The sequence below is a fragment of the Phyllopteryx taeniolatus genome, chromosome 1 (assembly GCF_024500385.1).
Source record: "Phyllopteryx taeniolatus isolate TA_2022b chromosome 1, UOR_Ptae_1.2, whole genome shotgun sequence".
Taxonomy (NCBI): Eukaryota; Metazoa; Chordata; class Actinopteri; order Syngnathiformes; family Syngnathidae; genus Phyllopteryx; species Phyllopteryx taeniolatus.
This window is the reverse complement of record NC_084502.1, coordinates 28,160,584-28,448,941: the sequence shown is the minus strand read 5'-3', so window position 1 is coordinate 28,448,941 and position 288,358 is coordinate 28,160,584. Positions and strand designations below refer to the sequence as shown.

The following is a 288,358-nucleotide window of genomic DNA, read 5'->3' as shown; positions in this document are numbered from 1 at the left end:
TAATAATAGTCTCACGTTTCTGTGGTTTGTAATTTACAATAAAGAATTCCTCGTCAATATTAGATTTTCTCAAAGTTTTGGTCATTGGGCCGAAGGTAATGCCAGCTTGTTGTTTTTCAGTCGGCTAGGCATTAAGGATGTGTTGCACATCGATGCGACCTCTATGGACCCCGCACCATATGATCAATACTGTCCCAAAATATCACAACGAACAAAACAGGCCAGCATCCGTCGGAAACGTAGAGGGCCTAATGTCGTGAAATTCGAACCTGACCACCACTGTGTGCACAGTGGGCTCACACGTTTCTGTGAACCCTCAAAGGCTGGAGACAGCATGTGGAACTTTGAGAGCTGACATGTGAGATCTGGCACAAGTGAATATCTGTCCTTGAAGGCAAGAAGGGGAAATAACAAAGTGGTTCTGTTTCCATGCGGCATTGGGTAACTAACTCTCTACCGTTTCATTCACTACTTGAAAAATATGCAGCTCCACATCAAATATAAATTGAGAGAAATCTGAAAATATAATAAAAGTCTTTTCTAACAACAACAGGGATGTGATGTAATTATTAATAATCGGTTTTCTTTCCTGTAAAACATTACACTGGGCAAAAAATAATGAAAATCACAAATCCTAAAAATAAATAACAGTCATAACAGTTTACTTTATTAGATCAAAATACTGGGCTATTTTAATCCTTAGCAAATAATAAGTCATAAATAGCCCTTTTAACATGTTTTCCATGTTTTTAACAACCATAACAGACTGATGGAGTGCAATCACAATTTGCTTTTTTGTAAAAAAAAATTTTTAAAAATGCAACTGTTGTTGTTGCAACAATTGGCAATAACAAGACTAAAGTAAAAAAAAAAAAAAAGAATAATTAAAAATCCTCAGCCAGAAATGTTAACCTGCACACATATTTTTGATTCCAAACTTCCAATCTGCCCCTTCTGGCATTCGAGTAAAGGATTTGATGAATACTTTTTATGCGTACAAAATAAAACATTATCAAGTGCGCATTACAAAAAAGTGGAACTATACCCATGTGTGATCATAAAAAACAAAACAAAAAAAAACATGCAATGCTGTGAACCTCAGCTAAAAATGTATGGACACATACATGTTAACATATTAAGTACCATCCTAAACCGCTTTAAGACCCAACCCTTTCCCTAAGCCTAACCATAACAAAGTTCTTTGGGGGTTTTTTTTCGTACAAATGTGATACATGTTTGGGCTTCCCTGTTGCAGTGGGGTGTGTCCTGCCTGGAAACTAATGTATGTGGGAAACCTAATAACGCATCCATGACACACTAGCATTGGCACATAAGCTAACTCTTAAGCGCGCACCGTGTGGCCGCTCCACCATGTGTCACCAACAAATTGTCTCATCTTCTATCTCACCCAAAAATATGATGCACACTCCCCCACTATTTGCAGGGGATAGGGACTGTGCCTCGCCACAAATGGTGAACAACTACAAATTGATGCAACCCACAAAATGTTTTAAAATTGCCTATATTAATACCGGTAGGTTAAACAGTAAATATACCACAAGGTATAGTCACAAAACATCCATACATCCATTTTCCGTACCGCTTCTCCTCACATGGGTTGCGGGCGTGCTGGAGGCTATCCCAGCTCACTCTGGGCGAGAGAGGCGGGGTACACCCTGAAGTGGTCGCGAGCCATTCGCAGGGCACGTATAAACGAACAACCGTTCGCACTCACATTCTCTCCTATGGCAATTTGGAGTCTTCAACGAGCTCACCATGCATGTTTTTGGGATGTGGGAGGAAATCAGAGTACCTGGAGAAAACCCACACAGGCATGAGGAGAACATGCAAGCTCCACACAGGCGAGGCCAGATTTGAACCCGGCTCCTCAGAACTGTGAGGCAGATGTGCTAACCAGTCTCCACGGTCACAAAACACTTTTCATAATTTCATAATTCTGCTGAAATAAAACGGCTTACTGATGAATTTGATGTCGAAAAAATGTAATGGAAGTGTGTGTTTACATATACTAAATATACATAAAACATAAGCTAAACTTAGCTCTTCCCATACCAAGTGTTTCTCAGTCGAGATGTATCACTTCAACATACTTCCTTGACGCCAATCACCAGATCACATAATTAACTCTTTAAATGATAAAGAATAAGTCTCTTGTTCAATAAATGTACTTGGCAGACTAACAAAATTTCAACAAACAAATGTAACAAATAACAGTAAGAAATTTCTTATTTGTTGCAGTATGTGTCGTCGATGTTCAGAGAGTCACTCTGTTTTGCTGCTTGGCTGACGTGATACGAAAGCGAATGAATGCATCCATGCATAATGGGAAACGAAGACGTGCAAAACCCTGCTCTTCTGCCTCATTAGGCCCTTCACTTAGCAGAAGGAGGGAGGGGCCATTGCTGCGTATTGTATGCTTTGCAGGAAGACAAGGGGATAGATGGTTTCTCTTTAACTACCAAAAATGCTTACTGGGATGGCAGACCTAATGGCTTGTTTATGTGAGATTCCACCCTACTGCTGTGTAATGTCACACTGGACTACTGCACCATCAAGCGTCTCTTCTGCTGAATAGTGTGCCTAGAAATGGTGCGGATAAGAGAAAACTTCTGTAGGGCCGCGGCGATTGAATATTTTTACAATCGTGTAGTCTAGCAATTAACCCATTGATTAATTGAGTAATCGGATGAAAATTGATTTTGCTGTTGTAGTTATTAATAGGTTGTCCTAATCCAATCATGTGATTTTCAGCGACTCGGTATCGGCTGAAAAAGGTTGGCTTTTTTTTTTTTTTTTTTTTAAATCATGCTGCAAAATTCCAAAAAGCCTTCCAAAAAAATTGTAATTAATGAGGCAAAATATCACTATAATATTGCACTCATAAAAACATACACATTGACATTAATAAGACTGAGAGAATTCAACTGTTTTTGTTACTTTTTGGTTCAATTTAAAGTGCAACAAAACATAATATCACAGAAAAGAACTTTGTTAAACAAACCTGATGATGAGTGAATTAATTACAAAAATTGCAAAGTATGTGAAATCAGTTTCAAAATGGTCAAGAATTGAGATGTGAGAGTATTGTTGAGAGCTCTGAAAATCCTCCCTCAACCAGGACCGTTTTCCGTCCTTTGAAATTCAGTGGACAACGCACTTCTGTGGCCAGAGATTGGTGCTTCATAACCGGCCAAAACTCTGGTCCCCCTGGATGAATTTTTGGAGGGAAGGAGGCTGTGAGGCTAACGGCACTAACGCTGTTGTGCTGGACCTCCAGGGTCTTCTTTAACAGCTGGCAATGGGCCGCGGGGCAGCGGATCTCGTCCATTTTACCGCTGCCTCACAACGCAACGTGCTTTGGTGCCAGACGGCAAGACACGTTTCCCAAATAACACAACAGACATTACACTTGAGGGAATATGTATTTTTTCAAGTTGTGGGCATACTTTCATGGCCAGTTGCATGTTATACTGGTAAAACCGGTTGAAGTTATTTATGAACAAGGAAGTGCAATTCCATTGAAAAGTGAGAAACATCACTGAATTAACTCATTCGCTGCGAGTCGCATGATAACATGGATATTTGAATTCAACAGCTGTCAATGGCAGTGAATTTAAATGTTCAAACTGTGCTTAATGTTGCAATGGCTTCAACATTTTTTTTAATCCAGTATAGTACATTGTTCAGTTGTATTTAAAGGTCCCATATTTTGGCTATTTAGACCTCCATAGAGTGACTCTCTAACATGGAATTCGTGTAAAAGTGTCCATTTCATTTATAATACAATTAGGTTTTGTCACACTAGTGTCCAGAAAAGGCCCCTCTGACAGCTATTTCTTCTGTTTGACCCAGTTTCCGCTTTGGCCGTATTTGGCTAAGACTGTCCCCTTTCCTCTGATTGGTTTAGAAGTGTCGTGTAGAAGACCCAACCCTCACCACTTGGCAGAGCACACGTTTGTTTTGTTGACAGTGCTGGTTTAGGGGCGCAGAGGTAGGCGGAGATCTTCTCTAGTGACATAAATAAGTTCGAGAAATTCGAATGACCTGATTTCAGGCCTCTCGGCAGAAAAACATCTGGAGCTCAGGAATGCGTGGGCGATTTTAATTCATATTTCACATGTATACTGAGCCACCATAGAGCCAATATAACAACCCAAATAGTAAATCAATTTTGTTTGGTAAAATATTGGACCTTTTAACATTTAAGTCAAATACATTTGCATTGACATTTTTACAGATCTTTGATTTGAAATATTGAGGTATTAATGTAATTTATGTTCAATACATTTTAATTGAATTATTATTTAAGTACTTTTTTTTCCCATTTTCCTATATTTAAGTGCAGTGTTAATGTTCAAATTGTGCATACTGTTACAGTAGCTTACACTTTTACATCACATGCAAACCACTTTAATGGGTTTGAAACCATACCGACCAGTTAATTTGGTCTGCAACTGAAACGCACCAAGAAGGAAAACAACCTAGAGTTTGATTAAAACCAACCATTGGGTGCAAGTGTGAAAGCACCCTTAGTTAATTGCATTTTCATCAAACCGCTAACGCTTTGAACTGGACGTGTGTGCTCACAAAGACATATGCTGCACACATGCGTATCCAAAAACATTAGGGCCACGTCACCTGAACCTCTACCGTAGAAAACAGCCATACATGTAATGTAACACAGCAGGCAAATTGTGTGACATTTTCCAGTCTCTGCGCATAGTGTGCATATGTGCGGTGTGTATGTGTGTAGCGGGATAAAGTAGGCTGGGATGTTCCAGATAGACGTGTGAGCCGCTCAATAAGTGAGTGGCCAGCGTAGTGCCGGCCTTGGCTCCAATGAGATTATATCCTCTGCAGGGCAGATTAGACAGCAGGCCTTGATCAGATGCTGCCTACTATGGAATCAAAGCATGTCTGGATACAAGCTTGTTTATAACATCATGATAAATATATTGATAGAACTAGAATGTTAGAACAATCCAGTCTAACTTGGATCTATCTTGTACAGTGGTCTAGTGAGATACGAGTTTAATTTGTTCCACGTACTTAATGGAAATGCCATGATCTGTTCGAGCCTCCCCCCACCAAAAAAACTGCAAAAATGTGTTTTTTAATGGAGAAAAGGATAATAGCGCTCTATTAATATTGTACTTTATAGAAACATAGAGCATTAATATAATCTAATTACAATGTGAATTAACTACAGGGGGGGGTTAATATAATACTGTCATACAGAGTAGACCCAAACAATTCAGTCAACACTACTTTCAGGGATTCAACAGCTTCGATATTTCTTTTAGCAGAGGAAAAATAATATATGCCTGTCAATATTGTGATTTTGTCCATCTACATGTGTTGCGGTTTGTGTTGAATGTTACATGACTTTACATTACATTTACATTATCTGTTAGCAGGAAGGTAGCAGGGGCAAGTTGTTTGATTGTTTTAAGAACACCGCGTGTACTGGTAATTCTCTTTGTCTTATGTTTAGTTTGATAGCAAACTTTAATTTCTCCTTCTCTTTTTTGGGGGGAGAATTGTTCACTATCTGCCAAATTGCTGCTTTTTGTGAAGTGAGTTAAGTTCATTGCAATATGTAACTTACTCCATATTTGTTTTGCTATATTGTATTCAGGGTTCGTACGGTCATGAAAAACCTGGAAAAGTTATGGAAATTGAAAATGCGTTTTCTAGGTCCTCAAAAAGTTATCAAAAAATAATTTTGGTAAAGTCCTGGAAATCTTGCGCAGATAATATTTAGGATGGCAGGGTGGATGACTGGTTAGCACATCTCCCTCACAGTTCTGATGACCGGAGTTCAAATTTGGCCTCACCTGTGTGGAGTTTGCATGTTCTTCCTATGCCTGCCTTAGTTTTCTGCGGGTACTCCGGTTTCCTCCCACAACCCCAAAACATGCATGGTAGGTTGATTGGAGACTCTAAATTGCCGTGGCGTGAATGTGAGTGCGAATGGTTGTTTGTTTTTATGTGCCCTGCGGTTGTCTGGCGACCAGTTCAGGGTGTACACTGCCTTTCGCCCGAAGATAGCTGGGATAGGCTCCAGCATGCCCACGAGTGACCCTAGTGAGGATAAGCGGTATGGAAAATGGATGGATGGCTATTTAGGATGCGTACAACATCAATAGAATGGTGTAACATGCGATTAAAATTGAAATTGACAGGGAAGTGCAATATCATGTGATGTCACCACTCTGATTCAGGCAAGTAAAACAATAAAATACGTCTTATGCCAACATTGAGGCAACTAACAAGTTAAACTGGAACTGAAACGGTGGGTTAAATCAATGCAGATAAGCATTAATTTGTGACTGGCCAAAGTTTTGAGCTGCAGCTATGGAATATTTTTAGAATTATTGTACCGATTAGCAGATCGATTAATCGAAGTGTTCGGATAAAATTAGATTTTGAATTAGAAAACAACAAAATGGTGATTGACTTGGGAGTTAGTAAATGAGAGCATAGAGTTGGCTGTTGTGAGCTGTGGTTAGCAGTTAGCCGTTAACTGGCCAGTCTGCGTACTGTTGAGTACCTGGACATCAGTGGTGGCCGTAGCAGCTAGTGTATGAATGTGCTTATTCCATATTTATTTTGTTCAATAAAGCGATTGAAAGTACCGGCATTTGTGTCTGTCCTTGACCACTTGTGGGGACATTACAATGTGTTGTAACTAGCTGTGGTAGGCTTGATTAAATGGGCTAATCCTCCGAAATACCTTGACTTGGCGATAGTACAAGTGCTGTTGTGGTCCGTTAGTTAGTTGTGCTTTGCAATTGACACATTGCACTTTTTCTTCTTTTTGAAGTGTGAAATGATCCCAAAACTTTGGACTTTGTCTTTTACGTACTCTTGTCTCCTCACTAGCCACCATCGCATCAACTGATTTTTACATGGGGTGGTGCTGGAGTCTGCAGTAATACGTGGGGGAAAATGGACACTGCGAAGCTTCAAGGCAGAGCTTTTGCTTCGACTTTGTTTTGTAATCATATTATCGAGTTATTCGATTAATCGTTTTAGCCTTAGCATATGTTAACATAATTTATTCTGTGCAAGCATTGTATTAATATAGGTCGAAATTTTCCATTGTTTGCGAATAAAGTGTTCCACAACATACAGTAATTATTACACAATTGGTGTAGCTCTGCACTTCATTGGGTGCCATATAGCAATCCATGCTCACAGCTTCTAATTGGTCGTCCTTTGCTCAATTGGTGGCCATAGCAACACAGCCTCCTGACAAAGATCCCCCAGCCTTTCACCCATCACTCTACATCCCATATTATGTAATAATGACAGTCGCTGAAATGCTACCGAGCTTCGCCTTTCTGCTCGCCATCATTTGCGTGCCTCCCCCAGAGAATCAACCGACGTGTCGCCAGTGATAACATGAAACACGGCAACCTGTCACATCCATGTGTAATGTATATGGTGTGTGTGTGTGTGTGAGAGTAAGAGGCTCTGATAATGGTTGGATGGATATATATATGTGTGTGTGTGTGTGTGTGTGTGTGTGCGTACATGTGTGGTGGTGATGGTGTAGAAATTGGAATCCATCCTTTGTCTGAAACAATTTTCCAAATTACATCCAGTATTGGATGGATTAAGAGTAGTTGAATTGGTCCTTTATTTGATTTAAAGTGTCAAATAATTTTTTCTCTCTCATTTCTTCCAGATTGAAGCAGTCATCTGTCCTTGTGTTCAACATGACCCCTTTTACCTCTACGACCCCATGAGATGGCATGCAACCTCGACGCCCCACACACACACACACACACACACACACACACACACACACCTGTCTACAGTAGGCCACCATTTATGCATGTTGGCGAATTAGCTAAGGGTAAGAGTGTGTGCGTGCGTAATGGAGCACCAATTCAGTCAGTGCACACTGTTACCATGAAACCTGGCCACCAGGACTGTATGAAGTACACTGAGTATAGAACTATATTTGGTGAGTTTATTTATTTTAAGAGGACGAATGTCTAGTGGGTCCCACCCAATGCCTTAAATGTCTATATTCTCCATGTTTTCAATGAAATAAGAGATAAATATTCTATTACTGTATGTCTGTTTGGACTTCTATATTGTTATTTGCTTGGGAAAATAGTATTATTTCAGAAAAGTACATTCAAAGTATTTTCTTAATTTGCTATTTATTCTCACAAGATTATTTTTTGTAACCAATTTTAAGAAGATATATTTCTAAATATATACAAAATTTATCTGAGCTACATGACACCAGCCTGCAGCCTGATGCTTGCTCCATGCATGCAGGCCCCGTCTTGCTATGATGCCATTGAACGGTACAAAGGTGTATTGAAGAGAGGAGCTATACTATGAAGGCTGAAACATCTGGCACCACCATGGAAACTCTCAGGGGGTCTGCTGTCTGTAAAGCACCGGTTCTCAAACTGTGGGTCAGGGAGCTGTAGCTTAGGGGTCCGCTGCAAAATTATTTTTAAGTTAATTATGTTGTATCATTTAAAAAAGGGCATACCTACCTATGGGGTCCGGCCAAAACAGCATAATAAACCAATTACTTCTCCCTACCTTAGCTTTAGGGCAATTAAAAACACTGATATGACTCTGTGACGATACATCACGTAAATCTTACATCCCTGTCTGAATGTTTATTTTTTTATTTATTTTTTATAGACCAATAGGCATATTATTACAGGAATAAAGTATATTTCCGCCTCAGAAAAAAAGGTGTATTTTTTGGATAATATGGGTCAATAAAAAATAAATGCATCTTTTCCAGAATTAATGGCGTAATCTTGCAAGCATAACATTGTACAGGGGTGCCTTAAGACAAGAGTTGAATTCATTCCGTGACCACTCTTGTAACTCAAGTCACTTGTATCTGAAATCATCTCTGCCCATTGTATGAAAGGAAATGGCATTAATCTGTTCCAGACTCATCTAAAAATCTTTGTAATGTGTTTTAAATAAATAGCACTCTATAAAAACATACGTAGTAGCATAATTAAATAGAACGTAAAGAATTAAACTGTTTTGTGGCTCCTTCTAGTCTGTATGACTTGGCCACCAGGGCAAGTATAATATAGACAGACACATAAAGAAGAGTTTCACAACAAACTACGTATACTGCTGTAACATTAGTTGTTTTTCGCAGAGGATAAAAAATATACAATATGCCTCTGAGTATTATGTTGTTTGTCTTGATGTGTTGATGCACTTTTTGTGTTCAGATATCCACGTTAAAGGATTATAACGCGACCACATACGTAGATGCTATTCGTTAGCCGCTCTATGACGTTTTGCATTGTTTTAGCATTAAGCTAAGCAGACTTTCTTAAGGCAAAGCTATGTGGTAGCTTGAAATACACATGTAATTCTATTTGTTTTAGGTTAAGTTTTACAGCAAATTTCAACTGGCAGTGGCATTAAATAGCTTGAAGCGTCTTTTAAAAAAATAATTGTTCAGTATCTGCCAAACCGCTTTTTTACTTTATCTTGAAAAAAATGTCTTGTTTTCATCATGACAAAACTTATTTTTCTCTCTAAGAGAAATAGGATCTTTTTTTTATTATAACGTCTCAAAAATAGGTACCTTTTTAATTCCTATGGTATTTAGGGGTATAAGTAGTAGTAATCAGCCTTAGCATTATGAGCGAGCTGTCAGAAAAATGTCTCCCCTGTAAGGTATTCCGGGACCCAAAATGTTTGAGAACCACTGGTCTGAAGAACTGAAAATATAGATGAGATTAAAGCGTAAATATCTAATAGTTGTCACTCAAAGAGCTTTTAAGATGGATTCTACACTGGCTTATAATAAGAACGGCATCGCTGAGCGCCACCATACTTCACGGTCTATGCACACCATTTGTCTTTGCATTAGCATCAAAGCTAACATTACTAATCACGCTACATCTCATTTATTTGCACTGATTTTATTCACACTGCATACTAAAATGATAATACATCTTAGATCTCTTAGCTGTCATTAGATGCTTAATCATCTGACTCAATTATCAAAGTGAATGACACTTTTAAGCCCTCTATTCATGTGATTGCAGTATTCAGTTTTCCCTCTAGTCTTAAAGCGGTCAATATTAGATGTCCTTCCTCCATGGTGTCATACACGTGTGCCGAATCCACCTCCACGCTTTCAGGGTACTATACAAAGAACTTGAAAACCTTAGAATCAGGTCCCAAAATATCAGAGCTGGCTATAGGTTTAACAGTTTTATGACATTAGAGCTGTATACCATGATGGTACTGGTATTAGTATTTATTAACTACCTGGATGTGAATATGGTGTAAATAGACAGAGTTTAACTGAAAACAATTCTACTGAGTACAGAGAATTAATAAATATAAATTTTACCTGTGTTGCATATATACACTATTGCTGTAAAAAAAATTTCGCAAACATAATTATTATTATTATTGTGTTCAGTTTTTACAGTGTATTGTATGCTTTCTCCTTCAGTCTAAAAGCAAAATATTTTAATATAAAAATCAATTGCCTTGTTGACAGACTTTGACCTAATAGTATAATATGCAATAGTGACATGAATATGATGTAGTTTTTAACAGTGGAACCAAATGTAACAAACTCGTCTATGATTCTATTTGGTTTGGTTTGCTGTTGTGGTTCCAAAAATATATATTCTTCTCACCAATTGTTTTGTCTTCTGTCAGTCTTCCATTGTACATACAACACTATGCTCTATTGTGACACAAGAAATTATAACAATTTATGGATTCTGGTGGTCAATGATTGCTTTGATCTCTATAGATTGTGCATAGTGACCTAAATAAATACATTTAAACCAGTACCACTGCTTTCCTTGTTTGTATTTCAATGAGGCCCGTGTGTAATGAATTATTCCGTAATGTTCTTAATTTCCATATTAAAAATCCTTGATCGTCTCGTGTATTTTAATTTCTAGAGACGGTGAATATTTTTTTTTCTTTTCCTTTCGGCTTGTCCCGTTAGGGGTTGCCACAGCCTGTCATTCTTTTCCATTTAAGGCTATCTCCTCCTCTCGAACACCAACTGCCCTCATGTCTTCCCTCACGACATCCATCGACCTTCTCTTTGGTCTTCCTCGAGCTCTCTTGCCTGGCAGCTCCATCCTCATCATCCTTCTACCGATATACTCCCTATCTCTCCTCTGGATGTGTCCAAACCATCAAAGTCTGCTCTCCTAACTTTGTCTCCAAAACATCTAACGTTGGCTGTCCCTCTGATGAGCTCATTTCTAATCCTTTCCAACCTGGTCACTCCTTACCTTCATTTCCGCCACCTCCACCTCTGCTTCCTGTTGTCTCTGCAGTGCCACTGTCTCTAATCCGTAAATGATGGCTGGCCTCACCACTGTTTTATAAACTTTGCCCTTCATCCTAGCAGAGACTCTTCTGTCACATAACACACCTGACACCTTCCTCCACCCGTTCCAACATGCTTGGACCCGTTTCTTCACTTCCTGACCACACTCACCATTGCTCTGGACGGTTGACCCCAAGTATTTCAAGTCCTCCACCCTTGCTATCTCTTCTCCATGTAGCCTCACTCTTCTTCCTCCACCCCTCTCATTCATGCTCATATAGTCTGTCTTACTTCGGCTAATCTTCATTCCTCTCTTTTCCAGTGCATGTCTCCACCTACCTAACTGTTTCTCCACCTGCTCCCTGCTTTCACTGCAGATCACAACGTCATCTCCGAACATCATAGTCCACAGGTATTCCAGTCTAACCTCATCGGTCAGCCTATCCATCACCACTGCAAACAGGAAGGGGCTCAGGGCTGATTCCTGATGCAGTCCTACCTCCCTCATTGCTGTAGGTTATAATTATCATAATTATGAAAATCATGACAAGTTTCACTTTGAGGCTTCATCATACCATAGATGTAAAATGTCTACACACCACTGTTCAAATGACTATGGGGAAAAATGAGACCAAGGGCAATCATTTGAACACTGTCCACCATTAATGTAATATAGATTTATAAAAAAAAATTTAAATAGATATTTTTGAGAGGGAAACAAACTGTAATGAGTGTCCACTCTCAACTGGTATGTGGCTGTGTTCAGAATGAATCACATTCAAACTCTTGTTAAAACAGAAGTCAGCATGTGAGTGGGAATTGTTTGTCTACATGTGCAGTGTTTGACTGGCGACCGCTCCAGGGTGTTACCCCAAGTCATCTGGGATAGGCTCCATCTTCCTGCATCACCAGATTAAAGCTGTAGAAAATGGATTGATGGATAGCATTTAGAGGGGATAGTCACTGTGGGCTGCAAAGGCCCCCTTGTTAATGACAATGGTAGTTCCTTTATTTATTTATTTATTTTGATTTTTAAATTATTCTGGGCAGAGAAGACAGCTGTGCCAAACACCACAGATTACAAGCTAAGAGGCTCTTTAGAGGTTGACGAGCTGCTCCTTTGGCAACCACATCCAAACTGCGCTGGCCTTCCGCCTTTGCCTTCCTGCCATCCTGCTGCCGCTCTGGAGGGGATTGAAAGTGGATGGCCCCATTATTTCTCCCCGAATCAGCCTAAGGAGGCTTTCAGCCCGCCTCAATGAACTCCGTGACCCACTTACTCAAGGCTGCTCTGCTTTTCCATCACATGCTGACTTTTATAATACAGCAATGAAGGCATGGGATTCCATTGATATGCCCCACCATGGCAGTGCTGTAAATACTACTCTACTCCACAGTAAGCTAAAACTGTACAGGATTTTATTATTAGTAGCCAAGTAGTAGTATAAATAATTAGATAAGAAATAATTGTTTTCATTCATTCCCAACATTTTCTTCATTTTGTAGCGTTGTCTCTTGGCTACACTGCTTCCATTGAGTGTATGTGGCTTACATTTTTTTGTCCAGTCAGATTTCAGCCTACATGTGCTGCCATGTCAATCAAAGGCCCACTGCACACAGCGCGACGCGGCCAAACACGACTGAACTGAACAATTGGCGAGTCACACCTGTACACCTGGCAATTGACCCACCCTCCCATACCAACTCGCTGCAACGGGGAAAACTGCCACCCCTGTTGTTCTTATCGGGAAACAACATTTTGAGGCACCACATATATTGTACTGTACTGTATTATATTTTATTGAACCTCAAATCATATGGCACAGTTGTCAAGGAAGAAGTGAATGCCCCTGGCCGCTATAACTACATTGTGATACAAAGAGAGGAAATGGGCCAGAAATAAAGGCGGTAGTGTTGATATTTGAAAGGCTGTTGGCAATGATCGCTCAATTTATTGACTGCACTTCACTTTTTAGTCACAGGTACAAGTGAAACTAAAAGTATAGTTGGGTATTATTGTAAGGGGTAATCAAAACAATCATGATAGATGAAGCCTTGTCTTGAGTTTTTGGGCGTGTCAATATGAAGGACCTGTAAAGCAAAACAACATTTTTTTTATTGAGTGTTGTTCACAACCCTACGAAATTTGAATAATTCAAACAAAATCACCAAGTATATAAAATGGGGCTTCAAAATGGTAAAAAAAAAAAAAATCAAGCTATTGTTTCTGCTTTCAAACGCTTTGGCCGTATCTGCTGAGGGTGTTGAAACAACGTCCCCCTCAACTATTAACTGTCAATCGAATACCAATACTGTAGATAGCGGTGTATGCACTATGAAAACAAACGTAGCTTACGTGATGTCAAATCAAGTTAGGAGGCTCACCTTCAAAATTGAATAGTTACTGTGGACTATAATAAAATAAGCACACAAGCCGAACTACACTCTTTGGTTGGGACATAATGTGACTGCCGACTAAGTCGGCTCCAAAATTCAGTACTACATAGTTCTCAGACTGCAAATGTTTTCAGCAATTATCTTCAAACATGTATAATGCATTTAGAAGCAAATCTATTTCCCTTTACAGGGATGACTAAAACAATAATAATTGCTTTAAATCAAAGGAATTTTCATTCATCTGTTTTTTGAGACATTTGGGGGACCCTGGAACTCTCGGGCCTGCGTTTGCCTGACGGTAAGTCGGTCCCTGGATAGCTCAAGAGGGAGGCTATGCAACGTGTCTCATCTCTCCAGTTCTGTGGCAGTGCACAATTCCACGTGCTCAGCCAACATGCACAACCGCCCACTGCTCCCTTGTTGATGTTTTGCACACAGGGAGACGCAGAGTGAATGAGTGCAGGCTGCTTATCAGATAGCTCTCGCAGCTCGTAAACATGTTTTGCAAAAATGACAATGCAATTGTAAAGTCATGATGTGACATCACAACAACTTCGTAACACACACACACACACAAACGTATAAATATACATGCAACTTCAAAACCATCACGTTTTAGGACCCCTCACCCCAAAACAAAAAAAAGACGTTTGCATTTTCAAGGAAAGCAAGCCATTTTAAACACTGGGGATGCATTGGCCAGTTATCACGTAGTTAGATCAGTGCAAGTGTCTGGGCGTGAGTTGTGGCTTACAGCAGTTCCTTGTGAGTGTTCTCAGTTTTTCGAAGTGTTTGACTAATTTTACTATTCAATAAACGTCCATTGTTAACTGTAGATCTCCTTGCCCAAGTCATCACATTAGAGTACATTAAAGGAGCGTTAGCATTTTTCACACACAAAAAAAATAAATCACCTTTTGTTATATTTGTTAACACTGTTAATTTGATTTGCAATAAAGCACTGGCTCCAATGAGAAGCAACCAATCAGGCAGAATTCATGACTGATGAGGTGTCAATTATTTGCCGTGCACTCACGCGCACGCCCACTAAGGTTGGGCGATTAATCGAAATTGAATCATGATTTAAATTTTAGCTTCTCACATTCAGAAAAACGTTATAATCGAAGAAAACCGATATTAATGTGCTGCGGCGCGGGTTGTGTATGCAAGTTCCTGCGTTGTAAACACACCCTGAACGCACCTTGTGTTGCTTGGTGCAAGCGTGTGTCGCATGTTCTTCTGCCCTCCCTTGAAGTTTACTGTAAAAGTAAACGCACATCGAAAAGAATTACACACATTGTATATTTAAACACAAAACATCGTCCAAAATCGTTTCAGACATCGCCAGCTTAATGCTAACATTCAATGGAAAACCCTATTGACGGGAAAGCCAACATTAGCATTAGATCACAGGAGGGTTTCACCTTTAAATAACGAATAACGCCGTTGTAACACATGCAAACAAGTGATATAACAATACTAACAGGCATATATTCTTGCTAATCTGTGAAAATCGAGTTCAGTAAAGTTTTATTGCGACTTTAATCTCCTACTCTTTTTTTTTTAAACTTACTGTAAATATGCAGCTCCATGCATGCATCGCACCACACTGCCCCTAAGAGGCCAAGGTGCGCACAGCAGGAACAGCAGATACAGTCATGGTTTTGTATAGAAAGACAAACGCGTTTTTCCCCCTGACTGTCTGACATGAGACAGATCAGATTCAAATGTTCCTGTTTTAGTTCAATTAGGATTGACAACATTATTTCTATTTGCTAAATGCCAGAATATTGAGAGAAGGATTTTTTCTTTTTCTTTCTTAAAAAAATAATAATAATAATTAAATAACTAACTAAATAACTCAATTAAAATGCAGATTTCCAACTCTAAATGAGATGACTTGTCAAGTCATGCAGTTCAAGTCAAGTCTTTCTGAAGTATTTGGCAAGCAAGTCGCAAGTTATAAAACTGGCAACTCGAGTCGCCTCGAGTCAAGTTATTTGACTCGAGTCCCCTCATCTATGCTTGTTACTAATTCATCTTCTGGTTGTTCTTTTAAGTTATATTTAAACTTGACTTTTGGTAGTTAAATAAATACTAAGTTTTTAAATCAAAACCCCTGCAGCCTCACTCAAACCAGCTACCTGGGCTTCAGGAACTTTGCTCAAGCTATGGCAGAACATCCACCTCTGGAAATACAAAACACATCATGCATCCGAGAGGACTCAGAAGCAACGGGGAATTGGCAACAATTCTGCTTGACAAGTACGTTTATCACCTCTTTTTTATTTTGAATACATTGTACATTCCAAAAAAAATGAATTCTTAAACCAATAACATTTGATCCATCCATCCATTTTCCGTACCGCTTGTCCGAAGTTCCCAGAGCAAACCCATGCAGGCACGGGGGGAACATCCAAACTCCACACAGGCGTGGCCGGATTTGAACCTCCTCAGAACTGTTGAGGCAGATGCACGAACCATTTGTCCACCGTGCTGCCATAACGTTTAATAATAATTTATAAAAATGTGGGAGCATAGAGAACTGCGCTTCTCCATGCTCAGGGCCAAGCCTAATTGACATCACCTGTCGCCAATTATGAGGTGCATAGGGATAAAAGGAGTGACTCCCTCCCGGCCCGCTCTCTTTGGGTCCCCGACCAATGATTCCCTTCTGTCAGGTAACATATTTGGTCGGCGCACCTGCTGCTTGGTTTAGCTTGCGACGGGGGGTTAAGAATTTTATATTGCACTGCAGAGTGGTTGAACCGGACGTGAGCAGGTTCCACGGCTTGTGCCACCTTTTGGTGGGAAGCGTTTCCTCCTCTGTTTGTGTGGATATATATGCAAATTGTTCTTAACATTACCACGCCCAATAGACGCGGTAGTGTGTGTGGTTCTTTCTCCCTTCCCTCCTGCATGAACCGTTGCTGTTTTATTCTTTGGGACGTATACAACCAGTTTGAGTGCTGTGCTGTGCTGTGTGTTTTTCAGTTGTTGGTGCCGGTGATTTGGTGGTGGGATTTTCCCCTCCCTCTTTGTGTTTTGTGCAGTTTGCTTGGGATTTAGGTACTTTCACTGTGAAAGTGTGATTGCCGTGTGAACCTGGGTGTTTTCCAGTTCTTTATGATTGGCGATGCTCAAATCACCACTAGCCCTGCAACCCGATAAGCCTCAGCTGTTGTTAGTTGTCACTCCCATTTTACCTGAATAAATGGTATTCTTGGCAGTCGTTGTGTACATATTGGTGTAATAAAGTCTATCTCTTTGAACTGGAACTTTGTCGCTTGTCAAGGAGTAAACGTGTGCCTTTAAAGTAATTTTACATCCAACTAGTTCCCTGGGTTAAATTCCCAAGGTGGCGTTGTCAGGCAATTTCTTTGTCGATCCAAACTTAGTCCAGCGCACTGGTATGCCACAATATAACATTTAGTTAGTGACACACTACATAAATCATGTTACCAACTTAGCAGCCATGGCTAATGTCCGCTTGTTTACAGTGCTAATGCTAGCTTAATATTACTTGCGCTCAGAGGTGGGTAATGCGCTTCCGCTACATTTACTCAAGTAACATTTTCCATAAACTGTACTTTTCAGTACTTTAAATGCACCATACTTTTTACTTTGAGTATTTATGTGATCGATACTTTTACTCGGTTACAATGATCAACATGGCGTTCACTACTTTTTATTTATTCATTCTTGCGTGTGCGTGTCTATTTTTAGACTCCATCTTCGACTGCCCGTTGCGCCAATCAAACTGGATCAGTCATCTGACTCCAATTTACCAATCAGACGACACAAGGCAGTTACATGACCGTGCACGTCGCCTTCGCGAGCCAATCAAAATGTCTCATTTTGGGGGGAAAAAACAGCCGTACGACTGTTTATTTTAAAGACCCCAAAAAACAGCTTTATCATGCAGCTCTTAAATTGTGACTGCCAAAACTTGGATATTTCAGCACACTTCTAACATGAGAAAACACCTTGCGATAAGTTGCAGATGTTTCTGTTGTTTTGGCAGTGTATATGACAAAATTAGCACTACCCCTATGGTGTCGCACAAACACACACAATCACCAAGTCTGGTCGGCAAAACTTTAAGCAATTTAAGAGAATAAAGCAAATGTTTCTGAGGGCCCAATGTATTTGTTGTTGCTTTTTGGGCAGTTAAAAATTGAAATGGTGGACGGTGTGTCGACTCCCATATTTTTTTTAATTTAATGTTCATGCTCTGATTTAAAAAAAAATAAAAATAAATTAATTTAAAAAAAAATAATTGTAGTACTTTCTTACTCTTAAGTAAATATTTAGATGACTTTTTACTTTGCCATATTATTCTAAAGTAACTATTCATACTTGAGTACAATATTTGGCTACTCTACCCACCTCTGCTTGTGCTGCTATTTTGTTGAAGCTGCAAATGTTTTCTGTGACTGTTCATTACAACTATGCATTTTCATAATTGCATGCCAAGATGAATGGCCATATTTGATAAGCTCAGTTATACTTCGGTGTGATGAAGTGCACTGGTAATATTTCAATCCTTCATTTTTGTCTACGGAGTCATCAGTTCTTCCAAAACATACTTGTACATGCTTCGTACATATTTCCCATTCAAAAGCTCAAACCATTCCTCGCAATGCTTTTAAATCATGTTGGCTAACAGTGCACAAGGTACCCCAGCTGGCTTCACATGCACGTTGACAAACTGCTAATATGCAAATCAACACGAGAAGAACAGTGTCACACGTGTCACTGTTCTGTGCTTCTGTGTTTGGCAACAACTTGAAAGTTCAACAACGTTGCAATTTTGTCATTCAGATTCCAATTGTTTTAAATAATGACCAAGACCCTTCTTACAGTAAATAATCCTATCATTTAAAAACATGTTAATTCATTTTCTTTCCATGGGCAATTTATAGTCTAAAGAACATGCAAGTTTTTGGAATGTGGGCGGAAGCGCCTGGAGAAAACCACGTAAGCAAGGAAAAACTGGTATTAGTTTCCTTCTCATTCATTTTCCTGGTTATTGAAACGAAGTGAAACCCACACTTCTTACTTCACAATGTTTTTGATGACTGTTAGTCAGGTCGGTCACTCCAATTTGAAATCTATAATCCACAGCAAAGTTTTGACCTGAGTTCTTGTTTACCTGCCGAGCGGAATGTGGATTTATGTAGGACTTAATCTGTTACCTTGGCAACGAAGCAATGCAGTCATACCTACAACCAGGTCAACACAAAAACTATACAGTTTGAATATTTGTGAGGGCGATCATAAATCCTGCCTTTACAAAGATGATCATGTTTGTTTTTGTTGGATGCCTCAAAGAGTTTGTTCAATTACAGTTTGAGTATATTATTGTGGCTCTAGTTGTACGAAATTTGAGAGACTCTATGTCCTAGTGACTTCCTATGTAGCTGACTATCAGCAACCCACTTTTACCGCAACCCACACATCTCAGTGCTTTGAATACACTGTAAAGTGAATTCAGAGATTAGTTTTGAAATAAACTTTACTTGAGGATACTTCATGTGCAAAGACTGCGAACTATCATACTCAATCGAGCAGATGTAGCAAGAACTGTTTTTCACCATTTCAGTTTTCCTGCACGATCTGCGGCGCGTACCACATCGGCCATCTTTGAACGCCAACTACGGGAACCACACCAGGTCTAAATGCACGATTTACTGTGTGCTGAATAGATCGACGGACGGACTCAAAGACTCATTTATCCCTGAACCATCAAATTGTACAATTCTGCACTCAGTGAGAGGGGGAGAGGTGGCAGGGACGAGGCTACGGGGGAAGACTATCACCTAAAAGTTTTAATTTGTATTTTTTTTTCTTATAGTATCTTACTATTTTTATGACACTTCATTACCTTAATACAGTATATGTTACTATGCCACTTTAGTCATCTGTTTCGGTTGACTTTGTTTTGATCAGATTTAGTTGGTCTCAAGATTTCCTGTTCCATCTTCAGGTCTTGTCAACTCATTTGGTTTGTCTCCACCTGCTCTTGTCAGCCCTCTAACTTGTCAACCAATCAGCTCCCTACAGCTACTCGTCTTGTCCAGGTGTTCCTCGTTATCTCATCCATTTGCTTGTTTTGTTCAGTCCTTATCAGATCGGCGTTTGCTGAAAGTCATGTTTCATGAGTGTGTTTTTAAGTGTTACTTTGCACTTTTTTTTATTTTTTTATTTTGAGACCTTTGTTAATTTAGTCTTTTCTTTTCTGTGGGCCTCGTTTGCCTCTTTTGTTTTCTTGAAAATAAACAGATTTGTCTTGCCTGCTTTGCGGTCAAACGTCAGAAACCCTGACAACGTTACTATTTCAATATGTTACCACTTTAACTTTTTTTTTTTAATCAACTTTATTTAAATTACCACCTCCTTGCCTACTTTGTAGTCTTGGTGTTGTGATGCTGCTGGAACCTGAGATTAATAAAGTTCTATCAATTGTGTGCTGGCGCCTAACTCGGGTTGACTCCGGGCGAGAGTCTGGGTGCACCCTGAATTGGTCGCCAGCCAATAACAGCATTTATCTATCTATCTAGTCTAGTGCACCACAGATTGTACATTTTGACCTTGTGAGTTTGCCATAGTGGGCAATCAAAGATGGCTGACGTGGTGCGCATGTGCACCACAGATCGTGCCTTGACACCTCCCTTTCCCACTATGAAACAACTTGAGTCCCTTTGTTTGCATCAATGGCTATCCAGCGCAATTGCAAGTTACTTTATGCATGGTACATATGGTTTTAAAATGCATTAAATTGCCTCAACCACATTTCAAAACTCATCAAAAACTACTTTTTTCCAGTTGCAATGAGAGCATGAAGCGTTCTGGTTGGTCAGGTCTTCAGCCATAGTAGAATTACTGAGGCCAAATTGTGCTTGATTTGCAGGTAAGACTCTTTCAAATGTATATATTATCATATTTTGCAAATGCAACAACTTGTGAAAAGGAAATTACTTACTGAGATATTCTGGTGACAGATGTAGTCTTTCTGTCAGTTTTTTTTAATACTGTGATATCAAACGTAATGATTATTGAAGTTGAGTTATGAGGTGGTGTTGTATTAGAATACATTATCTTGAGGTATTATACTAGTGTACATGGCTAGGTAAATATGCCAATAATATCATTATTTGACCTTATTGATCTTTCTTTATGAAGACCAGATACTGCAGGTAAGACTGCATTAAAAAGGTGACTTGGGATGAGACTGTAATTATTTTCATTTTCATATTACCCTTATGTGGAAAGGCCAAATATTGCTTTCCCATAAGATGTCAGCAGAAGAAATGGGACCTTATCCATTTAGCATGAGAGAATTACTGCCTACAGGAATCCTCAGTAGTACGTGTACACCAACAGAACCGAGGTCACACGGGGGCCATATTTGCGTGTGTGTGTGTCCGTCAAACATGCCAGCTCTAAGGCTAAGGCAAAAACAGACCACACGCTCAGAAGGGCTTAACGGAGAGTGCGGGCACACTAAGATGTTGGCCTAAAACATCAGGAAACTGGGCCGTATGAAAGCAAAATAATAAAGAAAAAAAGATTGTAAACCAAGATAGTGTACTGACTTTTCATGTCTCATGCTTACACAACCAGCTGACATGCCTGCATGTTTTGCAGTTCCATATTTACTCCCCCCAAAAAAATGCTACTTGATTTTAATTCTATTTGTGTTTCATGAAAAAATGTTGATGGGATTAAAAACTAAAATAGTACAAACTGTAAATTGCACGAATCATTCCAAAACTTGAATGCTCCTTGAAGAGAGTTGGGCAAAATAGCCAAACATTTTACTCGGGTAAGAGTACTGTTACACTGTTACTTTAGAATAATATGATTTAAGTAAATGTAAAAAGTAGTCTCCCAAATAATTACTTGAGTACGAGTGAGTATTCAGTGACAAAACTCGTACTAGAATAACTGGTGATTAACTGGTGGCTTATCATCTTCTTTTTTTTTTTTTAATCAGAGCATGAATGTCAAATGCAAATTCAGATACAGCCCAACAACATCACTTTAATAAAAATGATCAAATTATCATTGTAATAATATACAACAAAGTAAATTCAGTCACAAGAAATGTTTATTTTATTTACAAGAGCACACGTTCGAAGTGGAGTTCTTGTAGGCTGAAATGGGGACATTTTTTGGCAGACACAAATGACGTGTCACATGGATGTTCTTTTTCGTAGTCTGTAAGGTAAACATAGATTTCTGCCATGCTTCACATATTAGTTACTTTGCTTCTGTGTGGGCAAGGCTGTGACTGTGCAGTCATGTGACTGCCTGACTCCGTTTGATTGGCGAAATGGTGTCAAACATTACTAGTGGTAATGTTGGATTTTGAAGTGTCTCTGGCAAACCAAAACAAATTGATCGCACAAGCAATAATACATGGAAAATAAAAGTAGTGAAAATGTAATTCAATGTAATGGAGTAAAAGTAGCGTTCCTTCTCAAACTAAATACTTGACCAAAAGTCAAAAGATATGTTGCCTTAAAACTACCCCGAAAACTACAATTTTTTTTTACAAAATGTTACCTAAGTAAATGTAAGGAAGTAAATATACAGTAGTGCGTTAGTACTACCCACCTCTGTCCCTTAAGGAAGGCATTGTTCCGTTGATGCGGATGTACTCTTCCTCAGGTTACTATCTTCGTGAATAGTGAGATTCAGTTCCTATCTTCAGCTTTCAAGTGAACGTATGCAGATTTTCATTGTTTTTTGGAAATGCTCAGAAGCAAGCGAAGAATAAAAAGAAAAGCATCATGGTTACTGTGATTATGCCCAAATTAGCACTTATGCACTATACATAACATTTGGAACTACACCATTGCCAAAATGTTGACATTGGTCTCGTCAAAAGTGCCGAGTCATATTCTAAAGTAACAGTGCACTTACTTGAGTACAATATTTGGCTAGTCTACACACCTCTGATCATTTGCCATTTTAATTTTATGTTTTATGAATGTGAGTGCAAATGGTTGTTTGTCTATATGTGCCCTGCGATTGGCTGGCGACCAGTTCAGGGTGTAGCCCGCCTCTCACCTGAAGATAGCTGGGATAGGCTCCAGCACGCCCGCGACCCCAGTGCGGATAAGCGGTACAGAAAATAGATGGATGGATGTTTAGTTATTTTTATTGTATTTGTACAGTAACCTTGAGTGAATGCAGCCCTATGTGGGGCACATGCCACTGCAAACTGTAGGCTGGTCCCAAGGCCGGATAAATGCAGAGGGTTGTGTTAGGAAGGGCATCCAGCCAAACAAATATGAGTGTTTATCCAAAGAATCCCATACCAGATCGCTCGTGGCCCGGGTTAACGTCAATTTTCAGCTATTCAGCTATTGTGGGTCAAAGAAGAAACATGGAAAGTGGGCTCTTATGAAGAAAGAGAAGAGGAAAGCACAGAGCCTATCACTGAATGTGGGGACTTTGAATGTGGAGACTAAGACTGGAAAATCTTGGGAGTTGGTTGACAGGGTGATTAGGAGTAAGGTTGATATATTGTATGTCCAGGAGACCAGGTGGAAAGGCAGTAAGGCTAGAAGTTTAGGGGCAGGGTTTAAAATATTTTACCATGGTATCGATGGGAATGGAGTAGGGATTATTTTAAAGGAAGCGTTAGCTAAAAATGTCTTGGAGGTGAAAAGAGTATGAGCTTGAGTGATGAGGCTGAACCTTGAAATTGAGGGTGTTATGTATCATTATGCTATGCCCCGCAGGTAGGATGTGACCTAGAGGTGAAAGAGAAATTCTGGAAGGAACTAGACGAAGTAGTTCTGAGCATCCCAGACAGAGAGAGAGTCATAATTGGTGCAGATTGTAATGGACATGTTGGTGAAAGAAACGGGTGATGAAGAAGTGATGGGTAAGTTTGGCATCCAGGAAAGGCACTTGGAGGGACAGCTGGTGGTAGACTTTGCAAATGAGGTTAGACTGGAACGCAGGTGAAATTGTGATCTGCAGTGAAAGGAGGGAGCAGGTGGAAAAACAGAAAGCTACAGGCTTGCACTTGAAAGGAGCGGAATGAAGATTAGCTGAAGTAAAACAATATATGCGCATGAATGAGAGGGGTGGAGGGGGAAGAGTGAGGCTTCAGGGAGAAGAAAGAGCAAGGGTGGAGGACTTTAAATACTTGGGGTCAACAGTTCAGAGCGATGGTGAGTGTGGTAAGGAAGTGAAGAAACGTGTCCAAGCAGGTTGGAACGGGTGGAGGAATGTCAGGTGTGTTATGTGACAGAAGAGTCTCTGCTAGGATGAAGGGCCAATTTTGACAGTGGTGAGGCCAGGCATGATGTACGGATTAGAGACAGTGGCACTGAAGAGACAACAGGAAGCAGAGCTGGAGGTGGCGGAAATGAAGATGTTGAAGTTCGCTCTCGGAGTGACCAGGTTGGATAAAATTAGAAATGAGCTCATCAGAGGGACAGCCAAGGTTCGATGTTTTGGAGACAAAGTTAGAGAGAGCAGACTTCAATGGTTTGGACACGTCCAGAGAAGAATTAGTGAGTATATTGGTAGAAGGATGATGAGGATGGAGCTGCCAGGCAAGAGAGCTCGAGGAAGACCAAAGAGAAGGTTGATGGATGTCGTGAGGGAAGACATGATGGCAGTTGGTGTTCGAGAGGAGGATGCAGGAGACAGGCTCTCATGGAAAAGGATGACCTTGAATGGATTGAAAGCTTTTTTGAAATGTATTATTATTATTATTAAATAAATAGTAGACTCCTATTTCACAAGAAAGAAAGTTTGTTTTTACCTTTTTCTGTTCTTTAGTACTCAGCAGTAGAATATAGGTTGGTCTCACCAACAACACTGCTTTCTGATCCAAGAGTGGAGAAAACAAGCTTTTTGTGAAAAGTAAGACATCAAGCAGAACAGGTACTTTGATTCTAATATGTTTTTGCTTATGTGACACCTCAAACTACAAAAGAACTTAAACAGGACTGAGAAAGGGCTTTTGATGGCAAAATAATATGAATTTATTCATGGATATACAACTAAGAAAATGCACCATGACCACCGTCTACTGTGCATGACTTGAGTTGAACGTTAGTGGATTTTTAACATGGCGTTCCTCATCCACTCCATGAACTGCTTCATCTTTTCTCATGATTGTGACACACAGTTTCTACTACCTACTACAAGACATACTCTGTTTCCATCATACATATACATAGGTGCCTAATCTTGTCCGACTTCCAACGTGTTGGCATTTCTCTCCCTCATTATCAATGTGACAAGTCGAGATCCACCCCCTAATCTTTGTCTTCTACTCAAAAGCTGCGTTGACCTCAAAACCAACACGATGCAACACCAGTCTACAGGGATTTGCATTACAGTGAAACCTGAATTTCACAGACACTTTTCTTATCTTTCACAATACAATTTTACTGGGCGATTAGCATATCTTTAAAAGTTGAAAAAGAATAAGACATTAGACAATCATTAAATCATCAAATAGAAGTTGCTAACATATTAAATACACATTAATGATCATAACTGATTGTTGCGATGAAAGCAGCAGAGTGTATTTTGTCCAAATAATAGCAATAATAACTTGATAAAGAAAGTTAAACTATATTGCTAGAGCACTGTTCAAAGTCCTATTAAGCACAGCACTCCTACTTTGTCTTAATCACATTGTCCTCAGTTGGCATCAACTAACTGTGGAATGTAATTCATTTGAATGTTATGTAATGGCTTGAGTTTTTCTCAGAGAGGAGTAGCACACCTTAAAGGGGAGAGTGATAAGGTTGCATAAGAAGCAGTGTTGTTGTTTTCCAGGCAGAAGCTGATATGTGCTGAGCTCTGATGGGACGCTGATAGCTGCATTACTTGACTGAAGGTCACGTATTGCTCCCCAAAAAATAAATAAATAAATAATAATACTGGTTTGGCGGCACGGTGGCCGACTGGTTAGAGCGTCAGCCTCACAGTTCTGAGGACCCGGGTTCAATCCCCAGCCCCGCCTGTGTGGAGTTTGCATGTTCTCCCCGTGCCTGCGTGGGTTTTCTCCGGGCACTCCGGTTTCCTCCCACATCCTACGTACTATATACCAGTGTTTCCCAACTTAAATTGAGCCAAGGCACATATTTCACATGAGAACAATCAGACCAATCAAATATTACAAAAAGTATATGTGACCCTCCAGCTCGAAAGCGATCGGCGGTCGCACTGCTGTCTTTTGAGCTATACACATTTTCTGAAAAGGCATTAAAAATGCTTTCCAATGATGTATAGATTGTGGTAATCGGGTACCATTTGGTGAGAGATATGTCCATTTAGATCGGAAGCGGCGTTTCCGCGTTAGACTAGCAACAAGGATGTTGCCCGCGGCCCTTGTGAGGATTAAGCGGTACAGAAAATGGATGGATGGATGGATAATGTTAATGTTGAAAAAAGGTATTAAGTTATAACTTATTAAGGAATTAATAAACTTATACACGTTTGAAAAGAGAGAGAGTGCATATGCGAGGTAAGGTAACTCTAAGGTTTTGAAATTTTAATTTATATTTAAAAAGTGGTTCAATTCCTTTTCACTTCCTTTCCATCATGTATCATCATTGGACAGTTAATAATCTGGCCAGTTATGATTTAACTTCGTTGTATTTTAACTCAATAGAAGTTGTGCTATTTTCATGAATGCATTTTCCTTTTATGATAATGGTTTGGTAAATTCAGTTGAGATCAGGAGTGTTATGACTGTATTGTTGAGATATTTACTGTCCTGCAGAAGGTGCTTAATTGTCTAACTTTCCACTGTAAAAAAACAAAATGTATATAATTACTAAGTAATTGAGGGCAGAGAAGCAATGCTATGCCGTCCGTGGCTGGAGAATGTGATAGTGGACCGACTTCTAAAATCAATTTCTCGATTGTGTTTCATTGAGAACAAAAACAGTGAATGAGTCCACTAACATGCACAGAGCTCCAGGCATTACATGGGAATTTTATAGTTGTGACATACACACAAAATAGGTGTCATTTGCGCACAAAATATGAATTGGTGGGTTTGTTATGGTTCCGATTAACAACTGAGCAAATGGTGCGCACCTTTGCTAGAAACTGCAATTCCTGGTGTCCTTAAAGCAAGTGTCTTTTCCTCTATGGTTTGCATAAATGGCCTGCAATGCTATGCTAAGGCGTTTCAAACGTTTGTTGCATGTGTCCCCCTTTGAACTTTGAGCACCTGCCCCTCCAAAGGTCTCTGGGCGCCCCGAGTGAGAGGAAACCGAAGTACTGTACAGAGAAAACTGACACAAGCACAGGGCAGAACATTGCAAACTCAACACAACAAGGCCAAGCCCGGATTTGAACCCCCGCCCCACACCCAACTTCAGAATGTGAGGCGGATGTGCTAACCACTAGGGGGCCATGCCACCTATCAAGAGTACAATGCATTGAATTCAAAATTAAACCCATGCATGTTGTCCTTTGATTATGTGATGTCAAACGAGGAAGTGAGTCAAGCATCAAAGTATGTTCAGTCCGAGCGGCCATGATGAAGGATCATGCAGTGAAAATGCACTGTAAACATGCACCGGTCCTTGGCAGTGACGTCATCTGTTTACTATTTTGTGGCTGGTTGCAGCCTGACAGGATTTACGTAACTAAAACCCCGTGCGCGCTGCTGGCCAGCATGACAGGAGGAGGCACTTTGCCGCGCGGACTCCGAGATCACCCGATCCCGAGGATTATGTGCACGCACACGGCAAGCGCAAGTGAATGCACGACAGTGCTTTTCTTTTCCTCCCCGCTGCACCGTGATATGAGCATGTGACAGCACGGCTAGTGCACCGCATAGCTCCAAGTGACACGACCACGCACATTTCCCAGCATCCTCCGAGGCAGCAACAGCGAAGTAAACAACCCCTGGCTCCTCAGCGCCTCTCACGTTCCCTTGTACGGGCAGTGGTCGCCCCCTGTTGGTGGGTTCTTATATACACAGTACAGTCGTACGCTGAAGCATGCGCTGTAGTGTTTCTCAAGAAATTAGATAATCATCATATAAAATATCATCGTGAAAAAAACGAATTTCTTTCAGTTCAATTCCAAAATTTCAACTGATGCTGTCGAGATTTACGAAACATGAAGAAAATGCTTTTCACAAGGCGAGACCTACTTAATTTCTATGTTAAAAACCATTTGACTGTATCTTTTGTCATTTTTCGTGATTCTCAGTTTTTGTGTTTTCGGTGACGATAACTTATGAAATGGTAAAATTAAAAAAATAAAAATCATGTGATGTGACGCTATGTAATGTACCCGTTTCCCTTTTGAAATGAACTACTGATATAAATTAACTTTCCACGAGATTCTCATTCATTGAGATATACTGTGGTACTATTGTTTTACGTTTGGTGATAATTTGGATTTTTTTTTTTTTTTTTTTTTTTTTTTGAAGAGAAGCTATACGGGTCCGTGTCGGTGTCTCTTTTGGAAATTGGATATACCGTTTTGAGACAGTTATTAAAAACTGAAAAACGACTAAGTCATGTAATTTACTCCTTTTCTGGCTGCCCGCCGGTATTCCAAAGTATTGTGTGGTTAATTTCTTGCACCTGTGCTTCCGAGTCGTTGATCTCCCGGGAGAACTCCGACTTCCGTCTGGCACAGGATGAATGAAGATTTCGAGACACTTGGCGTTTGGGCTAATTCGATTTATTGAACAAGCCTTAGTGTCATAGCAGCTGCTACATTGCCAGAACGACGAAAAAGCCCCCGAAACCCCCCTGGATCTCAGTTTATCAAGGTTTAATTCTCTGGGCGTGGAATTAGCCCCTCCTTGGGGCACCCGTGAGAGGGCCGTTCCTCATGACCATATTTGGACTTGCACTCCCCTGCGGGTGTCTCTTTACTCTGTCAATTTCCCCCCCTCCCTGGGGCTCTTGGTTGCGATAATGAAAACCAGTCATTGACCTGACCCCGGTTGTAAATACCAGCCAGGTTTCGGTCAAGGACTAGCCGGAAACCCCACTATCCATATAACTGATTAAAGGATGTCCTTGGATTTAGACGTACAAAGAAAAGATAGTTTGAGTGAATACAGGTCTCACAACATTTGTCCTGTGCAAAGGAACTCTGATTGTGTTACTATTAAAATATACTACATAAGCATATAGGTAATTGGTGTTAAATGTAGTTATTTTTCATGACAATTTAATTTGATTTTATTGTACACTTACAGTATATATTTTTTAAAAGGTAGCAAGCATTCTCTTGATTGGATCTTACTTTTTTGTTTTAATAATACTGTTCTGTTCAGTTGATACAACACATATGGTTCCACGTTTGTTTCCAGGGGAACGTTTTTAACCGAGGCTCCAGAAAAATCAACCAGGAAGTATACTAAAAGGTTTGTTGCTCCCTTTGATGATTAAAAAAAAGCACAAATTACAGGTAAACGGATATAAAATTGTTTAGCAGGTATGCACAGTTACTATGAATATACTGTTACTGACGCAAACTTGAGCTCGTGCACGTGTAACAGAAATATCAGTAAAACGTACGCGTAGATTGGCAAGGTAACTGGACTCGACTCACAAGGTAAACAAATACATTATCTGACACCAACAATAGTTTTAAGACTTGAGATTGCTATCTATCCATTTTCTTTACCGCTTATCCTCACTAGGGTCGCGGGCTGGTGGAGCCTAGCCCTATCGATATGTAATGAAATAAACGTGACTAAACTTTTTTTTTTTTTTTCGATTGGCAAGCTAACTGAGCTTGACTTGACTCACAAGGTAAACAAATACATGATCTAACACCAACAATAGTTTTAAGACTAGATCGTTATCGATATGTAATTAAATGCTAAACGTGATGATTAAACTTCTTTTTTAAGTCAGGGTAGTTCTTATCGTCATGTTCCAGAGCATTTCCCGTTTCTAGTAATTTACAGTATATTTTGTATATATGTACCTGGGTGGGGGTGGGTGGTTGTTTTGACGATATTCATATAATATGCGCACACACAGCCAATTTATGGCCATATTTTAATATTTTGTGGCCATGAAATACAGTGCCGTGAAGACCTATTGGCCCCCCTCTCAAATTAGTTTCCCCACTTTAATGTTTAAGATCTTCAAAGAAATGTGAATATCAGACAATTATAACTGGAGTGAACTTAAAATGCTGTTTTGAAATGGTGATTTCATTTATTAAGGGAAAAAAAACTTCTCAGTTATCTGGCCATCTGTGAAAAAGTAATTACCCCAGTTGTTAAATCATTAATTAATTGTGGCTAATCACAACTTTTGGTTAATTTTCACTGATGACACCCAAGCCTGATTACCTCCAGATCTGTATGCTATCCAGGCGCTGTTGGATAGAAGTGCTAGAGCGGCACGTGGAAAAGACTGCTTGTATAAGAGTGGTAAAATCAGAGATTTTAGATCCAGTCCGTTCTGATACTCTTTTTTTTTTTTTCTCTCCCCCTGACATGGTGGACGACTGGTTATAGCATCTGGCTCACAGTTCTGAGGACCGGGGTTCAGTCCCCGGCCCCGCCTGTGTTGAGTTTGCATGTTCTCCCCGTGCCTGCTTGCGTTTACTCCGGGCACTCCGGTTTCCTCCCACATCCCAAAAACATGCATGCTAGGTTAATTGAAGACTCTGAATTGCCCATAGGTGTGGATGTTCATTTATATGTGCCATGCGATTGGCTGGCAACCAGTTCAGGGTGTACCCTGCCTTCTGCCCGATGATAGCTGGGATAGGCTCCAGCACTACCGGGACCCAGGATAAACGGCTCAGAAAATGGATGGATGGATGGATACACCGATATCCGATCTCAAAGATCGGATTGGGACACCTCTAGTTGAGGACGCTGGGGACATTTTGAAAAGCCTGGCATTGCAAGGAATTATTTCAGTGTTGCAGAGAAACATTTAAAAAACACTACATTGAGCGCCAGGACGCTTTACCGGTGAGGTACGACCTGAAGGTCATTGGGCCTCATTCGCAGTGCATACGTACAAATTTGTGCTTTAATCATGTGTAAGAACATGTGACATGCAAATCTGTAATTCAGCAATATGTTCTTACTTGAATTTGTGAAGAAATTTGAACCTCCTTGGACCATGCATACACATAAATAATGAAGGATCAGCTTTTGAAAATGTTAAACACATCTTTTACACAATATGCACAACGTATTGAATGTACATTAATTTATAGAAACTGTAATGATAATAATGCAAACCGGAAATTTGCTATTTGCCTAAATGTCAGAAATAATGAAATGGAGGCTTCTCCGCTTTTTGTATACCCACAATCTTGAATCTTCAATTCACAAAACACAAAATATGAGCATGTTATGAAATTAAATACTCATCTTCACTCTTTCCTCACAAGATATTAAGAATTCCAAATGGGAACAAATTAGGGATGGGACGTTATCAGATTCTGATGGTATGATAACCTTGAGCTAAAATATCACAGTATTCAAATTACGTCTCTAAAATCTATTATTTTGAAAAATTGAATACAATTTATTTTTACACAAAATATAGAATATTTGGTACATTAATAAACATCTAATAAACATTAACATTATCCATCCATCCATCATGTTAAGTTTAAATAAATAAATACACACACACAATTTACAATTAAACTTTTAACTATTTTAGATATTTTATTTTATTTTTTGTTTTTTTTAACAAATTTAAAATAAAAAAACAGAATCACTACAAAACAAAAGAAAATATACTGTCCCCTTCAAAAGTATTGGAACGGGAAGGTCAATTCCTTTGTTTTTGTTGTATGCTGAAGACATTTGGGTTTCAGATCAAAAGATGAATATGAGACAAAAGTTCAGAATTCCAGCTTTTATTTCATGGTGTTTACATCTAGATCTGTTAAACAACTCCGGACAGAACATGCATGGAAGGTTGATTGAAGACTAAATTACCCGTAGGTGTGAATGTGAGTGTGAATGGTTGTTTGTTTATATGTTCCCTGCGATTGGCTGGTGACCAATTCAGGGTGTCCCTCGCCTCTCGCCCGAAGATAGCTGGGATAGGCTCCAGCACGCCCGCGACCCTAGTGAGGATAAACAGTACAGAAAATGGATGGATGGATCACCCTTACCTGCAATAACCGCATCAAGCCTGTGACCCATTGACTTCACCAGACTGTTGCAGTCTTCATTTGAAATGCTTTTCCAGGCCTTAACTGCAGCCTCTTTCAGTTCTTGTTTGTTTCTGGTGGTTTCTCCCTTCAGTCTCCTCTTAAGGAGGTAAAATGTATGCTCTATTGAGTTAAGGTCAGGTGATTGACTTGGCCAGTCGAAAACCCTCCACTTTTTCCCCCTGATGAAGTCCTTTGTTGTGCTGACAGTGTGTTTTGGATCATTGTCTTGTTGTATGATGAAGCTTCTCCCAATTAGTTTGAAAGCATTTTTATGTAAATTGCCAGACAAAATGGTTCTGTAGATGTCAGAATTAATTCTGCTGGTACCATCTTGAGTTACATCATCAATAAAGACTAGTGAGCCTGTTCCAGAAGCAGTCATGGAAGCCCAAGGCATGACATTACCTCCACCATGATTCATAGATGAGCTTGTATATTTTGGATCATAAGCAGATCCTTTCTTTCTCCATATTTTGGCCTTTCCATCACTTCATTCTTTTTGCTGATGAGTGGTTTGCATCTTGTGGCATGGCCTGTATATTTCTTCTCTGGAAGTCTTCTTCGAGCAGTGGATTGTGATACCTTCACCCTGCCCCTTGGAGGTTGGCAGTGATGTGACTGACTGTTGTCTTGGGGTGTTTCTTCACAGCTGTCACAATGTTTCTGCTGTTGATACCCTTGGCCGATCTGTTTGATGTCTGTCGCTCAGTACACCAATAGTTTTTTTTTTTTTTTTTTCCTCAGGAAATTCCAAATTGTTGTATTGGCTATGCGCAATGTTTGTGCAATAGCTCTGATCGGTTTTCTCTCTTCTCACATCTTCAAAATGGTTTGCGTTTCTCCCATAGACAGCCGTCTGGGCTTCGTGTTTTCTTAACAGCAAATGCAGTTTTCACAGGTGAAACCCAAAACCAAAATTAAGCACTATCTAATGTTTAAGCAATCAATCTAAAAGCCAACACCTGAGCAACTAGAAGCACCCATCAGTGACATCTTCCAATACTTTTGCTCACTTTAAAAGTGTGTGGGTTTAAACAAAAGATGCTCTGTCTTGAGTTGTTTAACACATTCATTCATTCATGTTCCGTTCCGCTTATCCTCACTAGGGTCGCGGGCATGCTGGAGCCTATCCCAGCTATTTACGGCTGGGAGGCGGGGTACACCCTGAACTGGTCGGCAGCCAATCGCAGGGCACATAGAAACAAACAACCATTCGCCCACACATTCACACCTAAGGGCAATTTAGAGTCTTCAATCAACCTACCATGTGTGTTTTTTGGATGTAGGAGGAAACCGGAGTGCCTGGAGAAAACCCACGCAGGCACGGGGAGAACATGCAAACTCCACACAGGCGGGGCCGGGATTTGAACCCAGGTCCTCAGAACTGTGAGGCAGATGTGCTATCCAGTCGCCCACTTTTCCGCCTTGTTTAACACATCTGGATTTCAATACCATTAAATAAAAGCTGGAATTCTGAAATTTTGTCTCATATTCATTTGATCTGAAACCCAAATGTCTTCAGTATACAACAAAAACAAAGGAATTGACCATGCCGTTCCAATACCTTTGGAGGGCACTATAAATGATGTAGTATCAAAAGAAAAAAAAAATCAGCATCCAGATAACTTGCGTATAGTTAAAAAACAACAAGTGCCATTAGGTTTGAGGAGCTGATCCGATTTCTTCAGTCTGTCTGGAAATGATCTGGCCGGTTTTGGAGAAGATTCTCTCAGAAGTTGATGAGCAGCAAGTTAGCAATAGTTCTTTAACACACTGGCACATTTGTTAATATTTTTTCTGAATTTCCATCCATCCATTTTCTGAGTCGCTTTTCCTCACTAGGGTTGCGGGCGTGCTGGAGCCTATCCCAGCAGGGAGAGGCTCAGGAGGCGGGGTAAACCCTGAACTGGTTGCCAGCCAATCGCAGGGCACATACAAACAAACAACCATTTGCACTCACAGTCACACCTACGGGCAATTTTAGAGTCTCCAATTAATGCATGTTTCTGGGATGTGGGAGGAAACCGGAGTGCCCGGAGAAAACTCTCGCAGGCACGGGGAGAACATGCAAACTCCACACAGGCGGGGCCGGGGATTGAACCCGGGTCCTCAGAACTGTGAGGCTGACGCTCTAACCAGTCGACCACCGTGCCGCTTTTTCTGAATTTGTATTGTCAAAAAAATTGAAATGTGTCCAGATTGTTGTTCAGATTTTCCTGCTGCTGTTTTTTTTAAATCAGCTTGTTCGTGTGTGTGCATTGCCACCCCTCCCCTCTGCTCAGCTGTGAAAGGGGGGGAAAAAAGGCAGCTTCGCTCTCCTTATTGACATCAAAGAGGCTGATTGTTAAGCACGTGACAGTCTCGTCTTTGAAAGCAGCCCATCATATTGCTGCGCCCCCCAACACCCCCACAAAAAAGCTAATTACCAGTAATGGGCAGTAAAGCTCTTATTGAAAACTTGACTTTTCAAACTGCCATATACCGACAGTAATCAGTCCATGAGTAGAACAAAAAAATAATGACCGGTAAGTGAGGGATCAATGTCATCACTGTTAACATATGCCAGAGATGACTGAGTTTCCTTTTTAGCACGTCATCCCGTGAAGTGAGATAGATGGTCCTTGTCCTCCTCTGGTTTCCTTGTTTTTTTCCCTTTGGTCCGATAGCCTTTTCTTTGCATCCACCTTAATATCAAACCACTTTTTCACTACAGCCATGGTGCAGACCTCGGGTTACACTGCATTGATCACAGATGCTCTCAATGCCTGAGAGTTCCCTTCCTTCAAGACAGTCGTCTGACAATTAAAAAAAAAAAAAAGGGCTAAATATTGATGCTCTGAGGCTCCGGTATCTTTTTGTTTGTCATCGACACTCCAGCGGAAATGATTTGAAAAAGCGTCGCTTTCCCCTGCCTGCACCTCAATTTCCACCGTTGTGAAGTTTCTTCTTCTAATTTTTAGGGCCAGCTTTCGCAACTTCGAACCTCCCAGCCAGTTTCATTTTGATGAGTCAAGCAGAGGGCAATAGGGGTATGGTTTATGCAAATTGAAAATGGCGGGCATGAGCCCGTCAATTAAAATGTATTTTAATTCACTAACATATACGCACGTTGGTGAGAAGAAAATTGGCCGGTAAGCACACGTTATGAATCTGACGTTGATTTTGCACGTACGCTGAACTTGTGTGTCCGGGGTAAGACCATTTCTATGCATCTATTAGTGAATGAGGCCCATTGCGCATTGCAAAGCTGCGCTCAATTTGCTAACTCAGACATCCAGGTTGTCCTTGGGAATGATGTTAAACCCATATGTAGACCAATTTTAACATGTTGTCATTTATTTCAGATAAAATGGAGGAGACGTCAAAAAGTGATGCGGCTGATCAGCCGACTATTGTTGCTGCTCAAGTTCCCTTCCTTCACCTGTGCAATACTTTAGAAAAAATCCAGAAATTGAAACTTCGTCCAGAAAAGTCCAAGACTCTTGGGGATTTTATTGAGTCATGGAGAACGTTTCATCAGGCCCTGCATAAGGATGAGCCCAAAGCAACAGACTCTTTCTACCCAGCAATGCGTCTCATTGTTCCCTCATTCGAGCGAGAGCGACTGGCCTATGGCATAAAAGAAAGCATGCTAGCTAAACTTTACATTGATGTATTATGCCTCCCAAAAAAGGGTCCCGAAGCCAACAAGCTATTGAACTACCGCACGCCCACCACGTCTCCAGGAGAGTCTGGAGACTTTGCTGGCATGGCGTACTTTGTGCTGAAGAAACGCTGCACCAGCCAGGGAAAGCTCAGCATTAAAGAAGTCAATGACTTTCTTGATTCAGTCGCCATCAACAATGCAAGCAAAAAGAAAGACCTTGTGAAAACAAGCCTGCTGCACCTCATCACGCAGAGCTCTGCTCTTGAGCAAAAATGGCTCATTAGAATGATTCTGAAGGACATGAAGCTTGGCATCAGCAAGGAAACTGTTCTTCAAGTCTTTCACCCGGATGCCGCTGAGCTCTACAATGTGACCACAGACCTGGACAAAGTGTGCCAGCAGCTCCACAGTCCCTCTGTGTCTTTGAGTGAAATTTCCATCAGACTTTTCTCTGCCTTCAAGCCCATGTTGGCCGCTGTCGCTAATATCCGCAATGTGGAGAAGCAGATGGGAAACAGCCCTTTTTACATTGAAACCAAGCTGGATGGTGAGCGAATACAACTACATAAAGATGGCGACGTGTACAAGTACTTCAGTCGAAATGCCTTTGCCTACACACAGCAGTTTGGTGGCTCTCCTTTGGAGGGTTCTTTGACACCATACATCCACAACGTATTTCAAAACCACATCGTCAATTGCATTCTCGATGGGGAGATGATGGCTTACAACCCAACTGCAAACACTTTTATGCAGAAAGGGAGCAAATTTGACATCAAGAGACTAATGGAAGATTCAGAGTTGCAGACTTGCTTCTGCGTCTTTGATGTGCTGTTAGTCAATTCCCGGAAGCTTGGCAAGGAAACTCTAAAGAAGCGCTATGAGATCCTGCAGACAATTTTCACTCCGGTTAATGGCAGGATTCACTTGGTGCTGAAAACAGAGGCTCGAACCATGCAGGATGTGGTGAATTCCCTCAATGATGCCATTGACAACCGAGAAGAGGGCATCATGGTAAAGGATCCTCTCTCCATCTACAAACCGGACAAGCGAGGTGAAGGCTGGCTGAAAATAAAACCAGAATACGTGGACGGCCTGATGGATGAGCTCGATGTTTTGATTGTTGGCGGTTACTGGGGCAAAGGGAGGCGGGGCGGTATGATGTCCCATTTCCTATGTGCTGTTGCAGAAGCTCCGAAGCCTGGCGAGAAACCCTCAGTTTTCCATACGCTCTGCCGCATCGGTTCGGGCTACACCATGAAGGAGCTGTATGACCTTGGCTTGAAGCTTTCCAAGCACTGGAAAGTTTACCGGAAAAACGACCCGCCAGCCAACATTCTGTGCACAATTGAGAAGCCTGAGGTCTACATCGAGCCTTGCAACTCAGTCATCCTACAGGTGAAGGCGGCCGAGATAGTCGGGAGCGACATGTATAAAACCAACTGCACCCTGCGCTTTCCGAGGATTGAGAAGATCCGTGATGACAAGGAGTGGCACCAGTGCATTACCCTTGCTGAGCTGGAGCAGTTCCGCAGCAAGGCGTCAGGGAAACTCGCTTCGCGGCACCTTCATATTGACGCTGCCAACGAGCCACAAAAAAAAAGACAAAAGCTGCCTGCCAAATCCAAGAAGGTTGTCAGGATCATTGAGCACTCCAAGCCCCAGGATCTCTCTGGGGTTACCAAGGAGACAGACATGTTTGAGGATGTGGAGTTCTGCATCCTGAATGGGACGGAGGATCACCCCAAAGCTGAGTTGGAGAAAGGCGTGGCCAAGTAGGTTGAACAATCATTCACAACATTGTAGGCCAAAGAATGAAAGTTCTGTGTTTTACTTATTTCAGGTCTGGCGGTATTGTCGTTCAGAACCCAGGGCGAGATACTGACTGTGTGATAGCCGGATTGGAGAACATGCGTGTGAAGAACCTGATTTCGTCCAACCAGCACGATGTTGTGTGGGCCTCCTGGCTGCTGGAGTGTCTGGAGCAGAAGCAAGTGGTTGCGTGTCAACCACGCCACATGATCCACATGTCGCCCTCCACCAAGGAACACTTCGCCAAGGAGTATGATAGCTATGGCGACAGCTACTTCCTGGACACGGACGAAAAGCAGCTGCAGGATGTGTTCAGGCGCATGGGACCGGTAAACATCTCAACAGCCGTCAATATCAGCCAAGTAGAAGAGCGATACGGCTGGGATGACCTTCCCACCAGTATGTTCAGACCTTTCACAGTTTATATGGATGATTACACTGACATCAGTGACCCTAAAACCCCAATTTCTGCAAGTTGTTTGGATATCAGGGCCCTGGAGTTTCGTTACCATGGAGGGAAAGTGGTGCAGAAGTTGGAGGAAGGCGTGTCGCACGTTGTTATCACGGCAGAAACAAGACTTGTGAATTTGAGGAGATTGAGGCGCAGCTTTCAAAAGAAGTTCAAAATCGTCAGAGACTCATGGGTGACCGATTCAGCCGAAGCAGGGCATCTGATGAATGATGACAACTATTTGGTTTGAAAAGCCTTCCCGCAAAACACTGCATTTTAATTCTTTCCTCAGCGCTAGAAGCGGCATTGTGAATGCTTAGAGATGCATTGTGTTATCTAGCAAGAAGAAGTGAATTAAGGATTATAATGTGGGGTTGCACGATTGGACTCAGGCTAGTAAATTTCTGGAGATGTCATGACATATCCACATTATCACTTTTCTGCCCATGATTTTAGCTTTTGTCTCATAATAATAATAATAATTCAGAACCAATAGGTTATATGGAGAGTAAAATAATTTCAACGTTTTTGCACTTATCCTTGATTTGAAGTTTGAAACTTTTAAGAGACGGCGCTGTTTGTGTGAATGTAACATTTTGATTACTTTTTTTAGGGTTAAGTGCTTAGCTTTGAGAGTATTTTTTTTTGTTTTGTTTTGTTTGGCTACAGCTGCATTTTACCAGGTATAAATAAATTATTATTAAACCTTCGCACACAGCTGCGAAGGTTCTGTACCCTCTGCTATTTCCCATAATACAACTTGCATAGCTGATCTTGCATAGCTCTTTTAGGACCAATTATAGTTATATCCCTCCAGAGTCATGTAGTTCATATATTTGTATTATGGGACAAACAGGATTTTATGTGTGAAATTGTTTGTTTTCCAATGCACAGTAGGGCTGTATTTTTGATTGAATGTTTTTAACAAAAATAAACATGGCAAATAACAATTTAAAATGTTTTTCCCTTTTCCTTACTAGGCTTTACACAGTCAGGATTTTTGGGGCCGATCACCGATCAGCGAGTTTAAAAAAACGATAACCGATCACCGATCCGATTACAAGATGGAGCAATGTGTCTATTTAAATGACTTGTTCATTTACTATATATACTTGTGTACTTAATTGTTCAAAAAATTATATTTACAATAAATAATGTATCTTTGTTTATCTATTTATGCCAGTGAGCCATAGTGACAGACAGAACAAATGAATGGCCTTCTATTAGTTGTCCGGAAGTACATACAGTAATTAATGAATCCACTTTTTGTGACATTTTTGTTTGTTGGTGTGCCGTGAGATTTTTCAATTGTAAAATATGTGCCTTGGCTCCAAAGGTTGGAAATCACTGTCTTTCAGGACCTGAAGTGGGCGACCAACATCAACTCCGTCCTCAAAAAGGCCCAGCAGAGGATGTACTTCCTGCGGCTTCTGAGAAAGCAGGACCTGCCACCGGAGCTGCTGAGGCAGTTCTACACAGCGGTCATCGAATCAGTCCTGTGTTCTTCCATCACAGTCTGGTTTGGTGCTGCTACAAAAAAGGACAAACTCCGACTGCAACGGACAATCAAACCCGCTGAAAGGATTGTCGGTACCCCCCTACCCACCCTTGAGGACTTGCACGCTGCCAGAACTAAGACAATGGCGTGCAAAATCCTCTCGGACCCTCCGCATCCCGGTCACCAGCTCTTCCAGCTCCTTCCCTCAGGTAGGCGCTACCGATCAATGCAAACTAGAACTAGCAGACAGTCCAACAGCTTCTTCCCTCCTGCGATCAACTTCTTAAATACCTAACCTACATTTCCATTACAACATGCTGGCAATTTGTTGACTTGATTTCGTTGTCACATTTCTGTGGGGCCAATTATACATTACTCGTGCACTCACTGTAGTTGTCTCGCCACGCTGCACTATCTGCATATCTGTCGTTGACCAATACTGGCCACTCATGCCAGAGTAGCATCTGCTCCATTTGCACACTGATTGAGGAGTATCTGCAACATTTGCACGACCAGCATTGTCCCAGATTGTCGCACTACTCGTCACTTTAAACCGCATACACTCCTTGAAGTCTCGGCGTCCTTTGCACAGTGGTCATTGCACCGGACTATTGCAATATTAGTCATTCGAACTGCTCTAAGTGCTAGAGGACTCTGCATCTTTTTGCACAATTGTCCAAAAAAAAAATAATGTACCGGCATGACCAGATAACTAGCAACCCTTTACTGCTCAGTGACTGTTTTTGTTGTTGTTGTTTTTTGTTTTGTTTTTTGTCAATGTCTTTATTTCTCAAAATTGTTCTCTGTCAATTGACTGTCTGTTGTCGTACTAGAGCGGCTCCAACTACCGGAGACAAATTCCTTGTGTTTTTTGGACATACTTGGCAAATAAAGATGATTCTGTTCTGATTGTGTATTCTAATCAGTCAGGTCAAACCAAAACATTACAACATGACAGAAATGTGTGCTAACTTACTGTAATTAAATTCCTTTATTGTAATTAAATAACTGCACACACACCAAAATTTAAGAGCCTGATTTGACAGAACGCCTGCATGTTTGCTTACAACCGTTAGTGCTAGCACTAGCTTGCTAGGCTACATAACATTTTGGTGCCTGCTTGCGGGCGGTATCGTATTAAAAGTTTGTGAACATACCTCAAGCAAGGCTTAAATTCACACCCTCTCTCGAGCACCGGTGACCACCAACACACGTTTTCCCCCATTTTGTTCTTATAAACACACGGCGCGATCCATTATTGTTGTCGTCGCCATGGTAACGAGTGTATCCGGTCACGTTTGAGTTGACAAGCCGAGGCCCAGTGATCGTAAAAAACGGGATGCAGTGGTATCGGAATACAAGATCAATAAAATCTTGTATTCCGATACCACTGCATTCCGTCAGTAGTCTGACATAGTGCAATCGTGAAAGACCAAATTTGTCTTGTAGTCTGATCCACGCATTACGTGGTGTCTGTCCCACACCGCCGGCAGTTTTTTTTTTTTTTTTTTTTTTTTTAAATAACTTTTTGGGTGGTCAGATATTTACAGTACTACGTAAAAAGACACGCGACAAGGCTAAAAATAAACTAGCTTGTGGATTCGAATATACTGTACACGATGGCGATGCACCGTATATATCTTTTGCGGAGCCGATCAATGACGTCATTAATCGTATGGGCGAATTATGACATTAAAGTCAATCAGCATAAATTGCTAATTATCGGCCGATACCGTTCAGGCTGATCAGATCGGTGAAAGATCTATTGCTTACCTCTTCAACATATGCTCATATGTCAAATAGTGTCCGAGATACCACAGGGAGAGTGTTAAAACTGGCAAAGCTCCCTGCAACAAAGACATGCTTGTGTTTTCTGTCATACAAAATGTCACCATCGTGTCTTGGGACTAGTTCAGGGGTGGGCAAAGTCAATGTGGCTCAGGGGCCACATTGACTTTTAAAATTTGACAGGTGTGCGTGTGCATCACGCTAAAAAGTCTGTTCACACACACATGTAGAGCCAAACACCACCAGCATCTTCTGTGCCATCTTTCGGATTTTTGGAAATTTGTCTGCGCTTCATGAAGCATGAAACTCATTCAGTTTGACAGTTGAAGTTCTCAAACAGTATCACATTGGAGATCAATCCGTTCCATCTGCAGCTCCCATGGCACTGTTTCAGGGTCTTGTGTGAGGGGACATGACACCAGCTGGAGTGACTTGTCAATTTCCGATAGCAGAATTTTCCACGCAGGTCGTCTCGTGATTTCCTGTATTTTTTCACGTCGAGGAACCTCTTTCAGTGTAGCCAGTGTGGGGAAATGAACAAATGACTTGTTTGACATTTGTTTTGAAATAAAGCTTGCTTGGTTTTGAAGGCTCTGATGTTTGTATACATTTCATGCACAAACTGGTCTTTCCCTTGTAGCTTCTCATTCATATGTGTCAATATGTCCACAGCAAAAGCTAAATCACAAAGCCAATATGTGTCGCTCAGCTCAGGAAAATCGTCCGTTTTCTCCAGTAATGCCAAAAAAGAGATCCTGTTTGAGCTCGCACACTTTCCCTGAACTTAACCAGCGGACATTTGAGTGGTAAAGCAAGTCCTGGTGATCAGCATCAATTTCTCAGAGAAACTTAATAAACTGATCTCTAAATTGTCATTAAAAAATAAAAGCTGAGCGGTATCCTTTATGTCGTTACTTTCGTCCAGTACCAAGGAATCAAATGTAAATAATTGCTTTTTTTGTTTAGCTTGTTAGCTAAGTCTTCATTAATTAGCTCAACACGGCGAGTCACTCTCCTGTGTGATAAGCTGATGCTTTCAAATTTGTTCTTGCTCTCAGGACACAAGATACTTGCTGTCTCTACCATGCATTCTTTCAGAAACTCTCCTTGGGAAAGAGGCTTGCAGGTCTTTGCTAGTTTGAATGTCAGCAAAAAACTAGCCTCGGTGACTAAATCTTGGATGGCAGTTTGCCAAGAAAGCTCACCAGCATCTCTACTTCCTGTGCAAGCTGAGAAGAGCCCCATCATGTGCTCATTCTACGGAGGGACCATAGAGAGCATCCTGACCAACTACATCACTGTGTGGTACGGGGCCTGCACCGCATCCTGCCGCAAGACTCTCCATCGCATAGTGAGGGCAGCTGAGAAGATCATCGGAACCTCTCTTCCCTTCCTGCAAGACATTTACAGCACCCGCCTCACCCGCAAAGCCCTCCGCATAGCAGGAGTGCCCACCCACCCGTCACACAGCCTCTTCAGTCTGGTGCCATCAGGCAGGAGACAGCGGAGTCTGCGGGCCAGGACTATCCATCCATCCATCCATTTTCTGAGCCGCTTCTCCTCACTAGGGTCGCGGGCGTGCTGGATCCTATCCCAGCTATCATCGGCCAGGCGGCGAGGTACACCCTGAACTGGTTGCCAGCCAATCGCAGGGCACATACAAACAAACAACCATTCGCACTCACATTCACACCTACGGGCAATTTAGAGTCTCCAATTCATGCATGTTTTTGGGATGTGGGAGGAAACCGGAGTGCCCGGAGAAAACCCACGCAGGCACGGAGAGAACATGCAAACTCCACACAGGCGGGGCCGGGGATTGAACCCAGGTCCTCAGAACTGTGAGGCTGACGCTTAAACCAGTCATCCACCGGGCCGCCTCGGGCCAGGACGAGCTGACTTTTATTCATCAGGCTGTCAGGAATCTGAACTCTCTGCCCCCTCTACCTCTTCTGTCCGCCGCCCACCTGAACTCTAAACTTTTGACGCCCTGCAAACATGTAGATGCACACACACTCACGCAATACACGCGCACACACACACGCACACATTCACACCAGACTCCTGGTCACACCAGCCACTTTAGCAGCATTGGGGTTTTGTCATCTAATTTATAAATGTCTTATTTTCCTTGGTTCTCTGACATTGACTATGTTGCACACGTCACCGGACCTTTGATATTTGCACATTCAATTAATTATTTGTATACTGTATATGCCATAGTTTATTTAGCTTTGATATTGATGTTATTCTTTGTAGCGCCGCGGGCCCTTGAGTACCGTAATTTCAATCCTCTGTATGTGTTACGCATATTGAAGAATTGACAATAAAAAGTACCTTGTACCTTGTCAGATAAATGTGTTTTGCTGAGCCTGCAAGCTTGATTTTAACCGCTGAGCCGTAGCCATCAGCCGCCGTAGCCTGCGTTGATTGGTTGTTAGCACAATCAGCATGGTTCATCAAAAAGTGATGGCTGATGTTATTTTCCTCTAAAACCGCAATGGTTTCTTTACAAATTAGACATACAGCCTTTGACTGCATTTCAGTGAAAAAGTATTCAGTAGTCCAGTCGATATTAAACACTCAGCACTCACTCTCGACTTTTTTCTTATTTGGCCCACTCATGGTAGAAGAAGGGTTCAGAGCGGTAGCAGAGTCAAAACAGAACAGTCAAAGTCATTTTATCACTGTACCTACTGCACTACCTGGTGAAACCACTGGCTATTACAGGACAAGGTCAAATGAATGTCATAATTTTTATATTATTTGGGCGATTCTGTACCAATCTTTGGCGGGCCGGATGTGGCCTCCGGGCCGTAGTTTTTCCACCCCTGGAATAGTTGATATAACCTTCATTTCCTCAGCCTCGGGTTGCTAACTGTGGTGTCCTGGAGATTGTTGGGTGTAAAATTAATTTATTTGGGAGTGAAAAGGTTTCCACAGAGCCTTTAAGGCAGGGGTGTCCAATGTCCGGTCTATGGGCCATCCGTGTACCGCCGTCCATTTTTGTGTGGGCCGTGGCATGTACTAAAAATAATATTTGAGACGGCTCGCATCCCTAATATTCCCGGACTTAATATATTGCCATATGCAGCGTGGCTCTTTGTTTTCCTCGTCTCTCACCTCCAAGCAGACTGAATGAGAGGTTCACTCTGCACATGGGTCTCACCACCTGGGCGCGTTTGTTTAAAGGAGAATGAACGGAGTAACCCTCTTGTCAGTCATCCAGTCTCTTTGTCTCTGTATGCAAGTGTCATACAGCGCAGCAAGTGAGCCTCATAAGGACCAACACAAGGTAATGTACAGTGTTGTGAAAAAGTATTTGCTCCCTTCTCAAATTCTTATATTTTTGCATAGTTTCCCCACTTTAATGTTTAAGATCATCAAGCAAATGTCAGACAAATATAACCCAAGTGAACTTAAAATGCTGTTTTTAAATAGTGATTTCAAATGTTCAAGGTTACCTGGCCCTGTGGGGAAAAGTAATGCCCTGCTAAACCTAATAATTGGTTGGGCCATCCTCAGCAGCAACAACTGAAATCAAGCGTTTTATATAACTGGCAATGAGTCTTTCACGTCTGTGGAGATATTTTGGCCCATTCTTCCTTGCAGAATTGTTTAAATTCAGCAAAAAATGAAGGTTTTCAAGCTTGAACGGCCTTTTTAGGGTCATGCCACTGCATTTCAATCAGATTCAAGTCGGACTTTGACTTGGCCACCCCAAAACCTTCATTTAGGTTTTTTCTTTAAGCCATTCAGAAGTTTACTTGCGTGTGTGTTTTGGATTGTTATCCTGCTGCAGAACCCAAATGTGCTTCAGCTTGAGGTCCCAAATTGATGGCTGAACATTCTCCTTCAGGATTTTCTGTTAAAGAACAGAATTAATTGGTCCATCAATCACAGCAAGTTGTCCAGGTCCCGAAGGAGGAACGCAGCCCAAAACCAGCACCACTATGTTTGACTGTTGGTGTAATGTTCTTTTTCTTTTTCTACACTTATGCCAGATGTAACGAGACACACGTCTTCCACAAAGCTCAACTTTTATCTCGTCAGTCCATATATTCTCCGAAAAGTCTTGGGAATCATTCAGATGTTTTTTTTTTTTTTTTTTTTTTGCAAAAGTAAGACGAGTCTTTATGTTCTTTTTGATCAGCAGTGGTTTTTGCATTGGAACTCTGCCATAGATGCAATTTTTGCCCAGTCTCTTCCTTATTGTTGTGTCATGAACACTGACCTTAACTGAGGCAAGGGAGTCCTGCGGTTCTTTAGAAGTTGTCCTGAGTTCCTTTGTGGCATCCTGGATGAGTCATTCCTGTTCTCTTGGGGTAATCTTTGTAGACCAGCCATTCCTGGGAAGGGTCAGCACTGTTCAATGTTTTCTGCATGTGAAGATAATGGCTCTCCCTATGGTTCGCTGGAATCCTAAGCTTTAGAAATGGCTTTTGTAACCCTTTCCAGACTGATAGATGTCAGTTACTTTATTTCTTGACTGTTCTGGAATTTCTTTGGATGGTGTCATTTTGTTGCAGGTTTAACCAAAAATTGGGATTATCTACAATTAATTCATGATTAAACAAGGGGGGTAATTACTTTTTCACACAGGGTCAGGTAACTTTGAATATTTTTTTTCCCTTAATAAATGAAATCACCATTTAAAACACCATTTTATGTTTACTCGGGTTATATTTGTCTGATATTTACGTTTCTTTGAGTTTGTCAAACAAAGTGGGGAAACGATGCAAAAATATAAGAATTTGAGAAGGGGGCAAATATTTTTTTCATGGCATTGTATCTATGCAAGATCATCCTTTGTCGTGAAATGTCACAAGGGTGGAAAACCAGACAAGCACTTGACTCGTATGATAGTTGTGCAAATATTTTTTATAAAATTAGTATTACTGTGGCGGCACGGTGGACGACTGGTTAGAGCGTCTGCCTCACAGTTCTGAGGAACTGGGTTCAATCCCCGGCCCCGCCTGTGTGGAATTCGCATGTTCTCCCCGTGCCTGCGTGGGTTTTCTCTGGGCACTCCGGTTTCCTCCCACATCCCAAAAACATGCATGGTAGGTTAATTGAAGACGCTAAATTGCCCGTAGGTATGAATGTGAGTGCGAATGGTTGTTTGTTTGTGTGTGCCCTGCGATTGGCTGGCAACCAGTTGAGGGTGTACCCCGCCTCCTGCCCGATGATAGCTGGGATAGGCTCCAGCACGCCCGCGACCCTAGTGAGAAGAAGCGGCTCAGAAAATGGATGCATGGATGGATAGTATTACTGTCTATTAAAGACCCCATAAAGTGAAATCATGTCTAAATACATTATACATTTGAACATGATTGATGAAAACGTGCAGACTTAGCATTTTTCACATAACACAGGCAATAGCGAAAGGTTGCCTGCCCTCCTTAGACAGCACCATCTTTGTTGTTTCAAACATCTGCAACACACTTGCCCGTGGCTTTCTTTGAGTCAAACAGGGACAACACACTTTCCTTATCTGGCAGTTTCTGCTGTACAAATACCATGGGTGACAAGAAGCAATCAACCAATGTACATATTTGAGCTCTTGAAAGGCTTTATGAGCCATTGTTTTAATGGCAGGCCGCATGCTATTCTTTTCAGGGTGGAAGTGGGAACCCATCCTTGTCCTCCATGACTCCTTGCAATATACTGTTTACTGATTCTCAAACAGCCAGAAGAGTTTTAAGAAAAATATCATTGAAGATACAGTATCCAAACCTGGAAGTACATTGTCACGAATGAAGGTCTTGCATTCCCCTCAAAAAAAGAACATAAAACCTTCATTCAGAAAGCAAAGGTTTTGTGGGATCTTGCATTTTTTCCCCTGACCATTCCACTTTAGTGGCTCTGCAGGTTTCTATAAATGTGATTACATAATGCAATCCACTTCCACCCTAAACATTTCAGCATTGCAAGAGATTCTTATAGAAATTTAATAATTGGGAGAAGAATTTAGTCTTCCGTACTGGTTACACATACATTGTGCTTTAGAATGCACAACTCAGAAATGCTTCTCCCACACTGGACTATTTCCAGGTATTGCAGAATTTAGTATGACTGTCAGGCCTTAATTAGAGGTACTGAACTAGTATTTACTCCTGCAGGGCGTTTGTGTGTGTGTGCATGGTGTCAAAGTAGCAGAACCGTTGAGCCTAAAGTCCAAGTTCTGTTCTTTTAAAAACCCAAATCACAACAGGAAGAATTAGCTGAAAGATGGCAAATCCTAATGGGAGAAATGGCATGATGTGGTTAGCAATGGGAGTGATCCCACTAAAGTAATCTGGACATGAGCAGGGGATCACCAAAGCAGCTAAAAGGAACAAATATACAGTACACAAGTCACAGAATGACATACCTTATCTGACAGTGTGAATGTGAGCGTATAGTTGTCTGTCTCAATGTGCGCTGTGATTGATTGACGACCAATCCAGGGTGTTGTCTGCCCTCAGTGCAGTAGTTAAGTCCAGCTTTTATTTTGTCCAGAATGCGGCAGCTTGTATTTTAACTAGGTATGACCATATTGACCCTTGGCCTCTCTTCACTGGCTCCCTGTTCAGGTTAGAGCAGATTTTAAGGTGCTGTTGCTAACCTATAAAATTGTAAACAGTTTATATTTGACTGAACTTGTGGATATTTATGTTCCTACATGGCCTCTGTGCTTGAAGGGGAGCAGCCGTCTAATTGTCCCTAAGGTCAGAAGAAGCCGTTCAGTGAATGAGCCAATTGTCTTCCTCTTGACATCAGGCATGCCTGCTTGATCGAGAATTTTAAGGCAAAATGAAAGACTCACTTGTTCACTGTTGGTGGTTTCCTATTTTAAGTGAGAGTTGTTTTTATCAGTCTTTTTTTGTTTTTATTGATGAAACAGTTTGTACTTTGCTTTATTTATCAATCTGTTTCTACTTTGTTGTTACTTTCACTCATCTCTATTTGAATGTGTAATTGTTTTTACTCATCTGTACAATGATTGAAAGTGCTCAATAAATGTATTATTCTTATTATTATCATTATTACTATTATTATGCTATTTTGTTATCAAATCTCTAAATAGTCTAACTCATCTTACTCCTCTGAGCTGCTAAAATTTGGTTGAGTTGAGAGAGTGCATTAATGGATAGCTCCTCAAGATCCAAAGTTCCAAAACCTTTGTGTTCCAGCAGATCTTTGGTAAGTTGCTCCTTCTTACGATTTTATATTGGTTAGGATCTGTATTATGGTGGCTTCTGCTCATTCTGTTTATCATCACTGTCACTCTATCAAGAATTTGCAGAACCTTCAACAGCACTACACTGTTGAGCCCATTTGATTTCTTGGTCTAGCATCAGTTTTTGGTGTTCAACCATCCATCTATCCATCCATTGTCAACACTGCTTCTCCTGGTTAGGGTCACGGGACGCTGGAGCCTATCCCAGCTGACTTTGGGCGAAAGGCGGACTACACCCTGAACTGGTCGCCAGTCAGTCGCAGGGCACTTATAGACACAGACAACCATTCGCACTCACATTCACACAGTCACTGAGTGGGAACTGAACCCACGCTGCCCACCCCAAAGTCAGGCGAGTGTACCACGACACCATCAGTGACCTTGGTGTTCAACCATTGTTTCTTAAAATAACATGAAAAATCCTTTAACAACAAATAAATTGAAGACACCGGGACTATTTTCGTCAACTAGTAGCCTTCAGTATATACATTGTGTAAGTGTTGCTATTGCTCTTCTATTTTTCACTGGGCACACTCAATACAGGAAGTCCTCGATTTACAAACGAGTTCCATTCATACGCTGGCGACGTAATATATGACGTGTATATGACTTTAAGACTGAATGTATATTTGTAACTTTAAATCGCAATCTTCACATTTCTGTGGAAATTCTGTCTAACTCTCTTGGACTTGACTCACCTCAAGTGGAGGAGAGGGATGCGGCGACTGCGCTGCAGTGCAAGCATAACGTCAGAGCTGGAGATATTTTATCAGTTGTGCGAGAGTGAGGAGCGTAGCGACCGGATGCGAGGGAGAGTGGCTTTTCAATATAAATGGATCTGTAGCTAAGGGGAATGCTAATGGACTCCCTACACGTAGCACTTCCGCTTTACCCATTGAAATGAATGGAAATGCCCTTGATCCTTTCCAGGCCCCAATCAGAAAAAAATACTATAATCCATCCATTCTCAGTTCCGCTTATCCTCACTTGGGTCGCGGGTGTGCTGGAGCCTATCCCAGCTGACTTTGGGCGAGAGGTGGGGTAGGCCTACACCCTGAACTGGTTGCCAGCCAATCGCAGGGCACATATAGACAAACAATAATTCACACCTATGGACAATTTAGAGTCTTCAATCAACCTACCATGAATGTTTCTGTAATGTGGGAGGGAACAGGAATACTCTGAGAAAACACATGCAGCCACAAGAAAAACTTCACATAAGAAGGCCAGAGCCTGCATCTGCACTCACAACCTCTGGATTGTGAGCCGGATGTACTAACCACCGTAATATACTGTATAAAAACATATACTGTTGTAATGGCATCATTAATTAAAAACAGTTTTTGTCACACATTCTCATTCAATTCAATGCACATTTTACTGCTCATTCTGGTGTGTGTATGTATGTGTGTGTGTGTGTGCGCGCGCGCCTTGGCCACCTTGGGGCAGTATTAAGGCCAACTCGTACTTAACACTTACTCTCCTGCCTGGATGCAGCAGACAATCATATTGCGGCGGGGGTGTCCTCTCTCGAACTCAATTGTAATTCATTCCTTCTTTGCAGGGGAACAAGAATACAGTATATGACTGTGAGTACTGTTTTATAGTCTGTATACATGTATTGCTGCACCATTTGTGTTCAAATATCTGTTACCAAGGCTATACTCACACTGCAGGTCAATTCCGTTTCATGTCAGTGTGAACAGTACAATTCCGAATTTTTCATAACCGACCCAGGCGTCTTTCATACGTGGATATAAATCGTATACGTATCCGATGCGAGCTTGCAAGTCTCGCTCATCTGACGTATATATCATCAAAAGGTGGCAAACATCAAACATCACGAGTGTTTTACAAAACAGATACACCACAAAAGCAACAGGGGGGAAGGAGCAGAAAACAGTCAGTGGCGAAAGGAAGATGCTTTAGAACTGATAAATGTAAGGAAATGTTGGCTCCAGAACATGAAAAGTCCACACAGGAAAGCCGGAGCCCGGATTTGAACCTATGACCTCTGAACTTTGAGGCAGATGTGCTAACCAATTGTGCACCATTCTGTTTAAAAAAAAAAGAAAATACTGACAATGCCAATACTGTAAAGTCGACAAAGACAAAGTATTTGAATGCATCACAGGCCTTGATAACGAACCAAAAGTCACCGTTAAATGACCTCGAGCAACGGGGAGCCTTTATTTTGTAGAAAACTAACCGGAAATGGTGACCCTTTCTACGGCTGCCTGACAGCTTCCTGCGAACACGCACAGTTCCTTGGCCAATATGGCGGCGACTTGACGAAGGCAGCAGGATGAAGAGGGTGAGGGCTTGAAAAAGCAAAGAGGTCCGTCACAGGCTGCGGGCCCATCCGCCGACACCAAGCCAAGACCATGTTGGAAGAGGACAGCCGCCGCATCGTAGCGGGACCGAGGTGTCGGTGAACGTGTGGATAGGATAAGAGGCGTTCGCGAGGCCACGCAAGAGGAGAGGAGGAGCGGAGCAGCGGAGCAGCGGAGCGGGCTAGGACAGCGGCTTCCACCGGTCAGCCATGGAAGATGCGGCCCGGGCTTGCCAGCGTCTAATTTGCCACCCGGCCCACGCTCACACGGATGGGAATTAGCGGCGAAGGCCCAGGCAAGCCGGGACGAGCCACCAGCCGACACCTGAAGGCGGAGGAACGCGAAGCGGACCCCACGTCAATGACTGTTGCGGCAGAGGAACCGCCACGGTGGAGTCGGCCGGTTCCCAAAATATGACCAGGGGTGCTGGGACGTGTTGGCAGCAAGATGACGACGACGGCTTTCAAATCTGGCTAGAACCCCCCCGCGAGAACCAAAAGCCATTCACCGACTCCGAGAGGGCGCAGAGATGGCGACTGTCCTTGGCATCCCTCTTGTTTCTCACCATCCTCCTCTCTGATCACCTGTGGTTCTGCGCCGAGGCCAAAGTGGCCAAGACCCGGGACAAGTTCGGATCGTCTCGTGTCCTCTCCCCCCAAACTCATTCAGCACACAGCAGCCTCAGAGAAACCCCCCGCGCTATTTTTGTAGGAAACTCGAGCAAACAGTTGTTGCGGCTGGAAACTTGCCACGCGGACAGTTTGTCCAACACCTGCTTGACTTTGGCCGACGCCGACCATTTGTGCAGGGGCCTCTCGGCTAAAGAGGGCACGTCGACGGCTGTAAATATGAGCGATTTGTACCTCTCCTTTTGTAACTCCTACTCGCTGCTGGATTTGTTCGACGGCTCGACGAGTCCGGACAATTTGAACTGCAGCTTGGACGTGCTCGGCGACGGCGACACGACCCGATGCACCCTGTGCGTGCAGGCGTACCAGCGCTACGACCAGCACGCCCAGGAGAAATACGACGACTTTGATCTCCTCACTCGGAAATACGAGCCGGGCACGTATTCGGTACGGACGTGCATGGAGCAGTGCAAGGTAGGCGAGGGGACCTCGGGTTGGGGGGGGGGGGGGGGGGGGGGGGGTGGGGGGGTCTTTGGAGGTGGCTTTGTGCTTTTTGGCTGATGGCAAGGGTGATGCGGTGGCCATCTGTTGATTTGGACGCCAGCTTTGTGGTCCTCCTCATCCTCCTGTCGCCATGGAGACGGGTGACAGATTCAAGGAGATGGACCAGCCTCATGTTCATTCATGTAGCTGCCTGGCAGCCCCATGCTAATGTGCACATGGAGGCCCTACTACAGGATGCCTCTCATCCTTGCATCATTCGTTCTTTCTATTTTGGCAACTGAAAAATTATCCAATCCATCCATTTTCTATACTGCTTATACTCATGCGGGTCATGGGTGAGCTCCCAGCTGACTTTGGGTAATAGGAGGGGTTCACCCGACTGGTCGCCAGCCAATTGAAGGACACAGTGGTGCCTTGAGATAATGGTGAGCTGACTGTGAGCTGAGTTTATGAGATTCAGGCCATCATTTCCTTTGACTTGCAAGCGCAAACTTGTGCTATGAGCGTTTTATGGTGGGGGCTAACTCAACTCAACTCACTTCACAATCAGCATCAATTTGGCAGATAGTGAACAATTCTTAAAAAAAAAAAAAGAAGCTTTGTTTTTAATGCCACTCCCAGTTGAAGTTTACGGGTAAACCAAGCAAATCAAAAAGCATTACACATTTTGTATTCAAAATAAGTTTTTTTTTTTTTTTTAACCATGTAAGCAACATATATTTGAATACAACTGTTGGAGCAACACATGCAGAAAGACAATCAAAATACTTGCAGGCATATATTGCTGGCATCAGGTGGAAACCTCAACAATACCAAAACTTTACAGGGAACAAAAAAACGGCATGTTTGCTGAGCCATTAACATTGTATCAATAAAGAAGTCATTTTTAACACTTTATATTGGACAATAATTTACAAAATAACATACTCAGTTGGGGAGTGAGTATTATCAATTTGTAAAAAGAAAAAAAAATGGCATTGACCAAATATGGACATAGGAGGTTTTGGCACAATGCCAGCGGTATTTTTTATTCTCTGCGAAAAACACCTTATGTGGTTGCACCTTACTGAAGCACTCGGAGTGGTGGTGACTCTTCTTTCTTTGTGTCTATATTACTGTATTATACCGGGTGGCCAAGTCAGACACACCAAAAGGAGCCACACAGTGAATTGAAATGAAGCATTAAAGGTCCTGTATTTTGGCTATTTCGACCTCCTTTGAGTGACTCTCTAAAATTGACTTAGTATAAAAGTGTCAATTTCATTAAAAAAAAAAAAACCTTAGTTTTGTCATACAAGTGTCCAGAAAAGGCCCCTCTGACAGCTACTTCTGTTTGACCTAGCTTTGTATCCGCTTTGTCCGTATTTGTCGAAGACCGCCCCCTTTCCTCTGATTGGTTGCCTGCATGTAGAAAAGCCACTTGTGAGAGCACGTGTGTTTATGTTGACAGTGCTGGCTCAGGAGCTGAAAGGGGAGGCGGAGCTTTTCGCAAGTGACGTAGATAAGCTTGAGAATTTTGAATGACCTGATTCCAGGCCTCTTGGCAGAAAAACATCTGGCGCTCGAGAATGCGTGGACGAGTTGAATTAATATTTCACATGTTTACTGAGGCACCATAGAGACAATATTAGATCCCAAATACTAGAATAAGTTTGTTTGGCACAACAAGTCCCCTTAAAATCATGATGCACAAACTGTGTATTACTTTACATTCTGTTTAATGATGCTAGTACTGTAATTTTTTTTATACAATACAATTTTATAGGGTGCTATTTTCACTATTAAAAACACATTACAAAATTTATTTGGGGCATGGGTGGAGACAGGAAAAGATTAATGGCATCTCCTATCATTTCAATGGGGAACGATGATTTGCGATATGAGTGTTTTGAGTTACGAGCATGGTCATGGAATTAATCAAACCCGTATCTCAAGGAACCACTCTATTGTATAGTAAAACAATCATTCACACACACATTCACACAGAAGATTTTGACAATTTAGAGCAGTGATTCTCAAATATTGTCACCCTGGCACCCACATTTTCCTGTCGTTGGAAAGTCGTGACCCACTTTCATAGAAGTTAAGAAAAACTGACTTTTTATGTTTAAAAACAGCCTCTGAAAACCTGATATTTTGAAAAACAGACACACCACAAAAGCAAATGAGTTTGCTGTACCGCCAAAGGCATATTGCTTGCCATGACATCCAAAGGCTGAGCCGCACTGTGTTTGTTTACAGAGTACATTAGTGGCTAGAGTGCAAGGATGTAACATTTCTTGTCACTTTCCTACTGTGTTCCTCCCTTGTGGGAAGTTGGTATGCCTCTGTGAAGTAACGAAAAAAAATTCAGAATCGGAATAAATGCAATATTTTTACTAGCTGTCTGTGACCCACCCAAAATGGGTCCACGCCCCACTACCCACCAGTTGAGAATCCCTGATTTAGTCTTCGATGAACCTAACATGCATGTTTTCGGAATGCAGGTGGAAGCCGGAGTACTATGCCAACTCCACACAGGAAAGTCAGCACCCTCAACCTCAGAACCTTGAGGTGAATGTGATCATCACCACCACCACCACTGTGCCACCCCATTGGAAAAACAAAATAAATGAAAAAGTTTTGTCATTTCTTCATTATGATAACGCAAAAGAATGAAACTTTTTTTTTTTTTTTTTATAGTTCAAGTTTAGGCACATATCATAAAAACAACCAACCAACCATTTTCTGAGCCGCTTATCCTCACAAGGGTCATGGGAGTGATGGAGCGTATCCCAGCTATCATCGGGCAGGAGGCGGGGTACACCCTGAACTGGTTGCCAGCCAATCACAGGGCACATATAAACAAACAACCATTCGCACTCACATTCACACCTAAGGGCAATTTAGAGTCTTCAATCAACCTGCCATGCATGTTTTTGGGATGTGGGAGGAAGCCGGAATGCCCGGAGAAAACCCACGCAGGCACGGGGAGAACACGAAAACTCCACACAGGCGGGGCCGGGGATTGAACCCCGGTCCTTAGAACTGTGAGGCAGATGCTATAACCAGTCGCCCACTGTGCCGCCATATCATAAATACAAAACGGACTATTTTGTCACATGACTCAATTCGACTTTAATATTTAATTGGTTGGATTTATGTGACCCGGAAGTTTGGTATTGTTTCCTTACTGATGCTTGTCATCAGTGAAGATATGTTGCCCGACCAATACTGAAAGTATATTTGTTATTGTAAGCCACTGTAACATTATGCACAGGTTGTACATTACCACGCCGTTTAAATATAGGAAAATAAAATAAAGTGTATTTACTGTAAATAAGGAATAAATTAATGTGCATTGCTCAGAATTTTAATTATTTTATTTAAATGTTTAAAAACAGTTTTTTAAGATTACATGTAAATGACTATATAACCTTAAAGTTAAATATAACTGAACTGTACTTGAAAAATGTACTGTACTGGATGTAAAAGTTTAAACAGGTAATAGTGAGTCACTTTTTACTGTTTTGGATTTTCCATTGAAAATTGTAAGAACAATGATACACACCGCTTTCCCCCTTTTTTTTAACAATGACTGCTAAAGTTGCTTTGTTAACATGATCAATGGCGTTGTCTGTCGCCAGGTGTTCACCGCGCCTGTGCCACTCCACATGGAGAATGAGTCGTTGAAGTCAAGTGGTGGTTTGGCTGCCTAATGTGGCGGAAGGCACTTGTTTGCTCATCGTGGCCAGACACACTTAAAAGACGCTTGGCCGGCTTGATTTGAGCACAAGGCACAGTTTCGAGTATGCAGGAGGTGGTCCAACTTAAAACTACTGCGCACATACGCTGTCCAGAATAGGGGTACAGTAGAAGCTAATGTCTGTACTGAACTGTACCCCTTACGTGACTGCTTACTTTTTTACTCCCTATCTACCCCAGATAGTGGAAATGTTGATCCTTATAGGTATGTTCCCAAACTGTAAATAACAGTATGTTTTCAGATACCACCGCTGAAAAAAAAAAACATGGTACCCCAGTCATGTTTTTTTTTTTCGGAGCGAGTGAAGAGCTCAACTGAGAGGAACTGTCCGTGTTACTGAATGGCGCTGCCAGACTCCATTCACAGAAGCCCCAGCCAATCCCAGATGGCCTCCATTCACCCAAACAAGCAAACACTTTCAGGGAGGCTGCACATACATGTCAAAAATCCCACAAAGCCATCTGCTTGCCTCTAAAAACGAATTTGGATGCCAACAGAACATGCTTTGTGAACTGTCACTTAGAATAATGAGGCTGTATCCCATCATTCTGTCAGTGTTTGCATACTCTTTCTTGAGACATCTGCTGATAGGCCATGTCATCATCTAATCTTGTATTCATGTTGATTATTTGTTCAATCCCTTTCGCTATACAAGAAGACAATGCATGTTTTCCTTTAAATCATTTAGTGTACCAAAGGTTTTGTTTGTCCTGAGCTCCTCCTAGAAGTCTTTCTTCAAGGCCACAAAAATGAGTGCAGATGTTTAAGTAGAGATGTAATGATATGAAAATTTCATATACGATTGTCGTGGCCAAAAGAATCAATCGAGATTTCCCCTTTAAGTTATTTATAATTGTCTGTATTAATAGTGATCGGCACGGTGAGGACTGGTTAACATATCTGCCTCACAGTTCTTAAGACCCGGGTTGAAATCCGGCCTTGCCTGTGTGGAGTTTGCATGTTCTCCCCGTGCCTGTGTGGGTTTTCTTTGGTTACTCTGGTTTCCTCCCACAGCCCAAAAACATGTGTGGTAATTTGATTGGAGACTCTAAATTTCCCGGAGGTGTAAATGTGAGTGCGAATGGTTGTTTGTTTACATGTGCACTGCGATTGGCTGGCGACCAGTTCAGGGTGTGCCCCGCCTCTCGCCCGAAGATAGCTGCGATGGGCTCCAGCACGCCTGCGACCCTCGTGAGGATAAGTGGTACAGAAAATGGATGGATGGATATACAGTTTAATAGTTTAAACCAGGAATCACCAACATGGTTTTCACTGGCAGCAGGTAGCCCCCAAGGACCATGAGTACCCTGTGAGCCTGCTGTATAGCGTACTAGTGAAATACATACATTTTTGTTGTTGCTATTGTAACATAAATAGCGGCACTTACCAGTAAGTTGCATCTTACTATTTTTGCATTGTTGTAAATTTGATAGTAACAATATAAGAAAAAGTATTGCTCAAAGCAGAAGTGGGACCAAGTCATTGCTTTGCAAGTCAAGTCTCAAGTCTTTACCCTTAAGTCCTGAGTTAGGTCCCAAATCGAGACAAGCAAGTCCCGAGTCAAGTCCTACACTTTGAATTTCAAATCCTTTCTCGTCATTTCAACAACAAAGTAATAATCTCATGTAGAGTAGTGGAGGCTAGACTAGTCCAAAAAACACACAAGGAATTTGTCTCCGGTAGTTGGAGCCGCTCTAGTACGACAACAGACAGTCAATTGACAGAGAACACTTTTGAGACATAAGGACATTGACAAAAAAAAACCAGTCACTCAGCAGTAAAGGGTTGCTAGTTATCTGGTAATCCCGGTAAAAAAAAATTTTTAACAATTGTGCAAAAAGATGCAGAGTCCTCTAGCACTAATGCGAGTGATGTGCAGAGCTGTGGCCACTATAGAGGAATAAAGTTGATGAGCCACACAATGAAGTTATGGAAAAGAGTAGTGGGGGCTAGACTCAGGACAGAAGTGACTATTTGCGAGCAACAATATGGTTTCATGCCTAGAAAGAGTACCACAGATGCATTATTTGCCTTGAGGATGTTGATGGAAAAGTACAGAGAAGGTCAGAAAGAGCTACATTGTGTCTTTGTAGATCTAGAGAAAGCCTATGACAGAGTACCCAGAGAGGAACTGTGATACTACATGCGGAAGTCTGGAGTGGCAGAGAAGTATGTTAGAATAATACAGGACATGTACGAGGGCAGCAGAACAGCGGTGAGGTGTGCTGTAGGTGTGACAGACGAATTTAAGGTGGAGGTGGGACTGCATCAGGGATCAGCCTTGAGCCCCTTCCTGTTTGCAGTGGTGATGAATAGGCTGCCAGATGAGGTTAGACTGGAATCCCCGTGGACCATGATGTTTACAGATGACATTGTCATCTGCAGTGAAAGCAGGGACCAGGTGGAGGAACAGTTAGAAAGATGGAGGCATGCACTGGAAAGCAGAGGAATGAAGATTAGCCGAAGTAAAACAGAATATATGTGCATGAAAGAGAGGAGTGGTGGGTGAAGAGTGAGGCTACAGGGAGAAGCGATAGCAAGGGTGGAGGACTTAAAATACTTTGGGTCAACCGTCCAGAGCAATGTTGAGTGTGGTCAGGAAGTGAAGAAACGGGTCCAAGCAGGTTGGAACAGGTGGAGGAAGGTGTCAGGTGTGTTATGTGACAGCAGAGTCTCTGCTAGGATGAAGGGCAAAGTTTATAAAACAGTTGTGAGGCCAGCCATGATGTACGGATTAGAGACACTGATTAGTGGCACTGAAGAGACAACAGGAAGCAGAGCTGGAGGTGGCGGAAATGAAGATGTTGAGGTTCGCTCTCGGGGTGACCAGGTAGGATAAAATTAGAAATGAGCTCATCAGAGGGTCAGCCAAGGTTCGATGTTTTGGAGACAAAGTTAGAGAGAGCAGACTTCAATGGTTTGGACACGTCCAGAGAAGAATTAGTGAGTATATTGATAGAAGGATGATGAGGATGGAGCTACCAGGCAAGAGAGCTAGAGGAAGACCAAAGAGAAGGTTGATGGATGTCGTGAGGGAAGACATGAGGGCAGTTGGTGTTCGAGAGGAGGATGCAGGAGATAGGCTTACATGGAAAAGGATGACGCGCTGTGACGACCCCTAAAGGGACAACCCGAAAGGAAAAGAAGAAGTATCAAACTGGTAGCCCTTCGCATTAATCATTACCGAAGAAGCTCTCAGTTTCAAAAAGTTCAGTGACTCCTGTCATAAACCATAAACTATGATCTCAAGTCACTTTAATAGTTTTTCGAACACTTAACAAACATCTTCAAACATTGGTGTACCCTTAAAAATACAGTGCAGTAAATAGTTTACAGCTGGGCAATCGATTGCAACTGCGACTAACGTTACGGTTCTCCTGGAATCATTCAAATTAAAAAGTTTCGGTTCCCAGTTTCGATGCCTAGTCCGCTGGCTCCGAAGAAGAAGTGGCAAAAACCAACGAAGAAGCGGCAAAAAACAATGAAGAAGAACACGCACGAAGGTCTGCTTGTGCCCAACGGCGGTGGCGGCAAACAAAAGTGTGTCTTAACTTTGTTAAAATTAATGACCATTCGCCTCAGTGCAATACTTGGAATAAGATCGTATTGTGCAAAGGAGGCTTTCATGATGTATAGCATCCGACGCGCTCCAAGCCTCAGCCTACACCGAGTGGAGCTTCAGTGAAGTCGATTCTCAGTCAATTGGGTGAGTGAAACAATAAAATACATCTATGCTAACATTGAGACAACTAACAAGGTAAACGGTTGGTTGCACTTTTGCACTGATGGTTTTTAGCGTTTATTTTAATCTTCAAAACAACGTAAGAGCCGATGACAGAAATAAAAGCTTAACATTGAGCTAAAACTTCACCGTAGCAATTTTACGTCACAATGAATTGGGACAAAATTCACATAAACGTCTCACATTATCACAAACACCAACCTTGTGCCTCATCGGTGGGTAAGGAAAGGAATCAACATTTTATCGCATTTGGTTCCGTCAATTAAAAAAAAATAAAAATAAATAATCACCGGTGCCATGTGAAGTTACTTTTCGTGCCAAAATGCTGAGTTCTGGTGCGTACCCTTCAAAATAAAAGGCTACAAGCTTAAAACAGGAAGTCAATTTAAAACTTGCACATATAAACCATTTGATGTGATAAAACAGTCCCAAATAACGACGTTAACAATGCTGTATTTAACGTTTAGATGAAACATTAATTAATAAATATTAAGTCAATTTTACAATGGCCGGGAAGTGCAAAACAATATAACAAATTGTGAAACACATTTCAGAAAACAAATGAACAAAAGCCAAAACACTTTTACATTTCAGAAAACAAATTAACAAAAGGGTGGCACGGTGGACGACTGGTTAGAGCGTCAGCCTCACAGTTCTGAGGTGCGGGGTTCAATCCCCGTCCCCGCCTGTGTGGAGTTTGCATGTTCTCCCCGTGCCTGCGTGGGTTTTCTCCGGGCACTCCGGTTTCCTCCCACATCCCAAAAACATGCATTAATTGGAGACTCTTAATTGCCCGTAGGCATGACTGTGAGTGCGAATGGTTGTTTGTTTCTATGTGCCCTGTGATTGGCTGGCAACCAGTTCAGGGTTTACCCCGCCTCCTGCCCGATGACAGCTGGGATAGGGTCCAGCACGCCCGCGACCCTAGTGAGGAGAAGCGGCTCAGAAAATGGATGGATGGAAATTAACAAAAGCAAAAACACTTTTACATTTTAGAAAACAAATGAACAAAAACCAAAACAATTTTACATTTCAGAAAACAAATGAACAAAAACCGAAACACTTTTACAGTTCAGAAAACACTAACAAAAGCAGAAACACTTTTGCAAAAGATGAAACAAATTACAATTGAGACAACCTGGAAAGGGAACGTCCAACATCATTAGGAATCCAGCGCATTTTCCTGGAAGGACACACGCTGCTCCAATATTACTGGCTCCAGGAAACGTGCCGCTAAACTATGATTGGCTGCTGTATCCCGGTAGAACACGCTCTACTGCTTCCAAACGGTAAAATAAGTATGTGACTTATTAAGTGTGGCATCGTTAATATAAATGCCATTAATCCTAAAGCCTCTCGAACACTGCAACGTGGTCGAACCCTACTGGACCGAATCATCGCATAAAAATAAGAGTTGGCGATGCACCCCCCCACATTGAGCTATTGATTACATGGATGCCCTGAACAGCGAACCTGTATAGGCGTTTGATGTTGTATATACAATATATTGTACTTGATCACATTTCTTTAACCATAAAAAGATAGATTGAGAGTTAAGAAAGAAGCAGGTTGTTAAAGAGAGAGGATGCTGGTGACAATTAAAGGCAAAGTGTGGATATTTGAAAGAAAGCTTCCGGCTCCATTAATTTTTGAACGTGCCGAGCAAGGGTACGTTGCATACATTCTGGTCACAAGATATGCTTTTTCATCGACAGGCACATTATATATTATGAATATAGATTAGTATTGATGTAAAACAGCATTTTATGCTTTACATACTATTTATATGGTTTGAGCCGAGGCAACGCGGCGACATGGCTCGCAAACGCGGAAATGTATTTTCACCGTAGGGGAAAGCTTCTGTGCATTTTGATTGAATGTAAACTGGGAAGTTAAGACGGCGTGCAACGGATATTATAATTTTGAATCGCGTCAAAACCAGTGGCCAATCGATCGGCCGCTCAAGGAAACAGTTGCCAAACCACGCACACTGCGACATAGTTCAGTCGGGTTCGACGACGGTGATCGGTGTGCGCCAGCCTTAACCACCATAATCCTCACTTTAACTCATCCTAAACTGCCTTAACCCCAACCCTAGTCCTAATCCTAACCATAATAAAATTCTTTGGCTTTTTTTATTATATTTGGGATGGACATCTCGTTGCATCTACATAGCCTGCCCTTCCCGCGATGCGGGAGCCAGTCATGTTGAAGCGGGGCGGTCTTGCCGAGATTTCTAAGAATTTATGTAAAATGGGACGTTCCCTTTCCCTTTCGTGTTTTGTCTTTTGTAATTTGTTTCGTCTTTTGTAAAAGTGTTTCTGCTTTTTTTTTATGTGTTTTCTGAAATGTAAAAGTGTTTCGTTTCTTGTTAATTTTTTTCTGAAATGTAAAAGTGCTTGGCTTTTATTAATTTCATCCATTCATCCATTTTCTACCGCTTAACCCAGGTCGGGTCGCGGGGGCAGTAGCTTTAGTTGGGACGCCAAGACTTCCCGCTCCCCAGCCACTTCATCCAGCTCTTCCGGGGGTATCCTGAGGCGTTCCCAGGCCAGCCGAAGGATCTAGTCTCTCCAGCGTTTTTTAAATTTGTTTTCTGAAATGTGAAAGTGTTTCTGCTTTTGATAATTTGTTTTCTGAAATGTAAACGTGTTTTGGCTTTTGTTAATTTATTTTCTGAAAGTTAAAAAATGTTTCGCAATTTGTTATATTGTTTTGCACTTCCAGGCCACCATACAATTGGGTTAGTTCCACACAAATTGCCTTTTAGTTCATAGGTTTGATATTGATACTGGTGATAAACCACCCCGAGTCAAATGTTAATTTTAGTCGATGCTGCGGGCTGCTAAGAAAATGGATGTTCATAATTTGGACACCAATTATTTAAACCAGGGAAACGTCTTTGACCCAGCCCCCTAAAAGAATCGGAATCGAGAATCGTTTGGAACTGGAATCGAAATAAGGAACCGGAATCAGGACCCGAATTGCTCAAATTCAAATGATGCCCAACCCTAGCATGCACAGGGTTCGAGACTGCAACCAAATTGGTCGCATTTGCGACCTTTTTTCAGCTTGTGCGATTAAGTTTCATCTTGTCGCACTTGCGCGAGTCCATGTTTTAATCGTTAAAAGTCACCTTTTTTCCACCGCAATCTACTCCTCCTGCACACTCAGAGAGAGAGAGAGAGACGGAGAGAGCGAGATAGAGACAGAGAAAGAGAGAGAGAGACAGAGAGAGAGCACAAACGCCATCTCTTATCATTGTTTTGAAATAAATTTGAGTTAAAAGCGACCCGCTGCAATATGATTGGCTGCCTTCTGCAACATAATTGACTGCTTCTTTCAGTTAGGGACAAGCGCTATTTTGAATGGTTGTTTGTTCCGTGTGCCCTGCGATTGGCTGGCGACCAGTTCAGGGTGTACCCCGCCTCTCGCCCGAAGATAGCTGGGATAGGCTCCAGCACACCCGCGATCCTAGTGAGGATAAGCGGTAAAGGAAATGGATGGATGGATGGAAAGATTAAAATGATCATTGCTGCTACATTTGTCACGGGAATAAACCCAAAAGCTGTTTCCCTGAGTGAAGCCACTTGTGATCATCTCAAAATTACGAGGACATGTACCGCTAACTCCAAAGATGGCCTGCTTAATTCGTCTCTCGATTTCATTACACTTGTTATTACAAACACAGTCATGTGCAAAGGTTTTAATAACTTTATGAAGCTAGCAAATCTCTGTGTCTGTCTGTCTGTCTATCTATCTATCTATCTATCTATCTATCTATCTATCTATCTATCTATCTATCTATCTATCTATCTATCTATCAATCTATCTATCTATCAGGTAACCCTAGTCACAACCCTAGCACAGACATACAAAGATATGTACAAAGTTAAAAAGCCCAGACTACTTTAAAGAGGATTGCATAGGAAAACAAACTCATTAAAGTGCAATAATTTCAGTAGTAATGGTTTATCCACGTTATGTTTGAAACTATGATTTTAAGTAGGTATATTGGTTTGTTTTGCTCGTAAATACATTGGAAAATAGTGTGAATAATGATAAACGATACTTTTATATGGTGGTGGTACTGAAATAATTTTTAAATGTATGTCAATCATATGGTGTTGGTAATGCTAAAAATTAAGTGGTTTTCTTAGGGGAAGAGGGTTAGGAGCCCTCACTATAAGAGCTGGCTGCTGGCCCCTCTAGTCGAACAAATGATCAAATATAAGTAAAGCCTTTGTTTGTTGTTTCCAAATTAATTGACCGGTTTTGTCTGCCACTGCCTGTTGCAAATTTCTTGTTCACAGTAAAATATTTTGCAAATATCATATCTCGAGCCACTGTCAATCTTCATTCAAAACTATGGTATGCCATGGTCATGCTGTACCTCCTCAAAAAAGTGCTATTTTTGCAATAGTTAGTGTTGAGCCCTGATGCACACAATGTCCAGAACCTGTATGTACAGTGGGAGGAAAAAGTATGTTAACCCTTAAGAATTTCTTACATTTCTGCATAAATTGGTCATAAAATGTAGTCAGATCTTCATCCAAAGCACACAAGAAAAAACAACCAGTCTTCATGAACTATTACCACACAAACAAAAATGCATTTTGAATATTTGAAAACTATCTATAGCCCCCCCCAGTTAAGTCCTGGTCACAGTTTTTTTTTAGTCGCAAAACACTGTAAAAGACACACAACGCAATTTGGCTGGCATGTTTATTTTTTTTCCCTCCAAAATTCTTCTTTTTAGTTTAAAATGGCTTATTTTAACTAGGATCCCTTGCGGCATCATGCCTGTGGTCTGTTTTGCACTGTTGTGAATCTATGCTGGCTGGCAACAGCCAGGTAGTTTTTTTTTGTTTGTTTTTTTCCCCCCAGAGCTATGGGGCACATAAGGCCACAATTGTGGTTTCTTTAATCCGTAGTTTTTTATGGGAGCAGAGAATTGGCCTCCTGCCCAACCCCAGCACCTGGTATTCCTAAGTGGTCTCCCATCCAAGTACTAGCCAGGACCGACCTTGCTTAGCTTCCGAGATCGGACGAGATCGGGCATTCTCAGGGTCGCCAGCTAGTTTGCTTAACCGCTAATTAGTGGTATCTGGCTATCACTCATCAATCATATGCAACGAATCTCATAACTATTCAATTCATCTGCCGCGGTCGCAGTCATGAACATCCGTGCAGCTCTTCAGGCACGGCAAATGCCTCAAGTCTACATGCATACGTGATTCATGGTAAGCAAAAACACCAGTACAACTGTGCATATGTGCTTGCACTGTAAGTCAAAATAGCGGTTGTAAAACAAAGCAAGTATACATGGCGGGGCAACATCTTTGCCGGAGTATGTTATTCTTTGATTTGTTTTCATTTGTTTTCATTCGAATCTGAAAATTCGTTCGTTTTTTTTTTCCCACTCGCGAGTTGGCTCAAATTACAACTGAGTTGTTCATTGCATTAGTTTTCAGATTTGTATTTATCTCCAAGAGCTCATCAGAATCAGGTGTGAGCCAACCTGGAGTCCAATCAGTGAGACAGGATTGGAAGTGTGGCTTTAAGCTACTCTGGGCACTAGAAACACACCTGATAAAGGGGCAGATTCACGTCATATTCTCGCGACTTTTGCGCACGTCATGACGTAAAAATGGTGGCCCCCGTAGGTGTGTAGATCTGGTGTTTTAAACATATATTTTTAGAAAGAATACTTTAGATTAAATTTAAGTACACTTCATAGATTTAGGTAAATAGCATCATTTAAAGAACATATGCACATTTACAATACAACAGTAAGTTTTCACATCAAGTGTTAAGTTTCACTTTAAAACCCGGAAATGCTGTGTTGCCGTTCAGCTGTGTTGAGTGGGCGGAAACCAACCACAAAGTTGGCAGGTACATAACTATTCATTGACAAAAACTACGTCACACTGTCAGTGATTTTAAATCTACCCGTTTTGGAAGCCTTATGAAAGTTTCTTGCCTTTTTCATTCAATCGACAAACCGCATAGATGTCATACCTTAAAGGTGCCATATTTTACCAAACAAACTATTTCTAGTATTTCAGATGTAATATAGTCTCTATGGTGCTACAGTAAACATGAAATATGAATTAAAATTGTCCACGCATTCCCGAGTTCAAGACCTTTTTCTGCCGAGAGGCCTGAAATCAGGACATTCGAATTTCTCAAGCTTATCTACGTCATTAGCAAAGATCTCCGCCTACCTGTCCGCTCCTGAGACCACGCTGTCAACATAACAAACACGTGTGCTCTTACAAGTGGGTCTTCCACACGGAGAGAATCAGAGGAAAGAGGGCGGTCTTTGCCAAATATGGACAAAGCGGATACAAAACTGGGTCAATCAGAAGTAGTTATCAGAGGGGCCTTTTCTGGACACTCGTATGACAAAACCAAGGTGTTTTATATATATATATATATATGTATTTTTTTAAAATGAAATTGACGCTTCTATACTATTTCCATGTTAGAGATTCACTATATGAGGCCTAAATAGCCAAAATATGGGACCTTTAAATCATGTCAAAGACTAGTTTTGACCTATGTAATGCATAAAACAGTCGAAAAAAATTATTCTGATGTAAGGAGACCTAAAGAAATACTAATAAATGTTTTTCAATTCAAATACATTTTGGTTGATGAACAGACATACATGTGAACATAAGTCAATAAAATGAAATCGAAGATGTTTATCTTCCATTAGTTAGACTAATACATACACAAACAGACTATACAGTTGAGGAAATCATTATTTGATCCCTCACTGACAAAGACACGAACGGTCTATAATTTTAATGGTCGGTGTATTTTAACAGGGAGAGACAATATCAAGATGAAAATCTAAAAAAAAAAATCGCATATAGCAAAATATTCAAATTATTTTGCAATTCACAGAGCGAAATAAGTATTTAACCCCCTATCAAAACATTACTTGGTACTTGGTGGAGAACCCCTTGTTGGCCAGTACAGAGGTCAGACGCTTCTCGTAGTTGATCTCTCGGTTTACACACATCTTAGGAGGAATTTCGCGCCACTCCTCTTTGCAGATCCTGTCCAAATCCTTGAGGTTTCGAGCGAGGCCTACGGTTGGGCATCGTCTGAATTTGAGCGAGTCCGAACCCGGTTCCACATTTCAATTCCGATTCTTTAAGGGGGCTGTGTCAAAAACGTTTGCATGGTTGGAGTTGGGAACCAAATTTTTTTAATTTGAACGATTCCCGGAGAACCGGAATGTTAGTCCCAGTCCCAATTGGGTCTCGATTCTCGATGTTCAACCCTAGTCATCGTTATGCTGGAAGCCCAATCCACGACCCATTTTAAGTTTTCTGTCTGCAAATAGGAGGTTGTCACCCAGGATTTCGCGGTACAAGGCTCCATCCATAATTCCCTCGATGCGGTGAAGTTGAGCTGTCCCCTTGGCAGAGAAACACCCCCAAAGCATAATGCTTCCACCTCCATGCTTGACGGTGGGGATGGTGTTCTCGGGGTCATAGTCTGAATTCCTCTCCCTCCAAACACGGCGAGTCAGATTGATTCCAAACTGCTCGATATTTGTCTCAACTGACCACATCACCTTCTCCCAATCATTCTCTGAATATTTCAAGTGTTCATTGGCAAACTTCGGATCGGCCTGTATATGTGCCTTCTTGAGCAGGGGGACCTTACGGGCACTGCAGGATTTTAATCCATTACAGCGTAGTGTGTTACCAATGTTTTTCTTGGTCACGGTGGTCCCAGTTGCCTTGAGATCATTAACAAGCTCCTCCCATGTACTGTAGTTCTTGGCTGATGCCTGATCTTGATCAGTGATACCCCACGAGGTGAAATCTTGCAAGGAGCCCCAGACCGAGGGACATTGACAGTCATTTTGTTTATTACATATTTCTAATTATTGTGCCAACTGTTGTCTCCTTATCACCCAGCCTCTTGCCAATAGTCTTATAGCCCATTTCAGCCTTGTGCAGGTCTACAATCTTGTCCCAGATGTCGTAAGAAAGTTATTTGGTCTTGCCCATGATAGAGAGTTTGGTGGCTGATTGATTGATAACAAGGTAACAAGTTGAGATAGGTGTCTTTCATACAGCTAAAGAGTTTAGATTAGGAGTACTTTCTGAAAGTGAGACGACTAGCTTGTGGGAGCCAGAATTCTTTGTCGTTGGTAGGGATCAAATGCTTATGTCACTCAATGAAATGCAAATACATTTTTTATCTTTTTTAATGTGATTTTCTGGATTTTCTTTTAGATATTCTGTCTCTCACTGTTAACACAAACCTACCATTGACACTCTAGACTGCTCATGTCTTCGTCAGTGGGTGAACTTAAAAAATCAGTGAGAGATCAAATAATTATTTCCTCCACTGTAGTAGTGCCATTTATAACAAGTGCAACTATGGAAATTAAGGCTGCACGATATTGGAAAAAAAATGACATTGAGATTTAAAAAAAAAAAAAAAAAACCCTACAATATGTATTGCGATGGGAAATAATACAGGATCAATGTGGGGAAAGTTCATTTTCTATGCAAACTACTTCAAACTGCAGTTCATCTTTCCAAAAATGAACTAGTTCAGTTCATAGTTAAAAATTTTGAACCAAGTTCACCGGTCCAAAAACGAAGTAGTTCATAGTTCTTATTTTGTTTGTTTCGGTATGTTGCTGACAGGCTATTACCCTGAAAATACTTGCATTTCATTTCCCCATTGTTGCCACCCATTCAGTCCACACTAGTAGCCAGCTGCAGCTTTCACCCTACAATCTCAAAAAGCATGAGGAAAAACTGAAGTGTGTTTTTAAAAATGAGGAATCAAAAGAAAAACAGGACTTTTGTCTTTAATGTGCAAGCAAAACTACGCAACACAGTATGACAGGAATAATGGCGAAAGGACATTGATAACTTTTCATTCCTCATTCCTTATTTACCCCTATATTACAAAACAAAATACATTCCATATTATCACAGTGTGATCGTACAGTGTTTTAACTAAAGCGTTCTGATACAAATAATAATTTTCCTAGTAATCAATTTTTACAATTATATACTGTATTACAAAAGAACCATTTACGCAGTGTCCCTGGACGCACCCTGAGCAAAATAGGAATTGCAGCAGGTGTACAATCTTTTTTTAATCTTTTGAGCACGTCCGTACGGGCCCCTCTGCTGGTCAAGTTTTAATATAACATTTGATTCACTGTATATTACAGTACACCAACATCGTAGCAGGCCTTGCGATGTGACTATTGTGCACACGTACATCGCGATGACGATGCTCAAACGAAATATCGTGCAGCCCTAATGTGAGCATAAATAAGTTGCCAGTCAAAGTAACGTCCATTTTTCAGAGGGCCTTGTTTTCACACATTCGGCAAACACGCCCACAGTGTTTGAGACCAGAGACCATTTTGAAACATCATTTTATTTATTTGGTGATATATATATATATTTTTTTAATGATTCAAATTTGGCAGGGTTGACTGTCGACTCTTCACTATGGCGTCAAATTTAGAAGACTTATTTTCACTTTACAGGGACTTAATAATTCAATACATCTTGTACCAAAATAAATGTTAAAAACAAACAGTTGTTAAAGGAAAAAAAATGTATTGAACTTAAAAGTTAAATGCAACTGAACTTAGGTAGGGATTCTTTCTCATACCACTGGAAGGAGCCCACAAACCACTATTGGTACTTTGAGCATCACGGCTCTATTCCATCAAATGTCGCCTCTCGCTTAACACTTCACATAGATAGACACCTCTGCAGAATCAGGTGTAACAACGAGAATAACATAGTGTATCTGGTGATGACTTCACAACGACTTCCAAGTGAAATGAACATGGCAGGCTTAAAAAGTGTGGAACTGAACCGTCAAACTGCTGGACACATGGTAAATTTGTTTCTACTTACAACTTGCATTACCCTAGGATCACTGATCTTTTTTACATGTTCAACCTTTTAATTATTAATCATCCTTCGTCACATTTTTGTATGTGATGCTGTTCTGCAGAAAACATTTGAAAAAATTTCCTTGTATGAGGTAGTATTCATGGTCACTGATGGTGTCGTGGTCATTCACGCGCCGTGATGTTTGGAATGTGACAAACATTCGGCCATAACACTCATCAATAATTATCCGTATCCGAACTCCTGACAGAGTACTGTACATTTTTTTAAATAGAAAGAGTGAGTCAGTTTTTTGTTTTTGTTTTTTAAAGGGACATCAGACTTGAACATTATGAGCTCCAGCACTGCGCAACTGAAGCCTGATGTCACTTTGGTGTACTCTATCTGCAGTAAGACGAACATATTTACTGTTTAAATTAAATAATCTCCTTCGTAATGTGGTGTGCGACGCCCCATCATAATTTTTATGGTGATAATCTTGTGTGTCGGTGCGTCTGTGTGTGTGTGTGTGTGTGTGTGTGTGTGTGTGTTTGTGTGCAGACGTGCACATTGACGCCCCTACACTTAAATTTGTAGAGACACCCACACAGAGATTGAGTTGTAACTAAAACCTCAATGACCATGACAGGACTCCAGGTGAAACTGATAACGGGAGAACGAGACATGTGCGACATAGTGACACAGGAAAAAAACAAGTCCAACAAAATAAATATAGCTTGAGAAAAATACAAACAAGTGGACCTCACACCGATCTGATCAGCTTGATCGGTATCGGCCGATAATTAGCATTTTATGCTGATCGGCTGATCAGCTTTGTCATAATTCGCAAAATACATTTACTCCGCATCGCCATTGAGTACAGTATATTTGAATCCAAAAGCTAGTTTATTTTTAGCCTTGTCACGTGTCTTTTGACATAGTACTTTAAATATTTGACCGCCAGCCAATAAAATTATTTTTTTTAAAAAACGTTGGCGGTGTGGGACAGACAACACGTCTGAGACAGACACCACGTAATGCGTGGATCAGACTACAAGACAAATTTGCTCTTTCACGATTGCACTATGCCGGACTACTGCAATAAAATCCGCATCCCGTTTTTTACGATCATTGGGCTTTATCTTGTCAAATGTGACCGGATACACTCGTTACCGTGGTGACGACTACAAGAGTGGATTGCGCCAACTGTATTATAAGGACCAAATGGGGAAAAGCATGTGTTGGTGGTCACCGGTGCTCAGGACAGGAGAGAATGTTCGTTTAAGCCTTGCTTGAGGTATGTTCACGTACCTTTAATACAATACGGCTCGCAAGCAGGCAACGAAACGTTATGTAGCCTAGCTAGCTAGTGCAAGCACTAACGGTTGTACGTAAACATGCCGTTGTTTTGTCGTATCATGCTCTAAAGTTTCGGTGTGGGTGAAATAATTTAATTACAGTAATTTCTGTCATGTTGTAATGTTGGTTTGACCTGATTGATTAGAATACATGATCTGACTAGAGCAGTGATTTCCAACCTCTATGGAGTCAAGGAACATATTTTACAATTGAAAAATCTCACAGCACACCAACAAACAAAAATGTCACAAAACATTTAATTAATTACTGTATGTACTTCCTGACATCTAATAGAAGACCATTCATTTGTTCTGTATGTCACTAAGCCTCACTGGCCTAAATAGATGAACAAAGATACATTATTTATTGTAAAAATAATTTCTGGAGCAATTAAGTACACAAGTATCCATCCATTTTCTGAGCCGCTTCTCCTCACTAGGGTCGCGGGCATGCTGCAGCCTATCCCAGCTATCATCGGGCAGGAGGCGGGGTACACACTGAACTGGTTGCCAGCCAATCGCAGGGCACACATAAACAAACAACCATTCGCATTCACACCTTGGGGCAATTTAGAGACTTCAGTTAACCTACCATGCATGTTTTTGGGATGTGGAAGGGAACCGGAGTGCCCGGAGAAAACCCACGCAGGCACAGGGAGAACATGCAAGCTCCACACAGGCGGAGCCGGGGATTGAACCCCGGTCCTCAGAACTGTGAGGCAGATGCTCTAACCAGTCGTCCACCGTGCCACATATACAGTAAATGAACAGGTCATTTAAATAGACACATTGCTCCATGTTGTGATCGGATTGGTTATCGTTTTTTTAAACTCGCTGATCGGTGATTGGCCCCAAAAATCCTGATCGTGTAAAGCCTAGTTAAGAATTGTCAGCTAAGATTTATATGCAAGCAAGATGTAGTCCTCAAAAGAGCCAAAGGTTCCCCACCCCTGTTTAATGTAGCAGCTCAAAATCTTTTCTGGACAGTATATTTATACTAATACTATACTGCAAACCCGTGCATATTCACAGTTCAGTTTTTTTTCTAACTATCCTCCATTATTCGTTGAAAATCTTGTCTGTTTGCTGTTTTTGTGCTCAGGTCAAAGCAATAAAATTATTACTTTGGTGCCATCTGGTGGAATATTGTTTTTGTTGTTTACACTTGTGTGCTAGCTATTTCTAATACTACTGATGAACCTCATGTGAAGGTGTTTCATTTGTGTTGAATAATTTAACTACGGTACTAAATACAGTTATTTATGTAACATGGGTTCATGAATGTGTACATGCTAGATGCATGAAGTTTATGCTTTATTAACCTCAGTTTTAAGTAAAAGCACCATCTTTTGGCATCTGTATGGAATTACAAACAATTTACGCGGGCATCAGTTCTTCTCAGATTTTCGCTATTCGTGGTAGGGCTCAGTCTCTATCTCCCATGTACAGCGGAGTTTTAGTGAAAAAGTGTTGATGATCACATTTTCTTAGAGCAACTCAATTGAATAGACATGGGAAAACAAGCAATTATCACGTACATAAATATTTAAGCTTGGCAAGCACTAAATTGACACTTTAAATTATGCCACACAGACATCTCAGTCACACCTTATTAATGCCGCGCCATTAATGCTCCACAGGGCAGTTCCAGTAAACAGCTTTAAGGTTTCAGGAAATCCCGGAAAGCTTGTCAATATAATTGAAGGGCAACTAATAAGGCCACTGTTTGTTGTTTTCATCTGTAAACATGTTTCCTCCTTTGTTTCTGTGGAATAACCGCATTTGTGTGTTTTGAGGTGATTATGAACAAACCGCTATCCAACGACATGGGCATGTGTTTCACATAAAACAGGATCATCAATAACTTTTGATTTGTCTTGCTTGACTATTTAAGTTCAGGTCATATCCACATGAACACAGATATTTTAAAAAGATGTACTGCATATTTGCCTCTGCCAACTACTAATTGGTGGAGGTGAGAGGTTATTATCATTTAGATTTGCATTTTCTTTCTTTTTTTCGATTGGTGGGTTAGTTAGTTGATTTGTTAAGAGATTTTAAAAAGGGGGAAAACATACAGTAGGTTGTGGGGTGGTTGTGTATGAGAAGGGTACATCGAGGGACCCATAAAATTTGGGAACTTTGAGGCTCCTTGAACCTCCTTTCACAGATCTGGAATCTGTCCCATATTTTCACTTTTTATCATCGGAGCCTAACTACTGTACATTGTGACTGTGGAAGATTACTCCTCTAGATTCGGTAGATGGAGCTGCAGTGGAAAAAGCTTATTGCGAATGCTTTCCGCATTCACACATTGTTATTCTACACCAAACTGCTTTAGTATTATTAGTATTTCGCTGTTTTTTTTGTTCATTAACTACTTCCACATTTTTCATTCGATTCGCGCCATTCCAACGTCAACATATTCAAAAAATTCACACGAGGGGTGCTTGTATTTTTCTCATTCAAATATTACCCACATTTCCCACGATTCCACATTTTACCCCGAACAATTTCCCATTCATTCCCATTGCCAGCCGGACAGCAGTTAGAGAAAACGTTTGAGGATGGGCACAACAGCGTTACGGCCTTCAGCATCACAGCTTCCGGCCGCATGTCGTGGGGTGAGGAGGAGGGAAAAAAAATCATCCGGGGGGACCGCTGCGCGTCATGCGCCACAGAAGCACGTTGTCCCACTGAATGTCAAAGGACGGAGAATTGTCCTGGCGGTGCGGCTTATGGTTATTATACCGGCTCAGAGGCTGCTGCTCTGCAGCCTGTGAGAGCCAGTGCAATGTGGGTCGCTGGAAATTCTCCTCTCCCCCCTTAGGAGATGTGTGAGAGAGAGAAGGCATGCCTTTGATTGACAGTTGAAAGTTCTGGGAAGGTGGGATGTTGAGAGCATTCAGCAATACACCAACAACGTCTGGAAGCCGAAAGAATGGCTCAATTCTCTATTTATTTTTTCATTCGTTCATTCATTCATTGTCCGACTTGGTAACAAGACTCTTCTGTGATGTTAACATTTTTTGGGTCTGTTGTGTTCTACTTAAACGCACCGCTCGCTGCTCCTGGCATGTACTGTATTGTTGGTCCTGAGGGGTGACAGATGCCGGCACCTCCTTGATCCTCCTGTTTTACAGACCTGGAATCTGTCCCTAGCTCTGGAGAAGCCTCATCTTTACCTGCCTCTGAATCTTTTGCAGGCAGATCCCTCAAGTGTCTGTCAATGAAGACAGCATTTCTCCTGGCTATGTGTCAGCAATGTGAGAGAGAGACAGGCCTCTGATATATGAAAAATATGATCAGTCTAAATAAACCTGTGACCATAACTAAATTAGATTTTCCCCAAATCAGTGTTCAAAGGGCTTGAAAAGGCCATTTTCATGTTGTTGTTCAACAATGTCAAATCAGCTGACAAAAACTAATAGGTCAGTCTTTCATTTTTAAGTGAATGTAGATTGTAGGTAGATTTAAGACTTTTAAGAAATGCACCATCCAATCTCTGTAAAAATGCTTCATAGAGACAAACCTTAAAACAGTCTTAAAAAGTTTTAAAGTTTGCTTCCTTAAGTTGTGGACTGTAACAATTGCGGGGTCTAAAATTTAGCCTTTTGGGGCACATTTGATCTCCCTGATGCATATTTTAAAATGTCTGTAAAATCCAATTTAACATCGATTTAACGTCCAATTTAATCCAGCATCTAGTCAGACTTAACAGTCAGTCAAAAATAATGTTTTGGTTCACAGTATCAAAGGCTGCACTGTCCATCCAATATGGACCTGGAGTCATTTGCAATATTGATTTTAGGTGTTTAAATGCTATGCCGTGACTGAAAAGCCAGACATTGTCAACTTTCAACGTCATCAAATGCTTTGTCAGTCAGCGTTTCTTCAGCGTGGGTTTTTTTTACCATCCAAGGGGGCTTTTGCAGTAGATGGGGCACTGGTCTGGAAGGAAGTTTGCACCTTTTTTGTCTTCTTCTCCCATTTGGGGTCCTGATGCTCGGAGAGGCCTGTCTATAAGAAAACATGCCTCAGCCATCATTTCTCGACTCAAACATTTTGGACAGAACAGGTTTCTCTTCTTCTTGCTCTTCATTACACTGGCACGGCATGGAAGTGTGGGAATAGATAGACCTCTGTGCTGCCTGGCATGGGTTGCAGCAAAACATCAAACTACACCGATGGCGCAAAATCGTATTGCAAATACATTTCTATTTTCTAACTAACACAGAAGTGTTCATATGTGCAAAATGTTCTTAAGTCGAATGTTCATGTCGTGTCTGTGTTTCAATACTGTGTGAAGCAGTGTGATGTCTTGTGTTATATGGCTGCCGGCCCACCAAGCTACAAGGTGACAGAGGGTTTCTGAGTACCAGGTCCCCATTCACAATGATCACACATTAAACTGATCAAATCAGACTGCAGGCCTGCTTCCTGACTAACTCAATTTGCTGTCATACGCTTCCCTTCTCACGCTGCGCGCAGAGAAGCACAACCATTCGCACACACACACACACACACACTTGGACTGTTGCACTTGTGCAGATGAGCAGAAAACCAACAGTGAGTGGGGCAGCACCTATTGAGCTCTCATGAAAAGGAGAGACAGATGTTTCCTTGGCAACTGCTGGCATACATTTTCAGGAGGACCCAGATTTTCTGTCTGACTGATATTTCTTTTGTTCTATTTTGATAGCATGGCATCCCTGGACTTATGTCACCACTCACTGTTAGTAATTATGTCTCAACTGTATCTTCAGAGGCATGCTTAGTAGTAGCCCAAACTCTCAAAATATTAATACAGCCATTGATTTGTTGGCTTGTTTGTTTGTTTGTTTTTGTTTTTTGATGAGCTGATCATGATCAATTTTCTCTCCTTTGCAGTTTATTACTACTATTAAAGCCGAGCAGCCTCATAGGAGCTAGATTCTGCAAAGCAGGTTAGGGGTTAAATTCCCTACAGTGAAGATTTATATTTGATTTTGATTTAGATTTTCCACACTCCTCTCATCATTCTTATTGTTTATCAACATAATCACATTATTGTGATAATTGTTTCACAGTGCTTATTATCTTTGGATGTTAGTCCAAACAGGTAACAAATTAACAAATTAGATTTTTTTACAGTATTTCCAGATGCCCCACACAAGGAGGATGGTGGAGAATTCTCAATACCAGGCTAAATAAAATAAATCATGGTAATTCTGAATTGGTTAGAACACCTTTTTTTTTAAAAACATTTTTTAATTTATTTTTTTATAACTACAGTACATTAATTGTTCCCATAAACCAATTTCACAAAAGTGAATGAACGATGATAGCAAACATCATGGCAACTCCAAATGGTGAGGACATATGTTTTTGATAAAAACAATTGTTTTGATAACAATTAATTGTCCCAAAATCTAATCCAAGAAAAAGGATTAACTAAAGTGGAACCTCAATTTAACGGACTAATAAGGGAAGGGGTAGTCCATTAAAGCTGTTTGTCTGTTAATTTGAAGAACTTTTCTTCGTGGCCTAAAAGCACCCAGTACAGTACAAAAGTGTAAATAAATGGTCTAATACTGCCATGAAAGTGCCATGATCGATAGGGCTTGGGAGGGTTGATAATGGCGTATTGGTGGGGGTAAGTTGGTGTGCATTGTGGCAATTCAGCATCGCTTTCATGAGCCGCGAGGATAGCGCTCCCTTTTTTCACCTCCGTTACATTGGATGGCATAGTGAAGGGCTTGACAAAAAAATAACTGTATACTCTACCAAGATCACGATAACATGTTCAAGAGACGTCTACACGATGTCACTACGAGCTCCTCTACTAAACAATTGCGTCTATTATGTATATTATAAGCAAAAATAAAAGTTTTGTGTTTATATTTTTGTTCAGTATATATCAACGAAAAATGGTGTCCGACGTCTCGGAGCTCAACACACACTGCAGCCCGGTTGGAGTCACCGTTTTTGAACTGTAAGCCATTCTACTTGCTATGCGAATTCGCCTCTTTCATCCTCGCGGGTGTCTACATTCCTCCCCAAGCTAACATGAACGCTGCACTGCTAACGCTCTCTGAAAAAGTAAACGAACGTAAAAAAAAGCAAATTCAAACCCTCATTATTCTTGGGAACTTTAACAAAGCTAAACTCAACCACAAACTTCCTAAATACAAGCAGAACATTGACTGTCCGTGCCGCCCAATAATAAATCAAAACTAAAATAAAAAAAATAATCTGTCAATGTTTTGTCACTCAAAACTATCCAATGAAAGGAAGTATAACAACAATATAAAGGAAACATTTGTGCTGTTCTGAGTTTTTCAGGTGGCGTGTGTTTGTTTTGGCTAAGATGCAAATGTTCCTAAAAATCCAAATGTTCCTAACAAAATATCCAGAATGTTCCTGACGTGACAATAGGGGTTGGCATTTCTGCATTGTCCTTACGTAGTTGAATGTGAACATGAATGATTGTTTGTCGAGCTGTACCCTACAATTGACTCTGGCAACCAGTCCAGGGTGTGCCCTGGCTCTCATTCCAAGTCAGCTGGGATAGGCTGTAGCTTACTCACAACCCAAATAAGGACAAGTGGTATGGTAGCGAATGGGTGAATGGCTCACTTAAATATAAATATGTGTAAACATCATGTGACTATGCATAATTCTGTTTTGAATACGTTTGCTGTGGAATAACTTGACCCCCTGACTTCAATCCCAGCAAATACCTTTGGGAAGGATAGCAATCATGAGCCAGCCCCTTTCTTAGATCGAGATTTATTTAGGCTCTTCTGGATGAATGGGCGCAACATACTCCCAAATTCTTGCAGAAAGTCTCCCAAGAAGACTGGAAGCGGTTAGAACTCCAAGGGGGGAATATCTTTCCATTTTATTTTCTGTAGGCGTAACAGTCAGAGATTGTATCATAAACCAGCATGTATTTTTTTTCCTCTAATTATCAATTCTTCTGTGTCCTTTATAGACAGCTTACAAGCCCTGGCTGTGTGCTCAGTATTTCCCCACCACCCAGCAGTCGTGTCAAAGAAAGGTATCGTGCCACCAGTACTGCCTGCAGGTCCAACAGAGTTGTCCGTTCATCCAGCCGGACAACGATGACTTGATCCATGGCGGTAGCCCCAGCTTCATCTGTACCGGTTATTATCCACTCTGTCTGTCTAATGCAGTGTTTCCCAACCTTTATTGAGCCAAGGCACCCATTTTACATTACAAACAATCTCACCGCACACCACCAAACAACAAAATGCCACAAAAAGTATTCATACTGAAATAATGATCAACTTGTCTCAATTTACTCAGAAATTTACTTACTTTGTGTGAAATCTGGGCCTGTTTAGTTGAACATAAAGCCTAGACTTCTTCATATTCTTTGTAAACAATACGCACCAGGGTACTCCCGGGTGAAAGAAAGTGATTGACCACTGCATACTTGAAGTTAAATTGATGACAAAAACTATCCCAAAAGATTTAGGTATTTTTCAATTTCCTTCCACGTTAATCCAGCTGAACCTCTGGGGTCAAGTTGATGTCACACAGTATATAGTTGTTCAGAGAAGATCCCAAGACTGCCTGGTGGCGTAGTAGCCACTTCTAAAGGGACAAGATTGAGAACCAAACCTCCATTATTGGTATGTGGGAAATCAATTTCTTACAGGTATGAATAAAATGTTCGGTTGGGTCGTCATTGAGTAATTTAGAAAACTATCATGGCTAACATGCTAGTCGGGTTGGGCATCGGTTGAATTTGAGCAATTCCGGTCTCGATTCCAATTCCCCATTTCGATTCCCGCTCCAAACGATTCTCGATTTAAATAAAGGGTGTCCAAATTACGAACATCCATTTTCTTAGCAGCCTGCAGCATAAACTAAAATGAATATTTGACTTGGGGTTCTTTATAACCAGTATCAATATCAAACCTATGAAATAAAAGGCAACGTGTGTGGAACTAACCCAATTGACTTAACTATTGTTTCAGATTTAAGTGAAATATAGAATTGTTAAAATAGTTATTTGCGACTGTTTTATCATGTCAAATGGTTTATATGTGCAAGTTTTAACTTGACTTCCTGTTTCAACTAGACTATACACCGATTTTATCGGGCTGATCGGTATCAGCCGATATTTAGCAATTTATGCTGTTCGGCTTTACTGTCATAATTCGCCGTCATTGATCGGCTCCGGGCGGCACGATGGACAACTGGTTAGAGCGTCTGCCTCACAGTTCTGAGGACCGATTGGTTGTTTGTTTATATGTGCCTTTCGATTGGCTGGGAGCCAGTTCACTGTGTACCGCGCCACCTGCCCGATGATAGCTGGGATAGGCTCCAGCACGTCCGCTACCCTAGTGAGGAGAAGCGGCTCAGAAAATGGATGAATGGATGATCGGCTCGGCAAAAGACATTTACTCCGCGTCGGCATCGTGCACAGTATATTTGAATCCAAAAACTAGTTTATTTTTAGCCTTGTCGCGCGTCATTTGCGTACTATTGGAAATATCTGACGGCCAATAAAGTTATTTAAAAAAAACAAAAAAAAACGTGGCGACGACAACAAGAGTGGAGCAAGCCGACGGTATTATAAGGACAAAATGGGGAAAAACGTGTGTTGGTGGTCACCGATGCTCAGGACAGGAGAGGACGTTCGTTTAAGGCTTGCTTGAGGTATGTTCATGTACTTTGAATACGATACAGCTCGCAAGCAGGCAACAAAACGTTATGTAGCATAGCAAGATAGTGCTAGCACTAACGGTTGTACGTAAACATTCCGCCGTTCTGTCGAATCATGCTCTAAAGTTTCGGTGTGGGTGAAGTAATTTAATTCCAGTAAGGTAACACCCATTATTTCTGTCATGTAATGTTGGTTTGACCTGACTGATTAGAATACACGATCTGACTAGAGCAGTGATTTCCAACCTTTATGGAGCCAAGGAATATATTTTACAATCGAAAAATCTCCGGTGGCAGGTCCTGCTTTCTCAGAAGCCGCAGGAAGTACATCCTCTGCTGGGCCTTTTTGAGGACGGAGTTGATGTTGGTCGCCCACTTCAGGTCCTGAAAGACAGTGATTTCCAACCTTTGGAGCCAAGGCACATATTTTACAATTGAAAAATCTCACGGCACACCAACAAACAAAAATGTCACAAAAAGTGGATACATTAATGACTCTATGTACTTCCTGCCATCTAATACAAGACCATTCATTTGTTCTGTCTGTCACTATGCCTCACTGGCATAAATAGATGAACAAAGATTGATTGTAAATATACTTTTTTTAAGCAATTAAGTACACAGATATATACAGTAAATGAACAGGTCATTTAAATAGACATATTGCCCCATCTTGTGATCGGTGATCGTTTTTTTTAAACTTGCTGATCGGTGATCAGCCCCAAAAATCCTGATCGTGTAAAGCCTAATAAACAAACAACCATTCGCACTCACATTTACACATGCGGACAATTTAGAGTCTTCAGTTAACCTACCAAGCATGTTTTTGGGATGTGGGAGGAAACCGGAGTATCTGGAGAAAACCCACGCAGGCACGCGGTCAAAATGCGTACTCCACACAGGTGAGGCCGGGTTTGAACCTGGGCCCTCAGAACTGTGAGGCAGATGCGCCAACCAATCGTTCACCGTGCCAGCCGGAAAATAATCTAATTGCGGTTCATTTGTTATTATTATTTGTATTTATTTTTCAATATAGCGATTTAGCATGCCACAATTTAAAGCACCTCTGATTTACCCCAAATAAACACCAGATATTCTAGTAGGCTTTTCCAGACATGTTTTTGCTTTCTAGCAGAAGGCTGAAGGTTTTGTGCAAACAGTGACAACTATTTCAAACTGTTCATAATTCCTTCCACCTTGTCTAAGGCCCAGGTTCGAGCTGAAGAAAGATAGCCCAAAAGCATGATTCTGCTAAATTTATACACAAGTATTTTATTTGAACATTCAAAAAATACTTAACGTTTGCATTGAATTCGTAAAAGTTAAAATCCGCGCTATTTTTATGTTGATACAAAGATAAATTATTTATTGTAAATACATTTTTTTGAGCAATTAAGTACACACGTATATACAGTAAATGAACAGGTCATTTAAATAGACACATTCTTCCATCTTGTGATCGGTTATGGTTTTTTTAAATTCGGTGATCGGCCCCAAAAATCCTGATCGTGTAAAGCCTAGTTTTAACCATGTAGCCTTTTATTTTGAAGGGTACGCACTAGAACTCAGCATTTTGGCACGAAAAATAACTTCACACGACACCGGTAAAAACTGAAGTAAAATAAAAAAGGGTAATGAATAGCACCAAATGCTCTGTAAAACATTGATTCCTTTACCTACCCACCGATGAGACACAAGGTTAGTGTTTGCGATACCGTGAGACGTTTTTGTGAATTTTGTCCCAATTCATTGTGATGTCAAGTTGCGAATTTGACCTTTGGTGAAGTTTTACCTCCATGTTAAGCTTGTTAATTCGACTGTTTCTACTTACTTTCCAGTATGGTAAAGTAATTGTCTGCCTTCAGCTCTTACGTTGGTTTGAGGACTAAAATAAACGCTAAAAACCATCAGTGCAAGAGTGCAACCCACCGTTCAACTTTTTAGCTGCCTCAATGTTGGCATAGACGTATTTTATTGTTTCACTTGACCGAAGTTCCGCGTGGTGCAGGCTGAGGCTCACAGCGGGAGGGAGCATGTCACAGTGATACACATCGTGAAAGCCTCCTTTGCACAATATAATCTTCATCCAAGTGTTCCACTGAAGTGACTGGTCATTTCTTTTAACGTAGTTAAGACACACTTTTGTTCGCCGATGCCGTTGGGCACAAGCACGTCTTTGTGCGCGTTCTTCTTCGTTGGTTTTCGCCACTTTCTCCTTCGGGGTCGGTGGACTGTAGGCATCGACACTGGGAACCGAAATATTTTCATTTGAACGATTCTGGGAGAACCGGAATGTTAGTCCCTGTTCCAATCGGTTCTTGATTCTCGGTGCCCAAACCTATATATGAAAGCGTGCCATTTATTGAAATGTTGCAAGGAGCATTACTGTGCCATTAATCCAAGCAACAGAAAGTCAATTAATTATCCGGTCCGTAATGATCATGGTTCAACCTCTCTCTACTCTCCAGTGAAGTATGATAATCCACTGTCAGGTTTTTAAACGTTTATGGAAAAGATGTGTTTTTCTCGGCTGTGTCACCCCATTTCAGGACGCTTGAGAGAGCATCCATCAGAGAGCAAAGCGGAGTGCTGTGACGTCCGATGGGACTCAAACGTGGACGGCCCCTCAGGCGAGACGCTAAAAAGGACTGCCTCTTCCTGCCGTCCTAAAGGGGCCTCGGTCACTTCCACCGCCACCCCGAGACTGTGCAGCGGGCGGCTGAAGATCTGCCTGCTGGCACTCGTCCTCCTGCATACTGTCATCATCATATCGGCCTCCCATAATTCCACGTCGGTGGGCGTGGTCGTCACCTTCTCACCGGAGAAGAGTGCATCCAACGAGGATTGAACATTGGGATTGGCCGAGGTTTACGGGGTTTATTGCTTTTGCAAATGTCGCAGCCAGGGATGCATCTGGCGTTGGCACACTGGGCTCACCTCTTCTATCTGCTGTCAAAAAACAAACACCCAGCACAGGAAGTGGGAGGGCTTTATTGAATCTTTGGGTGGACTGGACCACCCTTTTAAAGAAGTGACCTCTTGCCACTTAAAACCTGCTCATTGTTTCTATTCTAGCTATGTTTTGGAGCATCTCGTGCCTCCACCACTACTTTCCTTCAGTTTTATTTCCCTGTGTTTCTGTGTCTGGATTGCACGTTGAAATGGACAGCGATGAAGTGTGCACCCCTGCTTGTCGTTACGTTAGAATTTTTTTATGCCTTCTTTTGACAAGTTCACGCTATCCCCCTTACACTTCTTTACTACCTTGAAGTAACTCATTCATCACTCATGTGGGTCTTCTTTCAGCACACAGTGCAAGGGCAATGTTCAGCTGGTAGATCTTTTCTTAACTCTTCCCCGTCCTCCCGCTGATGCTACATGCCTCAACAGTTTGGGCCTGAAGTGCACCGAGACTAAAGCAGTGTTCACCTGGTAGTTTAAAATGGACCTCATGATGACAGTGGTGGCACTGAACTGACGGCTGGTTCACGGACTTGTTGTCTGTGAGACTACATGTAGAAACCGAAAAAAGGGGGGAATAGTTGAACACAAGATAGTTATTGAAGCCAAAACCCCAGGGGCCTCAGTTATCAACTATGTGTGCGCAGAGTATTCATTGATCCATTTCTATCACACACACAATCAAATCTTATTATTTCCATGTTTGGCTTTATACTTTTCATTCGCATTTTACACAGTACTATACACTGTTTTCATTTTTATCACAGCAGCAGCCAAGGTTGTATGGGAACTTTTCCCAATTTTTGGCAAACGTCACAAAGAGTCAAACACTGTGTTACGGCTGAGAATTTTTCCCACAACATGAGTGCAATATGAAAGCATATTTGGCCACAAAACCACATTTTATAGTAATCTCCAAGTGGTTAGGTTCTAACCTTTTCGTATCTTTAAAAAAAAAAAATCTTCACGTTTTAATTGGTTTTCTACCAAACAAAATCTAACGATACAGTGGTGCCTTGCGAATGACCTGACCTGAGTTTTTCGAGATTTGAGTTGCGAGCAAAACTTTGCGATTCCATCCCTGTATGATGGCCTTGAGATTAACTTGGCTGACTTCACAGCAAGCAGCAGTTCGGCATTGTGAACAAATCCTTTTAAAAAAGAGGTTCCAAGTTGTTAAATGTCACTCCCAGTTGAAGTTTACTTGTCAACTAAACAAAAAGAATTACACGTTGTGTATTTAAAACAACCACGTAACTTTGCATTTAAGTCTTCTAGCTTAATGCTAACACATAATGGAAAACTCCATAGACGGGCTAACAAATAACATCCACGTAACACTATAAGGAATGGATATTTGAACACAAATAGTGCAGTAACACATAGACAGATGTAATACAGGCATAGATTTTCTATTTTCTGCAAAAAAGAGACTAATATTACTTATTGAGTCACTTACACGTTTCGAACATTCACGCTACGGAATAAATTAAACTCGTATCTCAAGGCACCACTGTATTGAATTTAGGTGGGAAGAGGCTCTGAAGTCGAAAATCCGACCATATTGTTATGGAACATTCGGGGGGGGGGGGGGGGTGGTCACTTCTTTATGGTTTTGAAGATAAGACAATGCCACAAATGTTTTTATTTAATCAGGACCTGCTACATTTTAGATTGCATTATGTTCCATTCAAACACTTTCTGTTCATCTACCCTCAGGTTGATAATTGAGACCCCACATCTTGAGTGCCTCTATGCTGCACACCCCTAGTCAGCCCAGAACTGGCAATGGAGCAATATTATATAGGTATACAGTATTTCAAAATGAATCAAAGAAAGGTCTGCTTCTCAACATTCACGCTACCCTTAGACAAACTGATGACCCAGACAAGCAAAGGGCTGCATCTGCATCGGAATGTGAGGAGATTTCAAGGGCTGACCCATCCCAATGTGTGAGTGTGTTTTGTTTTATTTGATTTGATTTTTTGAAGCATCCTCTTAAGTGAGAAGTGCTGTACGATTAGGCGTGCAACAGACTGATTCAACCACTATTTGCTGATACCAAAAATGTAGTAGTAGGGCCACACTGAGAAGTAATTTCTCGTAAAGTTGGAGAAGCGAGAATCATTTCAAGAGAAAAAAAATCCTAAACAGGTCTGTGACTTGCCTGGTTAAAACAGACTGTGTGTGTCCTACTCCAGTCCTGTAGGTAGAGCTCTATCTGCTGGATCTGGTTGGTCATTGCACCACTTGGCCCTTGTGAAAATTTGCTTTTAAGTATAAAAAGTCATTTATTACATCTGCACCTTTCATTTTGATGCACATCAAAACTAAATGACTTCCTGCGCCCCACCACAAAGTTTGATAATAATCGATTATGTACTTTTGTTGGAATCTTGCTGACCAACAAATAGCAATTATTAAAAAAAAAAAAAAAAAAAAGACATATCGTCTTACTAGAAAATCATCGTTGTACTTCAAGAAGGACACATGTCGTAGCGTCTCAAAAGAACGAAGGCAGAGGTTTTATTTCTAAAAGGTAATTTAATACTATTGTAAAGCCACTGTTGCATTATGCACAGTTTGAGTAATTACACTGCACTTAAATTTTTGAAAATCAAGAACTCTACTTAAATGTTTGAATTCAAATATGTTGCACATGAAAGTAAAAAGAGTACCAAAATAAACGTTTGAAAACAAGCAGTTCTAAAAGATTAACTGCAAATGTACTTAAAAGTGAAATACAACTGAGCTGAATTTAACAAACTGGACTTTACTAAAGTTTTAGCCAGTGTAACATTATGTGCAGTTTGAACACTAAATTCACTTTTCAGTGTGACCCTAATACTTTCTCATGGAAATTGAAGCCCAAACAGGATGCAGAATCCTTTTTAATACCGTTTCGTTTCCTTGAATGAAGCCTTGTTTTCATCTCTTGGTTTTTAGATGCAACCGCCCGACTCCCCCAGAACTTCCTTCCTCATTAAACCTCATCTTCTAAATGTAATTGAAGTCATGTCCATATCTGCCTGTTGATTTCAAAGTCCTTCATCGACTTTGAACTCTTGACCTTTGCATCCCCACCCCCGCCTGACCCCCTTTGCCTGAATCCCCAGCCGTCAATAAGAACATTCCCTGGATGACAGCAGTGGATGTATTCATTCTCTGATCTCTACCTGTTCATGTTCTGTGCATCTAATGCAGAAGATGCTTTTCCGTTGTAAATATGCCCCTTAAAAAAGGCCTCCCATTCCCCTTTTCAGACTCACATCCTGACTCTCTCCCTCCCACTGTTTGAATCTCACTGTGATTTCTGTTAGCCTCTCAGTTTTTGTCTGCTTTTGGAGATTATTATTGCGACATTTTTCACTTGTCTACTGCAGTGGTGTGACCTGTTGAGGAGGACTAAGTTGGATGTTTAAAAAAGATGCGATGAAGAGGTCGAGGGGGGGAAAAAAAGTACGAAAAACACTTGAATTATGAAAAGGGGTTCAAAAACAGACAAAAAATGATAACGTTATAATATTGTCATACTAGAGATGCTTTAGTTTGCTATTTTCCTTTCTTTTCTACAAAAGACCTGATGAAATGAAATTATTTATAAAATGCGTCCCACAAGTCATGATCTTTTTTGGACGTAAAAAATGTATTTATTAACATTTTGTTCGAAATAAAAAATAAATATAAATTATGTTACACATGATTTATTTTTGGTCTTTTTGTGAGTGGCTTATGTGACAACAGGAAGCAGGGGTGATTCTAGGATCAAAGGTTTAGGGGTACTGAGCTCCCGACCAGTCAAGATAAAGGTCATTGATTTGTACATTTTAATGCAATTTCTATGAAAGAGAAGCATAACACCTGTATGTATTTGTGTTGTTGGAATATTATCTTTTTCGAGTTTGTTTGAAAAGGCACGTAGGTCTGCAGTAAAAAAAAAATAATTAAAAAAAAGAGCGCGAGATTATATATATATTTATAAAGAGATATATATTTTTTAATATCTCAACTTCTAGTGGGCTGAGATTCAATTTAGGAGTGTTGGAGCACCCCCCCCCCCCCCCCCAAAAAAAAGAAAAACAGGCGTATGACAGGAAGATTTCTATGTTGGCCTCTAGATGGTGGCAAAGCATCACAATTTATTAAGCCATCTCCTGTTATTGGTATATGAATTCAAATGCTATTCAATCCAAATTAACTGGTAGAGAATGTAGACTTGTTGGAGATGAATTCCATATACATTTACATTATTTGTATATACGATATATATCTATGTATATATTAGCATATACTGTACATGTATATATTTTAGTACAACTATAAAGCTCTGGGTTTTGTATTTTGGCTTTTTTTTTTGTCTACAAAACTGCTTTGAAGGACAATAATTCTGTTTGAAATTTGGGAGTTATATTGTCATGAGTTTATAGAATAAAATATATATATTTCCCCCCTAACTTATCTGTAATTACAAATATCTTCAAAAATATATATAACCTTGCAGTGGTCTCTATTTTTTATGTTAGCACTGTATCACACCTTGATTAACTAATGAAAAACAATAGTACAGTAAATATTTTGTTTGGAAAAACACTTCATCGTGAATATAAAACAAACAAATGAACAACAGTCATTCACGGCGGTAACTGAGTGTGCCTTCTTTAGTGTGCGCGATAACGTTTTGTTCCGCCACTGGGCAAAGAACTGACAAACTGGCACAAAAGTGAGACAACTGTATAAGAAAAGACGAAAAGTGACTGGACAAAACACAACCATTAAAAACTACACACTAAACAATATTGTTAAGTAACAAACCTGGCAGCTGAATTCACCCTGACAACAAATAGCACCTTTGTCGTTTATTGTTTGCATTACCCACTTTTACGCATAAGATTGCGCCCCTGGAAAGGTTTAAATTCAACAGGCAGCGTTTCACAATTTTTATGGAGCCGAGGCGCCCATTTTACATTCATAAAAAAAAAAAAAAAAAAAAAAAAAATCTCACGGCACAGCACAAAAATGTCACAAAACGTAAGAATAGTGAAATGATGATAATCTTGTTTCAAATGAATCATCATCTAGTTAAGTGTGGGATTTGGGCCTGTTTAGTTTTACGCCAATCTATTATTCTGTTGCATGAATGGCAACAGGCGGATACACAGGCTAATTGTACCTTCTGCCACCTAGTGGAAGAGGATTCAATTGTTTCTCTGTCAATGGCATAGATAGATGACTATATATATATATTTTTTTTTTTAATTGATAAATTGTTATTTTTCGACAAAGTGAAATTGGATCATTTGACACTTCACACAGACTGCAGTGTTAGAGGTGGCATTCAAACCGTTTACCGTGTTTTCTCAATCCCTCTGCTGTGGTCAAATGACGTGTGGGTTTGTTTGTTTGTTTGTGGTGCTACCAGATTTTTTCCCCCACGGGAATTACGTGTTAAGTGTTATTTTCTGGTATGATGCAGTGCAATTCGATAACATTGACAACACAAGACCAGACAATGAATAGAGTTGTTTGCAATGTGTTAAAAATTACCCACAATGTTAAACATATTGTTCAATGAATACCTCTCTAACAGACAAACCAATGAGAATTATTATCTTTATAAAAGCATAAATGGGTCGTTCCAGAATTGCAGGACAATTCAGGCACCAGCAGTTTAGAATTATTATTATTTTTTATTTTTTTATTTTTATTTTTTACTATTTATATACATAACATCTATTTTGTTTTGTTTTCAAGAAAAATGGGTGATAACCCATCATATAGTTCAGTATTCACAAATTTGCATATTTCGGGAGGGGGGGGGGGCTATCCTCTGTTATTCGCTGCAAGTTTTGTGTGTTCGCCGTTTTTTTTTTGTGCTCATGGAAAAGCAATAAAAGTGTTACTTTAGCATGCTAGCGTGTTATTTTAGGCTAGTATGCTACCTAATACTAGTACAATTCTGATGAACCTTATGGAAAGGTGGTTTGTTTATCTGCTGAACACAGTTGTTTATGCAACACGGGTTCATGATTGCGTACATGCGACAGGCAGATGCATGAAATTGATGTTTTATGATCCTTTTCCATTGGTGTAAAGTGCTAGTGCGCATATTTGTTTGCCCTTGTGTGATGTCACATCAGTGTGTGCTAGCATGCAATTTAGGCTAGTATTCTAGCTAATACTATTCATGAGCCACAAGTGAAGGTGGTTTGTCGGTGTTGAACGATTTAACCATTACCCCAGCCGTGCACTGGTGCCTGGAAAGCGTTCCCCCCATGTTTGTATGCTCACAGTAGGCTACTTAAATTGAGCTTGCTCTGACTATGGTCCTACAGTATCCCGATGGTCTAAATGAGATGCTAACACCCCACCCACGCGTTTTCCTTCTCACGCTCCTCTCCGGCGAGTGTACATCACGGCATCTATATAACTCACAAACACGTCGGTGTCTTGACTCGAAGAGGAAAGCATTAACATACTAACAAAGATGCTTTTACCCATTCATTTTTAGGCCAGAAGAGTTTGTATTTCTAAATGCCTCTGGCTTAAAACTATTTAATTGTATCAACTCAGAAACACAGTCATCTCACAAGGTAAGTTCCATTCTCTTTCCACCAGTCACCAGCTATTGAGCCTCCCTCTGGCTCTTCCACTCTCATCATTTTGTTTGTTAAAAAAAACCCAAAATCATCAGTGTTGACATCTTTTTGTGCATGAAGCCTGCTCGCTGGTTTAAAACGCGAAAAGCCTGAAGTGAAGGCCACGAGTGCGGCTTAAACTAATGGGACCAAAGGGACAGTGGAGCCACATGATGCTAGTGTAAATGTGGCAACCGACAATAGTATGATATTTCGTTAAAAAAACAAAATTTAAACTCAAACGCACCATATCACACAAAAGTCAGTGCACCACTCCCATTTTTGCAAATATTTTATTATGTCTTCTCATGGAAAATATTTACTACAATGTAAAAGTAGTCAATGCACAGCTTGTACAGTATATGTGCCAATTTATTGACCTCTCAAAATAACCCCAAACACAGCAATGTCTAAACTGCTTGCAACAATAGTGAGTGCACCCTGAAGTGAAAATGTCCAAATTGGGCCCAAAGTGTCAATATTTTGTGTGGCCGCCATTATTTTCCAGCACTGCTTGGGCACAAAGTTCACCGGCACTTCACAGGTTACCACTGAAATCAGTTTGGACAGTTTCACTTAGAGGTATGCTCACTTTCGTTGCCAGCGGTTTAGACATGAATGGCTGTGTGTTGACTTACGGTATTTTGAAGGGGCATTATTTTCTTGGTATTTTCTGACACTTTGTCTGCACTGTGGCAACATGCTGCCGCTCGCAGGTCAGTCTTGGTACTATCCTAGACTTCTGGTTTGTGGGAGGAGACTATTGTAGTTATGGTAGATGGATATGGTTAGGTAAGTGTGTGGCATGCTGTGTCGATCTTCTTGAAAACACCACATGGGTGAGTTGTAAGCACACATTTTTTTTTTAAGTCTAGTGAGGGTTCCTTTTAAAAAAGACTTTCTCCTGTTGATTTGTGTTGTGTCAAAGAACAAACATAAGGTGTTGACACACCATTAACTTCCGTGAGGTACATGGAGTGCCTCAGGCTGCTGCAGTAACTCCTGGTTGCCATCATCATCATTTTCTAGAATGTGTCATCATTACATTGGCATATGAGGAACATATGCTTTATTTTTGGCTTCCTAGGTTTTTTTCTGCCCTTTGTGTTCTCATTTTTAAAAACAAATTAACAATGTTAGCAATAATATAATACAAAATGAAATTAAAAAAAAATACAAGTATTTGAGTGGCTTTCTACTTGTTTAAGCCCAGCAGCCAAATAAAGTTGAGATGGGGGGGGAAACCAGCTGAATGGAGGAGCATTAAATCATGAAAGCCAAACTCCGTTCGTGTGTTCCAGAAAGGCTGATTGTTTATCCTGCCATCAGCTCCCTACTGTGTGTCATGGATGCCGGATCAGCAATTTTCAAACCATTTTTCATATTGCTTTGAACACTGGAACAATGAACACTGAGCATTTGGCTCCACATCTCAGCATGAAAATTAGGGTGTAAAATCTGTTCCGTAGTCTAGAACGTTACAAAAGCACAATCCAGGGATCTTATAAATAGGATATTTCTTCCCATGTAATATTCAGCTGTTCTGTAAATACCTGCTGGCAAAATAAAACACATTTGTCATGTCAGCCTTCCCATAAGCTTATGATGTATGACACGCGCATTCATTTCCATCTAGAGTTTTATTCATATATGTATTGATGGCGTAAAGCAGTGCATACTCTAGCCAATATGTCACAATTCGTTTTTGACTGGACCCAGAAGCAGGCGGAGGCTGAGAGGTTGTGATGAAAGGTTTCTTGACAGAGGAAATGGAGATGATCATTGAGACATGCTGGTGGGTAGTAGAGGCAGGGAACGTGTGGCAGGCGGTGGCGAGAACAGGCGGATGGCTTGGTGGCGCGGTGGAAGAAGTCAACGCGGTGGGGAACACGGAGGGAGCACTGAGGACGAGGAGAAACATGGAGGTCAGAAAGAGAGCGAGGAATGGCGTAGCTTACGCGAATGCTCGAGAGCCGTTGTACCACAGCAGAATGTTAATACTCTGGCAGTGGAGTCTTGGAACTGGCAGGCTTAAATGCAGATGATGATGAAGGCTGATTGGTGACAGGTCGAGGAGGTGCTGATTATTGGGAAGAGAGAGAGCGAGAGAGCCAGAGGAGCGCAAAAGCGCCACCCAAGCTCCAACAAAAGGATTGAAGGGCATAGCTCATGACACAATATGATTTATCAGTCCATCCATTTCTCTACCGCTTACACTCCTTAGTGTCGTGGGTGACCCTGGACTGCTTGCCAGCCAATCGCAGCTATTTCATTTCATTTCATTTTGATTATTGTACAAATAGTATGTGATGGATTAAACGTGTCCAATTCCTACTTTGAAGAAAGCACCTTGTACTTCAATAGTGGTGCCTTGAGATATGAGTAACCCGACTTACTGGGTTTTCTTGTGATACAAGTCGTCATTTTGCCGAATTTTGGCTTTGACTTGAGATACAAGAGCTGTATGCAGAGAACAAATCGACCCCCTTCGCAATAAGCGGTAGTTTGGCAGAGAGTAAAAAAAAAAAAAAAAAAAAAAAAAAAGAGTCTGTTTAATGCTACTCCCAGCTAAAGTTTACTGTCAAACGAAACATAAAACAAAGACAATTACATGTAGATTTAACACAACCAAACAACTTTGCCTTAAGCATGAGCTCAATCATTATCAATCCAACATCTGTCCGTGAGCTTAGTTAGCTTGATGCTAAAACATAATGGAAAACATCATTGACGGGAGAACACTTAGCATCATTTGTTGTGGTATCATAACCCTTTGAGCAACAGATGTTTGAACACAAATGGTGGAGCAACACGTACACAGACAACATCACATGTACTCTTTTGACTTTGAAATGGATCGTGTGCTATAGAGCTGACATTAGCTTCAACAGTGGCGACTCCGCCCTTGGAATGGTGAAAACATGATTTAATTTTACATATAAGCTTTGGCGCCTGTGTGGAGTTTGCATGTCCTCCCCGTGCCTGCGTGGGTTTTCTCCGGGCACTCCGGTTTCCTCCCACATCCCAAAAACATGCATGGTAGGTTAATTGACAACTCTAAATTGCCCGTAGGTGTGAATGTGAGTGCGAATGGTTGTTTGTTTCTATGTGCCCTGCGATTGGCTGGCAACCAGTTCAGGGTGTTATGTACCGCTATGTACCACTGAAAAGTGTCCTCCAAAATAAAACTAAAATAAACACTGCAAGCTGCAGGGCTTGCACAAAACCGGATTGTAGAACAAATATTTGAAGCAGGCTTATTGACTTTGAATATTTATGTATAAAGTCAAATGATTGTGAGTTCATGCTTCCCTTTTGGCGAAACACTGCTGGAAGGTAAAAGGCATGTGAACATTTACACAGTCCATACTTGGTCTTGTGACTCCCAACGTGGCAGGCAACTGACAACTGCTGGAAAACAGAGATGTCATGTCACTCATGTCAGCACAACACTTTATTTAGACAAAACAAAGGCATGATAAGACATAACAGAACAACAGTAATCTAATGCTATTTCTTCACCAATGTCTTACGCTGTTTTCCCCCAAATGGGTTGTTTCTAAACTTTGTGTGACAGCGCAAGAAAATTCTGCTTCAAATTGACTTTTTCCTCATAACTACTGATACATTTTCACTCAATAAAGTGCTGTTATGTGCTATTGTGACATTTTACCCAATCAGATGCTATACAGAAGTAACAAAAGTACACACAGTAGTGTAGTTCCTGATACACCAGGAAATACTATTAACCTAACTGAAAGAAATACAAATTCAATGTTTCTTAAACCTGCAGAAGAAAACGTCAATCGCATTGTTGATGATTGTAAGGACAAAACATCTAATGATTGCAATCAAAATGATATGAATATAATAATAATAAAAAAAAAGGTAATTTTGGGACTCTCCCAGCAATAAGGTATTGTATATTTCCATGCTGCTGCTTACAGATCACTAGGTCGCACACACACTAGCTTTTGTTTGTTAAAACACACCACACACACTTGCATTACAGACATGCTGATAACATTCAGGCTAAGAACAGGCAAGAGCTGCTTTGATAAGGAGGGACTGCCCAGCGAAGGAAGAAGAAACTATTGTCTGAAAAGTATGTTCACTCAACTTCTGGATCCCACGAGAGAAGGAAGAGAGTCCAGCGCGCTGTGTTTCTTCCTTTGTAATTTTGTAATTCCTACTTGCTGGAACAAATACTCAAGACAAGTTTATTTTATCAGGGTTTTATTTTGGGGACACGATCACCAACCAATCATTAAAAGGACCAGGAAGAAGGAATTCCTTCCAGGATTTTTTTCCTTCTCGAGGCCGGCTGGGCAGCTCCTGGGCCTCGTTTAGGAATTCCTTATAAAACCAAATAATTGCATTGCCAATTTATCATTTTCAAACTGGACAATTTCTGAAAAAAATGCAAAAATCATTCCGATCTACAAAACTGATGTCAAACACAACTTCACAAACAATAGGCCTGTCTCCCTTCTGCCACAATTCTCCCAAATTCCTGAAAAATGATTCAACAACAGAGTAGATAGATTCATTGAATAAATTGGTCAACTGCACCAGCTTTAACTGAACTCATCAAATAAATCATTGATTCCGTAACAAAAAGAATCTCACAATAAGGCTGTTCGTTGAACTCCAGCAAGCATTTGATAGCATAAATCATGACATATTGATCAATAAATTGGAACAGTATAGGATTAGGGGCCCAATTGGCCCAGAAGCTACTTAACAGAAAGGAAAACATTTGTGAAGTTGGGCGAATATGAATAAAAATGTATGGACATTGTGCGTCGTGTCCCCCAGAAGGGCTCTAGGCTAACTTTTTGCACTGGTGCACTGGCGCCCAAGAAAAAAACAGCAACAAAGTTAGGTGCACCCACATTTTCAATGGCATCACATTTAACACCGCAGTTTTACAGGTTCACTCTTTAAAAAAAAAAAAAAAAAAAAAAAAAAAAAGAAGAAGATAGCTGCCTGTCTTTGTAGGCAATATTGACCAGTAAATGGTTAACTCAAGATCTCGTCACAAAGTTTTTGATTTGAAGCACAATTTCGCAGGACAGGTATCTTACTGAAAAATATTGGTGCTTAAAGTGCTCTGTGTAAGAGCGTTGGTTCGGACCTTTGTACGAAGCAGGCTTTAACTTTGCTTTCTCTGCGAAGTTTTCAATTGTTCTTTTCATCTTATGATCTGCGGCGAGTTCCACTCTAAACATGATCAGCCTACTAGGCCACTTACCTAAGCCTGTCACAATAACACGTTTTTTTAGGATGATATGTTTTCTGGCACGGTGGACGACTAGTTAGCACATCTGCCTCACAGTTCTGTGGACCGGGGTTCAAATCCCGGCCCGGCCTGTGTGGAGTTTGCATGTTCTCCCCGTGCCTGCGTGGGTTTTCTCCGGGTACTCCGGTGTCCTCCCACATCCCAAAAGCATGCGTGGTAGGTTGATTGAAGACTCTAAATTGCCCGTAGGTGTGAATGTGAGTGCAAATGGTTGTTTGTTTCTATGTGCCCTGTGATTGGCTGGCGACTGGTTCAGGATGTACCCTGCCTCTTGCCCGAAGATAGCTGGGATGGGCTCCAGAAGCCCGTGACCCTTGTGAGGATAAGCGGTAAAGTAAATGGATGAATGGATATATTTTCCCAGAAACCATCACGATAAACAATCGTATTGTTGATGATGTTGTTTTTTTATGCCACTGACATAATATGTTAGCGTATTCTTTTTAAGAGCAATTAATGTTTACTTCTCAAAAATATTGAATATTGGCATCGAAATGTAGAACAAGAAAGTAGAATATACTAGATACATATAAAATATTAATAAAACAGACTCAGGCTCTCACAAAAAATGCACTTAAATAAATATACAAAATTTGGCACAGAGTAATAGAGTGTCATTAGTATCTTAACAGCCAATATACTGGCAATTAAATTTCCAGCTGGTTGAGAAAAATTGCAAAGTAATAACATTCATTTGGCAAGAACATCATAAGAAAACAAATCAAAGCAACCTGTTTTGCATTAAGATTCGTACTGCATGTCAAACATCTGCAGCATTTCTCGAAACGCTGGTTTCTCAACATGTTGAATGGCTGCATCGCTTTTGCTATAACGTGAGTAAGTGAGCATGCGCCATATACGTAGCTGTCACGCTTATATTTGTGTTGTTGAGCAAAGGCTTCCTTACGGGCAAACTCATTTCATGTAATGAGATTACGTAATTCAATTACAAAATGTATGTAATTGTAATCCATTACATTACTGGGAGAAAATATGTCATTAAATTACTTCCATGATTACAATTTTAGTTACATTTGAAAAATAGCTGCAAAAGGTCAGATTTTTTTCCCCGTGTACTCCTTCTAAAGGCAACACTTTTATTAGACCGTCTACGCTAGTGGACTTTGGTGAAGTTATGTGGCGGGTTTAAATACATAAATGATGTGTTTTTTTAGTAGCTGAAGCCAATAAATAGTATTTCAATTCATTTCGATAGGGAGCATTGATTTGATATACGAATGTATTGAGTTGCGAGCTTCGTGACAGAACGAATTAAACTCATAAGTCAAATATTGTCTTGAGGGTGTCCGTGCCCCCAACTCTATGCAAGACACGTTGTCATAGATTGGTTGTGGTAAGATCCAAAACAGATAGAAATGACATCTTAGCTCAGCCAAATATGTGAATATAATTTTTCTGGTGGCACTTTCTGGCAAATCCCTCAGTCTGAAAAATTAATTAATCAAACTTACCAAGCATGGCAAGCTGTTGGGCCCTCCTTGGCAATAACTTGCACACTCCAATTCCTATCAGTGACCCAGCACGCCGTAGGAATAGTAACACCAGACGTCATCAGCAAGCATAAAATTGCTGCTAGTCAAGTATCCTAAAGGTTCTGAGGCAATGTTGTAGAAAATGAGAACGCTATAGTACATAAAACTGTTGCAGCCCAATAAAAAAGAGAGAAATGTGCTAGTTCTATGCCAGAATTTTTACATTCTATAGGGCCTCAGACTTAGTCCTTTTCAAAATGTTTTAAAAGCCTGTCTGACATGAATAAATTCATTGATTAACTTAATCAATGTTTCAGAGAAAAGGGAAGGTGTTTTTAATTTTTATTTTTTTACCATTTTTGGAGGAATAAAAACATTTCAAATATGACAATATTTTACCTTGAAAACAAGTCCTGATAATTTTTGATACACTTTCACTATTTGAAGATTCCCCCATGAGCCTTCAAAGACCAACAGACGCATGTTTCTGCGGGAACCTGTACAAATGTGGTGGAAACAGATAGTTCGAAGGACTGTTTCAAGCGTCCTGTTGAACACTGCTACCACTGTCTTATCAAAAAAATACACACATTTATGGCATGTATGGTTTCACTTTCACGATTGCCAGCATTACCACCGTTTACCTGGATTCAGTCTACACAAACCTTTTGGCAAATGTACTAAAAAAAAAAAAAAAAGACATTTTTAAATATTTTTCTGTATGTTGGGTCCGGATTTCTGGATTTCAGGGATTATGACTTCTTATAGTCAAAACTGGTCAAATTTGACACGGACAGTATGTAAGGGCGAAATTCACAAATAGAATATGACCAAGGAGAGTTGTTTGCATATTAAGCATCCATCAATCCATTGTCTATTGTCTATACCTCTTATCCTATTACTGTGAAGCCTGAGTCTATTCCAGGTGGCAGCCAAAACTGGATTACTGTATAACCTGAACTGATCACTTGTTAGTCACAGGCTGATTGTGAACAGGATATTGAATGGGAATTGATCTCTGGTGTGTGTTTTTCTTGAAGATACTGGAGCATTATTTATTGTTGTGCAACATTTGGATTGGCTCATAAGAGCTGTTAGTGAACGAGGCCGATGCCTTTGATATACCGTCTTCATTTAGTTTTGATATAATTGGATAAAATAATTATTATTCACAGCCGTCAGGCTTTTATGATCTCATGGTTTCCCTAATAAACACATAAACACACCGGTTGTTGTGAGCTAAAAATTACATTTATGTTCCAGCCATCACATAAATGCTCCTTTGGCTCCTCAGCTATGCAACATTCAGCCCCCCTTTTCCCACCACACCGAATTACAGGATGAAATATATATATGTATTCAGTGTTTTTCCTTTGCTAACAAAAAAATATTGGTATGTGTTGCAGGGCAGTAAGGACAGATGAGGCTCAGAGGAAGAAGAGGAAAATGCTGAAGAGGGTAAATAAATTATTAGGGACTGCTCCAAGAAGGTTGGATAGAAGACAAACGAGCTGTCTAAGGTGGTGCCGTGGGGAAATGGGCGGGGTTAAAATAGGTTGTGTCCATTTACTAGACACTCTGCTGTTGGCTTTCATTACTCAGCTCTGTTGCAGATGGCAGTTTGGACAAATAGCTGAGAGCCAGAGTTTTATGGCATACACTGCAAGGTACATGCTGCTGCTACGAAGGAATTGAAGGGCTTTCCAAATTGACAGCATTGTAGTCTGTGTGAGAAACTTCAAAGAAAAGCATTTCCATATTTGCTAGATGCATGTACATACACTTATTAATATTCATTACCAACTGCTTTCCACGCATGTAGTTGGCAATATTTCCAATACCCTTCATCTGTGTATGTCAGGGGTTTGCATCACTTATGATGAGAGTCGATTCAAAGACGATTATTTGAGGACACTGTTGATGCCTGGGACCGGTTTCACGTAAAGATATATGTAGAAGCCATAATGTAATAACAGCCCATAACATAATAAATAATGCCCTTTTTAAAATGTAGTAGGCTCAAAACGTAATAATTGTCCAATAACGTAATAAAAGGCCTGCACCTATAACGTAATAACTTTTGGCCAATAATGTAATAACTTATTATGTTGTTGGCTGGTTATTACATTATTGGCCTGGTTAAAAAAAAACAAAAAACTTTCCAAATATAATAACTGAGCCAATACCGTAATAATATACTAATATCCCTTTTTTAACTTTTTATTTTTGGAAATAGCTGTTAAAGTGCATACTCTCTCATCTCTGTCTGTTTCTATCCCTCTCCATCTCTCATTGTATTTAACTTGATGGTCTCCAAATGTACAGTTGAAACCAGGATGTTTACATACACTATATAAAAAGACAGATATGCTTTTTTTCACTGTCAGATATGCACCCCAGACCAAACTTTTCCTGTTTTAGGTCAATTAGGATTACCAAAATTATTTCTATTTGCTAAATGCCAGCATAATCAGACAGGGATTTTTGGGGGACAATTTTTCTTTACTTTCGTCAAAGTCAAAAGTTTACATACAGTATATTTCATTAGTATTTGTTATCATTGCCTTTAAACTGTATGACTTGAGATGTTAGATATCCTTCCACAAGCTTCTCACAATAGTTGGCAAGAATTTTGGCCCATTGCTCTTGACAGAAATAGTGTAACTGAATTTTCAATAGGGTTGAGATCAGGGCTTTGCTCTGGCCATTCCAAAATAAATTGACTATCTTTACGCGACTTTGTAACCAGTTTGGCAGTATCCTTCGGGTCATTATCCATTTCGAAGACCCATTTGCGCCCAAGCTTTAATTTCCTGGCTGATGTCTTGAAATGTTGCTTCAATATTTCCACATAACGTTCATCCTCATGATGCCATCTATTTTGTGAAGTGCACAACAACCGCACAACATGATCCTGCCACCCCTGTATTTCAATGTTAGAATGGTGTTCTCAGGCTTGCAAGCTTCCCTCTTTTTCTTCCAAATGTAACAATGCTCATTATGGCCGAACAGTTCAATTTTTGTTTCGCCAGACCACAGGACACTTCTGCAAAAATGAAGGTCCTTGTCCCTGTGTGGATATGCAAACTGTAATCTGTCTTTTTGAAGTTTCTTTTGGAGTAATGACTTCTTCCTGGCTGAGTGGCCTATCAACCCATGTCTGTCCAGTAATTGTATCACACTGGATAATGATACACTCTTATAGGCTTCAGACAGCATCTTCACAAGGTATTTTGCTTTTGTTCTTGGGTTGATATGCACATATCAGACCAAAGCACGTTCCTCTCTGGGACACAGAACCTGTCTCCTTCCTGTGCGATATGATGGCTGGACATCCCCGTGGTGTTTATACTTGCATATAATTGTTTGAACAGATGAACGTGGCACCTTCAGGCATCTGGAAATTGCACCCAAGGATGAACCAGACTTGTCCAAGCCCACAATTCTCTTCCTGATGTCTTGGCTGATTTCTTTTGACTTTCCATGAATTTACACAAAGAAGCAGTGTATTTCAGGTGTGCATTCAAATAGATCTGTCACGGTGCGATTTTACCTGGACCCAGAAGCAGGCGGAGGCTGAAGAAGTTTTGTGGACAATGGTTTATTGAGAAGGGATTCGGAGGTGGTTCCTTGAACCATACTGGCAGGTCGTCAAGACAGGGAGCGTGCGGCAGGTGGTGGCGTGAGCAAGTGGATGGCTTGACGGCGTGGTGGAAGAGGTCAGCAAGGCAGGGAACACGGAAGGAGCACTGAGAACAAGGAGATCGGAAATATGGCTAGGACTGGCGTAGCATACGTGTAAGTAGAGAGCCGGTGTACCACAGGTGAACGTTAATACTCTGGCAGTGGAGTCTTGGATCTGGGAGGCTGCAGGTGATGATGAAGGCTGATTGACAACAGGTGTGCGGCCGAGGTGGTGCTGATTACTGGAAACAGAGAGAGAGAGGGAGAGGGCGAGAGGGGCGCAAAGCGCCACCAAAGCCCCAACGAGGGAACTGCAGGGCACAGCTCATGACAACATCCACAGGTGTGTCTCTAATTAACTAAACTGTTGTCAATAAACGTATCAGAAGCTTCCAAATACATGACATCATCATCTGGGTTTTCCCAAATTGCAGTACAGAGAATGGATGCATTTTTAAAACATAGTAATCTTACTTTATGTAAACTTCTGACTAAAAATTGTCTAAAAAAGTCATTCTCTCATTATTCTGGCATTTAGCAAATATACATAATTTTCGCAATCCCAGTTGACCTAAAACAGAAAAGGTTTAGTCTAATTCAGACAGTGAGAAAAAAAAGCATATGTCTTTTTACATCATGTAAACTTCCGGTTTCAACTGTAGTGAACGTTATAGGTTCTGCACTTTTATTACGTTATTGGGCAGTTATGGCATTATGGGCCTATCATATTTTTAAAAGGCCAAATGTATTACGTCATGGGCCATTATTACACTATGCACAACTAAAAAATGCTGGGTCAAACTTTAAACTCAGCTGTTGGTTTGGCATAGTTGGGTCAGAGGTTTGGTCAATTTGAACCAAAATTAGAGCAAATTATTAACCCCTCTGTTGGGTAAGCGATGCGCTGCCCACAAAACAAAATGCACTGATTTTCAGTTGGCTGGTCTCATCTCATCACATATCCGATATGACACCCAAATTGCTCACATATAACTACACAATTTTAAAATTTGTATTTTTCCAGAAGAGGCAGGAACATAAAGTGACCTACAAGAGCGGAGGTAGAAGCATGCAGGTGGATTACATCTTGTGTAGACGATGTAATCTGAAGGAGGTTACTGACTGTAAGGTAGTGGTAGGGGAGAGTGTGGCTAGACAGCATAGGATGGTGGTGTGGAAGATGACTCTGGTGGTGGGGAGGAAGATCAAGACGTCAAAGGCAGAGCAGAGAACCATGTGATGGAAACTGAGAAAGGAAGAGTGTTGTGTGGCTTTTCAGGAAGAAGTGAGACAGGCTCTCGGTGGACAGGAGGAGCTTCCAGAAGACTGGACCACTGCAGCCAAGGTGATCAGAGAGGCAGACAGGAGAGTACTTGGTATATCTTCTGGCAGGAAAGGAGTGAAGGAGACTTGGTGGTGGAACCTCACAGTACAGGAAATCGTACAAGGAAAAAGGTTAGCTAAGAAGAAGTGGGATACTGAGAGGACAGAGGAGAGGCGAAAGGAATACATTGAGATGCGACATAGGGCAAAGGTAGCGGTGGCAAAGGCCAAACAAGAGGCAAATGATGATATGTATGCCAGGTTAGACACAAAAGAAGGAGAAAAGGATCTATACAGGCTGGTCCGGACAGAGGGATAGAGATGGGAAGGATGTGCAGCAGGTTAGGGTGATTAAGGATAGAGATGAAAATGTGTTGACTGGTGCCAGTAGTGTGCTTGATAGATGGAAAGAATACTTTGAGGAGTTGATGAATGAGGAAAATGAGAGAGAAGGAAGAGTTGAAGAGGCAGGTGTGGTGGACCAGGAAGTGGTAATGATTAGTAAGGGGGAAGTTAGAAAGGCACTGAAGAGGATGAAAAATGGAAATGCAGTTGGTCCTGATGGCATTCCTGTGGCGGTATGGAAGCATCTAGGAGAGGTGACTGTGGAGATTTTGACCAGCTTGTTCAACAGAATTCTAGCGGGTGAGAAGACGGCTGAGGAATGGAGGAAAAATTTTCTCGTGCCCATTTTTAAGAACAAGGGTGATGTGCAGAGCTGTGGGAACTACAGAGGGATAAAGTTGATGAGCCACACAATGAAGTTATGGGAAAGAGTAGTGGAGGCTAGACTCAGGACAGAAGTGAGTATTTGCGAGCAACAGTATTGTTTCATGCCTAGAAAGAGTACCACAGATGCATTATTTGCCTTGAGAATGTTGATGAAAAAGTACGGAGAAGGTCAGAAGGAGCTACATTGTGTCTTTGTAGATCGAGAGAAAGCCTATGACAGAGTACCCAGAGAGGAACTGTAGTACTGCATGCGGACCTCTGGAGTGGCAGAAAAGTACAGTGGGTACGGAAAGTTTTCAGACACCCTTAAATTTTTCACTCTTTGTTATATTTCAGCCATTTGTTAAAATCATTTAAGTTCATTTTTTTCCCCAAATGGCTGCAATATAACAAAGAGTGAAAAATTGAAGGGGCTCTGAATACTTTCCGTACCCACTGTATGTTAGAATACTGCAGGACATGTATGAGGGCAGCAGAACAGCGGTGAGGTGTGCTGTAGGTGTGACAGAGGAATTTAAGGTGGAGGTGGGACTGCATCAGGGATCAGCTCTGAGCCCCTTCCTGTTTGCAATGGTGATGGATAGGCTGACAGATGAGGTTAGACTGGAATCCCCGTGGACCGTGATGTTTGCAGATGACATTGTGATCTGCAGTGAAAGCGGGGAGCAGGTGGAGGAACATTTAGAAAGGTGGAGGCATGAAGATTAGTCGAAGTAAGACAGAATATATGTGCATGAATTCGAGGGGTAGTGGGGGAAGAGTGAAGCTACAGGGAGAAAAGATAGCAGGGGTGGCGGACTTGAAATACTTGGGGTCAACCGTCCAGAGCAATGGTGAGTGTGGTCAGGAAGTGAAGAAACGGGTCCAAGCAGGTTGGAACGGGTGGAGGAAGGTGTCAGGTGTGTTATGTGCCAGAAGAGTCTCTGCTAGGATGAAGGGCAAAGTTCATAAAACAGTGGTGAGGCCAGCCATGATGTAGGGATTAGAGACACTGATTAGTGGCACTGAAGAGACAACAGGAAGCAGAGTTGGAGGTGGCGGAAAATGAAGTTGGTTGGAAATGTTGAAACCGCTGAATTTCAAGGAGGGAAAATTGTCGTGGTGGTGCGGCTTCTGGTCATACTGCCAACTCAAAGGCTGCTTTGTGCAGCCTGTGAAAGTGTGTGCAATCTTTGTCGCTGGAAAGGAGCTGTGAGAGAAGGAAGTACATGAGAAGTAAGTACGTGTATTTGATTGACAGCTGAAAGGTCCGGGGAGGTGGGATTTTCAGAGCTCTCAGCGACACGCCCACAGTGTCCGGAAACTGAAAGAATGTCTCAATGCGTGACCATTTTGAAGCCTGATTTCCCACGATCATTTTTTTTTTACCGTAATTAATTGATTCTGTGTCCGACTTGACTCTTTCCTGTGATGTGTCAAATTTACAGCATTTTTCAGTCGGTTTGGTTGCACTTTAACATGTACGCCGTGTCGTAGGGAAATATCAATCGAAATAAAAACCTGACAGACATTCGAATTATATTTGTTAAAGAGTACACTGTCAGCTTGCTAACTGACTGATGTTACTAAGTGAAGGTCCACCATGTGCAAACATTAGCCAAAAATGTCCACCCTGTCGTTGTCCTCCCTGTCAGCAAGCTCACATATTTTGCTGTTTGCATGTACAATGTCTGCTTGCAGTTGATTTATAAACTAGTGTGGGAGCTTGACCAATATATCCAGTATTTGTAGCAGCATAACCAATACTTCATACAATGATTATGAAGTCCACGGGAAAATCTCCACTTTTCTTTGGGGGTGAAATGTGTAAGTCATAAAGGAACCTTGTAGCGGTATTGACTCTTGTTATAGAAATAAGTACAACTCGATGTCAGAGTTCTGAGAGTTTAGGAGGAGAACAGCCTGGGGGACAAATGTGGATCACCTCCTCTGAGTTTGGAGAATGAATCAGACCTGAGTATAAGATACATCAAAGAGGACAGTTTTAAGTCTGCCCTGAAATAGTGTGAGAGAGTCTGCCTTCCGGACCAAATCTGGAAGATTGTTCCGCAGGAGAAAAGCTCGATAACTGAAGGTTTTGCCTTGCATTCGACTTTGGCAGCTTTTTTTCAATTCACTGTAATATTTGGGAGTGTAGGAGTAGTCTTCAAGGTATAACAGTACCTGAACATTTAGTGCTTAATCGGTGAGAAGCATTTTCAATTCAAATGAAACAATATATATATGATATATATATAGTATATAATATATACAGCTGTTGTGCGTGGGAGCTGAATGAAAGGTGATGCAGAGATTCTTCACTGTGTTGCCAGAGGCTAAAGCAATAGTTATGTCATTAGATTTTATTGATTTATTTATTTTTACCATTCCAGTTCTCATGATTTTTTTTTTTGGACGCTTCTAAAACAGAACCCAGTGACACACTTGGGCGTCTAGCTCGAGTCCCCCCTCCGCTGCTATTTAACAACTTGATTTTTTCTTTTTTTTCCCCTTTTGAAGCCTCGTTTTATAGGCTTGACAATTATTGTAACCATTAAAATTTGGCGGGGTTGTTAACAACACACTCTGTGGTGTGTCAAATTCGGAGGACATTTATTTTCACTTTAATCCCAATGAGATGCTCCACAGAGACCAGACATGTTTCAGAGGCAAGACTATTATTTTTAATATGTTTAATTACTATGTACACTGTGGTACATAGCCTGTCAATACAGACATATTGATAAGTTAAGAACAGCGTCCCAAAACAGTAGCGGGCTTCCTTGAGTAAACAACTGTGTACTGAATGTTAGAGAAGCATTATCAGCACAAACATAACAACAGCGTGGTTCTGTTGCAACATACTCCCTCATGCCTCCACTTAACACCCATGACTTGCATGCGCTCTGTTTTCGCAGGCTACAAAACACAGCTGTCATACAAACATGAAAAAAAAATAACGCTGAATTATGTTTTTATTTAAAAGCGCCGTTGAGTGAATGGCTACAATGGCGCACTTATGACATTGTTCCAGTCCAAAGCCGACTTACACCGTTGAGCAAATCACCAGCCAATTCACATCACCTTCATCAGCTATACTGATACATTAAATTCACCAGCTTTTAATGATGCTTCCTGGTATTCCCACCAGTTCTGGGTGATGGTTTTGAATCACATCTTGGGGGGGGGGGGGGGGGGGGGGGGGGGGGTAATCATCAAAAGACATGGTGTGTTTCATTGTGAATGTGTAAAATATTTGAAAAGACCAATTTTGGGGAAAAAACGCTCCTCTTTGAGGGATAACTAAGATTTAAAAAAAAAAGTATTTCCTCCCCCCCCTGTGTTTTGTGGTCCAACACGTCTTATTAAAGATGCAGCACTCGCCGTTGCTATGGCAGCAACTCCTTTTCAGGCTTACTATGGATTTTAGTGTGTACTGAAAGTCTCTTGAGGACTCCCAGTTCAAACCACAGTGTCATCAAAGGGGACATGGAAATTTCATTTTTTAAATGTATGTATATTAATATTTGGGTCTCTGGCGTGCGTACCCAACCAACAAGTGTGAAATTACATAATTAATCTTGTGGTAGCTACCTATATATGAATTTTTCCTGTTATGACAGACAGTTTCCTGAATCTGGAATTTTGCCACAATGTAAAGTCCCCCCTCCCCCCCACCCACGCACATTTTCTCCACCCATTACTTGGCAGCGAGGTTTATCATAAATTTATCATAAACAGGCTAATTTCAGCAAGGCGGATAAGGGGTGTGAAATGAAATAACACTTGATACTTGGAGTATTTTGACAAAAGCATATTACACTTCAGGTCCTTTTTATATGCACACATACACAAGTATATATCCCCATTTTTATTACATGAATATAAACAAGACAGTAGCCTAAACCACAGAAAACAGTCAACACATTAAACATTAATAACATCAACAACCCTACATGTACTTAAAACAGAGCATGTTAACATTAAACAACAATCTATAGTACACTATTGCAACATTGCACAAGCAGGCACCAGATGTGGCAAATTCTTATAAATAAATAAAAGCTTTGGTTACCATATACATAGATGCACAAACGTATTCAACCCTCCTTGAAACCCCCTCCCCTTCTTTTTTTCCCCTTATCTGAATCTTGAACTTAGTTTTGTTTTTCACAAGATGTTTATAGATGTAAACACGAGCCCCATTGTATCTTCATGACAGCCCCACTTTGTTTCATGGGGGGAAAAAACAAAACAAAAAAACTCATTTCAGTAGGCCATTATGAATAATTGATGAATGACATCTAATTGACAGTGTCTGTTGCTGTATAAATACAAAGTGTATTTTACATCACCTAGATTTCAATTTATCGAACATACTGAAAAATGAACCGCTTCAAGACCTCTTTTTCCAAGCTTGTGAATATGTAGGCAAAAAAAATGCTTTTTAAAATGAACTCCTTGCTTTTACACTGTTTACACAAATCAAACAAAACAAAAAAATCCATTTTCAGATCAAATGATTGGCGTTTGATATTTGATTTTCAATTTGCGTGACCCAGTTCCAAATCCCTTTTCATGAGCTGACTCCTCACTAGAGCCAACATTTTGATGTTACCTGCCTGGAGGTTACCATGGATAGGTTTGTGTTGCTCCAATGAGCTGAATAAGGTCACTGATGGTGTAGTGGTTCATTTTCCTGAAGTCCATGCAGGTAGCGTGGGTACAAAGCCCACTCAGTGACAGTTTGCATGGTCATCCAGCTGTATTGTATTTGACCTGTGATTAACTGCCAAGCAGTTCAGGGATGTAGTCTGTCTGTAGAAAATGGAAGGAGGTCACTATGGATAGTTTTGTGTTGTCCCAGAGCTAAAAGGCAGGTGGAAGGACTTCGCCCCTTTCACTCTCTCATCTCTCCTTGCATGTGTGATCTGGTTCTGTGTGGTTTACAACACAAAAACTGTATACTGCAGAGTACAAGTGGAATTTCACCTTATAATGAATTGGTGACAGTGAGATGGGGCTAAAAGTTCTCCTTCGCAACAGTGATTTCTGTCAATTGGGATAAAGATTTACAGTATACTCAATCGCTGTTGCCAAAACGATGCCTGGAAGGAGACCAATTCAATATTTTCCCTCTACAATGTTCGCGTGATTAAAATAATATTTAAAAAGAATGCAAGCTTCATACCACTAGACTCCAAATAAAAGCTTTAAACATGCTGTCCCAAAACCACTTGACTATTCACAACCTGATGCTTTTAGATTGCGCTATAATGATATTTTTCAGGACCTGTGTGTTGCACCCACAAAAGATCAGCAATTCTTTTTGAGGACAAGAAAAACATCCTGTTTGCACAGCAGCTTAAGGCTTTGTACCTCTATTGGGTAGTATAACATGCAGAATCACAGCATCAAATGTACGACATAAACTTCCAGAGAAAACCATCTAACCTGCCCCCGCCCACACTGGATGAAATCTTCAGAACGCACGGGTCCAATCGGTATCAGCCAGCTCAACTCCCCCTCAGTCAAGTCAGTTCCAGCCAGATCGTGCTTTCAGAGTACACAAAGCAAGGTGTGTAAATGCAAACTGATGATTTTGGTGCAGAAGAACTTGATACTGACTTCAAGTCCATCAAACACATACGGACTGGACTAAACCTTGTACAGCACCAGACTATGTAATAAATGTTGCCCACTTGACATCCATTGCAGCCTGGTCATCCTGAAAGGGGGAATCTACGGTCCCGTCTCAAGGCTTCTTTTTTCCCCAAATGGGGTTTTGAGTTTTTCCTTGCCCGATTGGGGGGTTTAGATTAGGGGATGTCGTCAATCATTGCCAACTGTGGGCCTGTGAAGCCTTTCGACTCTTTTGTGATTAAGGGCTATACAAACAAACTTAAGCTCTGAACCCACAAATGCTCTCCTGGATGAATGGACAAAAATTCCAACAAAGTCTTCCGTGAAGAGTAGACACTCGAAGGGGGACAAAATGCATTAAAAATGTTTGACTTCTTATTGGGGCTGGTATGGCAATGTATTGACCCAACTATTCCAATACTTTTGTCCAAATACCGCATATCATTTTTAAAGTTTAACGACTATTTTAGGGGATCTTGTGTGGAGTTGTGTCATGTTGCTTGTGCGGGTTTTCCCTCAGATTTCTCCCACCTTTCAAAAACATGATTAAATTGTTCATAGATGTATTTTTCTCCCTTTGAAATTCCCATATTTTGGCTAATTCCACCTCCATAGAGTGACTCTCTAAAATGGACTTAGTACAAAAGTGTCAATTTCATTTCAAAGAACATCTCTGTGAGTGTCCAGAAAATGCCCCCCTGACAGCTACTTTCCTTTTGACCGTTTTGTATCCGCTTTGTCCATATTAGGCTAAGACCGCCCCCTTTCCTCTGATTGGTTGCCTCCGTGTAGAAGACCCACTTGTGAGAGCACACGTGTTTGCAATGTTGACAGTGCTGGAGCAGAGAGGCAGGCGGAGATCTTCGCTAGTGACATAAATAAGCTTAAGAAAATCAAATGGCCTGATTTCAGGCCTCTCGGCAGAAAAAACATCTGGGACTCAGGAATGCGTGGCCGTTTTTGTTTTTGCCCCGTTCGGCTGTTAGATCAAGCAGAAAGGATGATCTGTATCCCTCTTATGCCAGAAGAGTTTTACTGTGTCACAGTGGACTTTTTAAGCGGTCGCTGTGGTTTCTTGGTATCTTGATGGATATTTATTGAGAATCAAAGTTGATCAGTCGAACAGAACGAGATTTTTTAGAGGGGAGTGAGAAACGAAGACAAAAGACAAAGCACTAACTGTAAACAAGTTGAGGAAAGTAAATCATTATATACCGAGAAGAATGACACAAATATGAGTGTTGTATGGGGTAGTAGTGCTACACCCTGTGAGGACAGATCGGACAGGACAAGGACCGGAGCATGCAGGACTGAAGTGTGGTGGGAGTGGCTATGTCAATTATAAACGTCTATAGGGCATACATGAATAAGATAAAAAATCAAATAACCTTGACAAGAATACAGAAGGCAAAGGTTTACTTTCACAATATAGACTGTCAGGTGGCGCTCTACTCAGGCAGAGGAATCCAAGATCTCGATTCAGCATGCTGAAGACGGGTGTCCAGCTGTCTGTGTAATTATGTAATTGATTTTTTTACAAACGCAATATATTCTATGCTGAGATTTAACCAGTGACTGTTCAAAGATTAATGTTTAGAGTTTAATCAAATTTTCTGCGTAACCAAAATCCAAAAGCATTGAACTGGTGTGCATTCCCATATAGCATGAAAATAGGTATCTAGGGTATTGTATAAGCTGGTAAATTGCGTTTTTTGTTATCCTAACAATTTCAATTCATATTTTACATTTACTGAGACACCATAGAGGCAGTATTACATCAAGTACTAGGAAAAAGTTGGTTTGGCAGTATGGTTTATGGTCTATAATTAATCTTACCCTATGATTGACTGGTGACCAATCGAGGTGTACCCCACCTCTCATTCAAAGTCAGCTGGGTTAGGCCAATGATGGTCCTAATGAGGACAAACTGCATACTAAATGGATGTGGTATTTTCAGTCAAATTTGAATCTGGTGAGGTTGTTCCCATTGGGTCTACTAGCTGGAGTTACTGGGCCTCTTCAGATTCTGGTTTTTGCTTAGAAACTTTCCATAGCACTACTGGTCTATAAATCACCAAATGGTTTAGGTCCTGACTACATGAAAGAAATGCTAATGGAATCTAAACCCACTTGGGCTCTGAGTCCAAAGCAAACATGGGAGCTTTTCACTACTATGCTGCACACAGATGGAATACATTGCCAACAGAAATGAAGCCAGCCCCAACGTTTCCAAGTCCATGTTAATATATATATATATATATATATGTATAGATATCTCTCTATATATATATACATATAGAGTGAGAGAGAGAGAGCGAGAGAGATCTATATATATATAGAGAGAGAGATACATCTTTTTTTTAAATCATGCTTATGATTGAGCATTTTTTACCTTTTCCATTTCTTAAATGATCTCTTGCAAGGTTTTTTTTTTTTTTTTTTTTTTTGTAAAACAATTTTAGTAAGCGGCGGCCGACTGGTTAGAGCATCAGCCTCACAGTTCTGAGGACCCGGGTTCAATCCCCGGCCCCGCCTGTGTGGAGTTTGCATGTTCTCCCCGTGCCTGCGTGGGTTTTCTCCGGGCACTCCGGTTTCCTCCCACATCCCAAAAACATGCATTCATTGGAGACTCTAAATTGCCCGTAGGTGTGACTGTGAGGGCGAATAGTTGTTTGTTTCTATGTGCCCTGTGATTGGCTGGCAACCAGTTCAGGGTGTACCCCGCCTCCTGCCCGATGATAGCTGGGATAGGCTCCAGCACGCCCGCGACCCTACTGAGGAGAAGCGGCTCAGAAAATGGATGGATGAATTTTAGTAAGCCGTCTTAATTTTCGGTACTTTGCAAATGTCTTGTTTTAAAATGTTTTTAATCATGTAAAGCACTTTGAATTACCTTGCATATGAAATGCACTATAGAAATAAATTTGTCTTGCCGAGTACTTTGAAGAAAAGTTTGTATGTTGAAAATGCGTAGGAAAGGTGCCTGGATGCAACTTCTAAGCCACCTTTAGCTTAGTTGACTCCTGACCAACCTTTTACAAAAAGAACGCAAGAACTACAGGCCACCAACGAAGTTTACCTCCATCTTTGCAGCAGTCTCTTCATCTCTCCTTGACTTGATGAAAACATCAAAGGTTAAAGAATTGTCGAATAAAGATTAGGAGAGCAGACTTTCACAAGAGGTCCATTGTCGTTGTTGATATAAGACTTATGCGGTGAACCATGCGAGCGTCTTTGTGCTTAGGAGCGATTTAGCACTTCTGGCTCCAGCAGTTGAAGGCAGAGACAAGAGACCGCTAATCAAGCTGACTAAAGCAGTTTTACATGGAAGTATATGTGATAGGCATTACCCAGATGCTTTGCTGAATTTCTAATCTGAGTTGGGGTGCACACGATTGAAAACAAGCTGTTAACACATGCAAAGAAATAAGGCAAGATTGCTATTGATGTCTGCAAATATTACACAATCTACTAGGATTCAGCGAAACACATTTTGAGTACTCAGATACGCCAAAAGGCTGTTGGTAGAACAGCACTTCATATAGCTGACATTTGTACAGCTGGTGACAGATCAATTCCCATTGACTGGCAACCAGTCCAGTGTCTCGTCTGCCTTTTGCCCAAAGTCCAACGGGTTAAACTGCAGATTTACCATTGACAAGATATGCCCAAAATTATGAATATCGAACAAAACAAGACCTATGTTAAGGCCAGAGCAGGAGGATCTCAGTTTATCCATTTAGGTTTTTGTAGGATAATAGTTTGTTGTAATAAATGATCTGTTAAAAAAAAAAAAAAAAAATTATAACCCCAAAAAAACCAACAAAATCAGGCACTTCTCTTCAGGATGAGAATGCAAATTGCTGCCAATTGAGGCACATTCATCCATATAACATTCTACAACATGCTCTCAGGATGACCAGAGAAAAAGAAAATCATGGCTCAATGCATTAGTATGAAGAATAAAAAGTAAAAAAAACAAACAAACAAAAAAGACTCCGCCAAGCTGCAGTCTTGTGGTGGCTCATCAGGTGGGCGTGGAGCTGACAGTGGTGTAGCTGTACTTCGACACTGAAGTGGCCATGGTCGTCGCCATGGAATAGCCGGCGGTGCCGTCCTCTCCCGCCTCCAGAAGGGACGGGCAGCACTTGCGACACAGACGGTTGCGACAGCAGCAGGCAAAGGTGGACAGTAGGGCCTTGCGGAAGCGGGTGTTCATGAAGCAGTATATGACTGGGTTGACGCAGGAAGAGGTGTAAGAAAGCAGGTGGATGAAGGAAATGGGGATCCCCGAGAGGGCTTTGGTGGCCGCCTTCAAGCCAAAAGCCTTCCAGGTGTTGGCAAAGTACAGTGGCATCCAGCAGATGAAAAAGAGTGCCACAATCACCAGCAACATCCGAATGACACGTTTTTTGGCCTGTAACTTTGCATTGGAGGCGTTGCTGCGAGCACGCTCCGTCTTGGGCGGGATAGAAACACCAGCTGATGACGCTGAGGTCGGGAGGGTAGGGAGCTCCATGGCAGAGACCTTTTGGGGAACCTGAACATAGCAACCATCGTTGTCGTCATCCTCGTCATTTGACTCTGCAACAGTACCGTTTCTCAGCTCTGTGAAGGAGAGTTCATGCTTGATTGCATATCAAATTTCACATTCCAACATTGCTGAATCTTGCGGCAAATAGGCTTTGTGGAAGCTAATTCACATCGGTACTGCAGTACGTTTATTGCAGGGGATACGTTCCAGACACACCAACAGGTGAAAATCTGCAAGAGCAGGGGTGTCGGACTCAAATGCAAAGTGGGCCAAAAACTAATGCGCACTGCAACTAAGTCGCAGGCAGAACAGGACAAACATTGGACTAAAACTAAACATTTTCCAACAAATGTGCTTTGAAAGCAGCTACAGTTTCATCCCAAAATAAAACGCAAAATGTTGCTCTACAATGGAGCCATCATGTATTCGACAGGCCTTCAATAGAATTGGTTGGGTCATAACTACTTTCACCTTATATTGGTTCTTGTGTTTGACTACAGTTGTCCATAGGGTTGGGCACGGTTTGTATTTGAGCGATTCCGGTTCCAAACGATTCTCGATTCCGGTTCTTTTAGGGGGCTGGGTCAAAAAGGTTTGCATGGTTTAAATAAAAGGTGTTCAAATTATTAACATCCATTTTCTTAGCAGCCGTAGCATAGACTAAAATGGACATTTGACTCGAGGTTCTTTATAACCAGTATCAATATCAAACCTCTGAACTAAAAGGCAACTAGCCTAATTGACTGAATAGTCATTAATTAATGTTTCAGCTAAAAGTTAAATATAGCATTGTTAAAAGAGTTATTTTCATCACATCAAATGGTTGATATGAGGAAGTTTTAACTTGACTTCCTGTTTTAAGCTTTTAGCCTCTTATTTTGAAAGGTACGCACCAGAACTCAGCATTTTGGCACGAAAAGTAACGTCACACGGCACCGGTGATTTATTTATTTTTATTTTTTAAATGGATGGAACCAAATGGTATCAAATGCGGATTCCTTTCCCTACCCACCGATGAGGCACAAAGTTAGCGTTTGTAATACAGTGAGACGACATTTATGTGAATTTTGTCCCAATTCATTGTGACGTAAAGTTGCTATGGTGATGTCTTAGCCCAATGTTAAATTAAGTTTTGTTTTTCATCGGCGCTTACGTTGGTTTGATGACTAAAATAAACGCTAAAAACCATCAGTGCAAAAGTGCAAGCAACCGTTTACCTTGTTAGCTGTCTCAATGTTGGCATAGACTTATTTTATTGTTTCACTCACCCAGTTGACTGAGAGATGACATCACAGAAGCGCCACGTTGTGTAGGCTGAGGCTCGGAGCGCGTCAGACGCTACACATCGTGAAAGCCTCCTTTGCACAATGTAATCTTATTCCAAGTGTTGCACTGAGGCGACTGGTCATAAATTTGAACAAAGACACACTTTTGTTTGCGTGTTCTTCGTTGGTTTACGCCGCGTCTACGTTGTTTTGCGACACTTCTTCGCGGCTGGAGGACTAGGCATCGAAAATGGGAACCGAAATCTTTTAATTTGAACGGTTCTGGGAGAACCAGAACATTAGTCCCCGGTTCCAATCGGTTCTTGATTCTCGATGCCCAACCCTAGTTGTCCCTCACTAAATCACGGTTCACGTTTTGCAGTTTCAATGTAGCGCGCGTTTTTCCAGTGATCATTTACCCACAGAGACCATTCCTGCATACTTGTGCAGCAATAAGCAGGAGTCAGAAGGGCAGGCAAAGACAATGTCCAAAGTGTGAGATCATGTCACACAAAAGATAAATGCAGCTCCTGCAAAGCAGAACTGACTAACAATTGCAATCTACGGCAAAGTAAATATAGATTCAATATACCCTACCACAGAATGCATTTTAGTCCCTCCACAGGTGGTCCAGGATTGACAGCCGTTTGTGCACTTCCGATTGCTTTATTGTACAAACGTAATAAGCACATTCATTCACAAGCTGCCGATGGCCCCGGTTTACATCAACTAACTCAACACGCAGACTGCTGGCACTTAGCTCTCGCTAAACTCATTCGCTAACTCGGACGCCACTCAACAGGCCAGGCCCCGCCTTTTAAAGCGACACTTTGAAGGGCACAGATACAAATATATGGTCGCTTCTTGGATTTCTATTACTGGGGGCTCTGAAACGCGACCTCTGTCATAAACAAGGGACTACCGTACTTTGCTGTATTTAATTCCTCATTCTGCATTTGGTTCTTTTAATCCTGTAATGTGACCTTGAGTGTCAAAGGATCCCAATATTAAATTAATTTAAAAGAAAATTATCCTTCCCACACACTAATTTATGAAAGTACAAGTTTGTACACTTCAACCACATTAAGTACATCTATTTGAACACAAAAACATTGCAAAGACAATTGATAGAAAATGCTATAGCTACTGTAGCATCTGTTAGATCTGTGCCTTTAAGAGGCCGGCCATGTGATGTTGGCCAATCTGAACGGGAGTGTCTGGGGCATGAGCTGTGGCCGACAGCAGCGAGTGTGCTTATTGCGTTTTAACCGCGTTCAATAAACGGCTAAGGCTTTCTTTTCCCACATTACAGGACACAACTATACTATAAAAACCCATTAAAAATGATCACTGAAACAAAAAAATTAATTATAGTGGGGGGTCTGTCAATGTACCACGATGTAGCAGGGGAACACTATTCCCATTTCACCTGAAGGGACTTTCTGGTAGCCTAAACATTTGTATTCAAGGCAGTTGCACTTCACTTTACACAGTAACTTTTGCATTGATTAAAAGTTGACATCGAACAAGCTGGAAAACTGAAGCCCAAGGATATTTTGGAATCTGGTGCAGAATATGAGGATAGCTGCTATTATCATATGCAGCAAAGCAGTTTGTCTTTCTGTGTCAATCTGTCAAGTGACAGCATTTTTAAATGTATATAAAATGTGAAATAGACGAGTCGTGAGGAACAACACTTGTTTGCAGTTGGTATCTCACCAGCAGTCACTGCTTTAGTCTGCTTCATTTCAAAGCGCATGCCCCGGTAAAGCTCTCTGGAGATTAGCCCGTAGGCTACGGCCATCACCACTCCAGGAATGAAGAACAGAATGAACAGCAGAAGCACATACCTGGAAAACAGTGGAGAGGGAGGAAGACCGCATACAGTCACTATTGATTTGGTAAGCGCAAATAACCTAGTGAAAGAGTGCTCCAATAACACCGGCCGTTTGAAAAAAATTGTTGCTCAAGGCATCTGAATACTATACTATATAGCCAGTACTAAGGACTGGACAGTGTACACAAACTGTACCAACCCTGCTTAGAAAATGTAAAAACACTAAACTGAGTCATCGCAGTATGCATGTCGAACACGCTTCAGTTTACGTTCTGCTTTTGGTGAAATCATTTCATGCTCTTTAATGAAAGGGACAGCGTTCATCTTTCAGTCAATGAAATATAACCAATTGTGTGATACTGCTTGGGTTAATTTTAGCTTGTGTGTGATGTGATCTTTAAATGAATGACTGCGGTATGAAGTATCACTTTGATGGCAATCATTCTATAAATGAAGGCTTAGCCCCAGCATTCATCCTCTGATATTCTAATATCTTCCTGGGCCCCCCTTTGAACATACTGTATCACGCGCCTTTTGAAAGACTAGAGGGTTTCAGTCTGGTGTCAGCTGGCTGTTTGATACAAATGCACAGGTGGATATTCGCACTAAAAAGGGCCTAAACCTTGGAAGATTGTTCCCACATCACCAGCACGGTTTACTGTGAATGTAGAGGTGGACAATATTTTCGGTTTCCGTGGACTCGTAGCGTCTTAAAAGACCTTAAGGGAACATGTCAAATGGATGGCGGACTTTGTGGACACCGAGCAATTTAACTTTTCTCCTGCAGAGCCGACAACTTTTGTCTTGGATGTGTACATTTGTCGTCTAACTCATTTCATGCTATGGTTAATTAATCATCCACGTGCATCAGTTTTCTTCATTTTAAACAATTCATGCACTTTACAGATAGAACATTGACAGGTGATTATTGTTTTTAAATAAATAATTTATTAAATAAATGAATACATTTAATGCCTTGGGGCCATAGCCACCAAATGACAGTCATGCTATTGCATTGTTATTCCACTGATTTGGTAAGAATGCAACACTGGGCTTGCTTAAATCATTGTTAAATTGAGACTCAATAATGTTTGACATGGAATTTGCATAACCAAATGTTCATAAAAAAATGGTTTTCTTGAAGCAATATGAGCATGCATCGTTACCATTTTTTGCTCCTTTTATGAGGATGTCTTTTAACATTAAAAATTCCAATCCAAGTATTTCGCATTAACCAATTTATTGTCAAATACCCATCCCTAGTTCAATTGCAACAATTCTTTATGTTCACTTTTCCATGCCAGGTTTTGTGCAGTTTTCACACATGAATGCACTACAAATGAAATGAATGCATACACACCAGCTTTGCTCTGCGTGATGACTGGGCCAGGTAAGGCGACACATGTGGCCCACGGTGCCATTGGCCTTGGGGAAAGTCTTGATGATGCTGAACACCGGATAGGGAATCATGATGAGCAGAGAGAGTACCCAAGTGGCAGTGATAACGCGGTATGCGTGGGATCGAGTCTGCCACGCTCTGGACTTCAGCGGGTTGCAGATGGCACTATAACGCTCGATGGCAATAGCCACCAGGCTGAAGGTGGAGATGCTGACAGAGAGCCCTGCAGGAAGGAAATGCATAACACTAAACACTTGGCTTGGTTTATGGGATTTCTCAAAATCTGACAATTGTCTTTACACTTTCAACACCAGAAAGTTAGCAAAAATAATAAGCACTGATCAATGACAGGCTTGCTCCCCTGACAATTACCTTACAATCATCTCAACCAAGATGTGTCGCCCTTTCTAGTTCAGCAAGGGAGGGTAATTCCTGCAGGGATAACGGTAAGCTATCATGCACTTAGATCAATGTCCCAAAACTATGGCCCATGGGCCACTTGCAGCCCGCCTTCCATTTTATTGTGGCCCAAGGCATATACTCCAAATAACATTTGACACATCCAGCAACACTTTTTTCATAAAGGGTGTGGGGTTAAGCGTGAAAGGTTATGCGTGTCGAAAAAGTGGGGAGGGTTGTGAAACCCAGATCCCAAAATCAAGACTACTACAGCTACTACTAAAAAAGTTGAAATTACAGCTTTTCTAGCAATCAGGCCAATAGTATTACTGCCCAAATCATTTGTTTCGGGAAAGCAAAACAAATTAAAACGACTCCAGTCCACTTGCCTCGATTCAACCTTTGTGGATTTCTACGACCAGGATGACTGAGAATCTACAGAGACAGACATTTTTTTTAGCAAGCACATTTTATTGCTGGCGAGACTACGTTTCTCAGTTGGCCTGGGAACACTTCAGCATCCCCTCGGAAGAGCTAGAGGAAGTGGCTGGGTAGAGGGAAGTGATGGAAAAATTGTATATATTATTGCATAAAAACACATTGTTGCTGTAACTGCATTAAGATGATAGCACCCTTGTTCACTGGAAACAAGTGCAGTTTGGAAAAGTACTACAATGCACATCCCACAAGGCACAAACCCCCACACCTCCAGGCACAGACCACATCTTGAGAACAAACAATTCCTTAAAACATGGAACACAGAAAAAAAGAAGAAGAAATTACAACTTTTAAAGGCATGTCTGGTATCTGTTCATGGAATGTGATACCACCTACTCAAGGCTTAATAAAAAGAGCTGCGCAAGGACAGGCACCTCAGAGGAGTTGGGAGAGATAAGCGCAGTGCTTGTTCTTGTAGCTGCTCTCACTTTGCAAAGTTACTTAACACGAGTTGTGCTTCTTACGTCTGTCTCCTTCCTTGGTGTGAACGTGTTGGTTAAAATAACGCTGACAGAAGTCTGGGCTTCCTCACTAAAGCTACTGTCCCCGCGGCCCACCCTGGGATAAGCGGAAGAAAATGGATGGATGGATTGATATTGTGACTAAGTTCAAATGACTGGCTATTAGGCTAATGATATGCTGATAAACTAAAACTAATAACATTTCTATAGTACAGTGAATAAAAATAAGCAAAAATTGTTTCCTCCACTTTCTTTTCCTTGTCAAGGTCCAATTAATGATCCTATAAAACGTGGAGATCAACAAAGTGTAGACCCCTAGCCGTCTATTCTAGTGAGTTACAGGGATACGGACCACCCTAAAATTTGCCTTTTATCTTTAACAGAAAGCTGTGATGCAGTATTTTTTTTATTTTTTTTATTATTATTATTACCTACAATTTACACTGAACAAAAATATAAACGGAACAGTTGTTTTTACTCCCATTTTTCGACAAATAAAGATGATTCTGATTCTGATTCTGAACAGCTCCGGTGGACATTCCTGCAGTCAGCATGCCAATTGCACGCTCCCTCAGAACTTGTGACATGTTTGGCATTGTGCTGTGTGATAAAACTGCACATTTCAGAATGGGCTTTTATTTTGGCCAGCCTTTTGTGTATGTAGAAAAGGTTTTAGATCTTAGAGTCCAGCTCACGAAAAATGGGAGCAAAAACTAAAGATTGTATTTTTGTTCAGTGTATAAACAATATACAAATACTTGCTAGATTGTTTCAGTGTTTAATAAATTAAAGGCAAAGAAATTCCAAGTGGCCCTTGCATCTTCCCCGCATATGGGGCCCTTGGCAGAAGACGGAAGGACATCCCTGACTTTGATGAAGGCACAAGCTGCAGCCTAAATTGAGCGTAGACAGTCCATAGCCATGAGGCAAGATGTGATAAATAACATTAATAAACCTGTACCTGGATACTATTAGCAAGTACAAAATGAGACCACAGGGAATAACCAGCCACCCCCTACCCCTCAGTTGCAACATGTAGTCTTAAACATGAGCTGCCATTTTACTGCTTTACCTGAATTGTTCACTCACACATGCTGTCCTTATATTGCATTCAAGGGAAACATTTGGGACTGACAGTACTACTAGCAACGGATTTCCGCAAAAAAGAATGCACATCGCCCATAAATAAATTCAAGAAAAAACAACATGACCTTTTCTACTGCGCACAATGCTCTTCTCACAAATGTTCCATTTGCACTATTTAAGTGGAGTTTTTAAAGCTAAGTGACGCCATTTGAAACGTCACAGTAATTTTGATGTGTGGACCCCTAGGACTTTCAGCTGGTAAGAGCTTATTGGTGGACTGAAATTTGTCAGCCAATCAGAGAAGGGGATCGGAGTAGCAGATGAAACAAAAGGGTTGAGGAGATATGTAGTTATATTGTTCTCATTTTATTTTGTTTTATTTTATTGCACAAAAACATTACCCAAAAAGGCAACACCACCCCCCACCCCGACCCCCCAAAAAAATAAAAATAAATTTCTCTAGAGCCCATCAGATTTTCAAAATTCTTGGTGCATTGTAGTCAGGTTGAAGTGGCCATTCCAAAAAGACTAAGCATTATAAGTCAGTCTACAAGAATACATTGAATGATTCAGTTGATGTATGGGGCAACCAAGATCAGCTGATGGCTACATAACCATTATAAGGAATTGTTATAACATAACATTTAACATTAAAGGTCCCGTATCTTGGCTATTTAGACCTCCATAGAGTGACTCTGTAACATGAACTTAGTATAAAAGTGTCAATTTCATTTCAAAAAACCTTTGTTTGTCATACGAGTGCCCAGAAAATGCCCCTCTGACAGCTACTTCTGTTGACCAGAAAGGGAAGGTGGGAATCTTCCCTAGTGAGGGAGATAAGCTTGAGGAATTTGAATGACCTGATTTCAGGCCTCTCGGCAGAAAAATGTTTGGAACTCAGGAATGCGTGGACGATTTTTAATTCAAAATTACTGCGGCACCATAGAGACAATATTACATCCCAAATACTAGAAAGTTGGTTTGGTAAAATATGTCCCCTTTAACACCAATTGAAAGATTTATTCATATTTTTATTTTGTTTATTAAAAAAGTTGCTTGTGCCACCTTGAAAGTTACAAAAATTAGGCCTGACACCAGCTTCACTGAGTGACAAAATTCAGAAGGCACATCTGAGTATACAAGCAAAAAGTAATCAAGAACTTAATACATTTGACCATTTTCAGCAATTTTACTTCAGGGAACTCACCCTAAGGTATCAGATGTGGAAGGATGGAAGATGGTAAATTGTAAAGATTGAGTTTTGCACGCCGGACGACTGGTTAGAGCGTCAGCCTCACAGTTCTGAGGACCCGGGTTCAATCCCCGGCCCCGCCTGTGTGGAGTTTGCATGTTCTCCTCGTGCCTGCGTGGGTTTTCTCCGGGCGCTCCGGTTTCCTCCCACATCCCAAAAACATGCATGAATTGGAGACTTTAAATTGCCCGTAGGTGTGAATGTGAATGCGAATGGTTGTTTGTTTGTATGTGCCCTGCGATTGGCTGGCAACCAGTTCAGGGTGTACCCCGCCTCCTGCCCGATGATAGCTGGGATAGGCTCCAGCACGCCCGCGACCCTAGTGAGGAGAAGCGGCTCAGAAAATGGATGGATGGAGTTTTGCACTAAATATACAATTGTAAAACAAACGAAACTCAAATGCTCAAACTGATCATCTCTGGACTTCACCTTGAAAGGTCCCAGTCTCATCCTAATTGTAAAAGGGGAACTAACCCCCCACATTTTCATGCAAGAATACATTATGTGCCAGCAATAGTTGAAAAAAATACTCTGATTAATATTGCGTTTGTGGGATTAGAATTAAAAATGTAACATAACGGGAACACCATATTGGGCAAAATCATTATCGGCTGCAGACCAGAAGTGGCGAAATGCCAGTAAAGTTACCTGCTACCCGGGTGCGCCATTGAATGGATTTGACGCACTTACTGCAGAGGAATATGGTTTCTGCAGATGCTATACTATTGGTCTGTCCCCACATTGTTTGTTATTTTTATGCATTAAAATTTTCAAAGTATTGAATATAGCCCAAGAACAAATCTATACAAGCTCTCGAACGCCCCACGGTCTGAGGAGTGTTGGAAAACGCCACTTCTTCCCTGGCTCTACAGAGCCGTGCTGTCTATTTGTTGCCTTGAGATTGAAGACCTCGATGTTTTGTTTGTTTTTTGAAAATGAGTGATAGCTGGGATAGTCTCCAGCAACCCGTGACCCTGGTGAGGATAAGTGATGGAGTGAAAATGGGTTAGATGCATTGGATTAAGCCTGTTTTGTTAAAAATGGATTGCTGTAATACTTTAGCAACTGTCAGCCAAATGTAAGTGCATGCCGAATTATCCTATTAAACTGCTTAGTCAGCTCATAGTTTTATTTATTGCATCACTCATGACTAACACCTTTGAGAAAGTTTGGGAAGATGATGTAACCACAGTCGTTTGCTTTAGGGAGGGTTGCTGATGCAAGAGTAGTTTCTCTCGTTCCGTGTAGACGCTTTTTTGCTCGCTCTGCTTGCTTCGCCTCGGTTTACTTCTTTTTTTTTTCTCTTGCTGATAAACTTGTTTTTCTTCTAAAAGAAAATATAAGCAGCGATTCCTGGATATTTCTAAACCTGTGGGACTGTACTTTTTGTAGATAGTCAGTTGTTGCCATATTCCAATATTTTGTGATACCCTCTCACCATTACGTGAGCGTGGCTTGCTAATTAGCACAAGCCTGCTATTAGCAACAAGACCAGCAATCACGATGCCTCCCTTTTCCACTGAGGACTATCACGGACTGCTGCAGAGGACGTCAATCCTGGAAACTAAAATCCACCGTCTTGAAGTGTATGTGGATGTAAATGGATGTAAATAGACAGTCGGGGAATGAAACCACTCTACCGATGTCTCAAAATGGTGAACAGAAGTGTGCTAACAGACAGTCACTTAGCTCAACAAGGAGGACGGATGTGGACTTTTGAAAAACGGTAATGCATCATCCAGCAGTTTTCCCTGGAATTTACTGGGACCAAAGCCCAAAGATATGGGACAACATCCAAAATGGAGGACACAACATAAATGAGAGTACCGCCACTAAGTTTATGGCGACCATAGCTGTACCACAAACTGTGAATGCTGAGACACTTGAACTTTGGGATAATTTCACCTGGAAAATCTCAAATTCCATGAATGCTGTCGCTCCTATTAAAACTAAGACAATCTTGAGGCGACCTAGAACACCGTGGAGAAGCATAATGATGGTAAAGACCTCTAAAAGTGTAGGAAAGCAGAACATAAGTGGAGAAAGATTAAACTCCAAATTAACTATGACCTCTACAGGCAAAGTCTTTGTCATTTTAACCAAGAGTTCGTCAGGGCTAGACAGCAACACTTTTCTGAAATCATCAGTAAGAACAACAATACTTGCACTCTGTTTGCTGTGGTTGACAAGCTCCCAACCCCCCCGAATCAGATCGCTCCAGAACTCCCAGCAGGAGATAAATGCAATGAATTTGCTTGTTATTTTAGTGAAAAAAATACAATCCATCAGGTTAAATAGTACAAATCAGCAAAATGATACTAGATCTGAAGCCACGCAGGAAAAGCTATTACCATGCCCGAATTTGATACAGTTGACCAAAAAAAAACTAAATAGACAAAACGGTTCAGCAGCTGAAACCATGAACAAGCCGACTGCTAATTGCGTCACACAAGCAGCGACAACTGCACCACATGGTATCATAAACTTGATTAAAGAAACTCTAATTCACAGCAAATGTTACAGCTAATAACTGCCACTGACATTAGCGGGGCTATGATTTACACGATTATGAAGCTCAGGGTCAATGGATGGATGCTTAGGTAGAAGGCTTTTAGAAGAAAAGGCCCAATGGTATATTATGCTCTAAAGGCCGTGTGCTTATAAAAGTGATTTGGATGGGGTGTATGGTTTTGCTGAGTAGGGTCTTCAGCAAAAATCAATAAACAATCCTGTGTATCAAGAGTGAAAAAGGATCCCTGCCCACTGGTCACTGAAGGGAAAGTTTAAGCTATTGAGGTTAAAAAGTGATATTTTTTTGTTGCACTTGATCCATGTCAAGAAATTTGAGTTCTGCTGATAAAATCATATTGCATGTTTTGATACCTTCCCATGGCGTGGTCAGAAGCCTCCGACGGCTAGTGACGGCTGACTCGTGCTGACGGTGCGTGCAGACACCTGGCTCATAGACGCTTACCAACTGCTGTAATACGTCCCTACCACATTACGCTGTCGAAATATGTAATTAATGGCCAAGACAAATTCAGCACCAGCAGACTTTTTCATCCACCTGCGAGGAGCATTTTTACTTCAGTTCGTCAGAAAGCGGCGCTCAAAACAAATGCAGTCACCTTTAATGGCGCTATGGTATGTTGGATTTGAAATTTAAAAAAAATCTCTTTCACCTATGTCATCGTCGGTCGTAAAATCCGTGTGTGTGGTACTGGTATGGTTGCAGGGCAATGCTGATCAACAGCTGGCTCACTCGCTTTTTTATTGGACTTCCAAACACATTTCTTAAGGCACTATTCATTCATTTTCCGTACCGCTTACCCTCACTAAGGTTGCTCGTGGGGGCACGCTGGAGCCTATCCCACCTTATTCTGGGCGAGGGGCAGGGTACACCCTGAACTGGTCGGCAGCCAATCGCAGGGCACAAAAAAAATTCGCACTCACATTCACACCTATGGGCAATTTAGAGTCTTCACTTAACCTACCATGGATGTTTTTGGGGCGGCACATGGAGGACTGGTTAGCACATCTGCCTCACAGTTCTGAGGACCCTGGTTCAAATCCGTCCTCGCCTGTGTGGAGTTTGCATGTTCTCCCTGTGCCTGCGTGAGTTTTCTCTGGGTCCTTCGGTTTCCTCCCACATCCCAAAAACATGCATGGTAGGCTAATTGAAGACACTAAATTGAACCGAAGGTGTGAGTGTGAGTGCGAATGGTTTGTTTATATGTTGCCAATTGGCTGGCAACCAGTGCAGGGTGTACCCCGCCTCCTGCCCGCAATTAGCTGGGATAAGCTCCAGCATACCCACGACCCTAGTGAGGATTAGCGCTACGGAAGATGAATCAATGGATGTTTTTGGGATGTTAGAGGAAACAGGAGTAGCCGGAGAAAACGCACGCAAGCACAGGGAGGACATGCAAACTCCACACAGGTGAGGACGGATTTGAACCCGGGTCCTCAGAACTGTGAGGCAGATGTGCTAACCAGTCGAGCACCGTGCCGTTAAAGCACAGTATTCTGATTAAATGACATTTATTATACAGTTATTTAATAGAGAATATAAAAACACATGCTCCTTCAAAGCCTATTAGACAAGCGGTTCTCACGTCTCACTTCGGGTCCACTACGGGGGTTCATTTCACATTTAAAGTGTGGACATTTTCCAAATGGATTTATGGCAATCACGTTTCAGGGAAACTTCACTCGCCAGTTATTGAAGCCTCCCTAAGACTTCAGTGAGTCACGCCTCATGGGTAGTTTGTTGCACACATTCACCCGGTACGCACAGGGGTGTGTCAGAAGTTATATACAGGAGAATCTGTGCACCTTGACAGTGCGCAGGCCAGGCACACGAAAAGAAGAATATGGCCTTCAATGCAGTGCCGAGGTGTCGGAGCACAACTCAAAATCAATTGACTGAAACAGAAAATAAATGGCAGCAGGTCAAGAGGGTGCAAGGGAGCGGCCCTACCACTGGCAGTCATATTACTTTTCTAGAAGACAAAAAAATAAATAGAAACATCTATTTTTAGATAAATACAATAAAATGTATATAGTTAATGATGAGTAAAGTTGTTTTGTTCACTTGTTGTCATGAAATCTGACATCCAATCTGGCATCTGGGTACTACTACCACTAATCTTTTTAAAAATTATTCCATCCATCCATCCATTTTCCGAGCCGCTTCTCCTCACTAGGGTTGCGTGCGTGCTGGAGCCTATCCCAGCTGTCATCGGGCAGGAGGCGGGGTACACCCTGAACCGGTTGCCAGCCAATCGCAGGGCACATAGGAACAAACAACCATTCGCACTCACAGTCATGCCTACGGGCAATTTAGAGTCTCCAATTCATGCATGTTTTTGGGATGTGGGAGGAAACCGGAGTGCCCGGAGAAAACCCACGCAGGCACGGGGAGAACATGCAAACTCCACACAGGCGGGGCCAGGGATTGAACCCGGGTCCTCAGAACTGTGAGGCTGACGCTCTAACCAGTCGGCTACCGTGCCGCCTTTAAAAATTATTATTATTATTATTATTACTTTCTAATATTTTATTTGATGCTTCATTTATTTATAGCATCCCCCGCCACAATTATTGATGTACATGACCTATTCTACTGCCTACAATGCTCTTCTCATGAATAATGTTCCAATTGAACTATTTATGTGGAGTTTTTAGGCCAAGAGGCGCCGATTGAAAGAAGATCAGTCATTTTGACGCATTGACTTTGAGAACCCCTCTGCATTTCAGCCTGTACAAGTTTATTGATGGCTATGTTTAACTGAAACTTGTCAGTCAATCGGAGAAAGGCTTCTCAGAGTAGCAGACATAGGAAAGTTTTGAAGATATGTTTAGAAATGAAGTTACTGTTTTACTCCAATTTCAAGGCTTTTTTATTTATTTTTTTAAAAGTAGATGTTCTAAAGGCGATAACGTGTACTCAGGTTAAAGTGCCCAACCAGTTTCAGCATTTTGACAGACTGTCATTTTTGGGAAAATATTGTCACATTGCTACTGAAATTGTGATGTCACTCAGCATGTTTTAAGTGGTAAAACAACACCACATGGATTAACTACATCATTTCTGATGTAGAACAATATTTATTGCTGGTTATGAGTGACCTTGCTGATCATAAAGGATCTCATTTCTAAGGTTGTGCAAATATCTTCTAACAGGTCTGTCAGAAATTGAACATTCCTCAAATTTGGATCCATCCAGTGAGAGAACTTAACATGCCAACTCCCAGCAGCTCAGCATAGCTCAGAAAGTGCACTCATTGCATTTGGCAAGCTTTCCCTCAGATACCCAGAAAAAATAGGATTGTTGAACTATATCAAATAGCTGTTCTCACATGAAAAGCCACACCTAAAGGAATCCAAGATGTGAAGTATTCCAGTCCATGCATCCCTTATGCTACGCTATGACTAAAAGCCTCGAGGATTCTTGCTCTACTTTGGCCAAATGGGAGACAGCTCATTGCCAAGTCACACTTGTGAAGACGCGTGACCGTTGGCGCTCTTTTGTAGCACGATGGTTACCCTCCGACAAGCAAAGTGAAGCCTTTTTGAGAGACAGGCTCTTGTAAGATGTCGAGTAATTGTCAGAGGGATTCTAGAGCTGCAGCACATTTTCAGATGGACTGTCAGCCATAGGAACAGGCGTCACTGCAAATTAGGACCAAAATGCATTCAGACTCAATCAATTTATTTCATTTGTGAAAGAAATCTAGCAGGTCAAGATAAAGGTTCTGTACAGCTCAGAGGATAGATGCCTTTTGGTGGTTCTGGTGTCATGTCTGTCAGGATTGCCATGGACTGCATAGTATTAGAACCACAACAAGTCTTCCTTGTGTCAGCAATGACTTACTGAAACCCACTTAAATTAATTAAACTAATCTACTACTACTTTTGCAGCTTCGTGTATGAAGAAAAGTGAGTGAGCCACCATAAAAGGCAGTAAAAGCATCAATTGTATTTATACTTACATAGCCACTGACACTTGTCAGTGTGCAGATCTGTGCATGTGGCACATGCAGCAGACATTGCCAAACATTGATGTAACAATCTGAAGAAACTGAATGCTTGCTTACACTTATCGGAAAGACGTAGGCTTACAAAGTAACTGGTTGTGTAATGTCACACTTGATGGGTGGGCAGGCAGTCAAGAGTGCCAACTACAAACCCCAATTCCAATGACGTTGGGACGTTGTGTAAAACCAAAGCCAAATACAATGTTTTGAAAATCCTTTAACCTATATTCAATTGAATACACGACAAAGACAAGATACATTTTCAAACTGATGAATGTTAGTTTTTGGGAAAATAGTTTCTCATTTTTAATTTGATGCCTACAACATGTTCCCAAAAAGCAGGGAAAGGGGAAACAAAAGAAGAAAAGAAAAACTACCACGCAAAGCGATAGCCATATCAACACTCAGTACCACCGCCAGCTTCTCTGGGCCCGAGCTCATCTGAGAAGGACTGACTCAAAGCAGAAAGGTAGACTACACCGATCTGATCGGCTTGATCGGTATCGGCCGATAATTACCATTTTATGCTGATCGGCTTTAATGTCATAATTCGCCGAGCCGCAAAAGACATTTACTCCGCGTCGCCATCGTGTACAGTCTATTAGAATCCAAAAGCTAGTTTATTTTTAGCCTTGTCGCTCGTCTTTTGACGTAGTACTGTAAATATCTGACCACCAATAAAGTTATTAATTCGGCGGTCTAGGATTGACAGCACGTCTCCGACAGACAACATGTAATCCGTGGATCAGACTACTAGAAAAAAATTGTCAGACTACTGCAATAAAATGTATTCTGATACCACCGCATCCCGTCTTTTACGATCACGGGGCTTTATCTTAAACGCGACCTGATACACTTGTTACCATGGCGATGACAACAATGGCTTGTGCCGTGTGTATTAGAAGTACACAATGGGGAAAAACGTGTGGTGGTGTTCAAAGATTGCTTTAGGTATGTTCATGTACTTTTAATAAGATACGGCTCACAAGCAGCCAACAAAACGTTATGTAGCCTAGCAAGCTAGTGCTAGCACTAACTGTTATACGTAATCATGCCGGGGTTCTGTCGAATTATGGTCTAAAGGTTCGGTGTATGTGAAATAATTTAATTACATGAAGTCCTCGAGTTACGACGTACTCGACCTACGACGTTTCGACTTTACAACGCCCGTGCCTCGTCCGCCATTTTGTCCCAGCACCATAGTGTTTCTGCTTAGCTAGTGCATAGTGCTCGTCTTTGTTTGTGCGCCGGGAGTATCTTTGCCTTTTTCGCCCTCCTTATTTCACACTCTCAGCAGTAATGGTAAGTCCAGCATCTTATTTTTTTATTTTAATGTATTTTAGTTTCTTTATACGAAGTGTTAAACTTTCCTACTATGGTCACCTGACCGTGGTCGGGAGACGCAGGGGTTAAGTCACACAGCTGAGCTGGGTGGTGGCAACAATAAAGGCACGAAGCACCGATTTGTTGCTTTAATGGCTTTATTAGCTCCTCTGCACATTCAACGTCAATGGGTCCTCTGCTAATCGCTACTCTTCCCAGGTCGCTGTCACTACACTTGCTACTGTACACACTCGCACCGGCGCGCACTCCTTCACAGTCCCGCCGGACGACACATGCGCAGTCCCGTCTCACTCACACAGACGCACACGCCCACACACACTGTGCTTGCTGTCACAATCACGTGGGACAATACCGGTAACAGAAGTATTTTGCCGTAAATTACGACTTTAACGGTGAAATCCGATTTACGCGGATATTCGTCTGACGTCGCCAGCGTAGGAACGGAACTCGTGCGTAAATCGAGGACTTCCTGTACAATAAAGTAATTAGAGTAAGTTACCACCCCATTATTTCTGCCATGTAATGTTGGTTTGTTTGACCTGACTGATTAGAATACATGACCTGACTAGAATATTTTTGAAGATACTCAGTATACAGTACACACAGTGAATGAACAACTCATTTAAATAGACACATTGCTTCATCTTGTGATTGGTTATCGTTTTTTTTTTTTTTTAAACTCGCTGATCGGCCCCAAAAATCCCAATTGAGTGAAGCCTATGGAAAAGTGCGCTGTAGTTCGACAAGTCCACATTTGAAATGGTCTTTGGAAATCATGGCTGTCGTGTGCTCTGGGCCAAAGAGGAAAAGGACCACCCAGATTGTTAGAGCATAAAGTTCAAAATCCAGCATCTGTGATGGTATGGGGGTGTGTTAGTGCCCACAGAATGAGTAATTTGCATATCTGTGACGACACCATTAATGCTGAAAGGTAACTACAGGTTTTGGGGCAACATATGCTGCCTTCCAAGCAACGTCTTTTTCAGATATACCCCTTCTTATTTTGGAAAGACAATGCCAAGTCACATTCTGCATGTGTTACAACAGCATGGCTTTGTAGTAAAAGAGTGCGAGTATGAGACCGGCCAGCCAGCTGTCCAGACCTGTCTGCCACTGAAATTGTGGCGCATTATGAAGCGACAACTGAGACCCCGCACTGTTGCGAAATTGAAGTTGTACATCAAGCAAGAATAGGAAAGAATTCCACCTACAAAGCTTCAACAATTAGTGTCCTCAGTTCCCAAACACTTACTGAGTGTTGTTAAAAGGAAAGGTGATGTAACAGTGGTAAACATGCACCTGTCCCAGCTTTTTTGGAATGTGCTTCAGGCCAAGTCAAAATAAGGGAACATTTCAGTTTGAACATTAAATATCTTGTTTTTGCAGTGTATTCAATTGAATATAGGTTTAAAAGGATTTACAAATCATTGCATTCTCTTCATTTATATTTTTCACAACATCCCAACTTCATTGGAATTGGAGCTTGTACTTTTATGCAAGCAATTACAAAATTCACTTTCCAATTAATGTACCCTTTAACTATGGTTTAAGGAGCCATTTGGTAAAATTGGCGATTACATTAATGGCTCTGCCGTTATCAGATTTACAGCTATGCAAAGCATAAGCTTGCTCTTTAGTGTGACAAAAACATTTGAGAAAAGCATTAACCTGCATTGGTACATTAATTAGACTAGACTGCAATAGAAAAATAAAATTGCTACAAAGCTGTTCTTGAATGGGTCGGCCACAACTATAAAGAGAAGTGACTGATCACTAAATTAAAATAAATAAATAAATAAAAATAAAATCCTGAATATTTTTAAATATTAGATCAACTGGTAACTGGTCCAGTGGTGTACCCCGCCTCTTGCCTAAACTCAGCTGGAGTAGTCTCCAGCTCACCTGCAGCACTGAGAACAAGTGCCATAGAAAATGGATGGATATGTAATACAATTGACCAGGGTTACCACGTTTTTTTTCTTTCTTTCCTTTTTTTTTTTTTTTTTTTTTTTTTTAAATTAAGTGCTACTTCCAACAGTTTTATACACACTTCTGAACCAAAATTGCTCAAATCATCTAATAATGGATATTCATACATGTATAGACACTGATCATGCAACAAAAAGACACTGGTTTGCTACAGCGGTGCCATGAGATACGAGCAGTCGCTCGTCCAATTTTGACTTGAGAAATGAGTACTGTATGTTGGCAGTGAACTCCCCACACAATACGCAGCACTTGCAAAGAGTGAACAATTCCCCCCAAAATTTCAAGATGTTTATGACAACTTCCAGTTTAAGTTAAAACTAAACAATTACACCCTGTGTATTTAAAACTACCACACAGGTTAGCCTTTCAGTCCGCTACCTTAATGCTAACGCTAAATAGCATCGGCTGCAGTGCTATATATATATATATATATATATATATATATATGTATATATATATATATAAAATCCTCTGTCTGTGAAGAACTAATCTACTTTACGTGCTGCATTGATGAGCTCGGAGGAGTTGAGACTTCAATAAACAGTACCTGTCGGTCTCATATTGCTCCCAGGAGGCCAAAGGGGGCATACTGACCGAAAGAGCAGCACAATGGTCAAAAACACTCTTTTTCATCATTTGTTTTGTTTTATAAAGTACAATACTATTGAGTGCTATTTTCCCCAGTTAAAAAAATCGTGTAGTTTTTTTGGGCAAGGCTGGAATAGATTTATGGCATTTCTATTAATTTCAATGTTTTGTGTGTTTTTTTTAACAGGCCTGTAGGCAACTCATGTGTTCCTTCCTTGGGGGAGCAACCCATGTTGGTGAGCCCTGTAATAGCCAAAGACAACTTTTTCAGGAACCAACTGTCTTACAACTGTTGTAAAAATGTATTTAAAATTAGTTTTTCTTATTCATACAGCAAACCTAAGACTGAATCAACAGCATCACTGCTGGTTGCAGCAAAGTTGTGCCCGCCATTTGCATCCGTCTAATTTCTAGAGCGCTCATCCTGATTAGGGCTGACTTTGGGCGAGAGACTGGTCAATGACAGGGCACAAATAGACAAACTTTACCAATTTAGAGTCTTCAGGTTAGCCGCTAACATGGTAAGAACATTCAAATTCGCCATGCTGTCCTAATCAGCACTCAATTGTTCAGTAGTTGCAGCCAGAAAGCAGTGTTCTCACCCATGAAGTAGCCGACAGTCTTGCACATGGCCGCCCCAAAGATGAAGTCCTCTAGGATGTTGGGGATGAGCGTGAAAGGCATACAGAAGATGGCCATCATCAGGTCGCTGATAGCAAGCGACAGCAGGAAGGAGTTAGTGACTGTCCTCATGCGCTTGTTGAGAATCAGAACGATGATGATGAGCAGGTTTCCAAAGACGCCGAGGAGGAAGATGAGTATGTAGAGCACAATGCGCAGTGTGTCCATCTCTGCGGAGAGACCATAACCACAAATGAGATTTACAGCATCTTATTTCAGTTCCATTTAAAGAAAGTACAATGCGCATCTTGATTGACTGCACACTCAATTAGAAAATAGAGTCATTCATCAAAATTATTTCTTACGCTTGGGTCCACGGAGAAAAGATGACTGTATAAAATGTCAGAAGATAATTGGTACATTTATCTCAACTGACAAAAATGCAGACATTGTCCATATGCAGGTTAACATCTGACAACTATGACATGCCAAACACTAAAATGAGGGAAAACTGAGCAGCAATGGAAACCATTTGGATGTAGACTCCAGCCACAAAATAAACGGATTAAAGTGTCTTGATGTCAATATTTGCCATCTTGATGAAGCAACAAACAGGGTTGAGCACACTGCTTTGGTAACCATTTGTCAAACTGGAAAGGGGAGAAAAAATTTAATATCGCAGAGTTTGAATCAATATTTGCAGACAGGGCTTTCCCCAAAAGATGGTAAACCGCAAGTAAAGAGCTTTTTCACCACCGGATCGCCGTTGATCTTTTAGGGGCACTTCACCTCGCTCGGCCCAGCCTGTCGCTGCCAGTCTGTTTGACAGTGAAAGCATGTGACAGGACGAGGTCGAGAACGGCCGAGCGTCGCGCTGACTGAGCACGCTGATTAACGATGGTGACGAGGCACAAGTCGGAAGGTCTGCGGCAGAGCCACGAGAAATATTTTGGCACAGGAAGTCACCCTGCATTGCATCCAGGCCAATTATGATTAATCATCAACTGTCTTTTACATTTGGAACTTGCATTTAGGGATTACCCATCATGCAGATATTCACACCCAGTGTATGTTTTCCTAAATCTGTGATTTCAATTAAATTCAACACTAATGTATTGTTAAACTATTACCATAAATTAGGATTATAAACTGCAATTTTAACCCCCTGCGGCATACATACAGGAGTGTCATGTCTATTACCTCCTCCAACTCCCTAATACTATGCCTATCATGCTCACAGGTCCTATGTGGCATATTCCACAATTGTATTTGGATAGATTCACATTTCTGTTTAACAAGCTGCAGACCAGGTTTAGTTTTTTGCTTTTTTTTTTTTAATGACTAAATGAAAACCAAAAGTTGATCTTTTTAGGATGTGCCATGAAGTTGGAACTTCACATTTGGCAAAAGAGCCTCATGTGACTTCATCCCCTGCTGCGACACTGGACTAAACGGTGTTTCACCTTCGCATAAAAAGTAATAGTTTGTCTATGATCATTGCAAAAGTAACAACAGAATGACAGGCCACCGCAGAGAACATTTTAATCACATTTCACCCTTCACTAATGCTGTATAAAAGTGCTTGGCACGTGTTCTACCACAATTGGTGTTAAAAAATGTTTTTTTAAAAAGACTAGCTGCTCCACAGATGTCAGAGATGGGAGATCACCCAAGTAGCACTCAATTTTTTGATAGTGTGGTCTGAAATGGGAATAATTATTCATCGAGCACCAGCACAGTGCGAGAATATGCCGGCTCCCCAGGGATTTACCAGTCCTAGAAAAATCGCCTTTGCTTGCATTGACTCCCTCAAGCCTGAAAACTGTATGCCAGATCCATAAATGTTTGTTGTACATAAAAGGACATATTCCAAAGTGTTGACATTGAAACACACAAGCAAAGCTTCCAAATGCACTTCATGTCTGACTGAGGATCATGGCTGGCTGCGCCATAATTCTGCTGCCTCACGGGGGTTATTAAAGTTTCAACAACCTCATGTCGTTTGGGCAAGGATGAGACGCTTCAAAGCAGACTGCCAGGCATGATTGACTGGACCAAATAACCCTCTACAAAGATTATCTGGCAACGAGCAGTAATAATAGACGAGGCCACAGCGCTATATTTCTGTAGTTATTGTAATAATTGTCAGTTTTGTCCAAATCTGATGCGGCACTCAATGATTATGAGCTTCAACACATTGTCCCAAAACCTGCAGTTTACAAGCCCAACCATTGCTTTAACAGATTACACTCTTCAAAAACTTTAAGGGTTTATTAGACTATTCTTGTAGGACTTCTAGTTAACTCCTGTTTCAATGGCATGACAGTGCTGGTTTAAACTAATTAGCACAGGCCACTTTGGTTCGATTGCTTTAAGACGGGATAAATCAATTTTAAACAATGGACAATCCTTAATTTGCGTCCCAATAATTCATTCCACCACTTGTTCAGAATGCTGGAGCAATTTTCTTTCAGCACCAAAATTGAACGATTCTGAAAAAATAAGCAAAAGGTGAGATGATGGGCACAGACGGAATGAAGTCATTCAAACAACAAGCATCCAAACAGTTGTCAGCCCTCTACAGCTCATAACACCTAGAAAGCATTGTTGCACTTTTTCTTATTTGTGTGCATGTGTGTGTGATTCCCACAAGATGCTGTGATGAATTTACCAGTGTATTAGATTTTACTTGCTTGGCATTTCAGACTTCTCATAACTAAATTATTGCATTAGCCACTCACAGTACAGTTAGTCAATTCCATGACCACAGCCTTGAATCAAAACAGGGCTGCAACTAACAAGTTACTCTATCGATTAATCGGACTGCCAACCTGGAGGCACTATAATACGCAGGTATACAGATCCGCTCCTCAGTTAGCTACAGTAATATGTCATTTTTCACAGATCAATATGCCTTTGAATATTGTTACGTCTTCTGTCTTCGTGTGCTTCTCCACTGTTTGTGTTCTAATATCGCCACAATATTGCTATTCGTTAGCCTGTCTATGGCATTTCCCATGATGCATTACCATTCAGCGAGAAGGCTTTAAAGACCTGTTTGCTGGTTTACTTCAACATTTCCAAGAATGCCAAATGTAAACTAATACTGACCTGACTGAATGCAGCCCTTTAGAAGCAGGGGGCCATTTTTAACCGAATAAATGTTTTTCACGCTCTTAAAAAGCGCAGCTTTCTTAGCGCAGCACTGTGGTGGCAGTTTAGTCCTTTGACATTATTCAGTGAGTAGGCTGCACTCATTTCAGTAAGGCAACTTACTGATACAGCAGTATTCAACTCAATTAGTTCTTCCAGTGTTCTCCCATGGGGGGAATAAATTGATCCTCCATTGCGTGGACATTTTTGGATGCTGCCTACAGCTCATGGGTAACATTAACGACAACCTCAGCATATAGTCGATTACTTACAAGGCCTCATCAGCGGGGTTCGTTCATTTGGATATTTCTCTGATTTGTCAGCAGGTGAGAATTTTGAGTCGCTGTTAACAAGGAAACAGTAGGAAGCAAGAAACGTACTGTAGGCGTGAGCGCACATCTATTTAAAGGGGAGCCTTTCTCAGACAAGCGGAGGCTGAATTACAGCACTGCAGCCTTTCTGGAGGATTAGAAATTGTGTAAATTCTGCATCCACTACGCTACCAACAAACAAATCTAAGCTGAAAGGGCCACAATGTTCATGTGAACCTTCTCCACTGTGCGCATATTATTGCCATAAAACCCCCAAAATAAAATGCCAAAATCAAATACATTTCAGAAGATAATCCATAACATTTTGGATGGGAAGGAAAAAAATAATAATAATAAAAATTGCAAGAATGCATTCTTCTTAGTCTCAGATATTTTCCTTAGTCTTAAGTCTTATTTGTCGTGGGGGATGCGCCCAGGGGCCCCCAAATGATCAGGGGGCCTTGGCAGTGACCCCCTGCTTCAAACATTCATACACATTGGGGAGATGGACATTTAGGAAGATGTGTAATTTGGCATGTGATTATCTAGTACATCAGTGATTCCTAACCACTGCTGTGGCAAATTAATGTGAAGTGGGAAATTATCCAGTTTCACTCAATTGGTCTTAAGTTTCTCTAAAAATAATGCATCTTTGTTCATCTATGCCAGCAATGAGTCTTGATAAGCAGAACAATGAAATGCTCTTCCATGAGATGGCAATTTAGCACTGTAGTGTTATCTACTTTATGACATTTGCTTGGTAGTTGCCGTCAGATTCTTTTCTAACGTGCATTGGCTCAATAAAGGTTGGAAAACACTGTAGTAGAGTATCTATTCAAGTTTCTTTCTACACTTGTCAATTTTTGGGGCTCTTAATGACCAACTGTACTGTATGTTGAGACATTCTGATTGACCAGGCCAGTCAAAGCTTTAAAAAAATAATAATAATAATTAAAACAAATAAATGCCAACGCCACACAATCAAAAAGTGGATACACAGGTTATGTACCTTCTGCCATCTAGCAGAAGAGCATGAACGGTTTATGCCTGGCACTATAGGTCACCAGCATAGACAGAAGATACAGTGGTGCCTTGAGATAAGTTTAATTTGTTCCGCGACCATGTTCGTAACTGTCATCTCAAATCATCTTTCCCCATAGAAATGAATGGATGTAAAGAATCAGTCTGTGCATCGTTTGTTTTAAATCAACTCCTGCTGCTCCTTCTGGTGTGCCCACCTTGGCCACAGAGGACAGTATGTGTCCTACAGACAAAAAGGGTCACTACTACTCTCAGTGAGTCAGTAAGTGCAATATATTCAGTCAGTTTTCCCAGAGAATAAAGAATATGCCTGAAAGTATTATTTGTCTACATCCTGTGCCACAATTGTGCCCAAATATCCATTGCTTAACGGGTTATAACACCATGATTATCAAATCATTAGCCTATCCATGGCGTTTTCCATTACATGTTAGCGTTAAGATAGCAGGGCATTCCTGAGACAGTTGTTTGGTTGACTTAATTTATTTTTTTAACAGTAAACTTCAACTGGGAGTGTCATTAAAATAGCTTGAAACCTCTTTTTCAAATAATTGTTAATCTGAAGTGCTGCTTATTGTGGAGCGAGTCGAGTTAGTCGGGTCACTCCTATCTCAAAGCACTGTACAATTTGTACTAAATTTGTGCACAAGTTAAGTGACATCCGATCATTTCCTGCGGCAGACCAGATCTCTCACAGAACACTGGTTTTGAATCACTGGGATAGACCATATCTCTCATGTTGACACATTTTAAATACAATAAACCAAATGTGGCTCCTTGCCTGATTATGCCTTTGGCTCCAGCAAGGTGCAGCTCTAAGTGTCAATTGTCTTTGTAATTAACAATAGGACAATTAACTTCCTCCAGCTCCAAGCAGGAATCAAAAGTCTTGGGCCACTGTTCTCAAATTCCTTCACTGGCTCTCCACTTCTTACAGGACCCAATTTAAAGTCCTCACAATCACAAAGCCTTTCACTGAGAGCCAACAAGCTCAGGTTATCAAATGTCATGGTGGTAAAGGTGCCCATTGCCTTTACAATCAGTTACATTTTGAGGGATCTGAAGGTTTTGGAACCAGGCCTTTTAAAATTATTTTAAACTGCTGATGAGTTCTAGACGAGTTACCAATTATCTTAATGTCACCTTTAATCATGTGCAGTATAAGTCACTTTGTGGTATCTGTATGTGAAAAGTGCTATAAAATGTGCTCTAACATATTCCCCAAATCTGGCCCCTGCACAACTATAGGCCTTTTTACCACCTACCAACAAGAACATAAATCAAAGTCACAAGCAAGTCTCAAGTCATACAAAACCTTCAAGTCTCAAGCAAATCCCGGGACAAAAAAAAGTAATTACTTGGTTTAAGCAAGTCAAGTCATACAATTGTGCTCCAGTTGCAACACATATTGGAGTGGTATGGAGTGGTAAAATGTTTTTTTCACACCTTACAAAAATTTAATGAAAAACAGAATGAATTTGACACCGAATTGTTGTATTTCAAACTCAATTTAACGCCTTTATTTCTGACCAAATTATGCTGTTTACTTTGTGCCGAGAGCCTTGTAACTGCTACGGTTCTTAAGAGAACACCATTAAACAAAAGCCATAGATATTTGCATCTTTTTTCACCTTTGTGACATAACCTGTAAACCTCATTTGAAAAAAAAATGCTAATCTTTTCGAGAGAAGTAAGAAATAAACAGTAACGTTGTTTTCTTACGTGTGCACTTCAGAATAAGGGTGGTTGTGTTTAGAATGAATCTCACTGAGAAGCACCGACTCTGGAGAAACGACAATAGTCATAAGATTAAAGGTTTCATACGCTGTGGTCTCAATGTTAAAAACAGTGCAGACCGCTTTGATCACAGAGCAGACGTAACATTTTAATAAACACATTCAGTAGGACGAAAATTAGAGTCACGCGTAGCTACTCACAATTTGTCCTGTACTTACTAATAGTGGAATACACTTTTGTCAACGACTTTTTATTGCAGTGATCGTAATGTAAGGTGATCCGATACAACAGACCTACAACACACCTGGCATCTTCTCACGCCGGCAAACGTCTCCACACCTTTTTCTTTTATTACCACAACTGACCGCTAGCAACGCTGCTTCATTTCGTCTGCATTTAGGGGTTGGCATATTTTCTACTTTCTGCTCTCACTTCATTAGTAAATGAGAGAGAGGGGGGGGGTAGTTTTTGCGAGCCTATGAAGCGAAACGCTCCTACAATTATAAACCGTCCCACCCCTATTTGAATTACTTAGCTGTACGAAAGCGTTCAAATTTGCATAATTTTTAATCGTCCCAAAACATGTTTGACCAGCTAGCTAAACTGTTAAATTTGCTTACCTGTCTTTTGTGAATTTTGGAGTAACGGATGAATTTCGACGTCGTTGTCTTTAATGCGCGTGTTGCCATCCCCTTTTTGCAGACATAATCCTTGAATCCAAATTGTATTATCTTTGGAGCTCCTTCCATCGTTGCTCATGCAGGTGGCTCCGTCACACTGGCGAGTGCGCAACAATGCAGATTTCCAACTCTAAACGAGATGACTTGTCAAGTCATGTAGTTCAAGTCAAGTCTCTTGGCTACCAAGTCTAAAGTCAAGACCAGTCTTCAGTATTTGGTAAGCAAGTCGCAAGTCAAAACTGGCAACTCGAGTCCCCACACCTCTGCTACACAGCTTCCACTACCTAGATGCTAACAAAAAGAAAATGGGAAACTCCATTGGCTCAAGGGCTAACAATTAGCATCTGTGTGACAGTGTTGTTACCCTATCAGCAATGACTATCTGAACACAAACGGTGGTGCAACACAGGTAGACAGACTCACAGGCACATCTCCGTGAACTAATATGACTGTCGTACTGAGAAGCCGAGAGGAGCTGAGTATATCCGTATGTCTGTTTTATACTGCCTCCAGGTGATCAAGGCACGCACACCAGAATAGGCAACACAACGGAAGGAGAACGTGTGACAAAATGGCTAATGTCTTTACAGTTCGTTTTAAGTATATTAGAGTGCAATTTCTTTCCTCACAAACATTACAAATATTTTGGGCGGAGGCTGGAACGGATTAATGGCATTTCCATTCATGTCAATTGGGGAAAGACGGTTTAAAATACTGTACAAGTGTTTAAAGTTACAGTCATGGTCAAGAACGAACTAAACGCTTATCTCAAGGCACCACCGTATTCACTTTACTGTTCTGTGGGAACGCGTTGGTTGGTGACGGCACTGGTTAGCAATAATGATTTAATTTTCATCAAGTGGACAATCCACAAAGGTGCCATTTGTCTGTCCGTCTGTCTAGAGAGCGAATATTAGAGTATGTGTGCCAATGAGAGAATACCATAAATAATTTAACGCTGTAGCTGTGAAATAAATGTTGTAAATCTTATTTCCAGACCCCCACGGCCTTTCTGTACATTGTCGAGCCAGGCGAGGGTCTATTGCATATGATTACTACGAGACGGCGGCTACAAGATCAATAAAAAGCTGAGCGAGGTAGAAATTGTCACATTTTCTCCATCACTGTAGAAAATGCCAATTAGATGTGCTCGTTTCCACAAGTTTGGTTTTCTATCAATAATGTTTTAAGCATAAGCAGTAAAAACACAAATTAAGCACTTTGTTCTCTAGGATCTAAACCAGTGGGCATACGATGGCTTATGGGCCACATGTGGCAGTCCTTTAATTCACTCCACCAAGCATTTACGCTACATTATATGTCATTTGTTGCATTACTGTAGCTATTATTTTCCTAAAATTGGTTATTTAAAAACCAGTCATTTTAAATAATGTTATTAATTTGTTAATAACATTTTAATTGAAATTTACATGTTTGACATGTACAATTGCTTTTTATCTAACATACAGCTTTATTAAATAATAGCCTAATTATAATCCAACTAATTTAAACAAAAACAAATTATTTATTCCAGTGTGCCCGGCCTCGCCTGTGTGGAGTTTGCATGTTCCCCCGTGCCTGCGTGGGTTTTCTCCGGGTACTCCGGTTTCCTCCCACATCCCAAAAACATGCATGGTAGGTTAATTGAAGTCTCTAAATTGCCCCTAGGTGTGAATGTGAGTGCGAATGGTTGTTTGTTTCTGTGTGCCCTGCAATTGGCTGGCAACCAGTTCAGGGTGTACCCCGCCTCCTGCCCGAAGATAGCTGGGATCGGTTCCAGCACGCCCGCGACCCTTGTGAGGAGAAGCGGCTTGGAAAATGGATGGTTCAGGGGCTCCCCTTGTGGTACATGAAAGAATCACTGCCTGAATACAGTTCACTTGTATTTAACTTACATTTAAAACATTGACATCTAATCTTAAGGAACTGTCTTTTAAAAAATTTTTTTTTTTTAAAAACTGGTAAAATGTTTATTTAACCTTTGTGCAATGAATCATTTAAGTAGCATTATTTTATTTCACCATTTTTAAACACAATGCTAATGTTCAAACTGCATAACGTTACAGTGGTTTACAATATTAAATACGGTTTAGGACTAAAAACACGTGTTTTTAATGAAAATGTAGGGCTATTTAAGTGTTGGTCATGATCGTGGTACTTTGAAGCAAAGTTGTTGTTTTTTTGGGTGGTACTTGGGAAAAAAAAGTTCGAGAACTTAGTCTTTCTAATAAAATGTGATTATTTATTTTACCTCATCTACAAATGACCTTGCCCATTTGTCCAGTTTAAAACTCCAAATTTGCCCATCACTGGTCTATCATAAAAATATATATTCATAAAGCTTTTCAACGCATTTATTTGAAAACTAAACTGTGCAGGTTCGAGGCCACATTATTTGAAGGCTGTCTTGCAGTTTGTTCCTTTGATTCACTAGAAGTGCGCCTGAATGAACATGAATAATTTAGCAGAGAAGAATTTGGGGAAGAAAAAAAATTTCCACCACAGATATTAAAAAGGGAGAACAAGCATCATTCCGATAGGCAGCATTAAATTGAACGCTGTTAATGTCGTTTAAAGCTTGGACATGCTTCCATTTCAGATTGACATTTGGTGAAATTCACCAAGGAGAATGTCAACTTTTATACTTGAATTCCACTTCAACAGAGTCGATTGACGGGTGAAAGAGGCGAGAATCGTCGATATGAGGAGCAACTGGGGGCTGCGGGGAAGGAAACGTCAAGATCTTGTTACCTTTGGGTCTGTTCGTGGATTTTGGCAGGACCGATCCGTTTGTGTAGCTCATGTTCAAGCCGGTCACTTCCACGCTGGTATTCCACGACTCCACGCATGAGCCGGATTCCTCTGACGCGCTCACGTTCACCTCCTGCACGGACATCCTCTCCGCCGTCTGGGTTCGCACCTGCACGCACTTGCGATCAGTGAGCCGCCGTCGCGTTTGGGTGCACCCAAGTCGTCTAACGGGAAGGACGAGGGGGGGTGGGGTGAGGGGATGGGGGAACAGAACTCGGGCGGAAAGCCGAGTTAAAAACTAACGACATCAAATAGTGCACTGCAGCTACTGAGGCAATGCTGGAGAGGAATGAAAAGCCGACGCTCTCTCGCTCGCTTTTTCTCTCTCTCTCCCGGCATCCTAGCAGCCAATCAGGCTGCTGATTCAAAGTTGCAGACATCATCATCATCATCATCATCATCATGAGGCATACCTGCGTCGGGTGATGGGATCGAACGCAAGATATGATTGGAGCAATGGTCAGTTGTTGCTCTGATGTGACGAACAAAAAGTCACACTATTCTTTTGAACTTGGTTTAAAAAACAATTGTGCTCATAAGTTTACATATACTGGCAGGATGTATAAGATGTGGACCATTTATAAAGAAAACGAGTAATCAGGCAAAACATTTATTCTATTTTTAATGGGATCAGAGGCGGCGGAACAACTTGTGGAGGCGGGCACAGTACTCAGGAGGCCACTTTCAACAAATACGGCAAACATGCTCAAAAATTACACACACAAAATTGATTTCAAAGATAAGAATGCTTTAATCCAATTAACAAAATGTACTTCATGAAATTGCTACTGAAAAGCAACATATGCTAAAATAGGCACCACCAACGCAATAAATAAGGGGTGTGAAAACATAATAAAAGGAGCAAAGGGGTTCGTCAAAGGCAGGCCAAAAAGTGGGCCACCAGTGAAAAAGTCACATTTTCGAGATTTAAAAAAAAGTTTCTTTGTTTATTTTCGAGATTAAAATCGTAATATCATGAGAATAAAGTTGTCTATTTTCAAGACTAGTTGTAATCTTCCAAGAGCAAAACAACCTGTAGTCTTTTTTTGAGAGAGAAAAAGTTGTTTTTGAGATAAATCATATATTTAAGATTAAATTACTTCTTATCGTACGAGAATTAAGTCGTTTACTGTATGCTTGAAACAAAAGTCATATTTTCAAGATTAAAAAAAGTCAGATATTTTGGAGATTAAAGTCATAAAATTATGAGAAATTGTCCATTTTGAGATGAGTCACTATCTTCCAAGAATAAACTAATCTACTTCGGAGAAAAAAGTAATATTTTCAAGATAAAAGTTGTCTATTTTCAGATTCATGTTTTAATATTAATGAGAATAAAGTTGTCTATTTTCAAGATTAGTTGCAATCTTCCGAGAATAAAATAGCTACATTCATCCACAAACCCAATGATGGAGGTTTACCTCCCAGTCTGTCCCTTTAGAACTGGCTATTCCGCAGCTAAGCAGTCTTACAAATGTACAACTACAGCAGGGATCTCATTTAATGTGCGTCCCGCGACTGAGGCGCACAAAAATGAGCATGGACGCATAAAGCATGGTGAATGTGCATCCACAGACGCACAACATTGCTAACCTCCGTACAGTATGTTAACCTGCAGGGCGCCGGTGGAAAAATGCTGCGAGATAAAAATGCTGCAATAGCAAAAAAAAAACAACAAAAAAAACACACAAATCCCAAGACAACTGCAACAGAGAAATGCTGCAGCACACAGCGGAAGTCTGCCAGGCCACTAGGGGGCGCGACCTCTGGGATGGATCAGTCCTGTAAGAGCCCTGTAGCTGCCCGACTAACCGACGTGTCTACGTGGCGGCCATGTTGGGTAAGTCGTCGTTCCCATAGAAGGCAATGCATGGACACTAATTATTCATATCTTGCTTTTCATGAGGTTACTGTTTTGTCAATGCCAAAGCATATGCTATCACTACGTAACATTTGATGAAAAGCAAAAAAAATAAAAATCTTTTGTACGGGCTCCCAGTTCCCTTGTAGTAATTGTACGGCATTCAACCGTATGCAGTAGTGCCGGCTTCCTTGGTCTTTTGGTTTTCTCGCTGTCCACACACGTGGAATGGGCTGACGACTTTGACCTCCCTAGTTTAGCGTCACCGTCGGCACGGAGGTCAAAATGGGCGTGTCGTATCTACCTATACACACCTGTGGTGCCTCAGGTCTCATGGGACTGATCCGTCCGAGAGGTCGCGCCCCCTAGTGTTCTGGCGAACTTCCGTTGCTTAGCGTGAACTTGCAGCATTTCTCTCTTTCAGTTGTTTTGAGATTTGTGTGTGTTTTCTGTGATTGCAGCATTTTTATCTTGCAATGCAGCCCTATGGGGGCCACAAGCCAGTGCAATCTGTATGCCGGTCCCAGGCCCGGATAAATGCAGAGGGTTGAGTCACCTTCATCCAAAGAATTCCATACCGGATCAGTCGTGACCTGGTTTAACAACGTCCGCCACCAGCACTGATAACCTGCAGGGCGCCGGTGGAAATGCAGCTAAAATGTAGCAGGAGAAGATGCACGAGCAAAAGCGGTTTTTAGGCAGAAAAAGAAGAGAAAAGCACAGAAATGAATGTGGGGACTTTGAATCTTTGGACTATGACAGGAAAAGCTCCAGAGTTGGTTGACATGATTTTAAGGAGAAAGATATATTGTGTGTCCAGGAGACCAGGTGGAAGGTGGTGAGGCTTGAGGTTTAGGGGCAGGGTTCAAATTATTTTACCATTGTGTAGATTGGAAGAGAAATGGGGTATGAGTTATTTTAATGGAAGAGTTAGCTAAGAATGCCTTGGAGGTGAAAAGAGTATCAGATCGAGTGATGAGGCTCAAACTTGAAATTGAGGGTCTTATGTATAATGTGATAACTGGCCATGCCCCACAGGTAGGATGTGACCTAGAGGTGAAAGAGAAATTCTGGAAGGAACTAGACAAAGTGGTTCTGAGCATACCAGACAGAGAGAGAGTTGTGATTTGTGCAGATTGTAATTGACATGCTGGTGAAGGAAACAGGGTGATGAAGAAGTGACGGGTAAGTTCGGCATCCAGGAAATGAACTTGGAGGGACAGATGGTGGTAGACTTTGCCAAAAGGATGCAAATGAGAGAACATTACACAGTTGTTCTCATATGTTTGATGCCAACCTCCACAAGTTGTTCCGCCGCCTCTGATCCCATTGTGTACAATTCTTTATTATGCTCTAAAATCATTATATCAGTGGCATAAAAAAATTTCAATGATATCAGCATTTATCGTGAATTTTTTTGAGAAACTATATCATTCTAACAAATTTGCGATCGTGACAGGCCTAAACTCATCCAATATATTGAGAAAGAGCAAGAGCAATGGATAACACAAAAATATTGTACAAACAGAAAAAGAAAGTAACAACTATAAGAAAAAGTATGCAATATAGCAGGACCATGAAGCAAGAACCGTGATATAGCAGAGGATTACTGTGTCTGTATTTCGTGATGATAAATTGCAGGGAATCGTTGTTCCAGGGCTGGGACTCATTGTCTCATTTGTATCCCAGGACTCACATAGTCTCAAGTGTGAAATGATCTATGTACTACAGTATTTACAACACCTGCTTGATTTATCCTACTGACCCAGAGGTTAGCTGGGTGAATTTATATTTTTTTTAGTAAATAAAAAAAATAATCTTTTGAGGTAAACAGTATCTGGCGGCCTACACCGAAATACAAGTTCTTGTTATCTGAGCGCTACTTCATGGGTACGGATTAATAAGGGCCACCAGTTTGATACACACTTCTGAAATAACAAATTTCCTCAATTACCTTTAATTATATAATGCTATAATTAATGATATTCATCTATGTGAAGGGCGGCACGGTGGAAGCCTCACCTCAGCCTCACAGTTCTGAGGAGCGGGGTTCAAATCCCGGCCCCGCCTGTGTGGAGTTTGCATGTTCTCCCTGTGCCTGCGTGGGTTTTCTCCGGGCACTCCCACATCCACATCCCAAAAACATGCATGAATTGGAGACTCTAAATTGCCCGTAGGTGTTAATGTGCCCTGCGATTGACTGGTGACCAGTTCAGCGTGTAGTACGCCTTTTGCCCAAAGTCAGCTAGGATAGGCTCCAGCGCCCCGTGACCCTAACCAGGATAAGCGGTGTTGAAAATGGATGAATGTTTCCTTCAGTGGTGTAGTAGTAGTACATCTGCCTCACAGTTCTGAGGACCTGGGTTCAAATCCGGCCTCGCCAGTGTGGAGTTTGCATGTTCTCCCCGTGCCTGCACGGGCTTTCTCCGGGTACTCCCATTTCCTCTCACATCCCAAAAACATGCATGGTAGGTTAATTGAAAACTCTAAATTGCCCGTAGGTGTGAATGTGAGTGTGAATGCTTGTTTGTTTGTATGTGCCCTGCGATTGGCAACCAGTTCAGGGTGTACCCCGCCTCCTGCCCGATGACAGCTGGGATAGGCTCCAGCACGCCCGCGACCATAGTGAGGAGAAGCAGCTCAGAAAATGGATGGATGGATGGATCTATGTGAAGACAATGATCATGTTAATGATTTGGCACAATAATTATCAAAAAATATATATAAAATAAAATTGAACTAGGTAGTAAACATAACATCTAAGAAAGTGACAGAAAAACAACAAAACAGTCAATATTTAAGCAAAAAATACAAAAAGTTAAATTATACATTTTCAAAAAGGAGTAGGAAGAAGTTAAAACTTATTTACTCCTACCCCTCGTTCTACTTCCTTATAATACTATAACTATAATAAAATATTAAATAATTATTTTACATAATAATATATAAATTATGCAACACAACTTCTATAAAGTGGTCACATTTTCAAATGGTAATTTCTACAACATTCCTAGGAAATCACCATGTCCCATTACTGGTGAGCTATTTTAGAACAAGTTACTTATGTGGTCCTCTGGGGCTACCTGGTGCCCATGGTGACCCCTGGTCTGTAAGAAAATTATGGCTTTTTGCCTCTGGTTTTGACAAGTTGCACTGATTTTCACAATAAAACATGTGGGTGCAGCAACATTGTTGTACATGTTGGTGTGAAACACTGCCCTCTTTTGGTTGGATGTTATGCGGCTGTACCAGAATATGTAGAGTCAAAGGGAATATTGGAGGCCTGTTAAACCCATCCATCCATCCATTTTCTGAGCCGCTTGTCCTCACCCGGGTCGTGGGAGTGCTGGAGCCTATCCCAGCTATCTTCGGGCAGGAGGCGGGGTACAAACTGAACTGGTTGCCAGCCAATCACAGGGCACCTTCAATCAACCTACCACGCATGTTTTTGCCCGGAGAAAACCCACGCAGGCACGGGGAGAACATGCAAACTCCACACAGGCGGGGCCAGGGATTGAACCCCAGTCCTCAGAACTGTGGGGCAGACGCTCTAACCAGTCGGCTACGGTGCCGCCGGTGGATATCTTATAGTCAATAATTAGATATGAAGTTGTTGAAATAAATTAACCTTAGTACATTTGTATTCATAATTGCTAACCTACCTTCTGTTGGTATCACTGTATCAGCACTATGTGACCAACCATCCCAAATGCAAAATAAACACAAAAGTGCAGCCAGCAGAAACTCGACTTACAGTAAAAACACCCAGAGAAAGAAAAGCATGGCACTGGTGCACCAAAAGCTGAATAAGGAACACAGAGGGAAAGATGATGCGAAGTGAAGAAACCTGCAACAAGACATACAGACCCTTTCCAAAAAATGTGAATATCATGGAAAAGTTTATTGATTTCCACAATCCCATTGAAAAAGTTAAACTTTCATAGATTATAGATTCAGGGCCCACATTTTAAACTATTTCAAGTATTTATTTATTTACCTCATTTGGGGTTCCAGCTCATAAATCCCACAAAATCACAAATTGAAAAAAATAGAATACTGTGAAGAAATCAGCCCAAATTTTGCAGGCCATAAATGTTTTAAACTGAGTGTCAGAATCACAATCAGAATCATCTTTATTTGCCAAGTATGTCCAAAAAACACACAAGGAATTTGTCTCCGGTAGTTGGAGCCGCTCTAGTACGACAACAGACAATCAATTGACAGAGAACACTTTTGAGACATAAATACATAGGGATGCTAGTTATCTGGTAATCTGGTAATGCTGCTACATTTTAAAAAAATTTTGACAATTGTGCAAAAAGATGCAGAGTCCTCTAGCACTTAGAGCAGTTCGAATGACTAATATCGCAATAGTCCGGTGCAATGACCATTGTGCAAAGGGCGCTGAGACTTCAAGGAGTGTATGCGGTTTAAAGTGACGAGTAGTGCGATAATCTCGGACAATGTTGGTTGTGCAAATGTGCAGATACTCCTCAATCAGTGTGCAAATGGAGCAGATGCTACTCTGGCATGAGTGGCCAGTATATGCAAATAGTGCAGCATGGCGAGACAACTACAGCGAGTGCACAAGTAATACATAATTGGCCCCACAGAAATGTGACAATGAACTCAAGTCAAACAATTGCTAGCTTGTTGTAATGGAATTATAGGTTAGCTGTTTAAGAAGTTGATTGCAAGAGGGAAGAAGCTGTTGGAATGTCTACTAGTTCTAGTTTGCATTGATCGGTAGCGCCTACCTGAGGGAAGGAGCTGGAAGAGCTGGTGACCGGGGTGGGGAGGGTCCGAGAGGATTTTGCACGCCCTTGTCTTAGTTCTGGCAGCGTGCAAGTCCTCAAGGGTGGGTAGAGGGGGTACCGACAATCCTTTCAGCAGTTTTGATTGTCCGTTGCAGTCGGAGTTTGTCCTTTTTTGTAGCAGCACCAAACCAGACTGTGATGGAAGAACACAGGACTGATTCGATGACCGCTGTGTAGAACTGTCTCAGCAGCTCCGTTGGCAGGCCGTGCTTTCTCAGAAGCCGCAGGAAGTACATCCTCTGCTGGGCCTTTTTGAGGACGGAGTTGATGTTGGTCGCCCACTTCAGGTCCTGGGAGATTGTAATTCCCAGGAACTTGAAGGTCTCGACGGTTGACACAAGGCAGCTGGACAACGTGAGGGGCAGCTGTGGCGAAGGATGCCTCCTGAAGTCCACGATCATCTCTACAGTCTTGAGCGTGTTCAGCTCCAGGTTGTGTCGGCCGCACCACAGCTCCAGCCTTTCCGCTTCCTGTCGTTATGCAGACTCGTCACCGTCAGGCAGCTGGACAACGTGAGGGGCAGCTGTGGCGAAGGATGCCTCCTGAAGTCCACGATCATCTCTACAGTCTTGAGCGTGTTCAGTTCCAGGTTGTGTCGGGCGCACCACAGCTCCAGCCACTCCACTTCCTGTCGATGTGCAGCTCAGTACTATTACAAAGTCACACACACACGGAATTCCGAGCCGTTTTTCCCTGCCACCGAACCTCTCGTCCACGGAATAGACAGAGAAAAAGAGCGCCTCTCCCTCTTTGCCCTTACATTTATAGTTTATGCTTAGACACTTCTTGATGTTGCTTCTGATTCTTGGTGATAAGTTCATCCACATTTTGTTCTCTTATCCGTGTCTTTATGAACCTTGATTTGTGCACTGATGCACGCACCTGTTAGAACAGGAAGGGGCCATCTCCAAGCTGTTCCCACAAAGTTGGAAATGTCAAAGATGTGTTTTGCTGTATGTAAGCTATAAAGCCAACAAGCCATCCATACAACTTTCACTAACAGTGGTTGTCCCACATGGTCCAACCACATATGTGCTCGAACACACGCCACCACCGTCCTCATAGATTGAGAACTGAGTGCGCGACCAATTGGCTAAAAACCCCGGGCTGCAAGCCTACCGGCCAGCACCCTTTTTAGGCCTCAAGGGCGCGAGTTCACATACAATCTCAGCACTACTCACTGCCATTATGTTTGCTACAGTGTCTCACTGTGCGTGTATCACTATAGAAATGTTTGTAATATAAATATTTTTCTTCTTCCATTTAAAAAAATGCTTGATTAAAAACAACTTTTAAGTACTTATATACAAGATCTCAGTCACATACGAGCTCCGTTGGGAGCAGCCATGCATAAACAATGAAGCATGATCAAGATCATAATCTTGTAACACACACTCACATGCACACACACGTGCTCCGACTTCCTCCCACATTCATAAAACATTAACAGCATAATAATGATAACACATCTGCAACTGAGGCAAAGGTGTATCTTTATCTGATTTTACATTATCTACAGTATAAAAGGAACTACAGGTCCTAAGTTTTAGACCCAAGAACACTTCTCAAAATGACAGCAATTAGTGATGTGGGAGTCGCTCTTGTAGCATTGTTTTCAGTGGCAGGAGGTGCGATGCTAGAAAAGTGAGTCACTTGTTTTTTCAACTGGATGTTGTTTTTGAGGCTATTATTGTATCATTGCAATTTTACTTGGTCAACTTTAAATGAAATAAATTTCGTTGTCTTGCTAATTCAGTTTTGGGGGTATTACTTTGGAAATCTAGTTGTATAACTATTTCAATTACTTTCTCAAAGTAATATAACCAATTACATTTGATTACATTTTAATTACTTTTCTTAATTTTTAATGAATGCATCAACTGGAGCCTTGGGTGTTTTTCTTTAGACAAATAAACAGATAACAAAACATGATGACATAAATACATCATCAAAGAACAATTTTATATGCAATATATATATATATATATATATATACATATATATACACACACACATACATATATAGATACACTGCATACCACATACGAAAAACATCATACCATGATGACCTAATGGCATGTGCACAATTTAGACTATCGCTATATAATAACCCGGGTCAGTGAATGTTCCATAAACATTTATAAAAATGCAACTGTTCAAAAGTCAATGTTCTTTGATGTGTTAAAAAGTGTATTTATGACTCTTTAACCTTTTCAAAATCACAGACAAATAAATAGATTGTACCACAAGGTGGTGCTTCGAGGTCATACTTATATGTCATGTTTGAGACGACAGCGGAATGCACGTAACCAGAGACAACCAATCACAAGTGTTGGATTTTAGAAGGAGGACGTGATATGAACAAAAATCTAAGCTTTTGCGGCTATTTTTCAAATGTAACTAAAGCTGTAATCATGGAAATGGAAACTAATTTAATACACATTTTCTTCCATTATTATAATGCATTATAATTGCATATAATTTGTAACTAAAATACATAATCTTGCTACATGTAATTAGTTACTCCTCAACATTGCTTGCTATTGATACCAAATGGAAAAAACTCAGCTCTTGTGTAAATGTCTGGATTCAAATATAGTATATGTTTCATTAATGTGCAGCTAAATACAGTGGTGCCCTGAGATACGAATGACCCGATTTACGGGTTTGTCGAGATACGAGCTGTTGTTCAGACAATTTTTTTTATGCTTTGATATGAGAGTGAAAACTTGAGATACTAGTGCTGCGTGCTGGCATTGAATCATCTCACAACAAGGCGCAGTTCATCAGATAGAATGAGTTAATAGTCTTTTAAAAAAAAATTGTTTTTAAAAAGCTGTTCAAGCTGTTTGTCACACTTAGGGTTTTTGAAGGGAAGGCAAAAACGTGGAGGACCCAAGTACAGGGAAGCAAAGCAGGAGTGCGGGAGTATCAAAAATGTTTAATTCCCCCAAAAAGAAGGCAAACAAGGAACATGGAAAAAGCAAACAAAAAGTCCTACAACTGATAACCAAAGTAACAAAGAAACACTTGAAGAAATGAAAAACTGGAAACAAAACATGACTGATGAAATAACTGAGCGACAACTGGCGACTAAGACGTGGCACAGACAGAGACAATGACACCTGACGATAACCGAAACAAAACAGGGAACTAAATACAAACAGATTGACGAGACAACGAGGAACACCTGGACAAGACACGAGTGGCTGGAGGGAGCTGATTGGTCAACACAAAGCAGAAGGTTGACGTGAACAGGTGGACACAAAAACTAAATGAGCACACAAGACATGAAAAACATGGAACACAGGAAAACATGAAATAAAACCAAACAATCCGAACCAAAACACGGACCATGACACACAAGACATGAAATAATGAAATACATGGAACTCAGGAAAACATGGAAAAACCAAAACGCAACCCAAACCAATAGACAGTCAATTGACAGGGAACACTTTTGAGACATAAAGACATTGAGAAAAACAGTCACTGAGCAATAAAGGGTTGCTAGTTATCTGGTAATGCATTTTCGTGACGTCTCCTCTGTCTCCATGTATATCTGTCTTATACTGCTCCCAGGTGGCCAACCCCAGCACACCAGAATAAGTAGCACAATATGAATTGGATTGAATAAGAAAGTATGATAAAAACTGTTTTGTTCATTTTAATTCTATTTAATTATGTCATTGCTGTATGTTTTATAAAGTACAATATTATTGAGTGAAATTGTTTCTCATTACAAAACGCATAACAAAATGTTTTTTTGTATTTTGGGGGGGGAGAGGGGCTGAAACGGATTAATGGCATTTCCATTCATTTCAATGCGCAAAGACGATTTGAGGTGCGAGTCTTTGGAGTTACGAGCGTGGTCAAGGAACAAATTAAACAGTTATCGCAAGGCACCACTGTAGTGTGAAAGAAGGATCATTATTCCTAATCCCGTTTGGCGTGTCTAACAGGCCAGAGTACAACTACTTCAAATATCATCCTATGTCAGAGGTATGCATATGCACACGCGCACACACAAACTAACAGACTCTAGTGCAAATCCGATTTGTGTCATGTCTAACTTGTATCCGCCCTGATTTGATTAAACCTGTACAGCAAAAATCGATTTGAGAACAGATCCCCAACCACATAGGGAGGTGGTTTGAAATGGATGCTACAAATCCGACTTGATCACTTGCAAATAACTGTACGGAGAGTAGAGCTTCATGATCCATCCATCCATCCATCCATCCATTTTCTGAGCCGCTTCTCCTCACTAGGGTCGCGGGCGTGCTGGAGCCTATCCCAGCTGTCATCGGGCAGGAGGCGGGGTACACCCTGAACTGGTTGCCAGCCAATCGCAGGGCACATAGAAACAAACAACCATTCGCGCTCACAGTCATGCCTACGGGCAATTTAGAGTCTCCAATTAATGCATGTTTTTGGGATGTGGGAGGAAACCGGAGTGCCCGGAGAAAACCCACGCAGACACGGGGAGAACATGCAAACTCCACACAGGTGGGGCCGGGGATTGAACCCGGGTCCTCAGAACTGTGAGGCTGACGCTCTAACCAGTCGGTCACCGTGCCGCCTTCATGATCCAATTTGATTTAAAATAAAAAAAGATTTCCCTGCAGTCTGACCAAGGTCTAACAGTTTTCAATCCAACAGATCTCTGAATGGATGGCTCAACTTGCAAAAGAGTACCCTGACATTGTAACCATAGTGGACTATGGGATGACCTATGAGCTTAGGACAATTAGTATGCTCAAGGTAACCAAATCTTTATGTTAAACTGCAAACCAGTAACTGGACAGAAATACAAGTATGGTAGTCCTGTTTGCTTTGCAGATTGGTGTGGATACTGGAGCGAAGAAGAAAGCTATCTGGATGGACTGTGGTATTCATGCCAGGGAGTGGATTGCTCCGGCCTTCTGTCAGTACTTTGTCAGCCAGGTAATCAGATCCAATGTAAAAGTGATTCACATTGTTGAAACATTAAATGAGCAAAGGCTCTGACCAGGATCTTTTCATTTCAGATTTTACAGAGATACAAGACAGACCCTAAAATGGGAGCGATGATTACAAACATGGATTTTTACATCACCCCAGTCCTCAACATGGACGGTTACATCTATTCGTGGAAGGACAACACAGTCAGTGTTGCATTTCTTAAGAAATTTTTTCACATTGACTTTCCTGGGTTTTGGCAAGTTACTCAGAAAGCCTCTGTCTAGCCAGTGAATGATGTACAAACCAATCTCTTTATAAAACTAAATTCTTGTTTCTAAAGAACAGTGAACATTTCTAGAGGACTAGATTACTGGTAAATACATTACAGCAAAGCATAGCATACCATTAGAATGAAAATATGAACCCCCCCCCACCCCCACATGCGTAGTATAGGGATGGCAGAGGAATCTAATTAGTAGTCAAACATTTCCTTCTTTGGCTGAGTTGAGAAATGCAGTTAAAAAAATGACGTGGAAGAATGAGAATCGAACATTAAAAAAACACTGCTGCAAATACAATTCCGTGTTTAGTTAGTAGCTGAGTAGTACAGTATAAACTAAATTACAAAAAGGAAAAGACATTTTAAAAATGGGGAAACGCATTAACAACCCCCCCCCCCCACACACACACACACATACACCTCACCTCCCAAAAAAATGCCCCAACTGCAAAAAATGTCCGAACTGCAAATTTAATATATGGGAAGTGCTTGCTTGACCCTGTTGTGTCAACGAGCTTTAATAGTGTAAGACTTATGCAGAACAGCTTTGTCAGTTCGGACTTTTCCCATGACTTTGGTGAGACATAGGGTTACGAAGTGGTAATCGCTCACCACTACATGATTCAATTTGATGACAATACAAAGGTCTAGTATTAGATAAGATTACAGATTACCAGTGCCTCTTGAACCACTTCAAAAGCATATTATTTCTATTAATATTATTTTTATGAGTGACTGCATACTACTTTTAAAACATATTTGTAAAGAGACATATTCCCATGATTGAAATAAATTAGTTACCTTTATTTCAATTATCTTGTAGGACAACAAAATGGAAGGGATTCATAAATTTGAAAGTTTCTCAGCATTGCAAAAAGGTAACAACCAACCAACCAAGCTGGCATACATGTCATCATATGCCTCTTGTTTGGCCTTTGCCACTGCTACCTTTGCCCTATGTCGCATCTTTATGTATTCCTTTCACCTCTCCTCGGTCCTCTCAGTGTCCCACTTCTTCTTAGCTAACCTTTTTCCTTGGATGATTTCCTGTACTGTGAGGTTCCACCACCAAGTCTCCTTCTCTCCTTTCCTGCCAGAAGATACACCAAGTACTCTCCTGCCTGCCTCTCTGATCACGTTGGCTGCAGTGGTCCAGTCTTCTGGAAGCTCCTCCTGTCACACCTCTTCCCCAAAAGATGCACAATACTCGTCCTGTCTCAGCTTCCACCACATGGTTCTCTGCTCTGCCTATGGCTTCCTAATCTTCCTCCACACCACCAGAGTCATCTTCCACACCACCATCCTATGCTGTCAAGTCACACTCTCCCCTACCACTACTTTACAGTCGGTAACCTCCTTCAGATTACATCGTTTGCGCAAAATGTAATCCACCTGCGTGCTTCTCCCTCCGCTCTTGTAGGTCACCCTATGTTCCTGCCTCTTCTGGAAAATAGTGTTCACTACAGCCATTTCCATCATTTTTGCAAAGTCTACCACCATCTGTCCCTCCAAGTTCCTTTCCTGGATGCCGAACTTAGCCATGCCTTCTTCATCACCCCTATTTCCTTCACCAACATGTCCATTACAATCTGCACCAATCACGACTATCTCTCTGTCTGTGATGCTCAAAACTACTTCGTGTAGCTCCTTCCAGAATTTCTTTTTCACTTCCAGAATTTCTCTTTCAATTCATTTATACAGTATTTAGTTCATTGGAGATAGACACCCAAAGTCTGTTGGGATAGGCTCAAGCCAGCCAACCATCATGAATTCTTGATTCTCAGCATAGCCGCAATAATATAGAGCAACAAGCTTACTAAAACTGGCTACTCTGATCCATTTAGACCCGTCTCTGGAGGAAGAACAGATCACCAGGACCAGCAGGCTGCAACTGCTCCGGGACTGATCTTAACCGCAACTTCAATGCCAACTGGGGCAGTGAGTGTTTTTCGTCATAACAACAAGTGGCAATTGAGTGGCAATGTCACACATTATTTGTTGGAAGTGTGAGTGTAAGGTAGTGGTTCCTATATGTTTATGGTTCTAATTCTCTTTACAGCTGTCGGGGTGTCGTATGACTGCTGCAATGACATTTTCTGTGGCAGAGCTCCCGAGTCTGAGCCTGAGGCACAGGCTGTTACCTACTTTGTAGGAAGCAGGAAGGAGGACTTCCTGTGTTTCCTCACCATCCACTCCTATGGCCAACTGCTTCTGGTCCCCTATGGACACCCGAACATCACCGCCAACAACTACAAGGAACTGGTATGCAATGTGCGACCACAGACAATACTTTTTTTCAATTTGACTTAGAACTTTGATCACCACAAAGTTCTAATGACTTAGAACGTGGATCACCACAAAGTTCAAAGTCAAATTGGAAAAGGAAAAAAACAATTGTGATGTCCTGTTCTTTAGATGGATGTTGGTATGGGTGCGGCCGAAGCCATTAAGAAGGTCCATGGGAAAATCTACAAAGTAGGAACCTCACCAGATATATTATGTAAGTAAATATATGACCTATCACCCTTGATTCTCAAACTTCACCACAGGTTATTCACATGAAGAAAATTCTGGACGGGATCTGAATTGGGTACTAAAATCGTTTGGGTCTCGCTGTGTGGAGTTTACATGTTCATAGGTGTTACGCTACATTCACACCGGACGCGAAACGAACTTTGAAAATTTTATTGTGAGAGTATTTTTCACACACTGAACGTGAATTCACTTCATTTGCGTCACATTTAATGCTCCTCCCACTTTGGTCCACTTCAGCGAGTCTTTGGCGTGCTCGCATCCGAAGACGGTGTGCCATGAGCGGCAACAGCCAGCACGACAAGTCATCTCGGCTGGTTCCTTCCCCCCCCCCTCTCTCTTCCTAAAAGAGATAAATCTAAAACACTATGCAAAAAAAGCCCAACATCACTTAATGTCCGAAAACGGTGATCGTCACCAAAATTTATGTGGACATATCTACTTATGCCAACTACAACCTCTGAAAATAGCAGCTGTTGCGGTTGTAGTTCAACTCTCCCAAGGCCGAGCAAGCCATGTGGTACACTGCCTTTCACCAGTCAGCTGGGATAGGCTCCAGCCTCCCTGAACACTATTACTTCCCTGAAGATAAACTGACAGATGGATGGATGGTTAGAATCCTCTCCTCATGATGATAATGTGTGTTAAATCTTCAACAGATGCCAACTCTGGTTCTTCTAGAGATTGGGCTCGTATCCAGAAAATCCCCTTCTCCTACACCTTTGAGCTGAGAGATGACGGGCATTATGGCTTCCAGCTCCCTGAGGATCAGATCCAGCCCACCTGTGAGGAGGCCTACAGTGGAGCCCTGCACATAATCACCTACGCCCATAACAAGGTTTTTAATGGCGCTGTGGCATCCACTGTGCCAACACTTTGGACTGTGTTGGTCGTGGTAGGAGTCACAAGTATCATGTGAGACTGAAAATTTTACATAACAGTCCGAATAAGATATTTACATTTTATTTCATTGCACCTATTGTTCAAATTATGAACATTAAATAAATAGTATATTAAAACCCAAACAGGAACGCATACCATGCTGGAGGAAAAACAAGGGCTTGTTGCTCACAGTAGCATTTGCGTGAATGCTTAAATCTCAAGATTCACAAAACACATGACCAGCGTTTGTATATGAATGTTTTGACACAACAATAGGAAGATTTTTTTTTTGGTACATTGTGTTAATGTGAATGGCTGACTCTCTTAGCTACAATACAGGAAATGTTTCCCATGATGGTGCTCAGGTCATCATATCACATGGAAAAATGTGTGCATCTGTATGAGTGAAAATAAAGATCTTATGTCTAAGTTCTTACATACCCTTGTACACTTTGCTACAAAAGAGTCAAATACAAAACAGAAGGGTTCTTTGACTCATGAATAGAATGGAACAGTTACTTTAAGTTTCTGCTTGTGCACTTGTAAAGGGCTGGTAGCCTTGTTCTCTCAGGTGAGCCAATGGCAAAAAGAGCTGGTCCTCGGGAGGAAACTGGTCCCACCGCATCCACGTCCATCCTGAGATGGGATGAAAAAAATGAATTTATTTCAGTTAGTCACTGGCACAGGTGATGGACATTCACTATGTGGACAAATGTATTGAGACATTTAATGAATTAATCAAACTGAGGTTGGACTAAATCCTTCCACTGACATTGAATCTTAATTACTCATCTTACATTGTTCGACATTATGGATAATTCTATCCACCAACCCCTAAGTCACTTCCTACAAACAATGACCTAACCTACGTTCCTTCCCCAAATACAGAAAACTTCAAACAACAAAGATGTCATACTTCCTTGATATCGATAACCTCTTAATGTATTTACAAAATCCTTAAAGACTTCTTATAATATTGCCACAAGAGGGTGCAAATACCCCATACAAACACCAATTATTTACATCATGATCCCAATAGCAAACCCTTTCAAAAAGCTTATTTTTTTAAATTATTATTTTTTTGAGTGGGGCCGCACATATGGTACATACCGGAAATTGCCACGGATTTTATGGTTACAACTTTGTGGGACTTTGCGAAAGAAACAAAATCTGTTCGATTATGATGTGTGGTTATCGCCGCAAATGGAAGACCAACTTGTGAGATTGTTAGTGCTACATATCCCATTACACACCCTCATTTTTCTCGGGTTCCAAGTTCTGGGGCTCTGTGGATCGCTCCTTGTCTAAATCTCCTTGCATAATGATGTCAACATAGTGATATTGTTCCTCCAGTGCGATGGAGTTCACCACAGAGGCAAAGCGGACGTTCACCAAATGCAGGCCAGCTTCCTCCAACACCTCCCTTTCAGCACACTCCTCCCACGTCTCCCTGTAGAGGAACACAGTCTCTTCAGTGGATGTCAGCCATGCAGTCCTTATACCAGCATTACTCTGCAACCATACGCTCCGCTGCAAAAGTCCTGAAACAGTGAGGCTAATGCGAATTTACTAATTTTTTTGCTGTAGACTGAAGATATTTTGGGTTTGACAAGATAAATATGAGAGAAGATCATTTATTTACAGGTATTTACATCTGGAATGGATATACAACCAAGATAATAGCCCCTTTTGTTTGAACCCATTCATCATTCATGTGAGAAAAAGTACTGGAACATGTGACTGACATGTGTTTTGTTGCCCAGGCTGATTACTCAAACAAAAATAGTGCTGAAAACTCAGTTTTAAATTTGGAGACATTTATACATTACAAACATACTGCATAAGTTAGAAGTATAACCAACATAAAAACCAGGGGCATGTCAATTGTGAAGCTGGGAGGAAATGGAAAATCAATCATAGCCATTGCACAAAAATTGGTCATCATCATTTGGAATACTTTGTGGAAGAAATAACAAATATTTACTAACGCTCATTACCCTAAACCCTACCACTTTAATATTAAAATCTAATCTAGTCCTGACTCCTGTGGTTTTTCCATTTTGTGATTTTTATCTGAGCCTAAAATTGAAACGTGAAAAAAAATACATTTTCTTCTTGTTGTTAGTTTAAAAAAAACGAATAACAAAATACTAAGCCACGTTTCTTTTCTTTTTTTATTGTCATTTGAAAATGGAAAAAAACGAATGCCTAAAGCAGCTACCCTCATTAACTGGCTGGCGGGCCAAATGTGGCCCAGGCGCTGCCTATTTGTGGCCCCCGAACTGTGTTGGCCTTTTAACACAGCACTAAGCACAGCACAATGCGCTGTTGACTAATCCATTCATTATGTGTATGTGCTGCCATTGCACAGCGCCGTGTTGCGGAGGCAAGGCACGAGGTGGGTGCAGCGAAAACCACATTTTGTATGTGTTTTGTTTATCAGTCAGCACGTGCTTACAGGGACTTTTCTCCATGCCAATGATACACAGACAGCATTTTACTGGGTCATGCAAGAGTTCACTGCTGCAAGTGTAAGTTTTAACTTTCACTTTTATTTTTGGAGCAGTGCTAATATAGGTATGTGCACATCTGCCGCGGAATGGCTTTTGAAACTGGTCACTTAACGAGCCACACTCCGAATTGCGCATTTTGATTAGCGGCGGAACCGCTGTTTTCCGTGTCTCACTGCGTTCACGTTTTTAACCTTACCCCTTTTTCCACCATTAATAATTACGTAGAAGAGGTGTCCTAGTTATAATTACGGCTTTGAAATTTCTCCAAAGAACATTTTTTTTGCAACATAAAACTCAGAAAACAGGCACGGTGGCCGACTGGTTAGAGCGTCAGCCTCACAGTTCTGAGGACCCGGGTTCAATCCCCGGCCCCGCCTGTGTGGAGTTTGCATGTTCTCCCCGTGCCTGCGTGGGTTTTCTCCAGGCACTCCGGTTTCCTCCCACATCCCAAAAACATGCATTAATTGGAGACGCTAAATTGCCTGTAGGCATGACTGTGAGTGCGAATGGTTGTTTGTTTCTATGTGCCCTGCGATTGGCTGGCAACCAGTTCAGGGTGTACCCCGCCTCCTGCCCGATGACAGCTGGGATAGGCTCCAGCACACCCGCGACCCTAGTGAGGAGAAGCGGCTCAGAAAATGGATGGATGGATGGACTCGGAAAACATTTCCTGAATTTACAGTCGACAGACTCCCGTAAAAAAAACTTTTATGTGAGTAGCCCGGTTATTCAAATTCATACTCAGGATTTATTGTATACTTTTCTGTTTCTGCCAAATTTGAAATAAACTGTTCGTCTTACAGTCACACTTTTTGCTTGTACAGTTGGCCAGGCCTGTTGTGACGTTACTGTGACCCAGCATGACGGCTCATATTTTCTGAAACTTCCAATGCTAATTTTGTGAATATTATGAACTATACAGTATGTACACATATATAGACATGGACGGGGACACACACACACAAGCTTCCCATTAATATCAGTCCTTTGAAAATACGATAAAGATTAAGAAAGTTCTGAAAGTTTGAAACTCGGAGTCAACCAAAAAGGTCACACCTAAAATGTCGACCCCCAGTGACTTTGCATTAAGACGTTGACCGTAAAGTGGTGCATTTTCACCGGTTTTAAAGAGTCATAATCTTTTTAAAGATTTCATACAGAAAATTTATACTTATATCACTGGAATTGTCTTTTAAAGATCTGTCCGATAATGCTCGTCTCGTGTAAATTAATTAAACTTTTTAATTTTATGCACATAACTACATATTGTTGACACTTTGCCAGGTGTCGGAGCTTTTTTATGGAAATGTTGTGTTCCAAGTTTCCAGCTACAAAAAAAAGTGGGCAGTGAAAAACGTAAATTCAAAAAAAATTATACAAAAAATTGCAGTTATTCTTCCTCTAACCAGTAGGCTATATTAGAAAGTAAACAAAAAGTGGAAATGACAGGGAAAAAATTAAGCAATTCCCCCTCTCAGTTTTATTCAACTTTATTTTTTATTATTTCTTTTGATTTATGTCAAAATGCAAACGAAGTTGTATTTTTGTTGGTATTTTTGCTGTTGCTTTGAAACAAAAGGACATTTTGTTTTGACTATTACAGTATTATCGTATGAGGTCATTGAAGAATTTTTTGTGGCCCTTTTAAGATTTTTACAGATTCAGCCTGGCAACAAGAGTTACTGGACCAGGAAAAAAATTATAATAAAGAATTGTGATAATATAATTAAGATGCTCTCATTTGAATTGGTTAATATTCAATTTACGTTGTTACATTTTATAATGAATCTTGATTTGTGTCTTACGTGCGAGTTATAACGTCGAGGGAAGAGTGCAAAGGAACTACTAAACCGGGCTACGTACCCAAACTCCAGGTGGCCGCCGGGAAGTTGGTACTTCCCTTTTCCCGTCACACTTTTCCTTTTTCCGACGAGGACACAGCCCGAATGAGCCGAATCTGTGACCAGGACACCCACCCCAACCCCGGGACGTCTCGCGGCATTCTGTGACATCTGTTCCGAGTTATAAAACGTACACTTGGAAACAAAACGAACTTGCAAGTTACAGGTTTGTGCTCCGGAGGGAAGCTAGCCGTGAAATGCAAGAGGACTCACCCATGAGTACTTCCTGCTTTGCTCGGCCACGCCACACAGCAGGTCTTAACCTCTTCTCTATATGTGTTTCTCAATCGTTATTGAACCACGTTAATAAAAGTCTCACTGCACACGATACACCTAAATGTCGAAAAAAAAAGAAGTACAAACAGTAAATATATACCTTCTAAAATAATGTTGACCATATCATTTTACTCATAAATTTACTCGGTTTTAAATCTGGACCTTTTAACAAACACCGAGCTATTATTCAGTTGTATGAATAGCATAAGGTGGAAAACAGCAAGAGAATTAGTTGATATTCGTCTGACATTCAGTTCTCACAGGCCCCTTAACTGCATTTTCGACTATATCACGTGTGGTGTGGGGAGGACAATTTCGGAAGCTGTCTGTAAAGAAAAACTGGCGGCTGGATTTGTTGTCACTACAGATGTATATGCAATAACGGCGCTTGGTTCGACATTTCGCTTACCGTCTGTGTTAGGGACCGAAATTAAGGGTGACAACTGTGTAACAAATGACGATATATCAAATAAAAAAAACTTTTTTCATTCTGTTTAATGGGAGTCCACTACTTACTACAGGTCAAACTTTGCTGATATCGTGCATTTTGGATAAACTGGATGCAATTAATTGGCAAAGATATTCACCAAAATTCAATAATAGTCATAAATATTCACTAAAAATCAATAAAAACACATTTTCTTACTCTGATTGCTGTAGTAGTTGGCAAGGGGAGTCCACTGCTTACTACATGTCAAAGTTTGCTGATTTCTTGCATTTTGGTTCAATTTTATGCAATTCATTATCAAAAATATTTACTAAAAATCAATGAAAACACCTTTTCTCATCTTGATTGCTGTAGTAGCTGGCAACGGGAGTCCACTACTTACTACAGGTCAACATTTTGGTGATATCTTGCATTTTGGTTAAACTGTGTGCAATTAATTGTCATAAATATTCACTAAAAATCAATAAAAACACATTTTCTTACTCTGATTGCTGTAGTAGTTGGCAAGTGGAGTCCACTACTCACTACATGTCAAATTTTGCTAATATCTTGCATTTTGGTTCAACTTTATGCAATTAATTATCAAAAATATTTACTAAAATTCAATAAAAATACCTTTTCTCATTCTGGTTGCTGTAGTAGTTGGCAATAGGAGTCCACTACTTATGACGGGTCAAATTTTGCAGATATCTTGCATTGCAGAGAAACAGTGTGCAATTAATTGTCTCTCACATTCACACCTACGGACAATTTAGCGTCTTCAACTGACCTACCATGCACGCTTTTAGGATGTGGGAGGAAGCTTGAGTACCCAGAGAAAACCCAGGCAGGCACAGGGAGAACATGCAAACTCCACACAGGCGATGCCGGATTTGATCCCAGGTCCTCAGAATTGTGAGGCAGATGTGCTAACCAGTCTTTCACTGTAACACCTTGTTTATTTATTGATTTATTTTGAATCATTCTGATGTTTATTGAAAATTCACCCAGACAGAAAAGGGTTTTAGGTAATAGACCGAGGGACAAAACAGACAAGGGGAACAGGGGTGCAAACCACAGCAGAACAATAGTTCGACAGTTTATATATTTGACTACAAATAATGTTACAAAGTCAAAATCAACTTTGACACCCCCGTCTTAATATAAACCTGTGTTATTATTCAGTTGTCCCAGCATAAGCAATTGAAGCCAATAGCCTGTCTATGGACTTTAATAGTGAATGAATACCATATCACATGCATGTTAGTCAATTGGTTGCTGTGCCGGCACAACGAGGAAGGGTGGTTCCATCCTGCTTTAAATGAAAAGTATTGTGTTGGAGATTAATTTTAAGGAAGCCCATCCATTTCATGTACAGGTTTTTTAAGCATACCTTTGTGTCATATTATATTTCTCCATCGAAAAAAAAACAATCTGAAAAACTCTTCAGTCAGAAAATTGTTGCTTATAAGAGTTACAATTTCAAGCACCTTGAGTTTTTCATTCAGATAAAACACTTTTCGCTTCTTGAAAATTTCAATTATATGAGGTGTTGATGGGAAGCCTTTTTTATGTAAAATTCACATTTCACTCATACATACAGTATATGGAACAATGATTTCCAAATACTGGGTTTCATGGTGTAACTAATCAATCTCACCGAATGTCTCTCTGGGTAATTGACACAATAAAAGGATTCACTCCTTCCTTTACCAGTTTTTCCACCGACACCCATTTGTACCCGCTCGACCTGCCTGGTGGCTCAGGCCCCTCCCTGCTCTCGCCTTTCTAACTGACTTGATATTTCCTCCTGTGACTCCAAACAATTCCTCATCTCACTCGTGTCTCGGTTGTCTACCACCGCCACGCTTTACGCCTTTCTATTTCCTTGTTGGACAATGAGTGGTAAACTGTGGACAGAGGAGCAGTTTAACTGCCCCGTGTGTCTGGATCTCCCCAACGATCCGGTCACCATTCCCTGTGGGCACAGCTACTGTATGGCCTGTATTAAGGACTACTGGAGCAAGGATGATCCCAAAGGTATCTACAGTTGCCCCCAGTGCCGCCAGACTTTCTGCCCTCGGCCCTCGCTTTCCAGAAACACCATGCTGGCCGAAGCTGTGGATCAACTCCGCAAAGGAACCCCAAGAGCTGAGGTCTACCAAAGCATACGAGGAGCATTAAAATCCAAAAAGAATCTACCCTCTTCGGCCGTGCAGTGCGACCTGTGCAAAGGAGAGCAGAGGGCAGCGGTCAAGACCTGCCTGGTCTGCATGAGCTCGTACTGCGAGAGCCATCTGAAGCCACACCAGACCACCAAGGCCCTGAAAGAGCACGAGCTGATCGCGCCGACAGGCAACTTGGCCGAGAAGATCTGCACTCAGCACAAGTACCTGCAGGAGTTCTTCTGTCGCCAGTGTAAGGTGTTCATCTGTTGGCTGTGTACGACCAACCAGCACAAAGGTCACGAGAGCGTGTCCACGAAGGCTGAACGCATGGACAAAGAGGTAAGGCTGAAACATTAAAAAACCTGAACAACATTTCTCAATCATAATCTTTCTCCAAGGAGTATTAGGGCAGGGATTGTCCAACTTTTTTCTTTAACTACCATGTGTACCCCGAAATGTCATAGGAATTAAAATGTTTTCAACAAAATAGTCATAATGTTACAATGACAGTCATGTTTTTTTTAAGGAAAAAAGTATATGAGAACAAAGTGATAGGTTGTATTCTTTACAAAAACAAAGACAGGATAAAAAGTATCTTACAACAATAAAGTTGTATTTTTCCAAGATAAATTTCTAATATTATAATATTAAAGTCAAAGTTAAACAATGGAAGAAAGTCACAACACAACAAGTGAATTTAAAAAAAATACAACTTTATTGTTGTAATATTAGAACTTTTATTCTGGAAAAGAAGGTTTCATTCTCTAAATAACAGGAGTTTTGAGAGAGAGAAAAATTTGTTTGTTCTTGAAAAAATAGGACTTTATTCATATAATAATATGCATTTAGTCCATACATGGATGTCAGATTTGTGTGGTATGTCGCAGCTATAGCGAAGCTTTTAATTGGCTGAAGCTAATGTAGGGAGGAGTAACTGGTTTAGTATGTTTGTTTTACTGGCACGCCGGTCCCCATACTATAGGTAAGCAATTTTTCGAATGACACAACATAATAATTTACTACAAATTATTTTGTGGCTCCCCAAACAACGGCTCATGGACCCCAGATTGAGAACCACTAGATTAGGGACTCCCAGGTTTTTGCATTGACACCGGTCTGGCTGAACACATTCCTAACAACATTACTGTTCATTTATCACACTCCTACATCTTCTAGTATTGTCTTGCGGAGACTGATTGATGTCATTGGTTGTCTTGTCCTCTCGACTGCAGAAAGGGTTTTCTGAGATGCAGACAGAAAATCAGAGGAAGCTCAAGGACAGACAGCAGGAGCTGAAGGACATGAAGAAGATGATGGATGGAATGAAGGTGGGATCCGGAATGTACATACAGTATACTGCACACACTTTCAAAAGTTTAGGTCACTTAGAAATGTCCTTATTTAAAGAAAAATTAACCCGAAAGATGAATATCCCTAACTTTCTGTGAGTAGTGTATACAAATACACTATAACATGCAAAACGTCACATAGGCCGAGATCGGAACACAGAACCTCTCGACTGTGAGTTAGATTTGCTAACCTCTACTTCCCTGCACTGCCGTGAGAAATCATCAGGGGTGCCGCTGGAAATGATCCAATTTCACTTAATTTGTCCCAAAAAGATTATTTTGTAATATAAAATGTATCCACCTATTGCCAATTGTACAAAAGAATAAGTCATGGCTTCCTACAAGCATGTCAGATTGTTGTTGAGGTAAACAGGCCCAGATTTCACACTGGGTAAGTAAATTTGTAAGTAAAACCTCTGTCTCGTTTTTTAATGAACACACAGGCCTACTATGCTACCATATTTTATTGTTGCCCATAATGGTGGTCCTTGGAGGGCTAATTATTTTTCTAGGTGGTACTTGGTATAAAAAGTTTGGGACCCTTGGTCTCTAGACGCTTTAGTTGCCCCAAAATGACTGTGTAACTGATAGGGGTCCAGCACGCTAATCCTGAGACCGACTCATGCTACACATACAGCGCTCTGCAGACCGCGTTCACAGCGACTCCGAGAAGGTGCTGTCGGAACTCCAACGCTCAGTGGAGAGACTCCAGGAACTGTTAGAGGAGGTGCTGGATGAGGCCGGCCGGGAGAAGATGGAGCAGGCTCAGGAGATCGTTGAACGTCTGGAGGCGGAAATCAAGGACCTGAAGAGGAGGGATACGCAGACGAAGGATCTGGCTCAATGCGAGGACCACATCTACTACCTGCAGGTTTGAGGTGTATTTAGGCCTAAGGTGATGGCCTTTTTAATTAGGAAGCACTCATTTCCTTTCAGATGTATGAAACCATGTGCAGTCCACTTGAGTTGGGAGACCTTCCGACTGTGCAGGTCAACCATGATGCTTCCTTTGAGCCTGTACGGGATGCCATCCTAGACCTCAGAGAGCAAGTGGAGGACTTGTGCAACATGGAGCTAGGCAAGATCACTAAAAAAGGTTTGGATTTGTGGCACTTTTTTGTCAAGTCATGCCTGTTTAGATATACATGTATTAAATACAAATTTGCGTAAAACACTTAAAATGTGAATAATTCATCACATTATGTATTAATTACAGTGCTGGCTTGAGATATGAGTGACCCGAGCCGACGTATGAGTTTTTTTGGCCGATGTTTTTTTTTTTTTTCCATGCAAAATTGAGATACGAGCGCTGTATGGTGGTAGTGAACTCAACTCGACTCACTTCCCAATAAGCAGCAGTCTGGTAGCTAATGAACAATTCTTCAGAAAAAGACACATTGTATATTTAACACAAGCACATAACTTTGCCTTTAAGTCCCCTAGCTTAATGTTAACACAGAATGGAAAACACAATTGACAGGCTAAAGACTTAGCATTGATAGTTGCAATGTTATAACCATTTAAGCAACGGATATCTGAACATGAATGGTGGAGCAACACGTATACAGACCAAGGTTATTATGATAAACGAAAATGAATAAAATAACAAAAAATAAAATTGAATTTTTTCTTCGTAAAACAAAATTTAAAAAATTAGAATGTTTTTTAAAAAAAAACTTTAACTAAACATTTGCCAAACTAACTAAATTTATAGCAAAAATGTCCTTTGTCTTCATCTTTGTCAGTTAATTAAAAACATGAGCTTTTGGCATTAATTTAAAATGTACATATTTCTGAAAAAAATACATAGAAAATGGTAGGGAAGAAACATTGAATACTCCTTTGTTCACTTTCTGCGTGCCGCCTAGAAGTCACGTCTTCGGGGAGCGCCGTCGTACTGACGGCTCACCAGACCATGCGCAAGTTTTGCTGCAAAGCTAACTTTTACGTCCAAGCTGTTCTCAACCGAATCAGCTAAGACGGCTAGCTTCCGACTTGCTAGCACCTTCACGGACCCCTTTTGGGGGCAACTCAGAGAAACGAAAAACTGCAGAGTCTCAAAATGCCGCTGTTTCCAACGACGAGAAAGGCATACATGTGAAAGCAGACAAAGAGTTTGTCTCGCTGATACAATAGGTGATTGAACGAACAACTGTAGCACATTTCAGCTACAGCAGGAAAACTTGAAAAGATTTGTCACAATAATCATGGACTCAACAAAAACAAAAACAGCAACAAAAAAACAGACTGGATGCACTTTCACTGGCGATACAGGAGGTAAAAGCAAGCTTACTTCTATTTTTTTAAGAACCATACTACAGCATGTGTCTCATGAATGGTTTTACTGTACGTTGTGATGTATCTAATCTAACCTTAGAAGCAATATTATGCACTTCACTTGTTGCACTTCAAATTCTTTGGACTGTTATACAGTACCTGTATTTGATTTGTGGATGGTTGTTCATCTGTTAGTAAGTTAATATTTTTTTTTAAATGCAATTTTTTTGTTTAGTTTATACTACACAATACTAATTATGATCTTTTTTTTTTAAATCTCACATTTGACAAATACCCCAAATAAAAAAACTAAAACTAATACAAATTAAACAAAAAACAAAGTCTTTAAAAAAAATACTAAAAACTAACAAACCTGCTCAAAAAACCTAATTAAAACCAACTGAATTTGAGGGGAAAAAAAAAAACTAACTATAATAGAAAATCTAAAACAATTTTAACCCTGATCAGAGGTGGGTAGTGACACGCCATATTTATTCCGTTACATTTACTCAAGTAGCATCTTGGATCATTTGTACTTGTCAAAAGGGTACTTTTACTCCATTACAATAATCTAAATGCCGCTGGTTAATTTTATTGATCAATTTTCGCTTATTTATTAACTTATTTATTTCTTATTATTTATTTATGCATCCATCCATCCATCCATTGTCTGTACCGCTTTATCCTCACAAGGGTCACGGGCTTGCTGGAGCCCATCCCAGCTATTTATTTATATTATTATATTTTGTCTGCGGTACAGTGATTGATTGGTTAGCACATCCGCCTTACAGTTTTGAGGACCGGGGTTCAATCCCCGGCCCCGCCTGTGTGGAGTTTGCATGTTCTCCCCTTGCCTGCGTGGGTTTTCTCCGGGTACTCCGGTTTCCTCCCACATCCCAAAAACATGCGTGGTAGGTTGATTGAAGACTCTAAATTGCCCGTAGGTGTGAATGTGAGTGCAAATCGTTGTTTGTTTATATGTGACCTGCGATTGGCTGGCGACCAGCTCAGGGTGTACCCCGCCTCTCGCCCGAAGATAGCTGGGATAGGCTCCAGCACGCCCGCAACCTTAGTGACAATAAGAGGAACGGAAGATGAATGAATGAATGAATATATTTTCTGTTTAGACGACGACTTCACGTCCGCATTGGGCACTGTTTGCGCCAATCCAATTTAAGCGCAAGTGACACTGAAGTCTAGTTCACCTATCAAACAACACAGGGAAGTCACATGACCTCACACAACATCTTCGATTGGGTTTCTGGTACTAAAACAAGATACAGATCCCGGCAAATGGATGTGCCTACGTGGCGACCATGTTGGGAAGGTCGTCGTTACCATTGTAGGCAACGGCGCGCAACTCAACTCTTTCATGTATCGTAGTATTTGTGTGGCACTGTCAGCCCAAACGTAGATATTTTCACCCACTTCTAACTTGAGAGAACACCTTGCGGTGACTTTCATGTTATATTGTTGTTTTGGCTGTGCATATTAGCCCACATGAGCCCTATTTTATCACAAATACCTTGAAAACATGCATCTTTTGCAGTACTAATCTTACTCACACACACACACGCACACAGCAATATCAGAATATACACTTACATATTTTATTTAGTTATTTTTATGGTATTGATGTTCATGCTCGGATTAATTGAAACCTTTAAATTGTCTGTAGGTGTGAATGTGAGTGCAAATGGTTGTTTGTTTATATGTGCTCTGCAATTGGCTGGCGACCAGTTCAGGGCCTCTCGCCCAGGGTCAGCTGGGATAGGCTCCAGCACCCCTGTTACCCTAGTTGTATGGAAAATGGATGGATACCATTTTATTATTAAATAGTCAGGTAAAACAAATAAAATATACATTCATAATAATACAAAGTTTACATAAAAATAAAAATCCCCTCCCAAAATCAACAACAACAACAACAATGTGAGAGGAAGCCACACAGGCATGGAGAGAACATGCAAACAGAGATGACTTTGACCCACATAATTCTATGACTTCTTTTTAACCATGTTTGTCGTCCCTATTTGCAGTCAATGAGACAACGTTATTCACACTGGGTGCTGGTAAGAATCTTATCTTTTAATTTGAAAATACAGCTATAAAAGTCATGGTGGTGAGGTAATTATGTTTTTTTTTGTTTGTTTGATTTTTGTTGTCATGCAGCCAATCGCAATCAGAGAGGTGGCCTTTTGAAATGTGAGTTTTGTAAAAAACAAACATACAATGGCTGCAATTCCACAAATGTAAATAATCAACTTTTTCGCTTTTTCCAGTATTTTCTGCTTTGGGATCACGCAACTCGAACTCAAACAACCGTTCATCTGGTATGACCGCTGTTTGTTTCTGTCCATGTTCATAGACCATCATCATAATTCACATAATAATACTGAAATGACTCTACAGGCTCAACACCAAGTATCTCAGTTACATCGCGGAGTGCAGACAGACGAGGACTGGGTAATGACATCCACCAACCTTACTGTGTTTGGACACGGGGGAAAAAGTGCTTTGTAGTGTTCAATCTGATACTCTCTTCATTGCAGGCTTTAGAGGTCAAGATGTAAGGAGCAGAGACGCGTCACGAGGTGAGCGTTATTGATTTGAAAATGTTGAAGTGAATATGTTGCCGTCAGCCACCGTGATGAATGCATGCTTCCTTCCTCCTGCAGACGTCGCACAGAGGTCACCCAGACCATGGGCCAGACAAAAGCCAGATGAAAGAGAGTCAGGTAGGTTGACGCTAATCTTCCCGACAGGATTAGGTCTCCAACTTCCTTGTCTTCTATCGCTAATTGTTTGAACCTCGATATGGAGAAATTAGATTTTGCTAACTGTGCAACAGACGGTGAAACAAAACATAGACAGATAACATAACAATACATTCAGGCATATATTAATCAAATGACTAATATTGCTGTTGAGGAGTTGTGACTTAGCCGGCACGATGGCGGACTGGTTAGCACACCTACCTCACAGTTCTGAGGACCGGTTTGCACGTTCTCCCCATGCCTGTGTGGGTTTTCTCCGGGTACACCGGTTTCCTCCCACATCCCCAAAACATGCATGGTAGATTAATTGAAGACTATAAATTGCCCGTAGGTGTGAATGTGAGTGCGAATAGTTGTTTGTTTCTATGTGGCCAGCGATTGGCTGGCGACCAGTTCAGGGTGTACCCCGCCTCTCGCCCGAATATAGCTGGGATAGGCTCCAGCACGACCCTAGTGAGAATAAGCGGTAAAGAAAATGGATGGATGGATGGAAAATAACAGAATATAAAGTAATAACATACTTAAATATAGTTAACAAACACTTTGTGCATCATGATTACCGTATTTTCTGGACTATAGAGCACATCGGAATATAAGCCGCGCCCACTAAATTTGTAGATTTGTTTTGTACATATATTAGCCGCACCAGACTATACGCCGCGGATATACACGTTGTGAAATTAGATATTTACAAAATGGATGGGAGTTGTGACTTCTCCTCTGTGTCCATGTACAGTGCCATGAAAAAGTACAGTATATGCTCCCTTCTCAAATTCTTATTTTTTGCATAGTTTGCTCAATTTAATGTTTGACATCATCCAAAAAATATAGCATAAAATGCAGTTTTTAAATTGTGATTTATTAAGAGAAAAAAGTACTCAAAGCTACCTGTCCCTGTGTGGGAAAACGTAATTGCCCCCTTGTTAAATCATGAATTAACTGTGGCTAATCACATTTTATGGAAAGCTGAGGTAATTTTCACTGACCACACCCATGCCTGATTACCTCCAGACCTGTTCAATCAAGAAATCACGTATACAGAACCTGTTCGACAAAACGAAGTCGGCCAAAAGTGCTCAAAAAGCTGTAACAAAATATCACGGTCCAAAGAAATTAAAGAACAGATGAGAACTAAAGTAATTGACATCTATCAGTCTGGAAAGGGTTACAAAGCCATTTCTAAAGCTTTAAGACTCCAGCAAACCACAGTGAGAGCCATTATCCACAAATGGAGAAAACATGGAACAGTGGTGAACCTTCCCAGGAGTAGCTCAACTTCAAGAATTACCCCAAAAGCACAGCACTGACTCATCCAAGAGGTCACACAGGAACTCGGGACAACATGTAAAGAACTGCAGGCCTCCCTTGCCTCAATTAAGGTCAGTGTTCATGACTCAACAATTAGGAAGAGACTGGGGGGAAAAAATGCATTTATGGCAGAGTTCCAAGGCGAAACCCCCTGCTGACCAAAAAGAACATAAAGGCTTGTCTTACTTTTGCAAAAACACAGCTGAATGATTTCCAAGACTTTTGGGAGGATAGTCTATGATCTGACGAGAGGAAAGTTGAACTTTTGGGAAGGTGTGTGTCTTGTTACATCTACTGTAAATATAGCACAGCATTTCAGAAAAAGAACATCATACCAACAGTCAAACATGATGGAGGTAGTGTGATGGTCTTGGTCTGTGCCGCTCTTTCAGGACCTGGACAACTTACTGTGATTGATGGAACCATGAGTTCTGCTCTGTAACAGAAAGTCCTGAAAGAGAATGTTCAGTTATCAATTTGTAACCTCAAGCTGAAGCAGCTTCTGCAGCAGGATAACGATCCAAAATACACCAGCAGGTCAACTTCCGAATGGCTTTAAAAAAAATGAAATGACGGTTTTGGAGTGGCCTAGTAAAAGGCTTGAAAGCTCGATTGAAATGCTGCGTCACCTTAAAAAGGCCATTCATGCTTACAGGCTTAAAACAAGCCTGCAAGAAAGAGTATCTCCACAAAGACTCATGGCCAGTTATCGAAAATGCTTGATTTCTATTGTTGCTGCTGAGGATGGCCCAACCAGTTATTAGGTTTAGGGGGCCATTACTTTTTCACACAGGGCCATATTTTTTCCCGGAATAAAATCCATCCATCCATTCATTTTCCATACCGCTTATCCTCACAAGGTTCGCGGGCGTGCTGCAGCCTATCCCAGCTGACTCTGGGCGAAAGGCGGACTACACCCTGAACTGATCGCCAGTCAATCGCAGGGCACATATAGACACGGACAACCATTCGCACTCACATTCACATCTATGGGCAATTTAGAGTCTTCAATTAATGTACCATGCATATTTTAGGAATGTGAGAGGAAATGGGAGTACCCGGAGAAAACCCATGCAAACTCCACACTGGCGAGGCCGGATTTGAACCCAGGTCCTCAGAACTGTGAGGCAGATGTACTACTACTACACCACTGAAGGAAACATTCATCCATTTTCAACATCGCTTATCCTGGTTAGGGTCACGGGGCGCTGGAGCCTATCCTAGCTGACTTTGGGCGAAAGGCGGACTACACGCTGAACTGGTCGCCAGTCAATCGCAGGGCACATATAGACACGGACAACCATTCGCACTCACATTCACACCGTCACTGAGTGGGAACTGAACCCACGCTGCCCGCACCAAAGTCAGGCGAGTGTACCACTACACCATCAGTGACCCGAAGGAAACGTATACCAACAAATTTCAGCTCAGCTGCAACAGTCTTTCCATACAAATTCTGGTGTCGCAATTTCTACCTGTTCGAAACAAATGTTTGTTCTCTTACTTTTGTTCATTGTTACTGTTGTCAACAGTACGGGAGAACAACCTCAGACCCAGCCCCAGACTTAGTCCGACCCCGAGCCCGACTCTAAGCCGGAGAGAATCTCCGTCTCTGTGGAGCAGGTCCAGTCGGAGTCAGGGTGTCCCTGCTACTCCTACCCCAAACCCAGTGAGCCCAAACCCGACTCCTGCTCCTGGGCCAACATCCACTGGAGGTAAAAAAGATTTTGTTATGTAATCATGCAGCCATAAGCCTACATACTGTTCATTTTCCATGCACACATGGTCATGGTCAATTTTGACGTGGGACATAATAATTGTCTATTTAAAAATTGGAAATACAGATCTGTTCAAAATGTATTAATAGCCCGTCTGAAATCTACAAATGGATGATTAAAGCTTAATCAATGTTTCTTATAAAAACGGAAAGTGTATTTTAACTGGTACGTGACTTTGCAGGTGCAGATCTGGCACCTGTGTCCAGGGACCTTCTGACCCATGTGTAACCTCTACCCCTTATGTTTAGTGTTTACAATCAGTCGTACGCTGATCTATTCTTTTACTGTTTCGAAATTCTCCTATAACCCTTCAAAGACCAACAGGTGCATGTTCCTGAGGGACACTGCAAATGTGGTGGGCACAGAGACAGTTCTCAGGATGTTTCAAGCTCCTTCTTAAGCAATGTTATCACTGTCCTATAATAAATACACGCATTTATGACACGTACACTTTCACAGTTTTCACGAGTCCCACCATTTCCAATTATCCACTATTTTTCTTGATTTAAAAATCCCAAATTCACTTTAGACTTTAGACACTGGTCAAATTTGACTCAGCAAACATTTTAGCACCTTTACAAAAGAATGACATTTTGGAATATTTGTATGTATTTTGGATCACATTTCAGGGTGAAAAATTACTTTGAACGATTTTTTAAAATTGCTGTTAAATATCAAAAACCGGCATCTGCCTCACAGTTCTGAGGACCTGGGTTCAAATCCTGGCCTCGCCTGTGTGGAGTTTGCATGTTCTCCCCGTGCCTGCGTGGGTTTTCTCCGCGTACTCCGGTTTCCTCCCACATCCCAAAAACATGCATGGTAGGTTGATTGAAGACTCTAAATTGCCCGTAGGTGTGAATGTGAGGGCGAATGGTTGTTAGTTTCTATGTGCCCTGCGATTGGCTGGCGAACAGTTCAGGGTTTCCCCCCGCCTCCCGCCCGAAGAAAGCTGGGCTAGGCTCCAGCACGCCCGCGAACCTTGTGAGAATAAGCGGTACAGAAAATGGATGGATGGATGGATATCAAAATAAGACCCTAAATGTATGCGAGGGTGAACAAAGCACATTTTCCTTTTCTTGTTTGTTCAGCTTTTAGTCGGATGTCATCGATCAGCAGCATTTTCCGGTCCCGTCGTGGCAACACACCTGTAGTTAACATGTCGTCTACAGGCACGTGAGCTCATACTTTTCCTTGTATTCTTGCTAATGCAACATTGTCACATTCTAATCATGCATGTTGGGCTTCTGTTTAACAGGGGCGCTTCCGACTCTGTCTGAAACACCAATCGATGGTAAGATACGGTAGCTTCCCAAAAATCCACTTTCATCACTTGAATGGGATGCCTCTGATTCCTGTTTTGTCATTACACAGTTAATCCCAGTCTGTTCTTGGACTCACCCACCCCCACTGCCAATGATCACAGTCCTGCTTTTCCTGCATGTGAGTGAAATGATTGATCTCATTACTCAATACAGACACAGGAATGTCTGCTATGAAAAAGGCCCAGGCAAAAAAAATCCAGACTCTGATGCGTCATTTTGCTTCTGGCCAGAAGCCAGCAAATGTATGGGTTGACTTAAACATATGGGAGGACAATTTAGGCACTAACATTCTGGAAACACAAACCATTTGTTTTACATATATTGTTTGGTATGTTTTCAAGAAAAACAGGTAATAAAACACCATATAATCTCATTTGTCCTGCTCAACCACAAACGGTACACTTTTTATGCGATATTTTAATCGTCATATGATCTATTTTGCTGTTTGGCGCAACTCTGTTCCAGATACTCAGGCCCTTGAAAAAGATACATTTAAAAAATATTCCTGAATAAATATTTCATTGACGACTGGTTAGTACATCCGCCTCACAGTTCTGAGTGCCCGGGTTCAAATCCGGCCTCGCCTGTGTGTGGTTTGCATGTTCCCCCTGTGCCTGCGTGGGTTTTCTCCAGGTACTCCGTTTTCCTCCCACATCCCCAAAAACATGCATGGTAGGTTCATTGAAGACTCTAAATTGCCCATAGGTGTGAATGTGAATGATTGTTTGTCTATATGTGTCCTGCGATTGGCTAGCGACTAGTTCAGGGTGTACCCCGCCTCTCGCCCGAAGATAGCTGGGATAGGCTCCAGCACGCCCGCGACCCTTGTGAGGAGAAACAGGGTAACAGGGTTGCATGGTTGTGAAGAGACAACTTGAGAGCATAATTGCTCCTATTTGAAATATATCTGTGATAATACAAAATGTTTCAACAATGTCAAGGTAGAAAACTTTATTAGTATGTATGTACAAGAGAAAAAGCCAGACAGAGGTTTTATTTCTAAAAGGTAATTTAATATTATTTAAACCACTGTCACATTATGCACAGTTTGAACATTGACACCGCGCTTAAATATAGGAAACTAAAATGTGTATTCCTTTAAAAATGTATTGTATTGCACCTGAATAAATGTTTCAAAACAATCACTTACTTCTTATGTTTTTCTGTCATCAGTAAGAGAAATCAGCCTTGACAGCATCCAGGCTCCAGAACCAAGGAAAAGAGAGGAGTTCCTGCAATGTGAGTCTTATTTGTATCTGATAATATATCCACAGCTTGGGTAGTTTGGCCATGGTGAACAATTTCTAAAAGTCCATTTTAATTTTTGCGTGTAGTTGGGAAAGCTACATCACCTTTGTATAATGTCACGTTTTTTTTTAAATGTCTTGGTAACTTGAGACATTTTATAAGTGTACAAAACTGGGAAATCATTTTTCTGGAGTAACTTCCTTACACCATGAGTCGAGCTGTCCTCAACATTACTTTCTTTGGGCTTTTGATTGTCTTAAATGTGCAGGGCTGACAGCTCCATGTTGCTTTGGCATTTGACAGATTTTTTTGACAATGGCATTAGTGTTTGATCCCTTATTGGGGGGGGGGTTAAAAAATACAGTACTTTAATACATAAGCAGGTAGCACCATGAACAAGTGGTTAGCACATGTGCCTCACAGTTCTAAGGTTCAGGGTTTGCATCTCGACCCCGGTCTTCCTGTGTGGAGTTTGCATGTTCTCCCTGTGCATGTGTGGGTTTTCTCTGGGTATGTCACCTTCCTCCCACATTCCAAAAACATACTTCTTGGGTTAAATGAAGACTCTAAATGTATCCTTAGGTGTGAGTGTGAATGCTTGTTTGTCACAAATAGATAAATGCGATTGGCTGGCAACCAGTCGGCATGCATAGTCTCCAGCTCATTAAGGACCTTAAGTGAGGATGAGCAGTCTCAAAAATGGATGGATGGATATAATTAACCAGTGGTGCCTTGAGATATGACTTTAAATTGTTCTGTGACCACAATTGTAACTCAACACAGTTGTATTTCAAATCCGCTTGTCCTATTGTAATAAATGTAAATGCCATTAATCCATTCCAGCCTCTCCCCCCCAAAAAAGAAAATTGAGAATTTGTTTTTTTTTTAATGAGAAAAATATCACTTTATAATATACTTCATGGAAACATACAGAAATGACATACAGTAATTAGATTTTTTTTTTTTTTAGTTTTTGTCACACTTTCTCCTTCAATGTACATTGTGCTGCTCATTCTGGTGTGTGCGCCTTGGCCACCTAGGGGCAAGTATACGTGGGGGATAGGGACCGGGCTGGACCGCGAATAGCGAAAATCTGCAGGTAATTGAAGGAAACGTTTTGGGGGGGGGAAAAATTCTTGAACAAGCAGGGATAAATCATCAGTAAGCATTGTCAAGGTTGGTCCACCACCCAAAAAAAAAAAGAAAAAGAAAAAAATGAAATAAAAAATTTAATAATCCGTGAATAGTATGTGGGGTTCTACTGTACTGTACGGGACACTTAGCTCCTCTCACGACTTCTCAGTAATATTAATTGTAATATTAGTTGTTGTTTGTTGAGCATGAAGAATACATGCACGAGTATTGTTATATTTTCTCTGTGTTGCATGAAGTGTAACAACACCGCACATGGATGCTAATTGTTGCCCCGAGTGCCGATAGTGTTTCTTATTTTAAGAAAGCATTACCATTAAGTTACCAGAGGTTTCATAGTCGTTTTAAATACATATTTAATTCACTTTGTTTTATGTTTGACAGTAACCTTCAGCTGAGAGTAGCAATAAACAGTTTGAACCATTTTTTTGAAGAATATTTACTTATGTTATCTACCAAATTCCTATTTGTTGTGAAGTGCGTTAAGTCATCTGCCAACATAAAGCGCTCGTATAGCAAGTTTGCACTCGCAAGTCAAAGCAAAATATAAAATAAAATCGGCCGATCAACGGCTTGCATCTTGAAAAACTTTTAAGTCAGGTCACTCGAAACTGAAGGCACCACTGTAAATCAAACTCCCCTGTTAGCACAGAAAAACATTTTGGGCATAGCAAGGTCGGCCTTTGAGGAGCCTCCATTCAGCATGACCAAGAAGTTTATCAGGACAGGTTAAAAAAAAAAAAAAAAAAAAGAATGGACTAATGGATAATACTTACTGTTTGCATGTTATGGAGCCAGACTGTACAGACAAAGAACCTGCAACTGAAAGTGAATGATAGATTTGTACTGTATTATTTTTTCTCTCTCTCTCTTTTGTAGATTCTGTAAACTTCACCCTTGATCCTAACAGCGCCCATCGTCGCCTGATTCTCTCCGAGGGCAACACCAAAGCCACCCTGCAGGGCGAAGTTGTGCCCTATCCGGACAGTCCCCAGCGTTTTGACGGTTGGACTCAGGTCATGTGTGGGAACCCGCTCTATTCCCAGCGTTCCTACTGGGAGGTGGAATGGCGAGGCCGAGGATCCTCTATGGGCGTGGCGTACGGCTCACTGAGCAGGAAGGGTTCAGACGCCAGGGCGGGAATCGGCTACAACGCCCAGTCGTGGACGCTGGAGCTCTCCGACACTTGCTGCTTAGCGCTGCACGACAACGAGAAGAGGGACATACCGGTCACCTACTCCCCTCGTCTGGGCATCTTCGTGGATTTGTCCACAGGAACGCTGGGGTTCTACGGCGTGGCAGAGAGCATGACACACCTTCACACATTTCGGGCAAACTTTACCCAGCCCCTCTACGCTGTCTTTGGGGTGGGGAGTGGAGTCGGAGTGGGTTTGGACTTCGCACTTGGGCAGTTCAGCTCCACCTCTGATAGTATCAAGTTGTGTCCCATGTGAAGACGCACACAAGAGCAAAATATGTTTTGTTGTTATTATTCTGTCTATAATTAAATACACTCTCAACCATCCATTTTCTACAGCCTGTTAACATAACAGGATATGGTTACCCTTAAAAGTGGAGTTTGCAATTTCTCCCTTAAAAAAAAAAAATATATCACTTTTGGTCATATTTGTTAAAACTGTCAGTATGACTATCTGACAGTAGTACATGAGTAAAATGATCTGTGGAAAAAAAAAAAATCCCTCTCTGTCTCCATCTTTTACCTCTAATTTGATTTCCAAGAAACTACCACGCCCGAGGATAAACAATTAATCAGAGTCAGAAGGCGTGGCTGACACGTTATTAGGAATCCCACTTGTGTTCTAGGCAGGACACGCCCTGCTGCAATATGATTAGCTGCAGGACACCTACTACTACTGGAATGCCGGTGCAGTGTGATTGGCACGCTTCCAGAAGGAAAAAGAAGTGTGGGACTTCAGTGTGGCGGCGTTATTATAAATCCTATTATCCCCTTGTGAGGAGAAGCGGCTCAGATAACGGATGGACGGAAAACTTCAAACTGCTAACATTGTGTTACACAGTAGTCACACTCCTTTTCGAATAAGTCATGCTAGCCACATAGCAGCCATGGCTAATGCCAGCTATGTATTGCTAGTGCCGCTATTTTGTTGAAGCTGGACAGCATTCTCTGTACTATTTACAGTATCACAACTATGCACTTTCATAATCACGTCATTATGAACGGCCATGTTTGAGAATCTCGCACATTAATGAGGGGCGCGGCTTTTTCAGGGGTGGGGTTAGTGAAGTCATTCAATATTTCTTGCATTTTTAATACTGCAAACTCCCCCTTCAAAAGGGGCTTTTATGACTGAAAATCATCCATCCATTCATTTTCTGTACCGCTTATCCTCACAAGGGTCACGGGCGTACTGGAGCCTATCCTCGTTATCTTCGGGCGAGAGGCAGGGTACACTCTGAACTGGTCGCCAGCCAATCACAGGGCACATAGAAACAAACAGGGGAAATAGTGGACGACTGCCTCACAGTTCTGAGGACCGGGGTTCAAACCCCGGCCCCGCCTGTGTGGAGTTTGCATGTTCTCCCCGTGCCTGCGTGGGTTTTCTCCGGGTACTCCGGTTTCCTCCCACATCCCAAAAGCATGCGTGGTAGGTTGAAGACTCTAAATTGCCGGTAGGTGTGAATGTGAGTGCGAATGGTTGTTTGTTTGTGAAAATTATATCAATGTTTAATTACCTCAACATATTCCATACAAACAATTGCCACTGCATTTTATTGTGTTTATGCTGTACTCTACCAAGTTAAAGTTGCTATCATCACATGTACTGTGTCTCAATGTTAGCAGTCCAACAAAAAAATGTGTCAAATTTTTGTCAGTGGGAATCTTTCCAGCAAGCACATACGGAAGTTCATTTGTCCACTGCTTTATTGTAAAAATGGAAGCAACCAATTAACAAGTATGAGTTGCTTACAGAACCTTGTGACAGGATAAGCTGTAACCAGGTGAAATGAACAAGCAAATTTTAAAAGATATAAACAGTCTACCTTCAGTCTTAGAAACACACCATTATATTTTGGTTTAAAAAAAATTGCAAGCTAAAATACAGGAAAGCACACATGAAAGCCAGTATATTACATTTCTCGATGGAGAGGAAAAAAATAAAAAAAAGAATAGCATGATTTTGGTAGTCTTCCAATCTGGACAAAAAAAAAAAAAAACAATGCAACATTATTAGTCAACATTGTGACCGGAGTCTTCCTCATAAATAGGTTGGAATTGATATAATGGTGTAAGAAAAAAAAAAGTTTAAATACAAACAGCAAAGTGCAGTAACTCAGTGGAAGTCTAGGCGGACTCAAAAACAAATTATGCAAATAATACATTCAGTGGCAAAAAGGCAGGAGAGAAACACAGCTGGTTTGCACATAAGGCTTCTTTTAAAAATAATAATAATAAGAAAAAAAATCCAACACACACAATACCCAACTTGCTGGTCTGGTCTGGACCTTCAACCAGGTCCCACGGACATGCTGAGACCTGGTTGCAAGAATGTTATTTCAGATGTCATGAGGCATCCAAAATGCAGGAGCTGGGACTTTTGTCTAAAGAAGCAGGATATGACTATAATTAACCTGGCAAAGGCTCCTCTCTCTCCTCAATGTCTACAGTCAATTCACAGGGTGTCCCAAAAAAAATGTGGTAGTCTAATACAGTGATTCTAATATTGTGGTATGCACGTCCCTCTGGAGGGACAAATAAATAATAATAAAAAATAATAATACATTTAAAAAAAAAAATCACGAAAAGGGTGGCACGGTGGACGACTGGTTAGAGCGTCTGCCTCACAGTTCTGAGGACCGGGGGTTCAATCCCCAGCCCCGCCTTCTCCCCGTGCCTGCGTGGGTTTTCTCCAGGTACTCCGGTTTCCTCCCACATCCCAAAAACATGCATGGTAGGTTGATTGACACCTCTAAATTGCCCGTAGGTGTGAATGTGAGTGCGAATGGTCGTTTGTTTCTATGTGCCCTGCGATTGGCTGGCAACCAGTTCAGGGTGTACCCCGCCTCCTGCCCGATGACAGCTGGGATAGGCTCCAGCACGCCCGCGACCCTAGTGAGGAGAAGCGGCTCCGAAAATGGATGGATGGACAAAATTAAAGTTTTTAACACCGTGCAAAATGTTAGTGGCTTAAACTTTTTTGTTGTTGTACAGTAAATTTGTTAAGTACAGTTCAGTTGAATTTAACTGTGAAGTACAAACCATTAGCATTTAATTTTGTTTTCAAACATTTATTTAGGTACAATTCATATTTTACTTTTATGTGTAATACATTTTAATTGAATCATTAAGGACAGTTTTTATTTTCCTATGTTTAAGTGCAGTGTTAATGTTCAAACTTTACTTAATGTTACGGTGGCTTACAACAACATTAAATATACTTTGTAGGAATAAAACCTATTTCTTGTTTTTGATTAACATTTCGGCCTACTGTGCTACGATATATCAACGTTGGTCATTATGGTAGTACCTGGAGAGTTAAGTATTTTTTAGGTGGTACTTGATTTAAAACGTTTAAGAAAAACTGGTCTAGTAACAGCCAATTGTCATGCAAATGATCCACATTTTTACAAAAAGTAAAATCCAAGTTTCAAGTTGGCATATGTATTACCTTTTTTCAAATCCCCTCTGCTTCAAGACAATGAACAAGCAACCCATTTCATTTTGTTTGCTTAGGCCATGGCAGTTAGTCATATCTTCATACTTCAAATGATGCCAATTTTTCTTGGCATGCCCTGTACTTTGATCATTTATTATATTTATATTGAAGCCACGCCTACAGAAGCCCTTGTAACAACTCTGGATTCAGACACGAGTGAACACACAGAGACCATTTTTTTCTGAAATTGTCACAACCTGAAACACCTTCCCTTTCACATCTACATCCACAAAACCTTCTTTTCTCATTGAAGTTACACGACACTGATGTGGAGTGTCTCGATACTTATGTCCATGTAGTATTCCTTCCCTCTTTACAAAACATGCAAACCCTTTCAACGAAGTACCACAAGCTCACAGAGACAAAAGCTAAGGCTTTAATAACTAGAATCATGGCTCACAGGTAGTTCAAATCTGTTGTGCTTTAAAATGAAGTCTTAAAAAAAGAGCGAGGTTGACTTATAACATAAGCTGGAAGGCTGGAGGCAGGACTTTTAGGGGCGACGATGGCCTTTAGGATTCACCTGAACGTGGCGGGGCGTTCGAGGTGACTTTTGTGCATCTTTGTTTGAGGTTTCCCCAAGGTGGTGGGGGGAGCGCCAGGGAGGTGGGGTGGGGGGGAGCGGAAGGCTGACTTGCCGACTTTCCCGTTCGTACGCCGATCATCGCCGGAAGGCTTTGGTTCCGCCTCAGACCGTCCAGTAGGCTCCCTCCGCCCGCCGACACAAAAGTGGCGGAGGCCCGGGGGACCTTGGTAAATCCCACCTGACGCAGCCTCTCCAGAAGGCTGACATTAAGCGGATCGGGGGGCAGCCCACGGGCTGAGTTTTCCCGGGAGGGGCTCGGTAGGTCGGGATGTGGGGAGCGGCCTAGGTTCAAGCCGTAAACGTCTCGCAGGAACAACTCCGCCGGCCTCGACGCAAGGAAATTGTCAGCCGAGTGCTGGCGGCACTCGGATCCGGGTGAGTGCGAGGGCGAGTTGGGGGCCGTGCCTGGGAGGAGGCGGAGGAGGGGCTGCGGGGGCGTGGGTCTTGCACACAATGAGGGAGTTTCTGTGGAGACTTGTGCAGAAATGCCTCTCTCCAGAACCAACTTGGCCAAACCGCTGGCAGCCACAGGGGGGCGCCGAACTGGGAAGGCGTCTCCAAGGCTGAGTCGGCAGGGAGTCACAGGGGTACTGGGTCCGGTCCTCATGGAGCTGGGCGTGTTGGCATTGAGAGATGACTGTGAACTATCGCGTAAGGAAAAGAAAACTTATAAGGCATTTTACCATCATGTCTCACGTCTTTACTTCTGAGCGGCAAAAGAGGGAGCTTTCTCCTATGACACCATTATGAAAGGAACTCTCCCATGTCATTTGATAAAGGCACGATTGAGAAAACAGGGTAAATGGCTTGGACGATGATTTTGGACTTCTTCACTACAGCCACAGCTTGAATGCGTGCCCAAAAGAAGATGCTACATGAGGTCAATTGAGTCCAAGGAAGATGGAACGCTGGCCACGATTGACATTTGGGACATACAGTTGAAACCACACATTTTCATACACCATACAAAAAGACATGCTTTTTTTTCCCCCTCACTATCTGACATGAAATCACAAACTTTTCCTATTGTCGGTCAATTAGGATAACCAAAATTATTTCTATTCGCTATACACCAGAATAATGAGATTTAAGAATTATAGCATTTTTTTCCTGTATTACATTCTTCAAAGTAAAATTGACTCCCGCTCTCTCCCACTCCCACAGATGTTGATTCCACTCCCACCTAATCCCGAGTGTTTAAAAATCCTGCCAAATCCCATTAAAAAAATGAAAACTAAAAATTTTAAAATCCCACCTAATCCAGAGTACTTCAAAAAATATCCCACTCCCACAGAGACTGATCCCAATCTCGAGTCAAAATCTGACAGAACACCCCCCGCCCCTTTTCTCCCAGGCAATCCTGCTTCCTTTTTCTTCCTTGGTATAAAATTTGCAGCAAGTGTGCCTTAATCACCGTAATAAATACATTGAATTAACAGAATGATCAAGAAACACAATTATAATATGAATTAATTCTATGTTTATAAGCATAAGCCGTATTAGTCCCTTAGTTTAGCTTGATGCTAAGGGAAAATGTTCAAATATCGATTTGATTAAAGTTCAGATTAAAATAATATTGTTTCGCTCCTGTCATGGTTTCAACTCCCGTCCATTCCCAGTGACTTTGGTGTCATAGCTCTGGCTCCCGCTTGCTCCTGCCCACTCCCGATGACCTTGGCTCCCGCTGCTGCCCAATCCCAAAAATTCACAAACATCCTGCAGTCCTGCAGTCAGCCTCTACTCCAAACGTAACGATGCTCATTATGCCCAAACAGCTCAATTTCGTCAGACCACAGGACATGTTTTCAGAAATTAAGATCTTTGTCCCTGTGTTCTCATTTGCAAACTGTAATCCGTCTTTTTTTCTTTGGTTGGAGTAATGGCTTCTTCCTTGCCGAGTGGCCTTTCAGCCCATGTCGGTACAGTACTCGTTTCACTGTGGATAATGACACACTATTACCATCTTCACAAGGTCTTTTGCTTTTGTTCTTCGGTTGATATGGAGATTTTGCACCAAAGCACATTCATCTCTGGGACATAGAACCCATCTCCTTCTTGAGCGGAATAATGGCTGGACATTCTCCTGGTGTATAATTATTTGAACAGTTAAATGTGGCACCTTCAGGCATCGTGAAATTGCACCCAAGGATGAACCAGACTTCTGCAAGTTCATAATTCTCTTCCTGATATCTTGGCTATTTTCTTTTGAATTTCCCATTATGTTACACTAAGAAGCAGCGTTTCAGGTGTGCCTTCAAACACAGCCACAGGTTATGTCTCTAATTAACTCAAATGTTGTCAATAAACCAGAAGCTTCCCAAAGACATGACATAAACATCTGGGTTTTTCTAAATATTTTGAAGGATTACTAGAAAATGTACTTTATGAAAACTTCTAAATTTGAAGAAATTCATATTTTAAAAAAATGCTCAAATCCTCTAATTATTCTACCATATAGAAATCATTTTGGTAATCCTAACTGACCTAAAACAGGAGAGGTTCAGTCTGATTTCATGTAAGACAGTGAGAAAAAACAAAAAAACAAAAACCAGCATGTATCTTTTTATATAATGCATGTAAACTTCCAGTTTCCGCAACCCCAAACACAAGGTTTTGTCATTGTTTCAGTTCAGATCAGTCATAGTCCATCACTTTTCTGTCACCCGGAAGATTCCAGGTGCTTTTTGTTTACAAACATTATGAAATGGTCAATAAAATCCAATACATGGAAATGTCGAGGTCTTGACATTTAGCGGCGGACTGACCTTTCAGTGACTTGTGTGACGTCACAAGGGTGCAGGATGCGGCAGGTGGTGAAAGTGTAGGTGGAGAACGTGGAGCTCTGACATTTGACTGGATGTCGGACTGCATCCAAAAACAAAACAAAACAAAAAAAAAAGAATCTAAATGAAATATAACTCAGATCTCGATTACTGGGATTGGGCAATGTTTCTACAGCAGGAGTGGGCAAATTATGGCCCGCGGGCTAGATACGGCCTGTTCCATTCTTTAATTTGGCCCACCGAGCATTTATATTATCCTGTCCTGTAAAATATATTGCATTCATTTAGCGGTTTTCCTTCCTAAAATTGGTTAATTAAATTGTATTCATTCATTTATAACTTTAAATAACTAGTTAATTTATTTATTGTTAAGAAAAATAGTAAAATAAACTATTTTGCATAATCAAGTAACCTAACATTATTTAAATAATTGGTTAAATAATTAAAATTACATTATCAATAAGTCAATTAAAACATGAGAATGAATCTCAAGAACAATTTTACAGAGTACTTGTAAAGAAAAATTGACTTATTAAATAATTGAATTAATTTGAATTAAATTAATTATAATAAGAGCTGTAGACTGCAGCTATCAAATATTTTTAGTACCTAGTATTCTACCGATTATCCCATTGCTTTATGGGATAAAATTTGATTTTGGATTATTATCAATATAAAAATGTGAGGTTCATATATTTTTGTCAACTTGGAATCTATCTACAGATGACCTGGCCTATTTGTTGGTTTTAAAAATCAAATGTGGCCCGTGAGCACAAATGTTTGCCCACCCCTGGTCTCCAGCCATTTTTCACTCGACATCATATCAATCACCATTATGTAGTAGAAAATTTGTTGCGCTTCCTTTCAGGTAGTTCTTTGTTATCCTTAATTGATGTTGTTCACATTCCCAATTACCGTATTTTCACGACCATAGGGCGCACCGTATTAAAAGGCGCAGTCTCAGTTAAGTGGTCTATTTCTGTATTTAACACATACATAAGGCACACCGTATTATTGGGTGTGGTAAAACATACGCTAGCTTAAAACATAGGGTAGCATGCATGCACGCTAAAACAATGTTTTTAAAAAGGCAGCGGGAGCAAAACTGAGTTCAGTTGTACTTTATTGAAGTATTTAACAATGTACTCACATTATTTTTTGATCAATCCTCATCCACAAATCCATCAAAGTCCTCAACCTTCTGTGTCCGAAATGAACAGCTGGGCAAGTTCTCCATCAAACACGGCAGGTTCGAGTCAGTCTCGTTGCCGTGCAGAAACTCGCCCGGCGCTGCCTCCTAGTCTTAGTAAAGCTGTGTTCGCCATCTGTCATCCATGGCTTCTACGCCGCTCGCAACTTCACTTTGAACGCCCTGTTTACACGGATGTCCAGCGGTTCGTCAAGCCTCCCGGAATGATGGAAAGCTCCAAGTTATTGCACTCAGTCGAATGGTGACTGTAGAGACGCTTCTCCCAGCTGTTCTTTGCTCATTAATCCAACTCGGACCACCTCGCCTTGTTTTTCTTTTTTTTCCCCCGCGGAAACTCAGCTTCATTTTCTTGACTTGGCGAAGCTCGTTTTCCCGCTTCCTCCACTTGCGATCCATGGATTCGTTGATCTTGAATTCTCTCGCGGCTGCTCGATTCCCATGTTCCTCCGCGTAACTGATAGCTTGCAGTTTAAACTGTGCTTCGTAAGCGCGTCTCTTTGTAGGTGCCACTCGTGAAGTAGCAGTCAAGCCAGCCGCCGCTAATTTTGTTCCTACTAGGCATTACGGTGATAGGTCGCCAACTCGCGGCGAAAGCCACCTTCAAAATAAAAGCTTCCCAATAATACGGACGTCAGTGCTCTTCGGTTAAGGAATGCAACCAGCAAAGTTAATTTGAATCTTGAGATACATTAAAAAATGTAGTTTATTTGATATCGTAGGAAAAATAAATGGTAAATGGACTGCACTTATATAGCACTTTATCGAAATCATAACAGTGCCCAAAGCGCTTTACAAAGCCTCACATTCACACACACATTCATAAACCAATGGGCGACTGCTGCCATGCGAGGCGCTGCCAGGCCCACTGGGAGCAAATTAGGGTTCTGTGTCTTGCCTAAGGACACTTCGACATGCGGACAGTCGTAGCAGGGATTCGAACCTGTTCTACCTACTCAGCCAAAGCCACCCCAACATAATCCCATTGGTATTGCAAGCCAAGTCCACATCTATGTGACAGACCACCAAGGACTCCAATAAAAGAGGTTTGATGAAGATCTGATATAGTATTTCAAAATAAAAGTCTCCGAAAACTAATAAACTACATTTTTAATGCATCTCAAGATTCAAATTAACCTTGCTGGTTGCATTCCTTAACCGAAGAGCATTGACGTCCGTATTATTGGGAAGCTTTTATTTTGAAGGTGGCTTTCGCCGCGAGTTGGCGACTTATTACCGTATTGCCTAGTATGAACAAAATTAAGGGCGGCTGGCTTGATTGCTACTTTGCGAGTGGAGGCTGGCTTGACCGCCGCTATATACCTACTGGGGGCGGGCCTTTAGCGTCCTCCTTCATGCGCACCCTTCCTTCCCCCTTTACGTCCGCATGCTGTCCTCAGCCACGTCCGCTTTTCCTCTATATCAGCAGCGTGTCGGCAGGAAATGCTCCCAGTAAGTCAAGCGGAGCGCTCATCACACTACAACATTTATAGATTTTGGAACTCGGTGCACACATAAGGCGCGGCGCATCATAAGGCGCCCCGTCCATTTTGGAGAAAATTTCCGACTTTTAAGTGCGCCTTCTGGTCGTGAAAATACGGTATGCGTAAAGGTTTACACCCCAGGTGACAAAACAAAGACTGGCCCTTGAAATCTCAGCCTGTGGGGAGACAATAGGCTCTATGAGTCTCTCATTACAACACGTTTAATTTAGTCGACCTTAATGAAGTGCCGTGGCAAAGGCCGCCCTTATGGTAGCCTCATCAGTATGTGGTGTAGGTAGCAACACAATATACGAACCTCACAACACTAAAAAAAACTGTTTGGTGATGGATGTGCATGATGGTATTTACCTGAGATAGATGTGCTCGATTGGACGGTTGTTGTGGAAACGTTTGGACCGGAGCGAGATGATTGGCCGCATGTCTCAGCGACGGAGACGGACAATGGTCGGGCCGTCGAGAGAGAAGCGACGGGAAGAGGCGCGGCTGAAAGCTTTACGTCTTTCGTCTCTTCAGGCGTCGATGAGCAGCGCACTTGGAAGACAATGCCACCTTCCTCCTCGTCTTCCTCTTTACCTCGCTCTGCTGCACCTTTCTCCAAGACACCAGCCTCCCCCTCTCCGTGTGCTTCATCCTCGTCATCTTCCTCCATGTCCTTCAGGCGGTAAACGGCATCCTGGGCAAGCGGCCGGAAACCCTTGGTGACAACGCCAGGGTGCGGGTCAAGGATAGTGGCCAGATGGGGTTTGGCTAGCTGCTGCCAATGATGGAGCGTCAGTGAGCCTGAAGACAAAAAGTAGAATGTGTCATACGAACGACAGGATCAAGCCAGGTTCTGGCTCACGGTGGTTACCTTCCATGGGCTTGACAATCTGAAGCTTTTCTGGTAGGAAGGTCTTGAAGACGCTGGAACCTATGGACAGGTCAGACAGATTGGAAAATGAGGAGCACATGCTGCCCATTGCCGAGCTGTAGCCGCTTCCTGCATCGTGAGCCTCCGCTCTAGCCATGGTCTGCAGCTTTTTCTCCCGTTCCGCCTTGAAGAACTGGTGCTCCGACAAGAAGTTCTGCCGTCGTAGCGAGAGACGATGCAGGGCTTTCGTGAGGTCGTTCCCACCCGGGGAGCTCGGCTGTCCCGATGGCACCTCATCTCTTCAAACACAAAGTTAAAAACTGTGAAAATGCATTTTGTTTAATAACACTGACTTGTTTCTTACCCCTGAGCTGAAGGAAAGGGTTGCGCAGTCATCACCAGCGAGTTCCGACCAGAACCAGGAATTGGAGGAGTGGCCGAAGGTGGCCGGGATGTTGAAGCGTTAACGGAGTGGACTGTCTGGAAGACTCGCTTCTGGGAAATCCTGGGGTGGAAGGTCCATTAGATATGACTGACCATGAATCATGCTATTACAAGGAAGGAACCCCCGCTTAATCGAAGTTTGCCATTTGCAAACTCACCTATTTGCATTTTTGTGCCCTTTCAATGTCCTAAGATGGTGCCAAAGCCCTAATTGACTTCCAAGTTTAATTCCTTCCATGATCACATTCATATCGTAAAACACACATCTCAGATCATTTTTCTCCATCGAAACGAATGGAAATGCCATGAATCTGTTCTAGCCTCCCCCTAAAGAGTGAAGTGTTTTTACTCAGAAAAATATCAGAGGCCGGCACGGTGAACGACTGGTTAGTTTACTGGTTGGTAAATTGGTATGGTTGGTTGTTTCTATGTGCCCTGCGATTGGCTGGCGACCAGTTCAGGGTGTACCCTGCCTCTTGCCCGAAGATAGCTTGGATAGGCTCCAGCAACACGCGACCCTAGTGAGGATAAAGCGGCTCAGAAAATGGATGGATGGATGGATGGAAAATAACAGAGTATAAAGTAATAACATCAACCTCAGCCCACCTGGAGGTCAATCAATGAGACAAGAGTGGAGAGTGTGGCTTAAAGCTGCTCGGGCAACTAGAAAACACACACCAGTTTAGAATTGTCTCGTCAAGAAGCATTGCCTGATGTGTACCATGCCTCGCTCAAAAGAGCTACAATTAAGAATTGTTGAATTGAATGAAGAAGGATCAATGAAGTAAAAAAGAAACCTAGAGTGTCAGCTGAAGACTTAGAAATCACTAGTACATGCCAACATCTCTGTTGACAAATCGACCATACATCAAACATTAAACAAAGAATGGGCTTTATGGGAGAGCACCAAGGAGGAAGCCGTTGCTGTCTAAAAAAAACATCGCTGCACGTTTGCACTAGCATGTTCCACAGCACTACTGGCAAAATATTCTGTGGACAGACGAAACCACAGTTGAATTGTTTGGGAGGAACACACAATGCCATTAGTGGAGGAAAAAATGGCACAGCACACCAACATCAAAACCTTATTCCAAGTGTGACGCATGGTAGAGGGAGCATCATGGTATGGGCGTGCTTTGCTTTTGCAGAAGAACTTGAGACCATGTGTCCAGGAGTTGAAACTCAAAAGACGATGGTAACAGGACCATGAGTCAAAACAGAAAGAAATCAACAATAGAATGGCTTCAGAAGACGATAACGTGTTCCGGGGGTGGCCCAGTCAAAAGTCCTGACTTCAACACGATTGAGATGCAGTGTGGCATGACCTCAAGAGAGCTATTCACACCAGAAGTCTTGCTGAACTGCAACAATTTTGTCAAGACGAATGGTCCGAAATTCATCCTGATCATTGCGCAGGTCTGATCTGCAACTATAGGAATCGTTTGGTTGAGGTCATTGCTGCCAAAGGAGGGTCAACCAGTTATTAAATCCAAGGCTTCACTTACCTTTTCCAACCTTTCCTGTGAATGTTATGCTCAATACAAATATGAAATATATATAACCGTGTGTGGTATTAGTTTTAGCAGACTGTTTAGTTGTGTGATTTAGATAAAGACCAAACTACATTTGATCACCTATTAATGCAGAAATTTAAGACACTCCGAAGGGTTCAGATACTTTTCCCTCCCACTGTATTAATAAAAGACAATATTGACATTTTTTTAGCCCCCCCCCCCGCTGAAATAACTGCTCTTCATTTTATACACAATTCTCGGGGGACTCACAAAAAACTACTATCCACTCTAATGTGGAATATTTTGGACCTAATTTTTACAGATTGACCATCTTACCTTTGGTCCTGAAATGCAGTCTCTTCTTCAACACACAGCTCTCTCCTCATGGTGCCTTCAATCTCTGCAGCCAGGGAATCCTGTGAACAGATGCACAAACACACATTCATTCATTAGCATAATGTTCATCATAATGGTATGCTCTTCAAAGGGGTGTGCTTTCACCATAGGGTAGAGGCCGTAGGAGAGATGCCGTCGTATGCCAGATGGGGAAGTGTTCTTGTTGCGAAGCTCCCTGATCTCCTCCTGGGACTCGTGGAGCATTTCGACACACTCTGCGTTCCTCTCGGCCAGCTCGTTCAACTACATCAGCATAGAATTCCCAATCAATAAAACTTTACGGATAAAGCACTTTTCATGCAATTCAAAGTGGTTTACATAGTTAAAATCAATCCCCTCCTGCCAATCATTCACACACACCCAGGTTTAAAATAATCTTAAGGCTTGACCTATGGCTTTGATTTGATTTGTCACTAAGTGGAAACATCTTCAAAAGGTGTCTGAGCGATTGCATGACACGGTACCTCTGCCGTGAGTTGCCTCTGGGCCTCTTTGGACGCCTGCAAGTGGATCCTCAGCTCCTCTTTCTCTAAAGCCAGCTTAATAACAATAGTGACAATGTTGGTGACTGCTGGCTGAGTCATCAGAGTGATACCGTATATATGCAACACGCCGGAAGCTTTTGGATCTGGTTCCTCACCTCCTTCACTCGATGTTGCAGCTCAACGATTTGGGAGAGCAACTGAGCGATCTCCTCCTGGTGTCTGACCAGCTGCTCGTTCTTCCGGGACAGTTCATCAGTCATAGTCACCATCTGGCTGTTGGAGTGGCCTGAGGTGTGTGAGCCCAAAACACAGCAGGTTTGTAAATGAAAGGCTGCTGTTAATCTCCACTGTCGCATATTGTCATTGGCACAGTTTACAGTGAGAAAAGTCTCTGCGCCTGAAATCTCTGCGGGGGTGGGGTACAAACTTCGTGGGAGATGTACGTGCGTGTGGGGGGTTGGTTGTTCATGCTTTGTGGTCACACTATATTGCAGTTGTTACTCTAATTTTCATACCGTTTGAACAATATTTTTGTGTTCCCCGTTGCTGTTGCTCGCTCTCAATATATTATGTTTAAATGTGTTTGTATTGTTTTAGGTGTGTTGATAGGCCTTTCAAAAAATGAAGTACTGTAAATGCAACAAAAACATGCCTTTGGTGTATTTAAATATGGTATTTCCTTTTTGATGAACACTTAGCCCTAAAACGCTACTGTATTTTAATTTTGGTCATTCTGGTGGTGTTTGGAGAGAGAAATATTTTTTTACATGGTACTTTGTGTAAAAAGTTTAAGAACCACTAATATAAGGGTTCATTTTAAAATTTGACCATTTCCGTCCCACTTAAAAGTAGATATTTGCAATGTGGAGACACGACCAATCCACTGTATCCTCATGGGATAAAACGAACAATATTTCAAATAGAACCAAAAAAATTAACATGGAAAATCCTTTTAATAAGCAACAAATCAAAATAAAATATAAACATGTTGATGTTTTCAAAAATGGACTCACGGAGCTCCTTGACACAGTCGCTCACAAGTCTCTGTTCCTTCTCCTCATAGGTGACGGTATCTCTCTTCAGCTGGCAGGCCTGGGATAAGTTATAATGTTAATAGTTCACCAATTCCTCTGTCACACACACAAACATCAATGTCCTGATTCACCACCAACCTCAGACCTCAGAGCCAGGTTCTCCTCCTCCAGCTCCTGCAGCTTACACTGCATTGACTCCAGCTGGCTGAGAGCGGCAGCGGCGGTTGCACCGGCTAACTGGGGCGGCCTCAGTGGGGTTGACGCACTGGAGTCGCCCTCACACTCCTCCGAGGCGCTGGCCACCATCCGCAGCAACTCATCCTTCTTACTGAGCTCATGCTGCAACTGGTGAACCTGGTGAAAGAGCATGTTTAAGCATTGAGAGGGCTATAAAAGAATCTGGTAGCCTGAACACTGGTACACACAAGTGCTGACTCACTACAGTGTTTCAAATTACTATGCATGTAAGATTTAAGTAAATGGCAAAATTATTAACCCCTTTAATGAATTTAAATACAAACCCAAAGACATGCCCATAATCCAAAGAGTTTCTTTGGAGGCAATTCTTGCATTCTCAAGTGACATATAGGCATGTACTCACACTGATTACTATTTCGAATTGTTCATAATTCCCTTCACCTCTGACCATAATAAAACCTCCCAAACACGTAGGAAAATGTGTTTTGATCCAATGAAACCAATGCTGAAGTTTTTGTCCAAAATTCCAAAAAGTATGTTTGGCTATTCATCATTACTCATCACCAAATGAACACCATGCCTAGAGGGAAGCATGATGGCGGCCGCAGCAGGGATATAGCAGGGATCTCGTTTGATGTGCGTCCCGTGTCCTAGACACAAAAATGATCAGGGACACAAAGCATGGTGAATCTGCGTCTACATACGCACAACATTGCTATGCTTCTACTTCTATTGCAGATTTGAAAAGAACACTTTCACACCCCACATACACCCAGCCGCACCACCGACCACCCTCACCGAAACTAAAAAAATTAAAACCATTTTGTCCGGCAATTTACAGAAAAATGCATCCAAACTAATCGGGAGAGGCTTCATCATGCAACGAGACAATTACCCAAAACACACTGCCAACGCAACAAAGGACTCCATCGGGGGAGAAAGAGGAAGGTCTTAGACTGGCCAAGTCAATCACCGGCCCTCAACCCAATAGAGCATGCATTTTACCTCCTGAAAGAGGAGACTGAAGTGAAGTGAGAAACCATCCATCCATTTTCTGTACCGCTTTATCCTTACAAGGGTCGCGGGCGTGCTGGAGCCTATCCCAGCTATCTTCGGATGAGAGGCGGGGTACACCCTGAATTGGTCACCAGCCAATCGCAGAGCACATATACACAACCATTTGAGCACACATTCACACCAATTTAGTGTCTTCAATCAACCTACCATGCATGTTTTTGGGATGTGGGAGGAAACCGGAATGCCCGGAGAAAACCCACGCAGGCAGAACATGCAAACTCCACACAGGTGGGGCCTGTATTTGAACCCCGGTCCTCAGAACTGTGAGGCAGATGTGCTAACCAGTCGTCCACCGTGCCGCCCGAAGTGAGAAACCCCCAGAAAAAAAAAAAAAAAAAAATGAAATAGGCTGCAGTAAAGGCCTGGAAAAGCATTTCAAATGAAGAACGTAACAGTCTGGTGAAGTCAATGGGTCGCAGGCTTGCTGCAGTTATTGCAAGTAAGAGTTATGCCACCTAATATTAAAGGTTATTCACTTTAAGTTAATTTAATTATGTCTGTTCCACTACTTTTGCTCACTTGAAAAGTGGGTGGCTTCAAACAAAAAGGTGCTCTGTCCTGAGTTGTTTAACACATCTAGAAATAAATACCATTAAATAAAAGCTGGTATTCTGAACCTTTGTCTCTTATTCATCTTTTGATCTGAATCTTCAGTCTAGAGCAAAAACAAACGAATTGACCTTGCCGTTCCAATACCTTTGGAGGGAACTGTATATATAGTACTTGGAAATGTAAATCCAATGAATACTTTTTACTGTATTTTATTAGTATTTAATGCTACCTGGTCCAGAGTCTGTGCTAGCTGCTCCTCCACAGCCTCATTGCGCTCTTGCAGCAGGTGGTTCCTCTGTAGAAGTGACTGTCCGATCCGAGCTGCCAGCTCCAGGTCTCTGTCACGCTAATCAATGAATAAACAAGACACAGGATTAATGGAATGATCTGATGTGAGCACTAGTGGCATGACAGTGATACCAACCTCGGCCAGTAGGTGAGTTACCACTTCAATGTCATTGTACGTCTTGGTCATCTGCTCCACACGATCAGAACTGAGGACTGACCATACATTGAGATCTTTTAGAATAATGTACATGCAAACGGCACAGAAATGCCATGTAGCATGTGCATGCAAAATGTATGCATTCGGGAAACCCCACAAGAACTAAAAGACACACTTGTGTAACATGTCAGGTTTTAAGAAAGCTTTGACCACGAGCAACATGAATTAGCCAGCTGCACAAAAAATTATTTACATTGTCGACTTTGATGATATTTGGTCACATTTCCATTCTCAATACATTATATTTGTTCAAATCTTGGGTAATCGGTACATCCACTGTTTTAAGCACCATTGAATGAAATTCAGGAAGAATTTTGACATGTAGTCTCGATCGCTGATCGCAAAAAATTTGGTAATTTTCTGCAGTTAAACTAAGGATGAAATTGTTTAGTTTACCGATAAACAGTGATAACATTTCAAACAATTACTGCAGTATTACTGTTTCAAATTAAAATGAGTGTCATTCTGTAGTTAAACTCGGGATGAAATTGTTTAGTTTACCGATAAACAGTGATAACATTTCAAACAATTACTGTAGTATTACTATTTCAACTGAAAATGAGTGTCCTACGGTTGTTAACGTAGTTTGCGTTGTTGTGTGTGCATCCCTTTTAAAATAGTGATGTAATGTTAACAATTCCTACAGTGGAGTGAAAACTGAAAATTCCCCAAGAGTTTCTGCGTGCAGTTTGGAGTCACCTCCAAACCTCTCTGCTCACGCGCACCTCTCTACTCACACACATAAAAACACTCACTTGTGAATTCATGTTTATTTATTCAGCTGACGTGGCTGGCTAACAATAGCTAAAACACTTACCTGTGACTTAATATTATTTATTCTGCTACTGTGGCTAGCTAACATTGGCTAAAACACTTACCCATGACTTGATATTATTTATTCAGCTAATGTAGCTAGCTAACATTAGCTAATGTCAACATTTACAGATACACTTGCATAATAACGGGACGTACCCATGACGTAGTCCATATTATTTGAAAACTACAATCTCGTTGCCTGTGCAGAGGTGGCATGCGTGTGAGCAGAGAGGTATGGAGGTGACCCCACACTGCACGAGCACCCGTCTCAAATTCCCTAGAGTAGCAGCCAAAGCTCACTCTGGAGTTGGAATGGCCAAGACAAAAAGTGGCAAAAAGTGATTTGACAGCAAAATGCAGTTAGAAATCAGATTCCTATAATTGCACTCTGCCATTAATTAGGGATGCACCGATGGCACTTTTTCCAGACCGAGTAGGAGTTCAACAACTTAAATTTTATAATTCATACCAAGTATTGATACTTGATAATGGATTACATCTTGCAATAGTGATGAAATGTGTTTTATTTTAACCAAATATTATTCAACAACACATTATTTTCTTTAACATAGAATAAGTGTCACTCAAATAAAACACTTTTTAGACTAAAAACTTGTCAGTACGGACATTTTAACATCCAAGTGCATGTTTGTACAACAGTTTTCACAAAAATGTAGCCTGTAAAACGAGGCAGTTATGTGGTATCTCATTCTGAACACTATGGGGCACTATGTAAAATGAGTGCATAAAGTAGATAAGAGAATAAGAACGGCTGCGGCGGCTTCATTTACGAGAACGGTGCTGACTTGGCTGGATCCGAGCAGTGTGGAGCGGAGCCGACGACAGGGCTCAAGAAACTTGGTATGCAACCCGCAACCGTAGTTCATCAATTTTGCAGACCATAATTTGTATTCTGCTAACAAAGTGTTGTCATATGTGTTACCTTAAAGTATTGGTGGTGTAGTATCGGAGCATTTTGTTCGACTCAAAGTACAAGTATAAACTCCAAGTACAAGTATAAACGTACAGTATCGGCGCCAATGCCGATACTGGTATCGGCGCCAATGCCGATACTGGTATCGGCGCCAATGCCGATACTGGTATCGGCGCCAATGCCAATCGGTATTACAGATACTGCTAATACCGATACTGGTATCGGTGCCAATACCGATACTGGTAATACCGATACTGGTATCGGTGCCTATACCGATACTGGTATCGGTGCATCTCTATTATAAACGACACGAATCTGCTCGTGTATATATTAGCCTGAGTGAAAATATTTTATGTTCATCGACAAAAATCTATTTAAATTTTTGATTGACGACTAGGTAGTTTTAATTGGGTCCGCATCGTTAAGGCTTATCAGCTTCCCTCCTAGCTAAAGGTTTAGCCACATAAACGCACATGAGGTTGTGGCTAACTACACAAGTGTGGCCAGGAGATTTTTATACTGTTTAGCCACATTGGCTAAGAGGTTTCATGACCCGGTGCCAACCCTGATATGAAAATTGCGATCTAAAGTACAGTTTCATCTCTAGTTACAGCATCTTGAAACAATGGAAGTAGAGCTGCAAGATATTCGGGGGAAAAAAACAAACATTTTCTTTACTCTGCAATACATATTGTGGTGTTAAAAAATACAGGATAACATACCCGTTTTCTTTTTCCCTCTAGAAAAAGTATACTCAGCAGAGAAAAAAAGTATGTGGAGTTATTTGTATGAAGTCTACCTGTATTTACAGTGGGTATGGTAAGTATTCAGACCCCCCTTAAATTTTTCACTCTGTTATATTGCGGCCATTTGCTAAAATCATTTAAGTTCATTTTTCCCTCATTAATGTACACACAGCACCCCATATTGACAGAATAAAATGGAATTGTTGAAATGTTTACAGATTTATTAAAAAAGAAAAACTGAAATATCACACAGCCATAAGTATTCAGACCCTTTGCTCATTATTTAGTAGGAGCACCCTTTTGAGCGAATACAGCCATGAGTCTTTTGGGGAATTATGCAACAAGTTTTTCACACCTGGATTTGGGGATCCTCTGCTATTCCTCCTTGCAGATCCTCTCCAGTTCTGTCAGGTAGGATGATGAACAATGGTGGACAGCCATTTTCAGGTCTCTCCAGAGATGCTCAATTGGGTTTAATTCGGGGCTCTGGCTGGGCCATTCAAGAACAATCACAAAGTTGTTCTGAAGTTGTTTTCGTCCAGGATATCCCTGTACTTGGCCGCATTCATCTTTTCTTTGATTGCAACCACTGGTCCTGTCCCTGCAGCTGAAAAACAACCCCACAACATGATGCTGTCACCACCATGCTTGACTGTTGGGACTGTATTGGACAGGTGATGAGCAGTGCCTGGTTTTCTCCCCACATCGCTTAGAATTAAGGCCAAAAAGTTCTATCTTGGTCTCATCAGATCAGAGAATCTTATTTCCCACCATCTTCAGGTCTTTTTCGCAAACTCCATGCAGGCTTTCATGTGTCTTGCACTGAGGAGAGGCTTCCGTCGGGCTCCTCTGCCATAAAGCCCTGACTGGTGGAGGGCTGCAGTAATGGTTGACTTTCTAGAACTTTCTCCCAGCTCCCGACTGCATCTCTGGATCTCAGCCACAGTGATCTTTGGGTTCTTCTTTACCTCTCTCACCAAGGCTCTTCTCCGCCATTGCTCAGTTTGTCCGGACGGCCAGCTCTAGGAAGGGTTCTGGTCGTCCCAAACGTCTTCAATTTCAGGATTATGGAGGCCACTGTGCTCTTACGAACCTTAAGTGCAGCAGAAATTTTTTTGTAACCTTGGCCAGATCTGTGCTTTCCCACAATTCTGTCTCTGAGCTCTTCAGGTAGTTCCTTTGACCTCATGATTCTCATTTGCTCTGACATACACTGTGAACTCTAAGGTCTTTTATAGAAAGGTGTGTGGCTTCCCTAATCAAGTCCAATCACTATAATCAAACACAGCTGGACTCCAATTAAGGTGTAGAACCATCTCAAGGATGATCAGAAGAAATGGACAGCACCCGAGTTAAATATATGCGTGTCACAGCAAAGGGTCTGAATACTTTTTTTGTGATATTTCAGTTTTTCTTTTTTTACTAAATCTGCAAAAATGTCAACAATTCCATTTTTTTCTGTCAATATGGAGTGCTGTGTGTACATTAATGAAGAAAAAAATAACTTAAATGATTTTAGCAAATGGCTGCAATATAACAAAGTGAAATATTTAAGGGGGTCTGAATACTTTCCGTACCCACTGTAAATGTACTGTGGTATTGAGCAATAGTCCTCCCAGACAAGAAGTTAAAATCATTTCTTTTCATGTCTAATTATACTGTAGACTGTAAATTAAATAGCAGTCCTAACACTATTCACTTGTTTTTAATCAATTTGTTATTTTACACCTGTGTGTTAAGATATGCATTAATATTTCTATATTTGAGTGCATTCGTTTAAACAAAACACGTGTACAACTGAAGTTTGTCCATTCAATAATGCTGTGGCACCAAGTGTAATCTGTAGCGATATACATTCGTTAGTCACATTTTGAAGAGAGATACAGTAAATGCAGGCATGTAATTGTTTCCCTTATCCTCATTGATAGTCATACCAAAAAATAAGTATATACTGTAACACTATGGGCTGCTCAGCGTGTGTTGTTTGATGGGTTATAATTTATCATAACATTTGTGCTAATATTATTAGCATGTTGATTGATTGCATACTGATACACAAACATTGCACAAGACCCTGCGATGTGACTACTGCGCATGTGGACATTGCGATGACTATGCCTAAACGATATACTACGCAGCCTTAAATGGAAGCATAATGGATTTAACCATTTGACGGTAAATATCGCAGGGCTCAAATAATATAGATCCCAGAAGCTTTCTGGCTAAACCAGCTCCCATAATAATGAAAAGATAAAATAAACAGGAAGAAAGCAATTTTTGGTCCAGGATTGTTTTGAACTAAAAAATAAGCTTGCACATTCTGCGAGACCATACAGTATATACCCATAAACTGGCAGAATGCTAAGAGAAGTTCCCGAGTTCACTTGCTTGCTGTTGCACAGCCACATTATTTAATCCACCCAATATCTTATTAGTACAATAAATGAAAAAAGTGGTAATTTTCCTCATTATCAAGGAAGGAAATTCCTTCAAATACCCATCCATTGTAGGACTGCCTCTAAAATATGGCTATGTATCTGTGCAGTAGTTGCTAGTGGTCACCCTTAGACACGTTACACGAAACTAGTACAGCAAGAGACTGATTAGACAAATTGTGAAAACAAAATCGAGAAGTGCAAATACAGATGTGGGAGCTGCACTTAAGTTCCCTACCTCACACTAACACTAATCAGATAGGTCAAGAAAGATACCTTTGGAGAAGTGGGAGGCAGGGTGGGAATGAGAGGGGTGGTCCAAAGAGAGATATGCTAGTGAGAGATAAAAAGAGAAGAAAGCTAAAAATGCAGCAGAGAAGAAATGTAGAGAGAGAGTGAAAACTTTATAAATCAAGATAACACGTTAGTTCTACGTGTTGATTAGTTGGGTCTACTTTGAGCACCTGAATGTACATCAGCAGCTGTGTGCCGTTCTGCCTTTTACCTGTTTGAAGAGAAGATGTAGTTCTATTCAATCAGCCAGTAGCCCAGTAGACCATGTTACTGAACACATGGGCCCGGATATGCTTCATACTCAGAGAATGAAATATCTCCCAAGTAATGCGAGGCAGTTTTCAAGTGAAGCAGATGGTGCTATAATCCAAGGCCTAATCTGACCTCTGGATGTAAACAGAGGTACTACGATGAACATGTTGTATCCCACTGGCAGATTATAATAATAAAGTGTGTAAATTATCTTCTACCTGCATTTCTTGTTAACGATGCACATTAAGTACAGTATTATAAAGAGGGTATTTATAGGAAACTGTGGGACACTGAAAAGGGAGGAAGTAACGCATGCGCGCACACACACACACACACACACACACACACACGACTCAATTTCCCATGACTCCCTTTCAGCTGCAAGGGAGTCACCAGAAGACAGCAGTCACCCCACTCCTTCCCTATTTTCCTCAATCTGTCTTCCGCAATCGGACAACAGGCACTGTCCTGCCTGTAACATCTATGATACTGTCGCTGTAGGCGAAACACTGGCGGAATGACTTTGTCTTCCCATCCCGTGAGACTAAAAAAAAAGGGCTGAAAAGAGGAAAGGCTTTGCAGCGTAAAAGGGGATAATGTCAAAGCCAACGTGACCACCATGTGCAGAATCAGATCCACTCTAATTCCCTGCCATTGGAATTAAAGAGGATGTACATCGAGTAAAAAGGGAACCCTCACGTGTCCAATAGACACAGGCAAACGCACGTGCGTGTAGTGTTTAAAGCATCAGTAAGGATTTCTTTTTAGCTGCAGCAGCCTGCTGCGGTGATGTAAAACAACGTTTTGGGACAGTTGTAAATGTATTTTCTTAAGCAACATTTTATGTGGGTGACAAAGTGTGTGCAAGCACTGCACACAATATCACGAATTAAGTGCATTTTTACAGGTTCTTGAATGGGAAGAAAACAAAAAACGTCGTCACCTAAAACACAAAGCTGAGATGTAGGCAGTTTTTTCCCGTTATTGATGTTTAACTTCCTGAGCATAATTTGATATACTATACATAAGCTAATATTATTCTTCAACAAAAGGTGACCAATATCAAAGTTGACCCTGCATCCTTCAGTTTTTCTGTCTGCGGCCCTGTGTGGAATTAGTTTGGAGACCCCTGCAAAACTTAGCACATTCTATTATTATTGAATAGTCTTGGAGGTGAGAGATACTCTCCACTGTATAGGAACAATGATTCTGAAAGTGTTGTTGTAAAGGCAACTAGAGTGGTACACAGGCTACTTCTAGTTGTATGCGAAAGAATCACTAAGTACAGTTCAGGTTTAATTTTGTTGTACAGTGTGGTGCCTTGAGATACGAGTAACCTAACTAACGTTTTTTGAGATAGGGGCAATTGCTCATAAAATGTTTTGCTTTGACTTGCAATGAAGATTTTTAGCTACGAGTGCTATATGTTGGCACAGAGTGCCAGTGTATTCCCGCAAACATAGAGAAATTAAATGCTGTGCCCACCATGTACTGACAATAAAAAGTGACGTGAACTTGGACTGATGTTTTGTACTTTAAAAGTACAATTTGTATTCATTGGATTTATTGAGGCTATTTTTCAGGGTCTTATATATTTTTATTTAATCTATTCAACTGTATAACATGATGACGTTTAAGTTTAAAGGTGCCCTTCCATCCATTTTTTTCCCCTGTTTTATGTATAACAAGTCAAAACGAGTCTGTGACATGGTCTAAGGTTGAAATCTATGTTGTTTGTCGTATGAATGCAAAAGCCTTTGAACACCAAAACCGCTTACAAACGATTGGATTCGAAATCGCTGACAGTGTCATCACACTGTCAGTTGTGCTAATTAAATTCATATATTCATATTACACCTGACCACTTCATGGCTATTACCTGCCCACACAACTCAGTTGAACAGCAACGCGCTATTTCTGGGTTTAATGACTGAGTCTCAGCTGCTGTAGCCATAAAAAATACACTCCATAAAGTATAGATATGTCGTGTTACACAACAATACATAGCTGTATTTGTGATCTTTGATGCGGCTGTGGTGGATGGAGTGGCGAGGCTTGAGTTCATTGTCGCCAGCAGTCGTCCAGCCGCTTCCAATCACAGAGGTGGGAGCGAGGGACGAGCTCGCAGTGGCCGCCTTTCTAGTGTCTCGGTCGGCTGACGTTCTCTATGGTGGGCCAGCAGTCAAGCGCCTGATGAGTTGTGCTTGACAGTAATTTGTATACACTTTGGTGACGTGATGGCTTGGTCCGCTTTGGCGGCGGTGAGGGAGTGCTTCGCCCAGGTGTCCGTTTAGTGTGTGTACTAGGTCATTGTGAGGCACAGTTCATGGGTGTAATTTTAGTTGGCGTGGACTGGCTGAGATGGGATATTGGCTATGTGGGTGACATGGCCGAGGGGGCTATTTTGAGCTCGTCTTTTGCTCCCATTCATGTGAATGGCGGTGGCCAGATGTGTGCGGGCCTCGCTATTTCAGCCACCGCAGTTGCAAAGGTGGTTGCAAATGTAGTTACACGTTGTGGTAAAAGACAACATATGTATACTCATAGACTGTATTTGAATGTGTGTTCCGAGTGTATAACTCCCACACAAGATGGCAATGAAGGGTGACATTTATCTAGCAGATGCAGTGATATGGACCAATCAGACGCAGGCTGTTTTTCATATTTAAATTAGAGAAGATGAGCGATCCAATCAGAGCAAAGCTCATTTACATGTCACATAATAATGAGAAATCCGACCGTTTCAAATGCCAAGCAGAAAAGACTAACTTGAATAGCTTGAAAAATGACGTTTTTGGCATTTCCAACCAAAATTATCATGCAACCAGATAAGGACATCAAAAATGATCAAAATTAGAAAAACAAAACAGAGATGAAAGGGGACCTTTTAACATAGTAGTTATGTTGCAATTGAAATCCTGTGTATACAGGTATAGATTAAGTTTTTATTGAATTTATTTTTCAGGATTTTATAATTTAATTTTTATTTTATTCAATTGTAGTATATTATGTTTAAGGTTAAGCCTTATGTAACCTATTAATAATAAATGGGGGTCAGTTTTTCTTATACCTGCTGCTGCTAACTATCGTTCTCCGTTTGAGTAATATCACTTGATTGAAGCCATTCCTAACATTCCATACTACAAAATAAGTACAAATATGTATGATTTGTGCTGATATCGGATCAATATCGGTATTGGCCGATACTTCAGGCTGCAATATGGGTATCGTATCAGAACTGAAAAAGTTGTACTGCGACATCCCATTCCTACTCATTTCAATGGGGCGAGATGATTTGAGATCCAAGTGTTTTGCGTTACAGGCGTGGTCACGGAACAAATTAAACTCATATCAGGGCACTACTGTACAATAAATTTTAATTTAATCTTTAAGAAGTGTTTGTTTTCTCTCTCACATGCCATTGCATCATAAACATGATTTTGAAACGTGGACACACTTACCCATGTAGCGGAAAGTTTCCTCTGCCAGCATGGGGGAGATGGCGTTGAGCTGGGTGGGGCCTTCCTCTGGGGAGCAGCTCTGGGACACCACCCAGTCCTGGCTGTCTGACAAGTAGAACGACCCCGATTCCACTGATCCAGAACCCACTGAGCCGTAGGGCCTGCTGCTGCTCCCCAGGCCCTCATCTGTGCGTCACAACACATGATGTCAGGATACAATGTCATGAATAGTAACTTTACCTGCTTCTATCTTGTAGCAGTCTTGTACCACCAGACCCAAATATTATGGTACAAAATGCTAACATATACGTACCCGTGTCTGTGCTGGACTCCTTTTTCTCCACGGCTCGTGGTTTGACTTCAAACATTTTAGGAGGAGGAGGGTCGTGTGGGGTCACATCAACATCCTCCCCCAGAAGTGGTGGATGATGGCCTCACACAGTCAGCTGTCACAGCATAGAGAAGTTCAGTTATAATTTAGAATAGAAAAGAAAAACAGTAAAGACGGGATGTGTCCAAAAAATAAATTATTCCTAAACAAATCTGTTAACAATCAAACAAGAAGCAAATAAGACGCACTGTCTGTCTGTCTGTCTGTCTATGTGCAACCCCAATTCCACTGAAGTTGGGACGTTGTGTTAAACATAAATAAAAACAAAAGAAAATGATTTGCAAATCATGTTCCACCTATATTTAATTGAATACACTACAAAGACAAGATATTGAATGTTCAAATGGATAAACTTTGTTTTTAGCAAATAATCAATAATAATAATAAAAATGGTGCCTTCACAGATGTGTAAATTACCCATGCCATTGGCACTAACACAGCCCCATACCATCACAGATGCTGGCTTTTGAACTTTGCTTCCATAACAGTACGGATGGTTCTTTTCCTCTTTGGCACAGAGGACACAATGTCCACAATTTCCAAAAACAATTTGAAATGTGGACTCGTCGGACCACAGAACAGTTTTCCAATTTGCAAACATGCAAACCCACGACACAGCGGCTGAGCAGATGCAGCTCTACTAACTTTGTCAGCCTCCATTCATTTTCCATCAACTTGGTTAATTTTTATGAAAGAAATATATTTCGGTCCATCACGTGGGCTCTACTCGTTTCATTGATATGTGCACGCTACTCTTTCAAGCACGAGTTCAGGGTTGAATCATATCCTCCCCATTAGGGATACATCTATAGCACTTTTTTTGAGACCAAGTATGAGTTCAAGTACTTATATTTGAGTACTCACTGACACCAAGAATCGATACTTGACAACACCCTTTTGTCTTGCAATCGTGATGAAAATAAATTATTTAATCTAATATCATTCAAAAACTAACTTTTCTTGAACTTGACATAAGTTTCACTAAAATAACACTTTTTAGTGTAACAATTTGTCATTACTGACATTTTAACATCTAACTACATGTTTTTTTCTCCCCCAACAGGCTTGCCACACAGTTCACTTATATGTAGCCTGTAACACAACGTGTTTCAGTTATGTGGTGTCTCAGTCTGAAAACTAAGGGGGCACTATTTAAAAGTACATAGATAAAGAGACAAAAACATAACAAGAGATGAAGAAAAACAGAGTCTGGTGGATATAAACAAGTAGGAATATGGATGCCATATTACCCTCAATGTCTTAAAACGATAGTATGTAACTTTTGCCGCAAAAAAAAAAAAGCTGTCAAAGCTCGTTTAAAGTTTGCTGGACAACATTTGGACAAGCCAGTTAAATACTGGGAGAATATAGTCTGGTCGGATGCGGGCAAAATGTAACTCTTTGGATGCCATAATGCACACCACGTTTGGAGGAGAAACGGCACTGCACATCACCCTAAAAACACCATACCAACAGTGAAGTTCGGAGGTGGGAACATGATGGTGTGGGGCTGCTTTTCAGCAAATGGTACTGGCAAACTTTACATTATTGAATGAAGGATGAATGGGCAAATGTATTGAGACATTCTTGACAACGAGGATGATGAGAATGAAACGAGGGTGGATTTCAGCAGGGTAATGATCCAAAACATACTGCCAAGGAAACTCTCAAGTGGTTTAAAAGGAAAAAAATAAAGCTGCTAGAATTGCCAATCACCTGACTTGAATCCAATCGAAAATCTATGGAAAGAACTGAAACTCAAGGTCCATAAAAGAAGCCCACGGAACCTTCAAGATTTAAAGGCTGCTTGTGTAGAGGAATGGGCCAAAATCACACCGGTGCAATGCGTGCGACTAGTTTCTCCATACAGGAGCTGTCTTGAAGCTGTCACTGCAAACAAAGGCTTTTGTACAACGTATAAAATAAATACCAATTGGCGTGTTCAATACTTTTTCCCTGTGTCATTTCTAGGCTTTACACGATGAGGATTTTTGGGGCCAATCACCGAGTTTAAAAAAAACGATAACCGATCTGATCATAAGATGGAGCAATGTGTCTGTATAATGACTTGTTCATTTACTGTATATACTTTTGTACTTAATTGCTCAAAAAATTATATTTACAATAAATAATCCATCTTTGTTCATCTATTTATGCCAGTGAGGCATAGTGAAAGACAGAACAAATGAATGGTCTTCTATTAGATGGCAGGAAGTACATACAGTAATTAATGTATCCACTTTTTGTGACATTTGTGTTTGTTGGTGTGCTGTGAGATTTTTCAATTGTATAATATGTGCCTTGGCTCCATAAAGTTTGGAAATCATTGCTCTAGTCAGATCATGTATTCTAATCAGTCAGGTCAAACCAACATTACAACATGACAGAAATAATGGGTGCTAGCTTACTGTAACTAAATTATTGTAATTAATTACTTCACACACACTAACACTTTAGAGCATGAATCGAAAGAATGCTTGCATGTTTGCTTACAAACGTCAGTGCTAGCACTAGCTTGCAAGGCTACATAACGTTTAGTTGCCTGCTTGCGAGTGGTATCGTTTTAAAAGTAAGTGAAAATACCTCAAGCGAGCCTGAAACGAACGTCCTCTCCTGAGTACCGGTGACCACCAACACACGTTTTCCCCCATTTTGTTCTTATAAACATAAGACGCGATCCATTATTGTTGTCGACGCCATGGTAACGAGTGTATCCGGCTGCGGTTGAGTTGACAAGATGAAGCCCGGTGATTGTAAAAAAACGTGATGCGGTGGTATCAGAATACAAGATTTTATTGCAGTAGTCTGACATAGTGCAATTGTGAAAGACCAAATTTGTCTTGTCATTTGGTCCCATTACAGGTCTGTCTCAAACGTGTTGTCTATCCCATACCGCTGACAAGTTTTTTTTAATAACTTTATTGGTGGTCAGATATTTACAGTACTACGTCAAAAGAAACACGACAAGGCTAAAAATAAACTAGCTTTTGGATTCTAATATACTGTACACGGTGGCGACGCGGAGTAAATGTCTTTTGCGGAGCCGATCAGATCGGCAAATTATGACAGTAAAGTCTAGTCATTTCAAATTATTACACACAACTTAATTTCTGATCTTATTTGTTCTACTTTCTTTATATGTATGGATTACTTGAGGTGTTCCCAACATCTGGTGAAATTTTCAGGTCAAATAGGACCTTTGGAAATATATTTAATGAGAAAATGTTGACGTGTTAATATACTTATTTGAGCTGCTGTATGTGATTCTACAACATTTTTACTATGTTACTATGTAAGGACACCAGTCATTTCAATTCCGTCATTTGCAGTGCAGCACTAACCGGGCCAGCATGGGAAATTAATAGGGAATTCACTAAATATAAAAAATAAGATACTGACATAGGGAATTCACTAAATATAAAAAATAAGATACTGACAAATACAGCAAGCTGTTAGATGCGCTGAATGGCTTAATCAGCATTGTGTTATCTCCTCTCGAAGTGACCTTGGTGAAATGACTTTTGTTTTACACAGTGCAGCATCAGATTACAGTATCAAGTACAAAATAACGTGAGTAAAAATAAAGAATGCACTACTTCTTGAGAATGCCACAAGTTATAAATTGAAACTGACGAGACAACTGATATAATACTTTATTAAAACATTGCTTACTTCTCTTTAGCTCAGCTTGAATGGGACAGTGCATAGATGAGCAGGCGACGAATCTCAGTGCTTGCGCCTCCGTTGCTGCCCGAGCAAAGCATAATTTGTAGTTGGCAAAAAAAAATTGTCACCTGTGTTTACCTGAAAGTATCATCACATGACTGCCATAGCTCCTACCCAAAAGGTATATGTTAGGCTGGTGAAATGGTATCGGTGTATAGTATGGGTGTATGTCTACAAATAAGAGTACTGCACAGACGGGGTGCATCCCTACCGGATTGATGATCAGAAATTATGCAGTCTCTTAAAGAGATACCCTCCCTGATGAGAAACATGAAAGCAACGTCAATAAATGCTAGCCATGTAACCACTGCCTGTGTCATTGACCTTGCCAGACACACACACACGCCTGCACAAACATGCGCGCACACACGTGTCTGTCTGTGTGAGGGGGAGGGAGAGAGAGAGAGAGAGAGAGAGAGAGAGAGAGAGAGAGAGAGAGAGAGAGAGAGAGAGAGAGAGAGAGAGAGAGAGAGAGAGAGAGAAAATCCTTGGGAAAAGCTCGTCCTCAGTTTACATAAGAACAGGGTGCCTGAACATTTTTGGCAGATTGATGTGATACACGCAACACTGGAGCCATGTTGTGCAGGACTGTACTCTTGTTACCGATCAATATGGGAGGAGATTTGTCTCAAAATTAATTCATTCATTTTCCTCACTAGGGACGTAGGTGTGCTGTAGCCTATCCCAGCTGACTCTGGGCGAGAGGCAGGGTACACCCTGAACTGGTTGCCAGCCAATTGCAGGGCACATATAAACAAACAACCATTCACACTCACACCTACAGGCAATTTAAAGTCTTCAATTATCCTAGCATGTATGTTTTTGGGATGTGGGAGGAAACCGAAGTACTCGGAGAAAACCCACGCAGGCACGGGAAGAATATGCAAACTCCACACAGGCAAGGCCGTATTTTAACCCGGGTCCTCAGAGCTGTAAGGCAGATGTGCTAACCAGTCATCCACGGTGCCGCCCGTCTCAAGATTATTAACACAACTATATCTGCGATTTACACATGTTTTTTAATGGTGTGTGTGTATTTATCATTAGAGCACCACTGCTGCCTAGCAGATGGAGGGACGGGGCTTTCCACACGTGTGAATATTCTCAACTTGTGCGAATGAATATCATGAAAACTGTGTTACATTTGTCTCAAACATAAACGCACGTGCCTGTTGATCCACAAACGTACCACCAACAAGTCACAAGCAGAATTGAATATTTACAAATTATACGTCATGATAAATGTACACACAACATCAAAAAACACATGTAAATTGCAGATATATTTGTGGATCTGAAAAACACAAATCAAAGCTATATTTGTGGATCTGAAGAACGTGTAAATCGGGGATATATTTGTGGATTAGAAAAACACGTGTAAACTGTTGATATATTTGTGAAAATAATTTTGAGACAAATTTCTCTCCATACATCAATAGCATTTGACAATTTAGCTGACGAATGAATTAATGCGCACACAAGAAACTTCTGGGCACATTAGTGTTAGCACATACTGTAGACCAGTGATCACCAACGCTGTGCTCGTGGACACCAGGTCACCCCCAAGGACATGAGTAGCCCTTGGGCCTGTTCTAAAAGTAGCTCACCAGTGATGGGACTTGTGATTTCCTGGGAATGTTTGAGAAGTGATCATTTGAAAATGTAAACCCTTGCAGAGATGTATATAAAATATGAGCTTAAGACTATCGTTAAATGGGCAACACGATGACCGACTGGTTAGCACGTTTGCTTCACAGTTCAGAGGTCGTGGGTTCAGATCCGGGCTCTGGCCTTCCTGTGTGGAGTTGGCATGTTCTCCCAGTGCCTTGTGTGGGGGGTACTCTAGTTTCCTCCCACATTCCCAAAACATGCATTGTAAATTAATTGAAGACTCTAAATTGCCCCTCTAAATTGCCCCTCTAAATTGAATGTGAGTGTGAATGGTTGTTTGTCAATGTGTGCCCTCCGACTGGCTGGCGGCCGGTTCAGGGTGTACCCCGCCTCTCGCCCAGAGTCAGCTGGGATAGGCTCCAGCATACCCAAAAGCGACCCTAGTGAGGATAAGCTGCCCCAAGAACAGATTGATGCCCTAAATTATTAATAATAACATATAATGAAAGATAATTTGATCAACTTTGCTATTTTAGAGGTTTGTATCAAACTGGTAGCATAATGGAATAATGAGTACCCAAGAAGTGGCTCTTAGTTTAAAAAAGATTGGTGACCCGAGCTGCAAACATTCATAATTTAAGTAGTAATAGGCAAATCCAAGTTCGGTAAAACTCATACATTACCGAGCTTTCTTCTTGTCCGGTTACATTTGCTTAAATTACAGGCCGTAACAAAACAAAAACAAATTTTGACTTTATTTCCTTGTTTTCCCTGTTTTTCTTTCCCAGATTGGGCTGTATTGACTTCAAATGTCTCCTGGTGCTGAAATTTCTTTAAGATGAATAAAGTATCCATCATCGGTGAATTTGCGAAGGAAGCTGACCTCACGGAACCTCAGTTATGAAAAATCGTTTATTAGAGCACTGTACGTCGCCTAACAATTAATCATGAATGTAAAATAAGCTACTAAACAAATATACACAACGTGCGCTAACTAGTATATGCTAGCCCTTTTAGCCACTGACATCGCATTGAGCTAACACATTGAGGACCACATTACGGGTTTTCTGTGCGGATACTCTTCACAGAACAGTTATTTGTTGTTTATCCCTCGTCAAGTGTATGCATGTTTCGTTATAATGAATTACAAATCGTCAGAGAAGATTTTAGCTCGGATGGGCGATGGTGACAGCTTCATTTGCGCGCATACAAATAAGCACTTCCGCTATAAGAAGTACCATCCCGACCTCTTAAATCATGTTTAAAATCGACCTTACCCTTTATCAATATTATCCCACGTCATGGGCAATTCCGGTGAAACGTGCAGGGAGATCGTCAACAACGTCGCCTCCCGAATATCACCAAACGACGAGCGAGGAAGTGGGGGAGGAGGTGGAAAATTGCGTCACCAAGCTGCGACGACTGACGCAAGATGTCATCACCATGCGACAGTCATCTGTGTCAAATTAAAAGTCTTGCACAATATACCCTCATTCGTGCTTATTGAGCGCATATAATTTGGTCATGACATGAGTGATGTAATTTGAAAATGTGTTGACAAAAGCATTTTCTGCGCATTTCTTACATATATGCGTCGAAGACCTACAGCTGAGACAAGGTAATGGAATTCAAACTGCTCTCTAAATACTTTACACGGTTTTAAAACAGAAACAACTGTACCTCAATGCAGGTGTGTTAAGAAAAGATATTTACAATACCGTGTCCTGAAACGAATTTTATTATGTAGGGCAAAAAACAAAAGTACAGGAAATCAACACAAGTATAACAAAGTACAGAACTATTGAGTTGTATTTTTATTTTATTTTATTATTTTTTGGGGGGGGGGGCTCTCCTTTGTATGAGCTCACGTGATCAATTGGATCCTGCAGGGATACAGAGGCACTTGAGTGTATATCTGCATATTGTCCGGTTCCTCTTTCCTTTCTTCCTCCTTCCTCCTAAGCTGATACATTCAGGTGAGCTGGAAGCTGAGTAGGGGTGATTTAGTTTTTACGATTCGATTTTGTATAGTTTAGTTTGGGTCATCTGGGGACACGGACAAGAAACCAGTATTTTCTTTTGAACCAGTATGACTGTGTGAAATAACTATCTGGAGGCTGGTCTGGACAGTGCCAATTGTTTCTTTAGTTTCTTCTTGTATGAGTAGAATGAATACTGTGGTGGGTTAACCTGATACTTTTGTTATCATTCTCAATACAGAATATATAATATACCACAATAATACACTATAATAACTATAAAGTAGCACAATCAAAAAAGGGCTAAGGAGTGCAACCAACTTAAAGATGTAATTTTAGTATGACAAACACTTTTGTCATATATGTTAAAAACTGTCTGTATGACAATAGAATATTATTAAAGTGATCTTTTGAAAAATCACCCCTTTCTGGCCCCATCTAATGCCTCAAATTTAATTTTAATTCTGATTTTTATTGGATATAGTAAATAGCGAAAAGAATAGTCAATCAAAAGACTGTAGTGACCGAATAGTCTGTCAATCATTTGCACACGCCCACCGCGCACACAAAGGCTCGCAGGGACGAACCGCAGCCTCTCACAGAGTACACAATTATAGTTTCTCGCCCGGATTATTTAACTCCGATTAGCAACAAAAGTTAAAAAGAAGGAATTTGGCAGCTCTTTACTTAAAATTAAGGGTGGTGTGTGGAACGTGTGAACTGGGAAAACCACCACGTACGTCACACTGCTGTTCTTACCAAGTCGTCAAGTAAGTTGATCACATCTCTTATATTTTAAATTCATTGTAAAATACATCATCAAACAGATAGCCTTTCGTTGAACATTGCACGCTCACGGTTGATCCAGAGGTGTACTCTGAGGCGGCCACAGGTGAGCAGGACGCGGTGGTCCCTTCCTCCAGGTTAATTCAAGTGGGCTGTCGACGCACTCACGCAGCCGACCTGGGTGGACTGGGAGGTGGTCAGGCGAGGGGAACACAGTGGTCCATTCCTCCAGGCCATATCCAAGGGGCTGTCAACGTGCTTGCACGCCCGACAAAGGTGCACTCTGTGCCGGCCAGACGAGCACAAAGAACCGGTCTCTTCCTGGTTCTTTTTTGTCGTGAGCTGGGGGAGGCAGGGGAGGGAACTGAAATGAGGCTACGTTCACATATTGCTAGCAGTTTGAAAACTGTATATTGTCCCTTTAAGTAATTACATTTTTTTTTTTTTTTTTTTCAAAAATATTTACTGGTCCATTTTCAATTTATGCTGTGATGTTTTTATCTGGAGGTGAGTTAATTACTAACAGATTTCTGGACACATTGGACCTCAAACGCGTTGAGAGAATCAGAAGCTTGGTACTTTATTTGGTGAGCTTTCAAATGTGTGGCGCTTTGCTACGTTCAAAGTACTCAAAGTGCTTTAAAACTGTCTCCTCATTCACCTACTGATGATTCAGCAACAAGAGCAACTGGAGGTTCGGTATCTTGCTCCAGGCCACCTAGACATGGTCACACGGGTTCAGGATCAAACCCACAACCTTGGGTTGGATAATTACCAGAGGTGTTGACTCGAGTCACATGACTTGGACTCGAGTCATTAATTTTATGACTTTAGACTCGACTTGAACAGAAATTACTCATGAATTCACTTGGACTTGAACCCACTGACTTAAAAACACTTGCTACTTTGACCAAAGCACTGAGAAACCAACACTTTGTAGCTTTCTCTTTCTATAGCTATTGTGCAACTTTCTGTTTTACTAATTGCAGTACAACTGGAGCACTACACCCCCGCCGCCTTGATGATTGGCTTTGAAGGTGCAACAATTTTGATCAGCCCCCTAGTTTTCTTAAAACGGTGCATTGCACTTATTTGTCAAAATTGTTTTGATAAATAAATATGGATTTTCAAATATATTAAATATATAAATGCAGGGCGGCACGGTGGACGACTGGTTAGAGCGTCAGCCTCACAGTTCTGAGGACCCGGGTTCAATCCCCGGTCCCGCCTGTGTGGAGTTTGCATGTTCTCCCCGTGCCTGCGTGGGTTTTCTCCGGGCACTCCGGTTTCCTCCCACATCCCAAAAACATGCATTAATTGGAGACTCTAAATTGCCCGCAGGTGTGAATGTGAATGTGAGTGCGAATGGTTGTTTGTTTGTATGTGCCCTGCGATTGGCTGCTAACCAGTTCAGGGTGTACCCTGCCTCCTGCTCGATGACAGCTGGGATAGGCTCCAGCACGCCCGCGACCCTAGTGAGGAGAAGCGGCTCAGAAAATGGATGGATGGATGGATATAAATGCAGTATTAAATATATACATTGACTCAGGACTTGCATGTCTCAACTTGAGACTTAACTCGGGACTTGCCTGTGTTGACTTGGGACTTGACTTGGGGCATACATCTCACCCCCTGGGAGAGGGGCCAAGGGGGGTTGGTTGCAGTGTGAGCTTAGTAGTGGACGAAGGAAAAGACCCTGGCAGTTTGATCCTCAGCTGCAGAATCGAGCTCTTGGCACATGGATTAGGACCTCTTTGGCAGATATGGAGCCTGAACTGGTGTGCAAGGTCAAGAAGTACTGTTTAGATATGGTCGGGCTCGCCTCAACGCACGGCTTGTGCTCTGGAACCAGTCTTCTTGAAAGCATTTAGACCCTGGTCTTCTATGGAGTTGTCCCTGGTGAGAGGTGGTGAGCTGATGTTGGTGTACTAGCGCACAAGCTTGGGGCCTGTATGTTGGGGTTTACAATGGTGGACAAGAGTGTATTCACCCTCTGCTTTCAGGTGTGATGTTTGTGCCTAAGCACCGTGCCTGTCGTGGCAGTAACTCCCGAACTTATTAGGAGGGACCAGCGGTGAGGGGATGTTGTCAAGCTGAAGAAGCAGTCTCATCGGGTCTTTTTGCTCTGTGGGACCCAAGAGATAGCTGATGGGTACCAGCAGGCCAAGCAGAATGCAGCTTTGGTGGGAACTCAGGTGTGGAAGGAGTTTGGCGAGGCCATGGAGAATGACTTATGGATGGTTTCAAGGAGATTCTGGTCCACCTTGCACACCTAACACTGTCCATGTTAGGTATGGGGTGCTGCTGACCACCTAGAGTTCCTCAAGAATCTGGATTTTGTGGGGAAAACCTCATCTGGATATCTGGGACAGCACCTCTGAATTGGTAGTGGTGACTGTGATGCCAGGCGGCACGGTGGCCGACTGGTTAGAGCGTCAGCCTCACAGTTCTGAGGACCCGCCTGTGTGGAGTTTGCATGTTCTCCCCGTGCCTGCGTTGTTTTTCTCCGGGCACTCCGGTTTCCTCTCACATCCCAAAAAACATGCACGTTAATTGAAAACTCTAAACTGCCCGTAGGTGTGAACGTGAGTGCGAATGGTTGTTTGTTTGTATGTGCCCTGCGATTGGCTGGCAACCAGTTCAGGGTGTACCCCGCCTCCTGCCCGATGATAGCTGGGATAGGCTCCAGCACGCCCGCGACCCTAGTGAGGAGAAGCGGATCAGAAAATGGATGGATGGATGGATGGACTGTGGTGCCTCCTTTAAGAAATGGGACCAGAGGGTGTGTTCCAAATACAGAGGTTCACACTCCTCCTCTGCAGGGTCGGTTGGACAGTAGAACCTTGGATTCAGGATGAGCAGTGCGGTTTCCATCCCAGCCGTGGACTTTGTTTCCGTAGGGGGTTGGACTCTGCCAAACCTGTCCTTTTGTCACTGATTCTGTTAGTACCATTTATGAAAAGAATTCTTGTTGCAGGCCCATTGAGGAGGTCTGGTTTGGTGCCGCCAGTATTGGTTGATGTGGTTCTGTTGGCGTCATCAGACAGTGATCTTCAACTCTCAACGGCGTTGTCTGCTGCTAAATGTGAAGCATCTTGGATTATAAGCATCTCGAAATCTGAGACCATGGTCCTAGATCACCAGTGATGACGACCGTTCATCGGTGTGTTGGAAAAGAGTTCTGGCCAAAATTAATTTCTTTCGTAGGTTGTCTGCGCTCTCTCTTCGAGATACAATTAGAAGCTCAGTCATCCAGGAGGGTCTTAGAGTAGAGCCGATGCTCCTCTGCATCGAAAGGAGCCAGAAAAAGTGTCTCAAGAATTTGGCTAAGATGCCTACGGGACGGCTCCCTGATGTGGTGTTCTGGGTGGGCACGTCAAACCAGGAGGAGGTCCCGTAAAGACAGAAAACATTCTGCACATACTATGTTTCCCGGCTGGCCTTGTCACACTTTGGGATTCCCACGGAGGAGGTGGACAAAGCGGCCAGAAAGAGGGAAGTGTAGGCCACTTCTTAGGCTACTGCCCCCTCCAAAGAACCCTGGATAAGCCGAGGAAGATGATTCTTCACCCCCCTACAGCAGAGTGATATTCGATAGCTGAGTGGCTGAGGTTGGATGGATTCTTTCTGCCTGTTATTATGCTGTTGCATTTCGTTCTTCAAACAATGTCTTTCTCCATCTCTGTCCTACAGCTCTCGGGTTGACGAATGCCAAAACCTGATTTAAGCAGTGCCTCAAAGACTCCATGTCTTTCTTGGTAAGACTTTTGTGAAGCATGGCGTTTCTGTCTTTCCTGCTTGCCACCGAGTTTATCGTCATGAATCTTAGTGAAATCAAATTGATCTGTAATTCAGGACTGTATTATACACTTTTGTGGAAAATGAAATAAGCGATGTTAGTTTCTATGTGGACTCACATGTATTTGACTCAAATTAGTCAAATACTGTATTAGTGAGTATGTTACAAAAATATTCCATACTCCTGGCATGTGAGACAAGTTAATAGAGCATGATTATTTCATACAGTAGGTGTTAGGGATGAAACGGTGTATGATTTAACAATAAACCGTTTCTAATTTTTGTGAATTGAAAACTGTTTTCGCTATTTACTATATCTAATGTGAATGAAATGCATAGGCTTGTTGATTTTATCATTTTTATATTTCAAATTATACTTGCTTTTGGTGTGCTTTTTCTTTTAGCAATATTGTCTGATAAAAACTATTTTTTTCAAGATTGGCATTTTTAAGTAAGGGTGGAGACACCCGTTTGCCTCATGCATAATCTGACACATCTCCTTAATATAGAGTTGTGGCATGTGGACTATTGATCCACTCGCCTTTACTGGATATGTGAAGTTGCTGGACATTGGCAAGAATTGTTGCAGTCGTACACATTGCTCCTAAGCTGACGTGCATCAGGTGATTGCAGATATTTTGAACTCATGCAAACCGTATGACTGATAATTTCTCAGGTAAAGAACCTTAATGTTGTGGTCCTGTATAACCCAGTTCAACTTATCCTTTTGGATGTGTTGCCAAATTATCTGGAACGATACAGTTTATGTCGGTGAAATGAAGAGTCAGTTCATCGGCAACTGCTCTGGTGCACTCGAGTGCGCTTACATTTTGACCCGCCCAAACTGGATGAGACGTAAGGGCCGACTTCCAAAATTCATCCCAATATTTCAGATTTTCTTCAGGCAGGCTTTGATCTGCCGCTGTGAGAGCAGTGGGGTTTTCTAGGACAGTGACCATAAAGTCCACCATGATTAACAGCCCTCAAAGCAAACTTACGTCAGATGTCAACATTTATGCTTATTTTTTCCTCCAAAGTTTTGGAAATCTTGTTTTTGACCATGACCATGTATATTTTTGACAGTTTATTTCTTTGTTTTTTTTTGGTGATGCAACACACATCTGTTCTCAAAACACAGTTTGAAATGGCAAGAGTACGAGTGCACGAGCTGTGCATGCTGGCCAGTTTAGAAATAAAAACATTTTGTTACAAATAAAAGTGCATCACCCTTTCCCAAGTTCTAAGTATGAGAGGGCAGTGTTAGAAATAATAATAAAATGCATTATACGAGGGGCAGTCAAAAAGTAATGACCCTAATTTAATTTGACCTCCTAATAATTTAAATGTTTTTTTTTTTTAAGCCGGTCCTCTTCCTGTCAGGGGAACCGCCATTAAATATTTTCAAAAGGTTGACAAAATGTGTATGGGGAAGCTGCGATAGGCGATAGCACAGTCAAAAAGTGGGTGTCCAGGATCAAAGGTTAGAGCATGAGCCTGCGTTGAGTGACCTGCGTGACAAACAAAGGAGCGGCAAACCATCTTCAGATGTTATCCTGGGAGTAGTACTGGGGTTGAGGCACTGGTCAGAGAAGATCGTAGAGTCACCATTGATGACATCACCATCCTGTATCATCATCGATGACATAACCCTAACCCCATACACATTTGGTCAACTTTTGGAAAATGTTAAGTGGTGGTTTCCCTCTCAAAGCAAGAAATTAAATCACCGCTCTCTGCTTCTGACAGGAATCCAACAATGACATCATTTTCAAAATGGCTGACAAGAAGAGGAATGGCTTAAACAAAACATATTTTTTAAATAAATCTTCAAACAAGTATTTAAACAACATACTGTGAAAATTTCAGAACATAAATGATTAGTAGGTTAAATTAAATTGGGCTCATTACTTTTTGACTACCCCTCATAATTACTACTATCAGTGTTTTAGAAGGAAGATAATTTAAACAAGGTTCTGAAATACACCTGTGATTTGGACATGGGCTGGGGGTGGGGGGGAGCTCAAATGAATGCCATTCTAGTTTTACTGTATATGGCAATCATAGCTTTGTTAAAACAACAAAACTAATGTTGGCTCAACACTTTTTTTGGCACTACGTATACTGTATGAATGGTTGTTTGCATGCTCAATATAATCTTAGGTATCCTTTTAAGTCAGTTCATGGAAACTTGGAATTAGTGTTGCATTCAGTCATATTTTTGGGTGTTGTAAATTGTAAAGACCTTTCTAATCGATTTTCACTAAACATTATAGCATGAGTGGCATGTGAGAAGACTCGTTTATTTTCATTCCAACAAATTTAATGAAAATAGATTGAAATGGGAATGGCCGTGCACTTTTTTGATCACTCACCACACACAGCTTGTATCACATGCCAGAAACTTGTCTGAATCACCCCACCCCCCTCGCATGCCAGACGGCTCCGCCTCCTTGTCCACTCTTCCCTGTTTGCGGGGTGTCTCACCTGTGCTTGCCTCCCCGCTCCTCCTACACCAGGACTGCTCCTGCATCTCCCACACTCAGGTCCAGCCCATGGACATAGAGGAGTGCTATGAGGACACCAGTCAGCATCTCTTGGTCAGTAGCATTACAACTAGACAGACAGAAAGCGCTTGATTGTCCTAATGATTTGTTCACCTGTTTTCTCACTTTAATTCCTATAATCAAACTCGAGATAGCTGACCAATCTAAGCACAAGTTGTTTTTCATTTTTGTACTAGTGTATTTTCCTGTCTCTCTCGTTGTGTCTCTTATGTGTGAAGTCATCACTGAAAATGTAACTTTGTTCGTATTACTTCATATGCATGCAGGAAAATGTGGGTTGCGTCCAAATTATAAGCAATGGACAACAAACTCCACTTGCGAGCCACAACATTAACATGATTTAATACAGTATTAGACTAAAACTGAAAGTTTTTTCCTTGATGAAAATAATAATTTCATGATTGAAATAGTCAAGTACGTATTGAGTATTAAAACAGATATGCATTTTCTGGTGTCTTAATAACATGTCTGGAGACTCTGTGACATTCTTTTGTTAAAATACCCCAAGGATTAAGAATTTCAGTACATTTTATTTATACAACCTTCATCCAGGTACGGCAATTGAGAACAAATTTGCATTTGAAATGCTGATCTGGCAGCAAACAGCAGAGTGAAACAAAGCAAAATAAAGTTAAATAGCTTTAAAAAAAAAAAAAAGGGGGGGGGGGGGGGGGTCGAGACCCAATGGATTTGCAATCCATAGTTTGAATCACTCAGCAATGAAAAAAATTTCTTTATAAGCCTCGCTGAATTCAGTCTGTTTTGAGTGAGCGGTCATGAAAATGAGCCAATTCTCACCTCGCCACCCCTCAACTGCAGGGCAAATGTCAAATATAGCTTTCATTAGCATTATGGGCGGAGCTAGGGGGTTGTGACGAGACAAGCAGCTTCAGCTTGCTGAAGTGCCGAGGGGAAAAAAGTGCTCATAAAAGCAATCAATTGTATTTTAACTTTAACTTGTAGAGTCAGCACATCATCACCAAGCCACCGACTCGCCAAATAGAAATACCCGTATACCCCCATGCGGCCAGCTTTGCCACACATTCGAGTATGTGCTAACGCTAATCTGTGCGCCTGTCAAAACTCAATGTAGCTCTGCTTAGCTTTTGTCTTTGACATGTTTCAGACATTGTCGTCCTGTTGTCACTTGGTAATGTCGCCCCTTTATCCAGTCTTGCTGTCAAACTCAGTGTGGGAGTGGAATTATGTAAATTAAACAACTGTGACATCACAATTCATCTCACGAGTCAACTAATTTCACAAAATTCTGAACGACTTGCTCATAGACACATTTAGGGAAAAAGTCAGCAGCGCACAAACAATTTACTTTTACTTGATTGTGAAAATTCACACTTGATGGGTGCGCAGCCGCTCCAGAGATTCAATATTTTGTATACAGGCAATTCAAAAGTACGTTTTTCATATTGCCTCCTAATATGGTTATTAATGCAGTTGTAGACCTTCTCATTAAGCTAAATAAGGTAAAAAGATGAAAGTATACAGTCCTACACTCCTGCAAACTACATGTACAGCAACAATAATAAAATAGGTACTTATTTTTAATGCTATACCTATGTAATGGATGACAAACTCAAAACTGAAAAATATACATCATACAAAATGTCACATGTCTACGGTGGCTTGGAAGTGCAAAACAGTATAACAAATTGTGAGACACTTACATTTCAGAAAACAAATTAACAAAAACCGAAACACTTTCACATTTCAGAAAACATCCATCCATTCTCTGTACAACTTATCCTCAAATTAACAAAACATGAAACAAATTTACATTTAAGAAAACAAATTCACCAAAGTTGAAACAGATTTACATTTCAGAAAACAAATGTACAAAACACGAAACAAATGTACATTTCAGAAAACAAGTTAACAAAAACGAAACACTTTCACATTTCAGAAAACAAATTAACAAAAACCGAAATACACGTCAGTAAACATCCATCCATCCATCCATTTTCTGAGCCGCTTATCCTCACAAGGGTTGCGGGAGTGCTGGAGCCTAGGGGCAATTTAGAGAATTCAATTAACCTACCATGCATGTTTTTGGGATGTGGGAGGAGAAAACCCACGCAGGCACGAGGAGAACATGCAAACTCCACTCAGGCGGGGCCGGGGATTGAACCACAGTCCTTAGAACTGTGAGGCAGACGCTCTAACCAGTCGTTCACCATGCCTCCCTACAGTAAACAAATTAATAAAATGTGAATCAAATTTACATTTCACAAAACAACGAGCTGAAAGACTTTTACATTTCAGAAAACATCCATCCCATCCATTTTCTGAGCCGCTTCTCCTCACTCGGGTCGCGGGCGTGCTGGAGCCTATCCCAGCTATCATTGGGCAGGAGGCGTGGTACACCCTGAACTGGTTGCCAGCCAATCGCAGGGCACATACAAACAACCATTCACACTCACATTCACACCTACGGGCAGTTTAGAGTTTTCAATTAACGTGCATGTTTTTTAGGATGTGGGAGACTTTTCTGTGGAAGGCTTTCAAACTCCCTTTCGAAGCTCCCCACTAAGCCAGAAATACACCTCAAGGCACTCTTCCTGGACCTAGAAAGCTCACAAATGCATTTAAACTTCAAGTTGCTACCGTGAAATTAGTATGGGATATGCACATTCCTTCTGTTTTTTGCTGCTGTGCCACCTCCTCTTCCCTAAAATAAGCAAAGTTAGAGCGTTCTTTTCCAACAATAAAAAATACATATTGCCGAGTTGTGGTCCAGCGAGCAGGGAAAGCCTCCCGACTTCCTGCTTGTACATCACCACTTCCAAATATGGGAAGGCCGCACCCCCGTTGCCGTTGTTGTTGCGCTTTGGCGCGGAAGCCTTTGATACTGAGCAAGTACCATGTGAAAAGGCCTTAAAAGAAGTATGTGACTTATTAAGTGTGGTGGCGTTAAGATGAATGCCGTTAACCCTAAAGCCTGCCGCACACTATGCAACGTGATCGAACCCGACTGGACCGACCTTCGCATAAAAATAAGAGTTTCTGACGCACCTCCCGCACATTGAAATCATGTTGTTGTTACTGACCAATTTAACTCATTCACTGCCAGCCTTCCAAGTTAACATGGATATTTGACTTCTAAAACCGTCAATGGCAGTGAATGTGTTAATAATCTCATCCAACTCCCTTTTCAGTACACTGGAAATATCATTCATATCAGGATTAGAGAAGAACATAGTTGAGTTGTCAGCATAAATGACAACTGAAGATTTGTTCATTACACACGGCAGAAAAGAGGAGCGGTGCCCTGGCCACAGTGGACATCGGATCTGTCACACAAAACAACCTAGAATACCCTCAGATTCCTGGCAGTTAAGTAATCTTTTATCTTTTAAAAACAGACCCATAAACCCTCAATTTTGTAATAAGAAAGTCATGGCCTATCAAATCAAATGCAGCACTGAAATCTAAAAATATAGCCCCCACTAAGCTACCTCTATCCACATTTTGATACCAGTTGTTTATAATATGAACCAGTGCTGTGGCACTGGAACGACCTTGTTTATAAGCATGCTGAAATTTAGAGAGCAAGCCAAATTTAACAAAATAATTTGGAATCTGCTCACATACAATTGTTTCCAACATTTTCCCAAAAGCAGGTAAAAAAATACTGATTGGACGACTACTACTTCCATTAAATGGAGCCATTTTATCTTTATGTATAGGAATTACTTTTGATGCTTTCCACTAAGAAGGGAAAAAAACACCGCACAATAAACACTTATTAAATATATGACAAAGCGGATGAGACAAGTAGACCACAGCTAACTTCAGGTTATCAAAACCTTACGACACAATATTGGGTAGAGCATTTCCACTTTTTGTATATTAGCAGTGGGTAGCTCAAAAGTACATAGCTTGTTTTTCACTGACATTTTTTATTACGGAGGAGGAAGATGTTAACATCTCCACTGCTAATGCCAGATTTGAATCCTACAATTTTACCCCTATAATAATTATTGGAATAATTAGCAATATCGTCTGGTTTAGTAATACGCCCATGGATATATTCAATATACACAGGTGTGGACTTAATATCGTGCCATGTTAGCTTTGTTGAAAAGTTTTCCAAATCATTTTTCTGTTATTCTTAGCCTCGCTGAATTTCTGAGTTTCTTTTTACATTTATTTTAATTTGCAGGTTACATTTCCTTACATTTGGAATCTGATCCACTCTAGTGGATAGTCTGATTTTGAAGCAAACGTCTTAGCAGTTTCTGCCCTACTGAGCATCTCACAAACTTCCTCGGTTTATGATGAGCTAGAATTAGGGGGTCTGTAAATCCTATAAAGAATGACTTCACATGGGGAGGTTGTAGCTGAACCCACACATTGTCAATGTTAGAAGACATAAGGTCTAGACGTAGCTGACTGCCAACGTTGTTCTTAGTGTATATAGCCACACCACCTCCAAATGCGTTCATATACAGTATAATGTGTAACTCTTGACATAAAGTTCATCATCAGTAAATGTACTGTCTAAGTGTCTCAGAAAGAGCAATTGCGCACAAGCTATTAACAGAAAGCAGCAATTTGACCTTGTGAACTTTGTTTCTCAGACTGCAAATATTAACGTGGGCTATGGAAATTGCCTTACGGTTATATCCTGGTAAACTCATAGGTGTCAACATGAGACATGTAAGAGACAGTTGTACTATCAGTCCTACTCCCACTGGATGCAAAGGTAATTACATCTCTTTACATTTATTGGGCCGCTGGTCTCGGTTCAACAACCAGTTTGTCATATTTTAAGACAGCCACATCACCTCACTCTCTCGCAGCCTTAAGTTGCACAAGTAGCTCTTTCCTTCTCTTCCTGACAGTGTCAGTGAAATCCTCATTGACGTATATATTGCTGCCTTTTAGTTTAGGAGCTGATGAAATAATGCTCTGTTTATCCATAAATCTCTGAAGCCTTACTACGTATTATTTGTCTGGCGCTTCTCTGATCTTGGTACTGGCCCACTCACAAAGCGCCATCCATACGTATTCCCTCACAATCCAGACCCAACTTCGATGTAATTAGCTGTCGGACCCCGCTGTCCTCCCGTGGCGTGGCATGTCTTGCCAAGAAAGCTCGTGGGATTCCTAATAACACGTCAGTCTGTGATATGGTACATTCCCTTTCCGGTTTGTGTCACATATAATTCGTTTCAGCTTTTGTTCATTTGTTTTCTGAAATGTAAAAGTGTTTTGACTTTTGTTCATTTGTTTCTTGTAATGCAAAAGTATTTTACAACTTGTAATATTGTTTTGTTCTTCCCAGCCAAAGTAGATGTCTTCAGATTGTTAATCTAATGTTGTGGCTACTGGGTGCGTGTTTCTGTTGAAGTAGCTGTGACTGTACACCATACACCAGTGTAAGAGTCAGTCAGTTGGCTGTTGATTGGTTATTTTGACCTCAGTATATTGCATGGAATATGTCCAAAAAGTAAATATTCAAGATAAAGTACCAAATTCATGTCTAAGGATTGTCATATTAAAAGATCTAGAATACAGTTTAATAAATGCTTAGTCTAGCATTACATACACAATGTTGATTCATTGAGCATTGTTCCCAGTTTCAGTTCATTTTTATCTGAATTGTGGAATGATATGTGTTTTATCACAGGGCTCTGCGAGCACCCCTCAATACCCGACAGTGGGATGTGGGGACGACATCGCAGCATTGTCAGCAGAGCCTGCCCATTACCAGTTCCTCGTTGAGCTGGGTGAGAGAACTTAATTTAATTCTTATTAAATTTTTATTAAAGCAGGTAAAAGACCAGTTGGGACAAAGCGCTCATTTACAAGGGTGACCTGGCCAAGCGGTCAGCAAAATGTCTTGCAAAACATACATATACAACAATACATATAATGGTTTTACATAAGATAATAATGGGCAGGATTTGTGAATGCGGTAACAATGAAAACCACAAGCACTGCGCAATGGATTTCCATTGTCTATGCTTTAAAATGGAGCGAAAAGTTCCAAATGTTTATTGTTTTGGGTTTATATCAGTAAATAATGCATCTGTAATTCAGTTTTGCCCTTGTCAAACTCTCATATCTCTGTCTGTCATTTTGACAATTGTGTTACAGATGTAAAATTCCAACTGTCAAAATGTAATTACGACTAGTCAGAAAGATATTGTTGAGATCTATAATGTTCATTCTGGATAATCAAACTTAGCTTTTACTGTAAATGTTAAAGCCGCTTGCCGGACTTTAATGGACTTTAATAAGTCTAAAGTAGGCGGCACGGTGCACAACTGGTTAGAGCGTCTGCCTCCCAGTTCTGAGGACCGGGGTTCAATCTCTGGCCTCGCCTGTGTGGAGTTTGCATGTTCTCCCCGTGCCTGCGTGGGTTTTCTCCGGGCACTCCGGTTTCCTCCCACATCCACAAAACATGCATGGTAGGTTAATTGACAACTCTAAATTGCCCGTAGGTGTAAATGTGAGTGCGAATGGTTGTTTGTTTGTATGTGCCCTGCGATTGGCCGGCAACCAGTTCACGGTGTACCCCGCCTCCTGCCCGATGATAGCTGGGATAGGCTCCAGCACGCCCGCGACCCTAGTGAGGAGAAGTGGCTCAGAAAATGGATGGATGGATGGAAGTCGAAAGTGTGTGACGTCGTCAAGGTGTGATGCCTCAGTCATCTGTGTGACAGGGTGGGGGCTTCAACAACCTGAGCCAGGTGCACATGGCACGCCACACTCCAACTGGGCAGCTGGTGGCGGTAAAACAAACCAACCTGGATGAGTGCACAGAGGAGGAGCTGCTACAGCTCCTGGTGAGTCCGAATCCACCATTGTGTTCGGTGATCCCGAAGACAATTTTTAGTTGGATGTTCGCTTCCATCTTTGTCCCCCACCCCAGAATGAGGTTTTCCTGTCCAGGCGGATCCGTCACCCAAACCTGCTGACGTTCCGACTTGTCTTCAGCTCTTGCTGCCAGCTGTGGGTCCTCACGCCACTCATGGCCTACGGTCAGTCAATCCCAATCCAAAAGCCGCCAGTAGAGGCAACTTTTGTTTGAACTTGTCCACCCTGACCCTTGGCTCACAGGTTCTGCACACTTTCTAATGAAAACATATTTCCCTGATGGAATGAGCGAGTCCTTAATAGCGTACTTGCTACATGGCGTGTTGCAGGCGTTGGAGTACCTGCACCGCATGGGCTACGTTCACCGGTAGGTATTGACTTTTCTCTTATTTGCAAACACACCAGTCAACAGTGAAATTAATTATTTTATTGTTTCTGTAGACGGAAATCATTTGGGTTTGACTTCAAAAGACGAACATGAGACAAGAGAGAAACGTTCAGTTTGATCCCACCAATTTTCATGTCAACAAAAGTATTGGAACATGTGTCTGACAGGTGTGTTTTGTTGCTTTGGTGTGTCCTGTTACATTGAGTATTCAAACAATAAATAGTGTTGAATGTCTACGCCCAGTTCCAGGTTTTGTCTGTGCAGACTGCAGTTATACTTGTTGGAAGTGTAACCAACATGAAAACCAGAGAGTTGTGTAAGGGTAAAAATCAAGCAATTGTGAAGCTGAGAAGATGTAGAATCAGTCATTCATTGCACAAACATTGGTCCTAGGCAGTGTGACCATTTGGAATGTCCTGAGGAAAGCAAAAACATGGTATACTAACTAAAAGGCACCGAATGGGTCTTAGTGTAGTACAGCTGCAAGCTCTCGTCTCATACAGTAAACCCGCCTCTATCGCTGGGGTTACATTCCCTCCGCGAGAAGTAAAAAATAGAAATACCCGATTAAATATACCGTAAGCATGTTTTTATAACATTTATGGTACTTGAAATATTGTTGGTGTTTAAAATCCCTTTTAAAAATACAAACACTGTCAAACAATACATTGAGAGCGAGAGCAAAGGTTAGTAACAGTATAAAAAAATAGGGTAACAACTGTAATAACACAAAAAAAACAACAACACACACACACAAAATACCGGTACTGCGAAAACAAACTAAATCATGATATAGTGGAGGTTTACTGCTTTCATCTTTTTTCAAACCCAAATGTTTTCGGTCTAAAGCAAAAGTAAAGGCACACCAATACTAATATGTACCAATACTTTTGGAGGGCCGTAAATGTATTTGGGTGATTTCACCTTTCACACTAGGACCCTTAAGTTCCGTATGTTTCTTTTGTCGAACTGTATTTCATCAAACTCAGTTATGGATCAAGTCAATCGCTGTATGGTCGCAGTATGGTTCCTATTCTTGTGGAGTCAGTTTGATCCAATTGGCAAATAACACATCTTCAACGGAACAATGGGGACATCTTCAATTCAAGAGCACGTATCCAGTTAGCATGTCGTTATATATTTGCTGCCTTATTTAGTCAAGACATCTGATAGCAACATCCTTGTGAAGGAGGATATTAATAATAATAATAATGAATAATACAATTTTGGATTGTTTAAAAAGAAACCGAGTTTACAAACCCGTCAACTAATTCAAACCAGAGAAAGCAATCTATTGTGTGAAAGGTTAGGTTAGCTAAGCTGCATAGTAGAACTGCATTTAAGACCAGTAAAATGTTGAGACACTGCTCGTCTTTGAGTAGCAATGTGACAAGATTTCTCAACAATGACGGTCTGTCAAAATATGAAGTCGGTTGCAATGGCCACTTCGACCTGAGTACAATGCAACGAGAATTTTGTAAATCGGATGATGGGTTCCAGAGAAATTTGAAAATGCCCTTTTTGTTTCGTGGGTTATCGAATCTAGAAAATCTGGTCAAAACATGCTTTCAAGTTAGAGCAAAACACTATAGCCTTGTTTCTCTACATATCTCCTCAACCCTTTTTTCATCTGCTACTCAGGAACCCCTTTTTCGATAGGCTGGCAAGTTTCAATTAAAAACAACTACCCATAAATCCAACAGGCCAAAAACCCCAGGGTTTCTCCAAGTCAACGTGTCAAAATTACAGTGACATTTCAAACGGCCTCACTTACTCTGAAAAGCGCAAAAGGAACATTATTCGTGAGAAGAGCAGTGTCGGCAGTGGAATAAATACAGCATGTGGTTTAGTCATCAATTGTTTTTTTTGCTGAATTTATTTGTTGTATCGGAAGTGCCCATCCCATATTTGTGGGAAAATTCCACAAAGATGGCGGCTACTTGTCACGTTGCTACTTTGAGCATATTCAAACAATAACCCCAAAAGTGTCATTTGACCTGCCTCCAACAATCAGGGGTGTGAAGGCCAGTCACATCCTGTTATCAGAAGAGGGGCGTGTCTACCTGTCAGGACTCCACGGTGTTTACAGCATGATGCGTGAAGGGAAGAGGATGAGGGCGGTGTTCGACATGCCCCGCCACAGTCCCGCCCTGGTGCCTTGGCTCAGCCCCGAACTACTGCAACAGGTAAGTTCTTGCCGTGCCAATGCGAGGATATCCATCCCCTTTGTGGGCTTCTTCTCTGATTCGTGATTTTTCTTTTTTTCCCTCCCCTTTTGGTGTATCCCTCGGTAGGATCTCCATGGTTATGGTGTGAAGTCTGATATCTACAGCTTGGGTATTGCAGCGTGCGAGTTGGTGAGCGGCAGGGTACCTTTCCAGGACATGGCACCCACTCAGGTAACCAGAGGTGGCAAAGTCCCTGTAAAGTGTCAATAAATGTCTTCTTACTTTTGACACACCACAGAGAAGAGTGTGTTCTTAACGCTACCAAATTTGAAGGATTAATGCCAAGTATGTAAAATTAGGCTTAAAAATTGTGAAAATTCAACCTCTCAAACGCTGTGGGCATGTCCGCTGAATGCGTCCATGCTACTTTTTCTAGCGCAGTGGTTCTAAACAATGTTAGAGGTACTGAACCCCACAAGTGTCATATGTGCTTTCACGGAACCCTTTGTAATTGGAAAAATAAAATTGTTGTTTTTTTAAATTCAAAACAGGTATATACTTTATTAGTGCACAAAATAGACCCTGCACCCATTACACACAAAATCACTGGTTTAAAAGACCAAAACCAGCAAAACACGAATGTCACACAAAAAAACCATAATTCAATGAAAACGTACTGGAAATGGATGTGAATTTTGCTGTTGCCTTTCACCTTGACAAGTCTCACTCTCATTCTCGTATTATTTTCACACCAAAGTCTGTTCCTTTTCTTTGTTTTTATGTCCCCAATCCTTAAAAAGGATTGTTCACTAACATAGATCGAGTCCAAGCTTGCCTAAATTCGGAAGTGGTTGCGTAGCGGTCTGCTAGGAAGTAGCATGGATGTTTTTCCTGATTGTTGGCCTATTGCTGTCATAGATATGAATAGTAGGTAGATACGACACACCCCTTTGAGCTGCATGCCTATGACAGCGCTCGGCTAGCAGGGCAAAGTGTCTGCGCATTCCATGTTTTTGAACGGCACGATAACCAAAATAAGAAGGAAAAATAGTTTCTGGGCTCTTTTTTCAAGTTATTTATTAATAGCACATGCTTTGACATTGACAAAAAAATGCAAACCTCATGAAAATCAAAATCAGAATCTTCTTTATTTGCCAAGTATGTCCAAAAAAACACACAAGGAATTTGTCTCCGGTAATTGGAGCCGCTCTAGTACGACAACAGACAGTCAATTGACAGAGAACACTTTTGAGACATAAAGACATTGAGAAAAACAGTCACTGAGCAATAAAGGGTTGCTCGTTACATGCCGGTACTTTTTTTTTTTTTTTTTTGACAATTGTGCAAAAGATGCAGACTCCTCTAGCACTTAGAGCAGTCAAACGACTAATATTACAATAGTCCGGTGCAATGACCATTGTGCAAAGGGTGCCGAGACTTCAAGCGAGTAGTACGATAGTCTGGGACAATGTTGATTGTGCAAATGTTGCAGATACTCCTCACTCAGTGTGCAAATGGAGCAGATGCTACTCTGGCGTGAGTGGCCAGTACTGGTCAACAACAGATATGCAAATAGTGCAGCGTGGTGAGACTACTACAGTGAGTGCACGAGTAATATATAATTGGCCCGACAGAAATGTGACAACAAACTCAAGACAAAAAGACAAATAATTGCCAGCATGTTGTAATGGAATTGTAGGTTTGGTGTTTAAGAAGTTGATTGCAAGAGTGAAGAAGCTGTTGGAATGTCTGCTAGTTCTAGTTTGCATTGATCGGTAGCACCTACCTGAGGGAAGGAGCTGGAAGAGCCGGTGACCGGGATTTTGCACGCTCTTGTCTTAGTTCTGGCAGCGTGCAAGTCCTCAAGTGTGTGTAGGGGGGTAACGACAATCCTTTCAGCAGTTTTGATTGTCCGTTGCAGTCGGAGTTTGTCCTTTTTTGTAGCAGCACCAAACCAGACTGTGATGGAAGAACACAGGACTGATTCGATGACCGCTGTGTAGAACTGCTTCAGCAGCTCCCGTGGTAGGCCGTGCTTTCTCAGAAGCCGCAGGAAGTACATCCTCTGCTGGGCCTTTTTGAGGACGGAGTTGATGTTGATCGCCCACTTCAGGTCCTGAGAGACTGTAATTCCAAGGAACTTGAAGGTCTTGACGGTTGACACAAGGCAGCTGGACAGCGTAAGGGGGCAGCTGTGGCGAAGGATGCCTCCTGAAGTCCACGATCATCTCTACAGTCTTGAGCGTGTTCAGCTCCAGGTTGTGTCGGCCGCACCACAGCTCCAGCCGCTCCACTTCCTGTCGATATGCAGACTCGTCACCGTCCTTGATGAGGCCGATGACACTGGTGTCATCTGCAAACTTCAGGAGTTTGACAGCCGGGTGCGTTGAGGTGCAGTCGTTCGTGTAGAGAGAACTTTGATATGCGCCCTCCATAGGTTGGCGAAGCTGCTTAAGTTTGGCAGTGAACCACGGCTTGTTGTTGTTGAATGTGCGAAATGACTTTGTTGGTACACACACCTCTTCAAAGAAACTGGTATAGGATGTGACAGTGTCCGTATATTCATCCAGGCTGCCAGGTGAATTTTCAAAGACACTCCAGTCTGTGCAGTCTAAACAGCTTTGAAGTTCCATCTTTGCTTCATTGGTGCACTTTTTCACTGTTTTCACTGTAGGCTTCGCACAGTTTAGTTCTTGCCTGTATGTCGGTATTAAGTGAATTTAAGCAGTGATCAGACGAGCCCAGTGCTGCACGAAGTTTGGCACGGTATGCGTTTTTTAGCGTAGTATAGCAGTGGTCTAAAATGTTATTTTCCCTGGTAGGACAGTCGATGTGCTGCTTGTATTTAGGGAGTTGATGGTTGAGTTTAGCTTTGTTAAAGTCCCAGAGAATAATGAGGGGTGAGTACGGGTGTTTTTTTTTCAATTTCTTTGACTTGTTCGGCGAGCGTTAGCAGTGCGGCGTTCGTGTTAGCTTGAGGCGGAATATAGGCGCCAGCGAGAATGAATGATGCGAACTCACGCGGCGAGTAGAATGGCTTACAGTTCAAAAACAGCGACTCCAAATGCGAGCTGCAGTGTGTGCTGAGCTCCGTGACGTCCGTACACCATTTTTCGTTGATATAGAAGCATATCCCGCCGCCTTTTGTTTCCCCCGATGATTCCATGTCGCCGTCTGCTCGGTGAAGATGGAAGCTGGGAAGCATGACGGCGCCATCGGGTACAGCGTCACAAAGCCAAGTCTACGTAAATCAATTGAGAAATGATCAAGCACATATTTTTTTTCAATGTCCATGCATTGCCATTCATGGAAACATTGCCCCCACCAACGTGGCCGTCACGTAGGCACGCTTTGGCGTATCTAGTCTTCCATTCATGTCTTTGTATTGCTGTTAACATTCTGAAATCGCTCCGCCAACCGCTTTCCGAGCTGCGCGGTCTGACACCACAGCGCAGCCGCTCCCGAGTTGAACATTTTTCTTTTTATTGAATTTGTTATTAGTTGAACATTTTTCAACTGGAAGTGTGGCGCCACAATGGCAAACACCCAGCTTGAGCATCGCAACGCGACTCCATCACATCATTTCACTTCATTTATTTCGATCTGGTGTTTACAGATCACAACAGTTGTTTACCGATGTGTGATGTGCAGATCGATGGAAACATCAGCGGGCCGTCGGCGTACTCGCGGCCGACTGAGGTGCACTCTGAGGTGGCCGGGCGAGTGCAATGCAACTGTCCATTTTTTGGGGGGGGGGAGGCTGTAATGGATTAATGGCATTTTCATGCATTTCAATGCAGAAAGTGATGTGAGATACACTATACTGCCAAAAGTATTCACTCACCTGCCTTGATTCAGATATGGATTTAAGTGACATCTCATTCTTAATCTATAAGGTTTAATATGAAATTCAGTCCACTCTCTGCAGTTATAACACTTTAAACTCTTCTGGGAAGGTTTTCCACAAGGTTTAAGAGTGTGTTTATGGGAATTTATGACCATTTTTCCAGAAGCACATTTGTGAGGTTCTACAGGGTTGAGGGTTGTTGGAACAGGAAGGGGCCATCTCCAAATTGTTCCCCGCAAAGTTGGAAATGTCCAAAATATTTGCCCCTGAGCTCCAGTGAAAGGAACTCTGAATGCATACCAGCATACCAAGAAATTTTGGACAGTCAAACACTTTGGACTTACTGTTCCAACATGTCTGTGCACCAGTGCACCAAGCAAGGTCCATAAAGACATGGATGAGAGAATTTGGTATGGATGAACTTGACTGGCCAGCCCAGAGTCCTGCCCTCAACCTGATAGAACATCTTGGGGTGGATTTCGAGAGGATAGTGAGCCAGGCCTTCTCGTCCAAAATCGGTGTGTGACCTCACAAATATGCTCCTGGAATAATGGGCATAAACTCACTCCTAAACCTTGTGAAAGCCTTCCCACAAGAGTTGAAGCTGTTACAGCCGCAAAGGGTAGACCAACATCATATTAGACCATGTGGATTTAGAATGGGATATCACTTAAAATCATATGTGAGTCAAGGCAGGTGAGCAAATACTTTTGGCAATATAGTGAGTGTTTTGAGTTACGAGCATGGTCACGGAGTGTAAAATTACCAAAGATTAAGGGATACAATACGTGAAACCCACCGTATTGCACTGTAATGGAAATGTATTGTTTAGTGATATTTGGGGGTTTTGTGGGTGCCGCCCATAACGGGGTTCGCTCAATGTGTTTGGTTTAGACTCTGCTCCTGAAGCTGCGTGGATTGCACCGCTGCCTGCCGGACACCGCTCTCTTCCCGCTCAGTGAGCTGGGGGGACTGAAGGTGTCCCGGTCCGGGGTGGACTCTGGCATGGGAGAGAGCGCGGCCACCGGAAGCGCGAGTCACAGCACCACCGCCCCTCCGCCCGCCACAGAAGGACTTCGGAGTCCCGGACCGAAAAACCACTCGGCCACCTTGCACAATTTGGTGCAACTGTGTCTGCAGCAGCAACCTGAGCGCAGGTCTTTCTCATCGATTGACAGTCAATGCGGAGTTAGTCACCTTACCTTAACTTACCTTACCTTATTATTTTGTGCCATTTTCAGACCGTCAGCCTCTGCCCTCATGACCCACGCCTTCTTCAAACAGGTGGGTTCTCGTCTTTTGTGGTTCTGTTTGTTTAAGTCGAAGTTGCCGAAACGGCTGTGTTTTGTTTTCCACAGCATGGTTTGGGATGTTAAACCCTTATCGGCTTTGCATTTTCGCTTGAGTGTGTTGACATGGCAACAGCTGCGTCTGCTGCAAAGCTACAGTTCAAGAGCACGTCGACAGTAGCCAGGAACGAGTTGCCATTATTGCATTTGTCTGCAGTGGTACTTGAACTTGTGACCTTCCTGCTGAAAAGCCCATCCTTTTTTTTTTTTTAATTAAGCCAAGTTCTTAACTGTGAAAGCCCCTTTGCAACATCCATCCATCCATCCATTTTCTGAGCCGCTTCTCCTCACTAGGGTCGCGGGCGTGCTGGAGCCTATCCCAGCTATCATCGGGCAGGAGGCGGGGTACACCCTGAACTGGTTGCCAGCCAATCGCAGGGCACATACAAACAAACAACCAGTCGCACTCACATTCACACCTACGGGCAATTTAGAATCGTCAATTAACCTACCATGCATGTTTTTGGGATGTGGGAGGAAACCGGAGTGCCTGGAGAAAACAGTTAAGTAAATAAATATTAAAATGATAATGATGGAAAAGTAAATTAATAATCCTAAAAGTCATAATTATGAGATACTATACTACACACACACATATATATAAAACATTAGGGGTGTAACAATTCGTTTTAGCAACGATTCGATTCGTATCACGATTCATGGTTGCCGGTTCAATTCAAGGACAATATTGGTTCATTCAGAATGATACGATCCGAAACGATTCAGTGGCAGGGAATCGAATCAGTAACGTTTTAGACAAAAACTCATCCAGTGTGACAGTGAAATAAATATCTGCATACTGGCCAGTGCAGGTGAAATTTTCCAGAATCCTATTGTTTCTTGTAAGGGAATGCGGTCAAATTAATTATGGTCATGAAATAGAAAGATTTTCCTGATGTACTTTCCTTTTGTGTCTCTTATTTAATATTTTACTGTATTCTAATGGACTATGAGTCCTCTTAATGGATGGATGTATTGCTTTGTAATAAAACAAAGGGGAAAACAGCAACTTATTGTTAGTTATATTATTTCAGCTATGATTTTATTGTTGGCCCATTTTTGTTTTTTTTAATTGGTGTTCGAAGTATGAAGGTGTCCTTCGAAAAACATCTCCACTGTAAGGTGTCGCGATCTTTACCGAAGGTTTGAGAATCCCTGTTCCAAACAGTTAAATAGTAAAGGCTATAAAGGAAGCACTGTGAGGTTTTCATGAGGTAAATCTTTTAGGACTAGTGTTACTAATATATGGAGAGCTAAATAAATGAACAAACCTCCGCTTTTGACCACAAACGTGAGCCTGAAAAAGCATCCAGTAGTTGACATTGTCACTGGTTCTCCTGTTCGCCCGAGTGTCTGCTCTGTGTACAATAGACAATAGATATCGTCGCATGGCCGCCACGTCAATGCCCCACTTTAAACATGGCCGCCACATAGGCACGGGAGGTACGTCTTTTAGAATTGGATACAGTCATATTGTATATCTGTGACCCGGAAATTCATCCGTCCCATTCTCTGCCTGCATTGTGCCTCGGTGCCAGTGAACAACAGCGGCCAATTCTGGAACTAACAGACTTTGTTAACTGTAGTTTAAGTGAGAAATGGAAATTAGTTTTGGACACGTTGTTCAGTCCCAATGGTCCGTTTGATCTGATATCCGTTATATCTGGGTCCGTTTTGTCGAGGTTCCACTGTATACTAATAACAATCAGATGTTGGGGAAATTGATTTTCACAGTCATAAAGGCCCTCTGAGAGAAATCATTATGATATGGGATTATGGTGGCTAAAAAAGATGATATCTGATTTATTGTCCGTTAACTGATGTATCGGCCAACGAAATGAGAACACTGATATACACCGAATATATATAGCCTCAATTCTTATGCAGTCATGTCCAAAATATGATTCAAGTCAATACAAAATTTTTTTAGCAATATCAATTAGTCATAGTTAGTTGGTGTTGAAAAGTTCCAGGCTGTACGGTGGACAACTGGTTAGCACATCTGCCTCACAGCTCTGAGGACCCGGGATCTAATCCGGCTTCGCCCGTGTGGAGTTTGCATGTTCTCCCCGTGCCTGCGTGGGTTTTCTCTGGGTACTCTGGTTTCCTCTCACATGCATGTTAGGTTAATTGAAGATTCTAGATTGCCCGTAGGTGTGAATGTGAGTGTGAATGGTTGTTTGTTTCTATGTGCCCTGCGATTGGCTGGCGACCAGTTCAGGGTGTACCCCGCCTCTCGTCCGAAGTTAGCTGGGATGGACTCCAGCACGCCCGCGACCCTAGTGAGGAGAAGCGGAACGGAAGATGAATAAATGAACGAACGAATGAAAAGTTCCATCTGCAGCAGCCACAGGGTATTCGTAAAAGTAAATGCTGAATGAACATAAAAACAATGTTGATTAAAAACAATTTTAGAAATAATTAGTACATGCATCACGTGACTTTGTTTTTATTCCTTCGTTCATTTTCCGTACCGCTTATCCTCACAAGGGTTGTGGGCATGCTGTAGCCTATCCCAGCTATCTTCAAACAACCATTCACACCTACGGACAGAGTAGGTCGTGTCGAGTCTTCAGCTAACCTAGCATGCATGTTTTTGGGATGTGGGAGGAAACCGGAGTGCCCGGAGAAAGCCCACGCAGGCACGGGGAGAACATGCCAACTCCACACAGGCGGGGCCGGGGATTGAACCCCGGTCCTCAGATCTGTGAGGCGGATGTGCCAACCAGTCGTCCACCGTGCCACTTGATTTTTATTGTTTACTTAATTATATCCCAAATATCCCAACATTTACCATTGTGCATTTAAAGTTGAAATGTTACGTTCTCTTCATTCTTATTGAGGGAGCCTTGGAGCAGACAACAAACTGAAGGGATTGTCCCTTGCTGTATCTTGAAGTGAAGATGTTTGTTGTGTTTGTACAGGTGAGGAGGCAGACCAGAGACTCCTTCCTCAGCCTTGTTTACCCAGCGGTGGCGCTCACCAGCTCAGAAGTGCGGCTTTTATCCTGCCCCCCGACCCCATCCTGCCACGCTCAAACTGCAGCCATGGCTGAGGTGTCGTGGGATTTCTCATGAAAGACAACTCATTCTACAATTTGTCATCTGCTGTGTTAAAAGAACAGAAAAGGAAACGTATGAGCAGTTGTTCAAACTGACATATATTACATACTCTGTACCTCTTGTGACATAAACACTAAGAAATTGTGCTTTGGGTTCGAGATGCTGTTTGTGTTACTTAATATTAGGACAAAATAGTATCCTGCAGTGGATATAAAAAGTCTACACACCCCTGTTCCAATGCCAGGTTTTTGTGATATACAAAAAATTAGACTAAGAAATAATTTCCAAACTTTTTACACCATGAATGTGGCTTACTGAATCAGAACGAAAACAAAAAAAGTGGTTGCAAAACTGCGCACACCCACTTATAACTTGAGATGTGGCTCTTTTCAGAATCATAAATCACATCCAATTCATGTTCATTTGGAGTCAGCACACACCTGCCACCATTTAACAAGTGCATCCGATTAATGCCAAATACATTTGGATTTGATTTTTGTTCGATTTCATTGGAGACTCCCCTATATATGCTCTCTATAGGGAAAAAGCTTAACATAGCTTGTCACAAAACTGCAATCGATTGTCACCAAAATGTATGCAGACATCTCTACTCTACAAATAGCAGAATGATTGCCCCAATATTTTGGATTTTATGGAGGTTAAAGCCTTTTCCTCATTATAGAGGCCTGTGCCAGCGTCTGTGCTCCGGCGGCTGACTGCTAATGAAACTTCAGGATGTTGCCAATTTGAGAGTTTGACAGCAAAAGAAAAGAATATATAGGTGGGCAACACCTGCAACTGCACCTGCAGGCAACAAGCACCACGACTGCCGCATATGACTCGTTTTTCTTCAATTATAATGGTTTGATAATTGTGTGAGGCCAAAATTGTAATCACTATTAAAATTCGACTAATTGCACAACCCGTACATTAAAAGTGAAAACGGTTTTGTCTGAATTGCGAGCTGTTATTGAGCCTGTGTCTGCATTAATAAATTACACGTGGAAACCTGTCTCTCTCTCTCTCTGTAAGCAATCAATTAATATTAACTTTCCATCTCCTTCTTTAAATAACAATACACAATATATGTTATGCGTTTATTTAAAGAATATGTATACTGCATATAGTCCAATGTAAGAGACTTCCATGTGAATTGGTTGTCACGTCATCCTGCAAGCAACATTTTGGTGTCACGGGTCCCACAGTCGCAGCGACTCCGCCAGTGAGATTGGCCCTTTAAGGCCCCCTTTTCCGTCTCAAGAAAAAAAAGCTCCATAGCATGGCTGCCCCCGCCATGCTTCACTTTGAATTGTGGCAGGTGTGTGCCGACTCCCATTTAACATGAGTTTGAATGTGATTGGTTAATTCTGAACACAGCCACGTCCCAGTTTAGAGGGTGTGCACACTTGTGCAACCACATTATGTCAGTTTATTTATTTTATTTCCCCTCCCGAAAAGATTTTTTTTTTTTCAGTTTAGTTATAGATAGTATAGGTCACATTACTGGTGGAATGTTTTGAAATAATTTATCATGATCTTTTTTCTATCACAAAAGCCTAGTAGTATTTGAGCAGCTGTGTCTAGACTTTTTTTCTATCCACTGTCAATGAAAGCAAATTAAAACTACAGCGTACTCATGCAAAACTTGGAAAGGGAGTTGAGCGAGCGAAAAGAAAACAATTCTGGACAATCTAATAGCATTCAAATAGATGGCTCAAATATCATCTCTATTTCCCTCCATGTTGTATCTTTATGAATCGCTCAGCATTCACAGCAAATTACAATTCAGAATTGTTGAAGTGATAAAACGATGGAGGTGTCCTACCTCATTTGAAATGGCCTTTGTGAACTAAAGGGGGCAGTGCACACAAACAGAGAAAAGGCAACATCCTGCTCAATCTAAGTGACCTCTGTGTTGTGTGTCTTATTTACTGTACAAAGAGTAGATCAGCGATGTTTCCTGCCCTATCAGAAGCCAAAGAAGAAATATAGCAGTGAGTGAGTCATGAAGCACGATTGGCTTCACGTGGAGACCTCTGTGTAACTGTGATTTATGTGCAGTGATGTAAATGACATGTCAAAGATGAGAATAGACACATTAAACTAATATGCAAGTTGAGTTTGGCTTTTTGTGTTGTCGTCTTGTCAAATCTCATCTAAAACACTCTCCAGTCTAATGTCGTGTACGGGATGCAGCAGTGTTAAAGGACAGCATGATGCTCAATGATTCATATTTAAAAATCGATATTAGCGCCTTTGGTATTGTCTTAAGAAGCACTCAGTTATGCAGCAGAATAATGAAATTTGGAGATCTTTTAATTGGACAAACATTTGCACACATCCCCTTATGATGATAAATCACTTAAAATGTGTTTTCTTCATTGAATACCTTTGTCCTCCCCCCATTGGACGCACATAATTTTGGCATGCCACACTCACTGCACACTGAATGTACATTGGCTGATGGCAGTTCATTTGTAAAAATAAAATAAAATAGTGGGAGCTTGACCAATTTGCATCTCTTAACAGCATAACATTTCATAATGCAATGAATATAAAATTCTATGGAAAATCGCAAACCTTTTTTTGGGGGGGGGGGGGGGTGTAAATGTAGAAGTCTCAAAGCTGTGGTGTGCAAAAGGGGGAGGAGTGGGCGGTGGATTCACCTGGGGGGAAGATCCAAAACCCAGAGCACGTAATGTGTTGGGGTAAACCCAAGGACATGATTAAAGTGCGAATTTAACCTTTTTTTTTCCCCAAAGAAAAAAGTATAGTTTGGACGAGTTACACAAATATGTAATTCAAATTACGTTAGTTCATGGTAAAGTCTAATTTTAATAAGGGGGGGGACAGGCAAAACAAGCTATTTTTCCAGTGTTCAATGGAGTTTAAATACATCTTTGAAATTGTATTTATTAAATATCCAATTGGATATTCCAGGACGCCTTTCTTGATTTAAAATAAAGAAAGAAATCAAATTTTACAGTTTGAAAATTTTCTAGTGGTCAAAATGAATGATGCTAAAAATCAAACATTTTACCCATTTAGGTTCACATGCATGCTTTTGTTACTAATGTAGAAAATTGCTGACCGGCCTTGCAGCCTGAGCTCCAAAACAACAAAGTATTTTGCATAGACAGAGATGGAACTTTTATTTTAGGACAGTGCTGCCAACATTCATATGTAAACTTGAGGTCCGGTGTCCACAAAGACAGGGTTGGTCATGCCCAAAACTTTGGTTGGCTCTTCCAAAATGGACAGAGGGAAGGCAGTGTGCTCTGTGAGGGAACAATAACGATGCTTGTAACAACCGTGACAGTGTTAGATTCAGTCTTTTGAGGGGGGGGGGGGGGGGGGGGGGGGGGGGGAAAGGCATGCGTGTAGTCAGGATTACGGTGGCGATCGCAAAAGGTACAAAGACGCAGAGTGAATCAGTTGGATCAATGCACCGCAACTGAAATGTACCCTGACTTCAGCGCATATAACTACTGTCATTTTTCAGCTAGGTTAAAACAAATTAAGAAAACCTACAGCTAATATTTTGAACAATCCAAATGGATGATGGTCTATCGCAATGACCGAATACTGATCGCAACAAATATATGAGCCACAAATTATAACAATGTAATTCCTCAGTCATCCCTGATGGATTGAAACATATCCGTTGACAATTGTGAGACTTGTCACGCCCATCGTTAAATTAAGCAGAGATTTGATGACACCACGTGATTCACAACAGATACAAATACTATACATTGTTAAAATCATTACATTCAAATAACAACACCATGTAGCATGAGTCCACGACCTTTATCAGCGCTAGAGGACTGTATGTCTCCGTGACAACCATTCCAAATAATGGATTCTTCTTGCATGTTTTCAAAGTTCTGAGTTCCACATCCTCCTTACTTTGTGGGTGTCACCACACTTTGGACCCTTTCGCTCCATTGGTCCACTAACGTTCCCTGATTGTGGTCCGCAAGGCGCTGTGGTTCTTCATTCTGCATTTGTTCCGACGTCGCCGCTGCGCCCCAAAACAAACAGTGAAGGCTCCCTCCTTCCAAAGTCCACACGTCCGCTGACGCGAACTGCTTTGGGATATACCCTCAGGTATGACCTCACGTGAGGGGATCCATTCTTTCAGGTGTCCGGTCTCTGTCGGAAGGGGTCTCACTCCAGTCCGAAAGTGCTGGTTTCCTCCACGGCGGTCTGCATCTTCTCGTAGAGCACTGAGAAGGATGGGTAGGGAGGCAGGTCCAGGCGGTTGAAACACGTGTGAGCTCTGAAGAGAGGCCGCACGGAAACTTGTCACACCAATTTCGTGCAATTTGGACTTCAACCAGTACAAACCCCGACTCCCGCGACCAGACAAAAAGCCTATTCTACTTCACAAAAGACAATGACTGGTTATGAGTGGTGCATTCAATAAAACAATGAGCTGACTTAGCAGTAATAGGTGAAAATCAATCTGCACGCAAACTTCCCTTTGTGGCCGAGCAGTTCCTTCCGTGCTACGACATCACAGCTCTCCATTCGTAACAAAACAGGCCTACTCAAATGTACATAACCTGACAGTTTTCACTCGTTTGTGTAAAAAAAAAAAAAAACTTTCAATCTTGAGGCAACATAATGCCGCACGGCTCCCGTAGTCGATTTGATCTTAAGCTATTTTCTATACTTAAAATTGGTTAATAATTAAACATAACAGACGACATGGCGACAGACCAATAGTATTGATTTGTGAAAAACAAATATGAACCTGACCATGTTTGGACATACGGGTTTCTGCAACAATATGCTTATTAATACCTGGGAAGAGATGTTGCCTTGCCCCACTTTTCCACACAGAATCGCCGAGGTCCATTGCTTCCTCGCAGAGACGCAAAGCCCTCGTAGGGAATACTGGATGTCCCGGTCACAAACTTCAATTAAGAGGAAGGAACGAACAAACAACCAACCAGAGGTTTTGTTTAGTGTATGTCACCCTTTTTCCATTTTGCAGTTCTGAGGATGTTCATTCTCACCTGCAGGAGCCGAAGTTTTTGCTCATTGTTAAATCTCTCGACTGCGGCCCAGAACCAACGGATCACTATGTGGTTGTCATGATAACCTAAAAGCAGCCCAAGAATAGCCGTTAAAGGCACAAGGATGCGACAATATTTTTGCATGCATTATTTATAGTATACTGTTTACTACTCCTGGTCCATACTTGTGGCACAGGAACTATGCTGAAGTGAGTTGAGGAGTTTCATTTAGACAAATGCAGTGCTTTGCCACCAACTTGTGGCATCTACAGGCAATTTTCTAAACTTTTCAATTAGTCGCTGATTAGGTCAACAAACAGATCAATCGTTCAGTAATTTCAGTGAATAAAGCAAATAATGTTTCTGTAAGCTTTGTGGGGCACATCTGAAATGGTGGACTCCTATTTAAGAAGAGTTTGAATGTGATTGGTTATTTCTGAACACACCCCCAGATATAAGAGGGTGTGCACACTTCTGCAATCCTATTATTTCAGTTGTTAAAAAGATGGGAGTTTGTATTTTTCAAAGTGTTAGCAAGAGCTGAACGTAAATAAAATGTCAAATTCTATTGAGTTGTACAGGTTCGAGAGATCCCAATGGTGGAAAAAGTTTGGAAATGATTTATCTGGATCTCATTTTTGGAATATCACAAAAACATTTGAACAGGGAGGGAGGGGTGTGTAGACATTTTAGATCCACGGCACCATTGTTCCTGTTTTCGTAATCTCTGCCTGGTGAGCTTATTGTGCTGTTTAACAAGTGTAAACAAAATAGTATAAGACAGTTTTCTCGCGCCCGAATTTGCCATAATTGTTATTTTACAAAGACTTTATTTATTGTTGGTAATTTTATAAATATTTTCTTTATGATTGTTTTCGGAAATATCTGAATTTGCAGATTCATGTTTTATTCATTTGATCTAATTTGACGTTAATGCTCTGATTTCAAATAAAAATCTGAAGTTAATCAGTACTTGGGTATGGTTTTTCATTTTTTACTTTGTTATTCTTACTCGAATAATTATTCGGCGGCCTACTTTTTACTTTTACTTGAGTCGTATTGTAAAGTAACAGTACTCTTACTTGAGTACAATTTTTGGCTGCTCTCCCCCACTCTGTGTTGTCGCCGTCGTGTTACTCATCTTTGATTCGGTTGGTTTCCTTTAGCGCGCAGTCATTCATTCTTGAGGCAACATAATGCCGCACGGCTCCGCGGACCGAGGAAGAGTTCACGTGTCCAAGAGAGTTAAGAGATTTGCTCAACAGCTATTTTCAACAAACTGGTTAATAATGGGTAAAAAATACCAGATGACGTGGGGAAAAACCTAGAGAGTAGTGATTTGTGCAAAAGAAAAGAAAAAAAGAAAATGAAAAAAAATAGAAATGGACCACGTTTGGATGTACGGGGTTTCCGCCCGACAGCAACAATCTTAATAAAATAGTTCAACTACGGCAGGACTCATTAAAAAAAAAAAAAAAGAATCTTGAATTTAACTGCTGCTCCGTGATCTTTACATGCTCCCATACAGCGCAGTGTCATTGTCCCCCCCGGCCACGCCCACCTCCTCTGTACTCCGTGTTGTTCCTCCAGTCGGACAAGTCGATCTCTGCTGTGCCCGCCATCACCAGCTCCAGCTCCCTGGCATCAAACACTGACACAGACCGTGCATCCACCACCTGCTCATGCACAAAAATGCAAAATGGGACTTAGTTGTGCATGAGCACATGAAGGTTTCATTCAAACGAACATCCTCTTACCTCATAAAAGCCTCTGACCAGGCTTTCCGTCTGCTGCACAACACCACGCTCGATCCTCCACTTCACCATCCGTTCGATGTACTCCTTCTTGTTTTTCTCCGTCACGGGGATGTTGGCTCCACCAGCCTTCAGCTCCCGCTCTGTTATCTGCAGTGACACAAGACAGTTCATGTGACCCTTCTTTGAGCATACATGGTAGGTTAAAATGAAATAGACCTTTTTCATCATGACGTCACACATGCAGTGGGCACGGAAAGTATTCAGAACCCCTTCAATTTTTCACTCTTTGTTATTTTGCAGCCATTTGCCAAAATCATTTAAATTCTTTTTTCTCCCCCTCTCATCAATGTACACACAGTATTGACAGAAAAAGAAAAACTGAAATATCACACAGGCATAAGTATGCAGACCGTTTGCTGTGACACTCATATATTTAACTCGGGGGCTGTCCATTTCTTCTGATCATCCTTGAGATGGTTCTACACCTTCATTGGAGTCCAGCTGTGTTTGATTATAGTGATTGGACTTGATTAGGGAAGCCACACACCTGTCTATAAAATACCTTAGAGTTCACAGTGTATGTCAGAGCAAATGAGAATCACGAGGTCAAAGGAACTGCCTGAAGAGCTCAGAGACAGAATTGTGGCAAGGCACAGATCTGGCCAAGGTTACAAAAAAAATGATGCTGCACTTAAAGTTCCTAAGAGCACAGTGGACTCCATAATCCTGAAATGGAAGACGTTTGGGACGTTCAGACCCTTCCTTGAGCTGGCGGTCCGGCCAACCTGAGCAATCGGGGGAGAAGAGCCTTGGTGAGAGAGGTCAAGAAGAACCCAAAGATCACTGTGGCTGAGCTCCAGAGATGCAGTCGGGAGATGGGAGAAAGTTCTAGAAAGTCAACCATCACTGCCCGACGGAAGTGCAAGACTAAAAAAAAAAAAAAACACCTGAAGGACTCCAAGATGGTGAGAAATAAGATTCTCTGGTCTGATGAGACCAAGATAGAACTTTTTGTCCTTAATTCTACGCGGTATGTGTGGAGAAAACCAGGCACTGGTCATATCCTGTCTTATACAGTCCCAACAGTGAAGCATGTTGGTGGCCGCATCATGCTGTGGGGGTGTTTTTTCAGGTGCAGGGACAGGACGACTGGTTGCAATCGAAGCAAAGATGAATGCGGTCAAGTACAGGGATATCCTGGAGAAATTAATTCTCCACAGTACTCAGGACCTCAGACTGGGCTGAAGCTTCACCTTCCAACAAGAAAATGACTGCACACAGCTAAAATAACGAAGGAGTGGCTTCAGAAAACTCCATGACTGTTCTTTTAATGGCCCAACCACAGCCCTGACTTAAACCCAATTGAGCATCTCTGGAGAGACCTTAAAATGGCTGTCCACCAACATTCTCAAAAGGCCGCTTCTACTAAATACTGAGCAAAGGGTCTGGATACTTATGGCTGTGTGATATTTCAGTTTTTCTTTTTTAATAAATCTGCAAAAATTTCAACAATTACGTTTTTTCTCTGTCAATATGGGGTGCTGTGTGTACATTAATGAGGGGGGGAAATGAACTTAAACGATTTTAGCAAATGGCTGCAATATTACAAAGAGTGAAACATTTTAGGGGGTCTGAATTCTTTCCGTAGCCACTGTACATTCGGGTGGCAGGAGACAGAACGATCTCCGATGTCACCACTAGTAAACAAACCCTCACATGAGATTGAGAAAACAGGGTAAATGGCTTTGCAAGATGATTTTAGCCTTCTTCTCTACCACCGTAGTTTGAATGAGTGATGTCTCAGTCGAAAAGAAGTTACGTCAGTAAAAATGCTTCGAAGCGAGACGAAACGCTGGCCAAAATTTCAATTTTGACAGGTAAGTTGATTCAAAAATAGAGGCGGAGGAAATTCCAATTTAGTTAACAGGATCATTGACGGAATGGCTAATTGATTGATGGCACTAATCCAACCAATGCTCTTTTTAACTGTATTTCAGACCGCAAATCCTGGATGGCAGAGAACTTTCTCCAGCCTAACAGAGACAAAACTGAAGTTTTAGTCATCGGTCCTGTGGCCTAGAGAGAGGACATTTTCATTTAGTTGCAAGCGCTGTCCTTAAATTCCTCCTCACTGGTGCAAACCTTGGCCATTATTATAGACTCTGACCTCACTTTTATACCACACATTTAAAATACAGCAATGCCTTAAGATAGGAGTGACCCGACTTATGAGTTTTTCAAGCTGTCATTCGGACGAGCTTTTGCTTAGATTTGCGAGTGCAAACTTGGGGGATACAACCGCTGCACTGTGGCTGTGACTCAACTCACTTCACAATAAGCAACAGTTTGGCAAAAAGTGAACAACTCTTCAAAAAAGAGACTTTAAGCAGTTTCATGCCACTTCCAGTTGACAATTACTATCAAACTAAACATTAAACAAAACAAATTTGTATTTAAAACAACCAAACAATTTAGCCTTAATAATGTGTCCGCTAGCTTTATGCTAACACATAACTGAAAATGTTAACGCAATAGATATTTGAACACAAACGGTGGTGCAACACATGTAGACAGACGATGCTCACAGGCACAGGCGTCTATAATTCTTTATCCTCTGCGAAAACCGGCTAATAGTATTGCAGCTTATTCAATCACTAAAGAGTAGTGATTGACTCCTCTTTGTTTGTTTGGATGGCAGTGTTATACTGCCCCACAGTGGCCAAGTAAGGCACACCAGAAGGAGCAGCACAATTAATTGAATGAATGGTCTGGAACCCCTGCGATTGGCTGGCAACCAGTTCAGGGTGTACCCCGCCTCCTGCCCGATGATAGCTGGGATAGGCTCCAGCACTCCCGCGACCCTTGTAAGGATAAGCGGCTCATAAAATGGATGGATGGATGGATGGGTCTGGAACCCTCTCATCTTTCACTGTTGCTTTTACTCTATGAACCCTCGCAGGCCCTGAGGTCCTCCAGCTCCTCCTACACTCAGGACACACACTCACGGCAAGGCATCTTTTCAGTTTTACAACCCTCGTCTATGAAACAGCCTGCCAGAACACCTCAGGGCTGCAGAGAACGTTTATGTTTTAAAGACCACCTTTGTAATTTAGCTTTTAACTAATATTTCATTATTATACATACCTATTTTAACTTTCATTTTATTGCCATTGTTTCATTGTCATTTATTGTATTTGAGGTATGTGATGTATGCTTTAAATCATTTGTTTTTACTGATTTTATTGTTTTGTATTTTTTAAGGACAAACTTGGATTCTGACCTGTCCAAACACTTCTTCATTGACAGTGAAGGTGAGGTCCAGCATGTCCTCAATGTCGTTGTCCTTCATCCACTGAAGGGACTGATGAAACTCCTCATCCAGATACTCCAGGTCGCTCAGATCGCATGGACTACACACAACAAAACAATAGACATTTGTGCAGGATGCTTAGTTGCGTGCATGCATGATTCCCGCATACATACATGCGCAGTAGTCCTTTATAGAAGGGTCTGGTGAAGAAGGCATCCAGAAGGTACTGGTGGATCAGAGCCAAGCCCAGGATGCGACCACTGAACCGAAACCTGAAAGTCGACATACAGCCCAGGGAATGCATTAATCTGTTTTACAAAACCTAAAAAAAAAATACCAATGTCATGACCAACATTAAAACACTGTAGCATAATAAGATGCAAAATCAATCAAGAAGGCGGCGACCTAGATGGTATGTAGAACCAAGGGGCACGCTGAGTACGTCAACACAGCATGTGACTAAAACGGACCAATCACGAGAGATGATCTCCGCGGTGTTCTACGCGCAGCAACAATTTTTGCCGTGTGCGCGTCAAGCTACGCAAAGGGGCCCCGTGGGCCAATTCGTCGGTCACGTGATGCAATGCGGGCGTTGTCGGCCCGCAGGAGCGCGGGAGTATAAAGAGGCCTTAATGCGCACCATTGATTTTTGACTTTTTGGGGGGAAATATACACGAGAAATTACGGTATATGAAATAATTTTTAGCTTTCAGGCGCTTTGGGCGTGTTGCTGAATGCTCTGAAAAGTCCGCAGCGTGGAACTTTTAGCTGTCAATCAAATATGTGCCTTCTCTCCCAGCTTCTTTCTAGCGAGGCATAAGCTCTCACGGGCCACAGAGAAGCAATTTTCCCATCCTGTACCACCATAGAAATTTAGTGGGCCATTAATTGCGCTGCTGTGGCTGCCTCAAGTGCACCATGGGCGGGCACATCAGTGCGATGCACCGCGGTCTCCCAGGATGATTTTTTTTTCCCCTCCTCCTCCTTGCCCCGCAACTTCGCAGCCGACAACAGTGAGGCTGACAGCCCTGACGCCGTGGCACTGGGTGGCAGAGCTATCCAGTGTGCCGCTGCCTCGCTATCCACCGTGCGTGGGGGTACACAGCAGAGACACTGTAGCCCAAATAACACAAAACACATTCACAACACTTCAGGGTAGCTGTAGTGGTAGAAATGGGCCAAGTTATTATCAATAAAGCAGCGGCAATTGCGCCAACTGGCCACTGCATGGAATATAGGCGCTTTGTGTTTATATAGTGTGGGAGGGCTGACTCATGCTGGGTGTCTTGGTTTCATCATCTGGGCTATGTTTTATGCCTAGATCAGACGACAGGATTTCAGCCCTGATATTGGCCCGATTGGCTATCGCGGGCGATTTCCCAGATTGAGGCTGACATATTTTGTCAGGAACGACGAAACTTCTTGTAGTGTGACATAATCCACGACCAACAATTTGGCCTTACGATAGCCCTACGACGCCAAAATGAAAAGTCTAGCACGTTTGATTTTTTTGGGTATCTTCCGTCTAGTGTGACATACCAACGACAACTCTCCGACAGCACTCCTTGACGTCGATCAATAGGATTGTGTATTCTGACAGGCGCTTCACCTCCCGTGCTTGCCGTTATCAACATACTTGGTCGCTGTTGTCAACATTTATTTGCACGCGCAAACCAATGTTTACCAAAGCTTTAGAGCACCTTTGCCGCACCGACACGCCCAGCTTGGCACAGACAGTCTGCTAAATTGGCAAACATGAGAACAGAGTCTTGCGCTCGCACGAAAATCAAGATGTGCCAGTTTTTACGCTGAAGCGCAGCTACGCCATCTAAGAAAATAGAGCCCATAGTAAATAACATCATTAAATAGAATGCAAAGAATTAAACAGTTTATGCTTCATGATTAATTTAATTGCAGCACCTTCGAGTGTGTGCGACTTGGCCATCAGAGGGCAGTATAATACAGTCATGCAGACACAAATGAAGAAGAGTTTTACAACTACTGAAAGTGACTCAGTGAACTGGAGTAATACTCGCAGTTCACATTGTGTGTAATCTCACCACTCATGGTGATTGTCCACGAAGGCCGACATGGGGCTGATCTGGACTGTGTATGTGTCATTGGCAGAATATTCAAAGAGACCATAGTAAGGATTGAACAGTTCTCTTGAGACCAGGAAGAAGAATTCTCGGGAAGGTCCACTATAGTCCAACCTGCAAAAAAAGCACATCTTTTAAAATCTTCTGACCTCTTTTTTAAGGCGCTGATTAATTAATTTTTCTATTTTGTGTGTCATTCATTTTTGCAATTAGGGTTAAGCAATCATGAATCAAAAACTGCAAAAATGTGTGACTGATTATTTAGATTTTAAATCTTGTATAAAAAATGCCATATTTACTGCAATCAAAACTACAACATGGAAAATCGCCAGACAGAGTTCCTCACACATCATTGTACAACGGTTGAAAGAAGAATAAAAAATAATGTTGAAGTTATTTGCCCCAAGTCTACAAGACCACCAATGCACACGTCTACTAGTCCTTCCCATCCATCCATTTTCTGAGCCGCTTCTCCTCACTAGGGTCACGGGCCTGCTGGAGCCTATCCCAGCTATCATCGGGCAGGAGGCGGGGTACACCCTGAACTGGTTGCCAGCCAATCGCAGGGCACATACAAACAAACAACCATTCGCACTCACATTCACACCTACGGGCAATTTAGAGTCTTGTCTACTAGTCCATGAGTTGAAAACAACTGTGCTATCAGACAGACAAGCAGCAATGAGAGCATATCTTCCGCATCAGATGTAATAAATGAAGTCGATTACAATTACGCTTCAAACATGTCTTTCCTTGATTTAATATAGCTCAGAGTTCATGGGTTCAAATCTGGGCTCTGGCCTTCCTGTGTGGAGTTCACATGTTCTTCCCGTGCCTGCGTGGGTTTTTCTCTGGGTACTCTGGTTTCCTCCCGCATGGTAGGTTCATTGAAGACTAAATTGTCTGTAGTTGTGAATGTAAGTGTGAATGGTTGTTTGTTTTGCTGTGCCCTGTGATTGGCTGGCAAGCAGTTCAGGGTGTACCCCGCCTCTCACACAAAGGCAGCTGGGATAGGCTCCAGCATACCTGTGACCCGAGTGGGGATAAGCGGTACAGAAAATGGATGAATGGATAATATGGCTGATGGATCGCGGTCTAGGTCTGGAGTAACTGTCATGGCTAACAAGCTAATGTATCTTTACTTTATATTTACCCTTTACTATCAAACGTCTGGGTTACGTAAACACAACCAATTAAATATGAAAAACAAATTCAGAGTACTGTGGCATGTTTTTCCATTTTGTCTTTTTAACCTGACCACAAATTGAAATTTGAAAAATCTAAACAAATAAAAAAAAACAACAATGAGTCACCTTTTCATCTTTTGATTGCCAATTGAAATTGGAAAGAACGAACGAAACACGCATTTGTTACAATATGCTTGTCGGCGCCACGCTGCTACTTACTCACCCCTCCTCGCCTACAAAGCTGACATACAGCTTGCTGCGCTGTAGATCTTTGCGGGAGTAGCAAGTAATCTGATTGAAGGCATCTTCCAGCAGGTGGTCACGGCGGATGAGCAACCTGACGTGCATACAATTCTTGTGAATCATGTGTACACACACACACACACACACACACTCACTACTCACTCACTCACTCACTCACTCACTCACTCACTCGCACCACCCACTTGAGCTTTGCTGGTCCTTGGCCGTAACCTTTGGTCTCCAGCTTTCTGTAGAAGTTGCGTAGTTTGGCTTCAAAGTCTCTCTTATAGGGTGCTGGAGCTCTGGCATTTGCTCTCTGAGTACCTACAAAACAGAAAAGAAGCTTCTTCGTGACTTCTTGGACTTGTTTATTCACTGCATCTTTTTTATTCTGAGATTACAACTTGGAAATTATTTGGTTGCGGTACCAAGTGGCTTGTACTATGGAGTTTTGTATGGCAACATGATCACCTTCCCTGATTGTATTGTATTGTATTGTATTGTATTGTATTGGTGCGCCTCCACGACCCACCAGAAGTATTGGAACAAAGATGCTAATTCCATTATTTTTCTGTACACTGAAAAAATTTGGGTTTGACATCAAAAGTTGAATATGAGACTAGCTCAACAGTCCAGGTTTGGTAAATTGCGGGTTCACTCACTCTAACAGCACGCACAAGGTATAAAAGTGGTGGAGACGCTGTATTTAAAAGAGGAATTTGAGGTTTATGAAGCTCTGATGGTTTTCACCAAGGAAAATTCAGGAGAGCACCACAAGCACAAAATGAAGTATACAGTGATGGAATTGGAAGTGTTAATGGAAGAAGAAAACAAACACATTACTGAGTTACAGAAAATCAATTGCTGCAATAATTTTGAGAAAGCCACCACATAAAATCCATGTTTGGTTTGACTGAACTTGTCCAGAGTGTGTGACATTGCCACAATGGAAATTGTATGTACCCATCCTAGGTGTTTTAAATGCAATCCTAGGTGTTTTAAATGTATACAGCCCAGCCTGTATACAGCTCTGGGAGAGGCCGGGACGGATTGCCACAGTGCGCTGAAATGGCCCAGATGCATGGAAATGCAGTTGAAAGGAGTTGTCATAGGCAACATGGCATGACCCCTTCTTGTGACTGCCTCCAAGTCAGCCCTTATCTTGCAGAAACTCCAAAATTTCAGTGTTCAAGAGCGGATATGTCAGGATAATGGAAAGATGCAAAATTAGCCAGCGCAACTCGTCTCAGGTTTTATAAATCACATTGTGTGTGCTAGATTAAGCCTCAAGTATTTCCTGCTCTCACAAGCAAAATGGACAGTGCGGCATTTTAGCGCATTTGACAGACCCACTCCTGGGTGTGCCAGATTAGTAGATCAGCTTCCATATCTGTTTATGTGCGGAATCAAGTTTGCATCCATTTTTCCTGCACAAGCCTTTCGTAATTTAGGCCTTTAGTCACCTATTTAGCATGTAAAATGCATTTTCTATAGGGTCTAAGTCTGGAGATTGACTATGCTTTTCTCCTTCATGCCCCTGATGAACTCTTGTCAAGTTTTTTTTAGCCAGTGAGTGTCTTGTCAGTTTGGTTGCATCGTTCTTTAACTTCTCAGACAAAATGTTTCTATAGACTTAGGAGTTCATGTTGCTGCTGTCAGCTTGTTGTTCATCAATGAAGATTAAGAAGTTCGTCCCAGAAGAAGCCATCACATTACCTCCACTGAGCTTTCATAAAGCCTTATCACTTTGGAGAAGGTCAATCCTTTATGGTTGTTTGGAGGTCTTTCTTCATGACTCTGAAAACGTTCACTCTCATCTCATTTCACATCTGTTACTTCACGACTGGTTTCTTTCCACAGGACATTCCAAAAGGTTGTATAAGCTATGTTCAATATCTGTGCCATGGGACTGACTGATTCCCCATTCAACAATTGCTTGTTTTTCACACATTGACAGCTCTCAAGTTTTCATGTTAGTTACACTTCAATGTAGTCTTCTGAAATGTTGATCTCTTGTCTCATATTCATCTTTTGACAAAGTAATCGTAAACCAGACTGGACAGCCCTAGCATTGCTGCGAATGTTAGTAGTACTGTAAGTGTTGCGTGTGGTACTTGTGTAAACCACTTGATGCACTAAAATGCTGACATATAATTTTTTTACATGAAGACATGATGTTACCGGGTGAGTTTTGTGGGGAGGAGACAGGAGAGCCTCGAGGTGACTGGCAGTAGCTGGGGTATAGTAAGGCATGAGGAGGCACATAGGACATGACTTCCTCCTCAAATAGACTGCAGAGTAGAGAAAAACAGTAAACCAACAAGCACACAAGACATGGATTAATTACATTGAATAAGGCTTCACCTTAGCAAAATAACAAGGTCGGCATCTCCTGACAGCCGCGCCAATCCTGATGCTCCATCTGTACGGATCAGCTGGACCTTCTCCCTGTTGTCATGAAAACATGAAAATACACTGCATGAACAAACATCTTTGGGCTTTCCCATTGAATCTCGACAGACAAGATATTGTAGACCATTGATTACCAACCACTGTGCCGCAGAACATTAGTGTAGCGTGAGAAATCATCAGGTGTGCTGCTGAAAGAAATTATCCAATTTTACCTAATTGTTTAGAAAATGGCAGCACGGTGGGTGACTGGTTAGCACATCTGCCTCACAGTTCTGAGAACTGGGGTTCAAATCCCAGCCTGTGTGGAGTTTGCATGGTCTGCCTGTGCCTGCGTGGGTTTTCTCCGGGTACTCCGGTTTCCTCACACATCCCAAAAACATGCATGGTAGGTTAATTGGCGACTCTAAATTGCCCATAGGTGTGAATGTGAGTGCAAATGGTTGGTTGTTTATATGTGTTTATAAGCTGGGATAGGCTCCAGCACGCCCGCCACCCTAGTGAGGATAAGCGGTACAGAAAATCCATGGATGGATATTTAGAAAAATATAGATTTGCTACAAATAGTGTATCTTTGGTCATCTATTCATGCCAGCAACCATATCGTGACAGGCAGAAGAATTTCATGTTTTTTACTAGATCGAATAAGATACATAATTAAACTGTTTATCCACTTTTCAAGACATTTTTGTTTGATGGTGTGCCAGTATTTTTTTTTCCATGTAAAATTTGTATCATGGCTCAATAAAGTTTGGGTAACACTGTTTTAGACAATAGCATGCATCCAACTTTGTGCAAAAGCCTTTGTTCAAAAGACCTTTTCTGATACAGCATGACAGTGCCCCAGTATACCAAGCAAGATACATAAAATCATGCTTGGATGCATTTGATGTGACCGTAAACCTCAAGCCCAGCCAACACTCAGGCCTGGTACACACAAAGATTTTTCCACTCTTAAAAGATTTTTTTTTCAATATTTTTGGTCATCATGTTTGTGGTGTGCTTCGAGAATCTCAACACAGCAGACCACACACAGCAAGATTCTGTTTGTAGCAGTGATTTCGAAGTCTCGCGTGATCTCACAAAACCGAAGAAGAAACACTTGGAATGACAGCTCTTTTCACTGTATTGAATCACTAATATAATTTTATTTATAAAGATATGCTGAAAAGATTGGTTTATGGTTCAGCGTAAGATCTGAGATACACATTCACTCTAACACGTGCACTTACTGAGAGACTGTGTCACCATGCAGCTCTCCAAGTAGTCCTAGAGAGGAAGACTCCACAATGGGGCACAAATTCCCCATACAAACGGCAAAAATAATTGACAAGTCTGCATTTTCGAAATAGAAAGCCATTTCACAGAACATTTATATTTGATGGGGGGGGGGGGGGGGGCATCCCCTAGCAATGCCTCCCTGTGTGGCCACCAGAAACAGCCAATGGATCTACCTACTAACCTACCGACCTATCTATACTGGTTCACAAACAGTAAACTTCCTCACTTACATTGACTACACTTACTACACAGTGTTGGTTCACCTGAGTGAATGGTTCCGGTGGAAATCTGGCTGCCTCTCCTGTAAAATTTCAAAGATGTTGGGTTGCCGTAGAAAAGCCACAATCTTGTCATTGTACGCTACAGGAGGACAAAAATGTGCAAAACAAGTCAATACAAACACCTTTTTAAATTGTTAATCATGCCACCTGCATGCATACTGACCTACTGGCACAGCATCTGCACCCTGGCCCCTGCTGGCAGATGTGAAGGTGCTCGAGGGCCTCGGCAAGATGGGTGGCCCGGCATGACGGGACTCTTCGCCCATCTGCAGAGTGGGTTAGTTTCAGCGTGGTCTTAACTCTTACATGCACGTTTATTTACCATGCACAGATAGTATATTGCGTGTCAATTTTGACTCAACCGTGATCCTTCAAAAACAAACAGGTGCATGTTTTTGTGGGAATCTGTGCAAATGTGGTGGTGGGTGGTAGTCCTCCCATTTTCCTTCATTTAACACACACTGGTAAATCTAAAATCCACTTTGTATACAAAGATCAAATTTGACACAGAATAGCCTCAGTGTAAAACTTTGTAGCACCTGTACAAAAATATTGACATTTTAACATTTTCATGTTGGTCTATTATGGGTCACTTTAGGAAAAGTCATCAGATGTCAATGTGAAAGAATAACATGTAGGGTATTTTTGTTATTGCGCTCAAATGTCTAAAAAAGGTCAAAAGTGACCCAAACTGTATGTCAGGCTGTGTGGAACGGTGAGCGGCTGGTTAGCACATCTGCCTCACAGTTCTGAGGACCGGGGTTCAAATCCTGGTCCCGCCTTTGTGGAGTTTGCATGTTCTCCCCGTACCTGCGTGGTGCTCCGGTTTCCTCCCACATCCCAAAAACATGCATAGTAGGTTGATTGAAGACCCTAAATTGCCCTTTAGTGTGAATGTGTGTGCAAATGGTTTGTTTGTTTATATGTGCCCTGCAATTGACTGGCAACCAGTTCAGAGTGTACCCCACCTCTCACCCGAAGATAGCTGGGATAGGCTCCAGCATGCCCGCGACCCTTGTGAGGATAAAGCGGCACAGAAGATGGATATATGTATGTATGTCAGGGTTCATAAAAAAAAAGGTACTTTGATCATGTAAGCATTATGGTTAAAACTACACATACATATTTTCAAAGGCTATTTTTGAACAATACATTTTCTTTATTGTTCCTAACTATTACTTTTTGTAACTACAGTTCTAACCACACACACACACACAACTATACTATGCCAGGTTGGCTTTGCAAATGAGAATTGTCTTACCTGGATCAATAAAGGTTTAATGAATAAATAAAAGTGGGTAGCGACAATAGGAAAATGTGGGTCCCAGGGTGACGACAGTTGCGGATCACTGTTCTACGGGACTTACGAGGCGTCGTGGGCTGACTTCACCAGCGCTATGGCTGCGTTGGCGGGTCAGGTGTTGGCGGTGAGTCAAGAGGCTCGGCGGTCGACAGCTCTGCAGGGGCAGCCGAGGGTCAATGAAGGTGGTCGCTCGACTATTGTGGTCCACAAAGAAAGGCTGTTCGACAACACAATTCTGGTTATCTCATTTTTATATACCAAGACAACGCAAGCGATGATGATGATGGTAATGAGGGCCCACCTTTCCGGTGTGGTCGTGCTTCATCTCCCAGCCTCGAGGCAATTCCAGCTGTTTGTTGGCAAACATGTTGAGGAAGGCCACCAGGTCCCTGTTGTGCTGGTAGCGCTCATAGTGGTGCGTGTCCCGGCGCACCTTACTGATCATGTGTTTCAAGCATGTGTTGGTGGTGAACATGCGGTAGGCACTCTGGCAGAAAGGTAAAAGAGAGGGCGCATAAGTTAAGACGAAATTGCCAAATGAAGTTCGGTTGTTATGCAGTGGTGAAAAGTACTTTAATAGATATTTTAGGTTCTATATCTGCACTTTGCTACAGTATTTATTTTTCTGATGACTTTTATCTCTCACTCTTAACATTTTAAAACAGATACCTGTAGCTATACTTTCTACTCCTTGCTCTGTCAGAATAGGCTGGTTACTTTTTTCAAGCGCAGCAGAATTATTGAAAAAAAGATGTAAATAGAGAGAGATAAAGTCAACTGTGGTTGAGATCTTCATTGATTGAGATCTTGGCGTCTTATGAAGCAAAAAAAATCATCAGTGATATGGAGGAGCGTGATCCGGAAAGCATTGATTACGACGGAAAAGTGAGAATTTCCCCAGCCAATGATTTGTGGCGCATGCGTTGTGTCTCGTGCCAGCCTAAAAACGACAAGTTTCTGGCATCTAATCTGCATTTTTCAGTTGTCATCATTAGCTAATTTAGCATTTTTTTTGTTACTATGATCACAATGTAAGCAAAGCCAGGGGAACACTTTCTGATGGCATGAAAGTCCAGCCAACGCAAGCGAGCTCTTAAACAACAACATGCAACATTTTTTTCTTCTCTCCAGTATGAGCACTATGTAAGTTAATAAAAGGACAAGGTTTTTTACAACATTATCAAAATGGGTACGGTTGTATGGACAGTAATTGACAAAATATTTTTTTACTTTTGTATTCAAGGACATTTCAGTCATCTTTTACTTGTACTTAATCAGCTCCTACTCTTAAGAGGTTCAATTTGTGTGGCGTGCAACAGAAACTATGCAGCAGAGTGTGAGTTACATTTGTGCTTGAGGGAGTATAACGAATAGAAAAATATTTTAAAGAGCATCCGTTTGCACATACAGGGTTAGAATGCAGCACAGTGAAGAAGTCGGGGCTGGTGAGGAACCTGGAGCTGGGAGACTGGAGCAACAGGTACAGGCGGGATCTGGAGCTGGCACCGGCTGCACTGCTGTCTCGACGTAGCTCTGCAAAAGGTGACACACACACACAAGGTCTATATACAGTAAATGACAATATAATAATTCATGTATGGTATTGTTTATTGTATTGTTCTGATTGTACAATAAAAGAAAAATACATGTAATGAGTACTTATACTTTGGTTAACCTGGAAAGGAAGGGTGGAGATCGGTCTCGTCGGCTGGCTGCTCATTGGATGGCACCTCCTCTGCTCTGCTGTCATTGGTTATCGTCCGCCGGATGCTCTGATACCTAAAGGTGAGTGTGTTCATCACCGTGGTCACAGTCTCTACAAGAAATGCTAAGTCATGCGATGTTGACGTTCAGGGGTTCAGTGGTCTTTACCTACGGTTCAGCTGCTCCATCTGTTGGATGGAGCTGGACCTCTGGAGTGTCTGCTGCGCAGCTGGGGCAGTGGGCCGTTGCCAGGTGGTGGTTCTGTTCACGTGGTCCACGTAAAAGATCCTCCCGTGGCTGTCTATCCGCGCCTCCCAGTCTAATACGCAAACACATGCCCTATTTAGACTGAGCTGTGCTTTGGTACTTCTTCTGATATGATCAAATTATCACATGCCCAACTGTTCAATCTTTCAGCACTTTTTGCACAACCAGTTTTTTTTTCTCTACAACAAGGAGCTGAATGGCCACATTCGCAACAGGGTTTTGATCCATGAATCAACCGCTACATTTTCAAGGACGTCCACTTACAGTGTATGTCTTTCTGTGAATCTTCTAGTCTCTTCCTTGTTCAATTAGAATTGGTACTTAAGTAGTCATCTTCATTCCATCTTCTGTTCATTTTTACATAATCTGAACACGACAGCACCTAACAATTGATCAACAGCATCTCGCCATTGGGAGGCTTCAAACAGGATGTTCTCAGAAAAAGTGGCCAATGAGCTCAGAATGCCATCAGCAGGTTGCAACAGAGAGACTGGAAGAGTCACAGAAAGGCATAGAAGTGGACATCTTTAGTCCTTTTCATGGATTAAACACCTGGTGTAAATTCTGCTGTTTAGCTCCTTAAAGGACAGCAAGTTGTGTGAAAAGTACTAAAACAATGAACAGTTGGACATGTGCATTCAAAAGTTTAGAGAATGTCAAATTAAGTTCACCCTAATCCTGAAATTTCACTCAAAATATCCTTAACTTTTTTTGAGTAGCGAAGCCAATGTCGTGCAGTGGAACCTCTAAAGTGTCGCACTACTCGTCACTTTAAACCGCATACACTCCTTGAAGTCTCGGTGCCCTTTGCACAATGGTCATTGCACCGGACTATTGCGATATTAGCCATTCGAACTGCTCTAAGTGCTAGATGACTCTGCATCTTTTTGCACAATTGTTTTTTGTCAATGTCTTTATGTCTCCAAAGTGTTCTGTAAATTGACTGTCTGTTGTACTAGAGCGGCTCCAACTACCGGAGACAAATTCCTTGTGTGTTTTGGACATACTTGGCAAATAAAGATGATTCTGATTCTGTCATATACTGTAACCTTAACATTTTTAGGGAAATACAGTGTTCCCTCGCCACTTCGCGCTTCACGTTTTGCGGCTTTAGTGCTTCGCGGGTTTTTCCAAAATATTCATTAAAAAATAAATTAAAAAATACAGCCATATCGGCAGCCATGTTGCGGAAAGACGCGTTGTTTCATGTTGATGTGCGTGACAGAAGGTTTCCCTGCATGCCAACAAAGAGACTCAGAGGCTTTGTACATGCCTGCACATGCCTGAACAGTACAGGCACTCATACAAGGCGCGTGATTGGTTCCCGGCGCGATATCAACCAATGAGAGCACGTGTGGTTTTATCCTGTGAGCTGATTGGCTGCGCATCATCGCAGCCTCACCCAGCATCTTCCCTTGTTGTGTCTCACCAGTCTCGTCCACGCTGTTGTGTTCGCAATAACTTTTTTTGTTTAAGCGCTAATTTTTTTTATTAGTTAAGCAAGCCCTTACAATGCCGCCGAAGCGCTGTGCCCCTGTGAAAGCTTCCTCCGCGACGCCCAAGAGGAAGAAGATGATGATGACCATCAGCGAAAAAGTGAAACTTTTAGATTTGATCAAAGAGGGCAGAAGTTATACGTCTGTGGAACGCCATTATGGCGTGAATGAATCTACAGTGCGGTACATAAAGAAAGAGGAAGCAAACATCCGCAAAACTGCTTCAATAACTTTCAATAAGGAAGCGAAACTCCACGTAATAAGAGAATTGTGAAAATGGAACCTGCATTGGCATTGTGGATTGCTGATTGCAGGGAAAAGAGTTTGGACACTAATATGATCAAAACAAAAGCCAAACCTCCGCCACCAACACAAGCCTCTTAGCCTCTCTCAGAAGGCAATGTTGATGAATGTTAATTACTGTATCATGTTTTAGAATTAAAGATTTAAGTAAATAGGTGTACTGTTGTAATCTTTGTCTCAAATATGTAAAGTATAAATACTGCTTCCATATTTTAAACATTCTGGTACCCACGTACACATCCACGAAAATTCCTAGGGGGCGGGGGGCAAATCCTACTTTTTGGTTTTTCACCTTTCGTGGGGGGTTCTGGTCCCCATTAACTGCAAAAAAAACGAGGGAACACTGTATAGAGTAAAAACCTCCAAAACTTTGGAGTTCAAACTGTCGTCTCTGGCAAGACCTCAGTGAGCTTCAATGGATTAAATCTGGATGTGTTTTTCTATGGTAGCTTTTTTTTTTTTTTTACAACGCTTTTTGTAATAGTTATGCCAAAAGACAGACCAGCCTTACCAAAAATTGTTTCGAGAAGATGAACATTAGAAAGTTACGTGACGTAAAGCAGTCTCACTTTCAAAATGGACTCCAAGTACTTTTGGAAAGAATCACTTTATGTGTCATCACTTGTTATCAAAAATATGTTTTACACCTTTTTCAACACTTCAGTGACAATTCAAAAATATTTTAAAATATAATTAGATGAGTGTGGATCTGCAGGGCTAATCACAATCACATTATGCCTTCATCAATAGTAAGTTAACACGTATGACGGTTAAGAGTGACTTAAAATGTTGTCTATACTGGTGTATCCCAACCTTTATTGTGTCATCACAATACATAGGAATAATATAACTGCACACTACCAAACACACGCACACGCACACACACACACAATAATGATGATCTCATCTTAGTATTAAAAAATGTACTTTGCATATTTGCTGTATGAATGGCAACAGGTTGATACACAGGTCAACTGTTTACTCTGCCGCCAAGTGGAAGAGCATTTAATTGTTTTGTCTGTCACAATACATCGCTAGCTACAGTATTTCCGTCATTTCTTGTGGGAAAAATTGTTTCCGAATCCAAACAAGTTAGAAGTCAAGCAACATCCTGGAACCAACTGTGTTTGACCTTGGAGGTTCCACTGTATATTTTTTCAACCTAACATTTGAGGAAAACACTGAAGAACACTCACTCGGCGGGAGGGGCTCGTCCACTCTTTGGTAGCGACTGATATCATGGCGTACAGACGGCAGCGTCTGAACAGACACGTGGCCATTGACCTGAGCTGTGGCCCCTTTGTGACACCATACAGACAGACACACGCACACACACAATGACTGTGATCATCATTTATATTACATAAACAAAATCAGGCCTACAGGTAACAGTGCTCCAGCAATTTTAAAACCATGCATTATTCCTACACAGATTGCACTTAAATAGAGCTTTATCCACAACATACGGTGCCCAAAGCACTTTACAAAGTATCACCCATTCACGCACACATTCATACAAATCAATGATGTAGAATTGCATGGCAAGTGTTTCTCACAGTTCGACCATCTCATATTGTGACAGAAGGTAACACCTCATACTGATGCTATTTAGTGTCATTACAAGTAGGGCTGCAACTAACGATTATTTTAATAATCAATCAATCTGTTGATTATTTTTTTGATCAATCGATTAATTGGATAAGAAATACATTTTTAGTTTAAATGCCTTTATTTAAAAAAAATCCTTTTGTATATTGCAAATTGACAGTGCAGAAAAGACAAACAAAAACTGATTCTGATTCAGTCAGTAATTTGGCCCTTAAGATGTCAGAAAATAGGCAAAACTGTTAATCATTGTTTTCTAAATAAAAGCAGATGTTTGAAAATTTCTTTATTTTGATTTAACACAAAGACAACCAGTCTGTTTTTATGGAGGACTACACAAATCAGAGAATATTTACTGTTGAGAAGATGGAATTCTAAGGATTTGGATAATTTTAAGTTAAAAAGGTCTCTCAAAGATTAATCGATTATCAAGTTGTCAATTAATTTGATTATTGATTTGTTGTCGATTAACTGATTAATTGTTGCACCTGGTCGACTGGTTAGAGCGTCTGCCTCTCAGTTCTGAGGTCGGGGGTTCAATTCCCGGCCCCAAGTGTTTGGAGTTTGCATGTTACATGGATGGACTCGACTCATCACCAATTTTTGGTATATTTCCAAAACATTTCTGGTAAAATTTCATCCGAATTTAAGATGGCGCATTTTGAAAATATTCCAAAATAGAAACTTGAATTAATAGGAATTCGTTGGAGGGTAATTTAATGGAATATGCATATATTTATGCAGGTAAGCATAAAAAGCATAGATCCATGTAAACTAGATAGCTCTTTACTTGCCCGCATGGGACGGCATTACAGGACCTTAATTGCACAATTTCGTTTCACTTCACTCCAATGACGGCGAACCTGAAGCTTGTTCGTAACACAAATTTTGGCTTGCAGCACAAAGGGGGAAAAAAAAAAGATCGAACAAGCAACGGCTCCTAACGAAGAACTCTGTCATGGATACCATGATAGGCCGTGAGAAAACATAACAAGCCTTGACTATCAAGAAAAAATCCCACAGACCACTGCATTTTTCATGAACGGGGCTGCCGTGACCGCCGGGAGGAAAGTGTACTGTCAACATAGCCTTAAAACATTCATTTATGTATTTTTCCTTAAAGGTCCCCTTACATCAAAATCAAATTTTTTCCCCCATTTTTTATGTCTATAACCTAAGTCAAAATGAGTCTGTGACCTGGTTTAAGTTTGACACCTATGCGGTTTGTCGATTGTAAGCAATAGCTAATTCCAGGCAAAAAGACGAAAAAGGAGCTAATCGGTTTCAGGCGTCAGTGCTACAAGTTATTATGCAAGCACTTGCCCACTTGTTTATGGTTGGTACCCACCCAATCAACTCAACTTTAGAAAATGGCTAAACGAAAACGCAGCTGCGTCTTATGCAAAGCTATAACTTTTACTTTGCATCGCATGCAACCTCAGAGGAGTTTTCCCAAGCATTTCGGAACCAGAATTGTGCTGTGTTCGGGCCCATTTTGTGCATCTGCATCTAGAAATAGCTATATGTATCCAGTCAGATTTGGCCCATATTTTGGCAGCTATCAATACTACTTTTGCGACTCTCTTCAGTAGGGTAAAACTACCCCGACACACGACGCTCTAAATCCAGCTCACGTTCCCGATCCTTGGGTGAACAATCCAACGCTTGGTGAATTCTGCTTCGCAATGATAGGACGAGTCGACATCGAAGGATCAAAAAGCGATGTCACTCAAACACTAAGCTGCCACAAGTTAAAAAAAGTTATCAACTTTTATGGCACCTTCTGCTTAAAACCCAACTATTAAGATGAAAGCTGCCGAGATACAGACTACGACCAATCAGAGCAAAGCTGTTTTCCATACTCAAATTAAGAAGAAAAGCGATCAAATCAGAGCAAAGCTTATTTACATATGGAATATTAAGCCGTTTCATCTGCCAGGCGTTTCAGACCATCTAGAGTAGCTTGAAAAAGGGCATCCTGGGCATTTCCAACCAAAATGATCTTGCAAATCCAATAAATGAGATGTAATGTTATCATTCTTTGTCTTTGTTTTCCAAGTCAGCTCACCGGAGTCAATCTCAGTTAACGTCGTGCTCAGACCCTCTCTGGCCCTGCACGCCACCTGGTTCTGGGCTGCGAGTTCGGTGGCCCGCACAGAGCGTCTCTTCCACACCTCTCCTCGCTCATCCTCCTCCCCCTCCTCCTCTCCCTGTACATCTGGGCCGACAGCCTCTGCAGTAGACAAAGAGCAGTTGACATCTTAGTTATCCTAATCAGAGTTCCACAGCAGTCCATTTAGGCATCTTCTTGATCTAAAGGAATGGCACACATCGCTGCCTCCGAGTGAGACCAGTGTTCCCAACATTTATTGAGCCAAGGCACATATTTATATTAGTTATTATATATATATTAGAAAAATCTCATGCCACACCAGCAAACAAAAATGATTTTAAAAAGTATAGATACAGAAATAATAATGATCTCGTCTCAATTTACGCACAGATGTACTTAGTGTGAACTATGGGCCAGTTTATTTGAATACTAATTTATTTTTCAGTTGAATGCAAAAAAATGTATATTATTTCAGTATGCATACGTTTTGTAACAGTTTTGTTTGCTGGTGTGCCATGAGGGTGGCACGGTGGACGACTGGTTAGCACATCTGCCTCAACAGTTCTGAGGACCCGGGTTCAAATCCAGGGTCGTCTGTATGGTGTTTGCATGTTCTCCCCATGCCTGTGTGGGCTTTCTCCGGGTGCTCCGGTTTCCTCCCACATCCCAAAAACATGCGTGGGAGGTTAATTGAAGACTCTAAATTGTCCATATGTGTGAATGTGAGTGCAAATGGTTGTTTGTTTATATGTGCCCTGCGATTGGCTGGCGACCAGTTCAAGGTGTACCCCGCCTCCTGCCCGCAGTTAGCTAGGATAGGCTCCAAATGGTGCATAACGTGACAGTGGCTTTTTTCTCACTTTTATTTAAGTTCAATATATTTGGCTTTTAATCTTCAAAAACTGCTTGCCTTGAAACATAAACTTTTTCATAACAAATCACTAACAACTACATAGGTTATAACAACATAACTAACAGGTTCTTACAGGTGTTTAGACACTAAAAAAAAGAATCCCACCGCACCACTCGTCAATAGCACAATACCTTGCTCATTTTCACACATCCTGTCCTGCCCTTTTCTGTCCTCTCGTATATTGTTGTCTTGGATAGTTATTGCATGTCCTCGCCGGGTGCCCCCCGCGTCCCCAATGTGCTTCCGAGTTCCAAATCTGTTTTCAAAGGTGAACGACTTGATAAAAAAAGAAAGTTACTGTAGCAAAAGTAGTAGACTTTACACCGATCTGATCGGTATTGGCCGATAATTAGCATTTTATGCTGACCGGCCGATCGGCTTTCATGTCATAATTTGCCGATCCGATCAATGACATCATCGATCGGCTCCGCAAAAGATATTTACTCCGCGTTGCCTTCGCGTATGAATCCAAAAGCTAGTTTATTTTTAGCCTTGTCACGTGTCTTATGGCGTAGTACTGTAACTATCTGACGGCCAATAAAGTTTTTTTCAATCTTCTCAGTGAAAAAACTCGTCGGTGTGGAACTATTTTGCGGTGTGTCAGACAAATAACACGCAAGTTATTTGCAGTCTGCACAACTGAAGAACATCGTGGGGAATGTCATCTAAATGCTTCAACACAACAAATTTGATTGGGCACCTGAAGAATGTACACAAGGAGCATGCCACGTTCAAACAACGCAGCTTGGGAAAAACAAAACAGCAAAAGCAAAACGGACACAAACTCTGGACAACACCCGTCCATATAGCCGGGACAGTGAGAAAGTTAGAGTAAGCATGTCATTGACAGTATTCACAAGTAATTTAATTGCAATAAAGTAATTTAATTACAGTAAGTTAGCACCCATTATTTCTGTCATGTTGTAATGTTGATTTGACCTAAACTTCTGTCAGTGGCTAATCCTTGATGTTTTAACTTTTGTCTAAAATGCTAAAGAATACGTTTGAAGATACAGTACTCAGTATACAGTACACAAGTATAGACAACAAATGAACAACTCATGTAAATAGACACATTGCTCCATCTTGTAATCGGATCGGTTATTGTTTTTTTTTTAAACTTGCTGATCGGTGATTGGCCCCAAAAATCCTGATCATGTAAAGGCTAAAAAATTGCATGTTCAGAGTTAACACTGCAGCCATGCCGCTCTCTCTCTCTCTCTCTCTCTCTGTGGAGCCCTCTATGTACAATAGACGATAGAACCATCGTCACATGGCCACCACGTCAATGCCCCATATTCAACATGGCTGGCACGTAGGCACGGAGGGACGTCTTTTGGAATTGGATCAGTCCATCCATCCATCCATTTTCTGAGCCGCTTCTCCTCACTAGAGTCGCGGCCGTGCTGGAGCCTATCCCAGCTGTCATCGGGCAGGAGGCGGGGTACACCCTGTACTGGTTGCCAGCCAATCGCAGGGCACATACAAACAAACAACCATTCGCACTCACAGTCACACCTACGGGCAATTTAGAGTCTCCAATTCATGCATGTTTTTGGGATGTGGGAGGAAACCGGAGTGCCCGGAGAAAACCCACGCAGGCACGGGGAGAACATGCAAACTCCACACAGGCGGGGCCGGGGATTGAACCCGGGTCCTCAGAACTGTGAGGCTGACGCTCTAACCAGTCGTTCACGTGCCGCCGGAATTGGATCTAAATACAGTATATTGTATATATGTGACCTGGAAATACCTCAGTCCCATTCTCTGCCTGCATTGCGCCACAGCACCAGTAAACAACAGCGGCCAATTCTGGAACTAACAGACTGTCAACGAAATTTTAAGTGACAAGTGGAAGCTATTTTTGGACATTTTTCAGTCCCGAAGGTCCGTTTTATCAGATATCCGTCATATCAGGGTCCGTCTGATCAAAGTTCCACTGCACTTGGAGAGCTAAAAACCTTTTTTGGTGGTACTTAAGTTTGAGAACCACTGATCAACTGGAAGAACATTTAATTGTTCAACAGTGACTATACGTCGCTTGCATAGACAGATGAACAAGAAACAGCACATTATTTGTGGTACATAAATAATAATTTTAGGACCAATTGAGTGAAATTATGAATTTTCCTGCAGCACACCTAATGATCTCTTGCGACACAGTGGTTAGGGAATCACTGGTGAACACTCCTTCAACTCAATAAAACCACGTTGACGCAAATATGAGTCCAATCATAGTCTGCGTGATTAACAAAACTCTAGGTGATCAATTATTTGATTGCAGCCAGAGGTACCGCACACCTGCATCAAAGGTTCGAATGTCGCTACCGGTCGTCATAGCAGTAGTCGCCAAGCTGTTGTTGCTTGATAACTCCGCCCCTTCCTCCTCTGCCCTAGGAGCCACTTCCGCCCTCGTCTCCACCTCCTGTAACAAACGGCAGAAGCTTGATGAATAAAAGGTTTTTACAGTCTGCATTGTTGCACACTTGCCAGTGTGGTGTAGCCACCTGCATGACAACAATGGAAGGAGCTCCAAAGATAGCAAAATTTTGATTCAATTATTTTGTTGATGAAGTCTGAAAAAAGAGCATGGCAAACTGCATGGTTTGCAACTAGCGCATTACAGACACAACAACGACGTCGAACTTCATCCGACACTACAAATTCACAAAGGAAAGCTGGGAAGCTAATTTGACAGTTTAGCTAGCTGGTCAAACATTACTTTTCATAGACGATTTTGGACGATTAAAAGTAAAAGATTAAGTAACAAAACTAGGGGTTGGACGGTTTATGATAATTGTCCGAACCTTTTGTTTCGGTTCATAGGCATGCAAAACGCTCCCTTTTCCCCCCCCTCTGTCTCATTTACTAATGAGGCGGTGCGCACTCTAGAGCAGAAAGTAGCTCCTAAAATATAATCCCAACCGTCCAAGGCAGAAGAAGTGAAGCAGCGTTGTTCGCGGTCAGTTGTGGAGAGTTGAAGAAAAAAAAAGGTGTGGAGATGTTGCGGGCATGACGAAAGAGTCAGTGCTACAAGATGCCTGGTGTGTTATAGGTCTGATGTATCGGATCACTTTGCATTACGAACACGGCGATAAAAAAGTCATTAACAAAAGTGCCTTCCACCATTAGTAAGTACAGTACAAATTGAACATGTTTACTGAAGTGTTACCATTAAAATGGCATCTGTCTGTATGATAAAGCTGTCTGTACTATGTTTTTAAAATTGAGACCGCAGCACATGAAACATAACCTTTAATCTCATGACAATTGTCAATTGTCCAGAGTCAGTGCTTCTAAATAAACAAACAAACCCGACTGAATGATTTAATTAGAGGACACAGGAGGATTGCAGATTTTGTTCACATTTTTTTTTTTAAGGATGGCAACATTTTTATGTCATGTATTATTCCCTTAATTACGAATCTCTTTCATTCTCCATTAGCCCACTAGGTAGACATCTAATTATATTTGACCAACAGAAAACAGTCTTGGCTTTTGTTTAATGGTGTTATTTTAAGAACCGTAGGAGTTAGAAGGCTGTCACCACAAACTACTAAGCAGAGTTTGTTCAGAAATAAAGTTGAGTTAAATTGAGTTTAAAATACAACTTTAAAACAATTCAATGCAATAGATTCAATCAAACATAATCTCAGTTGTTGTTCATTTAACTTTAATAAGGTGTGAATACCTTTTTAGTGTTATGAATTATGGGAGGGGGAAAACAATTTAGAAAAAAATAAACATTTTATAACCACTCCAATATATGTTGTGACTGGAGCAAGATTGTATGACTTGACTTGACTTCACTTGCTTGAAATTTAGTGGCGACTCGATTTGTCTTGCTTAATTCTTCCCTACAGTGACTTGGAACTTGCTTGAGACTTGAAGGTTATGACTTGAGACTTGCTTGTGACTTGCACATATGTGACTTACTCCCACCTCTGCTAATTAGTGCATTTTTCACAGATTTTTAACTGTGGTGAAAGATCAGGGACAGCAAGGTCTTCTGTCCTGACCTAAAGATTATTAGAAAGATTATTAGATTATCTATGATTAGAACCTAAACTCTAATTTTTGTTCAGTGAAATTGTATTACTTTATTCCCAACAGTATTCTCTTCAGTCTGTAGCGCTTCTCTTGGCTGCACTGTTTCCAGTACGTGTATATGGATGCCCTATGTGGGGCACAAGCCAGTGCAAACTGTAGGCCGGTAGCCAAGCTCGGATAAATACAGAGGGTTGCGTCAGGAAGGGCATCCGTCTTAAAACTTTGCCAAACAAATATGAGCGTTCATACAAAGAATTCCATACCGGAGCGGTCGTTAACAACGTCCGCCACCGGCGGCGTCAACCTGCAGGACGCCGGTGGAAATTCAGCTACTGTGGGTCGAAGTCGAAGAAGAAGAGGTGGAAAGCAGGTTCTTCGGCAGAAAGAGAAGAGGAAAGCACAGAGCCTAGAACTGTAGGTGGGGACTTGGAATGTTGGGACTATGAAGTTGTCTAAGAATGTCTTGGAGGTGAAAAGAGTATCAAATCGAGTGATGAGGCTGATACTTGAAATTGAGGGTGTTATGTGTAATGTGATTAGTGGCTATGCCCCACAGGTAGGAAGTGACCTATAGGTGAAAGAGCAATTCTGGAAGGAGCTAGACGAAGCAGTTCTGAGCATCCCAGACAGAGAGAGTGTCGTGATTGGTGCAGATTGTAATGGACATGTTGGTGAAGGAAATATGGGTGATGAAGAAGTGATGAGTAAGTATGGCATCTAGGAAAGGAACTTGGAGGGACAGGTGGTGGTAGACTTTGCAAAAAAGGATTGCAAATGGCTGTACTGAACACTTTTTTCCAGAAGAGGCAGGAACATAGGGTGACCTACAAGAGCGGAGGTAGAAGCACGCAGGTGGATTACATCTTGTGCAGACGATGTAATCTGAAGGAGGTTACCGACTGTAAGGTAGTGGTAGGGGAGAGTGTGGCTAGACAGCATAGGATGGTGGTGTGTAAGATGACTCTGGTGGTGGGGAGGAAGATTAGGAAGACAAAGGCAGAGCAGAGAACCATGTGGTGGAAGCTGAGACAGGACGATTGTTGTGCAGCTTTTCAGGAAGAGCTGAGACAGGCTCTCGGCGGACAGGAGGAGCTTCCAGAAGACTGGACCACTGCAGCCAAGGTGATCAGAGAGGCAGACAGGAGAGTACTTGGTGTATCTTCTGGCAGGAAAGGTGAGGAGACTTGGTGGTGGAAACTCACAGTACAGGAAATCATACAAGGAAAAAGGTTAGCTAAGAAGAAGTGGGACACTGAGAGGACCTAGGAGAGGCGAAAGGAATACATTGAGATGCGACATAGGGCAAAGGTAGAGGTGGCAAAGGCCAAACAAGAGGCATATGATGACATGTATGCCAGGTTGGACACTAAAGAAGGAGAAAAGGATCTATACAGGTTGGCCAGACAGAGGGATAGAGATGGGAAGGATGTGCAGCAGGTTAGGGTGATTAAGGATAGAGATGGAAATATGTTGACTGGTGCCAGTAATGTGCTAGATAGATGGAAAGAATACTTCGAGGAGTTGATGAATGAGGAAAATGAGAGAGAAGGGAGAGTAGAAGAGGCGAGTGTGGTGGACCAGGAAGTGGCAATGATTAGTATGGGGGAAGTTAGAAAGGCATAAAAGAGGATGAAAAATGGAAAGGCAGTTGGTCCTGATGACATTGCTGTGGAGGTATGGAAGCATCTCGGAGAGGTGGCTGTGGAGTTTTTGACCTGCTTGTTCAATAGAATTCTAGCGCGTGAGAAGATGCCTGAGGAATGGAGGAAAAGTGTGCTGGCTTGTTTTAAGGACAAGGGTGATGTGCAGAGCTGTGGGAACTATAGAGGAATACAGTTGATGAGCCACACAATGAAGTTATGTGAAAGAGTAGTGGAGGCTAGACTCAGGACAGAAGTGAGTATTTGCGAGCAACAGTATGGTTTCATGCCTAGAAAGAGTACCACAGATTCATTATTTGCCTTGAGGATGTTGATGGAAAAGTACAGAGAAGGTCACAAGGAGCTACATTGTGTCTTGGTGGCGGAAATGAGGATGTTGAGTTTCGCTTTCGGAGTGACCAGGTTGGATAAAATTAGAAATGAGCTCATCAGAGGGTCAGCCAAGGTTCGATGTTTTGGAGACAAAGGTAGAGAGAGCAGACTTCAATGGTTTGGACACGTCGAGAGTTGAAATAGTGAGTATATTGGTAGCAGGATGATGAGGATGGAGCTGCCAGGCAAGAGAGCTAGAGGAAGACCAAAGAGCAGGTTGATGGATGTCGTGAGAGAAGACATGAGGGCAGTTGGTGTTCGAGAGGAGGATGCAGGAGATAGGCTAAAATGGAAAAGGATGACGCGCTGTGACGACCCCTAAAGGGACAAGCCGAAAGGAAAAGAAGAAGAAACTTGCTAGGTTCGTCAAACAAGCAGTAAAAAGTATTGGCACTTCTCAAGCTCTTATCTCTGACCTGTACATTCACACAGTACAAAGGAACGCAATCTGCATCATAGAGCACAGCCTCTTAATCACTCCTTTGAGTGATAGCTTACATGGAAAAGGATGACGCGCTGTGGTGACCTCTAAAGTGACAAGCCGAAAGGAAAAGAAGAAGAAGTACATGGATGTTTTGAACAATCAGATTTCAGACTCTATGTGCTGCCATGTTAATCTAATCTACCCAGGGCCTTCATTGGTGCCATCTGATGTAAATTAAACTATATCAGCAATGAGATGTTTCTTTAACTAATCAGATTTCAAATTTGCCTCAGTGGGCTAGTCAACTGGCCCAAAATAACATTGTTTTTCCGATTTCTGATTGGTTCGTCAGAGCAAGCAAAGTTCAACTAGCAAAACACATCTGTTTGTCTGACTCGGAATCCATGTTGACAAATATAGCATCTTACCTGAATGGGTGAAAGTGGGCCGCAGCTATATGAAGAACTGCAGGCTGTGTCCTGGTTGGTGTTCATCCTTGAACTTTGCTCGTTGCACATGCAATCGCTTGCAGACTCTATTTGTGAAGCCCGAGGAGATCCACTGGCTTCCATTTCATCACCAACACGTGCTGATGCTCCAGCACCATCTGCAATGACGATCATCTGCGTCCCCTCCTCCGTTTGCAGCTTTGCTGCACTACCTGAACTTTCGGCCTGAGCCGACTCAGAGACAGGAGAGCTTTCTGTTCCGGTGTGCTCACATCTGGAGCCCTCGTTCCCACCGGAAATGTCGACGTCTGTAGTCCTCTGCAATCTTGTCTCCTGCTGTTTACCGCGCTGCCCCACACTCTCGTCGTCCTCGTCGGAGTCTATGTGGAGCATTGCATTGAGGCGTGTGTCTGTTGGAAAGCTGGAGCGGAGTCTTGGCGATGGCCCTGCTGGAAGTCGCTCCGCGGGGCTCCCAGAGGCCTCAATGGCGTCCAAGTAGTCATTAAGGGACACCTGCCTGTGGGTGTGTCCGCCCGCAGCCACCTGGATAGTATCCTCCTGCCATGTGCTGCTGTTGCCATAGTAACAAGCACCGTTGACGAACAGGGGGCTTTCGTCCGAGCCTGTGAGGGAAGCGCCGCATGCGATGTGAGAAGATGAGGAAGGGTGCGGGAGGTCTTCATCGTCAGAGGGACTCCCAGGGTCACTGTTCACGGTGCTGCCCAAGATTGTTCCTGTTACATCTGGAGAGGATTTTTAGAACACAGGCTTGTTAGTTTTATGACCAATAGGAGATAGGTGTGAACCATCATTTGAGTACAATTCAATAATACAACAATATTCACGAATTCACCTTGTCCTGTTTTTTTTCTGTGGAACCTATCACTAGCTGTTCACCAAAAAAATAAACATTCACATTTTTGTGCGCTCCCTGAAACACCATAAGACTACTGTTTGCCAACCTTTATTGAGCCGATGCATATATTTTACATGAGAAAAATATCTCACGGCACACCACCAAACATGTCACAAAAACTGGATGCACAGGTTATGTACCTTCTGACGTGGTGAAAGAGCATGTAATTGTTCTGCTGGTCATGATATGTTGCGTGCATAAATTGATAAACAAAAATACATTATTTGCAGGAAATAATTTTCCGACCGATGACATAAAAATAGATCATTTCCAATGGCACACCAAATGATCTCTTAAATGCCTCAAGATGCCGAAGCAAATGTCTCAATAGTTATTGGCGTTAAGGAAGTATGTTGAAGTGATACATCTCAACTATGCGACAAGCTTTGTATGACGGGGAGGGGCTAGGATAAGCCTGGGTTGTGAGTGGAAGTTACACAGAGTCTTTGCAGCATGTGTGTGTACACGTGCACTTCAGATGCAATTTTATTTCAAGAGAAATGATGTTCAGAAGTCTTGGGTTCTAATCCAGGCTCCAAACTTCCTGTGTGGAGTTTGTGTGTTCTCCCTGTACCTGTGTGGGTTTCTATGGGTACTCTGGTTTCCTCCCACATTCCCAAATCATGCATGGTAGGTTAACTGAAGACTGATCGGTTGTTTCTTTATGTATATGTGCCCTATTATTGGCAGGCACCCAGTTTAGGCTTCAGGCTGTACCCTGCTTCTCGCTGGAATAGGCGCCAGCATACCCTTAACCCTAGTGAGGATAAACTGTACAAAAAATGGATGGATGTGTAATGGTGTAAATTATATTAAACTGTTATGGGATCATACTTTATGGTACATGTACGGTTTTAGTTACTGAAGCAAAAATCTTTTTAAAAATGTGGATGTACAGTCGGCGGCTTCTTCATCTTCTAGCTGAATTTGTCAATAACAATGACATCACATGACACAGTAGGAAATCAGCACACACCTTCATGTCCAGTGGAGGTGATGTCCACCCTGAACTGCAGCTGCCCGCTAACGTGATCTGTCGGGAGGCGGCGACACAAGCTGTAGCTAGTCGGGTGTTGGCTGTATATACACAAATTTAAATTAAAACATTTAATTTAAAAAAATGAACAGATACCACTTAGTCTATACACACATACACATACTGTGTATGGACTCACTCCGCTGTGGGACCCTCCAGAAGTCTCTGCACGGGTACGGTCAGCTGGCCCAGAAAGCGCTTGATGATTGGTCGGCTCTTGGCAAATTTATCTTTCACTTCAATCTCCATCACGTCACTCATCAGGGCCACAAAGGTGTATTTCTACAGGACAACATGGGGGTAACATCAAACTACCTATTGCCACTACAGAGCCATCAGAACTGGCCAGTGGGAGCGACGGTGCATCAAGTCGCCAACCTCTCCGTGCCACACAGGGTTGGTGGTATTGGCGATAATGGAGGTTCGCCTCTCCTGGCCGTGGTGGGTGAACTTAGGGAGGCCGGTCCTCTTCCCTGGCTGAATGGACATCTTCAGGTAAGGGTCTGGGTTGAAAAACATGCCCTTCTTCAGGCTCACCGCCCGGATGTCTGCAGCAGACAATGCACACTTCGCACTCTTTGCATTTGCATGTACTGTAGAGTGGAGCCTTGAGATACGAGTTTATTACGTTCCCTGACCACACTCCTAACTCAAAACACTCAACTCCTCTTCTTTCCACCCGTTGAAATGAATGGATTGCCATTAACCTGTTCCAGCTTCCCTAAAAATACAACACATTTTTTTGATGTGTTTAATAGGGAAAATTGCACTATAATGTTTTAATTTATGAAGAAAATAATCTTCTTTTCCTTTCAGCTTTTCCCGTTAGGGGTCGCCACAACGTGTCATCTTTTTCCATGTAAGCCTATCTCCTGCATCCTCATCTCTAACACCAACTGCCCTCATGTCTGCCCTCACGACATCCATCAACCTTCTCTTTGGTCTTCCTCTTGCTTTCTTGCCGGCAGCTCCATCCTCATCATCCTTCTACCAATATACTCACTGTCTCTCCTCTCGAAATGTCCAAACCATCACAGTCTGCTCTCTCTAACTTATTGACTTACTCAAGGCTCTAACTACCTTATGTCAAATATTCCACTTTGAAATTTATTTTTTGAAGTTTTTGTCATAACACAATGCTGCTTTTATTTTCCAACAAAAGCATACACAATTTTAAAATATATTTAAAACTTTATATCTATAGATAGGTCTGAACCTGCTGAAATGTTTGAGGGATTGAAAGTAAAAAAATATCCAAATATGACTTACTTACAACACTATCAAGAGCCTATCTATTTTCTGCCTTAAGACCACTAAAATACACATAACGTAAGGGTCACTAAGTGTTAAAGGTTATAACATTGCAACCATCGATGCGATTCATTTGCTCACCTATGGTGTTTTACCATTACGTGTTAGCATTACGCTAGTGGGGGTATTTTAAGGCAAAGATATGCAATGTAAAATTATCTTTGTTAGTCTGGCAGTAAATTTCAACTGGGAATGACATTTAATCATTTGATGCCTCTTTTTTGAAGAATTGTGGCAATATCTGCCACACTGCTGCTTATTGTGGAGTGAGTTGAGTTCACTGTCACGATATAGAACTCATATCGCAGGTTTGCGCTGGCAAGTCAAAGCAATAAATCCGCCTAACGAAGACTCGAATTTTGAAAAACTCAGGTCACTTGTATCCCCTTTTTTAAATTTTTTATTTATTTATATATTTTTTTAAACCTGTCCTGTTCAGCTGTATGGCCTTGCAGAATGGTGGATCTGTATGCTTTTGTTCTGGAACAGTTATGCTGTGCAACAGGGGAGTTTTAAATATTTCCCTCTGTTTATTTTTATTTATTTTTTATTATTCTGATGTTTATTGAAAATGCAGCCGGACAGAAAAGGGTTTTAAGCAGTGCTACTGTCAAGTGGTGCGGTGGGATTCTTTTTTAGTGTCTAAACACCTGTAAGAAACTGTGAGTTGATATTTTAGTATAACCTGTGTTGTTATAAGTGATTCCAGCACAAGTAAATAAAAGTCACTTGGAAGGTCACTTGTATCTCAAGGCACTACTGTATTTACAGGGGCCTTTTCTCTGCTGAAATGAGTCCTTTCACCTGATAGGGTGAAGCTGACCAGTTTGCGACAGTGCTCCGCCCCCGATTGGCCCTCAGTTTGACCCTCAGTGCCCACCTGGGGAGAAAGAAATAACAGGAAACTAGTGTTAAGACCAGAGGTCAGCTATCCGTGGCTCCGGAGCTTCCATCTTCCTCCACTGGTATATCGGCAGGCGGAATTTTTGCTAATTTACTGACCGGGACACTATATTGCACTGTGATGTAAAGTTGCTAGTTTGACCTTTGGTGAAGTTTTAGCTCAATGTTAAGATTTTTTCCTGTAATCAGCTCTTACGTTGGTTTGAAGACTAAAATAAATGCTTAAAAACCATCAGTGCAAGAGTTCAACCCACCGTTTAACTCAATGTTGGCATAGACGTATTTTATTGACTTGACTGAAGTGTCGCGCGGTTTAGGCTTAGGCTCGAAGCTGGATGGAGTACGTCAGACTGATACACATCGTGAAAGCCTCCTTTGCACATTATCTTATTCCAAATGTTCCACTGAGGCGCCTAGTCATTTATTTTACCAAAGTTAAGTCACACTTAATTAGATGTGTGAAACAACTCAGGACAGAGCACCTTTTGTTTGAAGCCACCCACTTTTCAAGTGAGCAAAAGTATTGGAACATGATTAAATAGATTTCAAGTGAATCACATTTAACATTTGGTGGCATAACCCTTACTTGCAATAACTGCATCAAGCCTGCGACCCATTGACTTCCCCAGACTGTTGCATTCTTCATTTGAATTGCTTTTCCGGGCCTTTAATGCAGCCTCTTTCATTTCTTGTTTGTTTCTGGGGGTATCTCCCTTCATTCTCCTCTTCAGAAGGTAAAATGCATATTCTATTGGGTTACGTTCCGGTGATTTGACTTAGCCAGTCTAAGACCTTACACTTCCACCAGAGTTGTTTAACACACCTAATGTAAATACTATGAAATAAAAGCTGGAATTATGAACTTTTGTCTCATATTCAGTTGGATCTGAAACCCAAATGTCTTCAGTATACAGCAAAAACAAAGCAATCTCGGCTTGCCTGGGAACACTTCCCCCAGAAGTGTTGGACAGAGCTTAGGGTGCTGCACGCACGACCCAACCCCGGATAAGCAGAAGAGGGGTGGACATTGTAGCATCCAAAGCAATAGTGCCAGTACCACCCTACATAGTAAAACTATTAGAACGACATCAGAGAACTAGTAAGACAAAACAGCTATACCGTCACGCCGGGGTTCTTGACAGTGATGCAAGGTGTTGTTGCTCTTAGTGCTCCACTCACACCATGATAGTATTTGAAACAGATCTTAGTCTCGTCTGCAGAGAAACAATACACAATCATTCAAGCGATCATCTTTATTAACAGATTCAAGGTCAGGGCATAGATAAAGAGGATATACAATATAGACCTTTTCACCACAACTTCACAAATACGTCCATGTGGCAAAAGCTCAGGCAATCTCTGATGTCGCCAGTAGTAAGCAAAATCTTCCATGTCATTTGACCAAGGCAGAAAGATTAAGAAAACAGGGTAAATGGTTTGGACGTTGATTTTGACCTTCTTCTCTACCGCCGTAGTATGAATGTGTGACGTCAGTCGCAAAGAAGGTTTTCTGGTTCCAAGACGGAAAGCCAGACATAATTTCCATTTGAACAGGTAAATTGATTCAAAAATAGACAAGGTGGAAACTCGGATAAAGTGAACATGATCATTGAGGGATTGGCTATTTAATTGACTTTTCGGTTGCTCGGATTAATGGCACTGATGTACTCTTTTGATGCTGAAATGGCTAGCGTGCAGCTGACATAAGATACAGCAACAGGCAAGCCATACCTGTGAGAAAAGGTCTCACACAAACCCAACATGGTTTTTCAGTCCATTCCTTTAAAAGTGGCTACTCTTCCAGTAGAAAGTCGTGTGATGTTCTCTGTACAACCAATTACGACATCTGCTTGATTTATCCTCCTCACCTGCAGGTTCAGATGGATTAATTTTGACTTTTTGAAGGAAATACAAAAATATCTAAACCTTTTGGGGTATATCTGGCGGTGCTACCCCAAAAAAGTTTTTTTTGCCAACTTTTTCAGTTCAAGTCAGCGGTAGTCAATCACTTTCTGCCACCTGGAAGTACCCTGATGCTGATTGTTTACAAACATAATGAAAAGGTCTACAAAACCACAGGATATAAATATGAACAAAGACTTGACACCAATATTATACTATACACAGTTCAGTTGAGTTGATTTAGGATCTTATTGTGCTACTCTTTTATACAGTACATGGTACTCACAGTCCATGAAGTAGGGCCCCGCCTCCAGTTTCCACACTATCTGGCCTCGCTGTGTGCCATTCACACCACGGTTCTTGGAGTCCCACACATTGGCGACGCATGTCTCATCTGGAGAACACGTACACAAATGTATCAATGGCAGTGTTCGCCTCCAATTACAGGTCATTTACTTTAGCTCTCTCTGCTAGCTCCGATTTTCATCAGCTGTTGAATTCTACTAAGTATGAAGCACTAAAGAACAAAAATGAACTTCAATTCAATGATATTTGCAATAATAGTAATTCAATACCCTTACACAGTACATACACACACACACACCTGCCTGCACGCAGACCCGCCTGCATGCACACACGCTCAGTCACTTTATTATCATCTGTCAGGTCCCCATCAAAAGAGCTTTGTAGCCGACAGCCAAAATGTGTAACTGTCACATTGGTTACAAACACACACAGGTCAGACAGAATGATGGTGCTCTCGTGCGATGGGATGGAGGGACAGGCATGCTGGAGACGGTCCTGATTCCCTGAAGCAATCCCAAAGTTAACCATCCCCTTTCCTTACTGCCTGGATCAATACCACCAAGATCCCTGGAGTGTTTGGCAGGGTGAAGAGCTAACCTTTGACCAGCTTTCTGGCCTTTGTGACATTGGGACTTATCTGAATTTGGAGAAGCCAGGTTCTAGAATAGGCAACTTGACATTTTAGCAAATGAGACTTTTCTCTGCTGTTCTACAGTACACCAACTTCGACATGTGTAATAACGCCACAAATGAATCCGTTTCCTGATTTTGATGTAGAGGAGTGTATATACAATGGGTACGGAAAGTATTCAGACCCCCTTAAATTTTCACTCTTTGTTATATTGCAGCCATTTGCTAAACATAATTGAAGTTTTTTTTCCCCCTCATTAATGTACACACAGCGCCCCATATTGACACAAAAAACGGAATTGTTGAAATTTTTGCAGATTTATTAAAAAAGAAAAACTGAAATATCACACAGCCATAAGTATTCAGACTCTTTGCTCAGTATTTAGTAGAAGCACCCTTTTGAGCGAATACAGCCATGAGTCTTTTTGGGAATGATGCAAGTTTTTCACACCTGGATTTGGGGATCCTCTGCCATTCCTCCTTGCAGATCCACTCCAGTTCTGTCAGGTTGGATGGTGAACGTTGGTGGGCAGCCATTTTCAGGTCTTTCCAATGCTCAATTGGATTTAAGTCAGGGCTCTGGCTGGGCCATTCAAGAACAGTCACTGAGTTGTTCTGAAGCCACTCCTTTGTTATTTTAGCTGTATGCTTAGGGTCATTGTCTTGTCGGAAGGTGAACCTTCGGCACAGTCTGAGGTCTTGAGTACTCGGGAGAAGGTTTTCGTCCAGGATATCCCTGTTCTGGGCCGCATTCATCTTTCCTTCGATTGCAACCAGTCGTCCTGTCCCTGCACCTGAAAAACACCCCCACAGCATGATGCTGTCACCACCATCCTTGACTGTTGGGACTGTATTGGACAGGTGATGAGCAGTGCCTGGTTTTCTCCACACATAAGGCCAAAAAGTTCTATATTGGTCTCATCAGACCAGAGAATCTGATTTCTCACCATCTTGGGAGTCCTTCCGGTGTTTTTCGCAAACTTCATGCGGACTTTCATGTGTCTTGCACTGAGGAGAGGCCACTCTGCCCTAAAGCCCCGACTGGTGGAGGGCTGCAGTGATGGTTGACTTTCTAGAACTTTCTCCTATCTCCCGACTACATCTCTGGAGCTCAGCCACAGTGATCTATGGGTTCTTCTTTACCGCTCTCACCAAGGCTATTCTCCCCGAATTGCTCAGTTTGGCCGGACGGCCAGCTCGAGGAAGGGTCTGGTCATCCAAATGTCTTCCATTTAAGGATTATGGAGGCCACTGTGCTCTTAGGAACTTTAAGTGCAGCATAATTTTTTTTGTAACCTTGGCCAGATCTGTGCCTTGCACAATCCTGTCTCTGAGCTCTTCAGGCAGTTCCTTTGACCTCATGATTCTCATTTGCTCTGACATGCAGTGAGCTGTAAGGTCTTACATAGACATGTGTGTGGGTTTCCTAATTAAGTCCAATCAATATAATCAAACACAGCTGGACTCCAATGAAGGTGTAGAACCATCTCAAGGATGATCAGAAGAAATGGACAGCACCCGAGTTAAATATATGAGTGTCACAGCAAAGGGTCTGCATACTTATGGCTGTGTGATATTTCAGTTTTTCTTTTATCTTCAAAAATTGCATCAATTTCGTTTTTTTCTGTAAATATGGGGTGCTGTGTGTACATTAATGAGGAAAAAATTAACTTAAATGATTTTAACAAATGGCTGCAATACAACAAAGAGTGAAAAAATTAAGGGGGTCTGAAAACTCTGAGAATAATTGATGCTGTCCCAAAAACGTTTATACTGTACTGGAACTGCCTCTAGATGCCACAAGATGGTGGCAAATGACTACTTTTGTCTGGTTTTCAGTCAAAAATCAGTTAATAGGCGGATTTGTGAATGCTGAACTGCAAATACACGGGGGTTGACTGTCATTTATGTGAAAGATTAAGACCCCCTAAAGTTAATGGTTCTTATCGTAGTTTGCTCACCAATGTGGTACAGTCCAATCCAGTCTGTGGCGTCCACTTCCTCCTTGATGTCCCATGAGATGACGAGGTGGCCATGGCCAAGGATAAGCTGGTACGTTGACGCCGTTAGTGAGGAGCGGCTGTCTGACGTCACAAGATCTGTGTCACTGTTGGCCCTCTGTAGGCCCACCCCAGTCGACTCCGGCTGGCCCCCCGACGTCAAGACCGATGAAGCGGGCGATGAAGAGCTGGACAGGCTGCGGATGTTTTCCGGCCCAATCGTGTACGGGCGGCCATGAGGGTTACGGCGCCTTACTGCCATCAGGTGTTCTCGGGCGCTGCCATTGGTTCCCGGTGAGGATGGCGATGGCGGGGGGGAGGACGACGAGGTGGCTGTTGCCATGGTTGCCACAGCGTCACAGGCTGTGGAGCAGAGGCTGCTGCTGAGCGTGAAAATTATGGCAGTGATGATGGAGGTGGTGAGGAGGGAGCAGATGATTGGGGTGGGGTGGTGAACGGGGGAAAGAAGAAGGGACCAGGAGGTTTGAAAAAAGATACAAAAGAAATGGAAGGAAATAAAAATAAAGAAGGTAAAGTGATGCAGATTATGAGTCAGGGGATTATGGAAAATTAAGTGCTCTGTCCAAGGCACTTGTTGCAGTTTAAAATTTCTGGATTTCCTCGCCACTCATTTCTTTGGCTGCAATGCGTCAGTGTTTCATGTCTTGTTATTAGCGGTATAATCAGGCAAGTTATTCTTTGTTGTTCATCCATCTCTCCCAACTTCCAAAAGTCTCCCATATAACACGGGCAGATAACTGAGGGACTTGCACATGATTCATGTCAGTATCACTCTTCACTCCAGGGAGAGGGGGTGATGGAGACCTGTACGGAAAGAAGAGAGAAGGATAAAAGAAGGAATGAGTATTGGTGAGTATTTTAGTATCAATCACATTTTTTATAAAAGGTGCAGGCAGGTGTCTAACTCAGGGTCCACAGTCCATATCTGGCCCTTCTGTGTCATTTTAAGTGGCCTGTGAAAGCTTGATGTAATTTTTCCCTAACTTCTGCTGTCCATCATAAAACATATATTATACAACAGTTAATTCCAACCAAGCAATTTGATTGGACAAGAGTCATTCCATGAGTGATGATATATAGTACTACAGCACTGGGACTTTTAACTTTAAATATCACTGTCTCACAGGTGTTCTAAAACTTCAAGCAATGATGCCGGTAACGCGTAACTCAAAAAATGCGGTTCAGTGATGTCATAAGTAATCTCACATGTTACTTTTTATATAAGAGTAGTCAGATCAGAACCCGAGCGGTGTTCTGTTATTGGACTTCTGTGCTCGTCACGGATTGTCCATAACGAACACCATGTTCAAGCATAAGGGTGTCCACACGTGCACTTGACACCAGGACACCCTAGGTCGCAGTTCGATGATCGACTTTGTGGTCGTGTCATCGAACTTGCGGCCGCATGTCTTGGACACTCGGGTAAAGAGAGGGGCGGAGCTGTCAACTGATCACCACCTGGTGGTGAGTTGGCTCCGATGGTGGGGGAAGATGCCGGTCCGACGTGGCAGGCCCAAACGTATTGTGAGGGTCTGTTGGGAACGTCTGGCAGAATCCCCCGTCAGAAGGAGTTTCAACTCCCACCTCCGACAGAACTTTAACATTAACAAACTACAGTGCTTGGGAACATGAGGCAAGTCAATAACCAAGACACTTGATTCAGTCACGGTGCATGCCATAAGTGTAGACCAATTTTGAGACACACTATATTCTTAACTAGCCCTAAAAATGCACGACTAACTACAATATTGAAATATTTATAAACGCAGCCATCTGGGGCATAGATGTCACGTGATGTGTTGCATGTTTTCAGAACATCGTCAACTCACGTGTACCCAAGCAGCCAGTGGCGCAAACAAAATGGACGGGGACGAGGGATTGGCATACTCAACCTGGAAATACAGTCACTACTTCAAGTTTCTCTAAAGAGGACAATACTAAGGTTCGTTGTACACTATGCGCACAAACACAGCTGCCTTCATGTACCCCCACACAATCGGCAGGGTTGCTACAGTCTCTCTCTATCTCTCTCTCTCTCTCTCTCTCTGTCTGTCTGTCTGTCTGTCTGTCTGTCTATCAGTTAAGAGTCTTTAAAGAAGTGTACTGAGAATTGTGTGTTTGTTTATATTTAGGTGGCCAATTGGCATGTCAATTCTGCACTAAGTTGCTCATTTAATGTGGCTTCAACAATACTAACATTTAAGTTATTTGTTCATGTTGATGACATCATTCTGTAACTTGTGTGCCGTACATTACCAAGTAATGGGTACGGTTTAGCTAATGATTTTTTTGGTAGTGTGGATAAGTGATATTCCTGCCACTTGACAGCTGCTGAAAGTAACTAAAAAGTTTTTTGTTTTTTCTAACTTAGTTACTTTTGAAATCAAGTAATCAGTGAAGTACAAAGTTACTTTTTCAAGCTATCTGTGGCAACACTGACTTCAAGTTAGTGGTTATTTAACATTATTGTGGGTTGTTAAAAATCAGCATCACCAAGATAGACAATTCCAGGGGAAAAATAAAATAAAATTTGTCACATAGTGCCAAAAAATTGTCTTTTGCCAGAGGCTGAGAAAACACAAAACACACACACTATAAACATTACCAATACATGCAACCACATAAACCTAAAAAAGGTAAACACACTTGGATTACTTCGTGTTATTTAAAGGTCCCATATTTTGGCTATTTAGACCTCCAAAGGGTGACTCTCTAACATGGACTTAGTATAAAAGTGTCAATTTATTTTTCAAAAAACACCTTGGTTTTGTCACACGAGTGTCGAGAAAAGGCCCCTGTGATTGCTACTTCCTCTGTTTGACCTAGTTTTGTATCCGCTTTGTTCATATTAGGCTATGACCGCCCCGTCTCCTCTGATTGGTGGCATCCGTGCAGAAGACCCACTTGTGAGAGCACACTTGTTTGTATTGTTGACAGCTCTGGCTCGGTAGAGGAGAGGTAGGCGGAGATCTTCGCGAGTGACATATAAAAGCTAGAGAAATTGGAATGACCTGATTTCAGGCCTCTCGGCAGAGAAACGTCTGGAACTAAGGAATGCGTGGACAATTTTAATTCACATTTCACATGTTTACTGAGGCACCATAGAGACAAAATTACATCCCAAATACTAGAAAAACTTGCTTTGGAAGAATATGTCCCTTTTAAAAACACACTGATGTGGGAATCAAAAAGTGCTCTAGTAGGTTTTCTTTTGGCAAGGGGTACACTGTAACGGCTGCCTGAGAGGAGTAATTCAAAGGAGTGATTAAGCGGCTGTCCTCTATGATGCAGACTGCTTTCCTTTGTACTGTGTGAATGTACAGGTCAGAGGTGGTTCTCTGCTCTGCCTTTGTCTTCCTAAGCTTTCTCCCCACCACCAGAGTCATCTTACACACCACCATCCTATGCTGTCTAGCCACACTCTCCCCTACCACTACCTTACAGTCGGTAACCTCCTTCAGATTACATCGTCTGCACAAGATGTAATCCACATGCGTGCTTCTACCTCCGCTCTTGTAGGTCACCCTGTGTTCCTGCCTCTTTTGGAAAAAAGTGTTTACTACAGCCATTTGCATCCTTGTTACAAAGTCTACCACCATCTGTCCCTCCAAGTTCCTTTCCTGGATGCCGTACTTACCCATCACTTCTTCATCACCCCTATTTCCTTCACCAACATGTCCATTACAATCTGCACCAATCACGACTCTCTCTCTTTCTGGGATGCTCAGAACTACTTCGTCTAGCTCCTTCCAGAATTTCTCTTTCACCTCTAGGTCACATCCTACCTGTGGGGCATAGCCACTAATCACATTATACATAACACCCCCAATTTCAAGTATCAGCCTCATCACTCGATCTGATACTCTTTTCACCTCCAAGACATTCTTAGCCAACTCTTCTTTTAAATTAACCCCGACTCCATTTCTTTTCCCATCTACACCATGGTAAAATAATTCAAACCAAGTCCCTAAACTTCAAGCCTTACTGCTTTTCCACCTGCTCTCCTGGACACAAAATATATCAACCTTTCTCCTAATCATCATGTCAACCAACTCCTGAGATTTTCCTGTCATAGTCCCAACATTCAAAGTCCCCACATTCGGTTCTAGGCTCTGTGCTTTCCTCATCTCTTCTGCTGAAGAACCCGCTTCCCACCTCCTCCTCTTCTTCTTCGACTTCGACCCACAGTAGCTGAATTTCCACAGGTTGACGGCGCCGGTGGTGGACGTTGTTAACCCGGGCCACGACCGATCCGGTATGGAATTCTTTGGATGAACGCTCATATTTGTTTGGCAAAGTTTTAAGCCGGATGCCCTTCCTGACGCAACCCTCTGCATTTATCCGAGCTTGGGACCGGCCTACAGTTTGCACTGGCTTGTGCCACCCATAGGGCTGCGAGTTTGTTCCTACTTTTTACTGTAAGGACATTATACCAGGATGTGATGTTGAATGTGAGAACAGACTCAATGAGTGTCTGGTATACTATTGTTAAAATGTCCTGTCTGATGTTAAAACTTCTCAGCCTCTGCAACAGAAACATGCGCTGCTGGGCTTTTTTGTAAAGCCTATCTAAGTTGATCCAACAATTAATCAATTGAAGGTCCCCTTCCATCAAAATCTATTTTTTTCTACTGTTTTATGCATAATACAGACCCTTTCCAAAAAAATTTAATATCATGGAAAAGTTTATTTATTTCCATAATTCCATTCAAAAAGTTAAACGTTCATAGATTATAGAGTCATGACCCTCAATTTTAACAATTTCAAGTACTTATTTGTTTATTTTTACATAATTTGGGCTGACAGGTCATAAAACCGATGAAATCTGGAATTCAAAAAATTAGAATACTGTGAAGAAATCAGCCTAAGTTTTGCAGGCCATAAATGTTTTAAACTGAGTGTCACATACTAATCATCTACTAAACTCAAAGCACCTGCACAGGTTTTCCCAGGTGTCATTAAATTGCTTCAGTTTGGTTCAATTGTCTCAGTTGGGTTCAATATGGGGAAGGCTGCAGACTTGACAATTGGGCAGAAGACCATCATTGATACCCTCCATGGGATGGACAAGCCACAAAAGTTCATAGCTAAGGAGGCTGGCTGTTCACAGAGTGCTGTGTTCAAGCATATCAATGGAAAGTCTAGAGTGAAAGGACAAAATGTGGCAGGAGAAGATGCACCAGCAAACGAGATGACCGTGGGCTTCAGCGGATTATTAAACAGAGAAGATTAAAGAATCTAGCAGAGATCCAGAAAGAGTGGAATGAGACGGGAGTCCGGGCTTCAAACTGTCGGGTTCCTCAGGTCAAACCACTTCTGAGGCAAAGTAGGAAGCGTCTCAACTGGGCCAAGGAGAAGAAGGACTGCACTGTTGGCCAGTGGTACAAGGTCCTTCATTCGGGAATCAAGATCCAAGGGCTTGGAGGAAACGGGTGAAGAAGAGAACCCATGCTGCTTGAGGTCCAATGTGAAATATCCACAGTCAGTCATGATTTGGGGTGCAATGTCCAGTGGAGGTGTTGGTAAACTCTGCTTTCTTAAATCCAAGGTCACCGCAACAGTCTACCAGAATGTTTTAGAGGACTTCATGATTCCTTCTGCTGAGGATCTGTATGAAGATGCAGATTTCATCTTCGAGCAGGACCTGGCCCCTGCCCATACCACCAGAAACACCAAAACCTGGTTTGATGCCCATGCCATCACAGTGCTTGACTGACCAGCCAACTCGCCGGATCGAAACCCCATTGAGAATTGATGGGGTACTACCAAGAGGAAAATGAGGAGCACCAGACCCAAAAACAAAGAAGAACTGACAGCAAGCATCAAGGAAATCTGGGCTTCCATAACTCCCAGGCAAATGCCACAGGCTGATGCCCTCAATGCCACGGTGCATCGAGGCAGTGTTTAAAGCAAAGTGATTAGAAAGAAAGTACTGAAGCAAAGCTAAGCAAAGAAAATTTATTTATATAGCGCGTTTCATACACAAGGTAACTCAATGTGCTTTGCATGATTGAAGATTAACGTTTCGTTTTGAAAGTATCATATTTTGATTGATTTAATGTGACCCTAATTTCTTTCTTTTTTTTCTACAAAAACTTAGAAGTAAATGATTTCTTCACAGTATTCAAATTTTTTCCATTCCTGATTTTGTAGGTTTTATGAGCTGGAAGCCCAAATTATGTAAAAATAAACAAATAAATACTTGAAATTGTTTAAAATGTGAGCCCTGAATCTATAATTTATGAAAGTTTAACTTTTTGAACAGAATTATGGAAATAAATAAACTTTTCCATGATATTCTAGTTTTTTGGAAAGGGTCTGTATACATCAAAATTAATCTGTGACTAAGTTTAGGTTTGACATGAAAGCAGACTGATTATCTTTGTGTTTAATCAAACATACAGTACCACTATGAAGTATTCACACCCCTTCACTTTTTCTACATTTTGCTATATTACAGACTTATTCTAAAGCTGATTTTATTTAAAAGAAATCTACATAAAATATCCCATAATGACAAAGTAAAAAAAAAACGTAAAAACATATTTTCAGACACTTGTGCAAATTTATTAAAAATATACACATTTAAACATAAGCGGTACATAAGTATTCACATCCTTGGCTTAATATTTTGTTGAAGCACCTTTGGCAGCAATCACAGCCTCAAGTCTTCTTGGGTATGTCGCTACGCTTGGGGCATTTTCTCCTATTCTTCTGTACAGATCCTCTCAAGTATTATGGGATATTTTATGTAGATTTTTTTTCAAAGAAAACTATACTCAAATCAGCTTGACAATACGTTTGTAACATAGCAAAATGTGGAAAACGTGAAGGGGTGTAAATGCTTTCTGGTGACACTGTAATCAAACAGTTTTGATTACCGCTTAGGCCTTTGTTTGTAATGATGGTGGTACTTGGAGAGCTAAGTATTGTTTTTGGTTCTACTTTGTGTAAAAAGTTTGAGAACCACTGATTTCGAGTACAAAAGGTCACCCAAAAGCTATGTCTGCTCCATCCATTTGGATCTTGATCCAGGCAAACAAAGCTCTGGCAACTCAATGCTATACTTGTTACGAAACTGACAGCAAAGCAAGGGTGGAATTGGTGGAAATTATCCCATTACTTGGGCCCACATTTCAATTAGATTAACCAGTTCCAGTGCTCTACGACTGTGCTTGTTCAACCAATGAGATGGCCTACAGGAGCAATTATTAGAATGAACCACTGTCATTGATGTTATCATCTCCTGCACGCCCCCTGTGTCTGTCAGAATGTCTGTGTTCACTCTCGAGGTTGATTTAAATTTTTCACAGGGCACTCATGAGCCGCAGTGACCAGATTTCCTACCTTAAATGTAAAGTTTTACATTGCGTACTGTATGTACATGATGTCCTTTATGGCTGTTCCCAACCTACCAACATTGGATGGTTTACAGTATTCAAGAGCTGCATATCAACTGGTACCCTATTTATCAGACTATGCAGAGTTGTAGCTTCAATTGATTTCTAATGGCAGTAACAAAGAAAGTACAAAGTAGTAATAAAGAAACTATATCTGCTGAGTACTGATTAGCCCATTGATTGATCCACTAATTAGATAAAAAAAAATAGATTTTGCATTATTAAACACAATGTGTCCATGTGAGGTGCAGGTATTTGCCCACTTGCCCACTACGTTCTACTGTAGTGACTTTTGAGTGTGTATGGCTTTAAAAAGCGGGGCCTGAGCTTTCCATTTATTCAAAAACAGGACATTTTTTTAAATTGACAGTGCAGATCATGCAAACATAAATTGATCATAATTCACTTTCTGGTTTTTGTCAGAAAAGAGGCAAAAATGTTGATCATTGTTTTCCAAAGTAAAAGCAGATGTTTGTAAATGTCTTATTTTGATTAAACACAAAATATAATCACTCTGCTTTAAGGAGGACTACAGAAATCAAGAGAATATTTATTGTTGAGAGGCTGAAATTCTGAGAATTCTGACAATATTAAGTAAAACGATGTCTCTAAATGATTAAGCGATGATCAAAATCTTCTTTTCCTGTCGGCTTGTCCCGTTAGGGGTCGACACGGTTTGCACTGGCTTGTGCCCCCCATAGGGCTGCATTTCATCGATTATCAAAATAGTTGTCAATTAATTTGAAAATCGATTAGTTGTTGATTAATCAATTAATTGTTGCACCTCTCGTCGATACGTTACTTTGTGTTGGCGAGCATAGACGTGCTGCTATGGTAGACATTGCACTTTATCTTCTTTGTTAAGTGTGAAATGATCCCCAACTTTGGACATTCTTTGTCTTTTACAGTACGTAATCTTTCCTCCTGCCTTGCCGTCATTGTGCCAATTTGTACACGGAGTGGTGCGTGCGGCTGCAGGAACATTAATATCCGTGTGGAACAAGTATCCCTGTGAAGCTTTGAGGCAGTGGTTTTGCTTCACACTTTTTTTGTAAACAATTTACTTGAGTTATTCGATTAATCATTGCAGCCCTAAAATTAAAAATCTTATTTTGAGATGTGTAAAGCATAAGTGACGGCATGGTAGTTTAGTGGTTAGCACATCTGCCTCACAGGTCTGAGGTCCTGGGGTCAAAGCTGGCCTCCCTGTGTGGAGTTTGCATGTTCTTCCCGTGCTTGCATGGGTTTTCTCCGGGTACTTTGGCTTCCTCCCACATTCCAAAAGCATTCATGTTTGGTTCAACAGTCTAAATTGTCCATAGGTGTGAATGTCTGTGTGAATTGTTGTCCGTCTCTATGTGCCTGCAATTGGCTGGCAAGCAGTCCAGCATGTACTCCTCCTCACACTCTAAGTCACTTGGGATTGGCTTGAGTTCACCAGTGACCCAAATGAAGACAAGCGCAATAGAAAATGGATGGATAATAAATAACTAACTTTTGACGACAGAATGAAGGGCCAACCTACACTATTTTATAGGGTAATATAATATATGCAATTTAACATAATTAACTCCATCCTTGCCTCTAAATATTTAATTTTCAAAAGCTTGTGATACATGTGTCAAACTCCTCTGATGTCTTCACTGCATCATCGAAGCAAATATTTAGGTTAGGTCACGGCATAAACTACATAGTGAGGTGCTTTTAAAACGTGCAGTGAGCACAAATGTGGGAGCAGTCTATAACCATGTGAGTGGCACCAGCATCAAGTCTGTGGGTTATTTATAAATGGTGCGACTTTGTAACTAAAAATAGACATAAGTGCAAAACCGAGCCTGGCACTTTTTGCAAAACAATATTCACTTCACTGCAGAGTAAGCTTGTACTTGTATAGTGTGGCATCTGGGCATACGCAGACACACAAATGCGCATGCACGCCATGTGTTTCCTATAAAAACCAAATGTTTGTGGTCTGGGGTTGTTTTTATCCTTTGGACGCCAACAAGTAAAAACAAGCTTAAAAACATCTTCTATGCAAGTTGCAGGCGAGGGATGGTCAAGGGCTACATTAC

General features: G+C 41.5%; 10 protein-coding genes across 25 annotated transcripts in view; 6 read left to right on the top strand and 4 right to left on the bottom strand.

Moving 5' to 3' along the window:
* LOC133483904 (insulin receptor substrate 2-like) overlaps positions 1-10,850 on the top strand; it is a 15,738-nt gene extending 4,888 nt beyond the window's left edge. The window contains exon 3 of the mRNA XM_061785755.1: positions 7,715-10,850. Within this exon, the coding sequence (XP_061641739.1) occupies positions 7,715-7,719 (5 nt within the window). The 3' untranslated portion in view covers positions 7,720-10,850. The remainder of the gene's footprint in view (positions 1-7,714) is intronic.
* An 18,143-nt stretch (positions 10,851-28,993) lies between these two features.
* lig4 (ligase IV, DNA, ATP-dependent) lies at positions 28,994-40,197 on the top strand. 3 transcript variants are annotated; one of them, XM_061785730.1, is made up of 3 exons: positions 28,994-29,132; positions 35,260-37,333; positions 37,402-40,197. In XM_061785730.1, exons 2-3 carry the CDS (start codon positions 35,265-35,267, stop codon positions 38,069-38,071), a joined length of 2,739 nt encoding a protein of 912 aa, XP_061641714.1. In that variant the 5' UTR covers positions 28,994-29,132; positions 35,260-35,264; the 3' UTR covers positions 38,072-40,197. The 3 variants fall into 3 exon arrangements, with proteins under 3 accessions (XP_061641714.1, XP_061641723.1, XP_061641731.1); XM_061785739.1 differs by having other exon boundaries at positions 29,104-29,176; XM_061785747.1 differs by lacking the exon at positions 28,994-29,132 and adding an exon at positions 29,194-29,323.
* Positions 40,198-50,519: 10,322 nt separating this feature from the next.
* Positions 50,520-85,885, top strand: LOC133483868 (NALCN channel auxiliary factor 1-like). Of its 6 annotated transcripts, none has more exons than XR_009790226.1 (5): positions 50,520-51,765; positions 77,519-77,690; positions 81,771-82,087; positions 83,902-83,989; positions 84,053-85,885. XR_009790226.1 is itself a non-coding variant. In XM_061785711.1 (4 exons), the coding sequence occupies exons 1-3, from the start codon at positions 51,076-51,078 to the stop codon at positions 82,067-82,069; spliced, it is 1,161 nt and encodes a 386-aa protein (XP_061641695.1). In that variant the 5' UTR covers positions 50,520-51,075; the 3' UTR covers positions 82,070-82,087; positions 83,902-85,885. The 6 variants fall into 6 exon arrangements, 2 of the variants coding, with proteins under 2 accessions (XP_061641695.1, XP_061641678.1); XR_009790225.1 differs by having other exon boundaries at positions 50,521-51,765; positions 81,771-83,989; positions 84,053-84,134; positions 85,129-85,885; XM_061785711.1 differs by having other exon boundaries at positions 83,902-85,885.
* Positions 85,886-105,186: 19,301 nt separating this feature from the next.
* Positions 105,187-140,790, bottom strand: cckbra (cholecystokinin B receptor a). Of its 2 annotated transcripts, none has more exons than XM_061785675.1 (5): positions 140,459-140,790; positions 130,767-131,015; positions 115,970-116,231; positions 114,492-114,622; positions 105,187-111,581 (listed from the first exon to the last, which is right to left on the bottom strand). In XM_061785675.1, the coding sequence occupies exons 1-5, from the start codon at positions 140,601-140,603 to the stop codon at positions 111,001-111,003; spliced, it is 1,368 nt and encodes a 455-aa protein (XP_061641659.1). In that variant the 5' UTR covers positions 140,604-140,790; the 3' UTR covers positions 105,187-111,000. The 2 variants fall into 2 exon arrangements, with proteins under 2 accessions (XP_061641659.1, XP_061641666.1); XM_061785682.1 differs by lacking the exon at positions 140,459-140,790 and adding an exon at positions 137,648-137,982.
* Positions 140,791-148,698: 7,908 nt separating this feature from the next.
* On the top strand, positions 148,699-155,871 carry cpo (carboxypeptidase O). The gene is made up of 9 exons (XM_061785641.1): positions 148,699-148,840; positions 151,159-151,198; positions 151,859-151,960; positions 152,039-152,143; positions 152,227-152,343; positions 154,265-154,358; positions 154,480-154,682; positions 154,836-154,920; positions 155,612-155,871. Exons 1-9 carry the CDS (start codon positions 148,767-148,769, stop codon positions 155,869-155,871), a joined length of 1,080 nt encoding a protein of 359 aa, XP_061641625.1. The 5' UTR covers positions 148,699-148,766.
* Positions 155,872-155,899: 28 nt separating this feature from the next.
* nudt15 (nudix (nucleoside diphosphate linked moiety X)-type motif 15) lies at positions 155,900-160,480 on the bottom strand. Its single transcript, XM_061785654.1, has 3 exons — positions 160,211-160,480; positions 157,088-157,284; positions 155,900-156,470 (listed from the first exon to the last, which is right to left on the bottom strand). Exons 1-3 carry the CDS (start codon positions 160,357-160,359, stop codon positions 156,355-156,357), a joined length of 462 nt encoding a protein of 153 aa, XP_061641638.1. The 5' UTR covers positions 160,360-160,480; the 3' UTR covers positions 155,900-156,354.
* A 2,210-nt stretch (positions 160,481-162,690) lies between these two features.
* Positions 162,691-179,481, top strand: trim25l (tripartite motif containing 25, like). The gene is made up of 16 exons (XM_061785629.1): positions 162,691-163,458; positions 164,352-164,447; positions 165,106-165,339; positions 165,405-165,564; positions 168,785-168,817; positions 168,918-168,950; positions 169,028-169,078; positions 169,158-169,211; positions 169,298-169,339; positions 169,424-169,483; positions 172,363-172,545; positions 173,697-173,777; positions 173,864-173,899; positions 173,980-174,048; positions 175,104-175,169; positions 177,210-179,481. Exons 1-16 carry the CDS (start codon positions 162,850-162,852, stop codon positions 177,782-177,784), a joined length of 2,382 nt encoding a protein of 793 aa, XP_061641613.1. The 5' UTR covers positions 162,691-162,849; the 3' UTR covers positions 177,785-179,481.
* A 621-nt stretch (positions 179,482-180,102) lies between these two features.
* On the bottom strand, positions 180,103-210,258 carry trak2 (trafficking protein, kinesin binding 2). 3 transcript variants are annotated; one of them, XM_061785565.1, is made up of 18 exons: positions 210,107-210,218; positions 207,165-207,239; positions 203,415-203,547; positions 203,102-203,287; positions 199,371-199,427; positions 194,083-194,159; positions 193,888-194,004; positions 191,970-192,185; positions 191,811-191,889; positions 190,953-191,083; positions 190,777-190,851; positions 190,418-190,555; positions 190,253-190,332; positions 188,323-188,463; positions 187,959-188,257; positions 187,457-187,888; positions 184,379-184,478; positions 180,103-182,257 (listed from the first exon to the last, which is right to left on the bottom strand). In XM_061785565.1, the coding sequence occupies exons 3-18, from the start codon at positions 203,467-203,469 to the stop codon at positions 181,540-181,542; spliced, it is 2,901 nt and encodes a 966-aa protein (XP_061641549.1). In that variant the 5' UTR covers positions 203,470-203,547; positions 207,165-207,239; positions 210,107-210,218; the 3' UTR covers positions 180,103-181,539. The 3 variants fall into 3 exon arrangements, with proteins under 3 accessions (XP_061641549.1, XP_061641542.1, XP_061641560.1); XM_061785558.1 differs by lacking the exon at positions 207,165-207,239 and having other exon boundaries at positions 210,107-210,258; XM_061785576.1 differs by lacking the exons at positions 199,371-199,427; positions 207,165-207,239 and having other exon boundaries at positions 210,107-210,258.
* Positions 210,259-210,267: 9 nt separating this feature from the next.
* stradb (STE20 related adaptor beta) lies at positions 210,268-237,729 on the top strand. The gene is given in 13 exon segments (XM_061785665.1): positions 210,268-210,447; positions 215,288-215,352; positions 217,909-217,989; positions 223,604-223,703; positions 224,643-224,647; positions 224,649-224,765; positions 224,852-224,960; positions 225,040-225,163; positions 227,199-227,370; positions 227,479-227,583; positions 232,094-232,356; positions 232,441-232,483; positions 235,473-237,729. Coding segments are annotated over 12 exon segments (1,284 nt in total). The 5' UTR covers positions 210,268-210,447; positions 215,288-215,340; the 3' UTR covers positions 235,626-237,729.
* Positions 237,730-237,908: 179 nt separating this feature from the next.
* hecw2b (HECT, C2 and WW domain containing E3 ubiquitin protein ligase 2b) lies at positions 237,909-279,356 on the bottom strand. Of its 6 annotated transcripts, XM_061785499.1 has the most exons (30): positions 278,827-279,356; positions 276,216-276,323; positions 275,147-275,241; positions 273,929-274,004; positions 272,192-272,361; positions 271,953-272,095; positions 271,754-271,854; positions 269,841-270,604; positions 265,207-265,330; positions 261,948-262,112; positions 259,471-259,563; positions 256,377-256,527; positions 256,180-256,283; positions 255,913-256,037; positions 254,806-254,991; positions 254,569-254,721; positions 253,365-253,467; positions 253,184-253,280; positions 251,595-251,678; positions 251,412-251,521; positions 249,434-249,554; positions 249,211-249,324; positions 247,762-247,914; positions 245,875-245,973; positions 245,672-245,801; positions 242,392-242,538; positions 242,196-242,310; positions 240,635-240,720; positions 240,420-240,532; positions 237,909-239,892 (listed from the first exon to the last, which is right to left on the bottom strand). In XM_061785499.1, the coding sequence occupies exons 1-30, from the start codon at positions 279,206-279,208 to the stop codon at positions 239,781-239,783; spliced, it is 4,524 nt and encodes a 1,507-aa protein (XP_061641483.1). In that variant the 5' UTR covers positions 279,209-279,356; the 3' UTR covers positions 237,909-239,780. The 6 variants fall into 6 exon arrangements, with proteins under 6 accessions (XP_061641483.1, XP_061641493.1, XP_061641502.1 ...); XM_061785509.1 differs by lacking the exon at positions 259,471-259,563; XM_061785518.1 differs by lacking the exons at positions 259,471-259,563; positions 261,948-262,112.
* Between the last annotated feature and the right edge of the window lie 9,002 nt (positions 279,357-288,358).

Excerpts from the sequence above, each read along its gene's own strand:
- lig4 (XM_061785730.1), top strand. The coding sequence starts at position 35,265 with ATGGAGGAGACGTCAAAAAGTGATGCGGCTGATCAGCCGACTATTGTT. Across the intron at positions 37,334-37,401 it reads TTGGAGAAAGGCGTGGCCAA|GTCTGGCGGTATTGTCGTTC; the intron begins GTAGGTTGAACA and ends TACTTATTTCAG.
- cckbra (XM_061785675.1), bottom strand. The coding sequence starts at position 140,603 with ATGTCCGTGCAGGAGGTGAACGTGAGCGCGTCAGAGGAATCCGGCTCA. Across the intron at positions 131,016-140,458 it reads ATCCACGAACAGACCCAAAG|AGATGGACACACTGCGCATT; the intron begins GTAACAAGATCT and ends GTCTCTCCGCAG. Across the intron at positions 116,232-130,766 it reads GACTGTCGGCTACTTCATGG|GGCTCTCTGTCAGCATCTCC; the intron begins GTGAGAACACTG and ends TCCTTCCTGCAG.
- trak2 (XM_061785558.1), bottom strand. The coding sequence starts at position 203,469 with ATGTTTGAAGTCAAACCACGAGCCGTGGAGAAAAAGGAGTCCAGCACA. Across the intron at positions 203,288-203,414 it reads GGAGTCCAGCACAGACACGG|ATGAGGGCCTGGGGAGCAGC; the intron begins GTACGTATATGT and ends TGTGACGCACAG. Across the intron at positions 194,005-194,082 it reads TAACTCACCTACTGGCCGAG|CGTGACAGAGACCTGGAGCT; the intron begins GTTGGTATCACT and ends TTCATTGATTAG.
- trim25l (XM_061785629.1), top strand. The coding sequence starts at position 162,850 with ATGAGTGGTAAACTGTGGACAGAGGAGCAGTTTAACTGCCCCGTGTGT. Across the intron at positions 164,448-165,105 it reads AGATGATGGATGGAATGAAG|CGCTCTGCAGACCGCGTTCA; the intron begins GTGGGATCCGGA and ends CTACACATACAG. Across the intron at positions 174,049-175,103 it reads CAGTCCTGCTTTTCCTGCAT|TAAGAGAAATCAGCCTTGAC; the intron begins GTGAGTGAAATG and ends TTCTGTCATCAG.
- cpo (XM_061785641.1), top strand. The coding sequence starts at position 148,767 with ATGACAGCAATTAGTGATGTGGGAGTCGCTCTTGTAGCATTGTTTTCA. Across the intron at positions 152,144-152,226 it reads GTCAGTACTTTGTCAGCCAG|ATTTTACAGAGATACAAGAC; the intron begins GTAATCAGATCC and ends TTTTCATTTCAG. Across the intron at positions 154,683-154,835 it reads CCAACAACTACAAGGAACTG|ATGGATGTTGGTATGGGTGC; the intron begins GTATGCAATGTG and ends CCTGTTCTTTAG.
- nudt15 (XM_061785654.1), bottom strand. The coding sequence starts at position 160,359 with ATGTCACAGAATGCCGCGAGACGTCCCGGGGTTGGGGTGGGTGTCCTG. Across the intron at positions 157,285-160,210 it reads GGCGGCCACCTGGAGTTTGG|GGAGACGTGGGAGGAGTGTG; the intron begins GTACGTAGCCCG and ends GTTCCTCTACAG. Across the intron at positions 156,471-157,087 it reads GGAACCCGAGAAAAATGAGG|GATGGACGTGGATGCGGTGG; the intron begins GTGTGTAATGGG and ends ATCCCATCTCAG.
- hecw2b (XM_061785499.1), bottom strand. The coding sequence starts at position 279,208 with ATGGCAACAGCCACCTCGTCGTCCTCCCCCCCGCCATCGCCATCCTCA. Across the intron at positions 254,992-255,912 it reads CTGTGCTGCATTCTAACCCT|AGTGCCTACCGCATGTTCAC; the intron begins GTATGTGCAAAC and ends CCTTTCTGCCAG. Across the intron at positions 247,915-249,210 it reads AGCTTTGTAGGCGAGGAGGG|GTTGGACTATAGTGGACCTT; the intron begins GTGAGTAAGTAG and ends CTTTTTTTGCAG.
- LOC133483868 (XM_061785711.1), top strand. The coding sequence starts at position 51,076 with ATGACCAGGGGTGCTGGGACGTGTTGGCAGCAAGATGACGACGACGGC. Across the intron at positions 51,766-77,518 it reads CGTGCATGGAGCAGTGCAAG|ACAGCTTACAAGCCCTGGCT; the intron begins GTAGGCGAGGGG and ends TGTCCTTTATAG. Across the intron at positions 77,691-81,770 it reads CCCCAGCTTCATCTGTACCG|GACGCTTGAGAGAGCATCCA; the intron begins GTTATTATCCAC and ends ACCCCATTTCAG.